Raw genomic sequence first — 288,358 nt, 5'->3', positions numbered from 1 at the left:
GGCAAATGCTCGTCTTGGCACTGAATCTCAGTGGCACAAGTGCAACATTTCAGCAGCAAATGGTGGTAAAAGGGAGGGCAAGGGAGCTACAGCATTCACTTCTCTCTATAGAGAAAGGGTTTATTTTTACGTTTTTTTAAATCCATCTACTTCTACAACTCTCTCTGTTCCTTCAAACGCATACAAGCTACTCTGAGTATAAAATCGTATGTGGTGGGCACTAAAATTACACTGATGGCTTGTACGAGACTCAAGTCAGCAACAGGTGCCACTATGAGCAGCAACTTAGAAGTGTTTAAAAAAGTGTGCAAGTGGAAGAGGTTTGTCATTCAACTCAAAGGCTTCCAGAAGCTCCTGGATATAGTGCTGAGGCTATCTACATTATATCCTGCCAAACTGCAAAATTTGGCTGGCTGCTTTCTAACTTTCCATATTACTATATTCAAATAAATGAGAGACAATATGTTCCAGAGCTCGTGCTTTTGAACAATTGTTCACCACAAAAGCTGCTTCCCCACTAAAGCTGCTTCCAAACATTATATGGCTGCTACTCTGACAGCATACAGAATAATGAATTTCTTGTGCAAAAGCCTTAAAACATGGATCTTTAGAAGAGAAGTACATAAGGATCCAAGTTCCCAACACACCTTGTTGGAAAAACAATTCCTTCTGAAAGCTGCAGTAAGATGCCTTTAATTGATTTGCAGAAAATCTACACCTTCTTACTGCAGGATGAGAAACATTCTTCTCTTTTTACAAACATGCCCTGCTCAGTCTACAAATTGAACATAAACCTTCAAATATCTTTGCATCTAATGATTTAATTTTGTTTCTGCATATGAGCAGTCCCATTAAAGTCTCCATAAAGTAAAACAAATCCATTAAGTGCAACAGTGTACAACGGTGTCAGAACCGGGCCCCGGAAGGTGATACTTCAGATGCCAGGTAACACGTTGGGACAGGTGTTGGTGTGTGTTTTCTTGTGTGGTGGCATCTTCCTATTTATTAGTTTGGGTACCAAGGCATGTTCTCATCTGCACTTTCCTCAGTACACTTTGCAAGGCTTACATTTCCTGAGGGTTTTTTTCCTAGCCATGTTCTCCTGTCACAGCCTACAATTTTTGGTTTGAGCTTAGTAGCAAAATGCACAGTAATTGGACTGTGGCAGCATATGATGAAGATTTTAGGTCTGCTTCACCTTTCTGTCACAAAGACCTCTGTGTGATTCTGCTTCAACAATCTCTGCCTTCCTTGCTGCTACTGGATCTTGTGGGTTGTTAATCACATATCGTTTCCTTGGCTCTAATTATGGAGTGTCTAAAAAGAGTTATTTATTCCAGCCATTGTTGGAAACTTTGGGTATAATATGCCTTACACAATAATAGAAATATTACTCTTGAAAGCTCCATAGACGGACTTGGGGAGGGGAATTTCCTTACAGATTTTATGGCAAGGTCTATGATATTTATTGCAAGGATTTTTGTGTGCAGTTTGACTGAAAAGGGTGGACATTTCCAGAAAGAACACTGGTATAATACATGGAGCACTTATTTATTATTAGTATTGAGAACTTTAAATTAGGCAACTATTTTCCATGCTACCCCTGGCTATGTTCCCACTACTGGCAGAAGTCATGATAGCAAAATGCCACCTTTTTTAGCTATAGAGGAGAGTTAGTTGCTTGCATGCATAGGAGTAGAATTCAACCACTTTAGATGGAAAATTCCTTATTCTTTCTTTCAGTAGTGCCACTTTTCATGGCTTTGCAGTTCTCCAAAGAAATGAAGTTGTAAGGCTCATTTCTAAATTCAAGAATACACATGCATTTTTCAAAACTTAGGTCTTAAGCAGGAATTGTATGACTTGACAGAAAGTCCCTATTCATCTTGATAGTCTAGTATCTATGACCCAGGGCAACTGCTTTTCTGCCTCCTCTGAGGTGTCTCAAGATCAGGCTGAGCGTCTTTATTGTACTTGGGATATTCACATGATGTTACTCTGAGCTGCAGAGTTGTGCAGGCATTAGCCATACTCACCCAGAAGGCGAGCAACTAGAAAGAGAATGATTTTAGATGGTAACTAGGTATACAATTTTATGTATATGATACTAGACAATTGATAAATATCCAGAGATTTTACAAATATCAGCTAATTTTCTGAAGCATGAACAGGTATCTTTCTTCATCCAGTTTTTCTGAATAATTTCCTTTACCTGACACCCTTTACTGGCCATAGCAGAGCTCCTTCCCTTACAGTGACTTGTAAGGATCATTCCTTCCTCAGCTCCTTCCTTCCAGACCCTTACAAAATTTGGTCTTTCTAGAGAAGCTGTTCCCAAAGATTGTCCTTTGAGGAAGCAAAAATTTTGAAGTCAATTATTTAAAAGCGCACAAACATTTGCTGGTAGCTTACTAGTAGCCATTCTCTTATCTCACTGCCTGATTCTCCTGACAGCCCTCTTGTACTCATGCAGTGAACACTCTTTTATGTAGATCAAAATACAGTATTCATAGATTACTCAAGAATAGCTCCACGTGTTTTTCTGACTGATGCAGCCAAAAGCTTTAAGATATACTCAAGACTGTGTCATTCATGGCAGGAGCTTGACTTAGTACTCAGCCAGTGCACTCTAGCCACAAGGTATTATTTCAATCAGTGTTCCTAATCAGTGCAAAGTCTGAAATAGATTAACATTTCTAAGCTTATTTAAGACACCAGTACCAACCTTAAGAATATTTATGAATCCTTAAGATCATCTTCATAACTCCAGATAAAATATTTGTTATTTTCAAGTGCTTTCTAAAATTATCTTCAGCATAGGTATTTGGTTTGCTTTTGGTATGAAAGCCATTTTCTCTTGCCATCAAAGTTAATCATGCAGAGAAAAAATATGTTCCCTAATCATAGTTTGTTATTGCTTTTTATTGTTAATCATACCTTTTTTAGCTTTTTAGTAAGTATCCCAATGTGGAGACAATGAGGCATTGTGGTGGGGAAAAAAATTTTTCCCCCTGGAGTTAAAAAATGGTAACCCCCAAGGGGGTGGTGTCCCTTGTGGTTGACCCAATCAGAGCTCCTGCAAAATATAAACATATCACAACCAGACCAGAAAAGTTGTAGTTGTTGTTGGGGAGAAGTGGCCATGTTGTAGAGCCACGAGGAGAAGGGACAGGAGCCCCTCTGGGGGGCCACAGCCCCCCAGCCCCCGGCTGGGGGTCATAGAAACTCAGAAACAGTGTTAAACTGGACTGAGGTCTGTGACTGAGAAGCTGGAAGTCTTTCTCCACTGTGAGTGGGCAGCAGGAGCAGCAGCAGAGCAGCAGTGAACAGAGAGACTGTGGCAGAAAGCCAAGAAGATAAAGAACAAGCAGGCAGCTAAGCAAAGACACAGAGAGATGTCTGAGAGAGAGAGAGCAAGCAACAGAGCAGGACTAAGCTCTACAGAGAGGAGAGTTTGGGGTAAGAACTGAAACAAACTCCCCAAACCTCCTCTCCTCCTAGAGAGGAGGAGGAGATGGACTCCTATTTGAGAGGAGTCTTGGAGTACAGCAGCACCGGAGAGAGAGGAGCTGAGAAGCTCGGAGATGTCCCGGAGCTGGACTGGAATGCGGAGGGAGTGACCTTGGCCCCCCCACTGCTGCTGCTTAACTGGCTGCAGCTGAGTCAGAGCACAGGAGCTCTGATAGAACGGTTGAGGCAAAGGCTTTCAATTGAAAGCTGCCCAAGACATTCTGACTCAGGGATAAATTCCCTGAGGAAAGGGACCATCACAAAGACCCCTGCACTTTGCAATATGACGTGGTGAAGCGAACCTTTGTCCCGGGTTCCACAGTCCATGGAGGAGAGAGACCCTCTCTTGGAGTCAAAGGGCTGTGAAGGGGTGAGAGGAGAACTCCCTTGTGTGTAATGGGAAGAGATCCAGCTACAACAGTCCAGCTACAGCTGCTGCATGAAAGAAGAGAGGCTGCTGCCCTGAGAGTGGAAAGGATCTTTCCTTTTCCCTTCTGGATTTTTATTGGAGGGAGAAGAGATTGATCCATTGTAAATACTGATTTATCATAGGAGAGAGAGTTAAGATTATATATATGATGTATTGTAATATTTATTTGTACAGTGATTGTAATATAATTCCCTTCCCCCCATATTGAGTCTTGTGTTGTGTCTGGAAAACCCATCTCACACTGGGGTGAGGTGTGGGACGGGGGCTTGGACTCGGGAATTGGATTTTGGGGGTCTCAAACGCTGATCGATTTTGAGTGAATAACTTAGTGAATATTTGTGGAAATGGAGTTGATCAGCAAAAATCAGCCTAATTTGACAGGTTCTATCACTACAAGAGAGGGCTACATTTACTGGGAAAAATTGTTCACAAAATTTCTCACTGCCTAAATTCTGTTTCTCACAGTCTGACTTAAAATGGGTTTACATTTGAAGATGACTGTGCTAGAATAAAATTGCCTCGAGTTCTTCACAGAAAATACAAAAGGCCATGTAATTTTAATGTCAAATTTATCACCTTTCAGCTCTCCTGCCCCATCAATGTGGCACATCAAAAATGCTTATCACTGAGAGGTCTTAGCGGCAAAACATTTTGTAATTGCTAATGAATCCAAAATAAAATATGCATGAAGGCTGACAATTCTTTTTTGCTCTGACCTTTCAGACTTTCATATTTCTCTTAATTTCTTATCAGAAAATCAGTAAACATCTGGAGTGTTTTCCAAATATGACTTGTGCTGAAATGTCTTTTTTTTTTTTTGGATCAAATAAGTCAGATTCATAGATTTAAAACAGTGTTTTCTCTCTTTCTGTGATCAATTTGACCTCAGAATCTTCCCACTGAACACTTTTCAAATTAAGATTTCTCTACAAAAGTTTAGTTTACCTGAAACAAGCACTTTTTAAGAAATGTCATAGGTGCTTGTTAAAACATCTATGTAAAAGGGTAACATCCCACAGTTTGTAGGTGAGACAGACACAGCGTTGTATCTATGTTTAAGATACGAAAATTAAAATTCAGAAGTCTGTGGGTTTTCTTTCTATAGCTTACCTTGGGACACACATTAGTGGTACTTTCAAATTACAATAAATTCTTCTTCCAGGAAATGTTACAGGAAGCTAAGAAAAATCTCTCTTATTTCTTTTGTTAGCCATATATCCCTCCTCTTTGTGTTCATTGTTAATACGTGCAACAGATTACAACCTTCTTTTTTTTTCCTGTCCCACAAAAAACCCTCCTGCTTCAGAAATCTGTTTATACTTGGACAGGAAGAGTAGTTTAAAGCATAGGAGAAAACCAGTTAGATGATCTGACACTTTTTCAGAGTAAAAAGATATTTCCAGAATATACATGTATTTTTAAAAAGTTTCTCTATGCACTATGGAGAAAAATAAAAATATTGCTTCATTTTCCTTCAGAATACACATCATATTGAATGCTGACATTCTTTACAGACACAAACAAAAATTGATTATATGCAAGTAAAGTAAGTGTATGGTTAGAGTCAAATAGTTCACTGATATGGACATTAAAAAATATCAATGTACGTATTAGCTTGACAACTGATCAAGGGATAACACTGGCATACAACACCTTGTTTTCCAAGTATGTTATAGCCATAGTTTCATATCATTGACTCAAACTATGTTAGTACGTGAATACATCACTACCACTCACATGAAAGAACATTATTGATCCACATAATTTCTATCCTTCATTACTCATTCTTAAACTAGGTCATTGAGGTGCTGTGATTACAGAATATTATGGTTCTAGATTGACCAGTGATGGCTCTTATAAATTACTGGTCTGATTTTCCTAAGTGGGTGGTTTACTTTTTTTTTTTTTTTGTGAATTCTCTTTTCAACCTTATTTTATTTCAGATTATTGGTTTTATGTAATTTTGTCATCATGGCAACATTGTAGGTGATTAGAGAGACATAGTGTACCTAAAAGACTAAGAAAAAAGAACCACTTTCCCTTTGATCAGCAACCCATAGAAACCTGCTGGCTTCTTTCAGACATTATAGTTCTTTTAATTAACTTAGTACTGGCTTTGCTATTATACAGAACTAAACCACTGCAAGAATGTTAAGGCGATAATAAACATCTAATTTAAATCCACTAAAGGGAGAAAAAAGTAATTTACAACAAGATCTCTGTCCTTAGTTTACCCTTTTGTGTCAAACATTTGGAGAACATTTGGGAACTGACACAGTTTTTCCTAGGACAGAAAAAAGTCCCTCTGGACGAAGCAGGCTCACTTAGTGAGTGAGATGAGAAATATCCATTCTTTGCTGCCTAAAATATGTCTAAGAAGCTGGAACCAGTATCAGTTCACAAAATTTTCTTCTTTTTCATTTCCTTCTTTTAGTGAATTCAAAGCCCAGTTTTAGAATTATAGCAACCTTCTAATATTTTTTTAATTAATTTCTTACATTTTTCAACACCTAAACCTCAATGCACCGATGATTTTTAATCTGTGGATTTTCAAAAGGAGAAAAATTTGACTCAACTAAATTACTTCTGACTGAAAAATGGTATTACCCGTATCTATGGTGTGAAGGAATAAAAGATCTCATTATTTAAGCAAGTTTCATGATTACCTTTTGGCAAAGAAGGAAGGAATTTAAAGGGGGCTTAGGAAAGAGCACAGGGAATAATCCAGAAATCTAGAAAGCCTGCTTCCCACAGCTAGGGATTTAAGAAGTTCATTTTATTTATTTTTTAAACAGTAGTTTGAGATATGATTTGATCAAGTGTGGCAAGTATCTCCATTGCTGGTGCTGTAGAGATTGTTCATCCACCAGCTGTCAACAAGAGGCTGAAAAAATCAAGTTTCAAATAAAAAAAGAATGGGAATTTCTGTCCATGGTTATATCAAAACACAAATGGAGGGGATAGAATCCAGGTTGCTTAATACCTGTAACTCCTGAATAAATACACTTCTCAAAATTATTCTCTAACTTTGTCAGGTTTTGCAGCCATAATGCAGGCAAGTAGATAATTCAATGAGCCATTCATGTTCTGACAATGCCTCCTACAACAGGACTGACCCAAATTAATTTTTTCATCTCAGATGATAATGTTTAAATTTAAACTGCACACTCAGAATGAATTTGATAATCAAACATGATCTTTAACATACATTAGATGCTTTTTCGTAAGTTAATTTTGATTTTTGGAATTTCTATGCCTTGGCAGGCTAAATTGAGCTTATCTTTAAATACTGATTTCTAATGAGGAAAACCTCCACAGTGCACCTATCCTTAGCTGCAGGTGCATACAGCAGTGTCCATCCCAATCAAGGACCATTTGGTTTCACACCACCTGACTTTGTCTGGCTAGTCTGGACCTAGGAGCTTGGAAACACTGAATGCTCTAGCTAGGGCATAGCCACTGCAATGGAAAACTGCTCTGCAAGTGCACAAGCATGCTTTCATGGTGTCTGCTGTGTAGAAGAAGCTGAGGTCTTCTTGAAAAAGATGTATTTTCCACTGGTGGACAAAGATCCTTTGGAGACTGGCTACAGAGATGTCTCTTTGTCAGGCACCAGGAAGTGGCCCTTTGAGGAAGCAGCACAAGGGATAAGAAGGCAACTAAGGATGTGGCATTTTTTACACAGCTCTTTGAAAGACTGAAGTCCTTCAAGATTTTCTGTAAACCCTTCTCTTAATTATGAGTCATGCTAACACTCTCAGGGACAAAACAATCCTGTATGGTTTGTGACTATTATCAGCTAACCAAAGCAGTTTCCATATCGGATTGAATCAAAGTCCAAAAATCCTCCAAAGAGGACCAAAAAGACTTTAAACAAGATGTGCCATGTAAATTCCAACAATGGATAAATTAGAGGTGATTGTGAGCTGTTTCTGGATATTCTGTGAATAGGAAAAATAGATAAGTTAATCAAGGGCACTATTCCTTGCCAAATAACTTTTTCAGTCTTAGTCATGAAACATTGTACAGAGAAAAATTGTCTATCTTAAACCTTCTGGTCTCTACTACAAGCACTTTTCCAGGAATGGGGCAGGGTGTTGCTTTACCCTCACCCCTCTATCACTAGCCCCGGTAGTCTCATTTCAGAAGTGTTGTGCCTTCCTATGCTTGTTAATAGCTGTCACTGTTGCTGGCCTAAAATACTGCTGTGCTTGGCACTTTCATCTCTTTCATCTCACTTGCCAATAGCCCCAAACTGTTTGCTGAGGTGGAGGAAGAACTGAATTAAATTAAGTTCCATGACAAGACACCTTCCTGGATTCTACTACTAACTTCTTGCTGTTGTTTCAAGAAAGGTTGAAATTCTGATGCTGCTGATGATTATGGGCTCTTGTCTGAACAACATGTTTTGCTGTTCAAAACTTAAAAGGAAAATACCTATTTTTAAAGTGTGATGAAGGTGCTATGATTATCTCACTCCAGCAGCTTCATTCCATTGAAACAGTGATGAAATTATCAAAATATTGGCTCAGAGTTCCTCTTGCTTGTATATGTTCTCTCACAAAATGTAAGAATTCAATGTACAAGAGGAAAAAGAATGTGATTGATTGTGTCTTTGTGTGTCTATAGCCACCTAAAATTATGAGAAAAATAGAGAAAAAAATAGATTGAATCTATGTGCTTTGTAGGAGCTTGATATCACACTGGACGCTTGTTGATGTCTTCAGTTCTGTGACTCTGGACTAATACACCAGTGTTCAAATCTAAGTGCCAACCTGTGCTTCCACACTATTATTGAACAAATTGGCTGTCTTCCTCCTTTTCATTTCAATGGATTGTTTGATCCACACAAGTTAGAAACCCAGATGTTTTTAGCTTATAAATTTGTTAGGAGGAGAAAGTTTTACATGTCCTATTTCTGCATAGGTAGCATGATTTGTACAATTCTCCAGAATGCTTCATTGACTGTAATTCAGTTCATAGTCCATTGGGTATGAAATAAAACCAGAAGGAAGTTGGCATTTACTGTCACCTTTTCACTTCAAGGGCCAGTGGGGTATCCTAAACATCTCTGAAGACCCAGTAATGCATTAAAAGGCCATTCGTCATATATGTGAAATCACTGAAGGCTTTACACAGCAGACTTTAGTACCATAGAGATTGTCTCTGAAGTATGGACATCCTGCTCTTGATAATAAAAAAAGGGCACTGGAATAACTGAGGAATTTACGTGAGAAAAGAAAGAACAGAAAGGAGAAGCAGTAGGTTGCCTCTCTTGCAACACTTAATGTTTGGTCTTGGTGGCCCAGCCATGTGAGTTCATGGGAGAGAATTCCTGTGTTGAGACTGTTTTGACATCCTGAGAATGATAGGAATATTCACTTGCTGTTCATAGAGATTAAAGGGGGAGAGGAAAAAAAGGAGCTTTTACTGAGAAGATGCAGCCAACAACAGAGAGGTAATTTCTATTTCTATACACCTTGTTAGTTAGAGCTTTACATCCAACTTGCTTCTGGCAACTACAAAATACATAATAAAATTAATAACAGTTCATTGCCTCCAGCTGCTCACAAGAAACAGATGCAGTTGTGGAGACATTTAGTCAGCATTTCTTCCTTCCCAGTTATACCTCATCTTGAGCAGGGAATATTTGAATAATGAATTGTGTATTTGACTATGAATTAGGACAGATATAAATAAAATTATTCTCCTCAACTGCTGCATTTTACTAAGAAGCAGTCTTACAGTTAAGCACAGAAGATTTAGGGGAAGCACATTGTGAGGAATGTGCAGGTTTGGCTTCATTCAGTCGGGAGGACATTTCCTCTCAGTTGTATCCAGCATGAGATAAGTGTGCAGAGGGAGGAGAGTTCCTTGCCCTGATATGAAATGGCTGCACTTGGCCTCCATTTTGGACATACTCTTGGATTTTGTCACCCGCCTGAATCTTTCCTTTTTCTTTACAGATGAGAAACAATAACATAGCCATAGCTGTGACCCCTCTGCCAAGGCATCTCTGTAGAAATTCTCATTTGAAATATTGCTGATCCCCTTTTCTGGAACATGATGTAACCCTGGTGTATATCCACTGCAGAAACATTTCAAGGAAAATCGTATGAGTTTCCAAGCCTATTAAAAACGTGATTTACATGTGCTATATCATTTAGGGTAAAATATTTCCCCTTGCTGAAAAACATCTAATTCTGTCTGAAAGTAGGAGCCATCAAAGAATTTTTCCATTGACCATTGACTTTCATATAACGATATCTAAATCAGCTTGGTAAATTAGGCCTTGGATAAACACTTTGCAAGACTTTAGAACTCCTCTATAACACAACTGACAGAAAATTGATAGGTTATTCAGGTAGTCAATTACATCTTAAATGAAAAACAGGGTGGAAGCATTCATAATTTAGAAGAAACTCATAAGTTCCAAAAGAAAGAAAAGAGAAACTATTTTAGGTACATTTCTACTTCAAATTAAACAGTCATATAGTGGCTAGAGCTATGCCTGCAGCTCACATCACAAAAAAAAAAAGAAATAATAATAGCAAAAAATGACAGTAATACATTTGGACAGCCTTATTTAAAGAACCAGGGGACTGGAAACAAATGGTTACAGCTAGAGATATAAATAGTCCAGGTAAAAGATAATGGTAATAATGAAATATGAAACACCGGGATAGGAAAGAATTATAAGTGGCAGCAGCAAAGGCTTTTATTCTGTAGCCCTTCCATCTTCTGACTGGCCAAGGAGGGACCTGAAAAGGTGTGAGGTGCAGCACGTTGGCATCATGGTGCTCCCACAAAGGAATCCCCTGAAGCTGAGCACAAGTTGGCTCATCCCCTTTCCTGTCACTGTTGTTATTCTTCAGAAAAGACTTCAAGGAGTCCTTGGCCACCTTCTTCTATGGAGATTTTGGGAATTTTTAATTAACATTTGATTTGTTTGAAATTGGTCAAAAGGTTCAGACAATGTTTGGAAGGCAGGAGAGATGCAGGCACTCAGGTAGTGATCAAATACATCTAATTAACTTGGGAATGAAGGTAAAAAATTAATTCCCTGATGAAAAATTTCATTAAAAAGCTGCTTTTCTTTTATGTGCTCTGTGATTCTTTGAGCTTCTCACTCTTGTTTAAGTTTCAAGGGGGAAGGAGAAGTGAAGAGTTTCTCTTCTCTGAAGCCTCGTGAATTTAATAGATCCAGTTTCCTATTTGCTGATGAAAGTGTTGTGTGTGGCTGTCTTACATTGTATTTCAGTAATGGCTGCATGTTTATACAAAAAGAAGGCACTACTTACTACTTTGTCTTTTTTTTTTTTTTTTTTTTTTTTTTTAATTTCCTCCTGTGTTTTGCAACCGTTTCCCCAGGAAACTAAAATTATTTGAGGGAGAAATCTGAGTCTCAGTGTTTCAATGACTTTCAATGAGTTCATTAAGGGACTGTAGCACCTCTCTTACAAGGAAAGGCTGAGAGAATTGGTCCTGTTCAGTTTGAAGAAGAGCCAGATGACAGGGAACCTCATCAATATATCAAAAATATATCAAAATATCTAAAGCGGGGCTGTCAAGACGATGGAGCCAGGCTTTTCTTGCTGGTGCCAAGTAATAGGTCAAGAGGCAACAGGCAAAAACTGATGGACAGGAAATTCCTTCTAAATATGAGGAAGAACTTCTTTATCGTGTGGGTGACCAAGCACTGGAATAGGTTACCCAGAGAGTTTGTGGAGTCTCCCTCACTGGAGATATTCAAGGACTGTCTGGACACAATCCTGTGCCATCTGTTCTAAGCTGACCCCCCTTGAGCAAGGAGGCTGGACCAGATGACCCACTGTGGCCCTCTCCAACCTTACCCATTCAGTGATTCTGTGAGTTTTATAAACTCACAGAAAAGTAAGAGTTATGAGGCTCCAAAGCTTCAGAAATTCATCTTAGAGTGACTCATATGTTTCATTCTTTCATTACCCTGCCTCCTAAGTGACTTAAGCTGACTTCTGCTGAGAAAGACACCTTTTGAAAATTTGCTAACATCTGTATTTCCAGGGTTGGTAACACCAGACATTTTTGAGAATCTTATAGTTCAGTGGGTCAGAAACAATGTTTTCCACTTTGGAATAATGATTACAACAACGGGGAGAGAGTTTCATGTCAAGCCAGATAAAATTACTTGTTAATTTGAAAACATGAATTTGCCACTATGGAATAAAATTTAAAAAATATAGCAAAGTTATTGAATTCATGCTTAATATAAGAAACTTCCTGTGCCACTCCAACATTGTCATGGCTTTCCAGGTCAGCCCAAACTGGCCCCTGCAACCTGCCCTGGGCTTGGCAGGTGCTGAGGAGCTTTAAGAGCTGGATCTGCTCCTGGCTGAGGTCGAGCAGACAGGCTAGAATATAATTCCCTTTGAGTTTTGGGGGTGTTTTTTTGTATTTTTTCATGATCAGACATAATCCTGAGTTCATCTTCCTTTCTGAGGGCTGCAGTTCTGATTTCCATTTCTGTTTTAAACGTAAAGTAGCAGAGACCTAGCTCTAGGTATCAGTCTTTTTGGTTCTGTTTACTGGGTCCTTAAAACATAACAGATAGATACAGCAATCCATAGATAGATGGATCCATTTTGTCATAAGATATGAAATGTACAAGATTTATAACACTTTTCTTGTTATAGTCATGACTCCACATATGACAGTAAAGCTAAAGTATGACAAATATGAGTGTGGGTTATTTGAATGGCACAGCATTCCCATATGCTTTGTGTAACAGTATAACAAAGAATTATCACCCTGGAGTTGAAGTTGTTTTAGATATTTCCTTACAATGTAAATAGTCAAATTTGTAAGGGCTACGGACACTTTTATACTATGAGCTTTAACAGGTCAGATCCCTGATCCTCTGCATTATAGTATGATATCTGCTTGAGCATTAATTCTGCTCTTCACTGTGATTTGGACAAGACAGTATGGCCAGGCTGTTATTTAATTGGATTTAAAACATATCATTTAGCCACAGTAAAAGACATTTTCTCTGAAAACTGACTAGAGCAATTTAAACTGTAAAACCTTTGAAAAGCATAGATTTTGGAAATTATATCCCTTATACAACCATATAAGGAATATCTATAAATGCAGCTCATTACTAAATCCCTTCAGGAAATAAAAACAATGACCACTGAGTTTGTTTGGACAGGATTGGGTACTTTGGATGAAATGACTTTTTGGGACAAGATATGCTCTGGCATGTGTTATTAGCTGTTGACTCCCTTGGTTAATTATGACAGCTTTCATGTCATTGCTGAGCTCCTCTGAAGGAGAAGATTTTAGGTACATGCATAAATATTAGGATGTCACAGTATAATTCATTTAAATAATCAGTCAGCTAGCTGATAGCTGACTGATGATATATTTGAATTAGAGAGAAACAGATTCAGGGTAACTCCTGGCTTGTTAGCAAGAGTGCTCACCGGTTAATGTAAGTAACTGAATGTCACATTATCAAAATGGTTGGACATACTTTATGTGTCCGCTGGAGTGGGTCTCTCAGGGCATATATGTATCCCATGTAGACTTTAGTTTCAAGCAGGTCTTGAGACTGATGCTCAGCCCTACCACAACATCTCAAGCCATGCCAAACTTTCATGTCTCTCATCTTTCGAGTACTTTAACACTTAAATAGGTTTTTTTGTAAATGACACTCTTAAATGTAGGAGCCTGTATTTAGATCACCATTGGTGCTAAAAACTTTGTTGCTGACCTTTAGCACCTAAACAAAAAGTACAAGAATATAAAGGCATTGAGTATGAATTCAAGCGTTTCAATAAAATTAATGGAAAGGGTAGGCTTGAATGAGTGGACTCACATGAATTTCAAGTAATAGAATTTCAAGAAGTGTACAATTAATTACCGAGCTATCTGAATGATGAGCAATTATTTCATTCTAAATATCCACTGGCCAATGCATTGGCTTGGAGGTGTGTTGATGTATGATGAAGTATACAAGCAGATCAAACCTCTGCTGCTTGCATAAATAGATGGGGACACAGAGTACAGTTTTCTTTGTAGTAAAGGAGCAGTTTCAAACCCTCCAGCAGCCTATCATTAGGCTGGTGGAAACAAAAGCCTGAGAGATGCCTGGCCCTCACCTACACTGTGCTGTAAAAGGCCCAGCACTGACTGGGTGTGCAGCTCCTTTGCCCCCTCCTCACAGCACCTATCCTCAGCGTGATGCCTGACCCCAAGCATCTCTGAAGCAGCACTGTGGGACAGCACAGCTGTTTCTTAGTGCTCAGATGGGGCTAACAGACCCAAATCAGCAGTTACGTGCTAAAAATGACAATTTCAGCCCTCTTTTGAAGGCAGCCAGGTAAGTTGTTACCATGAAATGTGCTATATCTGTGCTTAGCACGGTGCGCTACAGTGACTATTTTGATTTAGCTTTCACAGCTCTGAAAACACAGGCAGCATCTGGCGGCACAACAGCCATGCAAATTTCGTGAGCAGGGAAACAGCAGATCCCTGCACTTCATACTGACACTGGCTTAGTGTATGCACTCACTGAAAAGAAGGCCTGAGAGAGAGGGGTCAGAAATCTGGATGCAGCACAACAAAGAAGCAACAAGGCTAAGGAGACAGGGAAGTGGCTTTCTCTGAAGGATATGAAATAAAAAGATCCTATTATGTCTGTAACTATGTGTCATAGGATACTCCTCTGTGATGCATCCCCAGTAGTAGTTTAACTGGGAATGCTTCAGGGGATAGCTGTGCCTGCAGCTCCCTGATGTTGGCTGTTTGGGTCCATATGCATGAGGCCCCGTCTTCCATCTAGATGTGGCTCTACAAAGTAGCAAATCTGGCTTTCTCCAGCTGATTAATGATGGTGTGGCAGAGTAATTTACTTAGCCAAACTCATTAAAAAATAGAACAGCCTGTGAGAACATTGTAGTACATAGTATAGGATACCTGTATATATGCACCATGACCAAGAAGTATACAAATGTAATTATCTTGTTATGATAATACTTTTTTCCTTGTTTACTGATTGGTATTTCAATTTGTGGGAAGTTTGCAAGGATCTTTATATAAGTGTTCATAATATCCTTCCTAAAAGCTTAAGATAATGTAAGAGAAGAGAAACAGACTATTGCCAGGGCAGAATTATTCTGTTTTACAGCTGAGCAGGTGAGGGGAGAATTGATTGGGCAGCTTGCTCAAGGCCATCAGTGCTATGGTTGTGAGTTTTTGTAACAGAGGTCTTATGAATTCCTATCCAATGCAGCCATATCCTAGACAGTCAGCAATCAGGTACAAATATACACGACAATTCCAAATATTATCCAGGGCAGCATGTGTGCACAGGAATAGCAACATTATGGAGCCTGTGGAGATACCAGTGAGAAAACCAAATTTAGAAAAAAGAGAACTCTTTGCTTTTTATTTCATCAGGTTTCATTTGTTTTCTTATTTTTCTTAGTTTTTCCTGGAGTACCATATTTCATCTTTTATCTCTGCAACAGAACATTTAGTTTTCAATAGTCTCCAGTATGCAGTTCCATCAATAATTGTTTTTATTGATGAAACATTGACTGAAAAGTGTCCAATATCAACCCATTGATCCTTTTTTTGTGCATGAGAAACTTCAGAATCCTGATCTTTCATGGCAAAAGTAGTTATTATGAAAAGTAAATACTGCTCCTAATTTGGCCATAACATTTTGCAGCACCTGTGCGCAGTTGCAACTTCTGGAAAAATATTGGCATCTATAGATTAAAACATAATGATTCTGATGAAATTTAGAAAGGAGGCTGATACAATTCTTAAAGGCTGAACTGCTGTGTAGAATCAGCAGGTTTTAGCTCTACTTTTCCATTGCTGCATCTGTCATAGAAATATCATTTAGCATTTCTCTTCTCTTACATGCCTCATTTATTTCCCGGAATTTTTAGTGATGCAAGTCTTATTGATACCTGTGAGTGAAGAATGATTTGAAGACTGGTGCAGAAAGTATGATTGTAAATGATCACACTTTCCATTAGGCTGCCTTTAGTTCTGTCCATAAGCATCAGTTATGGAGAAAGATAGTAGGCTTTCCAAAATATACAAAAAGAGCTGCATCAAGGTTACACCCTACTGTGCTGTTCAAGCAGCAAAGAGTATTGACACTAGGGGCTGCTACCTATGGAAATAGATTAAGCTCTTCAGAAGCATCAGAAGTTATGTTCTGCAAAACTGTAGGAATGTGTGCTTTCTTCTATTTTTTGTGTATACACCAAAACAGTTATAATAATAAATAACTTGAGCCCCAGTATGCCTCATAGAGAAGCATAATGAAGCTGGTTGTTTAAAAGCTCATCTGACCTTTAATTACCTCTTCCACAGAGCCAAGCACACCCTGTCCTGTACAGGAGGAAACAGCCCTGTGCATGTTTGGAGAACACGGCTTCCACCCCTCTGGCTGCTGGTCTGGGGACAACTGGTTTACACATCCCCTTGTACATCCTCTGTGACATGGCTGAGGTCCCCAGGGAAACACAGTGACAAGCCCAGGAGGGCTGCACTGTAGGTGGCACCAGGGACAGCACAGCTCCCATGGGAAGTATGGCTAGGGTCTTCTCCCATCTCCTCTGACTTGGCAGTTGAACACTGGACACATCTTTTGCTAAAGAGCTTCAGGGAACAATTTCCAAAGGTCTTTGGACTGAAAAAACCAAACACCTGTAGAGGTCTATCTTCACTTGGCCAGGGGAGACTTATCTCTGCTCAGACAAGTGTGTGCTCTGTGGTCCTCTACAGCAAAAGTAAACACAGTGACAAAGCTTTCAGAAATTATCGCTTCACGGGTTGAGTTAATTCATACAGAATTCTTACTATTCAACTTATTCTGCCATTTTTGGAGGGATGAATTCACAACATCCAGCAGCAATCATCAGACAGCTACATCTAAACCATATAATAGCGAGATGTTCTAACAGGAATTGACAGCTGACACGTATCAAAAGTGTTACTTACCATGGTCTGAAATTGAGGGAATTATGTGACAAAATTAAATACTTGCATGCTTCCAGGCAGCAGCTCTGATTTCAGTAAGGAACAAAGAAATACAATTATTGCACCAAGATTTCCTGTAGATAAGTTTGATCAGGGTTTTATACCTACAATATACCACTTCTGATTATGTCACCAGGTATGCACGTAAACACATTCATCTTGATGGCTGTCACAACTTGCTTAACACAACCAGTAACACAATTCCCTGCAGCAGCAGTATCTTTAGCAGGGAGCGGGGAGTGGGGGTGAAACCAAAACAACTCCCCAGCTTTCTTATTCTTCTAACAGGCAGCCATTTAAAAATACTTATTTGTAAAATTTAGTTTGAGTAAGCACACAGGAGTCACTTCACAGGATTTTTCTTCCATCATAAAGATTTTGAAGGCAATTTTATCACCCTAATTTAGTAGCTCTGATTTTTAACTTTTTTTACCCTGTAAAGACATTAATTTGTCAGATCCTACTAAACACAAGCTGCAGCAATCCTGTGCTCGGTTGTATGACAAGTATATTTTGTAAGTAAAAACGGCATGTTTCTTCAAAAGGGATTCCCGTAGGTGGATTCCACAGTAACTGAGCTGAGAAAGTGGAGGAATTTAATACGTATCAGTCTGTTTTTCTCTCCAAAATGCCAGGTTAGCAAGGATCAGGTGGCAGTGTAATGCCTTATGCATACTCAAATTATCTTTCCAGCAGGGGGATGTAGAATTCCAGTTTTTTATATGTTGCAGGACTGGTGGGATGATTATTTTCCTGTGTCACAAATACTAGAATGAATCTATTTCAAAGGAGAACAAAGTAAGAGCAAAAAAACCAAGCAAGCTGGCCTCAAGAATTCCCAGATATGAGCAAATGTTAAATTGCTTCTTTGTTTGTAATGTGAATAAATGATGACCATGAACGCATATTAATCACTTGTCAGATCACTGCCTGGGAAATGAGTGGGGCAAGTGTTCCTGAATCTGGTCAGAGGAAATTATAGAGGAAAAGCAAGGTAGCATACTGAAGATTTAGAAGCTATTTATCCAGTATCTGGTTTGCTGAAGACAATGCAAACTGGATCTCATATTGCTCTGAAGCATGTTTTCTCCTGATATGAATCAAGTTTTAAAAAAAAGTAACATTTAATAAAACAAATAAAAGTTAACTAGGCACCCTAGAACCTTTAGACCAATAAATATAATTTCCCTTGTTATTGTAGTTCAATGCCAGGGGGAAACCTGAGCCCAGGAGCCCAGCCCAAAGAAAAGAGGTTTCTCTGGATTTTGAAAGACAGATTAAACCTGCCACTGAATCTCATCTGGACATTGACAATCTGCTCCTGTGGAGCCAGCCTGGATCTCCTCTTTTCAAGAGGGCCACTTAGTCCTTAGGAAATTGCAGTTATGTCATAGAGGGGGCATTCTCCTGCCTGCTCCTCTGTTCTCATGAGAGAGGTGAAGGCTGGCTTGTCTTTTAGGGAAGTGGACCTAAATCTGCTGAGCCAGAGCAGCTCAAGGCAGATGAGAGCTGATCCACGGGCTATCCAAGAAACTTTCAGTGGGAGCTTCTCACCTGCTGCCTATGAAGGACCTGAACTTAATCTCAGCAATTGTCTTAAAATCATAGAATATGCTGAATTGGAAGGGACCCAACAGGATCATCGAGCCCAACTGCTGGTCCTGCACAGGACACCCCAAGAATTACACCATGTACCTGAGAGCATTGTCCAAATGCTTCTTGAACTGTCAGGCTTCGTGGTGTGACCACTTCCCTGAGGAGCCTGTTCCAGTGCTCAACCAGCCTCTGTGTGAAAAATTTTTTCCTGACATCTAACCTAAACCTTCCCTGCCTCAGCTTCATGCTTTTTTCTGTTCACCAGCCTTCCTTTGTCCATCCCTGGCTGGTGTAAGCCGACAGCATTACATTGAATCACAGAGGATTCAAGAGTACATACCTGTGAAGTTGGCATCTGCCCAGAGCAGGGACCTTGGGTGCGGCCTTTGGAATCCTTTTTGTTTCTGCCTGAGACACAAACCTGAAAGAGAAATAGACTGGGTTTATTCTTCTTGCACTCCTAGTTCTGAAACCAAATTCCTTCTTCCTCACAGTTTTCTCCATCCAGTCCCTTTCCTTTATCACCCAGAGATTTCTGTGCATGAAGAGATGCAAGTTGGAATTTGTACATTTGATGGAAAGATGCTTATTTTTCTTGTTCTACATTGATTGAAGAAGGAAACATTTCCTATTTAATCATAGAAAATTGCATTCAGAGATATAAAATCATGGCACAAAATGAAGTGACTGGTTAATCCAATTAAGAGATTCTAAATTAAAAAAGCAAGCTGTTGTCAATATACCAATGTCAATTTTCACCAGAGCTTTGAGTTATCCAATAATAATGCTCTTTCAGGGGGTCTAGTCCTGCTTTCATTGAATTCAATGGCAGAACTTCCAATGACACCAGGAGGAGCAGAATCCACTTAATAATCTGCAAGCTGCTGGTTCAGTAAGTCATAGTAATTACGCAGATGGTCATATAAAGAAGTTCAACTGAAAGTCATTTTGTGTTAAAAAAAAAAAGGAAGAGAAATTAATTTGTAATAGAAAATTACTGAAGACTTAGATTGAAGAGACAGAAGGTGATAAATTATTTGACGTTTTAGAATATCGACAAATTGTAAGAGAATTACATAACAGATATCAAGATGGGCACAAAGAACAGGTCTGTATGAATGAAACCTTTGAAACCTTTATTTCAGCATTAAGATAGAGTCGTACAGGTTTAATTACATGCTGAGTTTTGCACTGTTGGAAGCAACTAATTTCAGCATGGCTGTGAAGAGTATAAATTAGTATATTACTGACTTACTCAGATTTGTGTTCCTTGAAATAGGGAGCTGGGTTCAAAAGAAGCAGAATAAAAAGAGCAAAATCTTAGGGCTAGAAGGAACCATTTTAAATTGCTGTAAGGGAATTTCAAGTTAAATTGGAAAACAGTTTGTCTCCAGAAGTCGTGAAATCTGAAAGCAGTCTTTAAGAGTACATTTTAGACAAACATTTTTCAGGAATGTCAAAAGAAGCAGCAGATCTCGACTTGGGAAGGGAAAATAGACTACAGAATCTCTTGAAATCCCTTCCAGACTTCCATCTTTTCTTTCATTTTTATTTTAATTTTTTCAAAGTGGTGATTTCTCCTAATTTATAGGTCTCATAATTTTACTGCTGCTTTACAAAATGTAAAGACTCCTATTTGGCATCTGGTTTGGTTTTATGGGCATTATAAAATAAAGATCTCATTCATCACATTTATTACAGCAGTGCCTAATGACCAATGAGGAATGGTGCCACTGCACTAAGTGTTGTACTCAGCAAGCATTAGAGGACCAGCACCTCTGAGGCTTTTGGCCAAAACCCCTTAGCTAGTTTGTGCAAGTGGTGCATCACCCCCATGCCACTCAGTCTATGCAATGTCACTCTGCTCCATTTGGAGAACTCTGTTGCACTTCCTATTTTCTTCCTCTAAAAAGTAGTTACATTGTAATAAAATCAGTACTTTTGGTCAGTGATGCAGGTTTGCCTCTCTTCCCTGAGCATATCCCACTTGAACTGAGATGCCTATGTTGAAGCATGGTTGGCTTCTTACCTCTTCCTTAGATAAGAGGAAAGGGGGAGGTACCTTCAGGTTATGGTTTAAGGCTTGTGAGCTCTGTGTTGCCTTGCAGAGAGGATTCCCTTCTGCCTGCCCTCATTGAGTTTGTAGGGAAATTCAGATGTCAAAACCCCTAATCCAGGGATTTCAACCTAGTTGAAGGCTTTTAGATGGATTTAGTCTTTAAATTTCCTCAGTAGAATGTTTTCTCCATTTTTTTCAACACATTTGGTGGCTTCTTTACAGATGATGTTTCTATTCTCAATCTTTAATCAGCAATGTTAGGTGTAGACCTTGTTTTTACTACGTCTGTCATGAAGACACTACCAACAGATGCTTCTGCAGCAACTATTTTCAATCATAACCTTTCCACTCACTGCCCTTTACCTTCACTCTTTGTACATTCCTTTTGGATCTGGTAAAATTACCCTGGAGACAGGAGCATGGACACACTACCACCACACAGTTATAACATGCCAAGAAGAGATTTTGCTGCCAGTGGGGCCTTATACCCATGTTATTGTCAGCAATGTGCCATCAATTAGGCATTTTCTTAGACTATGAAAAGTTGTGTTGATCTTTCACTATTGTTTAGATATCCAAAGTTTGGTTTGAAGGACTGGTCTTACTGTGGGAGATGTTTCAATTCTAGCCAAACACCTCTATCAGATTTGATTCTATGCTTGAATGTTTCCTTGTAACATTCCTCCTCTAATGCTTTGAAGGAGGATTCCCAATCTAGGTTCACCTTTTTCTGAAATTACCCATTTTTCTTGTTATACAATATAGTGATGCTCATTGCACAGACTCACAGAAATTAATCTGCCATGAAATATGGGAGAATCTATTTTATCTTATTACTTTGCCTACTTCTTGCTAGTATACACACGGGGCAGTACAGCAACAATCAGTCACCTGCAAGTTGATTCTGAATCAACCTGAAAAATTCTGGATAAGTGCTTGGAAACCATGGTACAGCAACTACAGTAGCTGAAAGAGAGAACTGTGCAACACCATGGCCTCAAAGCAAATAAAATTAATCCAATACTGTAAGAGAACTGGGAGTAAAATGGGAGTAAAATGCAGCAGATCAGCTGGTTTTGGTCAATATCAGTATAACTGTAGTGGGCTTCTGTTTTTACTAATGGAAATCCAGTCAAAGCTTGGCCAATGCAGCCTGTGTTGATATGGTTTCACTGATCTTCTTTCTGCTCATCTTTACTGAGATTGCAGTTAAGATATTGGAGTAATACCTATCCATATTTAAATCCCACTCTGAAGTGCACCATAGAGCCTTCTAATGATAAAGAAAATGGGCCATTGAAATCAAGTGGCCAGAAATTGTGAAACTTCTTTTGCTGAAAGTCTTTAAATGGAAGCTGAATAAAAAGCTATATGGAATGATGCAGTTAAAGATGATCTTGCCTTTGGACAGACAGACAAAGTAATTGACCTCTTGATGTCCTGACCCGGTGTATTTTTATACTTTATAATCTTACATTTTTCATTGGGTAGTAAACCTTGCTAATCTGTTTTTCTGAGGCTCTTATTCTGCCTCAGTGCAATGTTGATGCATAAATCTTCAAAGTGACATCCAAGCCCTGGTAATGCCTGATATTAGGTTTGCTTACAAAATCACATTCTAAAATGATGTCATTCTAATATTGCTCTAAATGTAACAAGTCACCTCCCTTCTTGCTGCTAGGTTTTTCAGATCTTTGGCTGTCCTTTCATCCAGACAAAGCCTTAAAATGTGAAAAGCAATTGTCAAGGATGGCAGCTCCATGCTTTTTGAATTTAATAGGGTAAAAGTATCTCTACTGTATAGGCTTTTGCCGTTTGGTTAGTTCTGTGGACTGCATATAAAGAATTCCTTGCCTTTTAAATTCTACATATCCCTCTCTCCAGCCTACCCACAGAATTTGCCTCGTGGCTTATTTGGTTTTATAACAGGAATGGATATTAGAACTATTATGAATCTACCAGATATAGCTCTACCTAGTTCCAAAGCAGTTGTTCAACTGCATTTCTGATTACTACTATAATTAATTAAAATGTTATTTAGTTACCAGCCTGAAAAATGCTTCTATAGGTCAATCCAGACAAAATAGTTACACACTTTCTTCCCAGACTCTACTTTCTTTGGATATACTGATCCACACACAGACTGTGATGTGGCAGCAAATTCCTGTGGATTTCCTTGAAGAGAGTGGCAAGTCTGACATATTTTATGATGATGTCTTTGAAATAAGTTCTACGCAAATAAAACAATATTTGTCTGCATGGGGCCCTGCTTGATGAGACCCAGGAACCTCCAATGCATTTCTTTCTGTGAGAGTATCTTCTGTTTAGCCAAATAAGTCTGAATTTACACTTGGTTACATCTTCTTATTATACAAGTTATTAATTATATTATATGATATAGATGTAGCCTCTGAAGAGAAAGAATATATTCCTATCTCAGATTTACTCTTTTCTTGGGCTTTTTCAAAAACTGTCAATATACGAATTTAAAATTTAGTTAATATGGTATTTAAAATGTAACACTCTTTTGCGGGTTAACCTGTCATTATGTCTCATTATCCACTACATTATGAGCTTACTCAGAGTAGAAGAGAAAAACATCTTTTCTTCCTGACAAGGCAAAGCAGAAGAAGAAAATGATTACATAAAGAGATAGTGGGTCTCATTCTGCCCTGTTACATTGTATTTGCACCACTCTTTTTCCAGGCATTTCAGCAAAGTTATTCTGAATTTGCATCTGTGTCATCAAGGACAGGATTTGGCCCACACCATGTAAAGGCTGCATCCAGTTGTTATGGCAACGAGAGTTCTAAAAATTGTAGATGAGAATACCAGGTTGTTGTGATAAGTGATGCATTAAAAGTGACTGCTTTTTTGAGGTTTCATAGTTTAATTGATGCTTTCATTTTCTAGAATCCATTTTTATTGATGGTTGCAATTAGCTAAGGTGCTGCTATAGGAGCTTTAACATTGCAGGGGCCAGATATTACACAGGACATGAACAGGTTAGGTTTTTTTAGCAAGATGAGTTATTGGTTAGCTTAAACTTATATGACAAACATGTTCTGTACATTCCAGCTGATGTGTTCAACAGCTGCCACACAGCAGCAGGAATCAACCTAAAGCTAATGTTACCACAGTGATGAGAAAGCAACCACATTTTTAACATCTGAAACATTCTATATTCTGAAACGACTTGTGAGGGGAAAAAAAAAGTTTCTGTGAGTTCCTTTGCTTGTTTCTTTCAACATCCTTGCCTGAAGATGTAGCAAGTATAATGCTTCCTGATTATCTTCTCTTTGGTCTGCTGGCTTGAAGTTTGAAGTCTACAAATCTATCCCAGCCATCCCTCTGAATTTACAAATTATTGGACTGGATTTGCTTGGGTGGCTCCACCAGCCCCCCCTCAGAAATTAGCCTGCCAGTGGTCATGTCCTTGGGAGAAGAGACCTTACTCACATTGTCCTTGAGAGTTATGGGCGGCACTGATTAAGTAACTAGCATAGAAATGAAACATTGGGTGGCTAAAGGCAGCAGTGAAAGAAAGATGAATTCAAGTTTTAATGATACAATATATTATTATGCATATAAGAAGAGATGTACTCTGTTCCAGTTTGCAGACATCGAAGTTCAGATGTTTGCATATGGGTGTCCGTATGTGCCTAAAGTTCCATCACAGCCAATGTTGCCCAAGCCATGGTGTGTGACTTCTTTACGTGAATGTGTCATTTGCTGCTATATGGTATATTTTGGGGTGTCAAAAACGTCTAGGACTTCTGGGAGGTCCAACCATTTTTGAAGCACAAGCTGGATATACCTAATATGGCATCAATATTTAGGCAATTGAATCTTCCTATTATCTAGGCTGAACAATTACATAGCTCGGATACTCAGCTGACACCAATGTTAGCCTTGTTTTGCTTAATCTGTATTAATTCATGTCTAAGTGTAACAAACGCTTAAACACCAACTCACACATAGATACCTATACTGTAGACACCTTACTGTCTAAAAATAGGTGATGAATTTTGTACTTGATTGCTGTTTTCCAGCCATAACTGTAACACCAAATGAAACAAGGGAAGACAAACATTTGGGTTTTTTTGCTTTTAATTAGAGTAATTTCCGATTAGCTCAATTGAAATCAGAATAAAAGGTCTACTATTTAAGAAGGGGAAAGACAGAATTCATGATTTAGAAAGATAGAAATTCAGTGATTTAGAAATATAACTCACTAACAATAGCATCTGGGGGACTGTGGTTCCCAGTCTTCACAGTCTCGTTTTGTTTATGCTGTTTAAGCATAAAGTATCTAAAGTGGTATTTAGACTCTTTCCATTGTCATTTGAGGGAGAGAAACTTCCACAGAGTTCCCATTCCACAATTGACTAGTGAGCCTGACTCATGAGACTGTGTTTATGTCCAAAATAGCTTGTAGTTGACCAGAGTTTGATAAGACTGCCGTGAATGATTGCAAATAACTGGTACAGCATCTATTTGGGTGCCCCAGTAACACCAGTCTGTAGGTAAGTGGGAGTGGATAAGATCAAACCCTGTTTACACTTTGACAAACAGCTTTAAAATATTGACAAGAATTTCTCTTGAGAGCTTTTACTGCAATAAATATAAATACGGAAATTAATTGATAAACTAAGTTTTCAGATAAAACCACTGTTGTGGCCCTGATACACATTGATGATTAGAAAAGGGAGATGAACCTTCTGTGAGCTGGGTTGGGTTCTGTGCTGGTGTCCTGCAGTGAGTGTGATCAGCAAATTTCAGGATACATATCGATGACCAATAGAAAATAGTCACCAAGACTCAAATTCAGTAAGATACTTCAGCATACAGATTATTTTTTACTGAATTTTTTCTGTGCTAGAGATTGGACACTTGCTAATCAGAACCTATGTTGTCAAAAACTGTAATTTGCAGCCTCACCCAAAATGTTGTTCTGTCTTTCAATTGCTCTACTTACCTCGTTCCCTGGAGGTCATAGCAAAATATTGCTGAGACGAAAGGAAAGTTAACTAGTGAATTTTCAGTGCACCTCAAGTACTGTCTTGAAGGAAGATTCTTTTCAGAAGCCAGGATTCGAACAGCCCTCAAAAGGCTATTGTGTCTGCAGCCATGCTCTGGGGTTCAAGGGTGAAGCTGCCACTCTGCCTGTGGCCTTGCCCTTTGCCAGAAATTACTGCGCCACTGGAGGAGCTGCGGAAACCAGTATGTCCTGGCTCCTCAGCTCCTGCATTTCCCTGCTATGGTCATGGGAAAGTAGCTTGCACACTGCCTTCTCCCGTCACACCATGGTCTATGTACTGAGTCCAGCAGAACGGCCAGGAAAAACCATAGCAGTCCAGGGGGGAAAGTGAGTGTGACCAGCACATGGGACTGGAGCAACAGAAACTAGTAGTAAATCAACAAACACCTTTGAGTTAAAGTGTTGGATCTGAGCATTTGGTTGGTTTTGGGTTTTCTTTTCTCTAAGACAATGTGTAAGTGCATGTATACTCAGAGAAATAGCTCGTACCTTAGAAGGCAGCAAAAACGAAAAACACATTCCTCTGAAAGTAATAATGGCTGGAGGCTACTATAGCATTGTCATTTTTAGCTCTTAAACAGTGACAGTTCTCTCTGTGCTGTAGAAAAGTGAAGGTAAAATATAAGTCCTCTTCAGATACTGTTGCTGGGAAGAAAACATTAATCTGCAGCTTTAATGAAAAGAAAAAGCAGTAGTGGTTACAGTCAGAAAACCACTTATGACATCTTTTTTGTTTATTTTGGTCAAACTATAGGATGTAGACTGAAAAAGAAGTTAAATATCACAGGATATTTATATATAATAGCTCTGATCTTGACTACGCTAAAGCTGCTTTCAGATTTGCACAGCAGGTGATGCCTTAAGCTTATTTTTAACTCATGGAACTCCTAAAATAGGATGAAATTAAACAAAACCAAAAGAACATGTATAAAGCAACAGAACCAGCTCCCGCACATTTCTCTTGTCCTCACACTCAGTTGTGCACCTTCTGATAAAATCTGAGGCAGTGTATTTGGCATCTGATGGATTACTGGGGAGCTGTAGGTGTAGCTCGAGAGAGGAGAGAGAGAAAAATGAGCAAGATGGGACAACTAAAACTGCAACTTGTGAGTCCCTCAGCCACAGCAGCAGCAGTTCAGCTGAAATTTTGTTTTTCAAGGATCTTTGCTCTCAAGGCAACAAAGAATCCAGGTAGTCCAGAGCAGTTAGAAAAGTCATAATGTTCCCTTCTCCTTTGGCAAACAGTCAGAAAGGAAAAATTGACCTGAAACAGAGAGCAGACATCAACTTTTCTTCTATTCTGTGGGAGGCATTGATCAGGGCAGGAGCATGCAATACTGCCTTGGCACACACAACAAGCATCTCAGCTAATGAAGATTCCTCTTTTGGGAGCACAGGGACAGCTTCCTTTATCAAATTGCATAGAGAAGAACAAAAAATATACATCATTTCCCTTTATGTTTGCAGAGTTGTTAAAAATTCATGGCCGCATTCTCAAAGAAATTCATTGGGTATGAATTGAATGAACTGAAAAATGTATTTTATGTTGCACAAGTATATTTGGAAGAGAATTGGAAAGTGGACATAACTCAGGAACCAAAACTAACTTTGGTGTGACCATCATACACAGTGCTGCATCCATTTCCTCAGAAGTATATGTGAAGATTAAAAAAGCAGAAAATATGTTTTTAAAGCCCTTTCTGTTCCCTGAAGGATGTTATCAACAAAGATCAGGTTTAGCTGACCAGTTACTTCACAGGTTGAGTTGGAGCCACAGATCAATCTCAGGGTTTGAGGATAAGAGATGGTGGTACACTTACTTATTGTTCTTTGAGGTCTGCAAAGACACACAAATAGGAATTTGAGCTGGATATTTACTGAGACTCTCAAAAGATGTCCAGTTACACCTGCTGATGGATTTTGTGTCTCTGGAATGAAAATGGTTGAGTAAAACAAAGCAGCATGATGATAGAAGCTGATGTAACTTCCTCTTCTTTGCTGAGAACATGTGTTATGATACAAAAATCAGGGAATTAACGGCACACGAAAAAATACTTTCCATATGGCCATTTAGCAAAGTTAGTAATTGAAACAATTAAAATACATAAAAGTGGACCATTAAATTTGTGCTCTTTCAAATTAGATTTAAATTTCAAGAGGATATAATGGGACCAGATATTTTGCTGATAAAAAATAAAAACGATACCAAGTGTTATGAAAGCAGCTGGAAATTTGTCTATCTTACTAAGTTATGTCTTCTCCAGTAAATTTTGGTTAATTAAAATTTCATGAACATTAAATATTAAAAATGTCAAACTACATAAAAGCCTGAAATTGATACTTTCGAGGTTAAATATAGAAGCACAAAATATTTTGAAAATTAATAGGCAGTAAGATTCTACTTTCAGTTATTTAAATTAAAACATTTAATCTAGCAATTTAATAAATTTTGCTGTTTGTTAGTTACCAATGCCATAATAATCAAAAACTTGTTTGGAATTAGATTGCTCCTTTGTTGACTTTTGACTTTATTTTTAATTTTTATTTTATATATAATCTCTTTAGAATTATCCTCTTTTCTTTTTATTTATAATGAAGGGTTAGATATTTTTTATAGATTTCTATTAACTGTCTTTTTATTCCACAGTAATAGCCTCCTCTTATTAATTCTCTTAATCCACTAAAAGGTTGATTTACTAATCTGAAAAGATATCCTATTTCAACCTTCTCCAGTCTTCTAGAAAATAATCTTAAAACCTGACATCACCTAGAGGAGAGTGGAATTTTGAAGCAATCATGAGTGACTCTTCTTAACTCAGAACTCGTGTTTCTGAAAGATTTTAATATAGAGCTGTTTGATTCCAGGTATCAGGATGAGAAACCTGCTGGGTGACATATATCCTCTCTTCTTGAAGGAAAGAACACACCACTTCTGTGAACAGTTGTGTAGACACTAGAAGTTCAAAAGGCAGTACTCTGTACTAAAATGGTCTGTGGTCATAGGAGAAATTAAAAAAATCTCTGAATAAGATGCTGATTATCAGGTAATACTAAGGGTTTCTTCCTTGGGGTTTTCATTTTTTTTTTTTTTTAAGATTTACTTACATGTTTAAACAGGACAAAGTTGTACTATTGGAGTCCAGCATTTGCACCAGGAAGTTCCATCTCCCTGTAGCATAGCAGTGGTCTGAAACCTGCATCACCTTATTTCTTCCTGCACTGCGTATTATCTCTGCTTTTTCTCCCACAGAACTGATTTCATCATTCGCAAATGCCAGATACTGACCATTGGATCCATCATCTCCTGAACAACGAAATCCTGAAACAGGATTTCAATAATCCAGTTTATTTAATCTAATTTATTTTGAGAAATTTTTAGAGAGTATCATCCAAGTTTTACAGTTTTGTGCTATTTCCTTCAGATGAGATGGAAAACATTATCCCTACCAGACCCTGGATTAGAGAAAAATATCCAGGGAGAAAATGTTGTTAGATGGACTGGCAGAAGAGGCTGCAGACGGGTATCATCTTTGCTTCATAGGAAAAATAATAGATGCTTTCTGTCCTACAATGGGACTTCTGGAAGGTGGAAGGAAAGTGATGGAAAGAATGGCAATAAGATTTTGTGTCTAGAAGTGAGGGGAGAAAAGAGGGGAGAAAAGGTGTGAAGGAGCTTTGAGATCCAAGCCCTTAACACCGATTCAGCTGCGTGACACCACAAGAAGCTCCCTTGCAGCCAGCCTAGCTGTCCCAACATGTATTTTGCTCCCCACACTTCAACTGCTGGGAGCCCAGCTCCCTCTGCCCTACCCTCTCTGTCTGCCACTGCTGCCTTGGGAGGAGGGATGGGCTCCCCTTTAAGTGTGCCGTAAAAATTAATTTTATTACATTTACTTATTTTTAAGAGGAAAAAAAGTGGCATTCTGGGAAGGAAAACTGTGCTGGGGGAGTTAGTCCGGTTGTTCTAGAACACCTCAGGTCCCAAAGGGACCCTGGTGTCACTGCTTGGGTTGTGAGAAGACAAAACCTCTAGACAGCTTTATTGAGAGGGTCCTCTGTGGAGAGACAAGTTGTGGTCCTCCTCCTGTTTCCATGGGGATGAGAAATGTGCCTCTGCAGAGATGGTAGCACAAGGGGGACCCTGGGAAGAAAGATCTGAGGCTATTCCTCTTTCCCAGACAGAGCACATGCTCCTCTAAAAGGAAATTAGAGGTTTGTTTTCCACATGTTCCTTAAACAGTGGGCGAAAACAACCCGAGAGATGTGTTTCTCCTGCCAGATATCCATACTGTTAATCAATAAATTCTACAGCTGAGGATGAGAGTATGATTTATGAAACAGTGAGGTATCAGACTTACACTTCTCTGTTGATGTATTGATGCAATATATTATGGAGGCAATATCCTGCAGTGAAACATTGATTCAAAATGTGGTTTCAACCAGCAGCAGCTGGTAACCCTGTCTACCATTATACTTTCTTTTTTTTATTTCCATGAGATTAAAACATTTGGGGTGATGCCATTATGACATTGCTGGCCTTCTCTAAGAAGAAAAGATCCTCATTTCTATAAGAGTCATGCTTGGACCAGCTGCCCCCTTCAGCTGGTGCCCAGAAGGTGTTTGATGTTGTCCGCACTGCACCCAATGGTGTAGACACAGCTGGATGGACCAGGTAACATTTGCAGCCTGGTTAATGGGAGGGTGCCAATGCCTTTGAAAGAGAAGAGACTGCCTAATCCATCCCGACACGTTGCCAGCATGGACTGTTTTTACTTGCTTCTTCCTCTCCCCATCAACGCTGAACAGTGTTTGTTTTCAAGTAGCTGTGCTTTGCCACATTCCCAGCGAGCAAAGTGCATTGCAGCCACCCGAGTATATCGAGCAGTAGGACTACATTAAGAAAGCCTCCTAGGGAAGCCAGTGTACCACAGTGTTGAAATTAGACAACATATTGTACAACATGGCTTCAGATATTCAGATTAACATTTTTCTTCAAGGTCCCGTAGGCACATTCAGATTTGAGCAGTGAAGAGCACAAACAGTTGCAATCCTCAGGAGCCAGTGGGCACACTGCTGTCACCAGCTACTGAAGTGTAAGTCAGTGACTTTGGAGCACCTTGAGGAAAAAAGTCTGCTACCCAAACAAAATGTGATTTCTCATCAGGGAGTAGAGCAGGGGCTTGGAGGAGGAGCAGAATCTGACTGCAGAGCTCCACAAGGAGATTTGCAGAAAGGAAACAAGTGTTCGGGTATTTTTCTTTGAATTTTTTTTGTCTGACTAACATCACATATCAACACAGACACGCTGGCATGCTCTGATGTAGAGTATTTCCTGCTGAAAAATTCTGACAACATCTTTTTGAGAAGAAAATAGCAATGGGTTATGTGCAATAACAGTGCAAATCGTGTTATAAATCCAAAGACCCAACAAATAACTAGACTACTCATACATCTGATTCCTCAGTGTGCCTCTCTGGTACAGTGATTGCTTTGGAGCAGATGGATAACTGAGAAGACACCCGAAGCTAAAGGCAGCACCTGGCATCCTTTCTGGGAACTGCATAACTATATATCTTTGGACTATGTACCTAATGGCTTGTCAGGGAGCCTTATAGGATGCACCTAATGGCATTAATGCACTCCCTTTCTCATAAGGATCATCACACAAAAGAAGAAGCCAAGAAGAACTATCTGTTGAAAACTTTTTTTCTTGAGTAAGATACAAAGACAAAAAACAAATCTGTGATCTAGAAAAGGGCATGTTCAGGCTGCTTAACATGTGTGCCTTGCAAGTGCTCCCAGTTCTGAGGGAGTGATAAGAAAATAACATTTCCATAAGCTGGAAGTATATCAAGGAACTGAATGCTTCTGTGGAGAGTGATAAAAAGAACTTTAGTAGCCTGGATTGCTAAGGAAACAGAAAATAGAGGAGTAGAGATGAATTAGTTGTTATTAAGCACCTGAAGTTTTCTTTAGGCAAAAGCAGTCTAGCATTCAGCTACCAAGCTGGGAACCACTTACAGTACTAAGCACTTGTTGGAAATTTTCAGACTAGCTGAGAAATTCTGGTGCAGATGTCACCGTCTGTATCTATTTCTGGCTGTGTTGCTGAGCAATTAAACTAGAACTCTTTTGTGCTCATCTGAAGGATAGGGTACCAATAAGTGAATATAACCATGCAGCACTTACTTCCTTGAGGATTTTAGCATTTGCAAAACATTTCCTTGCAGGAGTCTCAAAATTTAATTTGATGTTAGTTATCATCTTCTCAAATAAGACAAAGCTTAGCAAAAGAAACTGATTTGTGGCTGAAATTTCATTTTATCACCTTACAGAGTAGTGATAGAATCTGGTTTAATCGTGTATATCCTTTGCAGTATGTCTTGATAAAAGTTTCATGTTGATTAGTTACTTGGGCAGCTGACCAGTGCTGTCTGCTAATTGTAGAAGACAGAACATTTATTTTGTAATAGACTTTGAAAAAAACCCCCTCCAACTTAAATTAGAAGATGCTAAATAAGATTAAGTCTGACTTGTGTTTTGAAAGAAGAAAAAGAAAAGAGGAAGCAATACTAACACCTAAACTTCAGCAGACATGTATCTTCCAATGCAGTTTGCTTTGCTTTCTTCAGATTTCCAAGCCAGAAATCAGGGAAAGAAGTTATTGCTTTTCTGAATGGTTCCATTTGGGGAACAGCCCCTAGTGTTAGAGCACAGACAAGAAACAATATGCTACCAATATATGCTGAAAATAATTTGTAACTAGACAAGAAATCATTGAAAAGTTTCTTTGTATGCAGAAAAAACATTGCAGGTACTGCTTCTCATACTGCATCTGTGTAAAGTAGGTTTTTTGCTTGTACATTTTTGCTGATTTTGAATTACAGCACTCTGGAACCATATATGCTGTTCTTTTTACACAATAAATCCTGCCTAAAGTAGAGCAAGTCTAGATCCTCAGCTATTAGAATTAAGGGATCTTTTTTCACTGGAGAATTTTCCTGGAGTTTTTCCTTCCTTTGAGCAAAAACTTGAAGATCAGACTGCTGCTGCTACCTCATTAAACTCTGATATAGAGAAAACTGCCCACATCCTTCATTAAGTGGTGTGCTGGAGTGTGGTGGTGAAGAGCAGCGTCTTCTGCTGGCAAGGCAAGGAGGATTTTTACCTTTGCTGTGGCTGCTTCCACCAAGATAATCAGCTTAAAGAGGCCATAAACAATCCTGATTATGCCTCAACCATTTACAGCCATAAGAGAGTGTATATACTATTAATCAGTTTGTCACACATCACAGTATGCACTGAAAATATTGTGATAGATGCAGCTACTACTGTATATGGAGCTGTCAGCAAAATGGGATATGCAGGGTTTTTGCCTTCAAAAATAGAGAAGTTCCCCGGTCTATTCATCTAGCATGTTATTTTTCCATTGAGAAGAAGTGTAATTTTTATGGAATTGTTCATTATTCTTCACCTCATGGCTACTTTCACTTTGGTTTTCCTCTATCTTAAAAATAATAGGATAATCTGGGTCAATAAACTCGTGTCAGAGAAAAAGATCACTTGTACAAAAGTGGTCTTCAGAAAGTGAAGATTTCAGTAAGGAAAAATCTGGTAAGGAGTAGAACCATGTTAAAGAAAGCTTGGGATGTTGCAGAAGAGGAGCACTGAGCTGTGAAGTACAAGATATGACTTGGATTTGGAACAGCAGTCCTCAGTCATAGTTGATGACTATCAACTGAGAGTCCCTAACCCAAATAATTTTTTCTTGTCATTCTTTGTGTCTCTAAGTTGACAAAGACACTGAAAAAATAGTATAGCATTCAGAGGTAAGTTACAAGGATGAATCAAAATATGAGCAAACGATGTGCAGTTAGACAGTAAAAAGGACACTATGGCCAGCTTAATAACCTGCTGTAAATACATGTCCTGAAACATAATACACTAAAGGAAAAACCGTACTGAGAAAAAAGGACTTGTCGCAGCTCACAGAATTCTAATAGATGTAATTAGGAAAGTGGGGTATAATACCATAAAATGATTTGCCAAGGAATGTAGATATATTCTCAGTCTTTTGGAGGTAGTTTCTAATTCCAACATGGACTCTCAGGCTGTGCATGGGACTTGTGAGATTCTGTTGGCAGAGCAATGAAGGACATGAAGTTTGGTGTCCTGTAACTGTGCTCTTCCATGGTCCCATTTTAATTAGTTGGTCTTCATCTTTTTCCTGACTTTAGTCTGTCAGTACAACTCTAAGCAGTGAAAATAACTAAATTCTCAGATCTAGAGTAGCAGCACTTCTGAATAGTCGTTCACAGAGACTTTCATTATACCAGTGTTCATTTCACTCTAAGATTTATTAGATTTATTAGGGAAGATGAATTGTAAGGAGAACTAGTCCCACAAGGAAACCAATTTGTCCTAAATGCTCACCAGAATCAGGAATAATTATGAAAAACAACAGAAGATAATATAGTTTAGACTTCTTCTAAGTCATAAGGAGAAGATAGACAGGTGGTGTATGACTACTAGAGGAAATATGGATGATCATGTAAACCATTGCAGAGTATCTAACAGGAATATAGTATAGGAATAAAATAGCTCTGCAGACACCAAGGTGGTAGAAGAAGGAGGGGATAAGGTTCCCCAAGCACCCATGCAGAGATTCCCTTGCAGCCCACAGAGAGCCATGCTGGAGCAGATATACACCCTGCAGCCTGTGGAGGACCCCATATTGCATGTGTGCCCTTTGTCTCAACCCTGTCCTGCTGAAGAGGGGGATTGAAAGAGTGGCTGGGTAGGATCCAGCAATCAGCCCAGGTTAACTCAACACACTACCTAGCACTTTCAAGTTCTACCAATGGATGCCTTTTTCTGTAGGACATTGCAAAATATATAATTTGAACAAGTCTGACCAAAATAATTGCAATTATTATTTCTTTCCATACCTTTATATGTTCCTGTTAGTTCAGTGCATTAAGCTAAATCACAACAAAGAGACCTTTAGGAAAAATCTTAGCAGGATAAATTTGTCCTTGCCATCTATCTCTAAAGTTTAGCAAACTTCCCAATTCCCTCACATTGTGCTACACAGTTGCTGTGTTTAATTACCAACATTAATACATTTCTCAGTATGAAACACTCTTGTGACTTTTACCTTAGACACTAATAAGTTGGGTTTGATAGAAGGAAAAAGAAAAACCCAAATGCTGACATTGTTAAGGTTAATAACGCAGTAGTTTACCAAAGAAGCTTCATACCCTAATTTGAATTGATTGTCTAAATAGTTTCATTACAGGATGCTAACTAAATCAAGCCCATTGTTTCACAGTGATGCCGAGAAATTGCTTTGCTCTACTAATTATTAAGGTAAAATCTCTGTACACTTTGAATTTTTTTTGTGACTCCTATCACTTTGTTAGGTAAATTGTAAGTGTAAAAAATACTTAAAATAAAGGTGGATATAGAGAAAAAGAGTCCATGGATACAAATGAATCTTTACAAGTAAGAGGAAGAGTATTAGCTAATTCTTTCAAAGTAATGCAATGTAGGCTTAAGTATAGCCCTCCTCTTACTACAAAATTCTTGCAACCCTGCATTCAATATAGAATTAATTTTGCAGTGGCATGGGAAAGAGGGTAAATGTAAGGATTTTTTTAAAATTGACATCTTTATACTGAAAAATTAAAATGCATATTTCAGATATGTTAATGATTTTTTTCACTTTCACTTTTTTCATTGAAATACACCCAGACCTCTCCCACACACTGCTGTCAGGGCAGAGTGCTTACCCAGCCCTCAGTGTGCAACCCTGAGCCCAGGTTAAGGCAGAGGGGAAGGGTAGCCCCCAAAAGCAGGGAAGGAGAGGAGAGGCTCATAGAGCAAAGGGCTTCATGGTGAGAATGTTTGTGCCTAACAGCTTTTACAAGCTTTTGGGCTAGCACATGGGGGACACATTATTTGCCTGCAGGGGTCAGACAAAAAGTCAATTTACATGGGGAGAAGTCAGGTGGTGAGACAGTTTTGGGGAAGATGGAGAGGGCAAAACAAGACAGAAATTACATGGGCTGAACAATGGGGCCACAGAAATCTCTGTGTAAATGGTAGCGAGTCCTGTACAAGGAGAAGAGCTGGTGGGAGGGAGATGAGCAGAGAAGGGGTGGAAGTGACATCTCCAGCAAGACAGAATCACCCCCAGTGCACTGCTCAGGTGTTACTCAAGAGGATGCGAGGAAAGGTCCTTCTGTTTTCTTGTTATTGTGCCTTTCTTCAGAAACCAGTTCTCAGGTTGCTTGAACAGATGTTAAATACTGGCTGAAGCCTCAATGTCTCTAAAAGTGTAAAGCCAAATGTCAAGATTCAGTGACTGAAGCTAACAACAGAAGAACACCAGTGCTTAGTTCATCAGCTCTGAAATAGGCAGTATGATAGCCTCCTTAAAACCATCCTTGTACACAATAGGTCTTAATTATGCTCCATTCAGTGAATTTTAGGACATACTTCTCCAGTAGTCCTTGTTCCAGACTGCAACAGCTTCACTATGTTTATGAAAACATCTCCTGCTGGTGTGGCATATGAAAACAAAGGCATTTAATGAAGGGTCTGCAGCAACTTCGGAACAGCAGTGTTTTTGTCTGCTTTAGATCACATTACGCAATCTTCTTTATTTCATTTCCATTTGCATCAGGGATACACAGCCTGAAGAGTGACCTACTTTTCCTGCAATATTTGCCTTGCTTTTAATTATAGCAATTATCATGCCCTGATCACTGGTGTAGTCCCCAGAATGTTGACTTTTTTCTTAATGTTATTGTTGTATAGATTACACAGACTCTCTGCCAGCATGTTGCCCTCTAATTATCCAGCGGAAGATGTTGCCTGTGCCACAGACAAGCAGAACAGTTTTGTGTGGAGGATCTTTGAACATTTCTCAGGATGCTGCTGTGCAGCAATTGTTATGCATAGACTCCATTGAGGACAGGTATGGTTCTATGTTACTTCTAAATACCCTCTTCTTTCTTACATTGTTCTTCCCTCACTTTCAGTTTAGCCTTTTTAACAAAGTATACAACACAGACAGAGCAGCCTGGAAACCATCCAATGGCTGGCACAACCCTCAGCCTATGCATCACAGAACCATTTTTTACTCTTTTTATATAGATGCATCAGGAAGTTTTTTCTTTACAAAATTATTTCATATCTTTTTATTAAGTAGCTTATTAACTTTTTTCTGTCCTTATTAATTCATTTAACCTGAGAGCTAATCTAGGTTAATTATATTATCATTCAACAACAGAACAATTTTTATGCAGTTCAAGTGATTAGGAAGGTGAATCAAACTGAGCATGGTATGTAACACCAGAGAAAAAAGGGATAATGCTCTTCTGCTTCATGATTTGACCCACTGTTTCCTGGTTTCAGCGTAACAAATATTTGGGTTCAGAAAAACAGATAATAGTAAAGATTGTTTTTGCTAAAAACATAGTAAAGAGGAAATATATTCTTGCATCATGAATATCATGAGCGTGACTTGATTAATGGGAAACTGTTTCAAGAACTTCCCTGTGGTAGAAAATGCCATTATTACTGCCTCAGAGTCCTTCTCCTTCCCCAGTCTCAATCCTTGCACCTATTCTGTCCTGATTCCTTATTAAAAGATCTCAATTAAACAGTGAATGCTTTTTGCTGAGAGCTGGATTAGATCAATGTCCTGGTCTGTACAATCAGAAAGTCATTGGCTAGCCCAGACACGGAGGGCACAGTTGGTTTTACAGGTATCTTTTCTTATCGCTCTTCTTTGAAGGAGACTTTACATATGTGTGTGAAAACCCTCGGTCTCCTACTTCAACAATATTACTGGGCAATATTCACAGTTAACTGAGAATGTTTTAATATTTGTGAAAGTAACTGAAAGATGTAAGTAAATATATTATTGAAGCGAGATCAGAATTACTGGTACTTCTATACTGTCTAATAATTTAGTTCCCCATTTCACCCCTGGATGAACTTATCCCATAATTGTTCATGCTGCAGAAATGTTAATTTGCTTATGGCAACTCTCTTTTGGAATGAGCTGATGTGCTCCCATTAATATAAACAAATGAAAACAAAAACCTGGGTTTGTTTCTGAGGGAAGTCCAGCTCAGAAACTACTTCCAGTGGGCAGCATGGAGGATTCAGTCCCAGCCTTGACTCCCTCTGCACAACCTACTTCAATGCTATCATAACAATTTTTGCAGCTCCCAATAAATGCAGCTGCCCTCATACCATGCCCCAGGACAAACATTACACACCCAGGGTTTCATACCAAAATACAGCCCACATTATTTGAGAAATTTGCATCTGCAATAAAAGGCACCCATTTCTGACGGCTGAAATGATGCCTCATGCACCTGGGCTATGTGCTTTACAGTGTGAATCCAGCTGCTCTGCTCTGGAGGGGACTCCAAGGCACTCTGCTCAGAGTCACTCCACATCACTTGGAAAGAAGCTGAAGATCATTTCCAAGAGCAAAAACATTTTGTAGTGTAGGTGCAGCCAACAAGAAGTCCCAGCTGTAGCCCTGCCCCTGTGTCAGATCTAATTCTTATGCGAGATGAGCAGGCCCTGTTCCTATAATGTTATTTGTATTCTGGCAGCCTCTGGGACAGATCTCAGGTGTACCAAAATGTCTTGCCTGGGGAAGGCGGGTGTCCTAAAACTGCCAGTTCAGGTAGGGCTCTACCTCCTGACAACACCCTTCAGGTCCTTCCTTAAGGGATGTCCATAGCTGCTCTCACCCTTGCCCACCAGTGTTCAGGCTTTCACAGGGAGATGAAGGGACACCTGTAGTCAGTAAGAGCTGTCCCACCAAACAATTTGGTTTTATGACTTGACAGACTTCTGCCCCCTCTCCCTTCCTTTCACCTTAGTTTGCTTTTATTGCTATAAATGCATTCACATTTCTTTATGTCTACATGCTACAGAACATGTTTCCACTGGTCTCTGCACTGGAACAGCCAGTCCCTTGGTTTTTAAGTAGCAATGTTCTATAATAAACATCAATCCCATGAACACAGCAGGAGGCTTCCGACAGTTTAATTATATTCCACAGGGCATGAAGTTCTCATTGTGCTCCATTTGTGATTTTTTTTTTTTAAACCTGGAAAGGCAATTTCTTTGGTTGATTTCATCCATTTACAAGGAGGTGTATTCCTTTGGGCTGCTGTGAAAGGTTGACCGCTTATGCAGACATAAACAAGGTGTGGGGATTAACGGGGGATTGAGAGGACACGGCTCTCTGTAAATATAGCAGAGCAAACATCAATTTTAAATAACACTTTTCTTCACAAGGTGCTTAGGTAGCATCAAAACACACACGTACAAAAGGGGGATAAAGCTGTTTCTATCACAGCTTTCTTGCCAGAAGGGAAAACAGAGCCTTTACAGATACAGATCCTGCTGTTAGCTCTGCACATTAACTAACTGTAAAAATGCAATGAAGGTAATCGGCTTGGCAGAGGCTTTTCCCAGTGTTAAATGTTAAAACGTGTCAGAAATCTGAACTATTAAATCTTCACCTACACACATATATTTGGTCTGGTTTAAGTAATGTGAAGGTGTTTGCGTCACCTTTCAGTTTAATGGTGATTTCCTTTTCCTTACTTAACCTGTTTAAGAGATATTTAAGCACCACTGAAGTAAATAACTATCAAAACTTGCATTTTGTTTACCCATTCAAAATTTAGCCCATATTTGAAATACCACAGTGCTCATTTTGGACAAACTTTATGTATTTGATTGATATATACCAATTTGTCCTTTATTTATGGGTATGATTTTGTTTGCTGCTAAAATAATGTCTCGTTAGACAAGCATCGTTATTATAGACAACCAGACATACTCGACAATGTTATTTAAGATAGGGACATTTCAAAGGAACAGGAAAAGTTTGAACTATGACTCTGACCCTTTCTTTCCAGGAACAGTCTTCTGTGGAAGATTTTGTTATTTCTGCCCCTTGATGAGAAACTTCACCACTGCCAGAGTCTTCACCACTGCACCTCATCTACCTTACCCCCATGGGCTCACCTGGGCTTGACAGATCTAAGTTCTCATCATGAGAAGCCAAAACAACTTATCCTAAAGCACTGCATTATTTATTCAAAGGCAGAGGAAGGGAGATCACCAGTGTCACTTTTGTATTTCTTCGCAATTCAGGGAGATCTCCTAGGTTCGAATCCAAGTTCTCTAACCCCAGATAGGAAGAGGTAGAAAACTCCTGGGGTGTCTCTCCTTCAATGATGCCTCTGCTGTTACTTACACACTGGTTTTGTTTACTAGACCAGAAAATTCAATAGATAAGTGACGCTCTGACTCCAGGCATTTGTGTAGAGAAGAACACTTTGTGAACCTTGACTGGCTTAGCTGATCAGCTTCCATTTAATAGCTACGTTGTAAACAATAATTGGTAACATTCTCCCTGACTGTACTTCACCTCAGCTATTTTTTAATTTTTTTTTTCCTTTTCTCAAACTCTAAAAGCCTCCTTCTATTTCACTTTATGCCTTACACTGTTATAAAAATAATAAGTTGCTCTCAGCCAGCACAAGGGTTCTGGAAGACGTGGGAGAAAAAAAAAGAAAGGGACTAGAACATGGAGAGTCCCAAGCACAGCCTGCAAGTTCTGGGCAGCTCTAGGTAATCATGCAGTTAGAAAATACAGAACTTGATTGACATGGCACCCAAAAAACAGAGAACAGTGTAGGTTCTGAAGTGTCTTTCAAAGAATAAACAGGATCTACTGAAAAGCTTTGGAGACCCAGTCCTAAGAGTTGTTTTCCACACATTTGCCTAACTTAATTTTGACAAGTGAGCAGCCCAAGGCAATTCAAAGAAGCTTGTAACATCTTGTTCCTTCCTCACTTCCTTTGACATTTCAATGGATACTCCAAAAGAGAATGCAACTACAGAGAAGAGATGCAGAAGGTTAGTTTCCAAATTATTTAGATAGCATGTTGTCATCCACGTATTTCTCAGCTCTGTCCTGGCTTGTGGCTGTTGATGCCTTAAGACCCTTTTAGTTTTTTTTGATTTTGCTAATTTTTATAAGCTTTATATGTAATTATAGTAGAAGTAGATTTTAGAAGTAGCTATATTGTATTCCTTACTCTTTAGCACCCTTTAGTTTACACATTCCTCAACCCTCTTACCCCATTCCATGCTCCCATATCAATTCTACCCCTGAATTCAGTAGAAATGTTTAGTCTTTTGTCAAGGCAAGGCCTATGCTGTTTAGACAACACTCATATCTTGGCCCGAACAACAGAACACAGTCAAGAACTGGGTGACCGTGTACCCTTTGTGCTCTGAAGATGGTGATGGTGATGAAGAGGTGGTCCCGAAATACACCCCAGACCCAATTCCCAGGGGGTGGGCCAGGGGAGGACCAGGGCAAAAGCTACGGGGTGGAAACACTTGGGATTGGACAGATAGTATTATAAAATGTAACATCTCGGGCACAGCCGGCGCGCGCGTCCTGTAACATCTATGCCTTGGCACAAATTAAACCCTTTCCTTATCTCACCCTCAATTAACTGCTCCTCAGTTTTTTTCTTTAGCATCAGCTGCTGGCATCACTGTGCTACAGCAAAAGCTCTGAGGGCTACTTGACACTCCTGGGCTCTGTTAGCTCTGTGTTGAAAACTATCCTCACGTATGCTTTCCAACCTGAATCAAATATGAACTTTGCAGCAGGTTTCCATTTCAATGGAGCAGTAATTTGTGTTTGGCATCTAATGATCCCACTCCTCTTGCTGCATGGAGGAGCTGGAGAAGAGAGAGTTCTGCTGGGGAATGGCAGTGAATTGAGTCAAGCCTCTCAAGTTCCAGTGTTTTTTAAGAGAGCAAAGCTTATACCAAAGCAGGATTTTGCCAAGCTGCCTCCCCACTGTGTGCAATGTTTTTTTCCCAGTGAGTAGCTGCTGGCATAAGATTGCTAAATGGTACCCAATTTCTATAAGCCCACTTTTCCTGAAGCCTCAGTGTTGGCAGATGGTTTGAAGAACTACAGGTAATATGTAGTCAAAAAGAACCTGTACTGGTATGGGTTACTATAAAAAAAATTATTACAAGTTTGAGATGGCTGTGTTACTCATTAGTGACATTTCTTCGGCTAGTAGCAGGAAAACTTTTACAGCCCTTCACATTGTCATATAATACCTCTCCCCTCAGGTTTTTAAAATAGGCATAAAAATCCAGTAAGGCCAGAATTCTTGTCATTCTTTTCTCTTATTTATTTCTTAAATATTTAGTACACCTTACAATATAAGGCAAGGGATGGTCATCACTGCAATTTGAAGTTACTTCTGAAAATGATGAATGCAATGACCATTTTCTGTGAAGTAAAGACATTCCTTGTGCTTTTGATAGGAATATAGAATCTAACTTAAGTAAATTGACTATTCTTGGACAAAGTTTGAAATAAGTCTTGGAAAGTACCTTTTTATGTGTGGCTTTCTTCTCTGCATGCAAATGAATGGGAAGACTGTCGACACTGGTCAACTTCTACATTCTTCATACTTCCTCATCTTCTCTCATAGTAAATAAAGGGATGGTATGACTTCAGGGGGGAACATTAACAATTTTAAAAGCTTTGCAATGCAGATATAATAAAGGGAGGAGACTTCTCTCTAGTGGAGTGATAAATATGAAGATTAGATTAGAAAGGCAGAGTGATAGCATTTCAGTTCACACCTCCTGCAGCCCACAACATTTTATCCAATTTGCTCTCATCACCAACTCCGTTTATAAATGAAGAAGCCACATACCTCAGTATTTATAGGTCAGAGCTGCAGATCTATTTAGTGATATTATGCATACCGTAAATCAAGTCATATCATAAACTATGAAGGAGTTCAATGGCATAACAGTAAAAGGAGAGAGAATTTATTGCCAGGTAGCAAAAAAAATATTCTAGATTAGTTTTTTCTCTCTCCTAAAATAGATGTGTTGAGAGGGCAGGAGAAGTACGATTAACATCCTTAGATGAAGCAGAACCTTCTGTGGGCAGCCAGGAGTGATGAGATGAACCATTAGTATGATTCATTTTGATAATTTTTTTTCCCCTGCCTATCTGGTAAACCTGCCCTGGAAATAAACAGTGCAATTCCATCCAGTTCTGCTAGAGGACATGGAAGGGAAAACAGGCAAAAGAGCGTGAAGCACTCATGCATCAATGTAGTCGTTTTGGAAAGTTTCTTTTAAGTCCCCTACCAACTGATGCTGAGCTCCTGTTTTAGGCCATTCAGTTTTGCTTCAGCACTTCTCAGGTTCACCCATCATCTTCAGCAAAAGGGATAGTGTAATTTAGTGTTTTCCTGTCTCCGGACTTGGTGTATCCACGTGCTCTGAGCTACATCACTGACAGGAACATGGACTACTTGATTTGAAAGAAAACCTTACAAGCCAAAATAGTCTGACTGACATCTTTCCCTCCAAATAGTCCTTTCTGGAAAGAGACCAGCTGACTTCAGGCATCTCTTGAAAATTCCTTTTCAAAGCTTTTTAGGAGGAAACAACTCCTTGCAACAACACAGTCACTGCTTGAAGGAGTATTTGCTGTTGATATTTCACTTGCAGCAGTCTTTGTCAGGTTAACACAAAAATATGTAAGGCATGCACCTGCCCAGGTGTTTTTGTCTGAGTTAAAATCTGATGCAATGATCTTGTTTATAATTTGTGCTGTCTGGATTTCTAGGCCACATTTATTGCTAGAGGTCCTTCGAATTCCGTATTGCTCTTAACCCTGATTCCATTTTTGGTTTCCTGTGTCAGCATTCCCAGTTGGTAAGAGGTATGAAATTTTAGCAGGAACAGCTATATGACACTTCATCCTCTGACTTTTCTGTCATGAGGTTTCATGTACAGCCATGTAGTAGTGCACCTGTGTCTTGCTGACAACTGTACAAAAATGAGTGCCTTGGGAACCCTGTTGTTTTTGCAGGAGTATTGTATGGTTTTATAACTAAGCCTTATTCTATTTTTTTTTTTTTGGTGTATTCCATTCATAGAATGAGATTTAATTGCCATGGGCAAGATAGTCCTTATATGACCCCAGAGAGTAGTAGTTGTAGTTAGAAATCTACCATGACCAAAAAGTATAAAGCCTGAAACTTTGCCGTTGTATTATTTGTCCAAAAGTAGTTCATTTTGGTGGGTTTGGACTCTACATTTCTAATACTAAGGGCTCCTGGCAATGGTTAGTTTCAGAGAATGATGATGTCTGGGAACACTTAAACATCAAATTTGTTTATTGAATGGCAAAGCCAAGCTAAAGGCTGTCATCCTAATTAGTCACAGTGGAATCATGAGACACTGTGGTTTTCAAAAGGGAACTCAAAGCTGGTGAAGTTTAGCTAAATGTGTACAAGTAGGGTGTGTTCTGTGTTGACTTATATAAACAGTGTATTGAGCATTAAATATGAGGTACCGAGTAGCCTCTAAAGAGGGGAGCCTTCTTTTTCCAAAGTGGAACATGAATTTCATTGCCAATTTTGTGTTATTTATAGAAAGATTCTTTACATTTAAATTCATGTCTGGCTAAAAGTGGAAATTGTTTGGGAAATATAACTTTGCAGTAAGAGCTGCTGTGTGGCTATGCCAGAACTTTGAGTACTCAGCTAGCACATTTGAAAGATCCTTGAGTTTTGCTGCAGAATTCATCAATATCAAGACAAAAAATATCTCAGAAGCTATTGAAATTGTCATTCTTTTTCTTAGTTTATTCTTGCATTCCTTGGGCACAGAGATGTGTTTTGAATACATTGGGTTTTGAGTATATATGTGGCTGAATGTAAACTTGAAAGTGTAAACAAAAGGGAAAATTAAGTGTTCAGGGTGACACAAGGTGAAACTAACAAATATTAAACAAAAGAAGAGGCAAGAAAAATCAAAATTTTCAACAGTGACTTCTCCTAAATCACAGAATTTTTTCCCAAGTAAACCTGGGAGGAGAACGCACTGCTGGTAGCAACCAAAGCTGGTCTGGACCTGCATATATCAATGCCATAGTGTCTCAAATGTACCTGAATAAGCAGTCAAGATACTTGTCTTGTGTGCACACTGTTAATTTAAAAAAGAAAGAATTGTCTGAATATTAGACCTCTGATATCAAACCTGTAAGATATTTCTGGCAGGAACTGGAAGCTATTAAGAATCAGTTAATGGCCATTGATATTGAGACTGAATGATCTCCATAAAAAATCTGTACCCTGCAAAAGAAGTGAAAACTCACTGAGTTAGCATATCTCCCCCATACTGGGGGAGATCTTGATATGCTGGTGAGTAGAGCTGCTATTCACAAGAACCACGACAGGATGGAAGAATCAGTTGAAAGAAGCAATGAAATTCAACAAATTAAAATACAAAATCCCGTACCTTGGACAGGAAAACTCCATGTAACTGTGCAGGAAGTGAGCAAGGTACTAAAGGATCAGCTTTGCCCAAAAAGATCAGGAGAAACTGGCATACAGCAGGCTGAACATGGGTCAGCATCATGATGAAGACTACCATAGACTGGGCTATATTAGCAAGAATATAGCCAGGAAGTGGTTGTTCTCTTTTACTTGGCATTTGCAAGGATGTGGGGAGGTATACTGTGTCCAGTTTTTGGCTTCTTATTTCAGGAAGGACATCAGTAAACAGAAGAGAGTGTGTGGAGAACACTGCGATGTCTGGGGAACACATGATGAGTGGGGACACTGAGGGGCCTTGACTTGGTCAGCCTGTGAAAGAGAAGACAAAACCAAGAGTTTCACTGCTTTCCTTTATTTTGCATAGGGATCATGTAGGAAAAGAGAGATGGATGCTTTCCAAAGGTGCAAGGAAAAGAGGTCGCAAGCTGTAGTAAGAGAAACTTCACTTGGATATAGGGCAAAAAAAATTCTTCTCAGAAATGTGACTCAGTACTGCATAAGGTTGTCTCAGGATGTCATGGAAGAGTTTGGAGACATCTGGCATCTGGTAGGAGAAGGCACTGAGCCATCACATCTAGTTGTGATGCAAGTCAAGGAAAGAAATTATAAATACGTTCAAAATAATGATAGTCTAAGAAAGATGGATAAGGAGATTTTCTTCTCTTGGTCTCATAACTAGAACAAGGGCTGCCAATGAAAACAAAAGGTGGTAAACTCAAAAGTGATGAAAGTAGAGTTTTTTCTTGCTTCATGAAATAATAGATAAAACATTGAAGCCACAGTTCTAAAAGACTGATACAGCTGTCTGGAGAGTTACACGGAAAAAAAAGAATAAGAAGAGCTTTATTAATTACAGAAAAGGGGGATTCAGAAGAGAGCTAGAACTCCACATTTTGATTTTAAAGAAGATATAGACATCTGAAACTCCTATGAAGTCTCTGTCAGGGCAACTTAGGCCTCAGCTGTCTGCTGCAGAATGTTTTCAGCAGTCCCAGACAAGAACTTATGATTCTTGTGGTTTTAGGAAACCCAAAGCAATTCCTTACAAAACAATAGATAAGTGCACGCAAGTTTTAATAAAACAGGATCAAGCTTTTCCTGCAGAAAGATGTGATATTCATTTCTATATGATATATAAAAAACTAAAAAGTATTAACAAAGACTTGAGTAACAATAAAAGAAATTTTCTTTCCTTACAGCCAACAGCCAGGTCAGAAATCTTCTTTATTCATTAAATACTCGATCAATCCAAAAGGACTGAAACCCCTTTGTTTCTCCTAAAGCCATGTTAAGATAATAAAACTTTGCTAGGAAATACGAGCACAGGTGTTGCCAAACTACATCAAAATGTCATGTGCTACAAACATGACCAGCAGTGATGTTTGGGTCTCTATCAGCTGAAGCTTTGCCTTTCATGACATGAATTGAGTACCTTCTCCTCTGAGAAATGCTTGTGCTGACTCCACAGGAACTCTGGGGCTCAAGAGTGCTTCTTCATCCTGAATGGGGTTTCCTGGCCCCAGGACATGTGGATGAGATCTGTGTCCTCAAAGCTCTCCATGCTTCTTGCAGTCGAGTTTTGATCAGGTGGAGCCCAGGTGTGGGGATGAGGAAGGACAAGGGCACACTCCTGCAAGTTGCAGGGCTCCCCAAGACAACCACCAAGGGAGTGCCCCTGGAGAACATTTGCTCAGAAGGTGAGAGAAGACACTGATTTATTTCTTTCTCCAATATAAAAATGGTGCAAATGTTACTCAGTTTAGCACAGAATTTAAACACACCAAATTTACATATGCATGTACAACTGAAGACATCATGAGGGGCATTTACATATATGGCCATTTGGACTATTGAAGCATCACTGCATACATGGACATTTCTTCATTTTTTGTTTGCAAAGAACTGTATGAAAGATGTAGCAAACCAGAAATCCTTAAGAAGTAATTTGACTAAACATTAGAGGCTATTATATGCTTACAGATCAAAGATATATCTTAACAAGAAAACAGAGATTTGTTCTACTGATTTTCCACTACGACAAAAGGCAAATTGAAAAAATGAATCAAGTAGGCATTAGACCTGCAGCACTGATGTTCATAACTGGCATCATTTTAAAAGACCACAAAATCTTTTTTAATTTCATGGTACTTTCAAAAATTCTATCATCATCTCTTTATTAGATGATTATAGACTCATTTAAAAGCCTCAGCAGAACTCAGCACACTTCTACTGCAGATTATGTAAAATATGAAATTTTAAGAAGTAGTAAATATTCAAATTGATATAAAAACTGTATAAAACTATAAGATTTAAAATTCTCTATAATACTGCAATGAACATCTTGCACGGTTTCACAACCTTATTGTTCCATCAGCTCTCTGAACTGTGGTCTGAAAAAAAACTATTTAATTAGAAATGATATAATTCAAGGTCTCAAGACTCACATTGGTATTCAGATACTTTGCCCTAGTGTTTGGACATACTTACTGCCCTGGTTTAATTAGCTAACTGACAGCAATCTCCACGCTTTAGGAAAGGGAGCACTTCACAAGAAACAGTCAAGAAGTTTGCTTGTGCACTTATGAAATATCGCAAATATATCTGAAAATTAATCTATGCACTCTCCAATCTCCCCTACAAATGATGTCTGTTCATGCTACAGCCTTGAAAACACTTCCTTTAAATTTGCCATGTACTTTACTTCTCCTGAATGAGTACATCTTTTCATAACTGGTGACTCATTCATTTCCCATATGTATTGTTTTTAAAATATCAGTTTCGGGAAAACATATAGCATTATTTGAAGCAAAACATTTCTCTGATTTTTGTATTAATGAATGACTCTGTTGTAATAATATGAACTCTACTGAAAGGTAAGGCAATAGATGAGTTAACTATAGCAATTTCTACAGCTTTTTTACTTAATAGTCATACAGAATTCTTTCACTTCTAATTTTTTTGCCCATTGACACTATAATGTATACTTATTTTACTGCTGTTATGTCCTCATTTAACCCTTATAAATAACCTTTTATCATTCAGTTTTGACTCTCCTTGACTTATGAAACTTTCAATAAACTTTAAGATGCAAAAGGTTTCCAGTTTTTACTGAAGATGCTCTGATTTTTTACAGTCCCTCTCCTCGTGGTGAGCATTCCCTGGAGAGAGATGTTTCAGGCAATTGGAAGGCTCAACATTAGGACATGTAAATGTTTAAATTATGGCTTGCAGATCAATGACAAGAAATAGGACATCTATTTCGGGTAACATTGTGGATTTATAGTTATGAGTTAAGGCTAATGCAAGGTGAACTCCTCCCTTTATGATCACTGCCACAAATGCATTAGCTCATCCGTGAATTTAAAAATCGACCTCCAGACAGTTAGTTGGCAATTTGGCACCTTGCTTTGATTGTATACAATTTAACAAAAGAACATCCAGCACTAATTCAATAGTAATATCGCTTCTGCATTTCAGGAATGATTTATTCATTTGGATATGATGTCCAAATTGCATTTTCTAAAGGAAGGGTGTTTATTTTGTTTGCAGTTTGTTGCATTACCTCTCAAGGACATGACAAAGTAAAATTGTTGCTACTGATTATTAGATTGAATGCAAGTATGCCCTTAATGATGGTCCTCTGTACAGAAATCCCAGAGGGTGGACAAGTTAGTGGGAGAGTTTGTTGCACCATGCCTTCTGACACATTACCACACACCTCACCCAGAAACTATTGTCCCAACTATCATCCACATAAAGCAGACAGGAGTCTTGCACACCAGAATTGTAGACCCCGAAGAATTCACCAGATCTTTGTGCTGCCTCATACTTACAACTGTAGCAGGGGCATCTCAGCATTTCTCAGGGTTCACCACACAAGAAGCTCTACCTTGCCTGTGTTGAGCTCCCTGGTAGTGCAGTCTTGTGCTGCTGTAGCGTCAGAGCTGTTTTTTACCTGTAAAGCAGGTTCGGGTTTGCCTAGTTCCTTCAGTAAGCAACTACCTCAGCTACACTGATGCATAGAAATGTATTGTACTGTATTTCTCTACAGTAGATCCCATCCTTATTCCAGCCCTAGAGGAAAAGGCTTTCCATTCCTCACCACTGCCTGCAACGGTGATGTAAGGCATGACTTATTATTATGTACAATCTTTTTTATATTGGGCATAACTAAGAATTTAGACAGTGGATCATTGCACTTCTATTTTCACATAAACAATATTCTTATTGTTACTTTTTTAACACATAGCATAAGTGTTCAAACATCAGAGACTCCCTACATTATTGACATTTCAGATGAATGATTCCTTAGTTATTGATTCTTCTCTCAGCTGACTCTTTCTGTCCAGGGTTTTCACTAGGCTTAGCCACTTGCTGCCTACATCCTGTGAAAATTCACCACATTAGTTATTGTCACTAAGACTGTCTTGGATGTTGGCACCCAAGTGTTAACTAACAATCATGTTCTCTAAAGATGGTTATCTGCCCTACCAGAAGGTCATGCAGATGTGGGTCTAAAATGTAAACCTCTCTGTAGCTGTGAAGCTCACATCAGCTCAGTGAGTGCTCAGCTCTCCCAGCATTGTGTATTGGGTCTGCAAATCCATCTGGACCTGAAAAAAACATTTGTGACTGCAGGTAGACCTGATAACAAAGGGTGTCTTCTTGAACTCACTTTTCTGCCTTTGTTTCCAAGTCAGGTGGATAAGCACCCCTATCAGTTAAAAAAAACCCCAAAACTGATGAGCATTGCTATCTGATTCCAGCAAACCCTCTGCCAGGGCTGGATGATGTAAGGTGGTCAAGCAGGCACATCGTCATTTAACCACAGGCAGTGTTTGTGTTTTCAGAATAATAGCAAACAGTGCTCTAGATGTCTGCTGGGACTATCACTGTGACACATCACTTGAAACCCCAAGCTATAAATATGTCAGCTAGACATATTGATGCTCATTAAGTAAGCCGTGGTCAATCAAAGAAGGAAGTTAACCAACATCAGTGTAATGTAGCTGATGTCTCATGATTTAGCGTCTTGCAGTACTAAGGTGATCCAGCAATCTGCTACTTACAGTGTGAGCGACCTGAGGTTTTCCTACCATTGACTTCCACAGAAAACCAATGGGGTGTCTGTGACCACCAGTCTTTCATTCAGGCTTCACCAAGCATTTGATGGGAGACTAGCTGGCGAGATAGTTTAGCTACCAACTCAGCTGGCTAACTAATCTTAGTTGCAGAGCGGCGATAGACGGTGTTTAGCTGGAATAGTAATCAGATATTACTGCTCACACACCTCTTCGAATGTCAGTCTGTTCAATGGTAGTCTAAGCTAAACACTGCAAGAGTTTTAGCCTGGAATGGGCTGATATTTCTGCTGGCTTCATAGGGCTGATGCATGTGACTAGTGAGAGCACATCTGGAAGGATGCTGCACATTGGACAGCAAGGCAACTCCTGTCCTGGAATTGAACTGTTGCTGTATACATTCTCTTTCTCCAGTGGCTGCATGTGAACTGATAAAAACAAGAATGCCATCCAAAGGGTTATTGTAATTTTTTTATTTGTGATTTTTGTTTGTTTATTGTTTGGTTTTGTTTATTTTGTTTGTAATCTGAGATTAGTGCAGGGCTCTCTCCTTCCCTGTCTTTCTCTCTACTTTTCTCACTAATTTTCATTAATTTCTTTGGGCTGAAAATCTGTAGGGTATTTTCATCTTAAAGTTAAGTAGAAGGTAGTTCTTTCCCCTTTCTGCTCTTTGCCATTTCTCAGGATACCTTCTACTCTTTGCCATTTGTCAGGATATCTTCTTTTACATTGCAGCCTTCCAGTACCTGTAGTCTTCCAGTACACAAAGCCTCTCCTTCCCTATAATGTGCATAATAAATCTGCACTCTTGAAAAACTGGGGATAAATGCAACAGCTGTCACGCAGGGGATCGAAGAAAGGCTGTGGCTCACCTTGAACCTACTTTATTACATTAGCTAGGGATCTTAGAAATTACATCTCCTCCTCCATAAAAATTCTTCTCGGTGTTTGCACAACAGATGTGGAGTTCAGATGCCAAAGTTTTGAAACAGAAATGCATTTGTAAGGCCCTGCCTTGGCCTTACAGTCCCACCAGAAAAAAGTAGAAAATGGACCAACAGTATGAGAGAGTCTTCAAATGTTATGGAATTAATATCTTGCTTGCCTCTTCTACAGTTTTAAAGGTAAGAACATAAGAAATCAAAACCTCACTATAATACTTCCCTCTTTACTTTTGAAACAGATGTGATGTATTTTTATTCCCAGATATTATTCAGATTTATTTTGTCAATGTCACTTCTGTGACATAGTGATAGGACAAGGGGGAATGGTTTTGAACTGAAAGAGAGAAGATTTAGATTAGATATTAGGAAAAAAATCCTTACTGTGCAAGTGGTGTGGCACTGGAAAAGGTCGCCCAGAGAAGTTGTGGGTGCCCCATTCCTGGAAGTGCTCAAGATTAGTTTGGATGGGGCTCTGAGCAACCTGTCTAGTGGATCTTTAAGATCCCTTCCAACCCAAGCCGTTCTATGATTCTGTGATTCTATGATCTCTGTCCTGTTCAGCTTCTAAGGCAGAACTTTCTCTTGGATCCCTTTAGGCATTCTCTTGGGCAAGTATTGAGACTGATGTACAAAATTGCAGTGCACTTCTTCTTTGCCTTTGGCAACTGTGGTAGCTGCTATGATGGCCTTCAGTTCCTCAAAACTCATCTGAAACATATAATAGCAGTGAAGGCAGTGAAGAGAACTCTCTCAGAGAAAGGAAAGTTTTGAGAGTGAGAATCCAGGCTTGGCTTTGGACTTTGGAATTGCAAGCATGTGTTCCTCAGGTTTGTTACTGGTTTTGTGCCCTAATGGCCAAATGAGTGAAAAATTCCCTTCTCTGTTGGAGAAACCTGTTGGAGAGGGCCTTGAGCTGATTTCAGGACTAGTGCTCCAAATTATGCTCTGAATAGCCTCATGGTAAGGGTATACTAGGAATAATTCCACCTCCCAGGCACTTTCTATGTGCCAATGATAACCTAGATTTCCTAGAATACTGCTTCTGTGTTAAAAGGAAACTGTAGCATTGAAAGCATTTATTCTCTGCAAATTTAATTCAATTTTGTCTACTTGGCATGGATGTTAAATTTCCAGCCTCCATAATCAAGCATTTATTAGAATTGTAATCTAGTAATTTTAATCTAGAGAGGGATTTAGTAGTCTATAAAAATTGCTTATCTCCTGAAGCAGGCTTCAGGAAAGACACTGTCTTTCATATTCAGGTAAAACTCCTGCTGAAATAAAAGGGAGTTTTATTTGTGCAAGGACTAAAGTATACACCCAGGCTCTGGCAAAATGGCAGCATTGCTAGAGTGCTAGTTTAAAAAGGTTGAAAAAAGGAGGTTTAAAAAAGAATTGAAGATCAAGTGGGATACAAGAAGGCTGTGCTGGATAATATTCTTATCACAGTGTTTTAGCCTTTTTGTAAGGTAACTCATCAAACAGTAGTTTGTTATTAAATCATTCAACTTTTATTTCACTGGAGACTGCACTAATTTATAAATTGTAATGGCTACATTTTTGGATTTTCCCAGCTGCTAACGTGTACTAAATTTGAAGAGCCTCTGGCACAAATGAAAACAGTATGTTTTTATTTCTAAGAGAATTAGGTAGGTAAAACTAAAGTTTATGTTTTAAGAAAAATGTACTAAAGAGTCTTTTCACCCTCTCATTTATTCAAAGTTAAATCTTCTTTCATATTTTGCCATTGGGTAACTCTGAACATTGCAGCCATGTCTGAAGATCTTGATAGTCTTTTCAAGTATAATATATTTGTTAATCTCACCCCTATTTTTAAGTAGTATTTTTTGCAAAAACTGCATTGGAGTAGCAGTAGAAGTTGAATCTATTTCATGGATCACAAGGCTGTAATACAGAAGGTATTACAGTTATCCTTTTAATGACTCGACTCACTGTGCTGCTTGGACCAAGACCTCTTGTTTTAAAAGTTTTGCTGGACAAAGGGGACAGGAGCATAAGGCAGCCAAACCACTTCTTCGATAAGGTGGAGGAATGCTGTGTCATATGTCATTTTAATAGGTAAATTCACTGACCTCCCATAGATTAATTTTCTTGTTACCATCTGCAGATGTGTCTATAACACAGATGTGGACAAAACTGTTACCAGAAAATATATCTAGATATTATTGCCCTTTAATCCTATCAGACTGCACTGCTATCAAATCAAATTTCTGTTTAATCAACTGAAACTAATTAAATAGCAGCTTTCAAAATCATATTGATTCAGCTTTACAATTCCCCCATTTTTGTAAAAAGATAATGCTAAGCTTAAATTTTTATATAAGTTCACAAAAAAGTGCTTCCAAAAGCTATAATTAAGTCAAAATAAGAAAATCCTGAAAGCTAAGGTGTTTTTTTTGGGTTTTGTTTGTTTGTTTGTTTGTTTGTTTGTGGTTTTGGTTTTGTTTCTGTTTTTTTGTTTGTTTTGGTTTTGGTTTGGTTTTTTTGTGGTTTTTATTTTTTTCTTTCTGTTTTTGTGGTTTTTTTTTTAGTTTCAGAAGGCCAGAGGTGCGAGTACTGATGCAGAAGAGCATTTTCTTCTCTTTCAGGAAACTTCTTACCAGGGGTTTCCTCCACTATTTGAAACAAAGTTTCATGGTAAAGTGTGATTAGCTGGAGTTTGAAGTTGACAGAATGCCTGGGAAATTTTTATGGCTGTTTTCTCTTGAACCAAAATCCATCTTTACCTTGATCAGACAGAGGATGGCTTAATTCTCTCCTCACCCTAATAGAGCTTTGCTTCTTTCTAAGTGAAAACAACTCTGTGAGTCTTGGCTCTATTGACTTTTGTTTCCCTAGAGGTTACTTTTTCAAATGGCAAAATATTAAAGAAAATATCAAAGTGCAAATCTCCAAAACTTGCAGTTATTGAAATATAAATAATACATAAATATACAGTATATATTAAATTATTATAACATTATATATAGCATAAAATAAATAATTTATATTGTGTATTCTGGTATATGATGTATGAGTATATAACTAATCATATATCATACCTCTTACTATTTCTCAAATATTGATAAATATTAAATATCAAATATATAGCATATATTTTAAGTTATATATTACATTAATAATATATGTTATAAGTTATATATTACATTTCTACATGCTGGAAAGAATCTTTCAGCACATTTTAGGACCAGATTCAGCAAGGACAGAATCAACCAAAATTCAGCCTAATGTGCAAAGCAGAGGAACTGATTTTTTTCTCTAATATTTCCTTTAACTGAGAAATGTGAGGAAAACCTGATTTTATTCTTAAAGCAAATCTTTTAGAAAGGATTAGCAATCTTGTAGAAAACAAACATGCCATTTTATGATTCTACGAATATGGGTGATGTAAATTTTTCTCAGGAAAAAGCCTTTTCTCCCCTCTGGAGGGGACTGAACTTATGTGCAGCTGAAAGCAAAGGCACCTTTGCAGACACACACTTCGCCACTGGCTCACAAATGCCCCTTTGGTACCATGGATCAACAGAGGGAGAGAGTAAGGTGCCAAAATTGGGAATTTTTAGAAAATTCAAGACAGAGAACGTGTACAGGATGCTGAGGAGAGGTAAGAAACCCATGCCAGACCCTCTGGACTATAGGAACACATCTTGTGCTGCTTGGGATGCAGAATCTCAAACCTTTTCTGCGGTTAGGTGCTTAATGTCTTTTCTTGTAAAGCGTAAGAGCAATCAGACCTTTGTTTAAAAGCCCTGACTATCTGGAAGAATGTTAATATTTCCTTCAAAGCTCTTTAAAGGTAAGATTTCATTTTCACTGATTCTTTTTCAAATCAACACTTGTTTACTCAAAAGGAAGGGAAATAGATGTTTCAAATAATATCCCATCTTCTACCTCCTAGTGCTGTGTAGACTAAAGAGACTTGTTTTTTTTTTCCCAAGTCTTTCTGATTTATACCACATACTTAAAAACTCTCTGGAGTGAAGCTCAGAACACAAGTCTTCCCCCATATCAGATTGCTTTAACAATTAGCCAGTAGAGGCATCCAACCATTCTCAGTGGAGCATGTCAGTGATTCATATTGTACGGTAATGGAGGAATTACAACAGGCAGGGCAGATACACACACTCCGCCACACACAACTAGGTCGTCCCAGCCACCAGCTGACAGAGCCCTGTCTCTCTCCAGGGTTCACCCCAACACCTGGTTCATGAGCTCTTTTTCTCCTCACAGGCCTGTCCTGGTATGTGATTGTATCCCTGCACATGAACCCACAGCCTGCAAGCCCTCATCTCTGTGGTGCTGGCCCCATGGCTCCAGTCCCATGGAAGGGCAGGCACTTAGCACTCCTGGGAAAATCATCAGAAACAAAGTTTAAAGGGAAAACAGGAGAGGTTGTGTGAAGGAGAAAACAAGGCTCCAGAAGAAGGCAGTAAAAACACTAAAGAAGCCCATGACTTTTTGTATAACTGAGAGAAAAAAAGGTCCTTAGGCGTTGTGAAAGACTGCTATCAGTAGAGTTTTTGATAACCTTTCAGTATTGATTAATCAGTTGCTGTGTTAATTTGAAACAAAGCCCATGGCTTGTTTAGGAGGTGGCAGCATTGCAGCTTAGTAGTGTCCGAAATACCATATCGCTATCAAGCCTAATTTAACACTGATCAGTTCAATAGGGTTCCTAGGGCTAGGAGTAGATGAGAAACATGGCCCATTACATGATGTTCTAGTTCTCTGTACAAAGAGAAAAAACATGCAGTAGGGTGAGAGAAAAGGAACTTGGAAACTGTGGAGTCCTGAAAAGCAAACAGGTGCTTTTGGCTTGCTCCAGTAAGTCACCTGAAGTGATGTCTCTGAAAGAGTAACAGAAAACTGGGAGAGGTTCCTTTCTATATCTGACTTTCTCAGGTGTGCCCCTTGATTGGAAGGTCCTTTTTTGGCTGTTGTTGTCAGTGCTCGCTCACTTTCTCTTTATTCGCTTTCCCTCTCTAAAACATGCAAAATCCAAGTTTTCTCTATCAAGGTAAGTCTCTACGCAATTCCACTATCTTTGATGGTACTAAAATAAGCATCACTTTTATACAGAACTGCTGGATATTTTCTGGTAAATATTGCCTCCTGCTAAGAAGCTACAGTTAAGATACAAAACAGCACCTGGAGTCTTGAAAGAGGGAAGTGATTATGCTCACACACTGCTGTGCAGGCTAGGCCCTGTGTCATGCAAGAAGGGAGACAGAGATGCCAGAAGAAAAAGGTGAAATCCTATTCCCCTCTGGGAGTTAGGTATCTTTGCCAGCCCTGGATGGAAAGTACGGACCCCTGAAGAGAGTAGTTCTATTCTTTTGTTCAAAGTATCATATGAGGTTAAGGGAGTGTGTGTGCCTTCTCACAGTTTAAAAATGGAGAACCTCTTTTTGTATACCAGTTTAATAATTGAACTAGCCATCTATGCAGCAGACTAATAGAGTGCTCAGCAAGAAATTGGGAGCAATCAATCCCCTTTTCTCCCTGCTTGAAAGACTTAAGCTTGCAGCAGCATGGCCGGTCAACAGTGAGGGCATCACGTTCCTGCATGTCCCTTCTTCCTCTAGTCATGAATTTTTTTCTTGCAAGTGGCACCACTATGGTACAACAGATGTGGAATGGCTTTTCCTTCTGCCTCCACCTCTAGTACCATCCAAGAAAAACCCATGTAGCCCTTACCTTCTCTCGCAATCACTAGACTCTATGATATTTTGAAGGTTAAAGTTTGGTTGAATTTTAGTACCTTTTAGGTTAGACAAACAAAGATGATCAGAAGGACAGCTTAGGTCTTCTGATCTTTCTCAGAGGATGCTGATACTTTCTGCACAGGTCCAAGGGTAAAGTAAGTTGACTGAAAAGCATTGAAGAATTATACATGGCCAGACTATTCCCTCCTGGGTTGCAGGTTCGTACCCAGCCTGTCATTGCAGTGATAAAGGTGGAACTTCAAATGGCCACTGAGTGATTTATTTGAAAAGTGTTTATTTATAAATTCCTACCTGGCACATACATCATCAACAGTCATATTTCATGGTAATGGGAAAGATGCTGTGTGTAATTATCTCAAACAGGCACTTGTTTACTCCATTTAGAGAAAAGATGAAGAGTTCTGAAGCATGTCAGGCCCTCCTTCCTAGAAGGGCTACTTCCTTCCATGGCTAAAAATGATGTAGTTCACCTAAGAATCTTCCTGTTTGAGAAAGCTAGCTGAGAAATGCATTTGAACGACTTCTTTTCACTTGCCTAACACTCTAGCATGCAGTGGTGGCAAATCCAGGGAATATAATACGATATTTTTGTACTTTGTTAGAGATGCTTGGTTTGTCAATTTTTTGTAACTTCTTAGCAATGTCCCACACAGGTCTGGAGACTGGACTTGGTGACCTCAGGAGTTTTTCTACCAAGTTAGACCTTGCAGGCTGGGGATGGGCACAGCACCAGGGCTTTGCCTCCCGAATGGACTCTTGTGTCCCTAAATCTCCCAAAACCTTTGGAGCTGTACTGAAAGTTGCGATGGTTCTTCCTATAGTTCAAAGAAATCCCCAACCTTTAAAGCTCTGGGGCACAGCCCCACATCAGCATCAGAGAAGTTGCCCTCAGTTGAATTATCCAGGAGTGACCTCTGCTCCCAGTGATGCTGCCACATCAGCTGTAAGCCCGCAGAATCTTTGCCTACCCAGGCCCCCTGTGTGAAAGGGGGCTCTGGCCCATTCCCACCACCCTGTGTATGTGACTTTTCGAGTCTTTCCTCCTAACAGCAGCTCCTTTTCAGGCCATAACTATATATGTGGAAGAGCTGGGTCCTAGATATTCATGAGGCTTTCTAAACTCTGCAGCCATGACACAGTATCCTGAAGAGAAAAAATGCCCCCCAAAAGTTAACATCAAATTGAATACAGGGATATATGCAGGGGTATAAGACCTCATCCTCTCAATAATTTCTATGGAAGATAACTTTCAATCAAATAACATAGTCAAAGTTCAAACCAAAGAAAATGAGCTCAAATAAAAAATGAAACTAGAATCTAATCTAGCTAAAACTAGAATAAATAGAGTAGCGAATTTAATGACCTGTTCATCTTAGTCTCATGTAATTGAGCCCAAATGATATTTAAGCAAAAAGAAAATGGGACTTACGGTTTGTTAATAATTACTCACATTCCAGCAACAAGCCTACAGGAGTGTTCCTTTAAATGTATGTAGTGTGTCAGCATTAGTACCCTACTCCAAGTAAAGGTAGCTGATGAACTCCAGCCATGAGAGAAGAATCAAATACAAATTAAATATTTAACGGCTTTAGCAAATGCAGTGGAAGTAGATTCGTAAATTACAGGAGAAAAAAAAGAATCCCCAAAGTAAAGAGAACTTAATTCAGCAGCAGCCTGGTTTAAGAGTTTTCAGTCACTTTTATTTTAGAGAGTTGCACAACAATGACATATCCAGTGCAGCAGCTTGTAAGCCTACATTTTTCAATATGTTTTTATGAAGCAAAAGGTATATAGCATTAAACAAAGGTGCGTTGCACTTATACAGTACATTTTGTATGCTTTTGGCCTGCAAATAATTTCATCTACAGGTTTTGATATGCATTAGTAATACACAAAACTATGAAGCATTATATCAAACAGCAGAAGGATATTTTCTCAGTTAATCGACAGTGATGTTCAATGGAACTAACCAAATAATGATGTATGAAATACATAGGACTGATTAGGGAAAGAAAATGTTTTAATTTTTGAAAAAATCCTACACGTGTCAGAGATGATACTTGTTCTGCTGAACCCCTGCTCCTTTCTGTTTTTGGAGGCTGGGAAGATAATGTTGAATCATAGTGCAAGGGGAAGACTTACTTAAATTGCAGTAGAGTGGGGTTCCTCCCTGCTTTTGCAGGGGGGGCTGTTTTTGCCTTTTTTTTTTTTTTTTTTGTGAGCGATGAATAGGCTTCTGTGTTTAGTTAGGACCAAACTAAAGCCGTCTGAAGTTAGCAAGCCTTTTCTAAGGAGGTTTCTGACAGGGATTAATTCTGCAGTCTCATTGTGTCACTGGATGAACTTTCTTTGCTTTCTTTCCCTTTCGGAAGAACAGCCGAAGCCTCAGTATATAGAGGCATGCTCAAAAGTAATTAAGCTACAACCCCATAGCTGGAAGGCACTCTTCCCTAGCAGAGATGTAGCAACTGACCATGTCGGCTTTCAAAGCCTGTTGGAAAATAAAGTACAATTAATTATTTAAATCAACAAGAGTCTTAATGGTACAGTTAGCGGAATATCAGATTTCAGCCATCTGTGAAATGCAACATTTTGCATATTGAATCATATTAAAATGGTGTGGTAAGTGAAATAGATGTTGTGACACCAGATAATGAACAGCAAAGCATTTTACTTCATAGTGCTAAACCCAAGGAAGATTGCTGGTTACCACACTCCATCTGAGGAAAACCCAGCTTCTCACAAGCAACCTTTTTGGAAGTACCTCTTAAATTGCTTGTGCTTATGTAAAGATGCCCCCTACCAGGGCACCAATATTTTCATTGCACTGTGGATCTCAACAATCAATCATTGTATCCGCAGCACAGCTTCTCTCTTTTAATCGGTCCTTCAAGATCTCCTTTCTCTGCTTGTCACATAGATTAAATACAATTAAAAATATAATGCTGCAGAAACCATGTGACTGCAGTTTCTTAAAACTGTTACTGCATTAATCACTGTGTTCCTTTTCTTCAGCTGGTCTTCATGAAATTCAGTATATGCAGGACTGATACAAACACGTGCAGTTATTAAGGAGAACTTGTCTTACCAAACAAAATTTTTATTCCACTTGGCTTTCAGTATGCTGAAATTCTATGCAATGTTCATTTCAAAAATCTTCACATTTCTGTAATTATTTTTATTGAGGCATGAGGATAAGTCATGGTTACTTATAATTTGAAAAATTCTCCATTTATAAGAACTTTGTTTATCTCTGCTTCATTTCATCGCCCTGGATTGTCATTTGTATATGATATGGGCAACATCTAACGAGTGTTTTTCAGCATAGCTCTCAGATGCAATCCTGTCTCTATTATGAAGCACTTCTGTGGCAACTTTATTAGCAGAAAAATATGATAAGAGAGAAGTACTGAAGAACCTTCATATCCAAAACCTGCGGTTTGAAAGTTCCCAGCAAAATGGCTGCTCTGATTTTAGTCTGAGTGACAAGGTGGAAATGAATGAGAAACTACATGTGGCATGTAATTTGGCTAAATGAGACTGTGAAATGCTGAAGGTCACCATTCCTAGGAAAGAAAGGTATAAGGCCAGCAAAGAAAGGCTGGAGAAATTCACACTTTTCTGAAGATATGCAGAGAATTGGCCAGTAGATTGGTTACTTGGAAAGATCATCTAAGCTCTTTGGGAATTAAAGTCCAGTTCCTGGGGACCAAAGACACCATAATATGGCAGATCAGGAAATCTGAATTTTGCATTGGAATCTTGTAGCTTACACTGTGATGACTCACATGTGTTGGATGAATTACGACTCTTATTATTGCTTTTATTTTAGTTGGTATTAATAATTTTTTTTTCTTTAGACTTGTTTTAAGTACAACCAAGTCAGGCACCTTTCTGAAATTTCCTGAGTATTTCCAGCTCGTCTCTTGACTGCTACCCTTTATGGAAACTTTTCATTCCTGTCTCGTTCAAAGGCATGAAAACCAGTTCCAAGTTCTATGCTAGCTAACACTGGACTGGAGACAAAAGTTTATATTTTGTTTACATAATACATCAAAAGTCTGATGTGGGTTTTTGTTCCATAAATTTTTGATCAGTAGAAACAATTGTCAATAGTATTATCATTAGGGCTCTCAGTAGAATCAGTTTACATATCGAATAATTATATTTACGTTTTTCTTCAGGATTAGGTTATGGAATAATATTGCAGTTTCTGCATGGGGACTACTACCTTTTCTTAAATATCGTCTGGCACTTGTTCATGCTGGACCTAGGAATGCAATGCTCTCTGATATATTTGTGTCCAGTATGTTACATTTCTTTAGAAAGCATCTCTAAGTGAATTAACATTTGCTCGTGGAAAACAATATCTCATTTTAAAAAACATTTTAAGATGTTACCATTTTTGTGTAGATACTTCAAATATCTGCAAAAACCTCTGGAAACAAGGAGAAGCAGGGGTTTGTGTCTGGACTTCTTCCAAATGATCACAATATAAATTAACCACCTATTTTTGCTGCATAACCTAAATAATCTCCAAAAGTGTGTGTACTCCCATCAGACATCCATAGTCTACAAATCGCAGCGTTTTGAAACAGTAGTTTAGGTAAACTGCTATAATTTGTAGCTTCTAATTCTTTGTAGGAGCCTTGAAGTTATAGTGGAAGCAACCACAACAAGTTTGTATACTAGAGACAACTAGAAAAGGTGTCAGAGAGAACCTTACTTGGGTTATAATGCCACAGGTGGCACTGCACAAAGGTTTGCTGTAGGGAAATTAAGTTGAAGTGGAAGGAAAAGTAATGTACTTCTCTGAAGCTTCCTGTGTTCCTAAAGAAAAATTAATATTCCCTTTTTCAGGTGCTGGATATAGACACCATATCTGAAATGATACTCCATCTCAAATCTCTGGCAAGGTTGCCATTAACCAAGATGGAGCTCATATTCAGAGTTTAAAATATGTCAATCACTACCAAAATGCATTGCTCTTCTATCTATCTTAGCTCCCTAGTTGAACTGAACCGCAACCTGTCAGGCTAATATTGCCCTGCAAACAGGGAGGTCCTGGACATGCCAAAGACTGACAGAAGTTCTATGCCTTGACACCCAGCATGCTAATGGCCCTGAAAATCTTTCCTTAAATGGAAAGTTCTCTCTGTCTATGAACAGAGTTTGAAAGGAAACAGAAAAGCATTAGAAGTTACAAAGGGAAATACCGAAGATGCTTGGGCCTTGGATTTGGCAGCCCATTTTTATTGAACGTATCTGTGACTGCTATTGCAGTGAGACTAATGAGTGCATTGATGTGCTCTGCTCCTTTGTGGCCTGAAGGAGATTCGTGTTGCAGCATGAAATGAAGGCTTCTGTATTTGGAAACATAAGTGGGTTCCACAGAACTAGATTTCTGCCTTCCAATAATTCATTCCACAGATTCAGCCCATTGGGAGGAGAGTATCACTTTCAGTCTGCTATAATGGGTATTAGTCTGTTCAAAAGTATTCTTGCCAGGATCTTGCCAGCAATGGAGAGCAGAGTAATACCCCGGTAGTTTGAGCAGTCTGATTTATCTCCCTTCTTCTTATACAAGGTGATGTTGACTGCATCACGAAGGTCTGATGGTGGTTCGCCTAATTCCCAATAGCACACCACAAACTCGTGGAATTTAGCATGGAGGGCTTGGCCCTCATGCTTCCAGACTTCAGGTGGAATTCCATCAATCCCAGCTGCCTTGCCGCAAGAGAGGAGCCCCGAAGAGGAGATACAAGGACTCTCTGAAGCAACATCTCAGCCTTGGCCACATTGATCTTCATCGCTGGTCTACCCTGGCCTCCAATCGGGAGGTCTGGAGACACGCAATCCATAGTGCTGCTGCTTCCTTTGAGAACGCACGCAGGATCACCATCGAAGAGAAAAGACAACGCAGAAAGAATCGTATCCTGCTGATACCATTCAAGGAGTCTTTCTGCTGTGCCTTTTGCAACTGATCTTGTCTATCTCGCATTGGCCTCTTTAGCCACCAGCGTGCCTGTAGCAAATGTGGGTAGAGCCCTTCCCAAATCTTCATTTGCGAAGCCTAGCCATGATGATGATAATGATGATGATGATCACTTTCAATGCTTCTGGAAAATGCTTTATTGCTTTCTTCTGGAAATAGCAAAGAAGTGCTTCTTGCTTCTCTCCTCCATCATTTTTATGGCTTTCATTTCCCGTAGCCTTTCCCCAGTGCCACAGAATAAGTATGAATCAAGATATCAGTCTATTGCGCTGATCAAAACAAAGGTGTTTTTGCCCATGTAATTTCCATTCTCCGCTTTCTAAACAGTCAAGGGTAGAGTCTCTCTGTTGAAATTGCAAAACATAGAGCAATAGGTCAAGAAGCATCTTAACTTTTTCTGACAGCATCCAGCATGATGGGTTGTGGTCTGTGGCTTGGATTTAAGCATTATAATATTACAGACAGCATTTGTCATGCAAATCTGTCTGAAATAGGATGAATTTTGAAAAACACCCAACCTCGTTAGGATCTTTTATTTGTCCATAATGGATGAAGAAAGATTTTTATACAAATCATTTACCATAAGCATAAATTAATATCTAACACCCTTGTCAGGGATAGAAAACAAATTTGCATGAAGCACTTTGATGTATTTATTAACTGACCCCTTTCCTACTTCCTTTAATTAGAATTTCATATTTGGTAAAATGTATCATTTGTTTCTCACTGTTATGCACCAAAAGAGGGGGGAGAGAGTAATTTTAGAATAAGCATTACACCTGGTCTATATCTAGCTAAATATTGTACATCTATTTCATAGCTAGCTTGTAGAGTGGATTGAAAAAAGATAAAGTGCTACACCATTTTTCAAAACAACTAATGCCTATTTCCATAGTGAGAAGGAGATGAAATGAGAGAAATGTAGCTCTAATTTATTTACCACTCTCTTTTGCTTAGCACATTGTTTCTCCATAGACCTTCTTTCATCTTTAAACTATAAAGAAAATAAACAGAGAATTAGGGTTCATATATATTACTTTCTTCTCTAGACACTGTTCTAGAAAGGAAGGGAAAAGCCACAGGAAAGGTAACAGCAGTGTTGCTGTCTGTCTCAGTGAGATGGTGAGTAGAATGGGTATTAGTGCTGAGAGGTGTCCTCCCTTTGTGCCACAGTGTTGTGTTATCTTAAAACGACAAGCCAACTGTGCAATCCCCCTCTGTGTGCTGTCTTGCTCTAAAAGAGCTGAGAGTCCCACATGCTTTGTTGCCCTCTTGCATTGCCCCCCTGTGATAAAATCATTCACTATCATGGACCATTTCATTTGATTATTGCTATTTGTAGCCACAGGTTCCTTCCAAACATAATTATTAGCCTAAGATGTGTTATTCTTCAGAAATAACTGCTACTTCAATCTCCCACTGTTTCTTGGTTCCCCTGAACTCTGCTTGGTGGCAACTGAAACCCAGACCTCCTGGAAGGGATAGAGGGAGGCTCAGGACACCTCAGCAGACTCTATCTAAAGCCATTACCGTAACACCTCTTATGCAGCATAAACACTCCTCACTGAAGGATATTTGAAGGCTACCAACAACCCAGTGCAAGCAGGACACCTGTGAAGCCCATCTGCCATCGACTTAAGGGTCAGGAGCAAAGTTGCTCTCAGATGGACCGAGCTTTTGGGATAAAAACAGCAATGCAGGCTGTGGTCATCAGCAGCCCAAACTGTCTTAATTGTCTCTTGTAGATAAGTCAGTTGGGAAAGGATAAGGACAACCTGTCTTGCAGGTAGCCCAGGAGAAGATCATAGAATCACAGAATATGCTGAGTTTGAAGGGACCCACAAGCATCATTGAGTCCAACTCTTAGCCCTGCACAAGACCACCCCCAAGAATCACACCATGTACCTGAGAGTATCATCCAAATACTTCTTGAACTCTATCAGGTTTGGTGCTGTGACCACTTCCCTGGGGAGCCTGTTCCAGTGCCCAAACACCCTCCAGGTGAAGAACCTTTTTCTAATATCCAACCTAAACCTCTCCTGACACAACTTCAGGCCATTCCCTCAGTTGTCATGAATGTAACTGCGAAATTATGAAAAAAGTGAGAGCAGAGGCCATTAGCTCATCAGGTTTAGAGGTTTTTCTTTATTTTCTGCAATCTGTAGACTTTGTCTTTGCTTGAAGCCTGCAATAGAGGAGGGTTGCCTTTTTCTCTTGGCTGGACTGTCATGAAATAACACTAGTCCACTGTCTCCCTTGTCATTTTCCCACCACATTCTAGCAGTTGAACATGGAGGAAAAAAGGCAAGGAAAAGGATTTCTGTGATTCTGTTTTCATCAGCTAATAGACAAGAGTACTGCAAGATTTTAGCTAATTGGAAAAACCAAGTGCTCTTGATTGCACTCATCTCCTGAGAAATCTCTTTTAGTTTTTCAGCACCACACTGTATCACTTCACAGCTGGTTAAACAGATGTTGTAGATTTTTGAGGACCTGTTTGTGAGTCTTGTCTCCAGTGTGGTTCCCTTCTAGCCAAGGCACCTGCTGCATCTTTGTCTGGGTGCTACTTATACCACATCACCTTCCAACATGTTATCTGAGTCTTATAAAAATACTTACTTAGAATGAACCAAGTCTATGTATTGCAACATAGGAAGGTGGCTCAGGTTTCTGCAGGACTTCATCTGCTTTACCTCAGCTTCACATCTCAGACGCTCCACAGTGACATGAGGACATTTCTAGCGGAAATTAAGTATCCTATAAATTGTCTTCAAAGTCTGTCTGTTCTTAGTTAAGAGGAGATACTAGCGAGGTGGATGACCTCTTCTCTCTTGAGAAGAGAGAGTCTCTTCTCTCAAGAAACAAACAATAGGACAAGAGGAAACGGCCTCAAATTGCACCAGGGGAGGCTTAGATTCGACACTAGGAAAAATTTCTTCACTGGTGGGGTTATAAAGCACTAGAATGGGCTGCCTGGGGAATTGGTGGTGTCACCATCCCTGAAAGTATTTAGAAGACATGTAGATATGGCACCTAGGGACATGAGGCACCAATGGTTGGACTCGATGACCTGAGAGGTCCTTCCAACCTTAACAATTCTATGATTTTAAGGGCACTCCAAATCTCACACAGCAAACACAGAGCAGGAGCATAAGGAGAGAGAAGAATTAGTTTCACCTCTGAGTTAATTTCCCTTGGCTTTTGGCATGGCTGGAGTAAAATGGGCATTCACACAGGCTGATTGGGGGGTGAATCAGCTCCCAGGTGCCAAATAGTTTCTGAAGGAGCTAATTTCTTTTAATTGGTAATACTGGGAGCCTGGGCTTCTCACAGAGGAGACAAATTAGATGCCCAAAGATAAATGGGGTGAGGAATCTGAGCCAAAGAGCCTGAGGACAAAAACTTTATCAAAGGTTGATGGAGGAAAAAAATTAAAAAACACATGAGGCTTTTATAACAAGCTGTCCTTACAAATGGGTTCAGGGACTATGGAGTTAGACTGCAGAGATGGTAGTTCCTCTGTTTGAACCAGCTGTCTGTCAGACAAGGCTTTCATGAGCCTTTTATCTCCCTTACCTCCCAGTCTCTAGAAGCTGCAGTATCCAGGCCTCAAGTGATGCACTTACATTTCAAAGTCTGACTGTTTCATAAGGTGCCTGAACAGAAGATGAGGCCTTAGGCCCTGAAATAAGACCCAGTATAATCTAAGAATAAAATATTTTGGGGTCCTGGTTGTAGATTTTCTGTGAATCTCCTTTTACCAAACATCATCAGGAAAACTTTGCCAGTGTTGTTAACAAATGACTGTTTTAAACAGACCGGTCAGCAGAACCCATAGATGATTACAACACAAAAATATACCAATAATATTTCCTGCAATTCAAGAACATTGAAAATATTTTGAGTGTCACCTGTCCCTTTCCTGATAGTGTAATAGACACACATTCACAATTACATACCTTTCACTATTTTTGTACTCCTATTTATTGCGTAAAGACATCTCTTTTCAGAAATCTTTATAGTGAGATTTTAAAATCCAAATTACCACTTTGTTGCATATTCTTAACCAATTGTGACATGATGCCAATTGCTGAATTAATTATTTAGTGCATATTTAGTGTGACACTTGAAGGAATGTGATGGAAGTGGTAACTCTGGACCCTATTTTAAGAACTCTTATTAGCAAGTACTAGAAGTACCTCCAGGTATGTTGCAGTCCTGGAGACTTTAAGGAAGTGGAGAAGCAAAACATTAAATTCCTGAATTTCTTTGTAAGACATTGAGAAAGATAACCAATTTGAGGGATCTGTTTTTTGCTAGCTTGCAATAAGTAAAAACTTTCTAATCTAGTTAGAAAAAAAGTAAATATCCTACTGCCACATCTTTACACCAAATCTAGAAATGTTAGATGAGAGATTCCACTTTTCAATCATGCACTTTCTCCATGTTCTATTATTTCCTTTTCTCGTTTCTTCTATGGTTTATTTTATGCAAGTATTGCAATTAGATATTGCAAAAACTTATTCAATCATCTAGTCCAAAGCCTTTCTAATCCTGCATTCCCTACAATAAAAGGCATTTCCTAGAGGATTCAAGTTTAGCTCACTACAGCACCAAGTGTCCCAGAGAGCAGACCTTCCACCATTTCTCATAGGCATTCCTGTCTGAATCTAATAGAACTTCTGTGATGTGCAGCTTAGTTTTCCTCACTCTATTTTCACCCCACTGCCTCTTCCTATAAACCTCCACACCTTTACAGAATCTCTTTTCAGACTTATCATCTTTATGCTGCCACTGTACAAAACACAAAGTGTTGATTTCTACTTGACTCAAATGACAAGTAAGTCATTTGCAAGTAAGTGCTGAGTATGACTTCAAGTGTTGCTTGGATCTCAACACTTCAATAAAGTCATTGGTCAGCCTTTGGCTATTAATTATTTTTAGGCAGCTACAACACTTTCAGCTTTTCCTCAGTCACATCTCTGGGGACTGACAGAATAAAAGTGGACATCAGAGACAAGTCTTCTACCAGGGGAAACAGAGGATGAGGGCCACTGTCATCGTTTTCTTGAGTTTCTCTATGTATCACAAACTTTTAGCTCTCTATGGAAGAGAGTGACTCAATTTGAAATTATAACTTAATTAAATATAGGAAAAAGTCTCTTGACCTGGTTGCCTATTTCTTGCCAGAACTGATACTTCTCTTCAAACAGATGTCATTCATAACAAGAAGACAAGAATAAAAGCCTACTTTTCATTAATTTTCCCATTTTCAAGTTCTGATGAACTTTAGTTCGTGGGTGTTCCTCTTGCTTCTGAGGATTTTTTGCCTCAGTCTGAAAGGGAGAGTCAGAACAATACTTCTTGTTGTGACGTGAAAGGTGCTTAAGGCAACTTCAGAAATATACACTAAGATTAATGTAATGGATTTATCCATAACTTCAGAAATATACACTAAGATTAATGTAATGGATTTATCCATACCTTAACTCCTCCAAGAAAGAAAGAGGATATGATTTTAGGAAACAATTTTCTTCTTTAAAATCTTGACATGAACACCTAGAAGTTAAAGATGTGTAAAAATATGTGTAAAATCAAAAGGTAAATCTTAGTACAAAGGGATTGTAACCTATGTAAATCTGGACAAGCTCCTCCTGGACTGAGGGGCAGATGGGGTGAAAAAGATAAAGAAAAGGGACACTCAGCAAGAAGACAGCTGTGAAATTTCCAGCACTGAGTATTTTAAAATCAACACTTACATCAGTTCCACTGACTCGAATGCTATAAAAGCATAACTTTAAAAAATAGTTTTGCAGAATGTAACTTGAAAGGTTTCAGCATTCCAGGAAGAAAGATGTTTAGAATCAATCTCAGTAGCTTAGCTTGAAGTCCCTCATCTGCAGACATCTGGAGTGTGAACAGATATTTTTAAAAAGTCAGGAATTTGAAACTTCTGATAAAAATACTCTTCGAAGGTGAGAACAGCAACTGTGAATGAATATGTAGAGATGAAATCCTGTCTGCAGTAACTAGTACTCTTCCTTTAACAGTCACTAGTATACCAAAGAAAACATAAGTTACCTCTGTGACCGGGGGGTGAGGTCCTCCAAAAGTCCAAAGAGTGGCATTGATCAAGAAAGAGGAAAAAACCCAAAACCCAAGTCTTAAAAAGGATCTGGTATTTTGCCAATATTTGATAAATCTCTGTAAAATTTTCCCTTTTGGCCTTTCGCGTTCCTAAAAGAAAATGACAAATTGGCACCCTTCCTGTCAAAAAATCCTCTCTCTTAAATAACTATTGGCATACACTAGTCTAAAAGGTGTCTTGCACACCTCTGGTCTTAACCACTCCATGATGACAACAGGAATGACTTCCCCCATGTGCTCTGATCTCTGTGCTGGCTCTGGGTTTCGAACCCTACTAGAGGGCTTGTAATGCAATCTTTACTTCTTGCCATGTCTACTGGGCCTTCTCTGTTCCTTTGACTTTTCAAGATGATGAATATATTAAATAACTGGTTAACTACCTGGCTGATGTTACACAATCAAAGAAAGGGAACAGGGAGAGCAGAATTTCCCGGGAAGCAGGCTGGGACACTATTATTAGCTCCACATTATTATAGGCAAGCAACAAGCACTTGTTGCTTAATAAGGCAGGAACATATATTAACAACTGCTACCAGAAGAGTGTACTGTTTGCAATAATCAGAAACAAGCTGCTGATGGACAGTGTAATAGAATTACAAAGCAGTAAAGAAAAACTAGCACTCACTCTGACAGGTTGGTGTAGGTAGAGATGAGATAATTATGACCAAATAAATACTACGACAATAAAAATCCATAGTGAGAGCAGCATCAGACACAGGCAGGTTGCAGTGCAGAACTAATGAGCAAATTGTTGCTAAAATCCTACTCTGTTTAGCTGCAAAATGGAGATTAATTTGCTTTATTATAAGACCCAGCTATTAAAAAACTCACAGGCCTACAGATACATTGCAGTGCAGAGATGGTGAAAGGAGATTTCTATGCCAGATTTGTACTTTTCAGTTATGCATGAAGCCTGTGCATATTATTTGGGAGGCTGAGTTAATTAATGATTAAGAATAATTTATATAGCCTTCTAAGTTCTCCCAAATCTTCGTTCGTGAAGCCTAGCCATGATGAAGTTCTTCCGCTTTCACAAAACTGATTAAGATGGGCTTGCTCTCTTCTTTTCTCCCTCTTGTCTTTTTTTCTCTCCTCCCAAACATGTAACAACTAATGGACAAATATCCTTTCCTCTACTCATGATGGTATCTGATTGCATTTTCAGGATCAAACTGCCAACATTTTGAGGTCCACTTGTTCTCAGACCAGATTATCTATGTTTAGTTATTATCAGGTGTTCAAAAGCTTTTCAGGAATATCAAATGTACATCATGTCAAGAAAGTGAGCTACATGGCATCTGTCCAATGAAGGACTGTACTTCAACATCACTTCACCTGCCCAAGCCTTTGCTCTATGACAGACCAGGCTGGCAAACCTTACCAGGCAGGCTACCAGAATCACAGGATAATTTAGGCTGGGAGGGATTCTCTAAAGTCATCAAGTCCATCCTCCATTCAGAGGAGTGCTGGTTTCCACATTAGCACAGCTGTTGCAGGCAGCAGTTATTTACATGATCTCAGCTTCAAGACAGGTACATCTGCACCTGGATGCTCCCACACTGCTTTGTCCTTGTGTCTAGCTTTTCTTCTTGAAATCTTAGGGGCTTTTGGGTCCTCTTTCCTCACCCCTTTATTCTACTGCATACCAGAAGTGTATGCAGTACACTTTTACTCTAGTAACATTAAGTCCACCTTTATGCCACCTTCTTCTTTCAAACCTTTCTAGGTATACTGACCACAGCTATTATAAATGTTATTTCTACTTTATTCCTTTGCCTTTCTTTGGTGCATTTTCTTTAGACTCTGTTTAGATAGGAAATAATTCATGGCAGAGCCTGTCACATCTTAAAACCTCTGTAAAGTGTCATAGAATATCATGGTGTCATCCAGCAAACCAATAATAATGAGGATAATGACTTCTTTCATAGCTGTCAAACTTACTTTGTCAAGAACTCAATTTTTAAAGATACAGAAAGTGAAATGTTTGTCTCGACATTCTGTCAAAAATGTGAAGTTTTAAGTGAATAGAATTTCATTTGTTATCATTATTTTCACTCATTTACGTAATCAATTTGCAAATACATTAGATATGAAAAAGCACATTGTCATGTTGTCAGTTTATAACTAGTTTCATACTGTTAAAATAGTGATTTATATGGTGTCTGCTGTAGCGTTCACATTGTGTCTCGCTAATGCCTGCAGTTAACTCATTACCTTAATAGCATTGCCTGCTGGTTCAGGAGTTATCTTTTTTCTCTTTGAAAGGTTTTTGTTCACATCAGTTTAAAAAAATGACTGAATTTTATGAAAATTAGTGGTCTTTACTTAACAACATGTTTCTATTTATGTATTTGTTTTTTCCGTAATCCACTTGGAGTCCCTAAGCTGAGGCAGTTTTGGGGAGTATTTAATTGTAGGAGTATTTCTTTGGCTTCATGGGTGTAATTTCACTAAACTTCACAAGTTGGTTCCTATGTAATTGAGAAAATTATAAGGTCTATAATATATATACATAGAAAATAAGCTTAAATTCGTGAGTGAGGCTGTTTACTGCTCAAATAATCTGGCAGTCTTCACAGAGTTTAAAAATCTTGAAGAAAAATTAGCAAAAGCTGAAGTGCAAATATTTTGGAGCTTATAAGGATGATTTTGTACAAAAGCAGAACACATCTGCCTAATAATAAAACATTTAACACTGTATAAATTCTGAGAAATAATTTCAAACATATATGAGCAATGGCTTATTCTAGCCAATGAAAGAATATTTTCCTATTTTCACATATCTAATCAGCCATAAAACCTCTTACATAACAGTAATAGGTACATTTCATTCTTTCTTCTTCTGTGATTAGACACAGGATCATTTCATTATACAGCTGAGTGAAACCAGAAGAGGCTCTTCATTATAAAACTGACAGTTGAAACTTTATTTTTTACCTCTTATTTCCAAAAATATGTGTAAGCACAATATAGGAGACCTGGAAAAACTATCTGCAGGATTCATACCAAAGATACATGTGTTCAAATTAGTTACTTGATGACTTTGCAACCTATGAGCACTATTACAGTTGTACATGGTGCTTGTTTGAAGCCTTCAGCAAAGAGCATCACAGGCAAACCCATTTCAGAATGACCAAATGAATGTTCTCATGGTCTTATCTGGCTTAAAAGGTTTATTTTGATTTCTGCTTTGCTCAGTTGTTCTCATCACAATCATTCTGCTTCATTAGTTTTGTTGTGCAACTTGTCACGTTATTGAAATTGGTTCTGTCCTTCCAAGACATTTAGGTGTCCATTTCTAGGCAGGCTCCAATCCACTGCAGTTTGAGAAAAATGAACTGTCTAGATAAGATGGTGAGGAATAGGCTTCCTGGTGCCTAATTTGGTGAGGGGCTGAAAGTGGAGGTCCTGACCATTGGAGTGACAGGGAACGGAGAGAAGAGCCTTCCAAACAGTATACCTCCTTATTTACTATTCCTGATCTACAAAGCCAGTTCTAAATCATCATCAAATGAATCAGTGCCAGAAAGCATTGCCAGGCATTGAAATGAGTCTCGTTGTACTGACAATGTCTGGGCCAAACTCCTGAACACAGCTCAGATCACAGCATGGACAAACAATTATTCCTCAAGGGCAGTTTGCAGGTAGCCACTGTATTTGGGGGAGTGAGGGCATTAATAGTGGGCACTCGGGCTCTCCTGTGTCATTTGACTTCGATGCCTGAGGGTGGTTCTCTGCACATTTATTTACTAGTATGTACGTTGTCCAAATGAGATGTAATCAATGGATTGAATAGCACCAGTTCCTTTTCCTTAGCCTGGCTCTTTGGTCAGTTAACAAAAATTGAGTAAGAGCTCACAACTTCTTTTGACATTATTGATTTCTAGGCTGTTTACCTAATTCTTTTATTTAAATTTTGCTTGGTATACTATCAGTAGAATTGTACAAGTCATTAACTTCTTAGACCATAAACCAATCCAGAAATTCCTGATACCATATTATTTAAAAATAAGACAAGATCAAAGCTGGATTGTGAACTTGTCTCCTAACATGGACAAATTACTCACTGAAGAATCCTCTTTGATTTTAGTGAGGTTGGTAAGGGAACAGTGACACATTAAAATAAAGAATTTTTCACTCAATATTCTTATTAATAGTTTTTGCAGCCCCAGCATATTAATATGACCCAGTGTTAAACTATAGATGAAATTGGCATTTTAATTAATACTATTTGTTTTAAAATGCTTATATGTAGCATTTTATATAACCCTTGAAAAATGAACACTCTGGTCAAGAATTAAATCCAGCAATGTTAGACCTGCAGAGAAACTAAATAAAACCAGTGAAACTAGAACATTTTTTGCCTTTTAGAAAATAAGCATGATACTAGAGCATTACTGGATAAAATTTGAAGCATAGCACACTATATGCATGCAACCAGGTGGGCAATTAAATTCTTTCATCTGTCATATGTCTAGAAAAGCCTCCACCACTTATTTTTTAAGCAGGCAAACAATTTTTTCAGTATTCCACATCTTTTTGAAATTGAATATGTTGAGCCCCATCAGTCAATATTGACTCCTTTATCATTTTTTGTGTTTAAAAAAGCTGCTCTGGAAGCTTTCTCGTGCTGTAGCAGAAGATTTAAAGCAGACTTTAAATCTCTTGTTAGTTCATTTTTAAGACTTGCATATAAATGCATGATGAATTATACTTCTGGATGGCATCATGTATTGCTCTCCAGTCCAAAAAATAATTTATCGGCTATATGTAGCCACCTCCACAATCTTAGCCTAGATATGATCTGCAGTATATTTGCTTGTCTTATAACTCACTTGTAAACAGACAATCAATCTTGGTCCAGCAGAAAAGCTCAAAGTTTCTCTAAAGGCAATGCAAAGATTCTCCATATAATATTATATGCCCATTTTGTCCTAGATGAGGACATTAGTGAACAAAAAGTCGCCCAGTTTCTTTTCTTTGGCTCTTAATACGCTCCAAATATTTGGATGTAATGTCTTCTTCTCAGAAATTTTTGTACTATGCTGTGCCTGTAGCTGGAAGAGATGATTTTTGCAAAAGCCTTTAACTACCATGTAGCACCTACCCCTCTTTCATGCTCTACAAGTTGAGCTTTATGACTGCCTAAAAAAACTTCCATGTAATTGCATAAGCCCCATGCCTGCACTTGTATTTCAACATTCAACTCCACCAAGGTTTTCAATACGAATATGTTTTTTTTCTAGCTTCCGTTTTTTCTGGAAGTATTCTACTGCAACATATCCAGACAGAATGTTTGTGGAAATTTGAACTTGTAAACCTAGAGTGTGTATCTGACAATGGTTCTTATGAATGCATAACGCCAGTGAAGGGAAATAAATGAAACAGTTTCTTCAGGCCATGGAAGCTGCTTCTCTTTTTCTTTCTACTGCTCTGGCAATCACTCTTCTTCATTTTCTTGCCTCCAGCTTCTTTGTGCATTTGGGTTTGATAGTTATTCAGTAACAATGAATAGGTACCTTCAGGAAATGTCCCAGCTTCTTTAGGAATTTGTTTTCATACCAACTGTAACATTAAGTTTTCTAAAAACAAGACATGCTGCAAAACAAAAGCATACGGTGCAAATTCTTGTCACATTTAGTTACTATCCTGCTGGACCAGTCCTGCTATTGACACAAATATATGTTAATATCTTTATAGGATCCTAGAGAAGCAACCAGTGCGCTTGCACTGCAAAATGTATCTCAATGTTGTATTATAGATTTGACTCTTAGCTTCTTTGCAAATCTGTCTTTCTTACTTCAGTTGCATCGGTGTAAGTAAGAGGAGTGGTAGACAGAGTGAGCAACAGCTTTCCAGCATCTGATGAATCTTAGCTTTTTTCCTTCCTCTTCCCCATACACTTCTGTAAGGACTGCGTAGTCTTTGTCAAGAAAGGGAAAAATATTGACTGCATTTCATAAGAAATATGTGAAAATTATGAAAAATGTTGTATATATCGGGGTCATGAGTCACTTCTATACCCAATTGTATGTAGTTCCAATGTGCCATTTCAAAATTATGTTGTTCATGTTGGAAAATGCTCTTGGAAGTTGCAAATCAGGTAAATAGAAGGTCAATTTTATACACAATTGTTAAAGCAGGTTGAGTTTCAAGCTAATATTTCATCCATCAAATGTATGCTAGAGATATACCAGCAATGTTCTGTTATTATGATAGGGGCCTCTTGGCAGCACAGCACAGTACTTAGTTGGGAAAAAAAAGCTGTTTCATTTTATTCAACCAAAAGAACTGCAGCAAAACCTCATTTAAGTATCAGGATCAGCCAGAAACCAAGTGTGCTTGATGTTCTTTCCATTCCTGTGAACAAAGGCTCAAGCAGCAGTGCTGAGATATAATCACTACCAGAAGACCTTCTTCACCTCCATTAGAAATAAAAGCTGCACTTGGAATTTCATCAGCTGGATCAGTTTTCTTTTCTTGAGTTTGGGCGTAAGAGACCTAGAAGAGGGATGACTGGTTTATGTATTTCTGATTTTAAACGTATTTAAATATAATAATCACACTTCACTAAATAGAATCACTTTCCTCCATCATTAATCATTATGGAGGTATATACAATATGCTGTTCTCTTATTTTGAAAGTAACAGAGCTGAATTCCCACATACAATAAGATAGTGTTGCAAAGAGACCTAATGCACATGCTACATGTCAGTTCAAAGTGTCCAGTTGCATTGTTCTCTACAACTAGATAAATGGTGAGTTTAAGTTAAATTTAAAATTCCTTCTCTGTTTCAAAGTAAGAGACTCTTCCCCTGAGTAAAGGAACAATAATTGCTGTTTAGAATTAGCAAAACAGGAAAAGGGGATAATAAATGGGATACTAGTATTTTGGTTTAAAGTGTTGGACCTTATTTTTTTTGTTACTGGACTGTCTATCTAGAAAGAATTTAAACTTATTTGTACACTGATGATGCATGTTTACCTCCCTTTTTCTTGTGATGCCATATGGCTCCCTTATGAACATCATGACTGCTGACAATCTGAGGGACTCAAAAATGGAACAGAAGACTACTGGAAAATTAGAAACTACTTGTAACTAATTACTGAGCTTCTGGTGGAGTTGTGCCACTGTAACATTCACTCCGCCCTCCTCCATCTCCTAAAAATCAAGGTATGTTAGCAGGAAACATAAGGTTTATGGGAGAGAAGTTTATTTTCTTTACCACAGAGTTGCTATATGAAGAGAAGATTATAGAAATGCGTTACCATTGAGAGTGACTTTAGGAGTGCAAAAGGATAAAAATATTATTTCATTGAATTGTATACTTTGTATTTCTATAATTCATTTATAACTTTGCTTTTTGGAAATGTCATGGGGGCCAGTAAATAATATTTTAATTCAGGACAAGGAAAATGGTTAATAAATTCAGTTGGTAATTGTTGTCTTATATGAAGAAGGATGACTGCAGCTATAAAAACCTACAAAAGGCTTACTTACTATATTTTTGTCTGCTGGTGAATAATGCTGCAATAAAATCATCAGGCAGATAAGGAGACACAAAGAAAACAGCTTTGAAAGGTTAATGAGTTCAGTATCACATAGAGTAACAAGCACCTGACAAATATTCACACTTGTTATTGAGACAATATTATGCGACTGCTTTTGTTTCCACTGTGGAAAATGAATGCTTGAATTTATTACATTCTATATAGGTGGTATTTGTATGGTTTGCACCTTTGACTGAGTAGAACTCTGTTCTGATATGCTCCAAGACATGCAGGAGTTCAGTTCAGTGCTTTCTGGTTGCTGGGGATTTTTTTTCCCCTTTTTAGAAAGACTGAGTTTTAAGGCCTATTGCAAGACTTATAATTTTGCCGAGGATTTGTAAAAATGATGATATTTTCCTTTTTTTTTCCTCTGAGAGTTTTGAAAGATAGATTACTTGAACAGATATTACTGCTTTTATTTGAGCCATTTGTTTGGTTTGCTCAGAATAATAAATAGGATCTTTTTGAAACCAGTTTTCATACAAATATAGAATAAATGTATGGCAGTTCTTATCTCCTTCTTGTGGTATTAAAACTCCTGAGACTCTTCTTGGTGGGCTGTCAATCTCTCTTCCCATTACACCTCTTTGGCCCAAATGTCTCTGTCCGTGGTCACAGGTAGCACAGCTCCTCACCTCTGGGGCAGCAACACTCCATTTTTGTTACACTCTTGAGGTTTAGAGGATTTACAAATGTGACTTCAGTTGCATCCCGTTTTCCACCTTTGCCAAAACCTGTAGAGCAGCAGCTAGATGTCTGTTCTTACTGCAAAGATCATCTTACAAAGTTCCCATCATGAAGAACAATATAATATTTACCCAACAGCACTTTTGCAGCTTCAGACCATGCTCAAAGATGAAACTCAGACTTAATCACTACAGGGGGAAGACCATGAAAGCGATATACCCATTCTGCAGGAGGGTCAAAATATGGAAGAGCAAGGAAGGATTCAGATGACACTAGAAGACTAATTACTGGACCCAGCCTCTGAAACAAGTTGTGTAATTTTAATCAGATGGAGCAAGACTGGAAAGGGAAGGACATCATGCAGTCAAGAAAAAGAAAAATACAGACCTATTAAAAAAAAAAACAGACCAGGAAAAAATGTATGGTGGAGCAGAATTATACTAGAACTGAGTCACAAAAGACTGAAAATGAAAAGAGCTTCTTGAAAAAGACGTCTTAGTTGGTCTTTCCAAGAGGATGACCACAGAGAGAATAGGAATGAACTGTACTTTAAAGAATTTCTGTAGCCACACGAAAAACTTTCCAAAATAATTTAGGGATCTTTGATACGCTTTATCTTAGAATTCAAGCACTATAAAGTGTGCAGTTTCATAGTAGGGTAATCTTACACAGTCATCTCATGGATTACTTCTTGCTCTCTCCAAAAAGGTATAATGTAACAATGGCTACAATCTGAAAGCCTGAATAAATGTGAAGTTCTTCCTCACAATTTCAGTGCAGAACATTCATTTTTTTACCTATTACCCCACATGCACTTCTCATTTCCAAGAGCACATTTAGAAGTCATCTTCATCCATAATCTTGCTCCATGATGAGCTGCTTCAGAAGGAGCTAGTGTCCCTACATTGTCCATCCACCACAATGCCTGCCAGACACTGTATGGAAGCAATGTGTTTGTGCTTACAGATAGTGTGATGCTGTTCTGCTTAAAAAATTAATCTAGCTTCCCAGCAGTGCTGTGGGCTTGAATTCTGAAACTCACTTGTTTGAGGGACAGCAAGGTGCCATGCCTATTCAGAACAGTAGGCACAAATGTCTCTCGCTCCTCTGAACACTGATGTCTTCAATTCAGCTTGTAAGCATTGGGGAAGAGTCTGAGGTTATCTAGCTGAAACAAACATAATTCATGACACCAGATTTGAGATATCTAAACTCCAGAGGTCTATTTCAGAATAAGTAACTCCTTCTTATAAGTTGAAAGAAAAAGACATCTGGAGAGAGTGGTTCATTGAGCTGCTTCTGACACTAAAGATAAGATGAACTGCAATCTGGAGGAGGCCTGCTTTTCTGCAGTGACTGTAAAAGGAGCACAGGGCAGAGGGATCAGAGGTAGATCAACCTTCAGATGCTTGAATTAGATAACGACTCATCTCAACATCCTATTTGTATAATCAAGAAGGAAAACCAAGCATCTCCAGAAGGTTATTCACCCTACAACTTAGAAAGGTGGTTTTTTTTCTTTTTCCCTAAGTGCTAAAACTCTGACCCCCAAACCAGGTTTAAAATGGAAGCATACATGTTGGATATCTAAAAAGAAGTGAGATGAATATCCAAAGGAATGTAGACCCAATATTTTTTCCCTCTATACATTTATAGCAGGAATCTAAGACTTTTCTTTGTGCTTTTCTCAGGATTTCTACATTTATAAAACTTGCATGTTCAAGTTAACAGTTTTATACTCTACGAATAATACGCAAGCTTTGCTATATATGAAGTGATTGTTACTGCAAACACCTATGCGGTTATAAACATAATGGCATAAGATCACTTTCCCTCCTTCAAGTCTTCTTATTCACCCACACTTTAAAATGTAATTCTGAAATACAGTATAATCATAAGTTACATCAAAAATATTCTTTGAGTGAGAAAAGAGTGCTCTGATTCTGAAACATGGAAGGCAAGAGTGAGAAGACACCCATGTCTCTAACGAAAGATGACGGGATAAAAATCCAGTGTCTTTTTGTGGATGGGTACCCAAAGAACTTGTGAAACAGGAAAGAAGCAGGCCTTTTTCTTACTTGCACCTTGACTGCTTTCTAACCAAATACAAAGTTGCCAGAAAAGTGTTGACAGACTGGAGGGGTTTCAGAGAAAAGAGGCTAAAGATGGTGCTAAGGAGTTAAGTGCAGTGTGGTAAAACAAGAGGGAACACAACAGTAGCAACCTAAGGAAGAAAGGTGTCTTAAGCTGCATGAGAGATCCACATGGTCTAGCATTAAGCGCCTTATCATGCAAGTTTTTCTCTGGGGCATTCCATTCCTGAAAATTAGCATGAACAGGCAATAAAAGGAAAGCAATACTGATAAGTTAGGACAACTCAAATCCTTCTCTGGGCTACAAGCTACTGCTCTGTTGTCTGCTGTCTAATGTGATTTCCTCCTGTAAATGAGGTAGCTGTTCTTATGACTTTCTCATTTACTCCAGTGGAATGGACTTTGGGCTTTCTGCCCGTTTTGTTTCTCCAGTTTCTCTATTTATGTGACATATGCATCAGCAGCTGGCTAACTTCTCCCTTGCTAGAAAATAAGTAGCACATCTCCATCTTTTAACATCAGTATGGTTAAAATCATACTCTTGCCCATAAGGTACATATACAGTATGAACTATGATGGACAGGATGAAGTTTTGATGTATTTCCTGGAGACAGACTAAGATGCCAGATTTTCCTCCAATGAAGGCCAGAAACCTTGAATAACTTGAGGATAAATTGCCTAACTTAGTAAGCTGAAGTCAGTGCAGTAGTATGATAGTCTAATTTGAAATCCATGCTTTTCTTGATGGACTATTATTATAATAATACCAGTATTATTTTGCATTTTTCAGTCAGTTTTTTTTCTCTGTAGAGCTGAAGAAGCTGGAGTGTTCTCCAGACTGAAAACCTGAGATTAACAATAGGGTGGGGTTGATAAGTACTAAAAGAAGAGAAGAATAAACAACCCATCTGGAAGTGTTTTAAGGATAGTTTCTTGCATGTTGCTACAGAACATAAATATTTCCCAAACAGGACCCATACTGGAAGAAAGCCAGAAACACAGCCTGCAAATATTTACAGAAATGGATATGCATCTTATCAATGTGAAGTCATTGACCTTTTTCTCAGTACAGCAAATGAAGTGTCTATATAAGCATTTAAGACTTAAGTGTCTTGGAAGACATGCCTAGACTTAAATGTGATTATTGGTATAAAGGACTACCAAAGTCATTATAATACACTCATTTATATAAATGTCACATGTCATACGGTTTATAGTAAGCTGTGAAATGAAGTCACATAAAACATGCGACAGGATTTTAAGAGTATTGGTAACGCAGAACTGATAACTTGCAATGGTAAGAACAAGGGATTTCACAGCAACATATGCATATAAATGCTGATGGATGTAAAGGTCCAAGAGAATAGATACCTGGAATAGGATTCATCTTGCTTAACTTTGTCAGTTCCTATTGGTACTGACAGAGATCTAGTAAACAAGCAATGATATATAAAGGATGGTTTACATAGCAGCTATTTCAGGCTGCAATGGATTGCTCTCTCCATTGACTGGTGTTGACTAGTTTGCTATTTACTAGAGTAAAGTCAGGCTAATTACTCACATGTAGGCATTCAGTTTGTAGCTAACCAGATTAGGAGATGAGTTTGGTCCCTAATTTGAGGTATATTGTATCTTACTTCTGAATGAATAGGAAAAAAAAAGAAAGGGAAAGGCATGGGCTGATACAGTCAAATTCTAAAAATAGGATGACAGAATCAAAATATGAAAAAACCCACTTAAAATTAGCTATGCTGGTGGAAAACAAATATTCCTCTCCATTTGACAACTGTCTGGAATGCCAACTCAATTTTACTCATCAATTTCAATGGAGATGTGATTATATGACTAGTTTAGCCATCAATTTCTTATACAATTTTACATTTATATAATGAGCACAATTATATTTTATATAATTATAATTAGATACTTTTATATTTCTTTTTTGTCATTGGCTATACATTATTAAAATTGAAGTAGTACCACAGTTTCATAAATCTCGGGAATTATTCTTAGCTTTGGTTTGCTTTTTTTGTATCCCAGCACATTATGATTTTATGCATTTTTTGTAGCTATTCAAAAAGGAAATAGACTCTTGAATTACTTAATAAAATTAAATCAATCATAATTGCACCATTAGGCTGCAGAGTAGATGAGTATTATGAAGGCAACTTATCTTCTAAAGATAACATTTGCTTGGTGTAGCTTGAGATTTCAGAAACCAAATTCAGACCTCCTCAGCTGGCTGATTGATGACCAGTAATTTTCCTGCAAAATCTATGAATCATAGAGTCTCAGAGTGGTTTGGGTTGGAAGATCATCTTGTTCCATTCCCTCCGCCATGGGCAGGGATGCCTTCCAGTAGACCAGGTTGCTGAAAGTCCCATCCAACCTGGCCTTGAAATTTCCAGGGATGGGGCATCCACAGCTTCTCTGCAGATGCCACAACCTAACCTGGTTAAGGTTAAAAAGATCACATATTTTTGAAAATTAAATTGTTGCACCATATTTCATTTTTGTGCTGTCCTCACTGCTGTCAGAGTGAATTGTGTGTGTAAATATCAAACTCTGAATCATGGGATGAGAACTACACATAAGGTCAGATCTGCCTAGTAAAGACCTCAGTATCCATCACCATTCCAAACTGTGTCCACACAAACAGTGAAATCCAAAAGGAACCAATTTATAGAATGAGATAGGTAGTGTGGAGGATCTGATATCCACACTATATATAGTTTCTTCCATACACTGGCTCTAGCCTTAGCCTGGATTCAGTAAAAATTACCAGCTGAAAAGCATTTGGTGCATTTTGGGAATACATCTCCCATTTAATTCGTCTGAAAGCAATTTGCCTTGAGTGCTGTGAGAGTCACCCGTGAAACACAGCGAGAGGGACAGCCAGGAGATCAGCTTCCAAAGCACACCCCTGACTGAGCTAAGATGCTATTACAGATATATTCACAGAAGAAGAGTGTTCACTCAGAACAAACTTGGCCAGCAAACACTTCAGCCTCTACAGATGCCATGGAGGTTAGGTGGAATTTTATAGGTCGTAGTTTTATCTGACATCTACCTGTTGTCAGAGTCTGGTTTAGGTAGCCTCCATTCATCTGGTGTAGGGTGGGAATGATGGTACATCTCACTGTCCAAGAGAAATCATGGGTATGACAAAAAAGACTTTGAAGTACTAAAGATGCTGTGCTGACGGAAAATAAAGTTAGGCGATCATTTCTAACAGTACAGAAAACGCTTCATTAATAATTTTTGAAAGTCTGTCCAATAAAACATTCCAGTGCTAATAAACTGGAAAAAAAAAAACACCAGAAAACAACAAAGTGTAAATTATCCAGGACAGAGAAAGCCATACACAAGGAAGCAGGGGAAGGTTTGCCACACTGCAGAGCACAGAGAGGAGCTGTGATTTCCATCAGCAGTGCTAGTGGCATGAGGGAGCAGCTTTGGCCCCCTTGGACATGTGAGGTCATGCTACTGCCCTGCTCTGCCTGCTGAGGCAACCATACTCTTGGTAGATCTGGAAGTCCCACAAGTACATATTGATAATTTCTCACTGTGATAGACATGAGGCCATAGTGCAGAAAACTGTTTACTTAGGCACTGCAAGAAGTGTGTTTTCTGAAAAATTTCAGTAGGGTCTAATTGTGGAAAATAAATTTCAAATCCACCTTCTCTCAAATTGCTGATTAACCTTCTCCTGCACAGAAGTATAGCATCAGGCCTTAGCTAACCATTGCAACAGTTTGAACAACTTACAAAGGAACTAGTGACCTAGACTTTATTTTACAGGTTCTGTGAATAATAAGACATTTTAGGGAGTTTCCTTGCGGATGATCTATCAACAGCAAGCCAGATTTAATTTTGACTTATCAAAATTAAACTCACAGCTCATACAAGTCAAAAACTTAATTCTGCTGGAATTATTTCTTTCACTGAGATATTTTGGAAAGCAATGCACCCTTCACTCAGAGATTAAAACAGACTACCTCTCTGTTAATTTAAATTTACCATGCTCATTTGCTAGGCTATCACTTGTTTTCATTTTTCTAGACAAGCAGGTACTGTTCACCCGCCCGTGCACTTGAACTGCAGATTTTGTCTGCATGAAACTCATAATTCAAACCACAACAGCATGCAGGAGCCCATTTGGAAAATGATGCCCATCAGGAAGAGATTCATTTCTCTGCATGAATTTTTGGCAACACACTACTCTTCATAATTTGTACTGCAACTTCTCTCATTTACTGGCACTACAGGTGTACCTTTGTGTGTTCATTTTTAACTGTAGGTGATTAACGAAGAAAAAAGTTCCCTCAATAATAAGTCATCTGTTCAATATTTGTCAGATTTCCTAGTGCTTGAGTTACAGCTTTTTCATTCTGAGTCAGCATGACTATGGTATTAATGAGAAAACCAAGCCTCATCAACCCTAGATCTTGAAAAGATCACCAGACTGACATTTGGATGAGGAATGAATAACATGATCTACAACTGGATGTGACCAAACCAAGTACCATATCTCTACAGCACACAACCTGCATGAAATAAATGCAAAACCACATACATCGCAAGAGTGAGACTTCATACCAAAAACTTGTCTGTCCTCCTGGTCTCCTTAAACAGGGTTATTTAAAGATTTTGTGCAGGCTGATTTAGTCACATTTCTTCAATGTTTATACTTAGAGATTCCATATTTAAAAGAATTAACATGTCCAAGAACAAACTTTTCCTTGTGTTTCATTCCAAGAAAAAGAAAAAAAAAGAATATGGAACTAAATAAATACTCTTTAGTATTGATTCCTGATAACTTATACAAATGGTGCCATGGAGGATCAAAAAGCTGTATCCAAATGGCACACCAGCATGCAGGGAATTATGAAGTTACTCACAAACACTGAAATTGGCATGCTTCACTGTTGAGTGTACTTCTAGAAGCTTCAGAAAAGACAAAGGCTCAGGATTATGAGAAAAAATGCCAGCACTTCTTTCTCTTTAGGTCTTCTAACCAAAATATAAGCAAGTATTTAAACCTATATTGATCCAGTTATTGTCAGTGTTTACAGTAAGGCAGCAAATATCTCTTCATATATTCTTACTGCATAAATTTAGAACTCTTGAGACCTAACAGTCAAAAAAAAAAATATTAGAACTGGACATGTATCAGTAATGTGAATTAGCACCTTAAATAAATGCTGACACAGCTATATTGACAAGTTATAAACACACAGGGTAAAAAAAGGTCATATCTTGTGAATAGATCTTGTTCCTCCCATCCCAGATACTTGCTGCTGAAAATCTATGTTCACTTGATGCCATTCTCTCTTGAAAAGGACAGATGTTCCAGGTAAGTGCAATTACATAAGTAAGAGAAAGAAAACCATAGAAGGAAACTCAATCTTCAGAGAAATGCAGAATAGATACAGAGTGAGGGAAAGATAATTCAGACCTGCATTCAAACTAAGCGTTCTCAAAGCTTTTCTGGATATTTTATTTAAAGCAGAAGGTTCACTGAATCATGTACAATTTGCACGTTCTCTTTACATCTTTTTTTTTTTTTCATGGTAGAAATGAAATGGTAATCTTATCAGCAAATTACTTAGATGGAAATAATGCACTGGAATGCACTTCAAAACAGAGATCTTATAATATCCCGCAAGCACTGTAAGTAGTCACATTTGAGGCTAAATCAAATGGCTATGTGAAGGAAGATTTGAGGGAAGCATGGGAAAATCCATCTGGATACATGTGACTTGATAAAGCCCTGCTAACTGGCTTCGAAGTATAGCGATATGCAAGTGCAGCCACACTGGGTTTGGGACCCAAGCTGACATCTCTGCACAGCACTGTGCTAGGCATACTCCTGTCAGTGGAGAGGCTCAGGAACTTATGAGCAGATGCAGCAACATAGGTTTGATAGCTTTCCACACAGCCATAGCTATGATTCCTGATGGAGCTTTGAACAAGTTTAGACAAACTGGCAGCAATAGAGGTTGGGATTTAGTTGCTGTTGCAACCCACCTCAGAAAGGAGGGGGAGGGGGTAACCCAGGTTCTTATTAGTAAATCCCTTGGGGTGGATTAGAGTGAAACAATGCTGAATAATCAGTGTTTCAAAACATATATATGTGTGGTTTATTATAGAAATATTTCATTTCAAAGGTAAACAGGTCTGTTGCCATTTTGGGTGTTATCATCTATATCTGTCATCTATAGCAGTATGGCATAAAGATAACCTTTAGGGAAAATGCATAAGGGAGAGGAAGGGAAAGACAGGATAAGGTAAGGGAGAGTAGGGGAACGAAAAGATGAGAGTGGAAAAATGTATATAGTCACCACCCATGGGGTCCAGTGATGAAACCTGGTAGTTGCAGCTTCCATGTCTGTCAGTTGAAGTGGTGGTCTTGATCCATTGGGGGTGGGGGAGGGAAGCCCACACACTCAAAGAAGTTATGAGTTATTATATCCATGGATAGTGTCACGAGCCATGCCACGAGCCTCCAACATCTCCGACAGCCCAGAACAGAATTTTTGTGGAGAGCATGGTAAGCACTGCTCTTCCTGCATTTTCAGGGCTTGACACCTTCAGCAGAATTGGTGGGGGGGATGGGTTCAAGCTGCCTTTTCCCAGACTGCAAAAATCCCCCAGCAATCCTCGAATGTGTAAATCATTAACCGTTTCAGTCTCTGACAGTTGCCTGCCTACCTTGTCATGCCTGGCCTCCAACAGGCCACTTTACACACCCTGGTGTGGCTGTGACATCTGTGCAGGACTGGCAAATCGAACACAGGAGATGCTTTACCTTTGGAGTGACAACTGTAGGACAAGGGGTTATCCCATGGCACCTAAGGGGCATTAAAGAACTAAGACTGGGTCTTGGAATCCTTCCCAAAGTACCAGAGTGCTTCAGAGTGGTGACGTGCTTTGAAATATATCTCAGAAATAGCAGGAGAACTGAAGAAATAAAAGCACTATTAGGGTGCAATTTTTATCTTGCAATTTTGTACTTCTGTCATTATCATAATTCTGGGAAATGACAACTTTTGAGGACATATTGTTTTGTCCTTTTAAACTTGTCTTCTTAAGTACAAGACAGGTTTTATTTTAAAATGTTGGGGAACAGAAACACAGCATTAATAAAGCCTGTCTTATGATGATTTGTGTTTTCTTTTACCACCCGTCTCTCATTAATCTCGTACTATTCTCTTCATAGTTACAAATAATCCATGAAAGATTTGAGAAATCTCATTGTGTATTTTAGCCTGGGGCCCAATGAACACAGCATGCTTGAGCAAGGCACTGAACTTGGGTTTTCTGATTCATAATTAATTGCTCTAACTCCTAGGCTATGGTAAAAAAGGGGATATGTACCCCCTGCCACTGAAAGCAGTGTGTCTTGCCCAGTTCATTAGAAAATTTCTGGTAGCATCCTGATCTTAACAAGAAATTAGGGCTCTGGACTCTATATGAACAGAGATTAATAATCCTTATCTAGGGTCTAAAATGTGAAGTTTAGGCAAATATATGTGTTCAAAGGGTCTCCAGATGTTTTGCAATCTCAAGTACTGAGCTCCTCCCATGAGCTCAGGCAGGAATGTTTGCTGACTGAACCGTCTGATAACAGGATCCCAAGCAGTGAAGATCATATGCAGTTGTACCTCCCTTTCATATACTTATGGTCTTTACTGGACTGACTCCAAATCCTCAGCAAAGTTTGGTCTTGTACCTATTAAAATGAATGAAAGCTTTCCCACTGAAATCAATATAATGAGAATCAGAGTCATTCTCATTAAGTACAATTCCCATAGATTTAAGAGCCCATCATTTTATACTGACTGCTTATCAGTCAGTATAAGAAATGGACCTCATTATGGAAAAAAGCTGCATTGAGCCTTGCATTTTCAAAGCATGGTTTAAATATGAACCAATTAACTTCAAAGTTTTCACCTGATGCAGTGACAAATCATGATGACAAACATTCTAGTGCTAGTTATGAATCTCACTAAGCCAGTCTCCACGCCTTGGATTAAAGTCTATAAAAAAGTTTTGAAAGAACAAAAGTTCTATAGCCATGGTTTATAAGGGAACATGAATCATTTATACAAAGAAAAATAATGAAAGGATTTTACTCAGAAAGGTATGTGCCTTTATGTACCTTGATGTTAAAACCCCAGTAAGTTTATATGCTGGTAAGAGAAAAGAAGAGAATGGTATGATCTCTAAGGACATAAAAGAAGCTTTCTTTTACTCTTCCATGGCTATGAGAAATGTTATGACTGATATTTTGTAAGATACAAAAAAGGAGGAGGAATCTACAGTTATCTCCAGATTTTGCTTTTTTTTCCATTTGATTTTTAAAATTATATTTCATGTCTAGAACATGTTTTGCACTGCTTTTAATGTTGAATCTTTGGACTTTTTTTTCACACAGCCCCAAAATGTCACCTTCTTTAATGTGGAAGGAGCATCCTGATCATTCTTTTCTCAAAGTTTTGAAAGATAGATTAGCAAGAACTAACTTCAATGAATTGAGAAAACCAAACTGTGATAATCAAGAACAGACCGACACTTCTGAAAACAAAATGAAATAAAACAATGCTCTAAAAAAATAAAATCAGACAAAATCCTTGGTCCTTGTGGGGCCACCTAAAACTAAAACCATATGACTAAGATTCAAATGGTCCTTGAACTCTGTCAAGATTGATGTTGTGACCATTTCCCTGGGAGCCTGTTCCAGTGACCAACTACCCTCTCAGTGAAGAACCTTTTCTAATGTCCAGTCTGAACTTCCCCTGATGCGGCTTTATACCATTTCCATGTGTCCTGTCACTGGTCACCAGAGAGAGGAGATCAGCACCTTCCCCTCCACTGACCACCTCAAGGAAATTGTAGAATGTGGTGAGGTCACTCCTCAGTCTTCTAAGTTTAGCAAACCAAATTATTTCAGCCAGCCATGATGTGCTGCCCACTATGTCCAGCTAGATGAAGGGTAACCATGTACTGGTCTGTGTTAGCAGTACAGTCAGTCACCAGATTGAGGCAAGGGATCCTTCGCTTCTCTTCAATACCTGTGAGACCACATCTGGAGAACTTTGTGCAGTTTGGGGCTCCACTGTGCAAGAAAGACTCTTGCATACTGAGACAAATGCAGTGGAGGCATCAAGATGGTCAGAGGCTAGAGCACTCCACAAATGAAAAGAGACTGAGGGAGAGAGATCTGTTCATCCTGGAAAAGAGATGTTTCTTGGGAACGTATTTCTGGGTTTATTGACTTACTAGGAAGGTGGAGAGAAGTTGCCTAGAGACGTTGAATTTGCATCTCTGGTGACATTCAAACTACAGCTGGACATAACTGCTGCGGTCCGAGTTTGGAGTTGGGACGACGACAGCACAAAGGGTTTCAGACAAGGTTGGAAGGTCTGGAGCTATCGCAAGTTTATTGTGGGGATACACCGACTTACATAGGGTTTGGGGAAGAAGGTACTGGAAAGGTAGGTGGAGCACGGGATTGACAGGTGAGGGAACAAACCAGGGAACAAACCAGGGAAGGTAGGAGGGAAAATAAGACAGTTAGGGACCGATAACAAATCACTCTACACTGTGGCAAATCTTAGCCAATCAGTGTGAGGAGCAGGAACCTGAGGGAGCTAACAAGTCAGGACATGTCCATGAAATAGAAATAACTGGAGTACATTAATAAAAAGCATGCATTAACAATCCATACATGTTTTTAAGATTTAGTCCTTTTCTCCTGTAATGTTCTTCAACTCCCGTAAATCTCGTGCCACTTCTGGAACCTCTTCCATTTATTTTCCTCATCCTCCACACATAACCCTGAGCAATATGTCTTGACTGGGCCTCCTTTAAGTGGGCTGTGGACCAGACGACCATCAAGGGTTCCCTCCAACTTAAACTATTCTGTGATGCTATGAAAAGAGGGCAGAAAAATGGAAAGGTCTGGAGCATATCCTTCCCCTGAGAATCTTACTGGATAGAGTAAACTCTTGTATCAGGGAATTGGACACAAATCGCAGTTGAGTTGCTGAGTTACAGTCCAACTAACTAATTTCCCTTACTTTTAGTCTGCATCCCCTTCTGCGACAATTCGAATTCTCTGGTGAACAAACAGCTTGCAATGTCAACTGATTGCAGTGCTTCTAGCATTAATTTCTTTATTTTCACTTTGCTTCATCTCATTTTCTCTGTGTACATTCATTTTTGTACTTCCATAAAACCAAACAGGTTTTCCAAAGTATGATTTTCACTTTTTGGTCTTTCTCACCCAACATATTAAAGACCCAAATAAGCTGCAAAGTGGACCTAACAAAGAAAGGCTTACATATACTGAAATAAGGCAAACCAGAAGAAGCACAAGTATTATTACAGTGATAGGTTCTGAATGGCACCCACAAAAGCAGACTGACAAACAGAGTGTATTCTTATTCCTCAGATAAGGAACAATAATCTTACATTGAAGAGCAGAACAATCTAAAAATAATGAAGGCTCTTTTAATTTTATATTTCAATATGGCTTAAAAAAAGATGCAACACAGAAAACCTGGAGCCTTTTTTGTTCCTCAAATTATAGCTTGTAAAGTCATTACCATGAATATCTTAATCTTTCTAAATGATCACTGTCTTCTTAATATGCCTTTGCATAATATACCATCAAAATTGAAATTCAAGAGTAAAATTTTTAGCCGTGAACCATTTTCCTGCTGAATGTCATCACCTGCAGCCTGTATAAGCACCATTTTCCTGTTTCTTTCTCTCTTGGAGTTGTGTAGGTGAACTGTAGTAATTCTTACTTTGCAAACAGTGATGTTTTTGTGCTTGAAAAATCTTATTTTCTCCCCTCAGACTTCCCAAGAAAAGTTGAAAACTGTTTTTAAATTAATATAATTTGACTTTGTTCTCCAAATACCTTCAGACATTTTAGAGTCTGGAGGTGCCACTAGGCTCACTCAGTCTTGGAGACAAGGCTCTTATATCCCATCCCTTTGTCCTCAAATGAAATACTACAGTCTGTACTTAACTAAACTATTTCTTCCAAAAAGAAAGAGCTTGATCTGCAAGTCTTTTGGTAATTTCATCTCACTATTAAAAGTTTGCACAACTCCTTACTTAAATGTGTCTGATACCAGATTTTAGCTTCTAGTGCTTGCTACTCCCTGTTAGGTTAAAGAATCTTTTAATATATAACATTTTTCTTCCTGGGATGGGTCTTAAATATTGCAATCAAGTCACCTTTTGATCTCCTTTATGGCAATTCTCTTGTTCTATGTCATATTACTGTGACATTTTTTTTTCTAAAATCTCACTCTAAAAGGGCTATTCTTCAGTCTCTTGAATATTTTTGTTCCCGCCTTCTCCATTTCCTCATTGTATTTGACACCAGAAGAGGAAATTTTTTTTTGATCTTACTCACTGCCTTCATATACTTGTTCATTTATTTTTATGTGTGTGGTATGAAGATCCCAATCAATACTTCACTCACAACGTTACACAGTGATATTGCCTTTACTCTCCCTGAAGTCTTCTGAGGATACTTACTTTGCACAGTGTATAATGTATTTCGTAAATATATATAAAATGATACTCATTTCCTCAATAGTCTATGACATCCACAGAATGCATTGGCAGTGATGTTATATTTGCTTCCAGATACAGCATGAAAATTTTACTATGTGATATTTAGCAGCAATGCCTGAAGAATCACTGAGTAGCTGGAACTGCCCTCCATTCCTGCCAAATGTCATCAGGTTATGTCCACAGATATCAGGTAGCCACCAATACCTAGTGAAGTAGTGAACTTACCTTTAGCCTTCAGAAGAAGATCTGGAAGAATCCATTATGTTGTGTTATGAAATGTAATCCTTGTCTTTTAGATATTGATATGAGCTACTGGCTATATATGATTGTCAGTATTCATTTCCAAATTGAAGCTTCTAATGAAGTCCATATGATTTCTTTCCATGCATTACAAAGGGGAATTCAATCTCATTTCTGATTTATACAATATGTTTGCTCCAGTACACTCCTACTATAAAACAAAAGCCTAGCAGTTTACAAGCTCCACATCTATATGTAGGCAACAAAAATGACTGGCTCTGTTTTAAAAGGTAATGACTCTTTCAGAAAATGTTTAACCTAGTGATTGGTACAAGACACACATCTTCTAAAGGACAGAGATAAAGAAATTCACAGTAGTAAATTTAGTTCTAGAAGGACAGACTACATCTTTCTCAGCAAAGTCACTGAGATTTCTGTGACTGCTATCCAGAGGCAGTAGTGGGTGGATTAGTCTGAACATCACTTACATTCCTCTGGTGTTCAAGTCGACCTTGCTCACCTCTGGAGCGCCACTGAGACTTTCTTTTTATCTGTTAAATCCCCTGTTCATTCCTTCCACCATGATGCTAATTTATGTGAGGTGCAGTGGGTTGACATTGTGGGTTAGAGTCATCTCACCTCACTGTTTAAAGCCTGTGGTGTCAGTGCTACACATGACCGTCTTCCCAGCCTCAGTTTAGAGTCACTGGAACTTGGTTCCTCTGGCTTATTATAAACATCCATGTTAAGATGGATTAAATCACACATAGAAAATCCTACCTCTGCCTGTGAATGGTAAGTTCAGGACATGAAAGTTTGCAGTGTAAATCTGGACATCTGGTCAGGTGAGCCCCACACAGCATGTCTGATGCTAATTGGTGCTGCCTGCAAGGCTTCTGCCTTCAGTGATAATGGGGATGACAGGAAGAAAAACACAGAAGGGGCTGTTTTGCTTTAAAACACTAACCAAATACAGCAGTGGGTCAAAACAAACCACTAGAAATGCATTCTCAGTGGAAAATGAAAACTATTTTAAGTCGTAGCAAAAGTCGTCTCAGCTACTGAAACCAAAGGCTGTTCAGTTTTCAGATTCAATTTAGAGGCAAAATTTTCAGCTGCAAGTTTTGATTCAGTTAAAAGTGTGGGCTTGTTTTCTGTTCAGAATAATAATTAAAAAAGCTTTCCACTGATTTATTTCAATGTTAACATTTAAAATCCAGGTTCTGTGTCTATGCAAAATTTCTATATATTTCCAAAATGTCTCTAACATGATTAAGATGGCAGTGATACAGCCAAAACAGACTATTCAGTCTAGTTCTAGGAAAAAACATTTGTAAAACAATACGTATCAGTGAAAAAAACCCCACATTGCCAGCATTTATTATTGCATGATCATTGAATCTTCAAACATTTGTATTGCTTAGAAGAAAAAGGAAAGTTATGCCATCAGGCATGATCCTGCTCACATGGGCCCTGTTTTCCATGTCAAATGGCCTGGAGAACACCAGCAGGTAAGACAGAAATGTGACAGCAAATGATGCACATGTGCATGCATGTGGGTACAGGTCTAACACTTTCAGTGTGCAAAGAGCATAGTGCTAAAGAGGGAAATGACTGTCAGATTAAATGACAACAAAGGAGTTGCACAGACACTTTTGAAACGAAGAAGTCGACTTGAGAATTAATATAAAAAAAAGTGTAAAGTACTTGTATCACAGGAGAGAGTGCATGGGCTGGAAACAGAACGCTGGTGAAAACCCTGTGGCTCCACAGCCTCCACCCAGGCAGCCTCCCTGGGGGAGAGGGGATGGGAATGCAGACAGCACCCAGAGGGGGTGACTGTCTTGGTGCAGTGCAGAGGGATCCACACCTCAGGGTGTGCCAGTGGACCTGTGGGGGCTTCTTCACCATCATGGAGGTCTGTGGAGTGTTGGGATCAGCAGGGATGACATGTAGCCTCTTGTGTGCGTGCATACGTGAGAACTTCTTAGGATCAGCTATAGAAGGGCAATATTAGAAACTTGTAGGTGTTTATTAACATTTTCTAACTGTCTAGTATTTTGTTTTATCTGTTACATTACCAGTACTGATTCAGCATAAATGGTTCATGGATTGTGAGTCAATGATCTGTCATTAATAAATCAATAAACTATTTAAATTCTGAACTAATTCAAACCATGGGAAATGATGTTTATAGTTTTCCTAGTGGCATCAAGAAGGTATGCAAATAAACATTTCAGTCTACACTGTCATCCCTACAATGTCTTCGTGAGCTTTTCTAAAATAACACTCCTATCTTCACAGTAAATTAGGACCTTTTCTTAAAAATAAACAGAACCCCCCCAGAAAAACCACAAAAAACCACTCAAAATAAAACAAAACAAAATTATTAGAATTGCAAATGCACCAGCCCTGCATTAGACACTGTCCACAGAGGAAGACAGTGGGCTGCAGCTCCTGGAAGTGCAAGCATGCAAGAGCATATTTATGAATGACTGGAGGAAGGTAACTCTATCTTTTTGCTCTGTGCTTCTCTGTTGGTTTGCCAGGGAGCATTTAGTACAACTAGGCATTGCACAGATTCCCAAGGACTCCAGGAAGTCTTTCACCCCGGACACATTTGGTGTCACCTTGAATGACTCCTACCACCAAGCCTGGTCTGCTATCATAGAGCCATTACAGCTGCACAAACTGTGACCTTGCTATCAAAATGATCAACAAAAGCAACAGAAAATGGCTGACAACAGTTTGTTTCCATATTAGAAGACTCTGATTTGGAGGACTCATGCATATTTGGGATAGGGAGGACCCAGACACAGAGCATTTCCGGCGCTTCTGTACAGTTGCGGCATTCTTCTGGGCTGAATCAACTGCAAGCAGAATGTCTCTTACCTTCAGTAAGGCACCATTAACAGCCACTGCTTTAACATTCTAGTTGTATTTTTTTCATATTCTTCCTTTCTTTCATTTCTTTTGTGATAGTAATTGATTTTGAAAGAAAAACTTTATGACAGCAGGACTCACCTTGTCCTCCAGGTATCTATAATAGATGTAAGTGCACAGCCAGCAGCTAGTCCAGCACCTCACAGATACATTAACTGTTCCAGGAAATAGTTAATCTCGCTAATGGAGTACACACACACACACACACACACATATATATATAGGAGTGTGTGTATGTGTGTGGAAATACAAGAAAATTATTGCAGAGAAGAAGCTCAGTACTATATAATTGTAATTTTCAGAGGGAAAGCCTTGTGTTTTGTCTGGCACTATTCTGACAGATCTAACCTCCAAGACTATGCAAGACCTGTTTGAAGAGACTTTTTTAGAGACAGCCAGTGCAATGCCCGCTCATGATGTCCCTCTTCTTCAAGTGCAGCCCCAAGAGATAACTCCAGTCTTTCACAGCAGAGTAGCTGATGGACAGTCCCTGCACACACAATATCTACCAAACAAACACAGTGATTAGTAACTGATCCCTGCATTTAGTCAATCAAATATAGGTAGTCTCTCACTTCTCTGTGCTGAGCATATTTCTTCCTTCTTGTCCCACAGGCATTTCCATTAAAGTAGTTGCAAGACCAAGACTGTCTGTCTCCTTTTGTAGATATAGCCATACTCTTCCCAGCCTCCCTACTCCTGGAAATGAACTCCCAGGTTCATTTCAACCAGTCTAGATTTCTTTATAGCACAATGTCACCTATGTTGTCTAGGTTTGACTGGTATCATCCAGAGCAAAAATTTATGGGTTTGACTCTAGGTGTTCCCAGTGGAAAGAGGAGGCTTCTAGCTCTGCGCAGCACATAGTCTGTACAAGCACAATACACCAGCTTCTGTTCTGATGCAAACCAGCAAACTCTGTTTGTATCAGTGCAAACTGATTTGACAGAAATACACTGCACAGTTTGTAGCAATATTTGCTTTTGTGACTGCGCAGGTTTTCTGCTACAGGTAAATTTTGCAGATGATGACATCCCGACTTTCAAATCAGAGAGGAGAATGACTTTGGGGAAGGCTGTTGAGCTACATATCTACACCATGGAGAGCAGGAGGGGGACCAAGATATGCAAACTGGAGCAATGATGTAAACTGAAGCCCAGCTTCAGGATGGTTGTGCACCAAGAGGTGCTTAGTATTCAGACGCTCAGCTACAAAGATGCCAGGCTCATGAGGGGAGATTAGGATGTCAAAACCTGACAATCCAAACAATCAAAAGCTCTGGTATTGGAGCCTATGAAGTAAGAGGGAAGTGAAAATGAGGAGAGAAAAGAGAGGAGGAACATTTAATGATTCCTTCAGGAAAATTAATTTCCATTTTTTTTATTGTATTTTTGCCAATTTCTGGTTGACAAGTGCATGCCTAGAAAGCAGGAATTTTTTAAAAAATTAAAAATCTTTAAAAACATTCTCTTGAATTAATATAAATGTAATATGATTAACCTCTTGTGGGCCCTAGCAAAGGTTCTAAATCAATAACCTTTTGTAAGATTGTGAGGTAAAATAGCTGTGTCTGGAGTGGGAGAAAGAATGTAACGTCTGATAAATGAGAGGAGTCACAGTACTGCTTCAGTTATCACAGTGGCTGTCCAACAAATACTTGCAAAAGGTTTCACCTTGAGACACATTTGCAAGTTCTTTAAAATGAGGCCTGAGTGTCTACTAAAAGTTTGTGAAATTGAAATCTCTGCTCATTTTCCTTACTGCCATGAAACCCCCTTTGATCTGACAGGTATTCCAGTGCTGACTAAAATGGAAGCAAGATATTACTGAGATACTTCCCCACAGTGAAACCTTTTTCTTTTTCTTTGCATGTAGGGTTTTTTTGCCAAAATATATATGATTTTACTAATCTAATGTCGGGTTGGTGTTGCTTTTGCCGAACCATTTAATCTGGATTTCGCTGTTTGATTTGAGGATGCTTTTCCAATGTCCTCAGAGTCCTGCAGATCACAGCTGGATGTCTCAGATCCTACTCTCAGACCTTCCAGGAGAGCAGACTCAACATCATGGGGTATTTTTCCACAGCACCTTCCTCTCACCCTCTGATTGCAGCCTTTCCACTCTGTTCAAAGCACTTGAATATATGCAGGACCATTGCCTCATGTCATGGCAGCTCTCCAGCTGGCTGCTCAGGGCAGGGGACACTGGGGACAGAGACCACCTGGGTTTCAGTCTCAATCTCCCTGAAGAGTTACAGATGTTGTGCATAACAGAAGGATTTCAGCAAAGTGAAAAGCATACTCCATCCCATAGACTAAGTTGTCTGAGGATAGGGCTCTTTTCCTGGAGCATGAGTTCAGGAGAAAGGAAGATTTGTGCAGGGGAGACTGAAGAGTTTCAGCTGAGCTGAAGTTGTTCTGGTTCCCCTCCCACTTGGTGAATTATTTAACCTTGTGGGCTAATGAAAAATTCACTGCTTTGATTTAACTGACAGTGAGGCCTGACTCCTGTCCTACACCAGGATAACCATATTCAAAAGTTTATAGCTTTTTGCACTTAATTTCTCTCCACTTCTCATGTTTAAGAAAAGACAAATAACAGAACAAGGATAAAAGACTCATCCAGCAACAATTACATTCCTCTGACAAATTTTGCCATGTAGTAGCTATTGAAGTGATACCCATTGCAAACATTATGTAGGGAAAGAAAAAGCCAAACCAAATATATATCTGGGGGCTGGAAAAAGATTCTTTATATATTCTTTTTATTTATGTATTTATTTTAACAACCATTTGTCCCCCAAAAGGCAAAAGTCCATTTTCTGAGTCAGGGAGTTCTCACACAGAAGGGAGGAATAATTAAGGATGAGGGATTCTATAGCGGAAAATAATAACTTCTCAGTGAGACTTTTATGGATCACATTGCTTGGTCTACATCCACTGTGATTACTACTAGTGTTTCCTAGTCCAGGTTAGGGTCATCTAGCTGGGTGACAGGACAAAATTAGGCATATGTGCGCCCACTTGCCTCATGATGTTGGTTCATACAAGGAGAAAAGCCTAGTGGGGGGGCTGAGTAGATGCAAAGGGGTGCTTCAGGAGATCTCTGGGAGGTGGAACATATATAGAATATACATATGAACTTTCTTGAATGGAGCAGAATATAACATGCTGTCAACAGTTAAATTCTAGCCATGGAAGAAGTAGGTCACAGCATTTTTAAGTATGGAATCCTTCCCCAAAGAATGAGTGGATTAGCTACTTTAAGAACAAGTTTTACCCTTTCATTCAAGTCACACACCAGGAAGGGATCTGTGTGCACTTGACTGGTGCACTGTCATAGCTGTGTTAAGTTACATGTTTCACTGTCACTGGTGTTGCTGAGATAGGGATGGAAAATAAGAGCCTGCAATGTGTCAGATTGAGGGAAAGAACGTGAGAATGGAAGACTGAAGTGGAAATGTTGGTGGGTGGCTTGCTTGTAGGAAGGCCTCAGGCCCATAGGAATCATCATAGCAGCCGTGGAGAAAACAATGGGGGAAAAAATTACAAGTTATATGAAACAAAACATGTTTTGGTACCAAGGTACTAATGAAAGGAAAAAGGAAAAAAAATATATAGAGCAAACAGCCATTTTCTCAGTATGAGCCCGCCAATCTCAGCGTATAGCACACGTTGTGCTGCCTCAGCTGTTTCAGACCAGGTACCACAGGGGATAGAAATATCAATGGCCAGTGGCACACACTTTTTAATTGCTACAAGTTTTGACTTTTTGAGATGGTCCTCATTCACTGGACATATTCATGCAAAAACTTGCTTTGCTAACATCTCCCCCTTCCTAAAAGTGTTTCAAAGTCTAACTAAGGCATCAGAAGTTGTGCCATACACCTTGTGTGGTCACCAAAGTTGAGCCAGTGAGCAGTTGAATTGGGTGAGACTGAACAATCTGCCAGCCTCCTCACTTCTGGCATCCCACTATTCTGCTGCAGAAAGGCTCAGCTTGGGCTGTCCTACCCAGGTGAATTCTGAATTCCTGCTTTCCTGTGGCACAACTTTAAAAAATAAATTAGATACCACAGAGGGATCTCAAAGCAGGTCTTTCCCAAAGGGACATTCTTCTCCAGCCTGGTAGCCTGGCACCATACTGCCATTGCACTACTGAGCTGTGGGCTCAGCATTAACTATGCCTGGTGAAGGAGCTGTTTCTCTTAACATGTTCTTGTTTTCAGTCTCAAGGGCCATGTACCTAAGTCACATGTACATAATTGTATTGCAGCACTTACTGTGGAATATAAATCCCTTTTTCAGGGCCAGATCTTAAGAGTTTAACTGTAATTGACTTACAAAGGTACTTAGGATCCCAACAGACTATTGAAAGCTTTAATCCAACACTTATAAACCTAAGTTGTTTAGATGTTATTGAAGATGTTACTCCCAAATGTGTCTGTTAAAGTCAACATAATCTGCCACGGCAACACAGGCCAAAAGTCAAACCAGAAACACAAGTGTTCAGTAGATTCTTATTCTATACTGTCTCCCGTGTACTATTTTTCGTTTTACTTCCTTGTAAGGCTTGATATGGACACAGGTAACCCCAGGCACCAGGCTGTGGCTAAAGTTTTAAAGAAAATTTATTTTAACAGTTGAGAACACTGCAATATAGCTGACCAAGAAGGAGAAAGCAGAAACTCGTTTTGGTGCTTTTATAACACCTTTCACATGTGCTATAAAACCCCAGGCTGAGTTCTCCCCCCTATGCTTTATGGCCTGCCTGCTTCCCCTGTGGAGGCCTCCAGGCATGTCTGTGAGACTTTTATCACTTGTAGCAAGGGAGTTACCCCTCGGCAGACAGATAAGGGGAACATCCTGCATAATTACAGATTCCTTCCTATGTTAAAGCTTTTCCTGGGCAGCAAAAGTTTCCTTGAACTGGGTGCTAAGCTCTCCCTCCTCCATATTTCTTCTTAATGTCTTCTGCTCTTTCGTTCCCTGAGGAGAAAAATATCAAAGAAAAGATGCTTGCAGTAGCTGTTATACAAGTATAATTTATTTTTTTTTAACACCGCAATGGCATTCATTGGATCTTTTTCTTTTTGTGAATTTCTCACGGTTACACTTGAATGCTCTCAGTGAACTCAGGCAGTTAGGATCTCCTCACTGACTTACAGGCAAGTTGATATTGCCAGGCCCAGAAAAAATTATAGTTTTAATTGCAAAGAAATACCTTTAGTACAGCATCTCTTCACTATGTCAACTCAGGTGCACTTCCACTTTAATTGTCAGAGTTAATTTTAATGGGCGTCAGATGGCGTTTAAATGAAGGGAAAGGAAGAGGAAGAGGAGAAAGAGAAAGAGAAAGAGAAAGAGAAAGAGAAAGAGAAAGAGAAAGAGAAAGAGAAAGAGAAAGAGAAAGAGAAAGAGAAAGAGAAAGGGAAAGGGAAAGAGGAAGAGAAGGGGAAGGGAAGGGAAGGGGAAGGCCAGCAAAAATTCATAGTTAGCAGGCAACCCTCAGAGGGAATGAATGAAATCCAGACTTGGCAGTCTTAACCTTTCATAGTGCATCTTGCTGGCCAACCTTGACTGAACATTTTTGTCTCCTGATGAAGAAAGCCTTCTTCACAACTTCCCTTCAAATGCACAGTCACTGTACCCATCTCTCCAAACTGCAGCTGTGTGTGTGCAACTGTCTATACCTCCACAGCTTTTTTTTCCATGATCAGGATCCAGGACTTGACTGGGAGGAAGGCAAAAACCTTTATAAGAAGCTGAATTTCCTAACCCTCAAAGTTTCAAACCTGACATGCAGTAAAGGCTATATGGCCAGAACTGGCTCTGCTGTCAAGTTAAAGCTTGCAGATTTTGCTCAGTGTTTTGCATTAATGAACAGGGATTAATTCTACTGATGAAAGTATCAGTGGTACTTAGGAATCTTATGGGAGCAGTCATGCATTGTTCTCAGCAAAATTCCTTCATCATCTAGTTAATAACTTTAGTTTCCTACACTGTTGACCCAGAGTAGAGATAGATGATGAAATTAATTTTTCTTTTAATCTTTGATTAAACATGACAATGACATACTTGTACTGATAAACATATTATAAAGGCCATGAGAAAGGATGGCATATTTTTCAGTTACAAAGCTCTTCCTTATGTGTTCACAGTGAAACAAATTTCTCATTGTGTTAAGTGGTTACTGCAGACTCTTATTCTAAATTGAATATTAGCTTCAAGACCAAGTTTAATAAATAAACTACTTTGTCAAAGAAGTAAAGTACAGTTAGTCCTCATAAGTTGGTTTTAGTAGTTTTCTGGACTTAATACAACATAGTGTAAGGAACTTGATGAAGTTATATGACAACAGGACCGTTTTCTTCATTGCCAGGTGCTAAGTTTGAAAGTGATGTGAATTCTGCTCTCTATAAAGCAGAAACAAAAGCAATTTTCTCTGGAGACAAATTTTTGATGAGTTCTTAATCTGCAAAATGTCCTTCAGATGGTAAAACTCATGAGTAGCAGCTCCATCTATTCCCCATAGCTTACTCTGAAAATTTATATTGACTAAAGAGTACAAAGATCCGTGTGACTGATTTTTCCTTTGCTGTGTTAGAAGCTACTGAATACAGAAACATCTACTTTGGAGAGACAGACCACGCTGGCCAGTCAAACACATTCATCCAATAAATTTGTCATAGGGAAGAGCTATAAAGGCTCTTCTTCTCGGGGAATTTTTGACCACTTATTATTTTTCATTTTGAAATACTAAGTTTATTATATTTGTACCCTTTTTCTTTGCAATGTGGAGGAGAACTGAAAGGATGCTACAAAATGTGGCCACTATGTTATAAATTAACAGTTTTCTGGTTAGCTTCTGAAGGCTCAGCCCTGCAAATATATATTGTTGATCATACAACTTGTAATGCAGAAAAAATTGAGACATAAATCATCCCTAAATCATCCCATCCCTGGCAGTATTCAAGGGCAGGTTGGATGGGGCTTTGAGCATCCTGGTCTGGTGGACGGTGTCCCTGCCCATGGTGGGAGGTTGAAACTAGATGATCTTTAAGGTCTCTTTCAACTTAAACCATTCAATGATTCTGTGATTTTATGAATGATCAATAGGATTTTAATAACCCTCTAAAATCCTCTCTGCTTAGCATTAAGGTTTGATTACTCTCTATTCAATGCTGATTCAGCTTCCATAAATCAATATTTTAGTGAGACACCTAAGTGTTCAGAATCAATCCTTCCCAAACACCCAAATTTTTCCAAAACTAAAATTAAACCACTCTCAAAAAATTCTATGATTTCTGAAAAAAGGATGATTAAAAGTCTTTTATTAAGATTATATCAATAAACTTATTGATCTTTCATAAACATAAAGGAATGCCTAAAAAACCTGAAGTTCTATTCCAAAAAATTTGTTATAAGTTGCATCAGTGTTTCCTTTTCTTTTTTTAATTTCAGAAATAAACTCTCTCCTGTTCTCCTCAACATAATACTTGCTTTCTGAAAAGATTCACATTAATGTTTTGTGTTATCTTATTAGGCCTTTCTTACACATAAAATTAAATTGGAATAAAAAAATTATGTCAATTAAAACTAAGGATAAGGATATGCAGAAAAGAAAAAATGAGTTGCTGATAACTTCTGAAAACATGTCTTATTTTTGTTTACAAATCACTGGCCAACACATCCTGAGATAGATGTACAGTATACTTAAAGCTGTCAGGAAAGTCTATGTGAGATAACATTGGTACAGGAATATATATGATTTATGTCAAGTTTAATTTAAATCCTATTCTATTCTCTGCTTCTAGTTCGTGTAACTGTTGTAGATTTTTGGAAACCAAAACAATGATCCATGACTAACAACACAATTTATTGGATGAACTCTGTATTAACTGTAGCAATTTACAACCTAGAAAGATCAGGGGAACAAAACTAGGGCTTGTTGAATATTCAGCAGATGAAAGGCCAGGTGAATGAGGTAGCTGCATCTGTGAAAATGTTAAAACTATGTGTTTTAATATATATGATCAATTCTTACAATAAAACTGGAGTCTAGGAGGAGGCTTGTGAAAAGTGGAAGTATTTCAGGCATAGGGAAAACGTGTACGAATGTGGATACTTTACATGGTCTCACTCACGCGGCTGAGAAACCCATCTGTTTCTGTTTTCTCATTTGTTTCCTTTCAGTCACACAGAGTTCTGTGATGTCACCCAAACAGCATTGCCACCATCAAAGCAAATAAAAGCAATGCCCTTATCTGATAATTGTGGCCTTTCTCATTCCCTGCTGTGTGTGCTTCTTAAATAACCAGTGTCATTGACATCAGCAGCTCCCAGTACATGTTGTCTCATTTGTACACCACAAGGAACAGAGCTGGTAAGAAATGTTCCCAATAACTAGAAGGCTATTCTTTGTCAATTAACAAGATATTTTAATGGGTTTCTTAGCAACATCATTTGCTTTAAGCATAGGCCCCTAAGGGACATGTTCTTTGTTGTCAGACAAACAGCAAATGAGGGCAGCTATTGATCCTTACACTGTTGGATGCTGAATTACAATACACAAGAATAACTATGTCAAAATTACTTTTGGAGTCAAGATGCCTACAGTACAAGGTGTTTCCACTAAGAATTAAATGTCTGTCCCATTACCCCAGTGGGATTTTAATCTAAAAATATGATTTACTGAAGGGATTTCAATCAAAAATTGTCAGATGGGAGGTCAAATCTCCAGTCTTGAAGTTAAAGAAACGTGCTCAAACTCCAATACCAATGGAAACCAAACCCAGGTAAAAGCATTTAGTCAGAATATTTTTAGGGAAAATACAGAACTCAGGCACCAAAAAGTTGTCAAGAGGACATCCAGTTCTAGAAAACATTTCCAATCTGAAGTATGTGTACTTCCAGGGCATAACTTTATATGATGACAAAATTTCTCCTAATGCTTCACATCATTTTGCATTTAGTATATGATTTTTTCATCCTTCTCTTATTCAACAACCTGGGCATGGAGGACTGCTCATTTTCTTCTTTTTTGGTAAGCATTGCTTTGTGTGTTTAGAATACTATTTTTCTGAACTAAAAAATGCCATTCCTGGATTCTTTCCTCATACAGCATATTGTTTACACATCTGCTTACTTTTGCTTTTCTACTGAATATATTTTCTCCATTTACATTTCTTGAAGATGTAATAGAATGAACTGGGTTGGAAGGCACCTTAAAGACCATTTAATTCCAACCACCCGTATGTGGGCAGGGACAACTTTCATTAGACCAGGTTGTTCAGAGACCCATCCAGCTTGGCCTTGAACACTTTCAGGGGTGGGGATGTTGACCAAAGTAAACCTAATACACTTTCTGAGCCCTAACTATAGTGAAAGCTTTGACTCAATATTTAGTACTGTACCATAGAGTCAAAAACTCCTGTTAGTGTAAACAGCCAGGGCTGTACACCAGCAGACTCTGTAACCTCATCCCCTGAATTGGGGTCTGGCTACCTATGCTCAGGCCAGCTTTGTTATGGCTTGATTGAGTAATCTGTGATCACACTGTTGTAAAAGAGCTGGGGCAGAAAGAGCTGGGGGAAGCTTTAACAGGGGCTCCCCTTTCCTTGGAGATGCATTTGAACTCATGCCCTCTCTCCTTGTCCTTGTCTGTACTATTTCTCTAGGTATGGCTACACCTGGACACGTACCTCATTGACCCTGACCTACAGACTTGACTTCCTTGCTGGGACTCAGCCCTGTCCTGGCACTGCAGCCATGCTGAGCAGCCACATGGCTCTGGATTTACCCTGATCACTGTTCCCGAGTTTGCTGAGTCCTGTGGGACAGACTCTGGTTGGTGAGGACAGAATTCCATGGCCACCCTGGGCACCCTGCACTTATTGAGGCAGCTGGTCATTGCTGTGCTGTGGTAGCAATTTAGGATAACCCCAGGCCCCTTTCATACACAGTCAGTACCCTAGAGATATGTATTGCTGGGTTAGGAACTGGCTGGAGGGCTGGGTCCAGAGAATGGTGGTGAACGGTGCTGCATCCAGTTGGCGGCTGGTCACTAGTGGTGTCCCCCAGGGATCAGTGTCGGGCCCAGTTCTGTTTAATATATTTATCGATGATTTAGATGAGGGGATTGAGTCCACCATTAGCAAATTTGCAGATGACACTAAACTGGGGTGGAGTGTTGATCAGCTGGAAGGCAGGAGGGCTCTGCAGAGAGACCTGGACAAGCTGGAGAGTTGGGCTGATTCCAACGGGATGAGGTTCAACAAGGCCAAGTGTTGGATCCTGCACTTTGGTCACAACAACTCCCTGCAGCACTACAGGCTGGGGACAGAGTGGCTGGAGAGCAGTCAGACAGAAAGGGATCTGGGAGTTTGGATTGACAGGAAGCTGAACATGAGCCAGCAGTGTGCCCAGGTGGCCAAGAAGGCCAATGGCATCCTGGCCTGGATCAGGAACAATGAGGCCAACAGGTCCAGGGAAGTGATTCTTCCCCTGTACTCAGTGCTGGTGAGGCCACACCTGGAGTACTGTGTCCACTTCTGGACCCCTCAGTTCAGGAAGGATATTGAGGTGCTGGAGCAGGTCCGGAAAAGAGCAATGAGGCTGGTGAAGGGACTTGAGCACAAGTCCTGTGAGGAGAGGCTGAGAGAGCTGGGGTTGTTCAACCTGGAGAAGAGGAGGCTCAGGGGAGACCTCATCACTCTCTACAACTCCCTCAAAGGAGGTTGGAGCCAGGTGGGGGTTGGTCTCTTCTCTCAGGCAGCTATCAGGAAGACAAGAGGGCATGGTCTTAAGCTCTGCCAGGGGAGGTTTAGGTTAGATATTAGGAAGAAATTCTTTACAGAGAGGGTAATCAGGCATTAGAATGGGCTCCCCAGGGAAGTGGTGGCTTCTCCATCCCTGGAGGTTTTTAAGATGAGACTGGATGTGGCACTTAGTGCCATGGTCTAGTAACCATGATGGTAGTGGATCAAGGGTTGGACTTGATGATCTCGGAGGTCCCTTCCAACCCAGCTGATTCTATGATTTTCCCTACATTGTATGATGCAGTTGGCTGTTTCAGGTGGAATGCTTTTCCCACATTTTCATTGACTAAATTCAAGATATGTCAGCTGATGTTGCTTCACAGTCTCTAGGACCACCGTAAAAGAAGGTAATTACACAGATTTACAGAGAGTTATTTTAAAAGAGAGCTGTTGTTATCTACAACCAAGGCACGCAATAGTCTTCGGTTAAATAAAATTTTCATTTTAGCTAGTTGATGTTATTTGCTAGATGCTTAATCAGAGGGTGTTAGTCATCTCTGACCAGTGATGCTTGCTGGATCTGCCTTGTTTTCTGGGCTCATTCTCAGCTGTCAACAATGTTAAGCCTCATTTCAAATATTTCTTAAAATAGCAGTAGTTCTTTGGGCACTATTTTTGTTATGTTTAAATTGTCCTTTTGCATGAATTCTTAAAGGTAATCGTCAAACAGCAGTGAAAATTAACCATATGTTAACTTCATGTAAGTTCTAAAACAAGTACCATGGATAGACACGCGGTACTCTTTCTTCAAGAACTATTTCTCAAAAAACCGAAGAAAGTACAATACAATTGGTAAAAAAACTGTACAATATATTGCAACTTCATTGAAAATATGTACAAGACTTTTCATTTTAAAGTTCTTTACATGTTTCCATTTTTGTCAAGTAGGCATTTTGCCCAGAGTGGAAAACTGAGGTAAAATACAAGAAAGAAGGAGAACACAGCCAGTATCTGCCTTGCTTTCTTTTAGCATTGCACTTTCTGGGCCACTGCCAGGCCCCTGAGTCTCACCCCCACAGAGGTCACTGTCCCTTCTGGCCTTCCAGGACTTCCCCTGCCCTGCCCATGGCCCAGGATGCCATGTCATTCCACCAAGGCTGTCAGCCCTGCCTCAGAAATACCACACCAGGGCTGGTCTCCAGCTTCCTGCAGCCTTTCTTTGCTTGGTCAGTGGCCCTGCCAAATTGGGCCACTTGCAGGGTCATGATCCATCCCTGACCCCAGGGGGGTGCCCAAAGCCCAGGGCTGACGCTGCACTGGTGGCTTACAGGGCCCTGCCCCTGGTTGGGAGTGAGATGGACTTTGACTGCCAAGTATTTAGGGAATTAAATTGTGTTTCCTCTAAAAAATGGGTATTGTGCGGACATTTCTGCTGCCCTTATTAGCTCTGTCCCAGCCCTTGAGGACAGGGAGAAGCCATTGTTCAGCATTTTGAAGCCCTGTTTCTAAAAAGACTTCCTTGCAGTTTTAGAAACTTATCATCTTGTTGTTTCCTTGCTGTGCAATCTATGTATGTACATGACTCTAAGGGGAAAATGCAGCCCCATGTAGGATGCATCTTCAAGATGAAGAAGGTTTGCAACTTATACCCCACTGCCATATGAACCAGGTGCCAGAGCCTTTCCCTTTCTTCAGGTTGTCCAAGGCTACAAGTAAGTGGTGGATTTAGCGGCCCTTACAGAGGTCTTTGGACCTTCTGCTTCTCAGTGTTGTCTTGGTAGCAAAGGAATGGTTGTGCCCGATTATATCCAGGGAGGCACTAGGACTATCTTACCTAAGCCTGCTTACTGAAGTGTTCCCTTGTTTACTATAGGACTTGAAGCAGGCAATTATCTTGCATAACTGGTTTTGCTTATTGGATAGTCATCAGTTTTCTACTTTGTTCTTCTTTATAAGGTCCTAGAACAAGGTTTCTGCCATGTCTCTTCCTTCCCTTTACCACATCCAGAAAAACAACAATGTAGGTGTAAAAGGCACAGCAAAAAGTTCAAGAGACAGAACAGTTCAGGAACTTGATTCCACTGCCCACCCCATATCCAGCCTTCAAAGAGGTTTATGGATAGACTAGACTGCAAATGCAAAATTAGATCAGTCAGAGTAAATTATATGGCATTTTCCTCATTGGATATTCTACTATACCGCTGTGTGTCTTGATTCCACTGCTCTTTTAAAGGAATTAGGGCCAAAATAGGGACAAGAAAATGACAATTTGAAGAGGATTTTTTTATTTAGAACAAATATGAAGTAATGGTTTGAAGGGGCAGAAAGAACATAAGCTTTACTGTAATACCAGCCTCACCTCCCTATTGACTTGACATACCAGTAAATTCTGAACATATGTAAATTCTTCATACCACTTATGTTAATGAGATAAACAGCCATTGATTACACTCAAGCAAATGATCTCATTCCTTTGACAGTTGCTGCATTTTAGTTATCCTTGGAAAGCTGTGATACTATCTGCTGACTTGTACTCACTAATGGACCAAGCTGCAAATTCAGTGACAGTGTGAGAACCAGAGGATATTTTGTGTAGTAATTGATATTTTTCTCAAGTCTATTAATGCAAATCTGACTGGTTTAACCCTCACTGCAGTCACTTTTCTTCAGATAGTTAAGAACAGATACAACAAAAACCCTAGGTTTGTTCCAATAATAGCACTTATTGGGAGAGCTTTGAAAGTGTGCTCTCATGAAGAAACATGCTATCACTTCATGTGCTTACTTTTAATTTCCTTAAGTATATACTTTTCACAGAATTTTTTTGAGAGTTAATAACTGCTGTCATCCTTCAAGAAGAACAACTCTATGGTAGCACTAAACATCAAGTGTTTCTTATTTTTGCAAACTTAAGTATTCTTACCAAGATTTGAGTATCCAGTAGGGAGAAACAAAAAGGATTTGAGTGCTACTATGGAGTGAAGAAATGCCTGTTTGTTTTATAGTTAAGGTAAACCAATCCACTGAAACAAGGCTATAAAAGAATCTTTTAGAAGTTAAGCATCTTAACACCACACAGAAAAGTTATCGGATTGTTCCTAAACATGTCTGGGAGGGTTCTTGTGGCCTAAAGTAAAAAACTGACTTTTGCAATTTGGCAAAGATTGCACAGTGGAATTGCCACTCTTTCTGTGCATGGATGTCTACATTATTTCAAGTGACTTGGATGATATTAGCAAGCATCAGTACACAAAGTATTTATCTTCTCAGACTATTTGATAATCATTGTTGAAGTCCCTTTCCAATGACCTTCTCTTTTTAAATTCAGTGCCTCTGCTACAGTTGTTTGCTTGAGAACAATTCTGGAACATGCCACTGAGTTATTATTTTCTTTTCAGTTCATGTAGAGATTCTTGATTTACCCAATTCTGTCACTGTGCTATGAAAGGAAACAAAAAAGATTAAAAAATGCAGAATTCTTTCTCTTTTTTTTAATGTTTTTTATTCTCCTGTTACAGGTCAGCAAATCTCATTTCGAACAAAAAAACCTCTGTAAAAAAAAAAGCTTTTGCTGAAAAATTTCTTCTAAATCTTGTCTTTTAAGAACCTTCCTCGAGTCATGAACAATATTTTCTTTTTATGAAGAGATAAAATTATCCATTCCCCACAAGTTTGGTTTACAAAATGGCTCTGTTTCCTAGGGAAAAAAAAGAAAAAACCTTCCATCAGAGTCTGAAGAAAACCGATCTTGTTCTTTGGGTTATGAATCATTTCAGAAAGTTAGAAGCTTTTAAAATTCTGGTTTCTGCCTCTTGTTTTGGATTTGTATTGCTTCCAAAGTGAATCTATATTTCCCATTAATATAATGATTCAAAAGTCCCTCCATTCTGTGCCATAATGTTTTAGGGGCTGTAACGCATATCCTCAAGAAACAGAAGTCAACATAGTTCCAGAAGTGAAATTCAAGATCTATTGATTTATGCCTGCTGAGGATATGCTCATGAATGAGATAAAAAAAGGGAATATACTCTTTGAAAACCAGGAAAATCCTGTAGGGAAAACAGTTGAAGTTGCTACCTGCCAACAAAGTCCTTTTCTAAAGCATTGATGGATAACAAGTATTTAAAAGACAAAGAAAATACCACCTGGGAGTACCAGAACCCTTGTTTTACCCTCAACTCGCCATACGTATTTTCAAATATTTTTTAAATGATTTGTGCCATGTGCCAGATATATTTGTGCCTAATTGGAAACATCTCAAAGGGTTTATTTTCAGGAAGCTAATCTTATAGCTTGAGCCCCCATCATAAAAATAAAAAATAAAAAAAAAGATTTTCCAAGGGTATTTCTAGATTAAAAATCTGCCTTCAGAAAATCTCGGCCATGTATGTAACCATCAAGAAATAGAAATCTGTTGGTTTATCCTCTTGTCAACTTTGCTGTTCCCCTGAGCTTAAGAATTACATGGAATTACATGGAAAAACAATTTGGCAGTCTTCCTCTTTCCCACCAAATCTGAAGGGATTCCCTAACTCCTTTAGACCTTCAGCCTCAGTGGAAAATACATCCCACCAGCTAACTGAGGGTGCCCATGTTCAGCTTTGCCCTGCTACCTTCACAGAAGTTGCTATATTCGATGAATGCATATGAGAAAGCTGAATAGCAGGAAAAGAAAAGCTGAATACAGTACTAGCCTCCTTCTCAGATAAATATATATCTGTTTCATAAGCTGTCCTTGAGACTGAATATGAAGGTGAAGAGAAACGACAGAGCCTCCTGGTCATGGGATAAAAAAGCTAATTCCAATTGGTGTACAGAGAATTGGGATTGAAGCAGTTTAATTTATGGCATGTATTTAACTGATAATCAGTGAGCTATACATTCAGGATAGATATCAGCGCTAGAACAAATATAAGCTGTGCCTGACCATCAATGCAGTCTGTTGTGTACTAGGACAGGTAGAAGAGCAGCACCTGTTTACCAACAGGGAAAACCTCAGGAGTCCCTGAAGTAAGATCTTGCTCCACAGTACTGTGCTTTGACTTCTTTCCACATGCTGTTCTCTGCAGGGTTCCTCCTGATTGTCTCATATGTTTTCCTCAGAAACAAAGGAAACAGCCTCTGAAATCTGCTCAGCATGTGGAAACAAGAGGCAGTGGTGATGCAGTACGGGAGTGGAGTATGGTGCCCTAAAAATGGGTATCCAGGGGCTATTTAAATGTCCAAAGTTACCTGACTGCCACTTCAGAGTGCCATGAATCTCTTCTAGGACAGACAACCTAGGAAGAGGTTGTGTCATATCTGACAGCCCACAAGGATTTCTTTACCAAATGTCACCAAATTCCTTATGGTTACATGACAGTGCCAACTCCAGTTCAACACAGGTAGTGGAGTCTGGAGACCCATTCAGCTTTCTCTGAAGTCAATGCTTACACTTAAAAGCATAGAATCATAGAATTGTTTAGGTTGGAAAACACCTTTAATATCAATGAGTCCAACTGTTAACACTGCCAAGTCCACAACTAAACCATGTCCTTAAGTGCCACATCTACATGCCTTCTAAACACCTCCAGGGTTGATGATTCAGCCACTTCCCTGGGAAGCCTGTTTCAGCGCTTGACAACCCTTTCTGGGAAGAAATGTTTTTGGTGAGCTTGGGAAGAAACCTCCTAGTAATGCTAAAATAAAGAGAATGGGTTTACTTTAAATAGCATAAGACAAAAAGTCAAAATAAAGTCTAAGATACGGTAGGTGCCTTATGGTGCTAGAAACATAGCAATACAATTCCATTTAGGAATCAAATTAGTCTGAGGAAGAGGGGGAAACTGGTAAAGGCTATTCAGTATTACTGGAAGGATTGTAGCTTCAAAAGCCCTTTTGTTCCCTTCCACACTCCAAGGTAAGGGTTCCCATTTGCTGGTATTACCAACATCTTGGATTAAGAGGGAAGTACTCCTACTTGGCACAAACCTACCTTATCCTGATATAACAACCTTATTTCATACTCAGATATTTGATTAAAGTGAGCTGAATCTTCAATGATATAAACTGAGTTGCTGAAAAAGTTAATTTACCCCAACTTTGGCAGCTAAACATCTAAGCTGGGTACCCATAGTACTTTTACAGTTGGTTCAAAGAAAAAAGTGCCTCCAGAAATGACTCATCTTATCTTAAAATAGTTGTCCAAGACAGATCAAGTGAACCATCTCTGGAGGTGGCCATTTTTCTCTAATAACTGTAAAAGAAGTCTGCTGTGACTGGCCCAAACTTAGCCATCCAACTTCGACACCTCTAGGATAGATTAGATGCCACCTGCCCTCACTGGTGTTGTGGCCTCTAAGAATGTCAATAAATGTCAGAGGCAATGATGGAAAAATCAGGTTGCCAAGAAAAAAGGAGTGCCAGGTCCTTCCTCCCAGTTGTCAGAATTGTGAACAACACCACAGCCTTCGTTTTTTTGGAGATATTTCTATTTTGAAAACAGAGTTTCTCTGAAAAGTTGTTCATTTTCCATTTTTTTTTCTTCATCAAATCTTCAGATGTCTTATGCAAAAGTTCCAGATTTACAACATTGTGAAAGGAGAGGTAATCACTGCCCAATCTTGTGTCTTAGTCCCAGGTAGCATACACACATCATCCACAAGAGAGTATTTATTCTTAGCCTCTTGCTTTGCTAGTCCTGAATAAAAGTAGCTCTTAATCTATTTTAGCTCCAGGGATTATAGCTCTAGTGTTTCAGACTTCCAGCCTTTAAACAGTCCAGAGAGCAGATACTCATACCTTGGATCATTCTCGAAAGCAGCATTTCTTAGCTTCCTATTCCCACAAGGCATAGGTTAATTTGCCACTTAGTTTTTCACCAAAAAGACTGCAAAAGCAGTGGAGACTTGACTCTGCTCCATAAACTATAGACTAAGGTAGTACAACAGAGACAACCATGTAGAAAGCCATGTATATATAATTTTTTTCAACTTTTCTCAGTTACAGTCCAGATTGGGTTTGGGTGAATGAGATATTTACATTCCCAGAGTCTGCTTTGTTTACAAAAAAAAAAAGTAAATAAAAAAGGAAGCTGTAATTTTCTCAGTGAGATGTCTAAATCAATTAATCCTATTAGAAGAAAACCATCACAGCATTTTGGCACAAAAATTTTCCACAGGTTATTATTGCTTTGAAATGACATAAACACAGAGACCATCACTGAAGTGACAAAGTCTCATTCAGTAAGAATCCCATGCCAAATTACAGAGACTCAGCAGACAGACTGCTGCCATGAAATATTGATTTAACAGTACATCCATATCATAGTAACTAGACAAGCAGTGGTTTTCAGAGCAAGTATTTGCAGATTCATATCTCAGGTTTCATTCAGCCTTTAGCCCAGCTATGTATCCAGTGGAAAGATATCTCTGAGAGACTAAAGAGGCAGGGTAGACTTGAAGAGGACATCCCCATGTTTCAATATCTCCAAATCTGTCTTCCCTTTGCAGAGAGTTCTCCTGCTCTTGGAACTCTCCACAGAAGTGCAGAAGGGGACAGATCCTCTCTGCAACATCTGGTCCCTTCAGAGACCATGCAGGGGGAGTAAATACTGCAAGGGTGTGCAAAAGGGTGCACAAAAGTTGAATGTATGCATCCTCCAGTGAATGACAGATAATCTACTCCAGAGGACAGAGAGCAGAGAAAACTAGGAAGAAGTGGTTACTGTATAATGACTTTCTGCAGCTTGGAGATAACAAAGTATTGAACAGATCTTTGATTTGTTTGAAACTACACCTGCAAGAGCACCTTAGAACCTCTGTTATGGGGAATCACAAGACTGCTTAGATTTGAAGTAGTTTATAAGCACATTAGGAAGGAATGCTTAGGAGGTTGTCTCAATAAGAGTATATGTCTTTTATAGTCAGTACTGAAATGTGATTTAAGATATCCACTAAAAACTTCGAATCAAAGGTAGCACAGTGAGTGGCAACTTGAAAACTAATTTCTACATTTGCATCTCTTGACTGTTAGGAATTTAGTGTTAAATGGCAATGTTTACAGTTTGCAGAACTGTAATTGTGTTAACGATGAGTTTATGTAAGTTCAGGCTTAGTATGATTGATATTTTATATAAATTTGTTTACATTCAATAAATTACAGGTTTTACTTGCCAACTTTATCAATAAAATAAAACCAAGATACCCTAAACTACAGTCTACAATATGATTAAATTAAAATTTTAGCGCTTTGATTCCCATCAGTGTTTAGGAAATACTTTTAGCCTTTTTCTTTTGTGTTTTTGCTGCTTCTTTATGGAAACACCTTAGAGCTAAACAGCAAGGAAAAACCTAGGCATTGAATTCAGCATCATGCCTCAGAAAAGACTTTGTAGGCTGAGTGCAATTTATTGAAAATGCTGTTCTATCAAAAGAAAGGTAAAATGGAATGAAAATAGATATTTCCACCTCTTTGGAGTGATAGCAGAACAGACAACCTCATCAATTTGGACTCATCTGAGCATAGCAGTTCTTGTTCTCATCAGATATAATCTGTAAATGTGAATTTTGTCTCTCCACCTGCTGTTTACCTGTTTAGATGAGTTAGGAAAGTCTCAAAGCTGAAGAACTACATGTCCTAAGGCCATTTTGGTGGCAGAGACTGTCCTGGTGACCCCATGATCTCTTTATATATATCACTGCCATTTAACTGGACATGCTGCAGTCTCTTTCCAAGAGGATGCAAGGGCACTGTAGTCATATCTGCGTGGTTTCTTTTAGCCACAGCTCAGTGTGGATTTGAGTCAACAGTGCCTGTAGGAATGTGATTTAAGTCCAACCCTATGCACAAGCTTGTGTTGCATGTGGGTTGCTCATATCTCAATAAATTGAGTCATTGCCTAGGTACTAAGGGAGATCAGGACATTTAGATTCAATCTAAGAAAAAAGATTACATACATTTGCAGACCTGCCTTCCACTAACATACCTGGTGAGCATGACACATGTTAAGATTTACAACTCTGTGAGGAGGAAGAGTAGGGTGAAAAGGTAGTACATAGCCCTTCTACCCCTTGCTCGTCAATTGTAACTATTGAGGTGGAGATCTGGTCAAAAGGCCTTCAATTCTTAGCAACCCCTATTTTCCCAGAAGAGGGATTTTTTAACTGATCAGTTTGCTGACAGTAACCACCAATTACAGTGTCATAGAAAGAGGCTTTGTCACAGCTCTTCACTGCTGTTCCCGAGTTGATAGTTTTCCTGTCTGTGAGTTAGTACTTTTCCCAGCTATATGTTTCAGGCTGCTCCTTAGATCATATTCTGGATGTTACACCTGCTTGCTATTCAGAAATTTGTATGCCCAAGCTCTTCTTGTTCTCTTCCCCTTGATGTCTGTTGCACTCACTTCGCTCTCTCTCCATTCCTACTTACTAACATATTCCTCAGGCCAGGATCAGCTGCAGAGTTTGCTCTCCACAGCACAATTTCCATGGGTGAACAATGTGAGTTCCTCAACTGAGGCCAGTACTCTGGAGAGACTCTACCATATGCTGAATTGCTTCTTGATCTACTAATTACCTTTCTTCTACCTCACTCCATTAATACTACTGCAATAGCACTAATATGAACTCCATTTGAGGAAATTATTCTGCTTCAAATTCTCCTTTAATTTCTGTAGTTGGCCTGTTTGCTGTACTTCTGCACAGGGAAGTCCAAATCCACCCTTCGCCAAACATTAGAATAATCAGATGTCTCAGCCTGCTTCTTTGTGAATAAGCTCTAATAGACATCCTGATAACATCCCAGGCACAAACACAGTGACAGGAATATGCACATACTTTATCGAAACCAGACCTTTCTTGTGCTGTTGTCTGTTACACAACATCTGGAACAAATGCCTTTACAGCTTATCAACAAGTGCACAGCTGGCCTCTTCTCTGTGGAAGGAGATGTGTGACACAGGTAGTTAGCACATTATTCACAGACTGAAGCTTGTATCTAGAACCTCCAACCACTGGGTTGTTTGTTAGATTGAAAAAGATGTGGATCCACACCTCTTTCCTCCATGACAATCTTTCTCTGACTTATTATCATCACCCCTACTATCTCATGAGCTCGTCGTTCAGTTGTAGTGTTTTCATTTTCTAGCTTTTTGCATTCTGGCCATGGCTCGATGCTGTTGATTCCTTCTGCTAAAGTTCCTTTACGCAGTATGACTCATCCAGGCTTTCACTATCTTACATCTTTAATAGTACAAAATTGTTTGCTTCTGCTTTAGGAAATTCTTCTCTTTGCATATCCATTCAGACTGCTGCTGCAAAAATGCTGTTCTATGAGTCATTAATTTTGATCATAATACTCTTGTTTTGGAAACTTTTCGCTGTCTTTTTTTCTGTTCTATTCTATCAGACACAGGCCAGTTATGGTATCATTCAAGGATCTTAACATCTTTGACTTTTCATTTCAGTTCTATTCACTATCAAAATGATTTCTTGCAACTCTTTGCAGTCTATGGCACCACCTGCATTTTCCAGAGAGTCCTCTGTAAATCTTTGCAAAGTTAACATGAATATTGTCCTTCAGTTCCTCCTCTTTGCTGTGAAGATAGCAAAGACCTTGGCAACATCTAGCCTGCTAATGTGCTGGAGCCAATACTTCCAGTGCTTTTGCAGTACAGTACTCTCATTTACCTGTTATGCTTGCTGTTTTTCTACATGTAGTGTGAAAACTAGGGAAAGGATTATGTTTTTTGATTTGTGCTTGTGTTTCCCAGTCTCAGTAGATGCAGTCCTCTTCCATGACTGGACTTTCTAACCATTGTGGATTACTGTCAGGTGGCTGTGGGATTCTTTTAAATCAACATATAGATATGCTGAGATAAGCACAAATGAGAATACAACTAGAGTAGTATACTTTCTTGAATGATGTAAGCAATGCTGGGATAAGTACTTGGAAAAACCGAAATTGAATCTTTTGTTACAGTTACTTAGTACAAGCTGCAAAACATCCTTATTTAGACCATCCTCATTTAACTATCAAACACTGTAAGGGTGGAGATGGCAATATACTCCTGTGAGGGGCATCAATATTATGACAATGAGGGCTAGAAAATACATAAACAGATATTTAGTATACATGATTATACAAGCAACATAGATGTCAAATCTTCCAGCAACACTAAGAACATTTGGGAGGGAGGGTAACACACAAGATCCTCAGTGATTGCATCACCATTCATTTTTGTCAGTTCTGCCAGGAACTAATTAAGTTTATTTGATCATATGCCCATCGCTTAAGTTTAATAAAGTAGAATAACCCAGACAGTCAGATCTGTTTAAAAAGCTGGAATTAGAGTTGTAACTAGCATGTTAGCAGTAGGAGATACAGTGTTTTGATCTCTTCTAAATGTCCTAGCTGAAAACAGTGAAGACTTGATGTATCTGAAAATAAATCCCTTCAGCAGATTTCAGCCTGGTGAACTGAACTGGTGCAGCAATAAGATTTAGAAAGACCTCAGGTGTAGGTGAACTTGTGGGTCTTTGTTTTCACAGGGAGAGGTCCCACCATACATCCCTGCCTAGAAGTATAGGTGGGGCAATACTCCCTCTAGATTATATAAAGTAATCAAGAAGCTAAGGCTCTAATTGAGCAAATACTCTGTTCTGCTAAACACACGTTCAAGTTATAGGGCTCTGTCTTGCTCATGTCATGTCTTAATTAGTTACATGACAAGAAATGATATACAGCAGTGATTAAGGAAACTGAGAATTAGAGACTGTCATAGAAAATGATTGATAAAACCTTCTACAGGGGTTAGTGTAATGGGAAAAAGGGTTGGAATAAAATTCTATTTAGAGCAACAGCTCCAAGCCCTCTAATTACTTCATGTCACTTACTCTAATAGTGACATGTTTGCTATAAAACTTGGCTAAATCACTGCAGCAAGAATTAAGCCTACAGAAGTGGATCCAGAGATTACTTTGATAGTAGGATGCCATTTTTTCCCCATATACGTATGGCCTGAGGCAGATTATTCCTGAATCCCAAACGTTTACATCAAGGTATGTCTGGATCATTTTTTTTACCAGTCTGAGTGAGCACTTGGATTTCTTTTCCATGGACAGGTGACAAGAAGTTGGACATAAGGTGTGATGTAGGCCAAGTCACACCTACAGTGAATCCAAGACGCTGCTGAAATGCACACCTTCATGCAAGAATTCATTAATGCAGCCATCCCTCTGAATGGAAAATTGCAGGCAGCGTATATTTGCTGTGGTCTGTGGTCCTGAGCCACAGGAACTGTCTCAGCTTGCTCTTGACTGTGGTCTATGAGAGCAAGAGGCCAAATACCTCTGGGTTAGGTACAGTCCCGAACCCAGCTCAGACCAACATACTTCATTCCCTCTTCCTACCAGGAAGTAGAAATATTGTGTCTCTGAATCTCAGAATGGGGGATGATGTGATAGAAACTCATCGCTTTCAACATGAGCTTCCAACAAGCACTTAATCAGACAGGGCTAAGTAGATCACAAAATCAAGCAATATAAAGGCAGCAGATTTTTTAACTCTAAATAGAAGCATTTTGATAGTCACATAGTGAATGGAAACTGTCCAACCTTCTTTAAGGCAGGAAAAAAGGTTGTTTGACAGCACTACGTTATTTGTTTCCTTTTTAAAATGCTGTTGTGTAAATGCCACTTGCATTATGGTCATTCACAGGAAATGTCACTGCAGCTGAGCAAGATTATGGTTGAGGTTCTGTCATTTCCCATCCAGTTTGCACAATGAATCAGGCACGATGATAAAGGGGAGCATAAGGCAGACAAGTGAGGTAAGTGGGGAGACAGCATGCTGAGAAAGCTTGGCAAGAAAATTTTCTCTCAGCTTTAACCAAACCGATAATTGCTAAGAGAATGCCATTTACATGAAAACCATGATCAGATTACAAATAAAGTTTGGTGATTCACAAGCTGCCTCTGTCCTTCTGAAACAATATATGTAGGTCTGTGCAATATTGTATTTTCAATAAAGTGACATTTAGGAAACAATAAAATGTGGGTTTTGTGTTAAAAAAAAGCCTTTGATTTACATTAGTCCAAGGACACATTAGTTTGTCACCACAGTTGCATCCCTATTTGATGCAACCCCCTTTCATCTCCTTCAACACTGTCCAAAGCCTGTCCAATGAAATTGAAGCTCCCAGAAACTGCTGAACCATCTTCTGTGAGCCTGACATTCTGCTGAGTGAAACAGGGACACGTACATATCAGCAAAATTACTTCAGCCTTTGCAGCTAATAGCTAGCTTGAGCATGGTTCTGGAGTTAATGGTGAGCACAACAAATAAAAGAAGGATTAGAGACTGTTTGCAGCCACCCAAAAGGAGTGAGAACTGAATAAAATAAAATGCTGGCTCAAGTCTTTTCCACCTCCCAATAGCTTAACTGATGTCTCTGTAAGAAAACAGAAAAGAGCATGTGGACAACTTTATCTTTCAAGACTCACCAAGCCAGCAGGTTGGTTGATGGCTTTAGGCTTCCTTCAGTGTCAGGAATTTACTGCCCATGTGAGTTAAGCAGGCCTTCTGAGGTCATGTCAATCACATGCTATTCAGTCAAGCTTACAGAGTTCCCCTGGTTATGTAGGACGTTACTACATTTGTCCCTGCAATATTGTATTTCTATAAATAAACTCTGACTTGTGAGTGGACTTTGGGGACAAATGAAGATCCTGCCATCAGCTTCAGCAAGAACATAAATTCAAATGTATGTGACACTAAATCCCTTCTCTCACCCCTGCCTAATTAAAACCATCACCCTAAATGAGATGATGTCTACATGCAGGTGGCTGGATCATCTTCTAGGACTGTGTCAAGGGGCACAGTGATGCTGGAGCTATTGTATCAAAAGCTTGGATAACAACAGTCCTGTCCCTATTTGAATGTTCCCTAACATGAATAACCTGTGGGGATAGCTTCTGACCCCCAAAAGACTGAAAAAAAAGCTAGAACCTATGTAGAAAAAATCCTACAAGCTGCAGTAAGAAGTTTAGATTGGTGAATGAGATGCTGGCTTTGCCATGAGCATTCTCTGGGCAATCAGTACAGTAGAAGCCAAATGCATTTTATTTATGACCTGAGGAAAATTTATCCCAAGTATGATGGTATTTCGCTGAATGTAGACAGTCACTGATCAGAAGATGAGATCCCACAGTGCTAAAGAAATAGTCCACGAGAATGAAAATTATGTAGACGTTCATGATGTAGAGATAATAAGGACCATTTGGATTTTTTAAGGACAATATATTCTATTTATCGCAATGACCTTTAGCTTGCTCTGTTAGATGGAAAAGAAAAAAAAAAGCTTCATAAGTGCTTTAATTCCAAGAAGTTTGTTTTGTATTTCTGTAGTAACTTTTCCTAATTTAAATTTGGAGTCTAACAGTATCTACAAGCTTAATTTAGTGAACTCTCCAGATGGTGATATTGCCAGGGTGGATTCAGCATATTTGGAACATATGTAATACAGTTTGATCTTCAGGATATGTATATTATTATACAACATCTGAATAAACTAGCAACTCATCAAAAAATATTTTTACTAATAAAATCATGCCATTTTAACATACTTCATTCTCTTAAGCCAACCAACACTAATATGGGGATTATTGACATGCGATGTGGTTGAGTTCTAAATGAAATATTTTAAGAGTGGGTAAAACGTCTGTTTTGAATTTCCCAGAAGTAGAGGGTGATTGAATCTACTTTTGCGTTGTCTTCATATTACTCTTGGTTTATTTTAATTTTTTTTGTCTTAAAAGGTGGTTAGGAAACACATTTTGAAAAATTTCCAGGTGTGGATCACAAAATTAATTCATCCATTAGCAAAACAAGTTATTTCAACAGAATCAGATACTGTATTTACTTGTACTTCATTATGAACAGCAAAATTAATCAACCTGGATTGTAAAGAAATGTACCACTTACCATGATGTACATGAAATGCTGCATCTTCATTGGAACTGCAGGTTTCAAGTAACCTTGAGCTGTTTTCAAACTACAAAAAATTCTTTTTCTTTTCTAAAGGCAAATGTGACAGTTATAAGCACAACCTCACAAAAAGACCTCCAACAAAGACTTGAAATAGCTTTCCTAATTGTAAATATTAGGTGTCTCCAGGCCTCGTAGAATGAGATTTGCATTGTGTTATAGAAGGAATCTGGAGTTCTTCACTCTATACCCTAGAAAGCCTAGTCACAGACCTGTTACTGATCCCAGTCTAAGTGCTTCTTGTCTTGGGCCTTGGAATATTGTGTGTTTTCTGGAAGTAAACCTACATTAAAAATAACACAACAAAACTCAAACAAGAAAAACTCAGATGACTGGTATATTAAATAAATCTCTATTTCAAGTTGGCATTGAATTCCAGAAATATCCCTTACAGGACCAAATCAGTGTAAAGTATGGGACAGCCTAAGCTCTATCAGAATACCAGTTACTGAACTTGTGTTCGTTCCACATACAGGTAGTTCCTTTTACATATTTAGTTCAAGCACATGATCTAAACAACCATAATAGCATATCACAGCATTTATTTCACTCTTAATTCCATGGAAATTAAAAATAAAACAGTCACAACCAGACGGAAGGATCTTCTTTCCTACTCCTCATCAAACCAGAAGGGACGTATAAAATTCCTGCCCCCACACAAGAGAAGTGCCAATGCTATTTGGTGTTTGGATTTCCCTTAACAAAGAGAAACTATCTCATCACTGCAGAAAGAGACAGGAGTTTAACTAATTAGCCACAGAGATATGCATTTGCCCAAGGGTACTCCGTTTACCACTGCAGATCTAAATTTTACTACAATATGCATTGACTGATAAATTTTATTGAGACACCAAGAAAGATTCAGAGCTGTTTTTATCAACACACTTGTCTAGTTTTCCTCCAGGATAACAGACAGAGAGAGGATGCAAGTCTGCAAGCAAATTACTAAGTAAGTTCCTGCCTTCTTGTAGCAGACTGAAATGTTGAGGCATGAGAAATGTGGGCCAAAACTAACTAAAAGCATATTTCATAACCCAGTAACCTTCTTCCTTAGGGAGGATTGCATGGATTGGGTTTTTATATCACGTGTGGGAAGAGTCTTTTTCTGGTCTTGGGCAGGAGCACATCAATGTAAATTATCAGCAAAGCAGCTGCTCAGTGTCAGCTTGGGTGTGTTTCCACAACACCTGCTTCTACAACACCTTTGTGCCTGGCTGTCAAGTTTAAGATACTGCGTCTGTCTGAGGAAATGTTGGAGCATATTGTTGAGAAGTTATGAAAACCAAGTTTCTAGTTCCTGATAAGAGACTGAAAAATGGCGGGGGGAGAAGAAAATGCCTGGAAACAACTATATCAATCATATATCAACAATATACAATTGTTGGACTTAGATGATCTTGACGGTCTCTTCCAACCTTGATGATTCTGTTATTCTGTAATAGCACAAGTAGTTCCCTGAGATGCATAAGCAGAGTTGGTCTGATCAGTGAGAATGTAGAGGACCAGACATCAGAAAACCATCAGGCTTACCTTTTGACCATAAATATTATGTGTTTTCTTGTGGCCAGAAGACTTGAGAAAAGGACTTAGAGTTACTCTAAGTAAATAGTGTGAAAATGCGATGCATTGTGCTGGCCCGGGAAGACAGCACTCAGCAGTGTAACAAAGGCACATTTGATTCACAAATTAGCCTGCTAGTCCTCAGCACTACTGAGGGAGAACAAGCTCCTATTACTACCGAAAACCAAAGTGACTCCTTCTGTGATGTGTAAAGATATAAATACTGTTCTTTATTTATTCCTCTTTCTCCATCCTCCCAAACTGCTCAAACACACTTATCTTTGTTATAGTTTCAAATTTATACTCATCAGAGATTAAGCAAACCAAAAGAAATCTAGATTTGTGGAGCTTCAGATAAGTTGTGTGGTACTTTCCATGGAAGTGTAAGGTTTTGAGGTAAAATTAAATGGATATACAATAACCTCACAGTTCTCCAGCTATAGGTCTTCTATAGGAACTCAGGCAATAAGAATTAATCATGTATGAAGAGATACACAAGATTTTCTTCGGGAGATAGATACAGAAAATACCTCTGCCTACCTCAGCTCCTTCCAGCAGTCATATAACCATCCTGGAAAAATATATGCTGGGTAGACTGAAAACATCTCTAAATCCAAGTGTGTAGTCCTGTACCCAGGCAATCCCCAGGATTGATACAGGTTAGGAGATGAATGGATTGAAAGCAGCCCTGTAGAGAAGGACTTGGGGGTTCTAGTGGATGAAAAGGTGTTCATGACCTGGCAATATGCACTTGCAGCCCAGAAAGTTGATCGTATCCTTGGATTCATCAAAAAGCAGTGTGACTAGCAGGTTGAGGGAGGGGATTCTGCCCCTTTACTCCATTCTTGTGAGACCTCATCTGGAGTACTGCATCCAGCCCTGGGATCCCCAACATAAGAAGGATGTGGACCTGCTGGCACAAGTCCAGAGGGTGCTATGCAGATGATCAGAAGACTGGAACAGCTCTCTGATGAAGATAGGATGGGGTTGTTCAGCCTGGAGAAGAGAAGGCTCTAGGGAGACCCTAAAGCAGCTTTTCCATACTTATGAGGGGCTTATAAAAAAGATGGGGACAGACTTTTTAATAGGGTCTGTAGTGATAGGACAAGGGGTGATAGTTTTAAACTAAGAGGATAGATTCAGACTAGATACAAGGAAGAAATTCTTTTATGATGAGGGTGGCAAAACGCTGGCACAGGTTTCCCAGAGAGGTGAGAGATGCCCCATGACTGGAAAGATCAGATTGGACAGGGCTTTGAGTAACCTGATCTATTTGAAGATATCCCTGCTTATTAAGGGGGGCTAGAAGAGATGAGCTTTAAAGGTCCCTTCCAACCCAAACTATTTTATGATTTTATTATAAATCCTTTAATATTACTTTGACCCTAAAAGCATCTGGAAAAAATCAGTGCTGTAAAAGTCCTTAAAGTCTCTTGCACATACAGGCACCATCTCACTCAGGGTGGTTCCAACATGTCTCAGGTTGTTGGACATTCTTCTGGGAAGATGCCTATCTGCATGCCTTGTTCTTCTGCATTTGAGTACCTGTGGAGTAATATTCCTGGACTCTTCGGACTTCAGACTGAGCCATGATAGTTCTTATTCCTTCTATATTTAGGCTGTGTCTTTGTTGATGTTCATGAACAAACCATTTTTAGTCCCCATGATGTCTCCTCCTCAGGACAGCATATGCTGCTGTACAGGGGCATCCATTCTGCACTTCTGTGGTTTTCTAGACCAAAACTTTGTCACCTCCTTCCATGTCTGCTTAAGTTCCCCTGCCACAAAAACAACACCATAACTGCCAGTCATATTTGCTTTGTTTGGTAAATGTAGTAAGGAGTAAGACAGCACATTTGGCGGATGGCTGCCTGAGCAATTAGCATTACAACCTAAGCCAGCAGATGCCAGGCTTCCAGATCTCCCAGGCCCGTGTTCTTTGCATAAAATACATACTCTGCCCCACTGCTTTACACAGTGCTTTACTTTGTAAGCATTAAGCAGTTTCAAAGCTCAGTTATGTATTTGGCACACATGTGCACTCACCAGTTTGTCTCCCGACCATATACTTCACATGGACATCTTTCCCATATTTGCAGCTTTTCCGGCTTGTAGTGACACTGTGATTCAAATTGGGGATATCTGAGCACCTTCATGATGACAGGCATACCTAAACTACTGCATACTTTATCCTCTTTCTGCATTTTCAGTCATTTTCTCCATCTGTCTGTCCCTTTAAGCCTCCTATCAGAAGGGTCACCTTCATCCTTATCACACTGTTAACATACCAAAACCCAAGAAAACAGAGAAAGGTAATTAACATACAATATAGAAGTATGAGATCATTTGATCTTTTGGTTTTTCCTCTATGTTTGGCAACAATTAATTTGATATTATTCTTCATACAAAATTTTAGCACAACTCCCTTACTTCAAGATCTTAACAAGTATTCTGATGTGAATTCACCACATCAAGGCTGCATTGCTTGAGGGAGGAATTGTTTGTCACTGATCATTTTGATAGGGGCAAAATTTGCTGGACTTGGGGTCAACAAGTGTTTATTTTTAGACCAGTACCATGATCTCTTTGGAAGCAGCAATAGTGGACATCCCTCTAAAGCCCTCCCATCTAATTTATCATTAATACTTTGACCCTTCACTTACATTTATTTTACAGTTACAGAGCCTGAGACACAGACAAAAATGCAAAACCCTCCCTGCTCCCACATTCAGTGCCTAGAATTGCTTAAGGTTAATTAGTTCTGCAACTGACCTGGCCAGGGGTAATTTCTTGGGTTACCTGCCCCTGAACCTGGATCTCTTGCTGTCTCTTGTTTTTTATTTTGTGTCTTCCTGGCTCTGTGGCTTTCCTACAGACGGCTTGTTAAAAGCAACAGCAAAAGTCCCACTTGGGATGTGTTCCTGTTCTAGGTGACCCTGCCTTGGCAGGGGGCTTGGACTAGATGATCTCCAGAAGTCCCTTCCAACCTTGACTATTCTGTGACACTATGATTCCGTGAAAGTACACAGGTTGCTACTGAGCCAATAGGACACCTGTCATCTCCTCAGCTCCTGTGGCTCCCCACTTGTCAGTGCTCCCAGTTTTTTTTCCTCAGCTCCTACAAGCAACACAGCCATGGCAGCTATGAATTCAATAATAAATGTTTTGTGTTTCAAAACCAAGTAAATTCTTTATTCTCCATCCTACCTTATAAGCTGCAGCCAAACCCAACCCAGGAGCTCAGCTGAGATTTGAAGTTAGATCATGGCATATAAGCATTTCTGGAACTAAGGAGACACCTATGAAGATTTCAAATGTTCAGGTTGCTGTTGCTTTGTGATTGCTGACTAAACAAAGTGTGTCCTCGGTGGCCACACAGTCACAGGCAGCATTTTTGGCAGTTGTCCTAATGTCGTCTAATTGGTGGCTGTCACATCAACATGTCAGGTAGTATGCTCCATGAGAAAATCTGATTCAGTGAGTTAGAACAAACATGTCAAGGGACATGTTTTCAGTGGGTTCACAAGAGGCTTTATTACTGTGGCTTTAGGCATGCTGGGGGAGAGAGGAGCAGAGTCTTGCATTACCCAGGAGAATTAGGTGTTTTGCCAAAGCTGGAGAGTAGGATTCTTTTGGTCTCAGGTATTTGAAACATGGATACAGAGAGGAGGGGTCAGTTTAAATTAATATTTTCTGAAGCTTTTTGTTTAACTATTAGCTCATTCTCTAACTCTGTTCTGATGTCCTCAGACTGTGTGCCTTCAACACAAGTTTCCTTTAGAAACCTTCCATTTGGCTATGGCACCAGGAGTCGGTCTCTGTCCAGCTTTCATCTAGCTCTGCAGACATAGCCAGAGCGAGCTGGACTTCAAGACTAATTTCTCTACATTTCCACCAGTAACAGGCTTGGGTGGCTCAAATGTGTGGAGACATTGGAGAAGGAATTATGACCCTGAGATTAGCTCAGCTGGTTAGAGCCTGGTGCCAATAACAACAAGGTTGTGGGTTCAACCACAACGGATTCGATGATCCGTGTGGGTCCCTTCCAACTCAGAATATTCTTGTGTGGTTCTGTGAGTGGAAGAGGTTGTAGAGATATAATTGCTGAGAAACAGCACTTCACATTACACTTATGAGAGCAGCTGGCGTTTTATGCACTATAACACTACTCGTGAGTTGCAACAGGTCATGGACTGATCTTGTCAGGCAGGCACACTGGGAAAGGTCAGAAGACTGTTTCAGTCCAATGTGGGGAACGGAGAGACCACATGACGTTTTGCCTTATACATAAATCAGCCAGGATGAGACTAAAGTTCAATTATTCATCAAGTCTCCACAGATTTTGAAAAAAAATTGGTTTCCAAATTTCCAACTGTTTCTAAACCTCACAGCAAACCACAGTTGAACCTGGAGCATAACCGAGGGAAGAGAGGTTAGGCTCATAGTTCCCTGAAGAAAAAGTACAGGGGGTGAAAACTTGCTTGAAATGACATCTGCAAGGCAAACTGCTGTGCTTGGCATGTTGGTAGCCTTGTGAGAGCCCAGAGAAGCACATCCTCAGGGTCCCTCCTGCACCTCTAGCTGCTTGTGAAGCTTTGCGTCAACACTGATTATGAGAAGAATCTGTCCCATGTGGTCAGCTTCTGCCAGACCTGCTACAGAAACTACTGCGGTTCTCTCCATGTGCTCCAGAAATCACACCGATTTATGGAAGATTTTGTTCAGTCCTGACATGCAGTGAGGAAATCAGGAGTTAATATAGATCTATAAACATGCTCAGAGGGAGCAATTACTTCTGGCATGTGAGTGATAGGATCAATATGTACACGTTCGGTATAGTCTTTGCCTGTCTACTCAGTGCATAGAGGAGATTATTTTTAGCAGTGCAAGTTGCTTGCTGAGGTAGACTTTTGTACCTTGGCTAAAGTTACTTCAGCCTGGGAAAGGCCAGGGAAGAGACATCTGGTGGAAGAGCATGGATGAAGAGCAAGTCTGCTTCTAAAAGAGAGATGATGTTCATGGAGACAAACCAAAATACTTAATAGTGCCCTTCAGGATCAGACCGTGCTTTGCTTCACTTCACTTCTAGCTGACTCTCCCAGTCATTGTTAAGTGCAAGCCTCCAGCTCATAGGGACATCAAGCTCATTAATCGGATTTCAGATGAGACCACATTATATTGTCTGAGTTCTAGGACTATCAGGTGTTTTATGCTGAGGACTGAGTCTGATACTTTAGATTGATCATCCATTTCTGGGCATTCAGTGGAAACTTATCTACACTTATACTGATAAGGTTTCACCAAATGAAGTACATCGCAAGCTGAAAAAAATTAGCCATATTTAATATTAGCAGAAAACATTTTGGACTAAAACAGAAGCACACTGAAAGATGTAGCATGAAAAAGGAAAGTCTTGAAATATACTGTTCCAATGTCCACAAGTTAGGAGCAGGGAGACTGTAATGTGGGGATGCATTAAGCTTCTTCTGAGTCTATAATATTTGAGCATTAATTTCTTCAGAGTCCTTAGAAAATCTTAAATTGAATCTCCCTGAAAAGCCATACAGCAAAGTGACAGAGGCTGAAGACTATACTTGTTGTGACTCAGAGCTGAAATGAGTACCATGATCTCAATGACATGAGAAAAGAAGAAAAAAAAAGAAAGAAAATAATTGAAAAAATAAATGCCATCATGTTGGAGAAAAAGACAAAACTAATTCCCAAAGCATTGCACATAACAGCCGGAGGAGTGACACACACTCAGGAGCCCAGGCTGCTCCTCTATGTCTTCCCAACTAGGTTTTCCAAACAGTTCTGCCTTTACAATATTACTCCTTAGGCCAGAGAGTGATAGCAGGAGGTGGCAGCCCCCAGTATATTTGTTCACATTTAACATGACCTCCGAGCCATTCTTGCTCTGGTATTGTTAGTAATAAGAAGAGCCAAGCGCATCTAGATACTCTCAAGTAAGTGATGGCACTGGACAGCAGAACACAGCCACCTTGGTGAGCTGAGGTAAGCATGAAATTCAGTGTTGCACCATTCACAAGAAATAGCCTTTAGGCAAAATCTCTGGAAATGGATATATATGCCAGTTCAAGGTTTCTTCAGGTTAAGGAGGAGATTGTATTTTTCCTGGAACAATCCAAGGAAGTATGCAAAAAAAAGATCTGACCTTCAACTGTCACAAGGTAAAAAGGTTAAAAACCCAAGGATAGCTTCCATTTCAAAAGGATAGATACTATCTCCTTTGCTGTCTCTCTCTATTCAGCCTCAGGACTCTTGTCTCATTCATGGAGTCTGACTGTAACTAGATTAGTCCTGAACATGTACTCTGTCTGTCCTGAAATTCAAAATCTGTCTCTCCTTATGTCTGAAAGACATGATTTCTGTCATGCTTCCAAGCTTTTCAGCCAAACAAAAGAAGGTAAACTCATTTCTGGACTGTTATTTCTTCCTGGCTTATCAGTTAGCACCAAGAGTCATGATCCTATGGCTCAGCTCTTCTCTAAGCCCCTGCTGGAGTCAGCCTCATTTATCCCCTCTTTGTCTTCTATTTCAAATTCCTGTTCTCCTGTCAGTCCACCTCAAACACGATCAAGGCAGAGCAGTAATTCAACAGATGTACATCAGCAGGGCACCAGAACATATTTTTTTAAGAAAGAAGCAAGAGGACTTCATAAATCTTGTTTCTTTTAGTCCACAGCTCCTTCTGAAATGAAGGAGCATTATTCCCTATAATTATCTTCCTATTTTTTTCTTTCTTTCACCCCTATCACAAATTAAACTGGAAACTCTTTTCTTCCTCAGAAATTAATGAGGAAACAAGCAACAGATTAAGGAATTATAGCTCTATTTTTACGACTTCATGTGCTTCAAAGGAATGAGAGCCCAGTTCTTCATCAATAGGATGAGTAACTGCTGGTGGCACAACAGACTCTGCTAAGGCTTTGCAAACACGACTAGAAACAAGAAATCAAATGTGAGCCCTTCCTCACATCATACTGAGTCCTCTAGAGTTATTGTAGCTCTTTTCCTCTTGGAGCAATTCCTTTCTTCTTCTTTGTCTCAGCTGGATGGTTATATGGTCTATAAAACTCTGTCCAAGGGGCAAGTAAAGTGTGGGGGAAGACACTGCTGTCCTGTTTGCAAGGCCAGTTTTTTCCTCTGATGAAGAGGGAGTGTACTTGATAGCTCACAAAATTCTTCAGTGTGGTCTGTTTTACTAAGTATTAGTGACTTTTGGAGGCCTTCAGCAATGCAGAATATTCCATACTCTCATGAAATTCTCATGACTTGATCACATTGTTTGGAGACTTGTTTTCTGAGGGAAAATTATACATCCTGGTTTTCTTAAGCTTTCTCCATAACGCACAAGGTGTAGAGCCCTCCGGGTGTGTCTATAAACTCAGTTAAAGTTGGTCAGAGATATTAAGACTGATGAGAAAGTTGAGGTTTGAAGCCTAGGAGTTCCCAGAGCTGGTTAGAGGGTCTGGGGCAGAGAAGGCCAACTGCCCAGAGCAGGAGACAGGGTGTCTCAGAGTAAGAAGATGGGAAGAGGGAAGGGGAGCTTACAGAAATGAAGACCAATTCAGCATTGTGGCTGCTGAATGGACTGTGGCTGCTGTAGGGATGGGGAATACGAGGTAGTGATGAGGAAGAGGAGGTAGAGATGAAGAGGTCAGTGCATAGAGCGCCTGCTTTTGAAAACAGAAACATAGTTGATAGTTTTAGGTTATGGGTTGACATATGGAAGGAGATGGAGAATTATATCCCCAAACTCTGTGTGTCAGTCTTCTTCAGTTGTCAATATTCAGCTGTGAAATGCAACAGCAGAGTGCAGGACTGGTGGAGGTTCCTGCAGGTGGGCACGTGGCACCTTTGCTGTTGTAGGGGTCCCTGCCAGATTCAGGCAAAACAATTAAAAGTGCCAACCCTGTGTATTGCCCAAACCTGTATCAAAAAGCATGGTGCCTAAGGATGGAACCTTGGGTTTCTCTTCTATTTGTGGTTCTGTTTGTTTGTTTGTTTTTTAATTTTTAAGCTATGAAGACTTTATGCAAAACTACTGTAAAAATAATTGAAATAATGCTGTTTGAAGACATAATGATTTCAAAGATAAGCAGTGTCAAAATCAGGTGCAAATCAATCTTTGATGACATGTATACTAAATGTTGCCAGTGTCAGATGGAAAAGTAGTGTCAGAACATGTAAAGATGCTCTCATAAGGCACATACAGTAGAGGAGAGGTGTTACTTTTGATTATTCAAGAAAAATTTGAGTTTTCCCAGCTCATGAGTGCTTTTTTTGGCAACGATAGTAGTGTGATTTTAGCTTCACAAGTTCCGTGTGAGCCAGTGCTGAAGTTAATGAGAGGCAGTATATACTGAGCTGCATAATGACATCTATTTTTACTCTGAGACTTTGGAGCACTAATGCCCTTTAAATAGTTTATAGATTTTGCTTTAACTGGGTGTTTATAGTTCAGTTTCTCACATGTGTGAATTCAATCTCTACAAAGTCTATATACAGAGTTTGTGTATGTATGTAGGTAAGCTTATGTAATGAAACATTGTTTCATCGGCTTTCTCTAGGAAACTATAAATGGAGCACTACTTGCTGATTTGTATAGAATATATGTGAATAGCACCTGGGTACCTATGCTAAAACCAGACATATGAAGAGGGAAGGCATAGAAATTTTTCTCAAAAAATATTGCTTTTGCATTCTGCTGTCTGTGTTGCTCTACATTGGGAATGCATGAATGAGGTAACACTGGGAATGCATGAATGCAGTAACATTTCTTTTGTAGCTAGGTAACTCATTTATCTATTTCCACAGCATTTTGACTTCTAGGAACCCTAATTGGTGTTCCATTAGGCACAGTGCTAGCTTCACTTCAAATAAATATAGCAAACTCTTCCAGTATGCATCATTAATGACTGCATAGCACACAAAATCATTCTCCACGAAGAAAAGACAGATGGCTTCTTTATGTTTTTAATATTGCACACAGTCAAATCTTGCAATTGCTTTTATTCAATAAAAGCTTTTGTCTCCTCTGCAGTAAGATGTATTCTAGCCTTTATGGTCTCACAACTTATTAGATAAACAATTACTGGATTTCCATCTATGACTGCAGGCACAGATATTCTCTAGATACTGATGGGACTGGAGTGTGTTTATGAAACTGATAGATCATCTTTAATCAGTGGGTTCCTGAGGTGACCTTCAGAAACATAAATAGCTACCATCAGGTGTCCAAGTCTGAAGTCTAGATTACTAGGAAGAAAATGGAGTAGATAAGGAATGTCTGGAGGGCAAAAAAAAAAAAAAAAAAAAAGAGTCACTAATGTGCTTCAAATCGTTCTCTGAGAGGAAGTCTACCTCTGCAGATTAGGCACAGTGCCTAGAAAAGCAGCATAAGCACCTAAATAGTCCCAAGAAATACTAATTGAACCCTCCCCTTGTCCTTCCTGCTCTCCAAGGAGAGTAGCAAGTATTAGGGGAGAGAGTATCTTGACAAGACTGGTTATAAAACATCTTGAGCCCCAGGGGAACCTGTGTATCCCCTTTACCTGAGTTAGCTAAGGAGCACCCAAGCAAGTGCTCAGCCTCTGTCTTGATCTGAGAGATAATGTACTACTGGCTGATTCTACGTTTTAATGAGAAATCCATTTTTAATAGACTTTTGGAAAGGTATTTACAGGAAGATTCTTGTGCCTGAAGATGAGGCAGAGCCAGGCTGTTTATAAGCCATTTTCCCATTCTGTACCAAGCACTGGGATGTGCTAACTACGTTAGTGATCTGCTCTAAGCTGTTCACCTAAGAGTTCCTCTGTGAGTCAATGTAGGCAGAGAAGTGATTCCTTCCCCCCAAATCAGACACTGAGACACCTTGATGAGACAGTACATGTGACCTGAAACTGAGAATGGGCACATTATGTTTCACAAGTCTTGGGTAACCTATTGCAGTCAACTGTCCATTCTCCAGACTGTTGAAGAGCACAACAAAAAAATGAATAAAACACCTTACTCCTTGACAATACCAGCAATAGCAGGAAAATGAAAGGTAGAGATGACTGGTATCCTAGCTGAGCAATTAGAAATTGAAGTAAGTCATAGTTACACAACCCCACTTCACAGACAAAAGAAAACCCTTGTGAGGGAAATCTTGTACAGTCTCTCCTTTAGGCACAGGTTTAACTGTGAAACAAAAATAGTTATTCCAAAGGGACAAATGACTGTAAGCACAAGTGTTCTGCATTGATACTTGCATCATGAATGGCCCAACTTCAGCCTTAACCAGTGCCTAGAATTTCCTTGGATATCATTGAGAATAAATAAGGGCATCAAATGCTCAGTCTGCAAAGTGTAACAAAGACGTTACAAAATTGGGCAATTTTTAAAATGTTGGAAAAGGTCACAAGGAATTCACACTACTATTTATGTACTGGATTAATTTTTTTTCTGTAATTTTCAAATTAAAACTCAGGCCATCTGTACTTTAGGGATAACCTGGACAACAGCTGTTTCTTTTACATCATGAACGTTTTGTGCTCCTCTGTGATTTGTCATTTGTTTTTTGCTGTTTTCATTTTTTACTACTGTGTTCTTGCCCTACTGGGTCTAATTTTTCTCTGAGTTACAGGGGTGTAAATCTACAGCGAGTGCATGGAGACAGCATTTTCTCAGTGGAAAAGTCTTTGGACATTTCTTCCTGATGCTGTCACACACTCCTCTGCAACCATACAAGAGCTGTGGAAGCTAGTGATTTTCTGAACCAGCAATTTTAGTATCTAGTTGCAAAATGTAGCCATATGGTCATTTGTGTCTTGGTCCTAAGAGTCTCTATATATTTGCATGTTTCCTCTCCAGGGCCACCACAGATGAAGAGCACTTTGGGGACAGAAAACAACAATAGCAACAGTAACACTCACTTCAGCTGGGTGGGCACAGATTTGTACCATTCCCATGGTATTGTTGGGATCTTCCATTTGTTGGGATGTTTATAATTATCAGGTTATGTAAGAAGCACATGTGTGCAAAAGGGAAAGAGACATACACAGAGGGAAAAATCTGTTCAATGCCTTTGTAAAAAATACATTAACTGGAAATCACAAAAAACTGCTATTTTGCCTCAGTGGTATATGATGTTTTCTTTATCTTTAATCTACAAGTATGTATTTAGGAGTCCAAAATTTATCCGAAAGTGGAGTTGTGGACAATTTTAAGCAACATCTATTTCTTTCTGTAAAAAAACCTAATGGTTTTCATTAGCCATTCAGTCACCCTGCTACTGGCTCATTAGCATGACCTGTACCTGTGTTGGAAGCCCATTCCAAAATCTTTCTTGAGGTCAGTATTGCCAGGCAGTGTCTTCTGACACTGTATGGGTAGTCATGGTGACTGCCTGTGACCAAGAGGACTATCTGTATCCAACTTTTCTCTTTATAGCACATCCCATCTTCCTCCTATCCCTATTTTAGATTTGATTTCTCTTTATTTACAAGTTGGAATATCTCTGGATACCAACAGATAAAGGAAGGACATTTGTGACCCTACTGTTTAAATTCAAACAGTTTGGGCTGTCCATAAAATTGAAAATGAATGTGCCTGCAGCTCTTAAAATTCAGAGAGGGAGATTAATGGTAGGTGATTGTCTCTATCATGCTTCTCAAGTAGTGCTGTTTGCATCTATGATCTTTACTTGCCTTTCAATTGCAAACAAAAACTCATTACTGTATTGTTCTTATTCCTCACATCTGCTTCCAAAACTGCCTTTGGGTGATGTTTGATGGCTGTTCACAGATACATAATTGAAGAAAGAACCTCTGAGGAAAAAAGCACTTAACCACTTTTAACTTTATGAATTAGATGTGCAGGAGTCTTTGACCCTGAGGATGATCTCAGATACATCCCAAACAAGATAAACATTCAGGAAGGCTCTTGAAAGTGTTGTTTTTCTATTCTCCAGCCTTCTTGAATTTCTCTGTGAGCTCAGAGTAGTCTGTGTCACATTTCTAGCAAGTTGTAATCTCCATGGGGAAAAAAAGCACTTAAGCAGGCTGTCAGGATCTTACTTCAGTCTCTCAACAATTTTCTGCTTTCTCTGAACACTAGTGTATATATATGAGACTTATAGATATTATCTGACCAAACAAATCAAACCACCAGCAATCTCATGGGAACTCCTGAGGTAGCTTTACTTCTCTGCTCTTTGAAATGTCAGGATTTCTTTTAAATATTATTGAAAGTCTGCTAGAAATGCCATCCAAGGTAAAGTAGCTTGAAAACAATCACATGAATGTAGGTAAACAAGTTTGATAACTTTGTCCTAATTATATAGGTTTTAGTAATAAGAATTTAGAAAGGTGTATATATATACATTTGTGAAATAATAGATACACTCTACAACTACCTGAAAGGAGATTGTAGCCAGGTGGGCATTGGTCTCTTTTCCCAGGCAACAATCAGCAAGACAAGAGGGCATGATCTCAAGTTGTGCCAGGGGAGGTTTAAGTTAGATATTAGAAAGAATTTCTTTACAGAGAGGGTAATCAGACATTGGAATGGGTTGCCCAGGGAAGTAGTGTATTCTCCATCCCTGGAGATTTTTAAGATGAGACTGGATGTCTCTGTTTGAGATGGCACTTAGTGCCATGGTCTAGCAACCGCAGCAGTAGTGGATCAAGGGTTGGACTTGATGATCTCGAAGGTCCCTTCCAACCCAGCTGATTCTATGATTCTATGATTTTTATATTATGTACACAGTAAATAAGTATACAAATATTATAGTAATGTAACATAACAGTTATATATTGTTAGAATACACTATTTCTGTTGGAAGGGACCTACAACAATCATCTAGTCTGCCTGACCACTTCAGGGCTAACCAAAAGTTAAAACACATTATTAAGGCATTGTCCAAATGCCTCTTAAACAGACACTTAACACTTGGGGTGCTGAACACCAGAAAGCCTGTTCCAGGGTTTGACCACCCTCTCAGTAAAGAAATGCTTCCTGATTTCCAGTCTGAACCTGCCCTGATGCAGCTCTAAACCATTCCCAAGTTTCCTGCCACTGTATCCCAAGAAGAAGAGCTCAGCACCTCCCCTTCCATTTCCTCTCCACAGGAAGCTGCAGAGAGCAGTGAGTTCATCCCTCAGCCCCCTTCCCTCTAACTAGGGCAGCCAGAAGTCCTCAGCTGCTACTCTCAGGACATGCTTTCCAGTCCCATCACCAGCTTTGTTGCCCTCCTCTGGACATGTTCAAGGAATCATAGAATCAAAATCAACTCTGTTGGAAAAGACCTCTGAGATCATCAAGTCCAACCCTTGATTCAACACCACCGCGGTTACTAGACCATGGCACTAATTGCCACATGCAGTCTCATCTTAAAAACCTTTAGGGATGGTGAATCCACCATTTCTCTGGGCAGCCCATTCCAATGTCTGATTACTCTCTCTGTAAAAGGACTTTCATATCTTCTCAAATTGTGGGGCTGCACACAACAGTCACTCCAGGTGAGGCTGCACCAATGCTGAATACAGCGGGATAATCACTGCCTTTGACTGTCTGACTCTGCTGTGTTTGATGCCCTCCAGGATGGGGTTTGCCCCCCTGGCTGCCTGGGTTCCCTGCTGACTCCTGTTGAGTTGTTGTCCACCAGCTCCCCCAGATCCCTTTCTTCAGGGCTGCTCTCCAGCCACTCTTGTCCCTGTTTATACCTATGCCCGGTATCACTCAGTACCACGTGCAGTATCTGGCATTTGTTCTTGTTAAATTTCATACCACTGATGATTGCCCAGTGCTCCAATCTGTCTAGATCTCTCTGCAAACTTGCTAATGGTGCATTCAACTCCTGCATCCAGATTGTTTATAAATATTTTGAACAGAACTGGCCCTAGAACTGAACCCTGAAGAACGCCACTGGTGACTGGTTGTCAGACAGCTACCACAACCTTTGGGCTCTGCAGCTGATCCAGTTCTTCACCCAGTGCACTGTGAATGCACTCATCCCACAGCTGGACAGCTTGTCTAGAAGAATGTTGTGAGGGACAGTATCGAAATCTTTACTAAAATCCAGAAAAACTACATTCACTGCCTTCCCTTCCTCCACAAGACAGGTGACCTTATCATAGAAGATATCAAGCTAGTTAAAGAGGACTTTCTATTTGTCAATCCCTGTTGACTGTGCCTGATTTTCTATTGTTATGTAAGTCTAATTTCTAGGAACCCTGAGAAATCTGGGAACTCTAAAGGAAAATCTATGTGTGACCAAGAATATATGAAATCTATCCTAAAATAACAGCAAGCTACTATGACTTAAAATATTGTTAATCTATACCTGAAGTAAACTCTAATTTAGTGGATAGTCCACAGACTGTCAGGGAAAATGATCCATAGAAGAATAAATTGTCTGAAAAAGTGTACATTGATGGATGGTACACAGAATGGATGGCTTATCAAATTAATGAAAACAGAAACCTTGTGTGGAAAAACCTGTTAACCTTCACATGAAGAATCATCAAAGCAGACCATAACTAGTATTTGGACCATAAGTAATATTTTAGGTTGTGTGTATCAGAATCACACAGAGATGAGTTGTGCAGACAGTGCTTTTCGTCCATGCTGGGTGTGCAGAACTGTGCATTCTCATTGCCCCTATTGCAAAGCTAGCTATGTCAGTATTAGTTTAGTCATTTTAAAGGGAAATACATTTCTATTACTAGTGTTTAGTTTCATATCCCTCCCTTGTGACATGTCTGTAATTTGCATATCACAGAGGGATTTCTTCTGCATTACTTTCACAGTTCTTGCAGACCCTATGGAACCATATGCAGCCCTACAGAAATATAAAGGAATAGTCTAAACCTATTTTTCTTCCTTTCTATTTTTCACTTTCTTTTCTTCCATGTTTTCTAGCCACCACTGAAACACAGCACATGGTTCATGAAGAAATCTTAAACAGCCTAACAAATGGCATGAGAACAAGCTCTTGATGCAGTACTCTTGTAGCCGACATCTCTGCACTGGCAAGTGCTTACAATTCCTCTTGGGTGTCTCTAATTATAATGTATCGTTCATGAAAAATGACAAGAGTTCATCGAGTCTGCATTCTTGTGATTAATTGCAATGTTCTCCTAATCACTTGTTGTTATTTATACCTCTGCCTTTATGCAACTGATTATACTGTATATTTGCACCATTCAGAGAGTAAGAGAAGTGACATGAAGGATGAGTTTACATGATGCAATGAAACATTATGTAGATATGTCTGAATTACTGGTGGCCCAAGCTGTGTGCCAGCACAGCACAGAGGTGTACAGCACTAAAGATTCTCATCTCAGAACTACAAGGAAGCCACGCCAAGCTCATAAGCTCTGCCTCTCAGAAGGATTTGCTAGAATCTGTAAAGAGCTGTGGAATCATGGTTTTTCTGCTTTCGGTTAAGCTCATGCTGTCTACAGTTGGTGAAAAATTACAGGCAGCTCAGTGCACGTGTTTCTCAGGAACTCCCTTTCAGTGTTCCTGCCTGTATATGGTGCCTCTACACTTATCAGATATCAGATTTCAGCAACCAGAAGCTAAATCCTTGTTTAAGCCTCTTTAAAATACCCTAGATCCACTGACTAAGCACTGCTGTGTATTAAAAAACCTATTGAGCAAAACCTAAAAAAAAAATCTCTGCAGCTCCCATCCATCAGGAGGAAAAGAAATTTCGAGGATGCAAAACTCCATGATAACTTGCCAATAACAAGACTGTAGCTTGATCCACAGTGAGTTTACATTTGTCAGCAAATTATTTCTGATTCTTCATGATCTCAGCTAAGGTACCAAGCAATTTTAGGTGACGACTATTGGAAATCCCAACCTAAGACAGACATCAGTAATTTGATTTTTGGAGAAATTGCGGAACAGCTATCTCTGAAAATAAGTTACTCCCTCAGGTACACTAAATGTGGATGACTTGGATGAGTGCACTCTTCTATTGGGTAAAAAAAAACCTGGCTGGCTGGCCAGGCCCAGAGAGTGGTGGTGAATGGAGTTACATTCAGCTGGTGGACAGTCACTAGTGATGTTCCCCATGGCTCAATATTGAGCCAGTCCTGTTTAATATCTTTATCAAAGATCTGGATGAGGTGATTGAGTGCACCCTCAGTCAGTTTGCAGGTGACACCATGCTGGACAGGAATGTTGATCTGCTGGAGGGTAAGAAGGCTTTACAGAGGGATCTGGACAGGCTGGATTGATGAACTGAGGCCAATTGTAGGAGGTTTAACATGTCAAAGTAACAGGTCCTGCCTTGGGTCACATCAATTCCAGGCAGAACCACAGACCTGGGAAAGGGTGGATGTAAAGCAACCTGTTGAAAAAGATCCTGGGGTGCTGGTGAACAGCCAGCCAAACATGAGCCAGCAGTGTGCTCAGGTGGCCAAAAGGGCCAATGGCATCTTGACTTGCATCAGCAATAGTATGGTCAGCAGGACCACTAGCTGGAAGTGATTGTCCCCTTGTAGTCAGCACTGGTGAGGCTGCATGTAGAGTACTGTGTCCAGGACTGGTCCCCTTAACACAGGAAAGACATTCAGGCACTGGAGCATGTCCAGAGAAGGGCAATGGAGCTGGTGAAGGTTTTGGAGCCCAAGTCTTTCGAGAAGCAGCTGAGGGAGCTGGAGCTGTTTAGACTGCAGAAAAGGAGTCTCAGAAGTGACCTTATCACTCAGGAAAATGACCTGAAAGAAGCTGGTGGCAAGCTGGGTGTCTACCTCTTCTTGAAAGCAACAAGAAATAAGACAAAACGAAATGGCCTCAAGTTGAGTCAGAATCAAAGAATATTCTGAGTTGGAAGGGAAGTTGCATCAGGGGAGGTTTAGATTGGATATTAGGAAAAGTTTCTTCCCTGAAAGTGTGGTCAAGCCTTGGAACAGGCTGCCCAGGTAAGTGGTCACCATCCCTGTAAGTATTAAAAAAGCTTGTAGATGTGGTGCTTAGAGATAGGGTCTAGTGGTGGATCTGACAGAGTTAAGGTAATGGTTGGGCTTGAGTCTTTTACAGCCTTAATAATGCTATGATTTTATGATTCTATGGATGCACATACAAAAACGGTGGCACTGACGTGCCAGTCCTATTTTCAAGGTATTTTTTCAGAGAAGCTGAAAACTTTCTATGTTGTTATAGATCTTTCTTATGTCTTCTTCTTCTTCTATTAGTTTTCTGCTTGCTACACATCTGCTCTGGAATTCCCCTGTTCCTCAGTTTCAGGCTTTTAGTTGCAACCTAATGCTATTTGCACAGCATTATCTCCTGGAGGCCTAAGTCAATTCTGGCAAGGCTCCCACTGGCATGTTATGTTAATAACTGATTGGTTTTGTTCTCAGCAAGAACAATATTGTTCCAACAATTGGGATTCATCCTGCTTTTTTTTAGTGAGTACAGCTACACTCTAGCACAAATATTAAAGGCTAAGATCTTTAAAAATAGAAAGGGAGGAACCATCAGCATCACTGAATACAAGCCAACAGCTGCAGGAACCCACGGAGTAGCTGCATGGTCCAAACTGCACACTCACACCCAACCCTACCATCACAGACCCTTGCTCCTGAGGACAAGTTTACATTTTCAGACTTCTGACTGAAGTTTTTGAGCATCCAAACATCAAATATTCATATTTTTAGGCAGATAGTTGTTAAAATTTTGGCCCACCCTGGCATGGAAATACTACAGGAAAAATCATGCAGATAAGGACTTGCAATTTACTGCACTAATTCATACACTGTAATGGGAATGAAGGTTGCAGAGACTATGCTTGTCTGTAATGTATTTGTTCCTCAATATGTGCAAAATACGTCACTAATATTACATGTGTTTATATTTGTCACTATAAGGATGCATCTCCATATTATAAGCTAGGCATTTTAACTGCCTGGAATGTTTCAAAAAAAATAGCCCCAGACAATCGAAAAATGCTCCTCACAAGTAACGCAAAGTAGTACATTAAAATTTGTATTTTTAAAATGTGCCTGTGAAATTTTACAGTCATTTGCATTTCAAGTCTGCAATTAAATTAAAAAAAAAGCCCACAACTGCAGCTGTGACAAATACTCTGTTATGTGAAAATAACCCATAAATTATCCTCTTGTCCTCCAGTAATATCTCTGATGAGAATGATCTTTAATGTAGTGCTCAACAATTGCCTCCTTGAGGTTGTTTTCATGTTTGATATGATAGAGCTGGAAAACCTAAAAGAATTGGAGTCTAAACAAGGTATGTACTTAATTATACAAATTGCTTTTGGTATTACACATGACCCTTCTCAGAGCATCTTCTCAGGCTTTTGGGATGAGCTGTAGAGCATCCCCAGAGCCACAGAGAGATTTTTCCTGGCACACAAGGTGATATGACATCCCATCAGCTCCATCATTATTCAGATGAAGGGGAGATGAAGGTTTCCATGGATGGACATCCATCAGCTCCTCTGGAACTAGGAGTACACACCCTCCCAGAAAGTGGAGCCAAGGCCAGAGAATTTCTTCCCCATCTTCTTCTCCTGTCTTGTTGGTAAAGACAAAGACTTTGAGGCTCTTTTTGGCAAAAAGACACAAAAGAATGAGGCTGCAAATAAATCTCACTTCTTCCTCAGATTCTCCAGCCCTCAGTACCAAAACCGGTACCTTCCTTATGGAGCACTGGTGTATCCAAAATCAGGTGTAGCAGTCAGTCCATGACACCTTTGGAGAGTAACAGGTACCAGTATAGAGGGGACTGGCACTGACAATTTCATTGTTCAACAACTGCTTATGAATCAGGTCTCTGTATTAAATGCCCTTTGTCCTTAGCTTTGTCTACAGGTTCTTTTTGTCCTGTCAAACAAGGCATCTCCCTATTTCACTTGAATCAGCAGATCGTGATGGCTGTGGGACAACAACTTGCCTTGCAGCTTGAGGGGGATCTGATTTTTGGCAGGGACATTCTGGAAATCAGGTCTCCACTGCAGCCCTGAAAATGAAATACCAAAAAAAAAAAGAAAAGGAAAGGGCAGGCATTTTTAGTCATTTTAGAAAATGTCAGCTTTTGTTCAGTGGTGGGTTTTAAAATATATCTCTGCATGAACAGGAAAGCTTGTTTGGCTTTCTGAAATGGCCCTGCTCCAATGGCTTCCCAGGTGTGCCTGCAGGGCACGACACGCTCTGGGTAGCCAAAGACACCAGTAATTTGTTAGATGTGCAGTGCACTTACTCTGCACTATGCTTGATTGTGGCCATTGCTAATGATTTTCCCTGGGTAGTCCTTAAGGGCAACGTTTGTGAGCAGTTTTTATGCTTAGCTGAGATGGCAAAAGTAGGTGCTGAGGTCTGACAGCCTTGTCCTGAGCACCTTGCTTCACAGGTGGACAGTGGCTTCAGTTTTAAGCTCCAAGATAATTCAGTGTTTAAAGTCTCTTCCTGCCAGCACCAATGTGTATGTCGTAATAAAAGTGTGTTAAGTGTGAGCCCCAAGACCTCATGGAGGAAACATGGCACCTGGGAAAATATCCATCGCCTGTCAATGTCCAGTTTTCACTGTGCTTCAAAACCTATTCTTGTCAATGGAGCTAGATGAAAGAGGCGGAAGACTTGGTCTCTGTTATTCAATGAGATGAAATGCAAACTTTCCCTTCAGCTCTAATTCAGGGTTTCTCCTTCCCTGTAATATGTGTTGCTTAGCCTGGAGAAAAAGAGGCTCATGGGGGACCTTATTGCTCTCTACAACTACCTGAAAAGACATTGTAGTGAGGTGGAGGTCAGTCTTTTCTCTCAGGTAACAAGCGACAGAATGAGAGGAAATGGCCTCAAGTTGCATCAGGGGAGGAGTAGACTGGATATGAGGAAACATTTATTCACAGAAGAGATGGTCAGGCATCGGAACAGGCTGCCCAGGGAAGTTGTGGAATCACAGTCCCTGGAGGCGTTCAAAAGGTGTGTGGAGGTGGCCCTCGGGGAAATGGCTTACTGGTGAACATGGCAGTGGTGGGTTCACAACTGCACTTGATGATCTTAGAGAGTTTTTCCAACCTTAATAATTCTATATGCTAACATGAATTCCTCTTCTTACATCAGAAGGGGATAGCATGGGCAAAAGTGAATTAGAGACATAACAGGCAAATGAAAACAAATGATGAGCTAAGGACTGGGCAGAGGAAGAGGCTGACGATAGTTATTGGGAGAGTGTGTTGCAAATGACACAAGATAGGACATGATCAAGAGGAATATAGACAGTAGGAACAGTATATAATAATTTTGTCATTTATGATCCAGAAAGAGGGTTATTATTTTTTTATTCTGCAACAGGTGAGAGAAAGACAAAGATGGTGGTCAGGGGGAAAAGGGTACAATGTAACTTAAAAGAGATGAATTTGTTTCACCTTAGCAAAGGAAAGGTTGAGAAGGATGTAGTTTCTCTCTATAAATATATCAAAAGAGTAAATACCAGATGGAGAAGGGCTATTTGAGCTAAAGGGCAATTTTGGCAAAAGAAAAAAAGGAGGGAGAAAGTCATCCATAAATACTTTCAGCCTGGAGAGCTTTCTACCCACCTCAGTGGCAAGTCTGCAGGGTCCTCTCAGCTGGAGCCACTAGGGCAATCTCTGGGATTTAAAAGTAGAGTCTGATCACTGGAAAGGAGTCAGTGACAGGGCTGTCTAGATTTGACAAGGCAGGATGCTCCTAATGTTCAGTTCTTTCCCTCAGAAAAAACCAGTGAAAATGGAAATGAATGGAGGATTTGCTGGCAGCCCTTTCGTTAGCAAGCAGCTATCAATAGGACTTAGTGCTCTGAAAATTTCCATGGTTGGTTGGCAGACCTTCACGCAGCCAGTCCCCTGAAGCTCTTACCTTCATGTTTTACAAACTATTTATAATGGAGATAGATGTATATCCATGAAGATGGTGCTTCAGAGGTTATCAATAGTTTTTCTTATTACAGGTGAAAATACTAAATATGCTTTTCAAGATCATTTGACATGCCAGCCAGCACTGAACTCCAAATGAGCCACCTAAATATTAGACAGATACTCTTCCAAAATTGCTAAGTTATTGGCAACATGACGGTAGCCCCCCTTGCCTTCCTGCCTTTGAGGTTCTCCTCCTTTTCGGTTGTTGTGATTTCTCTGTCCTCATTTAAACCTGCATTAGCTCACCTTCAGACTGCCAGATGGGAGTCACTGGACAGGAAGCAGCATGAAAGTTAAGCAATGTTTTTACTTTTATACATAGGAAAGCAGTTTCTGGCCAAAAATTCTTCACTTCCTAATCAGAATTGTCTCATAACTTCAACATGTTTCAACATGATCAGGTCTAGATAAGCTTTCTTTTTCGACAAAGTATGTAATATGTCTATAGTATGATTAAACATCAATAATACTATTATGATAACAACATCGTTATTAATAAAGAATACTTAAAATACCTACCTGTTGCAGTAGGATGTCAGCCTGCCTCTGAAGATGGTGAGAGCTGTCTGATCTGCCAGAGGTGCTCCACTTCCATCTTTTAGTGGTGGTTTGGAGGTTTTTTTTTTCATTTGGTTTGGCATTTAGCTGCTTGCGGGGCAAACCTGGGGTTTGTGGACACCCACGGACAAACAAAAACTCAACCTGTCTGTTTTTCACCTCACTAGCAACAATGTACTTGATTAAACTAAAATAAAAAAAAAATCTATCCCTTATGTCTATTGCAATTTCAGGTTTCAGTCCACTACTGTATTTTGATCTTTACTACAGATGTCTTATATTCTGGCATTTTGTGTCTTGATCTTTGTATAGTCAATTAAGATTAAATATTCCTTCAGTCTTGTTAATATTAATTTCAAATGGTATGCAAAGCCTGTTGAAACCTCTGAGAGCTTTTCTTTCTCCTATAATGGGCTTTGGATCAGGACTCATAATAGCAGTCATTTGCTTGAATCTATTCTAGTTTAATGAGTGATTAGTAAATGTTTTTTCCACTCTTTACCTAACACTTGATAAACCAGAATCTGTGAGGAGCTATGTACTAAATAATGGTATGATTTTACAGCCCTCAAATAGCTTTAGAAAATAGATTTATAAATCATGCACATAAAGGCAACAGATACTGACAAATTCTCTGCTATAAAAGAGGTGGCTTGCTGTACTTTATGTGAATCTCTCAACAATAAAGTGTTACCTACCATGGGACATTGGGAAAAACTATCAGATTTTTATATATTTTGGTGTCTTGGGTACCTCTCCTTTCTGTTCTCCTTTATTTGAGGTGATTTACATGTCTTTGGTACTCCAGTTCAAATTTCCTCTTTTTTTAAAGACCAAATTCTTGTTTAAACAATGTTTAAACAATTCTTTGTGCAAGAAGAGAGTTATGCAAAGAAATTACTTGTTGTTATTCTCTAAGTCACCTTCCAATCCAAGCAACATGTTTAACACTGAAAGATACCAACTATCAGGATTTGTTCTACTCGACCTTTCATGATATTTAGGCATCTGGCTTCCCAGCTCAAGTAATCAAAATGATAATTAAACCTACATCTTTGTGAATGTCAAAACTGTCATCTGCATTCAGAATGTTACAGGTCTGCAAGAAATCATGATCAAGAAAAATTTAACATCAGTGAGGTCATTAGGAAATTGTTCCAGCATTGGCTTCACCAAAAACTGCCTTGTCAAAGCAAATGAGATACATGGAAGCATGCTATATTAACTGCCCATACAGAATACCTAATCAGTGTTGTTATAAACTATGCATACTCTTCAAATGTTAACTGTCAACAGTATTTTAAACATTTTAAATAATGCCCAAGCAGTAGTTGTAGGTAATGAGTATCCTTTAGATTGTTCCACTTTTAATACCTTGCACAATGTGCAGTTGTATATGCATTTATTACACTGATTAATTACTTTCTTGCCGCAAATGGGCATTGTACTTTTAGAGAAACCAAAAAAAAAACCTTAATGCTCCACGTTAAATAATGAAAAATTAGATGGTAATATAAAAATTAATTAATAATGCAGCTCAGAATAAGGCAGAGTCAGGACTGTTAAGTTCACAGGAAAACGTGTCTTGAAGTTGTTCCCATTTGCAAATGAAGTCATGTCAATGACTGTTTTTCAATCCCAAAGCAATTAGAAGTTATTTTCCAAAAGTCAGAGGTTGTGAATCTTTAGCCAAAGTTGTAAGCCCACACTCAGCTCTCACTCATAGTAAAGAGAAGTGAGTGGGACTGTATTGGTCATGATATGGGATCAATTACATCCCAGGATGCCTTCTGTTATCTGCAACTGAAGCAGTTTATTCCAAAACATTATAAATCTAGGCAAGTGTAGAAATTATTTCCATTCCTCTGGCATTATTTCTCTCTTGTGCTCCCTACCACATGCAAACTTCAAGCACAGCAACTTCAGCTGCAGAGCACTGTGCAACAGCACTGCTTGTGCACACAGTTCCCTTTGCTCAAATCTTTCTCTGGAGACAGTTTTGCAGATAGTCAAAGAAATAAACCTAAAAATGTTGGCTTGAAACTCCAAATGTGTTCTTTAAATAGCCCTCAGAATGATAGCATGTGTTTCTGCTGGTTATGAATAAGGTCTATAATGATGGAGGGACTAACTAGATGCCTCAAATGAATGTGCTATGTGAGATGGAACGAATTCAGCCTGTGCATCCTTTGCAGTGGCAGGGGCATTACACAGCTCTGCAGGGCAAAGCAGCATGTCCAGTGTGCAACTGTCTAGGAGCAGTGGCAAAAAATAGAGTGTAGGGAGAATCCACGCCTTGAAGGCGCTCACAGATATATGCTTGGCACCCAAAGCCTTTTCGTGACAAGAGGTTCCCCCCATCTAAGATGCAGTTAGATGTAGTGCTTTTGTCAGCTCTCTACATCAGAGGCAGATGCCTGGAGCACTTGCCCAAACAGTGCTCTGGGTCACAACCTGGGACTGTTCTCAGCTGAGTTGGGATGTCCATCAAAACCCTACAGCTGCTCAGCCAGGAAGAAAGACCTTTGAAAGCAAGTGGAGGACAAGTGCTTGACTCCAGCCTAGCTCTCAGTCTGCCTGCATGGGGAGATTTACTGAGTGCTGGTTCCTGCTCGTGCCTTTCACATTAAATATCTCCAAAGGAAAAAAGACGCAAAGACTGTTGCTAGAAATTTTTAATACCTTTGCATTTATCTGCATTACTTGTATTTTGGACTGCAAACTCTTTAAGAGCAGCCCTAGCCAGGAAATTTTGTACCAAATTGCTTCTGTCCCTGTAGATTAAATTTATAACCTGAAGCAAAATTTCAGCCTAGGTGAACGGAGAGAGGTTCTTAATTGCCTGACAGCCTGCAAATTCCCCTTTTTCTAGTAGTTTTCAAAGGATGGAAAAACAGATCCCTAGTGGCAGTGCTGGCATTTTAGGAGGAGGTGTGAAGCAGCAGATAGTTATTAGACTAATATAGCGTCTGATTTACGAGAGACTTTCTAACAAGCGGAAGATATAACGACACAGCTGAGCAAGTCAGCACTTGGCAGCACACGTCTGCAGGCTTGGGCTCTCCATAACCTGTAGATGGGTGATTAACCTAGTGCAAGGGTAATGTAAACTCTGATCTGTGATACGGATGAAGGATGGAGGAAATGCCCAGAAGAGTACTGCTGAACAGATTTAAAGGATTTAGAAAAACTCCCCATGCTCTGTCCCAGACTCCCAAGTACATTCATATAAAGAGCATCGGCACCTGGAGACAAGTGCACTAACTCTTGAAGGCTAGAACATAAAGCGAAATATATTTAAATACAATACTAGAATGAATAACCTAAAGATTACCATGATGTATCACAGGTCAGAGTACACATGCTGTTTGCCCATGTGCCTTCTGACAGCCAGGATAACAGCTACTTTATCTCCAGTTTTTTGCAGCAGGAGTTGTAACAGCTGAGAGAACCCAACTGCCGGTGATAAGCTGGGGGATAATTCAGAATTTAGCCTAAGGCTCCCTCTGGAGTTAAAGGAGAGAGATCGGTGCCTCCAAGAAGGGATTCAGAGCCAGGGTTGGAGTGACTTTGAGGAGCTGTCTAGAGAAAACTCAGAGAGGTGCTCTCCCTTCGCCTCACTGGAGGTATGCCAGCGCAAGCACCACTTTCTAGGTTTTCCCTTGTTTCCATGGGAGAACAAAACTTGTTAATATATATTAGGCTGCAGTGCTGGAAAAAAGGCATACCACACAGAAGGTTGCAAAGGTAAAGGATATTGTCCAAAAAAATACTGTGCTTACTTAACCATTACCTAAAATTCGGTTAACTAGGCAATGATTTAAAATCTGGCTGCTTTTATGGGCAGATGTTTCTTCTTTTTGTACTATTACGTATCCTATCCACATGGGTTTATTTTTCAAGTATGACAAGTGGTGCCGCTTGATGTTGGGTAAGCTGCCAAAAGGTTTGATTTTCAGAAGGTGTACATCTGAGTACACAAGTCAGGCTCTCATAATCTATAAGAAACACATAAATTAAACACCCAAAATCTGAAATAATTTTTGAAAAGCTCAGACCCTGTATCAGGAGGAGTTGGAAGGCACCTATGAGAGATTCTTTGTTAAAAACCAGTTCAGAGAAGCCTTGGGATTCCCATTGTTTCTAGTTTAGTTTTCAACTATCTGCCGTACCTCTATTAGCAGGGGGCACTTGCTGTTGTAGCAGCTGTGACCATAAAACCAACATCTGCGGAAATAGTCTTGATATTAACAGGATCAAAACTATTTGAGGAAAAGAACCAACCATTTCTACTAAAAACTGAACTCCCTTGATGTAATGAGTAGTACTTAAGCAATCAATCAATCTTTATCCACACAACATCTCTAAAATACACAAAGAAATGCATCTCTTATCATATATTCCAATCACAAAGCTAAGTTTGCTAATTTTTTGTTAATTTTTTGTACCTACAATGCAGGTTGGACTGGAAAAAATAGATCATAGATGTTACTTACGATCCAGGAAGCACTGCTAAAAGTGAGCAGAAATGTGCTGAAATCAGAAGAGCTTTCAAAGCCCATTACATCTACGGTGCTGAATATTTTATCTACTCCTAAAAGCTGTGACATATATAATTAGCTACTATGAGATTTAAGAAAGCATGAGGCAGCTTGTTCCTGCTTTCCAAATTTTCAAGGTATTTTTTTGTTTTGGAGAAAGGAAGTGTAGAACTGATGATAAGGTGTCTTTAAAAAGCCCTCTTGGAATCTTGTCTGTATCCTAACTCCTAAAAAATAACTAACTAATATTTAGCAATAAGAAGTGTAATGAACACAATTAACAGTCCTGATACAATTAGCATACAGGAGAAAGTATCACGTTTGTTTTTTAAATATTTATTACTGATTACTGAAACAAATAAAAAAACACTGTCTTGTTTTGATATCAAAAACTCTTTTGCCTCCTGGGCAGAAGGAAACCAAGGACTTTTTCATATAAAGCACAGAACAAACTTTCTGCTCTTAACTGGCAATGTCCCAGCTTGAAGACAGATTGGTTAGCTATTAAGAATCTTGCTAAGTCAGGGGATGCAGTTTTTCCCTCTTCCTTGATCTACTGTGTAAAACATGAGGAAATATAATCATTTAATATTTAAAATATCTTCTGCTACATGTGTAGTAATAAGAAAATTCTTTCTTTTTTTTTCCTATAAAATGTGTAAGACTAACCATTACATGATATTTAGCATGTAATTAAATATTAAAATTTAGCTAAGCAGTCATTACATTCCCTCCATCCCCAGAAAAAAGAAGCGCAAAAATTCATTAAATCCTTTTTAATAAATTAATATTCATTCATCAATATTTTCATAAAGCATCTCTTCATCATTCCATTTTACTATTCTTTTTCTTTCACTGCTGAAGAATACCAAAAATACATAGATGTGCCTTAAGCAAAAAGGACTGGGTTTTAGCTTATCTTTACAATGATATGAAATTTCTACTGTTTATTGACCCTTTGGGCTATAACAGATGATAGTTCCACTTTTTTTTTTTTAAAGCCTTTTACAAACAAATGATGTGTAAATGTTATTTATAGTAGTGTTGAGTTACAAAGGAGTTAATTAGCTATGAAATACATAACTCTGGTGTGATTTGATTAAAATTACCATTTTTAGTCTTTAAGCCATTTATGGTTAAAATAATATGTTGCAGCTAGCACACAGGGATAAAAGCCAGAAAATGGGAGGTCAAGGCAAACACTGTTCTTAACACATGGGGGGTTGTGTGTGTGTGCATGTGTGTGTGTGTGTGTGCTTGTGTGTGTGTGTGTGTAAGAAGTCGTGCTGGGACTGAAGGAAGGGTATTGGCAAAAAAAGGCACAAAAATATGTGTGTAAGATGAAGTGCTAACCTTAAGTGAGATTTTCCTGGCTTTTTCAAGTCAAACCAAAGCTTGGATCTGTTCAAGGTTAAAGCTGTTTGTGTCCCATGGAACTCAGCTAGACCAATGAACGCAAAATCTTGTGAAAAAAACGAAACACGCGACTGCCCACTTTTTGCAACAAAAGACAAGGTGGGGAGTGCAGTCCCTGAAAGGGGCTGCAGTAACATCCTGCCCTCCACTTGTGTAAAGGGTAAGAGAGAGAGAGAGAGAGAGAGTCCTCAGAGACTCAGTTCTCTTGCCCATACAGGGTCCTGAAAAATCCACGTTGTCTCTTTGCTCTGGCCAAACAGTAATTTTCCATCTGCTTGGAAATTCTGGTTGAAGCCACTGGAGAACTGATTTCAGTGGGATTTGGAGTATACATTTCTATCACAACCAAAAAAAAAAATCACTTCTTATTGAAGATTTCTGCCTGACCACATGATTTCTTAAGGAGCTGGGGCTTGAATAAAAGAGTTGTCATTAAATCATGAGAGTAGGACCACTCTCTTCTTGAATCCCATTTTCAGGGTAGTTATTTAGGGCACTTACTGGAAGACTTGCTTGGAGATCATTTCAGTAGGGCAATTTTTCTAAAGGAAAGCCTACTATTTATAATTTTTATTAAAATTAGATGGTTTTTTTAAAATATATTTTGCTATTAAGATAAAAACTGGGGAACGTTTTTCAACAATTCTATCTAATATGTACTTTGGGACAGTGTTAATTGTTAGTTACTTTGATTAAAATGTTGACAATAATCCCTTCACAGTTTGAAGAGCTATTAGAGAGCTTACAATACATTATGGTTTACCAATGGGACTTAATACTGAGGAGCTTTTAAACACCAAGTTTTTCTGCTCCAGCTATACAGGTTCCTTTGAGGCTCTTCATACTGTATAGCTGTCTGCAGATATAGTGCTTAAAAACTGCAGTTCCAGTCACTTTGCACCACTGCCAAGGATGCAGCAGGACTGCGGCGCTGATCCTGCCTACACCGGCAGCTGGGGTTAAGATGACCACTTCCAGCTGGGGATCGCACGGCAGCTTCACTGCAAGGCAACTGTGTGGAGCCCAGTCATGCTCCCAGGTGGAACTGAAACACAGGCTTTGCAAACCAGGTTTATCTGTGCCGAATTTCAGTCCAGAGCAAAGTTTCACAGTTCAGCTGCAAATAGGGGTGGGAACAGTAATGGACTGTAATGGCAGCAACACAAGTATCATTGCTCTACTCACAGATAAATTAAGTACTAGTGAGAACACGGGTCATTACAGAGCCAAGGCAGCCTTTTGAGTTTCATCCCTTTTTGGTGTTTTTGCTAGATGTGCATCCACACATATTTTCTCCCACAGAAGTCTCTAACTATTATCCAAAGCTCTCTGTCAAAAGATCCCATCGATGTCCAGAGGAATTTCACACGAAGAGAACTGGCAGGGCTAAGCCTGTATTCTGTTCTTTTAGATCTATTTATGCTACTGTATTTCTTGTTATTTGAGAATGTACATGATAGAAACACTGTTTACAAAAAATATATCTTCTTTTCTTTAGAAAGGTTTAGTTCTGATAAATAACAGATTAAGTTTACAGATCTGAAATTGGCATACCTTGACAACTACAATCTACTAGACTGACAAAAGTTGGAATCCCTGTGAGGGAACAAATTGGGATGAAAACCAGAGGGGTCACATTTACATGAATGATATGTTAGAACATAGTTAATGCTGAAAAAAACACATACTCCTGTGATCTGTGATGGCAGCACACTACCTTGGTAAGTGTAGGTGTATATACTTTCAGTATATAAATAAAATATGAAAGTGCTCCATTACTGAATCAAAGTATTGGAAGTGCTCTATTTGCTCAACTCTAGAGAATAAAAAGTTATTACATCACAGAAACAAAAATATGACATAACATGCGGTCACAATAGCAAGCACAGGGAAGAAAAATATTGACAAAATATACTTATATGCATATTATGCAAATATATTTTACATTAACATACAATGTTATAAGAATGTTAAATATGAATGCATGTTTAAAAAAGGCTACAGCTAGATGATTTCATGTTGAAATAAATAACCTGAGACATCTTCTACCCTTTCACTGGAATAACAATCTTTAAATCTATAGCAGATGTAGAACACATTGACAGTAGTTGAATTCTCAGCTAAATAATACTAAAAATGTGCTGTTCTCTTTCAAAATGACATGGCAGCTGGAACGAGTCCAAGGGAAGGAAAATGTGCTGTACATTTACAGTACTTACAGAAGATTCATTTCACTGTTGATGGACACTTAAGATGCTTGTTTGAAACATTATAAACCTGTATATGTCTCCAAAGACCTACAACACTCCCATGATCAGCTTGCTTACTGCAGAAGAGAAAGCCAGAGATCATTAAAAATGATGCTCATTCAGAACTGGGAAAAAATGCATTATGATATATATGAACCCAAGAAATTTTAACAAAGAAAAATAAATCTGGCTTGATGAAATAGTTGATGGATCTGAAATATAAATAACTTATTTTAAACTTACCAGTGTAACTACTGCTTTATGATTGGTGTGTGTGGCAGCATTTACAAATGATGTTACTAAATACTGACTTTATACATGATTACAGCTGTTTGAAAATTTCTATGACAATCAAAGTTTTGTGGTGATAATATACAACACTTTCTCAAGGCTTGTTGCTTTGACAACACCTGCCTTTTGATTTAAAAAGTTCCTCTGAAGTGCATTCTATGTTGAAGTGTCCATAATCTCAGAATGAATGTGTTCATGTGTGTGTGCATACATATAATTTTGCTTTGCAGCATGTGCTTTAAAGTACACACAATTCTTTGCTACATGTATTCACACATACATGAGTATGGTCTACATAGTAAAAGTTCATATATATATTTTTTTATATATAAATATATATATATAAATATATATATAAACTCTGCAGGCAAGTAGTATTTCACTTGTTATAACTGAAGTCCTTTAAAAAAACTCAGTCATTCAGTTAACATAGTATAGCCAGTAAATTAAGTTGAAAAGAGAAAATGTGAATGGAAACACCATTCTTGACCATCTGTCAATGGCATTTACATCTGTTAGATCGGGGATTTTTATTTTCAGTTGCGAAGACCTTCTTCGTAAATGGCCCCTCCTGCTATGAGAGCCTGTTCTTTCTGAAGAACGCCTTCCAAAGCTTTCACGATGTGAGCTTTGTTTTCTGTACTGGATTCCTGAGTTGTCAAATGATATAGTTGAATTTCGGGCTTCCGTAACGCTGGTGGTGACCTCGTTGCTTGCCACCTCATTGTGAATTTCAAGCGATGTTAGCAGAATGTTTCCATGGGTGTCCACCTAGAGGGCAAAAATGGATAGATAAATTCTTTCAAAAGACTTGACATCAATCAGCAGAATGCATGTGTATGTAAACCTCCAAACCTATACATGTTTTAAAAAATAATGTGTGAATTTTAAGCATGTGATAATCTTAAAAAAAGTGGCACGACCCAGCTTCTTAAAATTAGGCAAGTACTTAAATACTTTTACAAACAGGGTTATCATCATACTACCAAACATACAGTACAAAAATGTAGTTGGCAAGCCCAACCATTTTCTTCTCCCTCTAAACCAGCCACATTTTAAAGGATGGTGTAGTTCAGTGAAACCTCTGTATTGGCGATATGGGGAGAGATTAAGGGATGGATCCTCTCTCTGCTACAGTAGGAAATTAAATTAAACTGGACAAGCTTTTTATTTTTCTATCTGGGGTCAAAAGCCAGGTAGAAATAAGTGCCTGGGAAGTTTGCTAAAATCAAAAAACCAGTTCTGATGCACTGAACTCTTTGCATTTTACAATCACAGAGCTTATTTACAACTTATCTCCTAAGTTTTTCCTTCCAAAGTCATTTGCACAATTTTTCAATCGTGGCAATGCTTAACTGTGGAGCTTTTCTGCCTGGGTGAGTGATCTTAAAAAGCAATGAACTTAGACATAGAAGAAAGCTGCTCAACTGAGGAAATAGGTGGCATTCTTCTCTTCCACCTCCATATCCCAGAGGCAGTAAGTACAGTAAGTACAGGTGAATTTTCAGAATTAAGAAGAAGGTTCTGATCATTTAGTCTTTACCAAACTCTGGGCCAGACTCTCCAGTCCTCCTGAGTAGCCAAAGAGGAGCAGCACAGAGTTGGGTACGGCTCCTTTGATTCATAAATACTTCCAGTTCCTGCGAGTGGCACTGATGAGAAGTTCCAAGCAATGCTGTCTTAGTATTCAGTAGCTTCAGTGGTGGGGCAGCACATTCCCTGTGCCCCACGCCCTGCATGCTGGAGGATGTGCAGACAATGCAGCTGATGCAGGAATCAGCTCCAACTTTTCTGTAAGTTTTGGGGCAAGGAAAATGATGGCTGAAGGTAAAAGAAAGGCTCCGTGCTGGGTACTTTCAGACCATTAACGCACGTGTGGTTCTGTTCAAGAGAATTTAGTTCTTCATGTCAGAAATAGATAGTGAATCATGGAATACAGGATAATTTCCAGTTTTACATATGCAATTTATTCATCCACAAGTCATCCTGCAATTAATACATTTTTCTAACCTGCCACATTACCTAGCTGTGTTAACTGTGTAGCAGTTGAACATTTCATCCTGGAAGCATCAAAGTGGTTGTAAAAACAGACTATTGTCAGGGCCTTTTGAAGTTTGCACACTCATCTGATACCATGTCCTTTGCAAGCTTTGTGTGATGCATTAAAAGTATGCAGTTACGTGTCTATCCATATGCATTTAACTTTTTTCAGTCTTGTTAAAATTCTGTGAAATGGATATTTCTTTCATCAGTTATTGATGCTTTGGCTTATTTCTTCTCAGGGAAGACATTTATGATAGTATATCAGTAATGCTTTGCCAAGCTGCTGGCAAATAGAAAAAAAATATAAAATGCTATGAATGATATACAAGCAAGTAGAAAAAAAAGCCTAAGGTGTCTAAAAAATCCTGCTGCTGTAGGCCATGGCATATTATGCTGATGAGTGCCTATAAAGAAAAATAAGTTACATGAACCAAAATACTTTGGTGGAGAAGCCTCAGTGTTGATTAAGAAGAATTTATTTTCTCCATGGCAGAAACCCTTTGGGTACAAAAGTAAGAGACTGAGGTATGTAGAAAGGAGTTCATGCTGTTGAGCAGGATCTGTAACCAGGGAATAATCAAAAGTGTAAAATATAGCCATGGATATCATCACTACTTATGGTGGTCTCTGAAAAAAAATTATTCAGTTTCCTCTGTTATTTTTTTCCACAAAGAGGACAAATTATGATCAGGATTTTTTTTTACACGATGCGTAAAATATCTCCACAACCTGTATTTTCCTCATGAAGCTTAAAACTAAATCTCTCACCTGGACCCCCATGGTGTCACATGTCATCTCCCTTCCCACCTCCTCCTAGGTTTTGAGAAATGTCCTTCAGCTTTCTAAAAATGCCATAGCAGAGACCGTTTTGCTCAGCTTCACCCTGAGAGCCCTGCTTTTCCCTTGCAGGTCTCTACTGCTTTTCCTTCCACTACCACATATGTCAACTGCTCTTTCCCTTAGGACTTCCTGATCTCTTCTGATTCTGTCTACTGCTACTTACACACAGGCATCAGCCCATCCATGGGTACTTTGTCCTACATCAAGCCTGGATTGTTGTGAGCTGTCAGCTGAAAGCTTGTATTATGGAGGGTACACTTACGTATTCAGGTATTAATTTCATTCCACTTACTTCCTTGCATTGCATAGCCTTCTTCACCTTATCTGCCAACTTTACATGCCACCCTAACATAGCTTCTGTCTTTTGATATGCCATTGATGCTGCCACTTTTCACTGCTTGTCACTGCATCTAGAAATCAACCCAAAAGGTGGTCAAGAAAGTGGCAATGTTTGTGCAAATTCTTTGTCTGAAGATACCATTACGTCCTATGAAGCTCCATGACAGCATATATTTTCTCAAAATTTCAAATGAAACATATTTGGAAACATACTTTTGAAATGCATCTCTTTGTAAATGGAGCAATGGGCTTGCATGTCAAATACAAGGAAGGAGCAGATGGAGAGAAGAAGAGGTCTGCAGAAAGTAAATCAAGCTCTGGTCCACAGATACTTTTGAGATTTATTCCCTCAAATTGATTCCTTCAGAGGTTTTGGATAAACCATCTAAGGCCTCAACAACATTAGAGCACTATATGCTAATACTTTGTGACAATCTTAAGGCGATGTCTTGAAGTATGAATACTTAATGCATGCAGCATGTTAAAAAGTATTTGCACATAAACATGAGTTCTGAATGATTTAAGCAACGATTTAAATTACTTTGAAATTAAACTACTTTGAAAGGTACACAAGCTCTCTCAACGAATAAAGAAGCAAACCAATAACGGCAGGGTATCCTGTGCAAGTCGACTCACGTTTGCCTGAATATACGGGGAAGGCAAAATCCTCTATGAGTGAACATGAGTGTTGCTCAGTGGCTCCAGGGAAAATGTTACCCCAGGTATATACATTAAGAAAAGCAGCTGAACGGATTACAGTCGGTCATGGCTACACATGAAAAACCAGGCCAATGTCTTTGATAAAACTTTAGTTTTACTCCTTAGAGTACAATTTTATCACCTGCCTCAAAAATATCACTGTGTACTGGAAATTCTCCCCAAAATGTTAACACAGGCTTTACTCTCAAACACTCTTATAAACTTGGGAAATGACATTGTGGATTTGGTCAATTTCCCCTCACTCCTTACCATCCTTCTTTAACCAAAATATTTCTCTTTTTTTGACTTCTCTGCCAACCTTGTGCTTCCATTCTTCTTGTAGCCTCCTTTCTGCCCACTGTAGCTCCACCTGAAGCCATTCCTTCCCATTTCCCCACTGTGGTCTCTTGCTGGTTCTCACATCTCCTCCCCAACATAAGCAAGGGCTGGTTGTTTCCATGGAGTGTTTCCCAGAGAGCTCATCAAAACAGATGAAAACAGCTGAGTACCAAATCATCAATTAATTCCCTGCTGAATCAGCATGGATATAAATATGCTAAAGTAGTGCCGTTATTTCAGATTCAATTTTAATCAAATGCCATCCCTCTCACCCCTGAACAACTACAGCTCCTGCACCAGGGTGAAGTGACTGAATCTCACATCATGCCATTTGGAGGCTAACAAGCAGATTCACTTTTGAACGTTCACTATTTCTGAACTATACATACTACAGTACAAACGAAAAATTTGAAGAGTCCAGCACTCTAATGTCATTACATAAAAATGACCATAACCCACCTAACTGAAGCCAGAAAGAGAAGAATTTAGATAACATTCACAACGAACCAGGTCCTTGCCCTTGGAGGAACATCACATCACCAACTGGATTGCATGTTATAGGTCCAAAACTTTAACGCCCTTTAACATCTGGAAAGTCCTGAATTCTTAATTCTACCCAAGATCCAGGCTCATTTAGATGTTAGGTATTCTGTTTTTAAGAAATAAAATACAATAGCTGCTACTGAATACCTTTCACCAGTCAAGATGCTTGGAAAACTTCAGCTTTAATACCAATTTAATACCAATTTGAACACACTTCACTAGGGTCAGGAAACTACAGTAAGGCTTGATTTATTATTAAGTAGTGTCTGCATTGTTTCATGTTCATTTAGTTTTCTGTTTAATATTCCATAAATTTTAAGGAGCATGTTGCAATAAAATCTCTTTTTCCTCGGAAGTCTTTCACTCTACTACACAAAAAGAAGAAGAGGAAACGTTGTGCTCCAACCCCATAGGTATGTTAAGTAGTTCATCAATCTCAAATTTTTAAATATCATGTAAACACTTCCCATCATGTGCAATATAAGTGCAAATAACATCATGAAAAGCTGTTTCTGTAGTTAGTCTTGAAGTATTTTACATCAAGATTGGTATTCAAGTACATACAGAATCACAGAATATTCTGAGTTAGAAGGCACCCACAAGTATCATCAAAGTCACACTCCTGGCACTGCACAAAACAGCCCCAAGTGTGCCTGAGAGCACTGTCCAAACACTTCTTGAACTCAGACAGGCTTGGTGCTGTGACCACTTCCCTGGGGAGCCTGTTCCAGTGCCCAACTACCCCTTGGGTGAAAAACCTTTTCCTAACTTAAACCTCCCTTGCCACAGCTTCAAGTCACTACCTTGGATCCTGGCACTGGTCAAGAGAGAGAACAGATCAGTGCCTGCCCCTCTGTTTCCCCTCAAGAGGAAGTTGTAGACCATGATGAGGTCTCCCCTCAGACTCCTCTTCTCCAGGCTGAAAAGACCAAGTGACCTCAGCTGCTTCCCCTCAAGGTCCTTTGTAGTCTTCTCCGCCTTGGAGGGAGTCAATTTTGTATCCTCCCAATTTTGTATCCTCCCAATTTTGTATCATCTGCAAACATAGTATCCCTTCCAGTCCGGTGTCCAAGAGCACTAGTCTGCAGATGGAGCCCTGCAGAACCCCACTAGTGACTGGTCCCCAGCCTGAAAGCAACCCCATTCACCCCTTTGTTCCCAATCTGTGAGCCAATTGCTCACTCATTGCATGATGTGTTTATCCAGCTGAATGATCGACATTTTGTCCAGAAGGATACTGTGAGAGCTGGTATCAAAAGCCTGACTGAAATCCAAAAGATTATATCAACTTGTTTTCCTTGATCATCATCCCACAAAATAGATCTCCACTTGAGATTATAATAAAATGGAAATTATTTTTGGTATAAATTGTAATCTAGGCTCCAGCTACCTGATTCTCACCTGATTTGCTCTGGTGCAAGTGTCAGGGGTTTTGCAAGGGGTAAACTATGTGATAGCAGTTTTCATCGTCTTTACTTATGCATAAATGGGTTTCCAATATGTAGAAGAGTATGCAATCAGGCTGCAAGTGTTATCTGTGCTTAAAGCTAAATTCATTGACCATATTATGTCCTGGTTATTTTAAAAATAACTTAATACTGCAAGTAAAACAAAAATTATACTGCTCTCCTTGAGTCTAAAAATTGATACTTCTCGCACTACCATTTAAATATATTGATATTAATTAATTACCACCAAATAAATGATAATTATGTTCTATCAGCCTAATAGATGAGCCCAGGACACCCAGCAGAACTGGGTATAGAAATATCTTGAAAAACAAAGTATGAAGAAGAAAACTAACGAGGAACTTCCATATTATTATCATTGTGTACCAACTAATAATGAAGTTTGACAATTAACCTTGACGTATCAGAACAGAGGAAGAAAAGGAAATAAATGCATGGCCCTCCCTTGCCCTGTATTTTACATTGTCTGGACTCTTACAATCTCTGGGCTGTACTGTGAATTGCACACACAATCCTTCTTTTACTGTCTCTGGATTTGAACGATTCATACTTGTACTAAGTGCCTGCAAAACAAAATTAATACATGTATGATTCTCCCAGTGCACACTGAATGTCCCCATCATAAGCTACAGGATTGTTCCCACAACTTCTTCCCACAAGAACTGTGCTCATCACCCTTGACAGATATATTTCAAAATTTGGCACCTACTCATCACACTCATGTTTCAAAAATATCCCACTGCTCAAAACAGTAACGAAAAAAGTATCCAGGAAAGATGAAGATGCACAGGAGAATACTGCCAGCTTTGCTATTCTCATACTTCCCAATTTAAACTGAGTGATAATTCTGCCACAGCAGCCAAGATATTAATTTTCAGAAAAAAATCCCACCTATGAGAAGGGTTGCTACAATTAACAATTCTTTAAAAGTGCTAAGTAGATGTAAGTGCCCTGAGCCTCGATTCTCAGCAATGCCTGGCAGGAATCTGCTGCCTTGGCTGACAGTGGAGGTTTGAGCCAGGAATCTCCAGAGCTAAAAAAAACATGCAGACACTGCTTGATGAGAAGGCCCTTTTTATAAAGGGTTATACATTGTTTTTGTTTAATGGAAGCTCTTCCCACATGTCTAACAGCCACGGGGGGGGGGGGGTTGAAACTTGAATGAGCTTGTGTGATAGTTACCCTCCTGATTGATATTCTGGGGATGAAATTTTGGTCCCACCAAACTGAAAACGTAAATTGCCACAGCTTAAACTAAGAAGCATTATTTTTAGCAGGGGACTGGAACATATCACAACCTCTGTGGATTGGCCCAGAAGGAGCAATGTCCAAAACACATGCTCACCATCTGCTTATACCAGCAGCCTCTATCACAAGAGTGAAAAACAAGTGAGAATAGGATTGCCTTAGAGCTCTCTCACGCTGATTTAGTTGTAAATTAGGCTGTATCTGAGCCTTATTTAAAAGAAACAATTTATGTATCAAAACCGAAAGTTTTGAGAGCTAAAAATGAAGCCTGGATCTGCCAACACAGGTGAGAGAAACAGAACTGATTTGCAACAATGGTGATCAATTTTCAAGGGAAAACATTTTTAGAGGTCACCCTTTCTGACAGTTTCTCCACAATTTTAATTTCAGCATCAATATCATAGTCAGAAGAAATATTTTATGAAAAATCAAAATTCAGTTCTTCCTTTATCCTAGAGCTTACCCTCATATATGAAGTAGACTATCAAGGTTTTCAAATAACAGTTTTCAATCTCAAGCTGGTACATGTACGAACACTGGTTATATGCACAAAAAAAGCAGCATTCTATGTTTGTCTCCAGTAACTATGGTTTACTGGGATAAGCTGGAACAGTTCAGTGAGGAATACTATTTACAGTACATTATCTGAAATAAAATGTGATGCAAAAGCAGTCAAAAGAAGAGACGGCTAAGTGTGAAATTTTCTTTGTAGTCAGCTGCTGATCCACAGATGAGTCATTCACAAAGGCTCACTCATATTTCATCTCATCAGCAGCTCTGAATTCTCTGAAACCTTTTCCAGATATTCAGTTTAGACAGACGTACTTCAGTCATCATGCCACCTTCAGCAGTGCTACAACCAAGAATACAAGGTAGAATTTTCCTCTCCCCACTGCTTTTCTTTGTCAGCTCTGCAACATGAGGACACTGCTGTGCCATTTCCATGCTGCAGGAGCTCTTTCTTACACCTGGAGCTATTTGGCTTGTTGGCTTCAACACACGGACAGAGCTGGACAGCAAACCATAATGGGAGCAGTGAAGCCAACAGGCTGCTCAGCAGGAGCAGCTGGTGGAGCCCTCCTCAACACAGCAAGCCTTAGTGGTATGTATCAGGAATAATTCAGAGAGAACTACCTAAAAGTCTGGCCGTGGTGTGGCACATCCATAGCAGTAGCAGCAGCAACATGGGGGGTGGCTGTGCCAGTTTTGGCTTTTCAAATCTGTAACTTCTGATGCAGGACCATGCAAATGCATGCATTAGAAAGAAGAGTTACTGAGCATGAAGAGTGACTGCTTTGCAAAGGAATTATCAAATAAAACACAAACATACCCATATCTGTGGGTTTTGTGGTCTAGAACATTTTTGTTACTAAAATGCCCCTTCTCTACAGTGAAATAAGACTAGGAAAGCATGAAAAGCCCTTTTGCTACTATAAGAGGAGTGTTTATAACCAATGCAAAGCACTGTGAGGGCTTCTATGGGGAAATGAACTCCATCTCAGCCTGACACAATGCAAGAGACTGCTTCAGCAGCACTCCCAGTCTTGGGAACCATAAGAGCAAAGCTTAAACTCAGGGCCTGAGCACCAGAAAATATGTTGAGCTGCCTCTGCTCGGCTAGTGCTGCCTCCCAATACAAACAAGTGATTTCCACAGCACCATAGCCCCTCCTGACTCAGGCTAAACCTGACACAGCACAGAGTTGTCCTGTCACTACTCCCACAAGTTACAACATCTGATGTGGACAATAAATGGACTAATGTTTGTTTGTTTTTGTTTTCATTTGGTTTGATTTGGTTTATGTTTTACTTTGTTTTTCCAGTGCCCTGAGCTAGCACTCTAAATCAGTGACAGGGAGCTCAAGCACATGGTTCAAATACAAGTAAATTCAATTGCTAAAACAAAACAAAAACACAAATCAGTCCAAAATAGCAGTCAGAAATAAACTAATAATAATGCCTTCTTCCAGTTTTATATTTGAACCCCTTACAATCTTCTTTCCAGCAGAGCATACACTTTGACAGCCATGAAATAGTGGTGACAGCTGCAAAGAGGGCTGCCTGCTTTTAGGCATTCTCTCTTTCTTTAAAAATGTCACTCAGCCCGAAATCACATGAGATTTTCAGTATTTCCCAGGATTAGAACCCTTCCCTTTCTGAATGGAATTACACTCCATGGAAGCCTGAAGCCTCACCAAAATCACAAACTTGATAATTTCACAGAACTTGCACAAAGTAATCTTCATCCATGTCTCTGAGCCACTCTTACTGCGCAGTATGCTCTCCAGTCTGTGAGCCTCTCCCAGAACATCAGCACCCAACTCTAAAGCAAGAAGCAAGCAACTGTTATTTCCAACAGATTCAGTGATTTGCAAGAGCCACCAAAGGAGAGATTGGAAGTTAATCCCTCTTTACGGACCCTGAAGAGGTCTGAACCAAGGTTGTAGAGCTTTCAGATACTGTCTTCCATAGAAGTATGTTCAAAACTCTAGCATAACCATCTGTCCTGCTACATCCATGGATATCTGTACATCATGGTGTGTGGTGGGCATGATCCAGAAGCATGGAAACCATTTTCATTTTCCTGCTTCAGGACTCCAGTGTCTTGAAGCCCTGGCAAACTTTGTCTGAAGTAGATCTGCTAGATGCATTTTCCCTGAGATGCTCATACTGAAATCAGTGGGACCTCTTACCTGTTCTGACCAAATGCCTCTGCTTTGCATTTGCCAGTGTTTCTGAAATGCGAAATTCAAATCTGACATCCTACATCCACTGAATCTGCATGTTCTGTCTATGCTTTGTTTCAAAGATTTCTTTCTGTTTTTTCCTGTTGCATGCTGGCACTGCTTCTCTAAAGGCACTGAATCCAGTAACTGCAACAAAGCTGTGTTCACTTTACCAGCTGAGGCCTCGGGACAGAATGTTTTCTACACAGAATGGGACCATACCTCATTGTTTATCCTGTGTCATTTGAACAGTAAATATTCACAGTCAGTATGAGTACATATGGTTCTACAAAGCATACAGAGTTCCCTTTCGCAGCTGGGACTCCAAGGGACAAAGTAACACACTCTTCTTTCAACTCTGGTGTACTGAATTTGTATCCTTATTTCATAGAATCATAGAATCGCTTAGGTAGATAAAGACCCCTAAGGTCATCGAGTCCGATTGTTAACCCAGCACTGCCATGTTAACCACTAAACCATGTCCCCAAGTGCCACCTCCATACACCCTCTGAACACTTCCAGGGATGGTGATTCCACCACTTCCTGGGGCAGCCCATTCCAATGCTTGACTCCCGTTTCTGTGAATAAATGTTTCCTAGTATACAGTCTAATCCTCCCCGGTGCAACTTGAGGTCATTAGCTCTCATCCTGTCACTTGTCATGTTGGAGAAGAGACTGACCCCCACTGACTCCTACCACACTACAACCATGTCTCTAAGTGCCACATCCGTATGTCTTTAAGTATCTCCAGGGATGGTGATCCAATACTTCCCTGGGCAGCCTGTTTCAATATTTGACAACCGTTTCTGTGAAGAAATTTTTCATTCACGCACGGTTGATATTAAACCAGCAGAAAAATCAGAACAGTTCATGATATTGCTTAGCATGGTCCAGAAACAAAAGAAAAGGTTGTAAGTCAAAAGCAAGGCAAAAAAAAGGGTTGATATATGCTACGAGCAGATCCAGCATATAAAGTGCTATGAACTGGGTATGAAAAGCTATATTTTCATTAGTTAAGATTGTGATTACTTTGACAATACAGATGAATTGATCTCAAGATAGAAGAGCCATCAGACATAGGGTGATATTGGGCCCATTAACAAGTCTTGTACTGAATTATGTAAATCATTTAAATGGATGAGATTCACCAGATGGTTTCCACCAGGAGATCTGAACCTTAGTGCATACACCTGCATTACCTGCTTGCAGCTAAAATCTTTTCCATATCTTTCAAATCTGATATGCTTTTATTTCCCCATCTGTATTTTTTTATTATTATGACTACTTATTTTTCCAGGAAAGGGAGTTCATTCTTTCTGATATCTTAGTTCTAAGCAGTGCTGCCAATGTGATGAGAATTTGGTTTCATAATATAGTGGACAAAAATGTGTTTATTGCTTCGGAATTTTTTCACAGATATGAGTACCGATAATTAGGTGTAGTTCTGCATTAAATTTACTATAGCAGACAGAACCATTAGGGTGAAAAAATATAGCTTGAAATTACTTTTATGATACTGGTTTTGATAAAGAGGTAGTAGTTTAGTCCCTGTGAACTCTTCTAATTTATAGCTGATAGAAAAAACAGTCTTACTCAACAGAAATGAATAAAAAAGCCTCACTGGGAGTATTTTAGTCTAAAAAAAAATGTTCTATTCAAACTGACATGGCTTGTTAACATCATAACTATTAAATACCTTGAATTTTTCTTCCAGAGATAAAAAAAAAAGGTATTCACTGGATGAAGTAATACCCCAGGGCAAGGTAATAGGCTGGAGTGTAATCAGCACTGACCTTGCCAATACCATGCTTCAGAAATCAGTCTGAAGGTTTCTCTAGGACTTATACTTTTCTGTTGGTCTTAAATAGCAGCAGATGACAATGCTGCACACAACGTTCAACTATGCTGGCCAATTAATTATCATGGCAGAACTAATCCTTTATCTGTTCTCTCCCATGGTAAATGCATCTGCTCTAACTCAAGTGAGAAAAAGTGTGCTCAGATTTTGGATTCCCCTATGTAGGTACTTCAAATCACAGTCAGATTACACTTGATTTAGACAAATAAATGCCTTTGGAGACCTGAGCCTTTATTTTCAGGTTAGCTGCACTCCCACTGTCTTCTTACAGTTACTTGTCATACAGATCATACTCACTTCCATGTCTGTATACCTAAATGTATTCTTCTATGTTGGTTCTTGAAACTAAAAATGCCAACTTTTGTCCACAAAAAGAAAATGTGGTTGGGGATGTTTTTAAGGAGTCTGTTTGGTTTATTTCATGCCAACAGTCTTCATAATAAAAGAATAGAGACAATATATATAGATTAAGAAACCTACCCGGCTGCCTTCAAATCTTGAGCGATCATTGTTTGCCTTTGTTGTTTTTTCTGCAAGTTTCTTCTGCCTTTGAGGGCCTTTCCCAAAGAAAATATAGTTGACAAAGGCATATTCAAGTAAGGCCAAGAAGACAAACACAAAACAGCCCATGAGATACATGTCAATGGCTTTAACATATGGAATTTTAGGCAAAGTCTCTCGCAGGTGAGTGTTGATTGTTGTCATTGTCAGCACAGTTGTAATTCCTACACAAAGAAAAAAAGAGCACGTCTTACAACTCCAAGCATACCATGCTTCAATTTTACTTTCCTTCTTGACAAATATGCCTTGTCAGTGTGAAGAAGCTTAAACATTTGTGAAAGATATCCTGCAGGTAACATTACTGCAAATGAAAGCAAAATTAAAGCTTGATGCATTATTATTCTGTTACAATTATTTCCTTCATGTGATCAGGGGGAACAGCTAACATGGGGGTCTGGCACCCTTGCTGTGAGTTAAGGTAGCTTCACGGAAGCCAGTCTAGGTGTACTGGAAATCTCTTCCATGAAGCCAAACAGGAAGAGTGTTCATACAGATGGTGAAAGGCTTCTCCCACACAGATTTAAATTTCTAAGAGTTAAACAGTTGGTTGACCTTGGCTCTGTAAGGCCCCCCCTTTAGCAGATAGAGAGAAATAGGCACCTTTCTAGAGCAGTTTATCCCTTCTATTTTAGACATCTATTTCTGGAAGGAAAATATATAAGTGGAATTTGACGAGCAGTTTGGAGCAGTAGGCTAGTTACACAGAAAGAAGTGAGGTGAGCAGTGAGAGGCAGACAGGTATGTGCATTTGTGGAAAGAAAAAGAAATAACAGCAGCATTTTTATAGTGACCAACTGGACAGTAATAAAATATCCAGAACAATCTTTGAGGTTTTTCAAACCTCCAGTTATTTATCTAAGGATGCACATAGCACCTGAAAATATATTACAGAGCACTGTTTTGAAAATTTGGAAAGAAAAGCGAATTTATTGTCAGTCTGCCTGAATTCACAATAAACTGCAGGATCTGTATCTCTGCTGGAAATTTTATGGGAATCACAAATCACAGGTTGCTGAAAACACTGATTTGTGGAATAAGTCTACATTTCAAGGCAAGCCATTCTATTAGGTTCCCTCCATTACTATTTTCACTGATTCCATAATTATACCATCAGTTTGTAAGTAATCACTAAAATGCAGGCAGAACAAAAATAAAGGATGAAAGAAAATTGCTACCATATAATAAAGCACAGCTTCTTTTACCTGAAGAGACAGAAATAAAGACAATACAACTCAAAATCAAGCTGTCAGTGTAAACAGTGTCACTCCAGGGAACTGTAGTAGTACCCTACGAGATTCTGTAACATATATTTTGTATATTTAGTAGGTCAGCATCATGTGGTTTTCAGTGCTTTTCCTCTAAGCTGTGAAACAAGTGTGCGTTGATGTCAGATGTTTGTTGATCCAGAAGATTAAGCACAATGGACAGAAAGGTGGCTATCACTAACCAAAGGGAAATGTATTCCCTGGGAGATCCTGAAACCCTGCAGGCAAATGTCCTTCTGATGATCAATAATTTATTTTAAAGCACAGCATCCCTTATGATAAAAAAATAAGATAATCCTGTGATTACAGCCCTTCCCATAAGTGAGAAATCTAGAGATTATTTTTCTCCTCACTCAAAGGACTCCATTTAGGAACTTCTAAAGCTAACTAGCAAAAAGTTGAGAGTGCAGAATTGATAGGTTTGAACATTTCTCTTGACATTAGCCCTGTATCAGCATCTACCTGCAGTGTCCATAGCACACAGTCTCTGGAATGAGCTGACCTTTGCTCCATACCTCGGCTCCACTCTAGAGGCAACTATTTGGTTCAGAGTAGCAAGGGACTAGGGACAGGAGCAAAACATGGAAGTGCACAAACCAGAATCAGGTTCTTGCAGAGAATACAGGCTTCCTGTAGGGGTTGAGTAAAAGCTTGTCTCTGTGTCCCAAGAATTGCACAGGGAATGCTTCCTCTAACAAATACCTAGGCCAGCAGGTATACCTTCTCTGTAATGCACTTTTCAGAGCCAGCTACATACATCCAAAGGTGCTGTATTGCCTTTAATACGCTTCATATCAGCTTCAGACTTATAAGGGGGGCTATACAAACAACCTAGGATAAGACCCATGGTACTGAACTTTATTATACAAACATCACAGACATAATCATCAATGCACTAATTGTTTTTCAGAAGAAACCATTAGATGGATTTTCGTCCTCTCAAAAGGACTATCAATCAAAAATAGAACATTTGGTCTCCTGAGCTTGCCTTGTACTCTCTGACTTGTTCTAATAGTTGTCTTACAGTACTTGATGAACTTGTGCTACACAGAAATTGGCCACAGGAGACAGTCCTGTTCCTTAAACAAGGAAAAATCTTAGGAACCTATTATAGAAGGGCACGGAATGTCACCTGGTTTGGTAACTTCTGTCTAACCATCTGTTCTCTGCAGTTCTGGCCAGTATGTAAAATCTAGATGCTGACTGATGTGTTTGAAGTGCTCCCCTCACTTGGTCATAGTGTCTCCAGTGGAACTCTGGTATCCAGTTCATTTATGAATATATCAGAGATGTTTGGACTGTATGTCCCACTTCCTATTAAGCTACTACTTAGCTGCTGAACACACCCGACCTGCTGAGTGTGTCATGCCAGACTGTATCATGCCCATACGTGCCCAGCTAATCCACAGTATCTGCAGTAACTGCAGTTAACCTAAAATATCTTCAGCTACCCAAGTTCAGATGCTAGGATGTAATATGATGAAGCACAGAGATATAGCTGTCTACCCTGCCTGCTTTAGTCCGTGGCACCTTGGGAGGTATGGGGTACAGAAATGGGAAATCATATAGGCATGGGTAGGAGTCCAGGTTTGCTGTGGTACATTACAGGAAAAGAAGGGAACTAGGGAATATCTTCCTGGTTTAAGAAAATAAAAGAGTACTTCAGGAAGTTAGCACAGACTTAGTGACAAGCTCTGGGTAGGAAGAATGTGCTATTAGGAAGCATAGAATCTGGGACAACATGAGAGGCAGCAGTATTCATAAGGATTTATAGATCCATTTAATCTTCCTTAGCTATAGCTATGCTTGAGTATGCTTCTGTAAAAGATTAAGTATTTGCTGTGAGATATTGTCATAGAATCTGTTCTGGTTCTGGCCAGGACAGGGTTAATTTCTGCAGTAGCTAGGAGGGGGCATGGTTAGGACCAGAAGGTTATTCTATACCACTCACTGCTGGGGGGTGGGGGGAAGGGATTCTTTTTCCAGAAGGAAGGGCTCTCTCTGGGTTGAGGTGGGGTGGGATGGGTGCAGTTGGGTTGCGAGTTCCCCAGTGAGCATTTTTGCATGTGAATCAATCTCTCTTTGTACACTTTTGTTATTAATATTGTTGCTGTTATTAATTTTATTTTCTCATTGCTGTTTTTATCTCAACCCATGATCTTTGCCTTCCGTGCCTCCAGTTCTTCTCTCCAGCCATCCACAGCGAAGGAGGAGGCAGAAGTGAGCAGCATTGTGGTTTTCGTGGTAGCACTAAATTGGAGAATACCATTCCTAAACCATGACAGAATCACCAAATGGTTTGGCTTAGAAGGGACCTTAAAGACCACCTAATTCAAACCCTGCTGTCACAGGCAGGGACACCTTTCATTAGATCAGGTTGCTCAAACACACTTCCAACATGGCCTTGAACACTTCCACTACTTCTCTGGGCAACCTGTTCCAGTGCCTCACCACCCTCACAGTCAAGAATATCCTCCTAATTTAAATCTACTCTCTTTCAGCTTGAAGACATTCCCCCTTGTCCTATCACTACATGACCTGGTACAAAGACTCTCCCCAGCCCTCTTGTAGGCCCCCGTCACATACTGAAAGGTGCCATAAGGCCTCTCTGGAGCCTTCTGTTCTCCAAGCTAAACAAACCCAGCTCTCTTGACCTGCCTGGAGAGGTGCTCCAGTCCTTGATCATCTCTGTGTCCCTCTGGACTCACTTCAACAAGTCCACAACCATCGTATGCTGAGGATCCCAGAGTTTGATGCAGTACTCCAGGTAGGGTCTCATAAGAGTGGAGCAGAAGGACAGAATCACCTTCCTCAAACCTGCTGGTCACACTGCTTTTGATGCACCCAGGATACAAGTGGCTTTGGGGATTGCAAGTGCACATTGTAGGGTCATGTCAAGCTTCTCATCAACCAACACCACCAAGCCCTTCTCCTCAGGGCTGCTCTCAATCCATTCTCCCCCCAGCCTGTACTTGTGCTTGGGATTTCCTGACCCACATGCAGGACCATTGACTTTGCCTTGTTGAACTTCATGAGGGTCCACCCCTCAAGCTTGTCAAGGTCCCTCTGGAAAGCATGTCAACAGCACAATTTTCTAGTCACCTTCCCTTATTTAAAGGATCCTTTGATCTGAAAAGGTCTTGGACAGGGATCACCAACCTGTACCAAATCCATGTTTTTCTGTCATGAGATAAATGGCATTTTAGGCTTCATAAACACGCACTTAACCCACCATTTATTCTGAGGGTTAGCTGGAGTGTTATAGATGATGTGCCCCTGTGTGCTGAACTAGCAATGGTTCTTGAAGTCTGTTCCTGCCAGCGTCAGTTAAAAAACCCAGGACCTCAGGAGGAGGCTTGGAGCCATATTTGTCTTCCCACGCTGAGTTGGACTACAAGCCCACGCTCAAGTATGACTGTGGGGCTGGTCTCCTAGATGAAGGTACTGACAACAACATTAACTTTAATGAGAACAAGTCTAGGACCTGTCAAGAGATTTAGTGGTAGCTTCATTCTTGCATGCAGGGGAAAACTTATCACTTTTGAAGCAATACTGGATGACATGATTTTGACGTAAATTATTCTGGAATATCAAAACACTGACATCACACTGTAGTTTTTAACAACCTCTGAAGGCTACATTCAGTATGGCATTTTAATGTCCCACTCATTCTTAGCACATACCAAGGGCAACTCTTGCTGCTGATGCATCATAATTGATCCAGAATGACACCCATGATAAAATGGTAATCAGTATGGAGGGCATGTAGGTTTGAAGAATAAAGTATCCAATATTTCTCTTCAACCTGAAGCTCAGTGAGAGTCTTGGATAGGCACCTGAGAAAAGAGAGGGGAAAACAGCAATTTTTTATACTGAAGAAAAGACACTTGTGGATAGTTGCCTTCAGTTTCTGCAGAAACTAAAGCTTGCACGTTTTATGAGTTAATATGACATCTGCAGAACACTACAGAAAACACCTTCACTGTATTACTCATTGGCATTAAAAGAAGCTTTTCAGTGAATACAGTGATGTCCAAGTAATTTGTATTTGGGAAGAGACAGAATAAGTTACTTTGGATTACTGAACAGATGGGTGAGCACTGGTTAGTTTTTAAAAATGAATGTTTAGGTCTCCAAGTAAAATGCTTATCCAAGTACAGTTTTCTGTATAGCATTTATACTGAGAGGATTAGTAATGTGCATACTTTTTTATTTACAGTGAAGAGTTCGTGAGATGAGACTTCTTAAATACATTTGAACTATGAGAAACATGCTACATGTGGTGTTAAAAATAAATTGTAATGAATCCCAGTGAGGAAAAGACTTCAGACCAGATCCTCTAACATCCATGAGAGCCAGACAGAATTTTTCTTACAAAAATATTTCAAGCAAAAAAAAGTTGAATTTATATGTGTGTGTGTGTGTACATACAGGATTCATGGATTGTTACAAATGGAGCAAATAAATAATGAAAAAATAAGAGCCTCAATGTCAATGCTTCAAACAAAACATCTTATTACTTAACTTCAAGTTGGTGTACATCAAAATTGATGTTAATCTTACTGAATATATTTTATATATTTAGAAATCTCAAATGGTTAAAAAAAATTGTGATTTCTTTCACCCAATGCTAAGATGATTAAATCTGAGTACAGCTGTATAAGAAACAGGTAGTCATTCACACAACATTAGCTTCATGATTTCAGTGTTTGCACTACCAGTCTTAGCTATGATACTTCTAACAGCTCATCTAAAAGATCTAGTTAGTCAACATTCTAAAAAACATTTCAGCACATGTTGAGAACCCAACTAGATATTAGATCAGTTCCCACCCATTCTAATGCAAATTATGAGCAAGATATGAAAGATTACACCTACAGACAAATTAAAAATCACAAACTTCTCTTTAAATTATGTTTATATGCTTGCATATGAGCTTAAGAAATTGTAATTTGCCCATATACACAAGAATGATGGATTTCCTAAGAGAGAAAGAAGGAAAAGAAAATTGTAGATTTCTCTTCATCACATTCCTGATAGTTTGGTATACTTCGAGCCATGCTACAGAAAAAATGCTATACCGTTTCTAGGCAGCAGAAGCATCTAGGGACTATCAAACTTGTGCAAATACCCTTAACTGTTTTATCAAACAATCTCAGCACAACTATCACTGGGAAAAGAAATATCTGGTAGATGTATCTGATTGCTATGATTACTTCAATCAGTAATAATTTTTTCCAGGATGAAATTTCTTCTAGTGTCACCAAGAGAAGTATATTTGGTGGAGTCAGAAGAAGGTATTTCATCACAAAAATCAGACTAAGGTTTTCTGCTAAAGCAGTCAACACAATTTCCAGCAAAGAATAATTTATACTGCAGCTTGCTTAATATCTTCATTTTCCAATGAAAAATGTTTCATTTCAAAAAACAAGTTCTCTCATTCAAACCAGTCCTTCTATTTTTTGTTACCAGAGTTTAACTTTTTCATTGAGCTTCTTATGAAAAGGTTACCATGGCCTTGTGTCTGCAGACTATGTAAATAAAACAGGAGCATACCCTGCCATCATGAAATACATTAAAAATGCAGTAGACCTGATCACCTTCTTTCAATAAGAGTAGAGCACCAGAAAGAAATCTTCATAAAACTCTGTTGACAAAAATTATTTCATATAATACACCACTCACACAAAATCTCCCATAAAATACTGATTCTATGATTAAATAGTATGAACTGAATCACTGAATCATAGCATCTTTTTGGGTTGCTCGAGAGCCAAGGACCCTCGATGCACTGGGTAAATTCAGAGAAAGAAGAAATTTGCCATTGATAAAGCACAGAAAATGGTGTAGGTGAAAGAGGTGTGTGTCAACAGTGGAGAGAAGTAACGTGTCACGCATGTCAGTAATGTTCAGTAACAAAATCCCAAACTGAGAAACAGTATAATGGAGTGAACTTTGGACATTTACCTTGAATGCTTCACCTGTGACCATTATCCATTACCTCATGACCATCTCTGCTTAATTAGGTAAACTAGTGAGACCTGGCCTTAAAGGTGGATTCCACAGCTGGTCTCAAGGCCAGAGATGTCAACATAAAGATGTTTCAAGCACCAGGTTCTTTGTCCTGAAGCTAGAACCCTACGAACCATACCCAGGGCCAGGGCTGTCAGTGCTTTCTGTTCTCCTGCTCTAGAGTTGGACCTGACTGTAACAGAGAGATTCAGTTGTGAGTCTGACTGTGCACTGGTCCTTTTGAGGTGCCCTATGACATCTCAGACACCAGCAAGCAGTTGATGCATACGATATACTCCCTACATCTTTTTGATCAGCAGGTGGAGACTAAGAAGACTGCACTATGCCCTCTCAAATAGCAGTTGATTAAGCAACACACTGGAACTGCATACACATGAGCCTGGTATCTAAGCTCCAGTTCATTCAGTCAATCTACCAAAGGAAACCTAGAAAATTATCCATCTCCTCCTAAAATGGACTCCTATGGGTGTACTGAATTTGTCTCCACACTCCACCGCCTATATGGAAAAGATTCTGATCAACTAGGACACCTAGTTCAAATGTAGACAATGAAACTATATTCACGATAAGCCACAGCAAGATGAATCCAAGCCCTGCAAGTCTTAGGGTAGATTTTGATGATTTGAGGCTTCTGGGCAACCTAACTAAAAGTCTTGCTGGCATTACAGTTGCTTACTGGAGGTGACACATTGCTCAGTTTCACAGGGGTAAATGGAATGTCATCCTTTTTTGTGGTAATTTTACAAGCTTGAATTTTATTGGCAGGTCTGTATCTCAGAAAATTTTGAAATAATTTAGTCTTATAGAATCATATCATAGAATCATAGTTAGGGTTGAATGGGACCTTAAAGATCATGTAGCTCCAACAATTCCCTACATGGATCGGGAAGCTTTGTATAGTTCAGTTTGTATAGTATACTTTTATACTATAATGATCTTATAAAGTATAGTATAGTCTTTGTATAGTTCAGGTTGAAACTGAAGCACGAACTGGTAGCCTTGTTTTTTTTCATACTATGCACTGAGGGTTCTCCTTTAGGTAGCTCTCCCTGAGACTACAAAATTTGTATTACTTTCATCTGTATTGCTCTTATGTCTTCATAAATTATCTACTGGCCCTGCCTCCAGCCTGCCATCTCTGCTGCAGTATTTCACCTCCAGCAAAAAGGCCACAGCAATCTGTGGCAAAAAAAAGAATTAAAAGAAGGTCCATTCTTTATTTCCCCTACTTAATTCCACCTCTTTTCTGGATGGCTAAAGTTCAGGGAAAAGGATAGGTCCTAACCTTCATGGACTGTAAGTCCAGATCTTTATCTAAGAAGGACTCGTCTTGTAAAATTTATTTAATATAAGTTGATTTCTGAGTGAGCTCAACAATTACACTGTTACTTGCCTAATTATGCTTGGATAATGATTTAGCAATTAAGGCTCAGTACATTTAGAGATTAATTACCAGGAAATTCTGGTTGCTAACTTTCCATCAAAATTTGGGTTTCTTTATCTTGTTATCTTGTTTAGCCTTTTTATTCTTCCTCCCATCTTATATCACATGTTGATGTCTATAGGTTAATTTAAATACTATAGGAATAACAGAATTTGAATGGAAGTATTTAAATCTAACAGTACTGAGAATGCAGGCATGAAAATAAATACTTAAACAACAACTGAGCCCCAAATATTCCTCTTTCATATATTTGGGCACTTGGTAAAAAGAGATTACTTGTTACTGTTCCAATTTCATTAAAATCTAGCAAGCTGAAATATGTGGCTTCAAGGTTAAATTAGTCTCTTGCTGTTTTATCTAAGTATGAAACAAGATAACAGAGTTGGTCAGTTACAGAATTCTTATTTTAATATGTTCTTCTGGGAAGGTTCTTTGGCTAATTGGAAATGCACTTTACAGACTGATCTTTCAGAATACAGCAAATATTTAATTTTCAAATCTTTTAAGATTACCCTCCTCTTACCAACAAGTTGCTAATACGGCTTTGACTGCTACGTGACTTGAAGATTTTAGGTGGTGTTTTACATATCCCCATTCCTGCTTAATATCTTAGCATTTCTGGATAACAATCATTTAGGAAGCAGATTCAGCTCACAGGTTTAGCACTACATTTCAGGTGTTTAAATGCAAATATTTGCACATGGATGGAGCATAAGCTCTCAGTGCAAAACCATGGAGACTTAGACTTACAGCCAGCTGATTCTAAGGATGTGATTTGCCAGCTGATTCTAAGGATGTGATTTAATTGCCTATACAGAGATGCTTAATGTCATTGGAGATGTGATAGGCTAGAGAAGAGCAGAACATAATACTAGTCAAGTAATCAATACTGAATTACTTGATTGTGGACACAGGACACAAGGCTGTAAGACTCCAGAACAGCAGCCTAACTGCTAACCAGGATGCTCTACAGCTTCCCCAGAAGCAACAGTGTAATGGTTTGGTCTAGGGCTTCTCTGGCAACCAGCTCAAAACCAAGGAAGTACCTATGTCCCAGTATTCCATCCTATTTTTTACGTAAGCAAACATATAAATAAGAAGAGGAGAGGAGGTTCTTTCTTCTTCTCTTCCAGCGTACTTGGAGAGAGCAGCTCTCCCTGCGGGTCCTCCAGCCGTGGGGGTGTGGGCCTGTGGTTTGTCGAGAGGCCACAGCCTTCTACCTGAGTTCAAGAGGTAGACTGCAGTGACTGTGGACTGAGACATTTCTGCTTTTCTCAAGGAAAGCACTGAGATTTCGTTTGCTAGCTCTTATTGACTGTGTATATCTGGTTTTTTTTTCCTTTTTCTTCTTTTTGGGGGTGTTTGGGGTTCTCTTTTATACGTATATAATATTGTAACTGTATATAAATGTAATATACGTAAAAAAAAATATATATATACTGCTTTGTTTTGTCATGTCGGGGTTTTTTTGTAGCTTTTCTTTTCCAATTCCTTTCCCTGTGTTCCTAAGAAAAGGGAGGGGGGAAGGGCTTTCCTTGTGGTGTTGGGCACTCAGCAAGGAGCCAAGCTCAAACTGCCACACACCAGATACTTACGTTTAGGCAACTGAATACCATCTTAAGAGTATTCACTTTACAGAATAGTTGTTTGTGAGTTTGATAGCTCTTCAGACTCCATTAGCAGCACTGATTTGGTATTATTCTATTGTGGGCTTAATTCGGTTACTGACACATGGGGATCCAGTGCCTTTTTAGATATCTTATGGTATCCTGTACGGCCTTCAGCTGGTGTTAGAAGGATAATCAAACCAGATACTTCTTCTTCATAGCAATTTAAAAACTACTTGCTCTCCATCATGAATAAAGGGAACAGGCTACTGTGCATGGCTTTGCAGATACCTCCTAGACACTTAAAAATTTTATTTAGTTCTCAACCAAGTGTTCTCCTTTTTAAACTGCATGACCATACCTGTTTGTCCACTAATCTCAGATATGCCATTTTCTAGACTTTTACTCACACTTGCTTATTTTCCCTAGACCCTCTTCGATTGCTCCACAACTGTCTTGAAGAGTGTTACCCTTGACCACAAATACTAAGCTCGAGCATTACCAATGTAAATCAGACTCCTTTTTATGACGAGATTCATATTTTTGTTGTTTGTTTCCCCCCCCCCCCAAAAAGGTGCTATTGGCTCATGTTCAGTCTGAGATCAACAGGAACCCTAGATTTCTATGCACAGATCCCTGGTCTAATCTGGCATTCCCTCTACTGAATTTGGACAGGAATAATTAGTTGTACAGATGCTGTATTCTGCATTTGTCCATATAGATTTTTATACTTTTTTTCAGATGCATTTTGCTAATTTGGCAAGCTAATTTTTAACTTTCATGCTATACTTTAAACAGGCATACAGTTCCTCCATTAATCTTGCATCTCTGCACAACTTTCTGTCATTATCTATGGGGGTTTTCCCATGCTATTCATTGCTTCTCGGTAGTAATTATATGAACAGATTTTTCCTTTTCGTAAGTTACACAAGATTATACAGCACTGTTCCTCATGAAGATAGGAGAAATAACTAATCCAAAAGCTGTTTATGGCACGACTCTGAAGTCTTCTTTTAGTTTTATTCAATCAAAGCACACTAGGACTGAAAACTCTGAAATGTTCACTGAGATACTGCGCTCAAAGAACTAATATCTTCTCTTGAGACTTCAGTAACCTCAAAGCCAAAAGCATGCCTGATTTATTTTCTGCAAAAATGTAGAAACTGACCCTAATTACTAGGACCATAATAAAGTCTTGAGAAGAAACTTGAAAGGAATCTGCTGACTTTATCTATTGGATTCGCTACCATGCTTCAGATTTAGATTTAAACATGGTTTTGAGAAACAAATGTGATGTTTCCTCTGCATGCAAATACTTGTCACAGAATTTCATAACTGATAAACTACCATTTTCATAGTGTCCTGTACCAAAGTAGTAGTAAATTCAGTATTGTGTCTTCATAAGCGACAAAAATTATATGTTCCAGAAAATGGTACAAGAAACATGGAGTAATCCATTCTCTGTGAGTATGCCATCCTACTCCCTAATGCCAAGTTATCTCAAACCCTGAAGCATGAGACTTTTTTACTCCTTTCACTAGTTTTTTTGGAAAGAACCATTAAGATTCTGAAAATTGGTCAGTCACAGAAAAGTGTACTCCTAGTTTTTACTCTCTTTGGTATTTGTCACATATCTCTTTGGATTTCTCATTTTCTGCCTTTACTGAAATATTTCATACTGAACTAAAAGGTGGCCTTGGACTGTCATAAAAGCTTCACAAATAAATTCTCTGTATTCTCCTTGTTGTCTAAAAGAGCCTTCCTACAAAAGTATATCCAGTCCTGTGGAGGGGCAGGTAAGCCCTGGCTGCCAAAGGTGACATAGCTGCAGAATGTAAGGATGTAGGATTAGAGTATCTGATTCTCTATAGAAAAAAACCCCTTCCATTCACAATGATAAACAAGAACAGCAGCAGTTGGCAAATCTCCTCATACTAATTTCAATCCCAGCAATATTTACATTTTGTTCTGAAATACAACTCATGTTTCTGTGTACTTTGAAACAGATGCTGTGTCCAAAGAGTGGGTGAAGTGATGCTTACAAACATGATTGAGCTGTGCTTCATTTGTTCGAGTGTGCTGGGACAGATGGAACAGCACACTCCTGTGGTCTGAAGAGCACTGAAAATCTGAAGGTCCCAAATAATGAGTCAAATAATGGCCCCACATGTGCTGATGGCTTTCTGTGTTGCTTTGGTCTTGTCAAACATAACAACATTTTCCTATACTGGTGTCTAATATCAAATATGTAAATCAACACTGCACCTTGTCATCTGAAGACATGCAATGCTGTGACTTACTAATAACTTTTATTACACCTTCAAGCAAACAAGAAGGAAACAGGAATTTCATTTTAGCATCTTAACTGTGACGACAAACACACTGGCTATGTATACACTACTATATACACATCAGTACAAATCAAGATATAAAAGATATTACATTCACTATACAACAATAAAACAAACATGCACTGATAAGTTGCAGGGACGTGTTTATAAAATTGGTAGCTTTTTGACTTATATGTTTATCTGCATAAACATATTTATGCATATCAGTAACCCTGTAAGGTACATTTAAACTCATGATTCAGAGGTGAATGACTTCCCATTTATTTAGATCACAGATATTTAGATGTCTAATTAAGTATCAAATAAACACACAAAAAAGAAAAATAAACAAGAAATCACAGAATCATAGAATCATAGAATGGTTTGGGTTAGAAGGGACCTTAAAGATTATCTAAGTGGTTTGGGTTAAAGACTATCTAGTGGTTTGGGTTGGAAGGGACTTTAAAGATTAACAAAGATGTCCCTGCCATGGGACTAGCTTTCTCAAAGCTCCATCTAATCTGGCCTTGAACACTTCCAGAGATGGGGCATTCACAACTTTTCTGGGCAACCCAGTGTCTCATCACTGCCCCAGTAAAGAATTTCTTCCTATACCTAATCTAAATCCACCCTCTTTCAGTTTGAAGCCATTTCCCCTTGTGCTATCACTAAACATTTTTGTAAAAAGTCCCTCCCTAGTTCTCTTCCTGGCCTCCATTAGGTACTGGAAGGCTGCTAGAACATTCTCTCTTCCAGGTTGGACAATCCCAAGTCTCTCATCCTGCCTTCATCCGAGAGGTGTTCTAGCCCTCTGATCATCTGTGTGGCCCTCCTCTGGACTTGCTCCAACAGGTCCATGTCCTTCTTGTTTTGGAGGCCCCAGAGCTGAATGCAGCATTGAATGCAGGTCAGGAATGACATTTCATGGGCTGCTACCTCCAGGATTTGTCAAGTAATTTCTTTAGACAAACATGCAATACAGACTACATATCATGATTGGTAATAATGATTAATTATTATTAATACAACAGTAATTTTCAGACACAAAGGAATTAAACACTAAATGAGCAAATGGCAATACTTGCCTGTGGCAAAGACAACATTCTTTGACACCAGTCTGTATTCCACAATAGAGAACTGAGGAAGTTCAATCCTCTCCACGCCAGTGACTGCGTTATCTCCACCTCTCCAGTAGAACTCTATGTCATCAGTTGTGTAGCCATCTGCAGGCAAAGCAGGAGAGTAAGTCAGAAATAACAGCAGACTCAAATGTAGCTTCAAACATGCAGCCTGTCATTTGAGACAATGAAAAGAACTGGAACAGCTGGAGAGCTGTATCGTATTTTGCCTGTGGGAAGGCCTCCCAAATAGCTGTGCCATTACAGTCTGCCCAGGAATTTTAAGCAAAATACTCTGTTTTCATTTTATTTATTTTTTTTATCACTCACATAATATTCAGGAATGGCCACAATGAGAAGAAAACACTATCCATTATTTAAGACTAATTTATTATTTAATTCTGAAACCAATTGTATATTTACGCTGCTAATCACCAGAAGAAGACAGATTATTCAGTGAATACAGAGAAACATAACCGAGGCAGACCTTTTCCACTCACACTAAACAGTGTGAGTTGCACCATTTCCATTAGCTTCTGTAGTGGAGGACTACAGCTGAATATAGAATATATATACTAGTATTTCCTGTATACGGCCCACAATTTCCAGCCAACAGCAGAAATGGAGCAGGAACTCCTGAAGCGCAAATACACATCTGTTGGGACACAATCTGTTTGGGACACAATTGCAAATCATAAATGGGGTCAATCTGAAGGCTCAGGGGGTGTCCTGCAGCAAGATGATCCATGCAAAGTAAAGCATACTGGAAGAAAATAGTATCGCAGTGTTTGCTCTCTTGAAAATGAATCTAGTTAAAATACAAATATTCATCTTTTCTATCAAAGATAAGCATTCAGTCACTACCTCTGCCAAGTCAGGCAGGAATACTAAATGACTTCATTCTGTCCTAAACTCATTTTTCTAGGATGCATTCATCTATCTAGAAATGTGTGAATCCTTATATTTTTAATAAGTCAAATAAACAGACAAACAAAAAATCCAAATGGTGATAATTACATGATTCACAGTGTTTATAGACACACGTGCAAATATTACACAGTTCTATAAAAGGAAAACTGCCATGCACTTGAACTAGATTTTACATGCATTTTTTTATGTACGTACAGCTTTCTATTTCCAGAGTACAGTTTTGTTCATCCAATGGGTATCTTCTCAAGTCCATCATACAAGCAGCAGTGGTTGTGATTCTGAAATACAAACATCAAATACTTTTACTATATAGTCAGTAATCCAGGTTTTGGTGATGGTGTAATCTTTCACTCTCTGAAGAATGTTTTACAATAACTGAGTATCTCGTCCATATTTTTCATTGAGCAGCAGCTTAATACAACAGCAGTTACAGTGACTTTCAATGGAACAACTCACTGTGACTTACCCTTACACAACCAGTCCCTTTGGAGTTCAGTGGACCTATTCATATATGCAAATATTACACGAACATTTACTGAGATTAAAAGATATGATTCTATAACAGAAAACGTGAAGTGAAAAAGGTCTGCTACAAATGTCAAAATGATTAGAGCTGTGTGAATAACTGATTTCTTGGTTTTGTGGCAGCTCTAGAAAAAAAAATTCTGAAACGTTGGAAAACAGCTTTAAATCCAGGAAAATGCTTTGTTTCAAAGTTGAGGAGACTTGTCTAGGTTTCAAATTTAAAGAGGATTTTGTTATGAAGCTCTGTATTGAATTTTAAGTTTTCTCCAAAAATAACAACACATTTTTGCTTCTCTGCCTCTTTAGCAATTTATCATCCTAAGGATGACTTTACAAAACATTTCACTATTGATGAACCAGCATTTTTCACCCTCTTATTATCAGGAGTGTCAACAATACACATGAGCAACCAGAACAACTATATTAACAGCTTCACACAGCACTGGCACTTCATTTTTAAATTATGGATTTACGTGTTTGTACTATCTTTTAGACAGATGTAACCATATGCTCATAATTAGTCTGCAGTGTATTTCAGTATTTTTCTGAATCGCAGCCCTCATCAAGAGTATGTACATTATTATGCATCATTGTCTTTATAATGGTTTTATATAAATTTTACATTACATTATCTTCTGAGCCTGACTAGGTCCATTCCTTACTGATCCTTTTTTGATATAAACAAGACACGGACCTTGCACACAGTTTGTTCCTAAACAAATAATATTCTGGTGATAATTTATGCTAATAATTCAAGAGGGGAAAATGCCCTGAATGTACCTCTAAAAGCTGGAACCTTCAATTATAAGATTTTGTTTGTGTGTTTTCTCTGTTTTGAAGTTCTTCCTTCTATCCCTTAATCTTTTCAAATTAGAGAATCTAATCTTCTAATCTGGTAAACTACTTTAAAATTCTGTGGCAATGTTTCAAGAGAAGAAAAGTAGTTAGGTGCCTTTCTTCATCTCTTTCACACTAAAAAAAACCCACAAACCCATGTTGTTATTATGAATGTTTTATCCAATCTCAAAGAAGGAAGAACTCTTATCCTTAGCATATAGATCATTCCAGATGAATAACCACATAATATCTAAATAAAGTGATTAAGACCACTATAACTATCTCAAAGGACAACAGAGGTCACCCTTCTCTGACCACGAAGGTGCTTTTTACAAGAAAATATTATCATTTCTTTGCAGAGGGAGAGACATTTGTACTTATGTACCTTAATACTTATAGTACCTTAATACTTTCAGGTACTAAGTATTGTATCACAAGAGGATACTTAGGTCAACCTTCCTACAGCTGCTATGTGGGAGTGGCTCTGGTTCCTCTTAACACAAATCCCTGTGGGTTGGAGCAGTTTACAAACAGCAGTTCCTTTGCTGCTCTGCAGTTTAGGGGGACATCTTCTCTGCAACCAACATTTGCAAATGTCCTTCTGGAACCTCACACAAGGGGCTGGATACAGGGTTGTTAACTATGGAGATGATTAATCATCTGGGTTGTTCAGCCTGGAGAAGAGAAGGCTCTGGAGAGACCTTATAACAGCTTTCCAGTACCAAAAGAGAGGCTACAAGAGAGCTGGAGAGGGACTTTGTACAAGGGCATGTAGTATATAGGAAAGGGGGAATGGCTTCAAACTGAGAGTAGGTTTAGATTGGATATTCTTTCCTATTCTTTCCTAAGGCAGTGGAAGAGGTTGCCAAGAGAAGTTGGAGATGTCCCATCCCTGGAAGTGTTGAAGGCCAGGTTGGATGGAGCTTTGAAAAACGTGGTCTAGTCAAAGGTGTCCTTGCTCATGACAGGAAGGTTAGAATGAGATGATCTCATTTCTGTGAAAAAGCTTTCTATGACTCTATGAATGTCTCCTCAATATGATGACAACTAGTAGCTCCAGCTAAGCATACAAAACTAGGACTAAGCATAGGGTGTTAGAGGAGAAAACTTATTCTTAAATCTGTGTTTATTGATAAACAAGGTCTTAGCAGTGATCAGTTTTACAAAGCCATACTGATTGCGCAATGACAGGATCTTGCTCCTGAGCCACCTGATGACTGTGCTCAAAGTAAAACAAGCAGGCATGTTTGGAAATTGCTGATATGAGGGTTCTCTCCCGTGCTTTAGCACATATGCCTACACTGACCTAGGTCTCATTTGCCATCCTGCAGCATAATCCATATGAGCTAACTTGATACAAGAGGGAATGTGGTACCAGGATCTTAACTATTATGTTGTATAACTAGCTTTAAATGCCAGCCATACAGAACACATGCACTTACAAATTATTAATTTGACAAAATTATAAAAAATTATAGAGCTGGCAAACTTATAGTCAACTTATTAATTGCATTTTGACTTTTTAAGGAATGTATTTTTAGTTTTGTCTGTTCACATACTGTAGTGGTTTTGTGTTACAAGTTCCAGTACCAGAAACTGCATATTCTTGCTCAAGTAATGTTTTACACTATAGAAAAATGTGTAGTTTTAATTTAATAAATATCCACTAGAAAAGAAGATACAGCTAGAAATAGATAGAAACAGATTTATCTCATTTACTCAAAGTAGAGTTGAATACTCAGAGGTCCCTCCTGAATGAACATTCAAGCAACCAAATTTAACTTGCACAAATGCACACCAAAAGCAAATGTTAATTGCTCAGGCTTGTGCATGCTCCCAAAAAGAGCAGGTTTATTTTTTATGGGATGGGAATGAAGCAGTACACAGACACAGACACATATACATTCTGAAAGCAATGACACAAAGGAAATATTTTTAATTGTTTATAATTTCCTACTCTGGTTTCTTTCCTATAGATATAGAATTTTATCCTTCTCTGATACTTTATTTCCAGGTTGATTGCCTTTGTCTATGTTGAGACACTGTATAGGAACCCCACCTGTGATGTGCTGAGAGACGCTGCATGCACAAGTGACACAAGGATATTTTATGTCCACAAGAAGTTTATAGTGTAAATCAGTCTAAGCAATATAGGTACTTCTTATGTGAGTAGGTCACAATACCAGTGGCTAACTTAATCTTCTTTTCATATTGATACAGAAATACATTCATTCAAAAAAGAAGTGCAGTTGCCTTGTCTGACTGATTACACCTAACCTTTTCGCCATGAAAACATTTATGTTTTATACACAAGTGATAATTATGTGAGTCCTTTCAAATAAAACACATACATAGCTCCACACCATTTATTTGTAACATTTAGCATTGTACTGCCTGAGAACAAGAGGTTTATATACGGCAAGCACACAAGCAGTCAGACTCTGTTTTTGATCCCCAGACTATAATGTAATTTTTTTGGTCTATTATGAAAAAAGAGCTGTTTATCATAATTTGTCTTGCATATTGTTCTGAAGAAGGTAGAACAAATGCAGTGTGCTGCCCAAAGAAAAAAATTCCTCAGAAATGTGCTGAACTTCAAACCATTGCCCCACTATCATAGACTTCTGCTGCAGTAGCAAACTGCTTTCTCTAAAGTAGAGAGGAATTTTGGATGACTGAAGTCTTTCAAAACTATGATAAATTCCACAAAGTTCAGAAGAGAAAACAGACCCAGTGTGGCCTTGGGATCACTTTCAATTATATGTGTCGAGGAACTGATTTGCTCTGTGGATGTTCTGTAATTGGTTGCAACCCTCCAAAATGTCCCCTATTATTCTAAGTGATCCTGCGCTTTATGGCACAAAAAACTCCAAGTTCTGGCCTCAACTCACAGTGCCTCTGGATTGCAGCTTGAGCCCAATGCCATTGTGATGCTTTGAAGCCACAACAGAGGAAGACAGGGTAGCAGTAGAGCAACACAAAGCACAAGTCTTTAAATCAGCAGAGCTAAGGCTCAGATATTCCCTTCCTTTTGATCACAGTGTCCTGTATTTTGCCAAGATTAATTTGAGACAGTCATTCTTCACTTTGTAACTCAGTTGCTTCACACTTTGGATATCTGACCCTGGATATTACATGCTTTCAGAGAAAATGAATGGGAAGAAGTTTGTCACACATGCACAATTGGTGAAAACCCTGCTAAGCAAATACTATTATGTGAAATGCAGTCTGCCTGTGGACACTTACACTTTGCAGAAGAAGAAGCTAACTTATTCAAATTCAGTGTATTATTCAAATACACTATTCTATGACAGATAATCCTCACCTGAATGACTCCAAATGTTTTTAGAGTGCAACAGAAAGACTTCTACATATTATTAGGATCAGAAAAGTTCTAATCTCCATTACTTTTCCATTATGTTGTGGGGATGTTTCTTGGCATAAAGAAAACAAATATATCTTAGATCATTTTTTTTTACATTTAACCACTTGTGGAAAGAATCCTAAACCTGTAGTGTTCCATACCAGGTCAATACCATGCAAGACAAAAGCCTCCTTTTGCTAAAACCAGTTAATTACAGAGACAACATTCTAAACTTCTTTAAAGTTTCATAATGGGTTGAGTTTATTTCTGTTTTGTCTATAAAGATTCTAGATCCAATTCTACCCCATACGTGATATGTAATAGAAGTTGAAGAGGTGAGGGGTCAAAACTCCAGTCAGGTAAAAAGTTCAACTGTTGATAAAAACCAGAAGCAGGTAAAATGATGATATTAGACATATAATTCACCTGCACCACTTTTCAGAGCTCATTCATTTTTATACAAGGGACTCTTTATCCTGCACTACTTATATGCACCAATCTCTGCTTAAATATACAAGAAACTTCCAATGATGGAAATGGAGCTTTCAGACCTGTTTTGGTGGTTTAAACCGCTGGAGCAAATGGAGCAACATATTGAAAGAAAGCAGGTTTTTGATACTACTGAGTCTTTCACTAAGATCTTTGCTGGTGTAGTTAAGTTTATTATGGAAAGGATATTTTGGCATTCCTAACCATAAAAGCTATGACAGAAAACAAAGAAAACACAGATGTCAAAGTCACACTGTACCTTTGGTTTGAAATATAACACATTGCAGTGCTGATTCCTGCTTGAAAAAATCACTAAAGGTACCCATAGTCATGTTCTTAGCTGTGGCTACTCCACTCAACCAGGGTTACTTGTGGCTTTTTTTTTTAATTGACTACAGACACACCAAGAGACAACATAAGCACCCACATTCAATCTTACTGCCTGTATTTTAGACAAAATTTTCAGGTTTACAATTAATATGTGCCTTTCTGCTTCCTATAGCCAGTGGGCTTTCCATATATGGTGACTCTACAGAAACAGATAAAACCTGACTGAAGGCGCTTCTGGCAAAATTAAGAAACATCCAGTGTGTCATTTGTTTTCTACGGGCATCTTTCAGAGTTACAGGGAAGGTTACATAATACACTAGCCAATGTTTGTAATAACCTTGTACCAGGAAGAAAACATCAACAAAACATAACAGCAGTGATGAAATCTTCATTGTGGAAGCACAGACCTGAGGCCGTAAAGCACTGTTCCATCCGGGTGAAGGCGAATCATTCTATTCTTCACAGTAACACCATGCACAAATGATTTCTTGTCATTTAAGAAGTAAGTGTCAGGCACCCAAAGCTGATCTGCCACCCGGTTGTCAAGCGTGAGGTTGAGAGGTATCCCAGCATAAGCCAGCCTCTTATCTCTCCAGTACTGCTGAAAATACATCGTCAAAGTGTAATCCTGGTGAGGAAAAAAAAAAAGAGAAGCACAGCAGTCAACCATACTATGTGTAACTGGGAGAATAATTTTTTTTTCCTGTTAATAGTTTATTTTGCTGTTGATTTGATTTAAATTTAATATTTTTAAGCGCTTAATAAAAATTAAATATTCGTATCACTTAATCATCATGACTAGGCTTCGCGAACGAAGATTTGGGAAAGGCTCTACCCACATTTGCTACAAGCACGCCGGTGGCTAAAAAGGCCAATGAGAGATAGACAAGTCCAGTTGCAAAAGGCACAGCAGAAGGACTCCTTAGGTGGTATCAGCAAGACACAGTTCTTTCTGCGTTGTCTTTTCTCCTCAAGGGTGATCCTGCTTGCTTTCTCAAAAGAAGCAGCAGCGCTATAGATGGTGTGTCTCCAGACCTCCCGATTGGAGGCCAGAGTAGACCAGTGATGATGATCATCATCGCTGATCATTATCTCTTAATAAATAGTTCATATAATTCAAGTATCACTCTAGACTAAGGGACCATTTCAAATTCAGCTAGTATCAGTATCTTTTGTCCTGCTCCTCCTTTTTTCTCATGTAGTTCCTGTGACAACTACCCAAAATTAACATGTTTGTGGAATGATAAATGACATAATAGGTAAATACTGCCATCTTCCCCATTTTTAAAAATTATAGATGAATGGAAAAACATTAGAAGTATTTTGAAGCAATATGTAAATAGCTGTCTGAAAAATAACCTGTGAATATGTTGATTATACATGTGACTTTGTGTGAGACTGCATCTTGCAGTTACATAAATATTTTCTCATCAACAGGCTACATTGGTACCTAGAAGAATAGTAAATTGCAGTAAGATCCCACTAATGTGAGTGCTTGGTTTTCATAATTTTGTCAGTTTTAAGGTTTATGGTGTCTGCTATGAACTGTGATCACTAATGTAAAAGCCTAAACATGGATACAGAAGCCTAAAACATCCATTTTAAATTTATTTATTCATTTCAGAATTTGCTAACCTGACTTCTCCATGTCATAATAACACTACATTGAAACACTTTGAAAGCTTAGATGATAGGCCTCATTCATTAGCTTCATGATATTATAAAACATTGAAAAAATAAATGTCTGGGAACATTTTAAAGTTATGTGCCAACAAACTTGAAAAAATAATCACATGAAAAAAATGACACCAAAAGTACACGCCATTAAAACTCTGATTTTCAAATTACAGAAGTGCTCTAAACAATAAAACCCTTCATGAAATTCTTCACAAAACCCTGAGAAATTTATGTGATCTCCAAACACATTTAAATATTTAGCAGCAGGTGTGCAAGCCACAGGATACCTGCATTTGCATCTGGTTCTACAAACTGGTGATGCAAAACCCCTCAGGCTTGCTGCTTGTTTGGGAAAAGGATGCTCAAGCTTTCTAAGCACAGCTTTTGAGAACAGTCCATTCTTGTAATGGGTTTCATGTGGAGACAATCCAATTTCAGGCAGTGCTCCTGCCCTGCTTCCCTCAAGCCCTACAGCCTTTCCTTGAAATCATATGAAACTTTCACGCTCAGAGTCTTTGCATTTTTGATTCAGTGACTCATTCTCTTTAATGAGGGAGCTGCTATAGTTTAAAGAAATCAAATTTAATTGCTTAGAAAAATAAATCATTATAGATATCAAGGAAAAGCTGTTCCCATTTTAAGAAACTAATAGGAGATCTTTGAAAACAAAAGAGCCCCGTGATGGGAGAGAAGAGCCCACGTGGAACTGCCTGGAAGGAATCTCATCCGTCAAACTTCAAATCTGACATGACTGCTCAGGAGAACCGTGCTCCATTTTTGTGCTCCACTTTCTTCAGTGGGACTAATGGTCCCTGCTCATCAGTGAATGAGGTGCATGCTACACTGGGTGCACCTGCCTCACTCCCATTAGCAAGTCAGGGAGACCACATCTCTCCTCATGTTCAATGCAACCAGTTTTCTAATGCTAATGCATTAGAACAAATATCCTCTACCCGCTCTGTTTTACCTTAATTAAAGCTTGTTTCTATTAACATTCAAAATTTGCTATGTTCCTGGCTTCTATAATGGTTTGCACATCAGTGTCAAGAAATTTGGTATTATAAAAGCTGTGGACACATGAGCAGTACACCAAGAGCTCAGCACAGGTAAATGCACAGTATACGCACAAAATAATGCTAAAAAATGAAATAAAGAAAAGTGATGGCACAGCATAGCATTGAAAGAAGTGAACTGGCCAGCACCAAAATATAAAAGGAATTAATCTGAAAAGAAGAGAGCTTCAGGCTAGCTTCCTTTTTCCTTTGGCTTGAGACAAAATATATGTTAACATCTAATGAGTGGAGTAATTAATTAGCTAAGTAAAACACATGTAGTAATACAAGCACTAATAGTCTGTTACTTTGTTTTTAAATAATAACATTTACTATATCAGAGAACAACAGAGAAGGAAGTTTACAAATTACACACAGAACCAGCAACATCTGTCAAACATCCAGAACTTCCAGTGTCTTGAATGAAAATCAAACTTCCAAAACACATCCTCTAAGATAAGAATTTCACTAGTGCTTCCCCTATTAACCCTCGCTTCTTATAGCATCTTAATTTTAAATTAAAATTTAAAAAAACCTTCTATATGTCTATGTATATGACTATATTTGCATGTACTGAAAGCAGTGATACCTCAAAAATTATTTTTTCAAAAAAGAGTAACCCCACTGTGCACTTCAAACAGAAACAGAGTACCCAAGAAAGCACTTGTGTTACCCCACAGCTTGAAGCATCACTGTACGTTTGGGTTCTGTCAGCCTCACCTGCTCTGAAGATGATGACAGAAAGAATTAATATGAACCATGCTTGGTTACCATCACACTTTTTTCAATCACCTCAAAGCAAAAAGCAGCAAAGTCATATTAGAACTGCACTGAAACTGCTTGGCTGTGCAAGGAGCAGTAAATGAGCAGGAAAGGCCAGTTCCTTAGGGTGGCTCTACCCAAATCACCACCTGCAGAAAGTAAGCTTATTAAAACCCATAAGGATGTTCTAATTCTTTGATTAACTAATTTTCAAGACTTTGTACCCATAAAGGAAGTTTTTCCCTATACTCAAGAAAAATGCAAAAATGGTTTGAGTGTGAAACAGAAAAAACTGCACTGGGTATTTGTCAGGTAAACTGAGAAGATGAACTTTTACCTCCCAGTAAGTAGTCTATGAAGTTTATTAAGTAGTCTACAAAGTTTATTAAGGCTCACCTCCCTCCAGGGGAGCTTACAATGATATAGAGGTCAAGAGTTAGGCTAAAGCTAGAAAAGATTAATCCCACTACAGCTACTGCATTAGGGTGTTGTCAAAGACAACACAGAGCTGCCAGCTTTAGGAAATTCTAACTACTGCATGGAGCAGTGGACAATTTTCTCAGCATCAAAGACCTCTATAAAACACATTTTATTCCCCCAAACAATACCAGGCAACAGTCAATGTTTCCCCTCTCAAGCTGTTCACAGTAATAAGATGCTTCAGGTCAAGCATGGTAAAAAATCACTCAAAGCCCTGACGGGCAACATACAAAGTGCTTCTGAAATACAAGAGAAATGCCCTCAAAATGGGAAAAGCTGAACTACACAGGCAACACGATCTTTCTTTTGTGTATTCAAAGACCTTGGAACATCCTACAAGGATAAAGGACAGTGACGAGCATCCTCGAATTTTTATCATGGCAACAATGCCACTAATAGAAGGAAAGGAACACAAAAAGGTGTGATGGTGTTTTTTTCAACCTAGTTTTCCCTGGGGAAGGGGAGTGGAAAACTGAATTAAAAAAACTCAAATAGCAGATAATACTTTGGAAGACATTTAGATATGACGATAAACAGGCTGATATCACAACTGATATATCATGTGTATTGTTTGTGATTTTAAAACATCTTAAGCAAGAATTATAGAGACTCACAAATACTGTATATGCTAATCATGTACAAAGAAATTTTTAAGCATTGCCTACATGGTATTTGTCTCTCCAGACACTCTCATGGAGTGAACACACCACGTAGGAAGCACAACTAAGCCGCTCCTACAAAGCCACTTCAGACAGCTGATGTACAGTACCTAATGCATTGACTATAAGACTAATGAATGAGAAATACTAATATGTTGTAATACTAAAAGCAAACAATTTGTTTTCTATTACAGGGTTTGTTATCTTTAGCTTTTCTCTCCTGCACTCAATAATAGGGAAAGAAAAATTTTAAAATATAGTTTGCTCATCCAAATAAAATTAACATAATTACAGCAGCAACAATGCTCTAAAATTGATTATCAGCTTAGAGTCTTACTTTATTATGTATTGAGGATGTTACATGTTTTCCATTAGCTGAAGAAATGTGTTTTTTCAAAATTACTGCTAGGTAAACACTGCAATTAACACTTACGATGGATTACTGTTAACATGGCAGTTTAGCAAAAGAAGTTATTCATGCAAAATTAATAAATATGTTGAAAATTACTAGAAATTTCACTGTCTCGGAAGACAGCCTTGTGTCGACTTGAAATACAGATTTCCATTTTAAATTTGCATTTGGATGTAAATTCACATCCTTGTTTTCTTGACCAACAGATAAACGAGACTATTACCATCAGCTTTTGGATTATTTAATTTTGATTAATTAATAAAGTAAATACTCATTCAGTGGATAAAACTATACATTGAAAATTCATGCCTTAGACTCTAAAACCTCAAAGTCACTTCCCTCACCATCCATATAATTTCAAAAATTAGATATGGCTGCTGTAGTATAAGGAGCTATTTCTGCAGCATTGATGATTTATATTCTTCCCAATAAGCCCAAAGTGAATTGCAAAGCCAAACTCATGAAACCTATTTTGACAAAATGTCTGTAAAATCTGTCCCCCTACCATACATGGAAGAGACCTGAGAAAGAGATTCATGCACACATTAATTCAGATAGCTAAATATGAATTTAATAAAGGTGTATTCAGAAAGGCTTCTTAGGAAGTCAGAATTTACCAGCACTGCTATTCAGTTGTGTGAGATGTTCACACAAACATTTTTCTTTGCATTCAAAATTCTCTAATAGCTTCAGCAACTTTCATATTAAAGAAAAATTTTATTAAAGAAAAAAATTTATAATCACAGAATCATTAATGTTGGAAAAGACCTCTAAGATTATCGAGTCCAACCATTAAACTAAACACCACCACGTTCACCATCAAACCTTATCCCCAGGTGTCACATCTACGTGCCTTTCGAACACTTCAGGGATGGTGATTCTACCCCTTCCCTGGACAGCTTGTTGAGTGCTTTAAGCTTATATTTTTACATTATATTTTACTTGTTGACATTTTGATTTGCCCAATGTCTAACTACACACATACATTAAATTGTCAGCAAATAATTAAACCATACATTCAATTGTCAGCAAATGGAGAAAATCACCAAAGTCTACTGCTCTGCAAAGTCTTTTACAAGAAAACTGTCTGATCAGAACCTCTCTGGCTTTATATGTGGTTCCTGAACAGCCTGAGTGAAGGAGACCTGAGCACGCACACAGAAACACACACATCCACTCCAGTCCACCAAAGCATCTTCCTCTAACACTTCTTGGTCTACCTGCTGCTATAGTAAAGATTCATCTCACCTGTAAGATCCTGACTTGGGCTTCTCTCTACCACCACGCAAAATCCCTACAATACTGACAGGTTGAAAACATAGCACATGTTTTCCCAAGCATGCAGCTACAACACTCTTATGAAAATGCTAAGGCAGCTCAGTCACACTGATTTCAGTGTAACCCTCCATACATATATGTTGTCTTGGTACCCTTTGTATCAAATTATCACTATTTTTTCCTCCTTTACTGAAACACAAATGGATGGTGTTATAAATAGATCTAAGGAAATAAGACTCACTTGATTCTACAGAACAGTTTTCCAAATAAATGTAGGATTGTGTGGGTTTTACTTGCCCTCTCATACCCTTTGGCATAAGAGTTTCCATCTCTACTTAAACCACAGTGCCTTCTCCAAAAAGCCTGTTCCCCATCGAGCATCTCTGGGTGCTCTGAGGAGGGTTGCCATACCAACCAGTGCTTGGCATTCTGCAGGCAAAGGGAGCACAGTTGACATAGCAACCAGCCAAAGCAGTTTCTTCCCAGCTTTTCGGGGACAAGTGGTGGTCACTGGCACAGAAGTGAAGCTTCTCAGCAGAAATGAAGGGAGCAACCAGGCACTCTCAGCAGGTACTTCCCCCCCATGGCACTTTTCAAAATCTGGGTATTGGCTTTTCCCTCTCTGTTCCTCTGCCCACCACAAACTGATGGGGATGCCTTCCTGCTCTTGGGGCATTCTTTCATGTGAACATCAGAGGACAACAGCTAACAAGGAAGCAATTGCTTGGGTCAAGCTTTGGAAGGCAAATACAGAGAAAGAACAAGTTCCTGCAAATATTCCAGTTCAGGGACATAAGACGATAAGAAGACAGTCAGGGCTATTTAATCCCTGACAAATGGGGATGGGAGGAGAATATTTAAACATACCTTCTCTAATTCAGAGTATCACAGGTATTACAACATCATAGGCTTCTCAGTAGTCAGGAATTTCTATTCCCAGGAACTGATCAAAGGAAAAATAACATACACCTTTATGCTTCACAGGTGTAATACTCTCTGATCTGGTAGAAGAAAGCTAGCAAGAAGAAGTATGGTCTTTCACTACAACCCTGAAGATCTGCCTATAGATTGTGTGGTAAGTTACAATCAAAATCCACTTGCTGATGGAACATAAAATTCAATATTTGATAGGTCCCTCCTAAAAAAGAGGAATACAAATGTCAAATGTATAGATGCTATACTTGAAAACTCTGAAAGAGATCAAGTCAGAAAAAAACACCATCGAATATCCTTAAGAAAAAGACTCACACAAAAGAAAAATAATGCTAGGCTCAGTGATGAATTCGCTTCATGAAGCACAAATTTATTTATTTTAGAGCTGACAGGGTCTTAAGAAAACAGCTACATTTGATTGTACTAATTGAAATCCTGCTAACTACATACAGGGAAGAAAAAATCAACCTCTATCAGCCATCAGCTGGTTCCCACGATGGAGGCAGCTGACCTTAGAGAGATGGGAACTGACAACTAATGGATGTTGCCTCCTACACAGTAGCAGGATATGCCACCAGCGAGTTGGAGCAATGAGCTAGTGTCCTAGAATCTTAAAGCTGTAGGATTTTTTTTTTTCAGCTTGGAGATATGAAAAGAGATTAAAAATTTGGGATCTACCAGGTGCCCACGAAGGACTTCTCACACTTCTACTTTGCTCTTTCCATAAATATATAATCTTACATCTTTTCTTTGCGTATCTTGAATGATCAATAAAAATCTGGAAGAAAAAAACTCTCAGGAAGCCCTATAAATTGATATTATTTGTCATATTTGTTCATGTCTTCCTATTTCTTACACTATTGAATGCATAAGTCTTTTAGCATCTGCAAGGTGTTCCAGGACAGCCTCTAAAGCTGGGCATACACATATTTGTTTTAAATACTGCAACCATAAATATACAGCTCTATGTCCCTCTTACTTACTATGATTAAATATGGAAACCACTCAAAACAATTTTCAATAAATCTGTATTTCAAACTGAAAAGTCTACAGTCTTTTTGTCACCACAGAATTGTAAAAAGACCTTTCTACAGGCACTCTGGAACTTGTAGATATTTTTTTAATCACTCCACAGTCCACAAATAAAACAAAACTATATTTTGGAACAGAATGTTGAGGGAAACATGCACTTGAATGAAAATGAAAATAGGTATCTGTACACATCCACACTTTCAGGTTAAAAAAAGGAATATTTACTCCACTGTGGGAAGAACTTCTTAAATTTTCTCATCTCCAAACCTATTGATTTGCTGACTCTGGGAGCCAGCCAATCTCACTGGCACTGGAACAGCAAGACTGACACCCAAAGTTCTACTTGTTGTCTGTGATTATCTGAAACACCAGATATTCTTATAGGAAAACTCATTCAAGACAAATACAATGAACAAAATGCCCTTTGAGAAAGATACCAAGAACGCACTGGCCATCAAATGCTGTAGATATGCATAACTTGAAACATAATCCGTGTATTTTTCAGTATCATGGCAGACACCATTTGGGTGTGCCAGGCCTAGAGGGCATCCCCACACCTCATGGGCCCTGATGGATCCCGGGGCTCCCCCTACCCTGCTCAGAGACCTAGAACTTCACATCAGCCCCTGCCCCAGTGATGCCACAGCAGGGCTCGTCTCCAGCTTCCCACAGCCCTGCCCTACCTGGCCTTGGGCCCCACCAAGCTGAGCCCACCCGTGGTCCCATGACTCATCCCCATCCCCAGGGAGGTGCCCAATATCCAGGGCTGGGGCTGCCCTGGTGGCCCCCAGCTGCCCTGCTCTGGGTTGGGGGTGGGATGGGTCCTGGCTGTCTGGCTGCCCTCCATGGGGATCCCCCACCCCAGACACCCTGACAGTGTGTTCACAGCAACTGCGGCTCTTTACATGTAAGAGGGTAGTTCATTTGTACCAGGATTTTATCTGTTCATTTTAGAGTAAGGAAATAAACAAGAAGAGATTTCTCTGCAGTGGCTAGGAGTTGCAAAGGTGATGTATGAACTGCCCTCTGCTGCCTCTTCCCTTCCCTCCAGACACGGCACTTAGGCTGCCAGCTTCCCTTACGTCTTCCTTTCACTCCATCAGCAATGCTAAATCCAACTGTACATCTTGCAGTAACAAAACTGGGATGCACACTAAGTCAAAAGGAAAACAATGCATTTACTAAAAATCATTACTGTGGGTAAGATAAACTCACCTTGTGACACAGTAATACTCATAAAACTCAGTAAAGTGCAAAATAAATAAATGGGCAAAAAACCCAAATGCTGCATCCAAGAGGAAATATTACATGCATACGTGATATTCAACCCCCACACAAACTTCTTGCTGTAGAGAGACTGGCGGAAGAAGTAGAAGAAGGTATGTCCTTCTGATAGTGCCCTTTAAAAAAATCAGGCTGTGAGTGATTTTAAAGGGAAATGTCTTGCTGAAGGAACACTTTTGCATGTGCTCTGAAAACCCTGCAAAAATCTGCTAATAGCTTTTGGAAGGGAATCAAAATGTGTAATTGCATAAAGAAAAAAGGGGGAGGGTTTCAAACTGCAGTGCTGCCTAACTCCTGAAATGGTAAACTGAACAGTGTCAACAAGAGTGCAAAACTGATGCTGTAGTGGATAATGTGTTGGTTACCTTCCCCTTCCTGTGAATCTTATGAAGTTCAGCAAGGCCAAGCACATGACCTTACACCTGGGTCAGGGCAATCCCAAGCATAAAACTAGGCTGGAGGGAGAATGGATTTGAGCAGCCCTGAGGAGAAGGACTTGGGGATGCTGGTGGATGAGAAGCTGGGCATGACCCGGCAATATCCACTCACAGCAAAATTACTCATATACATCTGGGCTAGGTGGATACACCAATTTCAAAGACACTCCGTAAATTCAGAAGTAAAAACAGAGACAAGTTATTTAAAGAACTGGAGTTATCTTAACCACAGGTACAGCCTGTAATCACTGCTCAATTATTTACCTAATTCATCTACTATTGTGAAATATCTCGGAAGTAGAAAGTGCATTTAAGAGGCAAGAAGTTCCTTTTTCCCCACAAGGCCCTTGGGTGGACAAAATGTGTGAGTAAATCAGCATGAGCAAGATACATTATATGCCATTGATTTCAGATAGACATTAGTACTCTGCAAAGCACCTCAGCTAGGCTAAATCAGATGGCCTCCTCAAAGACAAAATTATATCCTTGTTTGTCTATCTACCTCTGCTCTTGTTCTGGCAGTGCTTTTTCATGCTGGTTTCAGACAATGGAGTAGGAATGAATGGTTTAGACTCATCAGGAACTGGACAAACTTTGTGCAAGGAAAAAATGAGGCTCAGGTAAAGCTGCTGTAAGTAAAACAGGGAAGTCACCAAAGAAGGAGACTGAATTAAAGGCTATAGGAAAGCTCACAGGTGCAGAAGAATATCTGGATTGGGGATGAATCACAGAGGGGTGAAATTAAAAGAAAGCTTTATAACCTTGAGAAAAAATGTAAGACAGAAGCACATAAAACTCATTTAGGACACAAGTTAAACTCATTCTGTGCTCAAAAATAACATTTAAAGACAGCATAGAAAAATAAACAACCAGATCAAATGCATACGTGCTACTATTGAAATGCTGCAAGTTCTTAAATTAGATAAAGGAACTAAGATATCTAATTTTAAGTGAGAATATTGACCTAACAGGAGCATCAGAGTCTTGATGGAAAGAAAGCAGTCAGTGGAAACCTGTAACACAAAACAAACTACATAGGCAAGAAAAAAAAGGGTGTAATGTATGCTAAAGAAAGCTTTGCATCAGATAGATAACTGTTCTGAATGTTGAACATTATGGACTAAGACACCAGGCCTACATAAGTATTAGAAAACGCTGTCACTGCCTAATCAGGATGACAATGGTGTGAGCGAGAGAGATTTAAGAGATAGAAAGAAAACAAATTAGTAATCAGAATCTTCGATCACCCCCACACAGACTGGGTAAATGTCAGGTTGGGGTGTGATGCAGAGACTAAGTGACACCACAAATGACTGATTCATGAAGAAGCTTTCACTGAAAGTTGAAACAAGCCAAGACACCCTTGACTTGGTTCTGAGCAACGTGCAAGTCACGGGTCAAAATGCTGCAACAGAACAACTGCTCAAAAACCCTGATGGAATCGAGAAATTCTCTTCTAAAAATGAGAAAATTCTGAAATAACATAAAAATAGTATTTCATTTCAAAAAATAAATTGTATAAAAATGAGGCTGCCTGCTTCCAAGTTGGAGAAAAGATTGTTCGTAATATGAACTTCTGAATATCAAAAATAACTGTTGAGTAACAAACAAATAAACCCCAGAATGTTTAAAATTTTCAGTAAATAATTTTATTGAAACTAAAAATATGTACTTCAAAAATAAGAATTCACATTCAAAGGAGAATAAAATAGCTAATAAGATAAACATAGAAAAGAAAGACAAAACCACATAAGTAATAATTTCCTAAAGGCATAAACACTTATTATACATCATCAAATGATCTTACAGAAAGCTTTGTAGAACAAGAATGTAGTTCTTGCCATGGATTAATACCAGATATAAGACAAGCAACAAACAGAGCAGTCAGTCTTCACAATAGCAGGAGGTCACTTGCAGACCTGAACAGGGATTTGTGTGGTCATCATAAACAGAGGATAACCACAGAGGTACCTATATTTGCTACATTTCTTTGAACAGTAAAAATGAAAAGGGTGAGTGTGAGGAGGTGCAGAAGGACAGCAGCATTCTGAATGCCTGAGTAATAAAACAGAAAAAAAATTCAACGCTGATGCAAAGTAACGCCTATGGGGAAGAAAAAGCCCTAACTATGGACTAATTGGTAGGTTGTGAGCTAACCATGGCCACTCAGGAAAAAAATGTTGTGATATTAACCAGATTTTTTATGAATAAATCAGTTCAGTATTCTGCAAAGTCAAAATAAGCAAACTGAACATTAAGACTATCCGGAAAAGAAATACAAAGGCCTGTTTGGATGGGGCCCTGAGTAATCTGGTCTAATGAGTGGCACCCCTGCTCATGGCAAGGGGGTTGGAACTAGATGATCTTTAAGGTCCCTTTCAACCCAAACTGTTCTATGATTCCTGCAAGTGTTCAAGAAAAAAAAAATCATTGCACTGCATCATTTTTGTACTTACATATTGAACACTGTGTACAGTTCTAGTCCCTGTCCCCAACAGGGCAGAGCATAACAAGGTACCAGGAACTGCAGCAATGTGAAATGCACAGAACACCTCCCACATAAAAACAGACTAAACATGCAAAGACTTTTCTGCCTAGAAAAGAAGCAACTAAGAAATATATTGTAGATATCTGTAATAATGTTGAGGAGGAGGCCAACAGCTATTCACACCTCCTCACTTGTAAGAAACAGAGGCCAGCAAAAGAAATTACCAGATGCTGGGCTCTAAACAAATGAAATGGTACTCTATTTTCATGCATATGTATATAGATGAGCATGTTTAAACCAGGTGGTTCTCACTCACTGCTTGAAACCGAAAACATGCAGATGCCCTGGGAAGTCCCTGAGCCGTTTCATAGTTTGATGCTGGGAGAATATCAGAGAAACACTGCAACATAGTCTCATTCTACTTTTATACTATGCTAGAGCCTTCACCATTGCCCACAGCAGAGAACTAAACATCAAGTAAGATGGATTTCTGGTCTAATTTCATAACACTGTTTTCATGTTTTTATCTTCTTGGAACATGCTATGAAGTCAATTAGGACTCTGCAGTGTTGTTCATGAACTGATGTGACTGTCCTGTGTTGTTAATAAGCATCGCTGTCAGGGCTGGCAACTTATCTTTCCCAGGGGAAAGGAAGTAGAAGTTGTGACCTGAAACACACAATTCATTTTTGATTCAATTGCATATGAAGACAATTTCGAACACGTTATTTTTGCAAATAGCACAAGTATGGCAATGTAGAATATTTCAGCAACAGTCAAAATTCAGAAAGTACATTGAGTTACTTCAATGATTTTGAGTGATAGTTATGTTCAATTTAATTTGTCTAGCATCTGCTCCTGGCAAATGTAAGCAGATGTGTCTAATTATTACCTTTTGATACTTGTATATGCACAGCATGAATAAGATTATGAAGAAAGGAGATTTTTGTGATATAGAGGTAAAATGCCTTTGAAGGAAATGACATGGCAGTGAATCAGATACTAAAATATCTATTTTATAGTTGGGAAGTTAGCAAATAAACACAAGCAATATATTCCAAGTGAAAACATTGTTTGAAGATGATAGATATATTTAGCCTATGGAAAATTTAAATTAGTTTGAAGCTTGAAATCAGAACTGTGTTCTTTCCAATTTATGCTCATAGAATCATAGCACATCCTAAGTTGAAAGCAACCCACTAGGATTATCAAACTCCAGCTCCCAATGAATTGATTGATAGGACTAATATCCTTGACCTTACTTTCCAACTGTGACACCATTCACATTTTATTTGAGGGTTTTTTTGCATGTTGAAAGATTTGAAATTGGTTAAAACCCCAGTTAAGATGGTACATTTGCCCTTTTTAACACAAGACAACAATTACATAGTTTTCTGGTCTATGTCAGGAGACAGAAGTTTAACCATAAATCCCCTGCAGAACGATTCTACACTTGGTTATGTCTGTCTCCTCAGATTGGGACCTCTTAACTCATAGCCCCTTGTGCAGCTTTTCCACCACCCTCATGTACATCTTTAGCCCTGAATTTGAGTCACTTGTTGAGAGTACAGCTCTTGGACTTGCTGCTGTGTCCAGGGAAAAATTGATGCCACCTAGCTGGCTGCTGCCTTTGAAGCCTGCAGGCATGCACTGCTGTTTGCTGCTGTGCAAGGGAGTAGCTGCCAGCTTGATGTCTGTGTTTCTGACAGATCGCTGTCTGCCCAGTCTCTGGTGAGGCTGCTCCTCTCCATACAGCACGCTAGAGAGTGTCTGGAATCTTTGGGGTTACAAAATGTATGGCAGAAAGAGGATGCGATGGGTTTCTAGGGTGATATGATCAGGAAAAGCTGAACTCTGACAACTGTTGCAAAAGCAACATAATCTCAAATCAAGGAGTCATGCTATTTACGCCAAATGCAAAAATGGTCATGTTATCCCTCTCATACACAGAGCACAGATCATGCCAGTAAAGATAGAAATATATATGACTTGAAAATATCTATTCAAACCACAGATAAATTCTTTTAGCAATTTAAATTTTAAGAATGTTCGTTTCACTATTAAATCATTTGGGTTCATCCACAATATGCAGACAAAATTACTCTGCTTATAACCAAGCATCAAACTTTCTAGATGGTACAAAACTTGTAAATAGTTCAGATTCTGCTAGATGAGAAAGATATATCTAAAACCATATTTCATGCCAATATAGATAAGTGGAGAATTATTCATCCATCTTAGTGTACTATAGTCAAATTTGATTCTGTTCCTATTTATGCAGATACTTTTTCTATTCTACAACTGAGTCCTTTTTGTGACTACTACAGTAAGTTTGTACCTTCTTCCAATTAGAATCGCAATTATCAGCTACTAGCAGAAACAGAATTACCTAATCGTTAATTATATAAAGCAACAAAAAGTGGACATATAAACCAAACAGCAGACCCTATCTCAAGCTCAGAAATTAATGTATGTGTGATATAACCTAGTTTTACATTGTCTCTTCCATGTTTGTCCAGGTTCATCTCACAAAGAATTCATTCCTATATAGCCAGCTTTTCTCCATGGTCCCAAATCCAGCCTTCAGAGTAGAAGCTGCTGGATGCTGGGCACATTAAAACACCTGATGCTATACTAGGAAAAGAGATCTTAGAAATCTAGCCCTAATGATGGAAATGGATGCATTTGAAAAACACGGTTGATTTATTACCTTTTATAACTAACTGTAACAAATGCATTTACACTAATAAAAGAATTTACTTTCTTTGAATTCAGACTGTTCCACAGCAGGGTGATTTATTCTACGCTTAGAAAAAGGCCTTTGCTCGAATTATTGAAGTATTATTATTACAATAGCATGACATGGTAGACATATTGCAAATGGATTCATAAACTAGGTCCCTGATAATATAATGACTGAATAAAAATATAAAGCATTTATATTTCCTATCGGGTACACAGATTATGCGAGCATTTGTATGTGCAGGCATGCAGACTTTAAATCCTAGTTCTGTGCTACTGTATATGAGAGACACACAGTGTCTTCTTGTCACACTAACTCACCTTTTCAGTAACACAGCTCCCCTACCTAGGCTTTAAAAAGATACTGGGTTATGTTAACATTACTATTACAAAAAATGTAATTTGTGGATCATTCACAAGCCTCTGAAAGACACGAAGGGTTGCTGCTTGGAGCTATTGTTTCAAAACCTTTACCTGAGGCTATGAATTCTAGAAGGCCAATTTAATTAGAAATTATTTAAAAAATATCACTAGGTAATATTTCTTCTTATTGAGAAGAAGTATTTATTTTGCATACTTCATGTTTTCAAAATCAATTGACATTTCTTTGCAGGAATGTCTTCAAAAGTCTACAAAATGTAATGTCATTTGGATTTTCCAGCAAAGACAAAGGCAAAGTATACTGAAAACTGCGGAACACTAGTCCCTGCCTTTCACAAGGCTAGAATTTGACTGACATATGTCCTGGACATACTCCAGCTACTCCTATTAAGTTAAGGGAATGAAACTATTTGAAATTGGGGAACACGGAAGAGGAAAGTCGTGTACCCAGGGACTGAAAACAACAGTAGCCGATCAGTTGGTAGGAATCATAGATGATGAAGCTGGGTATTTTGGGTAGTTACAAGAGCACTAGGAGTAACAGTGAAATGCATATGTGAAAAATGCTATCGTTATCCTAGCATGCAGCCAGTGATGGAAGTAGAAGTGCTGCTGCACAAGTTATCAGTTAAAATTTCCCTAAAATACCCTGAAAATTCTGGACACCCTTCCTCAAAAACTTCAACTGGAAAAGGTGCAGCGAAGGGCTAATGAAAGCCCAAGGGAAGAGAGAACCTGTCTTCTGAGTGAAACACTGGCTTGTTTAGCTCAGTGACATGAAAAACAGAGTGTACTGTTATTCTATCCCTGCACTACACACACTGTTTTCTTTCAAGCTGAGTAACAGGAGATGGAGCGATGATGTGCATCTACAGCTTAGCAAAACACGCTGTCAGGATGCATCTGCTTTGTTTACTTTGATCCAAGGAAGGAAACACTCCATGTTCAGCTGTAATCTAAGACAGTGTACAATTGATTGCCTCAAGAACCACCCAACCACAGTTCATCATTCAGCATTTCACAGAAAGTCCTAAAAGAACTCCAACTTATATAAAAAATAAGCAACATGTCTTTTTTTTTTTCAAAGGTGCAGTTAGGATGTAGACTCCTAAATTACTTAAGATCTTAAACTCCTTACCAAAGCTCCCTACAAATAAATTGTTCAAACTGTAATGGAAATTAATTAGAATAAATTAACAGATTTTTTGTAATTTATTGGGAAAAAAGTATTAATTATATTTAGAAGCATCAGTTGCCTAATTAATGTTGATCTGATTTGTTGGTTGCTGTCATCGATTGTCACTAATGAGAGATTCAAGTTGCTTATTTTAGGTGATCTATAGTGTTAAAACCAGAAAATCCGAGTAAACCTGAAACTGTGGGACTTGTCCAAGCATACTTAAGGCTAAAGTCACAAAACTACTTACATACAGCAATCCTATTCAGGTGTGTACTGCACATTGCACACACACAGCAGTGTACATTTGGAAAGCAAAACACACACCTCAAGAGCAGTGAAACCATGTGCACAAGGTCTACTGATACTGGAGAGATGACAGTGATAAGCTTCACCTCTGCAGCCTGTGGAGATGCCTAATGCCATCAGGCTGATTGGCTGCATCACCAAAAAGTGACATGAAGGCCCAGGATTATGAGCAAGGGAGACAAGAGTCTGCTTTGAGGGTGCAGTTTGAGCAGCATGAGTCGTCAAGAAATAGGAGCTGTGCTCTTGTGATTTGGACTTCGGAGTTTCCCAGGAGTGGACTGATGCCCCAGTATCAGGATCCAAGTGTGACTGATGCACAGGGAAGAGATCATGAGAGGCTGATGAAAAAAGAAAACAAAGCAGGGGTAATGCTCTTCTTTGGTACCCCGACACTTGGCAAAAGCAGGGTGTAAGTTACAGCCCAGGTATAAGCAGTTTCTTCTTTCAGACTGTTTCTATAACATCATGTTAGCATGTTTTATTTTAAATATGCTTATTCTTGCATTCAAGGGTTAAGTTCACTTTTGACTGAAAGGAAGTATTAAAGGGAGAAAGCATTGATGAAAACCTGGAACAACAGTGATAATGTGCAGCTTACATGTAAATACAGTTACACTTAAGACAGGATGACAACATATTCACGGCTTTAATGCAGACCTACGGCATGTCCATGCCCAGATAAGCATTCTCTAGAACACAGTCATAGCAGAAAAGGTGCACATTTTAAAATATTTCTGTTGTGTGATTCAGATTCTGGACTGAGCTCAAACAATTTACAGATAATGGGCCAGATTCAGCTAATGTGATGCTATCAGAACTCTACAGGTTCTGATGGAGTTGTACTCCTGTGAAGGAGTTGTTCATTTCTCCAAGTAAAGAATAAAATAATGATTCATGTAGAATGCTATGATGCAAGACTAACTACAATGCAGAATTAAACATATATGCTTCCCTCCTTTCAGAGCAAACACCGCCTTTTTCTGTTGGTTTCTGCCTGCTAGATATTTCTTTCTCCTTCTGTAAACTGAGTTTCTGTTAAGGCAAATTCTTCATTTATTGATTCTTTCTTTTTAGTATTCAACCTACAGTCATCTGTTATATGGTCTATGTCACTGGAGCTTTATCCTTTTTGACATATTTTTGTTTCTGAGTTTATCTGATTTGGTCCATGCTTTTTTAAATGCATTCCTCCTTCCATGGAAATCATATTTCTTCCTCTAAATGTATTCCCCTATACTTGTTTCTGCCACTATGTGCTTTTTAGATTACCTTTGTTACAGTATTATCAGACCAGAGCAATAGATTCCTCCTTATTTCTCTGCTGTGGATTTAGACTGAATTCACACAGATGTAACAGTGCAGAAACTGAAATAGAACATTTTAAGGTGTTGGAATCAATCTTTTTCCACAAGCCAGTACTTGTATTTATGTGAATGGGTTTCAATATTTCTCCTCCTTCTACAAGTGCTGTGAATAACAAGCAGTCATGCAATCCTGCAGGGCTGGTCTTAGGAACTTTGCTGGTTGCTATTTGCTGGCTTTTGCCATTTTTCTTTCCATCAACTGTGTTTATTCACTGTTGGATGCAACCAGTTTAGATCTTACTAATCTAAACCTCTCTAAATCACCCAGGTAGTAAATATAACTCACTGCCTCGGAAAAAATACAGATCATTGAAGCCACCTAAAAATTAACCATTTTTTCAATATGCTTAGGTTTTTACATACGATCTGAGCCACATACTCAGGGGTTTACCAGGCCCACAAATTCAAGAAACAGAAGGAAGAGGAAAGCTAAAAGACTTCTGAAGTTCAACCAAAATCATTCTGCATTTTGTTCTAAGACCTACATGCATGTAAAAAAAGGTAACCGGCTACCGATCCCACTCTTTCTGGAAGCTTCCATGGGCTGATATTGTTGTGTGTTTTAATGTTGCACTACAAAGAAAGGGTATTCACTGGTTCAGTCAGGTCTAACTACCTGGATATTTATGCATACAGCACTAGGGAAATGGCACTTAGTAATTTGGAGACTTTTCTTTGAATTATATAGATTTCAAATCAGTCCTTTAAAAGGATCTCAGGACAACTGTTGAGAGTAATTAAAATATGCATTAACAAGGAATGAATCACAGTAGACTGGAACCAAACTAATCTGATGCAGTCATTGCATTTCCTTATTTATTTCCCTCATAAACAATAAATATCACAACTTTCCCACGATGCTAAAACTTCCTTCAAATTAGTCAAACTATTGGATTAGTCAAACTAACTGGATTAGCCAAACTATTTCTAAGCAATTTTTAAAACTCCCTTCTCAAAATAATTAATTCTATTCTGAATATAGCATCCCTACTGAACATTTTTCTTTTACTCTTCATATGTTGCATCTTTACTGAACATTTTATACTTTTATTCTACCTATGTAGGGAAAAAGTTGACACCCTTTACTCAAAACATACTCTTTAAACATAATACTTATAAAAAGTATCCTAGAGTCCACACACTGTCCCCTCACTGATCACTCTAACTGTGAAGTTGGTATGAGAAAATTTTAATCAGAAAATCTTCAGCAATCTTGGTCCAGCATTATTTTTCTTATTCTGCAAGTTTTTAAACTAAAAGTAACTGCCAACAGAATTTGCTGTTTTCCGTTTCAGAAGTAAACAATCAAAAAACCACACAACTTCAGCCCTAACATTTATTTAAACATGCAGTACAGTTGTTACCAGGGCCTCCAACTATGATGAAATCCCATTTATTTTGTACAGCTGTCACTCCAAAGAAGAAACAGCTTTGCAGAAAACTCTACAACTGATTTGTAGCCATTTGCACATGCAGAATTTAGTTACAGTCCAGAAATAATCCACGCACCAGAGATGGAAAAGGTTTGGAAAGACAAATGTTCCATTGCAATGAAGTCAGACAGGTTGGCTTGAGGGGTTGTGCTCTCTCTCTCATTTGGAATAAAAGACACAAATATTTTGATTATCTAGTGCCATCACGACATAGTCACTAGCTGACAGATTTTAAACGAGTATAAATGAAAGGAATACAGAATGATACTACATGCAATAGATACTGACACTAGAAATATTTATGTAATATGTTTTCACTGAAGCCAGAGGGAAAAAACCCAAACCCTAATGCACTTTCCTTTAGAAGCTCTGCAAGTATTTCAGTCAAATGGAGATACAGTATTCTTGCAGTTATGCTTTTTACTAGAGAACCCAAACTTCCACTGAAAGAATAGAAAAAGCTGAAACACTAGGACAGCACCTTCCACATGATTCAGATGAGGAAGAAAAGTTATGTGTCACACCAGTGTATGAAGCCAATTTGAAAATGCAGACATTGGAGATTTAGTATCTTTATAAAGAGATATATGAAAGGCAGAAAGGACCAAAAACCTATAGAATCACAGAATCACAGAATAGTTTGTGTTCGAAGAGATCTTAAAGATCGCCTGGTTCCAACCCCCCTGCCATGGGCAAGGACACCTTCAACTAGACCAGGTTATTCAAAGCCCCTTCCAGCCTGGCCTTGAACACTTTCAGGGATGGAGCATCCCCAGTTACTCTGGGGAGACCTGTTCCAGTGCCTCACCACCCTCATAGTAAAGAATTTCTTCATAATATCTAATCTAAATCTACACTCTTTCAGTTTGAAGCCATTCCCCCTTGTCCTATCACTACACGCCCTTGTACAAAGTCCCTCTCCCACCTCTACCCTTTAGGTACTGTAAGGCTGCTAGAAGGTCTCCCTGAAACCTTCTCTTCTGCAGGCTGAACAGTCCCAACTCTCTCAGTCTCTCCATAGGAAAGGTGCTCCATCCCTCTGATCATTTTTGTGACCCTCCTCTGGACTCACTCCAACAGCTCCATGTCTTTCTTGTACTGGTAACCTCAGAGCTGGATGCAGTACTCCAGGTGGGTTCTCATGGGGACAGAGTAGAGGGGGAAAATCACTTCCCTCTACCTGCTGGTCACGCTGCTTTTGATGGAGCCCAGGATATGATGCACTGGTCTCAGTACTGACCCCTGAGGAATGTCACTCATCACTGCTCTCCGTTCGGACATGAAGCAGTTGAGTGAGACCATCCCGCCAATTCCTTACCGACTGAGTGGTCCACCCATCAAATGCATGTCTTACCAGTTTAGAGACAAGGAGGTCAAGTGAAACAAAGTCAAATGCTTTCCACAAGTCCAGGCTTGCACTATCACTTGTACTATCAATAAGGAGATGTCTGCTTGTGCAGTCCTGGTAGAAAGCCAAGACCCATTGACAAGGTGTTGGGTAGAGTGCTTATGACCTACTTATTTCTGAACACAAGGGAGGTACATCTTTTATATGCACAGTGTGACCAGGAAAACAGGGCTTTTCAAATACTCTTGCTTTTGTGTGTTTCCTTTGTAAATAAGCACCATGGCTGGACCAAATAACACCAAACTCATTCACTTCCCTTTGTCACCAAAAAGGTAACAAGATCCTCTATGCTCTCACACTGCGTGAATCTCAGCACAGTAATATCCACATGTGCTGCTGCGGTTTCAATGATTAACTAATATTCACATACCAAATTTCCTAATTTAGCATTTACAAAATTGATTCGGTCTAGAATACACATTACGAAGAATCAGATTAATGGAAAAGATTAAAAGAAACATGCTCAGGGGCTTTGTATATATTAATGTATTTTAATATACCTGAAATAATTTTTTAGTAAAAACTTTACTTTTCACTTCCAGTTTTGAGACTTAAACCACTGATGAGGTAGATGTAATTGACACCCTATGGATGCAGAACAAAGAAAGACAGTTTTTACTTAATACATACAATATATATATTAAAAAAAAAAGGTAAACAAATGAGTTCCCAATTGATTGTGTATTGAACTCAGGGACTGAGTCAGACCATTCCTAGATCTGTGATACCATTTCAGTGCTTCCAATTCAGCAAAACATCAGTTCACAACTAACTAGAGTATGTGGTTAAAATCCAAGGTTTGTTCATTTCCTGCTCATAGAAAATTGTATTATCTTAATAAATGAAATTAATTTAAAAAAAGAAATAGCAAGCTGCTATTTCTGCTTAAGAAATAGCAAGCATCTTCAGCTTAATGCATTTGCTGGGGGTAGCAGGTGAAAACACCTCTTTTTTCAGAATAAGTGACTGCCATTTCAGGCTGCAAAAAATAAAAAGCAGTAAAATGTCGGCTGACACAATGAGTATCTGTATAAAAGCAATGATACAACTTGGCTCAAGCTAGGGAGATGTATTTGATAGCTGAGGGCAGTAGAGCTGTCAGCCTGCTATGCAGACATTATTGTATTTCTTATTAAAAAAAAGGGTAACACCATTTATATTGTGCACTACAGATACAATATATTTGCATTTGTTATTGCTCACCTTTTTACTTTGTCACCAGCATAAATCTGCAGTATTAGCAACCACAGAATAAAGGTATGCAACAGGATGTAATGACTTTGTCAACTGGTATCTGCTTGTCTGCTTGTTCAATTAAATCAGGTCAATACAAGTATTACGGCAAACTTGATCAAAAAGTAATCTTAATTACTTAGATAAACAAAAAAATTGCATTAATCAAACTAGAGTGTCTGCCAAATTTCCAGTGTCTTTCCAAATTTTCAATTATGTCAGTTTTAGTGAAGAAGCAACCCAAAACTCCATGGGCAGCCACTCTGATGCTTCTGAGGATATTTGATGTACGCAAGTGCGCACCACTTGCATCCCCATAAACATGAGATAAACATATTCCTTTTTTGCATCTGTCCTCTTTGGTAGCTTTGGACTATTATGTGATCTCCTGCTACCAATATAATCTGGCTGGCACTAATTCAAAGAGCTTGTTCCTGCCAAATAGTTTTTCCTAGGACAAAAACGCTTCGTACTTTTCCTTCTGTACTCCCACACATATTTGCATCCATCTCTGATAGCCTGTGGACTGACAGGTCTTAGTAAACACTCAGAAAGTCTGCAGAAAAGAAACTGTTTTAGCTGCAGAAAAACCATTTCAGAACATTTTTATTGTCTTAGAATAACATTTCAATATTCATACTGTTCTCAGCTGTTGGTTTGCGGATGTTGGTCTCATTGTCTCTTGGCATAAAGCCCAAGAGCTCATCAAAAAGAGGACAAGAATTAAAAGAGGAGTATCTAAATGCCAAATAACTTTGGAACCAAAATGCATTTTCCTGGTATACAATGCTGATGTGACAACAGCTAAGAATAGTGAGACTAGTAGTAAGTTATGTAAACCACTTACTACTGGTACCAGTACAAGCTCTTCCTTTGTTTTTCACAAAACAAATGACAACATATATAAACAGGATAGAAAATCAGTGGCAATGACCAGTAGGATATTTAAGTCCCTTTTTTACTCTTAATGAAGAGACAGCACACAGCAAATTATAAATGAAATATGACAATTCTACCCAACAGACACTGCTTACTTATACTCTGTAAGAATTTAACATATATTCAACCAGATCTATAATCCTTGCATTGGTGCTCTGATGCTTGTGTGTACACATTGCTTGAAAGAACTAAATAGTTTTTTTCCCTGAAATCTATAAAGTAGTCGTGGAAGCATATTTGTTCTGAAATACAAATATTACAAGTATAAAAAAGCCCGTCCAAGTATAGGAATGTAAATATTGATTATGAGATAAATTAACTTAGATAAGTTTGTGTTTTTTTCCTTGCATGAACAAAATAAACGGTATTTATTTTACAAGGATCTCTTAAGATTTTTTCAGTGGCTCTTTACAAAATAATTCTAGTCCACAATATAGTGTCTTTCAGTGTGTTACTTATAATATACTCATTTAGTGCTCAAGGTTTTGCTGTTTCAGAGCTCTTAGAACACCCCTCTCTGATCTTGCGATACAGTAACCTATCTCATATCTTTTACGAAAAGAACATTTTCACTCTACTGGGTACTTTGACATAAGCAGACTAAGTGTTTGCCAACTTCAGGCAACCAGATGAAAACACCATTTTCTGAACCTTCTAATAGCTCGCTGACTACTTAATAATAAATCAAAATTCCCCACTCCAAGCCATTGCTTCTTTTCCTTTACATGCCTTTTTCCTCTCCCTTCTTCTTCCCCGCCCCTTCCCTAACATCACCTCTCCTTACTCCACCTCTTGCCTTCTAATTTTTTTCTTATAAAAATACAACAAAGTTAATAATTTGAGACATCATGCAGTAAAGTCAATGAAAAGAAACTCAAGTTAATGTTGGATGACAACATGAACGGTACCCCTTGAGAAGCTTACCCAGGATAGTCTGTATTTTAGTGCTAGTCTATCACATTCTTAATTCTCCAGCTCCGGACCCCTCCTTAGCAGAGATGCACACGACCATTTCTCAGCAGAATGATGTGATTGCATGTTTCAGTTACAGTTTCCATATTCAGAACACTTGTGATCACTGATCACTGAAAAACTCCTTCACAGCCAGTAATACTATATACTACTGGGCATTAAAGAGGTAAAAGCTTCCAAGCAAAGAAATATTACACTCTACAATAAACTTCTGAAACAAAGCCAAACTTGCATTTTGTTGTGGGAACAGTGATTCTCGATACAGGCTATATGACGACCACATTTTCTTTTTCATGAATGACAGGAACAAGAAAAAGAAAACAGCTATTAGTTCTTCAGAGACCATTAAGTCCTTAGGCCCAGGTTCATCCTGCTGTATTTTAAGCACTTACACGAGTGAGATACGTAATTGCCGCAGGCCAGTGGAGAAGGATATTTAGATCTTAGGCAAGATGAAGCCTCTGGAGGGTCATTTCCCTTTCATTGAATGAATATGCAACCTAGGACAAAGGTACTCAAAATTTAGCTGCCTCATATGAACCCCAATTTAGATTTCACAGGCAAGTTACTCAACTTGGACTAACTCGGCTTAAAACAAAGCCATCTCTGAACTAAATACCAAAGAATCTGAATCAAATGTCTATTGCAAATGCAGTTTTCGATTTGCTATTCAAATTTTCACCACATAATTACAAGCAAATCTTGTCCATTTCAGCCCCTCCTTATATTTCTAGAGCTGAAGAGCTGATATTTGTTTATAATAGCCTTAGAAAAAGCTTTATATTTCACTTTCCTGCTGCCTCTAAATTTTATTTAACAGGAAGCATTGTCTACTTACCAGTGAAGAAAGTAAACAAATAACTAATGTCTTCAAGTACAGCATTATGTCTCTATAAATATTTCACAACACATTTTGTTGTAGAAATAAAGCAAGAAATAACACACCCACTTCCACTAGAATTGGTTTTGGCAGTTACACTTGCCAGACAGACTCAAAGACTACTGGACAAATATCGGTGTGTGGCTTTCATCTTACATATAAACTCTAAATTCCAATCCCAAAGCTGTAAATAAATCATTTGTACTTACAAGCATTAGTTTAATTTTTTTAGACTATCTAAAGCTCTAATTTAATATTTATGAGAAAGCTTTTTTTCTGTTTGTTTGCACATTTGTTTTTATTTACTGCAGGGAAAAAGTAGGTAAGTGAACAAACAAGGATCACAGAATCTTTTAGGCTGGAAAAGACCTCCAAGATCATTAAGTTCAATCACTGATGATCACCTAGACCACAACACTAAGTGCCCCGTCCTGTCATTTCTTGAACACCTCTAGAGATGGTGACTCTATCACCTCCCTGGGCAGCCCGTTCCAATACTTAACAACCCTTTTTGTAAAGAAATTTTTCCTGATGTCCAACCTGAACCTCCCTTGGTGCATCCTGAGGTTTATGTCCTCTTATCCTGTCACAAGTTGCCTGGGAAAAGAGACTGACCCCCATCTGGCTACAACCTCCTTTCAGGTAGTTGTAGAGAGTGATAAGGTCACCCCTGAGCCTCCTTTTCTCCAGGCTAAACAACCCCACCTCCCTCAGCCAGTCCTCACATGATTTATTCTCTAGACTCTTCACCAGCACTGCTGCCCATCTCTGGACATGCTCCAGCACCTCAATTTCATTCCTGAATTGAGGGGCCCAGAACTGGACACAGCACTTGAGGTGTGGCCTCAACAGTGCTGGGTACAGAGGGACAATCACTGCCCTGCTGGCCACGCTATTCCTGATACAAGCCAGGGTGCCACTGGCCTTTCTGGCCACCTGAGCACACTGCTGGCTCATGTTCAGCCAGCTGTCCACCAGCAACCTCAGGTCCTTTTCCACTGGGTTGCTTTTCAGCCATAAAATAATTAACATTATATAAAAAAAAATTGACTCAAAATCAGACTCTAAGCCCAACTTAGCTTTATTGTTATTTCCACAGAGAAATAAATCTTGATCTGAAGGACTTAGTAATCACAAAGCCAAGCATGTATTTCCGTATTAGAGGCATAATGTGGGGAAAAAAACCTGTCTGCCAAGCAATTTATTACAATAGGTGTAAATATATAGAGGTGAATTGATCTCTGACACTAAAATTCATCTTCCTGGAGCCTACTGCATTTCTGCACTCTGGTGGCTCTGTGAGATCTTGGTGTTATCCAGTCCTGTGCTTCACAACATCCTGTAGCAATGCCTTCAGCTCACCTGGAAGCTGATTCACATGTCCCTTTAGTACCTGTGAGCAGGGTTGAGTTACCAAGATATACAAACCTATTCCTCTTGGATAGCTAAAATTTCTGCACAAGATTGCAGATGGGACATGTGACTACCAGATGACCCACTCCCTTCCTAGGACTGTACCTGGATGCCAGACAGAATAAATGCAACACCCAAAGGCACACTGGCTACCTGTGATTGAGCCAAGGACTCCAATCACTCCTACCAAAAAATTAAGAAAGATTAAAAAAAAAAGAAGAAGAAAGAAAATAGGTGACCAAAAGTTACAAAGACATTAGACTGAAATAGCTGACCAAGTCAGAAGTAGCAGACAAAAGAAAAGACAAATTCTGATGTTAAACAAATTTCATGCCTCCTGCATAAATTCTCCCACTTTCTGTTCTATTTTGTTAATTTAGTCACAGAAGTCCCATGCTGTTTCATTTTTTTCTTTATAAATGAGTCAAAAGAGAAATGAGATATAAGATGACAACAAATACTTAACTGATTCAACTCCTTTTCAGTCCTCTCTGTGATGTTCATTGCCAACTTTTCCACCCAGACATTCTCAGAGTAGATTACCAGAGTGGGAATTTCAACTCTCAAATCTGTAATAACCTCTAGACAAACAATGTTTGAAAATAATGCATTGACAGGGTAAATACTCACTTTCCTGAATGGCTCATTGCCAAAGTCTTCAAAGAGGGCAGGATTTTCACCTTGAGTAAGTAGACATATCAGTTCCCAATATCTCTATTTGTACAGGAAATGACCAGCTAGAAACAGTATCTTCAAGAATTAATCTTGCTGGTGTAGAATTTGTCCTTTAGAATTATGTGCCTGGCACTTGTGCTTCTGGTTCAAGCACTCTAGCTTTTTTCAAGTACAAAGAGGAATAAAAATATAACTTCATTATACTAATATTAGAGTTGCTACCTATTTTATGACCTAAAACAATAAAAGGTGTTAAGTTTGAATATTCAAGTAAACGTATGTATATTTCGAGAATACAGGAATCTTTATATTCTGTTCATCTCCTGTGTACAGAAGTAATCTTTGAAAACTTACAGAGTCAACAAGAACAGCAGGAAAAGATTCAATTATTCGTTCTACATCAAATTAATTAAGCAAATGAATAGCAGAAATGTATCTGTCAGACATCACTCATTTTACAGTCATTAAAACTCAAGGTAAGAAATACTGGATGGAGAGCAGAAGAACTGTAAGAGACAAGCTTTTAAACAGAAGGACAAAATCATATTCCATGCAAACTGTTGTCCAACTAAGGAAATTTTACATATTATTAATTTTTTTACAATAATTATTGAAGAACTGTTGACCAAACTTTTGGGATTTCAAAAAGGCAATATAATTTAGTTCTGGCACAAAGTACGACCCATAATGTATCATCTGCATTCATTCTCTTGAAGAAATCTAGTGAGAAGAAATAAAAATAAGCCTGTCCTTCTAAAGGAGTTTCCTTTAGAAACTGGGAGAAGACATTCCTGGTATTTCTGAGTATGTTTTCTGGGGAAACTTGTGCAAGATAAATGCACCGGAAGGATACCTCTCTGTTACAGAAGATAAGCACGAAAGAGACCCCAAGCAAGCTGTAGTACAGACCTTCCAAAAGACTTTGGCTTGCAACAGGTTCAGCACCAAGTTGATCTCTTCTGGTGGCTGCCAAGAGACTGAGAGATGGGGAGAGGGAAGGTGGGATGGAAGGCAGGAGCTTCACTATGATTCAGGCTGCTGTAGCCAAAGAAATAAGAAATTCCAGTAGGAATGCTTAAAAGATTCCAAGTAATTCCAGTCCTATGGATGTAGGCTGAAAATAACACTGCCTGATTTGGTGCAGCAACAGTATAGCTGCTGCTGTACAACGCTACCTATGCTTGACACAGGTAAGGGGAGCTTTTACTAGTTCTCTGGAGAGACCAGAGCAAGTTGCTTTGTCTGAAAAGGAACTATGCATGGCATGTATATGTCCGAGTGCAGGGCAGTCCTGAAAGAGCCCCCAAGGGTAAGTCAAACATACACCTGACCATCCCTGTGCTTCTGTCCCCTTGCACAGGGTTCCCAGGCTGTCTGCAGGGCACAGAATGGGCTGGCAGACACACATCCGGAACACTGCTGAAAAAAAATGCAGGTGGTATAGATTCCATCAGAGCATCTACAGATAGGGACAGCAATCCAAGAAATTGAATCTGAATTCTACCCATGTTTTCAAACACACAAATAAAACCAAGACCAGCATAAATACCAGCAGATGATATTAGGAGTGAGCACGCAATTTTACCTCCCTAGGAAAAGAGGTCAAGATCAGAAGGCTTGCTGTACTGATGCCAGATAGACTTTTTCAAGCATCTGTAGATCAAATTGAAGTCTTCAGGCAAATCAGAGACAAATACATGTCAGTGTTCATGACCCAATCATAAACAGTATCAGGGAAAACCAAATCAACAAAATAAGCAAATGCGAACAAACCTGGAGGCAGAACTTTCTATGTTTTAGGCATTAACTGAGAAGTGTAATATTGTAATTTCTTTGTGGTCAGCTACTCCAACTCGGACATAAGGCAAAATCAGTACAGCTAGGCAGGACTTAAAATAATTTTGATAGAACTGTGCAAACTATATGATCAGAAACAATATTCTTTTAAGTAAAAACTTTGATTTGTTTACACAGACATGATTTATAGACATAATCAGAAAACTGTAAAATTCTAAGTGAACATTTTTCTGCTTGGATTAGCCATGATAAATGGGTGATAGTTTCGCCCTTTCTTCCTTTTCTTCTGATAAATACCAACATTTTGGAAATGCCAAGATGGTACTTCAGAGCCACGCTTTGCCGTTTTTCATGGTCTGTGCATAAGATAGTTGTTTCAGTCTCAGGAAACATCCCCACATATCACCTCCAAGTGAAGAGAACAGTGAGTCTCAGTAACAAGGGATCTGCTGTATGCATCTGCTTCTTCGTCCTTCTCCTGTGCTCCGTGAGCCAGATGCCTGGGAAGGCTAGAACTGGACTTCCACACACAATCTCTTCTTCACTCATATTTGTGTGAGAGAGCAAGAGCCACACAGGTCTTGCTCTGCCTCTTTCTCTATTCCATTACCAAAATATATGGGAGAAAGCCCACGGCAGCATCTACACCAACAAGTTACATCTTTTCAATTTCCAACCAGGATTAATCAAATCAGCTATAAACTATCCATTAGTAAGGACGCTAATAAGACAACAGTTAATACCACCACCAGTTTCCAACATTTTAAATATAATCACAATAAAAGAAGCAGAAAGATAGACTTTTAACTACTATCAGTACAAGACAGGAGGAAAATAATTCTGAATTCTGTAATTCTGAAAAGCTAAGTCTTCTTCATCTCCCAGTTGCTGCAGTAAAATATAGTACTTATAGAATCTCAAATAGATTCTCCAAGGAAAAAGATGTACCACTTTCATGCCATGAAGATGTTACTTCATTGGTTGTTTTCCAATGACACAGTAATAGTAAGTCCTAAGCATGAGTCTTGCATAATCCTGTAGCTCACTCTCTCTTGTTTGTGGCTTTAATTAACGACAGATTAGGTATTGCCCAGATAATTTCAGATATAGAAGAAACAAATTTACAACAATTGACATAATAATTAAATTTCCCAGTGCAAAGGTAGGCTGTTTATTGCATTTGTTTAAAAACATATGCCAAACACCTTCCCTCTAATAGCCATCAACTAACAACAGAAAAGCTGCGAAGGATGACAGTTATGCTGAGTACTCTCTGGTGGAAACTTTAATTTGTGTGGAAGTCCGTGTGAATCCTTGGTGCATGTTACATAAAATGAGTGTTGAAAGAATACACAGGGCACAGGGAAGGAATGAACTGAGGCTTCGTGATCAGAGTTAGATGTTTATTTCTGGTACTTTGATGATGCTACGGAGTTGTTATAGCAACAGGCCAGAATCCTCTTGCACAGAAAAAAAAGAAAAAAAAAAGCAAACTGAAAGAGTTTATGTGACATGCAGGCCACTTTCCATCTGTTTTGATCGAACAGCCATGGGAAATGGACACTGTCCCATTCCAAAACCTCTGTACTGGCTTGAATTTCTCCATTTGTTTAACTTTGGACTTAACCATCCATTAGACTCTACAACCAAATGTGTACATGCTTCTTTAACCTAAATAAAACCTGAGCTGGTCTGGTCAAGTAGAGGAAGACACATGAGGATATTACAGAAAACAGAGAGAGAGAGAGAGAGTAATTTTTTTCCTGACTGTTTCACAACAGCTCTGAAATTCCTTAGATTTTCCTCTCCTGCTATTCAAGCCTTTGCCTTGCTTTCCTGCTTTTGTGACCATCAACAGCAGCAAGCTGTAACGTAAGTGGTTAGTGAGGATATAAGGATTAGTGAGCTAAGGGAGTTGATCTAACTTATATTGAACTTGGAAGCATGGAAACTTTTGAGCTGCAAACAATGTCAGACTCTTTATCATTGTTTACTGCTATGCCTGTCTGCCTCCTCGCTTACCTTTGCTGGATTTTGAAACAGTCACCAACACCTGACCAGTCCTAACAATTTTCTCTTTCTCAAGAATAATAATTAGTGTCTGGAAGTTTCAAGCAAAAATTTTTCATTTTATTAATATAAAACACTAATAAGGGATAATTCCTCACGATAGGTCTATTTTTAATATTAAAACTATCTAGATTTGTTATCCTTAATTTTTTTTCCCTAATAAGGTAAGAAAATCATGGGGAAAAGTTATTTAGCAATGCATCACAGGAAGCATCAAAATTCTGAATTTTAGTATCGTCACCATCTTGAATACAATTGAGAGAATGGAAAGGGTATTTCAGAAATGCAGTAATTCTAACCATTCAGGTCAACTTTGGTGCAGGGCAAGTCACACATCACCTTGATGTTGTATAGAAGACAGATTATAAAGAACCAAAGTAACCTAGACAAATGCTCCCATCTCGGTGTGTGACATGTAGCATATTGTAGTTTTTGGTTTATATTGTCAAATGTAGATACAGGAAGGGTAACATCAATTTATGACGACTGCATTATTCAGATACAGCAAATCTAAGTTTCTAAAGCCTTCAGGGCTCTACAGTATGTCAAACACAGTTACATTCTCATGTTTAGTGGCCCTTAAATGTGTATCCTAATTATGTAAATACCTACATTTTACATAAAACTCCTCAAGGACTACTAGCAGGAAAGGGGACACACCTTTTGGGTACACCAACATACACCAGAAAAGTGGGGTCCCCAATGTTTCGGCTCTTTTTAACCCAGAACTAGCGCAGGACTGGAGGAAGATGTGAAGTGCTTCAACAGGCATGAGGAGAGAATGACTTTTCACTGATGCTTTTCACCCACTTATCAAATTCACATAGGACATAAAACGTAACTTCTTGCACTAGCCAGGAAGCTGTGTCTGAAAACATATCCAGTTCAGCCCCAAACTAAATTAGCTGCTGTACATTCAGCTACATGGGAATGTGTGCTGAGGATGACTAGCCAGCTGAGGATTATTCATGGCTGTGAAACCTGCTCTCAGCATTCACAGCCGATAAGCATACAGAGCATGGCCTTTTGGCTGTCTATATTTGTACCACTCTGCTTAGAGGGCTTTGCATTCACTTAGCATTGGTCAGGTCATTACATCAGGCATCAGTGCTTCCCCGTAAAGCAGAATGATTGCCTGAAGCAGTTTTAATCAGTTTTTAACTGGAAATGTTCCATACAGGTCAATGGCTATCAGTTGTTGGAGTGTGCATAATGTAATTAGAATAGGCTACAATTGCTATTTTTTATTTAAGTAAGGGCCTTTTTGCTAAAGCCTACAGCTTTATCTGAATACATACTGAACTCTCTCTTTCCTGTAGAAGTGGCACTGTCCACAGAGGCTTCATTTTCAAAACCACGAAATTTGGACTGTTTAAAGAAATCCGTTATGCATAAATACTACTGAAGGGTGAGGAGGAGGAAGGAGCTTGTTTGGCTTTCTACAAGTCAATATTCTGTTGCCCTTGCTCTGCAGAATTTAGAAGTTGTCTTTCTCTTATTAATCAATATAGAACATGTACTGATTAATACATATTGGAGGGAATGAAAAATGTACTGCTGTTACCACATACCTTGTAAAGCCCTCCATAGATTGTTCTCTTGCATGTCACACATTATTTACCCGATAGCAATTTTGTCTTGTAAGTCTTTTGGACTCAGCTGTCATATTTCAGCAGAATCTTGGAACAGTAGTTTCTCTGCTCCTACATGTATATAGGCCTAAAAATGTTAGTGAACTAAAAGGTCACTACCTTTTCTTCAAGCTCCCTCCAAGCTTCAGGAGTTCCTTCAGTTCATCCTCAGCTAAACCACTGGCCAGTTTCTGCAGCACTCTCCTGTGTTTCTAGGTATTCTGGTAAGTAAACAGACCTGGCTTTGAGAGGCAGGTCATCCAATCATTCTGAGGCAAAAGACAACTTTTCCAGGCTACTGATAGTGGCTAATGCCCTCTCATTGCATTTTACATATTTAAAGCCTAACTTTCATCACAAGGTAAAATTAGCACTGAAGCAGATAATTTTTAAAGCATCAATTTGTAATGTTAAACAGAGCAAGTGACTTTCCTTTGAATTTGCATGTTAACATTCATCCCTGCAGTCTATGTGTTCCTTGTTTTAAATGGCAATAGGCAGAAAAAAACCCACAAAATAGGGAGGCAAAACAATAGCAAGCAGTAATGGTAAACTGAAATTGTATTTAGTGCTACAAAAAGTTTCCTTTTACTATTATTAAATAACACTGTTTAACACAGCACATGAATGTTTAGCTTGTATTTGGTAGCTACTGCAGAGAACAGACATGAATACAGTCTTCTTTCTGTACAGTTTATGCTCAAAAAGACATATTGAGATGCAAAAGGATGTTTGGGAAGAAATATAAATACAACCAATTCTCTGATATACTGTCATCTTTGCATATTAAAATAATAGTCAATTGTTCATATCCCATAATCCTCTCAATGTACTGGAAAGTACTAAAATTTAGAGGTCTGTCACTGGCATTCCAGAAGAAATGGGTTACAGGGAGCCTGAAACTTTACCTGCATCAAAAAAGGTGTGGAGATTTTTGTTTCACTAGCAGAGGGTGAGGAAGATAAGGACAGCTCTCTTTGCAGAGGTGTAGAGAGCAATCTCATAAAACACAAAAATGAACCAGCCAGGAAATACATAGCAGTTTCCAGAAAATGTAAAGCACAAAACAAATGTGATGGAAGAAGATGGAGAAGTGCAGGGATTTCCAGTGTGAGAGTTTTGAATCCAAAACCACTGGATAAAAAAATGCTTGAGTGTCTGTACTTAAAAGAAGAAGTCAAAATGAGAATGCATGAGTAAAAACAGAAAAGGAAAGGCGGTGTCACTAGAGGACATGGAAGTAAGCTTGGATCACACAAAGACATGTTTTAGAAAATTACTGTAGATATGCATTAGCAATTACAAGCAGAAGGAGAAGAAATAAAATGAGTTGTAACCTTAAATAAACAGGGAATATGAATGGAAAGACAAGCCTGGGGCTACATATTTACCTACGTATTGTTGAATCTTGATCAAGGAAACCAAAACCTTTGGATCCAAATGACACCAAAGATCAAATAAAAATATACTGACAATAGCTCTCATTCATACCTAGGCTAGAGAACTCATGAGAAAGTTTAACTATCACATCTCAAAGGGAATTTTTTTGTACCAGTTAGGGAAAGAAAGAAATTTAAGCATGGTAGCTTGTCTTAATATAGCCAGTGGTGAAGAAACCTTTCTAATCACATTCACCACAATTGAAACTTGGAGACAGGGGTGTTTGTTTTTGTTTGTGTTTTGGTTTTTCTAACCACTATGTCTGTGACATGAATACTAATCATTCAATGTAGGGCTCTGTTGGAAAGAAATGCCAGCCCGCTTCAGATGACCGGCTGCTGCAATCACAGACCACCGTTAATCATTTGCTCATCCTGCTTCTTTGCAGCCTCAGTCTAGTCCCTCTCCATGATCTTTGTACGCTCCTTTCACTGCTCCCCTCCTGTCGTTCTTGGCAGAGAGGTGGATATTTTGAAGGACAAGCATGAAAGAAAGCAAGAGGAGACTACTGTGAAGTCCTTCCTTCTCCCCACGCTAAGCTCAGCAGACTTCTCTACTTGCAACTTGGGGTATGCTCCCCTGTTTCTGGAAGTTAGAGGAGAGGGAGAGAGCCACTTGGATTTGTAATTTGTGCCCATTCTCCTTACCTGTTTGGAGACAAGGGTATCAACCAGTGCAATAAACTTTAGAAATGTTTGCTGTTCATTGACTTCAATATCTGTGAGGACTAAAAAGGGGATCTGAAGAGCATTTCTGCCCAAATATGTATATAGATACTTTGTTTGGGCTTAAATTTAATTGTAAACTTTTAAAAATCTAAACAAATAAACTTCACTTCCTCTTCACAGTAGGGAGGCTTCATGGGAGTAATGATTGTGCTCCAAGATATCCTTGGTTATCAACAAGACCAAAATACTAAGCTTCATAGCCAAGGTCTATTATGTAAATTAACTTAAATAGTTCAAAATGGCTTAATTTGTATTGAAAACATCCCATCAGTATGTACATTCTTTAAACAAAAAGAAATCTGTATACTAGGGCAGGGTGTATTTATCTGCATAATTAGTGTAATTGCAATAGCAATTACCAATAACACTTACCATTCCTACTGATATAATGTGCTAACTGGCTGAAGAGCTCCCTTTTAGACCCCTTTAACTGTGTTTAGTTCTAGAAAGGGCATGAAAGGTCCCAGAATCACAGGATCACAGAATGGATAAGGTTGGAAGGGAACACCACTGGGGTCATCTGGTCCAACCTCCCTCCTCAAGCAGAATTGTCCTAGAGCACAGGGTTGCATCCAGATGGTTCTTGAGTATCTCCAGTGAGGTTAAATCCATCACAGGTTACAAGAGCTAGACAGTCAGTCCTGTATCAAGTGTGGTTTTCAGCTTCCATGAAATGCTTCATTCCCCTTGATGAAGTCTTAAAGAGCACATCACAAACATAGTTAAGGAACAAATGTTGAGAGTTGTTTAAGAATTTATTTTCTTTAAGCTTTGCTAAATAAATTCATGTTGTTCAGAACATTTTGATACATTCTTAACTTTATACCTGGGCAGAGATCACATGGAACCAGAGGGCATAACATGCATGGTCCAGGTTGAACATACACCAAATTGAGCTGCTGAATAAGATGTAAATTACACCCTTGTGAGGAAGCTTAGTTGGGAGGCCAAAGTCATAGACAACAAATTACAACTTTGTCTTCAGATATTTCTTCCTCCAAACACAAACAGAATTATATTTCCCCAGGGGGCTGGGGAGAATTTTGCATTGGTGACAAGATAGGTGCAATTTTCTATCCAGTCTAGGGAGAGTGATAATACAGCAACCCCCTTCAATTACCCTGGCTAGCACTGCAGGAGACCTGGGCTTCTGAAATGAGTTTCTGAGCAGATTTCAGCCTGGGTCTCCACCTCCTGTGCAATTATGCAGCTTTTCAGGATGCTAATGTCACTGTCTTAAACTAAAACTTGAAAATCCACAGATGAAATGCTGAATGTGAATTTTATTCTGGATTTCAAGGGTTGTTTGCTAGCATTGGAGTAATGTAGGAGGGTAAAAACTCTCTCAGAAGAGCAAGATAACCTCAGTTAATAAGACCTTTAGAAAACACATACTATTCAGCTGAGTGTATAAGAGCTAATGATATAATTCTCAAGCAGAAATGATTGAATTGTACTTTGAGACAAGAGTGTCACTATTGAATATTGTTTCCAAGCTACCTGTCTGTTTGTTATGGTGTACTTACTCAACTGATAGGGTAATCAACAAACAACTGTTGCCTTGTCTCTGAACTGGGTTCCTTCGGCTGCTGATGAGTAGCCCATAGGTCAGCCCAAATCTTTGCTACCTAAGATGAAAATATTAATACTTCTATTATCTTTGAGAACCAGGCTACAGAGCTCCCCTGAGGAGTTTTTCAAATTATTTTCTGCACGTTGTACTACTGGATTTATATTCTAGTAAAAAACCAAAGCAATTTTTTTCCTAGCATGCTCCAGCTTGCAAGAAGAGATCAAGCACATTATGTGAACAAGAATTCAGAGAAAAAGTCTAGCTGTTTGAAATGATAATTAATTTACCACAACAAACAGAAAGAAAAAACATTTGGCAGGTGGTGATTGACTTAGCAGTGCTGCTAGCAAATTTTACTTCACTTTCAGTAAGTGTATGTTCACTGCTTAGTAACCCTGAGTTCACTTTGCCAAGATCAGTTGAGAAACATCCTGTCAACTAAGATAGATGCAGTTGGCTGCAGGTAGCTGGCCCAGAGTACTCAGTTTTGAAGTTGTGAATGGACAAGGCTTGTCTTCCATTCAGGGGCACTGGACAGGGCACCACTGTTCACAGAATCACAGAATCAATTAGGCTGGAAAAAAACTCTGAGATCAAGTCCAACCTATGACCAAACACCACTTTGTCAACTAGACCATGGCACTAAGTGAAACATCCAATTTTTCCTTAAACACCCCCAAGGACAGTGACTCCACCACCTCCCTGGGCAGTCCATTCCAATACCTAATCAGCCTTTCTGTGAAGAATTTCTTCCTAACGTCCAACCTAAACCTCCCCTGGCGTGGCCTAAGACTATGTCCTCTTGTCTTGTCACTGGCTGCCTGGGAGAAGAGGCTGATCCCCACCTGGCTACAACCTCCTTTTAGGTGGTCACCCCCAAGCCTCCTTTTCTCCAGGCTAAACAGCCCCAGTTCCATGAGCCACTACCCATAGGACATGCACTCCAGACCCTTCACCAGCCTTGCTGCCCTTCTTTGAACACGCTCTAGCACCTCAACAGCCTTCCTAAATTGAGCCATTCTGCCTCCAGCCTGTAGCATTGCATGGGGTTGTTGTGGTCAAAGTGTAGGATCTGCCACTTAGTCTTCTTGAACCTCATGCCACTGGTCTCGGCCCATCTATCCAGCTTGTTGAGATCCCTCTGCAGAACCTTCCTACTCTCCAGCAGATCAACACTCCAACCCAACTTGATGTCATCTGCACATTTTCTGATGGTGGACTCATTCCCCTCATCCAGATCATTGAAAAAGATATTAAAGAGGACTGGGTCAACACTCATCCCTGGGGGACACCACTAGTGACCGGCCGCCAACTGGATCATTGGCAGCACCGTTCACCACCACTCTCTGGGCCCGGCCCTCCAGCTGGTTCTTTACCCAGTGGAGAGTGCACTGGTTTAAGCCATGGGCTGCCAGCTTTTCCAGCTGTGGGAGACAGTGTCAAAGGCTTTGCTGAAGTCAGGTAGACTACATCCACAGCCTTCCCCTCATCCACCAGGTGGGTTACCTGGTCATAAAAGGAGATCAAGTTGGTCAGGCAGGACCTGCCCTTCCTAAAACCATTCTGGTTGTTCATAGTTGTCTTTGCCTCTACACTACAGGCTGTCCTCTATTATTTACATAGGGCAGTAGTCCTCTAATTATACCTGAGCATTTATGTTCAGTGAGGCCCACGTTGTTCCTTCCTGTACATCAATACGTGTAATTTGCAAAAAAAAATCCTTAAATGAAAAATAGAAATAGGAAATGAGGGCTGAAGAGAAGGATTACAGATTAAAAATTAAAAGCACAGAAATATGGCTTGACCATCTAAAACAATGCCTTAGTTGAGTTGCTCCCTTGTATTTTATAAATCACTATTGTGCTGATGAACAGTAAGCAATATGTTAAGGTCCTAGAGATGTTATATCTACATCAGAAAGGAATGGCTCTATTTTTAGCCACAAACATGGTTCTTCTGGTTAAAGAAAAGCAAAATAAAGCCATGGCAATTAAACCTAATAGCTGCGCACAGCAGTCCTGTCAGGCTGCCTCTATAGGTGAATGGAAAATGCAGCAGGACTAAAAGCTCTGTAGCTGAAGGAAATTGCACAATTAAGATGCTTTTCTGATTTGGTATTTGTAATCTGTTTTTTTAGGTGAGAGAAGCCATGCATTTGAGATTTTCTTCTAATTACAGGGAAAACATTTAAGTGATATTTGTTCCTTTGATCCTATACCATATTCCTTCCAAGAAATCAAAATAAAGCGATTTCCAATTTCTTAGATCATGTTCTGTTATAGAAAAGAGAAATGAAAAAATGAGAGGAAGATTTAATCATTCACCATTTGGCTCCCTGCTTTCCTTCCAGGATGCTCAACTTCGCCTCTAGTCTTTAGATCCTTGAAAAAAACCCACAACAACAACCAAGTAAACAAACAAAAAAAAATACCCCAAAACCCAGATGCAAAATCCACAATCTCAAAATACAAACCCAAAGGAAATTCCTAACACAGTAAAATATTTTTTTATTTTTCAGATATTGCAGATATTTCTCATCAGCCACTGGCCCAAATCTGAGAGTGCTTGGGTAAAGCCACTTGTAAGATATGATACTCAGGATAAACAGGTGTTAATTATGTTTTGAGGAGTCTCTTAGCACTTTTTGACATGCTGCATCTCCAAAAATTGTCTCTTTTGGAAATTTCAAATAAAGCTCATCTGAAGTGAGATGTAGCTGAAAAGAGTCATTAGAAAGGCAGGAAGGCATTCTGGAACATTATTTGTTGGTAATTAGGAAAATAAGAAGAATCTTAGGAGCTTTGAAAGATTTTTAAAGGATGCAAAATGACTAAATAAGTTTTGTAGTCCTAATCATTATGCTTAACTACAGGTTTTAGAGGAAAAAAAGAAGTAACAAGATTGTTAAAATGGTGGAACTGAGCTGTCTTCTACACTGTTGAGTAGCATTCATTTTTCATGGCATCAGGCAAAGAAGTTTCACAGCCAACAGTGCCTTAAAATGAGATTTTCAGGATGACACTAGTGCCTGAATCAGAGAAGCTCCCTTCAGGTTTGCAGTGGAAAAACATAATCCCACTGAACTGGAAAAGATTTACCATGTCGAGGGTTGTGCGCTACACTGCACGGGGTATTGCACATCTGGCCCTTTGCATCTTATGTCTAACTAAATGGACTCAAGAGCTCTTCCACGTGATGCTACAAAGACCAGAAAATAATCACAGCATTTGTCTACCAGGCCCCTGAACAGGACAACGCTGGGAACCAGCGTTCAAGGCACGTCTTGGAGTCTTTTCTCTGAGGATGAGGTATTGCAGTGCTTCCGCTCACAGGCTGTGATAAGGGTCAGCTGTATGTGGAAAAAAAGGCTGATAACTGGCACATCTAACTGAGCTTGCAGCACCTGTGACAGTTTTTCCTTTTTGGGAAACTATGATCAGTAGCAGACGGCTTCCCAATGTATGTTTATAGGGATGATGGAACCAGATATTTACAGAGTGGAAAAAAAGGATTTCAAACCACAGCTAACACAAATATACAATCTTTAAATTTGCACATTAGAATTCCCTTTTAAAGGGTCAGAACCCATTTATGGTCTCTGAACAAACCTAGGCTCTTTGAGAGTCTCATGCAGTCATTTCTTTATACAACTGCCCACTTCTTACACTCCAGCCCAAACGAGCTTCACAGGAAGAAGCACCATTTCATGTGACACCGTCTTAGTCAAATGGTTCCCTTCTGAATGGCTGTCACAAAGATTTCATTTTTGCCTTCTTAAGAGGGCATATGCTCCTACCAAGTCAAACCCTGAGTCTGAAGTATCTCTTCATCTATAATAAGGGCACATCAAAGCACTCACAGATACAAATGCTGTGTCCATAAACACCAAGGACCACAGCCTTATTTGTTACAGCTTTGTATCTCTGAAGGTCTGAAAGGAGGGAAAGCAGAAATCAATACACGCAGATGGCAGGAATACTGAGCAACTGCCAAGGTGGACAGACACAGCTCTCCAAAGGCTGGAGGAGAGGCAGGAGAAATGGAAAATCTTGAAGTAGTATAGAGAATCTGCAGACCCAGGAAAACTCCTCTTCAAATATTTTGTCCCTGTGTCTTGCAGAGAAAATAGACAGAAAATATATTTCAAGATGAAAAAGTCTGTATTAAGCTAAAATCATAGCTCAGAACATACTTTAATAGCTAAAGGTAATAAAAAAGTATTTCACCTGCAGTTAAATAAAATAATCACAGAATCATAGAATCAGCTGGGTTGGAAAAGACCTCTGAGATCATCAAGTTCAACCCTTGTTTCACTACCATCCTGATTACCAGACCATAGCACTAAGTGCCACATCCAATCTCATCTTAAAAATCTTCAGGGATGGAGAAGCCACCACTTCCCTGGGCAGCCCATTCCAATGCCTGATTACCCTCTCTGTAAAGAATTTCTTCCTAATATCTAACCTAAACCTCCCCTGGCAGAGCTTAAGACCATGCCCTCTTGTCTTCCTGATAGCTGCCTAAGAGACCAACCCCCACCTTGCTCCAGACTCCTTTCAGGGAGTTGTAGAGAGTGATGAGATCTCCCCTGAGCCTCTTCTCCAGGCTAAACAACTCCAGCTCCCTCAGCCTCTCCTCATAGGACTTCTGCTCAAGTCCCTTCACCAGCCTTGTTGCTCTTCTCCGGACCTGCTCCAGCCCCTCAATATCCTTCCTGAACTGAGGGGCCCAGAACTGGACACAGCACTCCAGGTGTGGCCTCACCAGAGCTGAGTACAGGGGAAGAATCACTTCCCTGGACCTGTTTAATCATTAAAAGAGGAGGAAACTGAATGTTAAATACAACTAAAACTCAAACCTCAAAATTCAAAAGCACTGAAATGTCTGTTATCCAAACACCTGTGGGTCTCTTCAAAAGCTATGCAACAAGAAAATACAATAACAACAAAAAAAACCAGTTCAGTAACTGAGGTATCCTTTTTCACCAGAAAAAAAATGGCTTCACTTTCATCAGCAATAGAGCAAAACAGAATTATTTAAATTCAAGTTTTAAATTTTTATATGAATACCATCCTCTGGGATCCACAGAGCTCAAGACAGAAGTTGTAACTTAGTGCTGTAACTTACATCAGCCTGAGTAGGGCAAAAGACAGAAGTCCACCTTCAGCAACGTTTTACTGTGAACCCTTCCATTATGCTACAGAAGTTCAGTATGTCACAAAAAGACACAGCAGTTATATGAAAAAAGACTTGTACATATCTATAAAGCAGCAGAGGGAGAAAGAACCTGATCTTAAACTGCTAATTTACAAAAACACAATTGTGCTTTTCAGCCTGAAGCCAGTGTTCCATAAGTACAGTAATAGAGAAAAATGGTTTCCATGCAACATAGCCTGATAATCTATCTGAATAAGAAGCTATTTTTAGATTTCAAGAAAAATTACTTCTTCAGATGAAAGCATCACTTCCACTATACTCAAAAATTATTTCTCGTCAAACACTCGTAAGTATAACGTGTACCATCTATGTTTTGCATAGATTTGATATTTTACCTGATACATTTCTGAAATGTTCAGTTATATTAAAATACATAAGATTTAGTAGAATATTTTATTCCAGTAAATTATTTTATTACAATGATAAATACATTTTTTCTTGAAGCCAACTGCATTGTTACGTGCTGTAAACAGAAGTCAGTGATGTTACTGTGATTTTTAAAGACAGTGATGTAATTTTCTTGTAAACCAGTTTCTCACAACAGTACTGTACAACAGCATAATAAAGATTTGGGGGTTTTTTTCCCCAGCTTATTCTTTGCCCATTTAAAAGTTCTCTCACTCTGCTGGATGCATGGCACTTATATGCAATGCTTATCATGACAGAATTCAGAAGATGCAATTAATTATGTCACTGATTTGTATTAAGGCTGTACTACAGAATTAATTTAAAACAGGACCCCATACCAGAAGTCTCTGATCTAGTACCTAAAACAAAGGACTCACCATACCAAGGAAAGTTGAAGAAAAAAAAAGCAGAGAGAAGAGCATGACATTGACAGAAGTCATGTTAGTGTCACAGAGTGCCATGTTTTATATATATATCTAAGGTAGGATGACAAAAGAAGTGGGAAGGCAAAAACATCAAAGGAGAGGGAGCACAATAGGAGAGGGAACAGTAGAAAAACCAACATATTAAAAGTTCAGCAGAGAGTTAGTGGATGGACATATGATCACGGGTAGCTAAAGTCCTGTGATTCCAGTTTTAAGTCTGCGACTCAACAGTGATTCCTCAGCCCAACCCACTAGGGAAGTAAAACCATCCAGGGCACCAAGTAGGTGAAGCTGACTTCATGAACAGAAATGCAGGATCCTGAGTACAGTTACTTTATGCTGAGGTATCATCTGGCTTCTCATTTAGTGAGAGCAGCTCTGTATCCTCAGCAAGAGCAGCTGTTGGTTGTCTGAGCTGAGGGCACAATCACCACAGGTTTGTTCATGTACAGTTGTGTTTACCTTTACCAGGAGTTATTGATGGACACCATGATTGTTCAGATTCATATTTCTCCACGATGATCAGTATGTGTATGTTAGGAAAATCATGTACTTAGTTCATATATATTCAAAGATAATAATGCAATTAGCACTAACATCTTCATCTCCTGGGAAAAGGAAAAGTTATTTAATGTAACTACTTTGTTTACAGCCCAAACTCAAAACTAATGCTGGCTAGCAAGCTGACAAATGCCCAAAGCATGTTTATCTGACAAAGGAAAACTCCCCCAAACAAGGACAACACGGCAATGAACAAACAAATTATATTTATTGCCCTCACGACACTGTAATTAGGATGGGATTTAAACATGGAAATACCCTTTAGGGAAAATATAAGGGAAAACTTAAATCAAAGCAGTCACTATTTCCAGAAGGAAAGCTAAAAACCAGAACTCTAAAAATGGTGGATTGCAGTTTTGTTAAACCTTCAGAAGGTTTTGCAAAGTCAGCAGATTGTTCTTTCATGATAACTAAAACCTGTCAAAAAAATGATAATTGAAGTTGTCCTCCCATACACCTATAAAAACTCATTTCAAATGTCTGTATGTCGGACATATTTCTGTATCATTGCACACTGCTCCTTGGTTGTGCCAATGCCACAGATACAGAGCTTCTATGTGAATCACATTAATTGAAAATATAACTGACACAGGTGGACCAAGCACTGCACTGCCACGACCATTAGCTTGGCACAGCTGCAGCAAAGGCAAGAGAAGCACCTGGGGCTGCAGGAAGGAGAAAACAGCAAAACTATCTTTGCCAGTGGAGAAAATACGGCATCCTCAGTTCCTGTAGCAGTGAGTACCCTTCTCCCTGAAAAAAGATGTCAATGCACCGCCCTTAATCTTTAGATCTTTTGTGAATTCTGGTATTCTTCACTAATACTAAATTCAGAAGGGCAGTATATATTAAGCAATCAGGCCTTGGCTTCCCTTGAATGGATTACTAAGATAAATTATTATTTTCAATGGTTTTGATATCAAAGACACAATGGAATTTTTTTTTAAATCTTTACATTGTTTCATGTATGTTTCACAACAAAAATTCCTAGATCATCAGAAAACATCACTGATGCACCAAAGCATCAAAACACTTGTATAACAGCAACAGAATAAAATATCTAAGATATTTTAAGACCTTGAAGAGAAAGTAAGAATCAAAATGAATAAAAACACATGTGTTCACGAGTAAGTGGAGGAGAATAAACCCTAAGGCTTTGGGGTTGGTTCTGGTGAATTTTTTTTTAAATTTTATAAAATAGTGATTAGAAGAATAAATAAGACACAGATGAAATATGTAGAACAGATATATTATCACATCTGAAATGTATTGCCTCCAGAGCCTTATTTTTAGGCATCAGTCTGGGATGAAGGATGAGCTTGACAGAGGATATGTAGCTCTGGAACACAGAAGAGTTTGACTGTCACCTGAGACAGCAAGAGCCCTAACACTTCTGAATGTGTAGTAGGGAAACTAGTAGATGGATAATGTGCTGGTCACCAGGGAACCCAGAAAAATATGATGCAACTTTGTGGATCTTTTCCTGCAAGTCTTTTGCAAAATTCAGAGCAAGAAACTCCATCAAGAAGTGTGTGTGTGATATACACAAACAAAACTTCAGATAGTAGCTGTAAATTCTTTTTTGACTGCTAATATTATGCACCAGGTCTTTATTTAAGGGGTTTCTGTTTGGTTTAATACCTTTTTTTTGTTTTAAATTCAAACAGTACATTATAGCTGTATTTCAGTTGGGGTTAGCCTGAACACTGCTACAGCAATTGCTTGCACAGTTCTTGATCAAACGTGTTTGGACTGAGACAACTTGGTCATTTAATTTAATTAAATTCTCTCCTCCTCTCTTTTTCATCACAAATAATTTAAGCTATGTGTAGAATCTTAGATTAATGCAGCAGTGAGAAATCAAATCTTTCTACTGACAATTTCTTCAAGCAAATCTTACAGTTAATAAAGTGAGTCAGGGACTGAATGAGAACAATCTTACATTTAATAGTTTTTAAAACATTGCACGTTTAAGGAATACTAAAAATTCTTAATGTTAGTATGTCAATGGTGTTAGTTCATACTATATACCCTTCAGCTGGCACAGACCCAAGCATATTGCTGACAAAGCACAATAGCTGAAATCATTATGTCACTTACACACTTAGGATGTTGGACTAAGCAAGCTGATTGCTGTTATTAGCATTTGCCTTTTAATGCAAAATAATAACTCAGAATATAATTCATTGCTAGAGAAAAAAAATTAAAAAAAAAAAAAGAACCAATTTTACCCATGGCACAACTCCAACAAGGAAGACTTTGGAGCAGTTCATCAATGAAATCTCTTGCATTACATATGTTCACTTAAGGTACCATGACTTTATTTTTAGAAGTGCTAAAGCAGCACAAAATACGCAATGAATCTGTACACAGCAGAAATTGCAATTATCTGAGGTACTTCTTGAAGCTCTAAGTCAATCTTTAGCTGTCATAGAGAGATCATCACGCAGGATTTTTTGACACTTTTTTCTTTGCAAACTATACCCTTGTGGGTCCCTTCCAACTCAGGGTATTCTATGCCTCTATAAAGGCAGACTGTGAGGTTTTCTGCTTGTTTCCCTCCCTGGTTTTGAAAACTTATATGTTCTAAAACATTACTAGTCTGTTGTGATGTAAAAGCTTTGCCAGTTGCTACACTACTATGTTTTGGATTCCAAATTTTAGTCTTGCAGTAGTCACCATGTAACTACCTAGCTGGAGTATGTATTTCTGTTGAATACTGAGAAAAGTTAGAGCATGCATACACACTCCTACATCACAGTAATCATGACAGCAATCATTTTTGCCCACAACAAATCTTCTAGGGCCAGTGTTGCCTCATTGCCTCCCATTTTTAAGGTTAGGAGTAAATTATAAGCAGCATTCTGGCACAATTTAATTAGAAACCTACTGGCTTCCTTGCAACCCACAATTCAACAAGATACTCAGGTAGCGTAGCCAAGGCTGAAAGGATGTTCTTACAATCCTTGTTCACACATGTAGCCAATCCAAACCTACCCTTTAAAACAAAATAAAAGAAGAAAATGATTAGTCAAACTTACACACATACTTATTTTAAGTGGTATAACAAGAGGAAATGGCTGCAAATTGCTCCAGGGGAGGTTTAGATTAGATATTAGGAAACAATTCTTCACTGAAAGGGTTGTCAAGCACTAGAACATGAGGTCCAGGTAAGTGGTTGAGTCACTATCCCTGCAGGTATTTAAAAGACATGTACATGTGGCACTTGGGGACATGGCTTGGTGGTCAACCCATGGTGCTGGGTTAACTGTTGGACTCATCGATCTTAAAGGCCTTTTCCAACCTAAATGATTTTATGATTTGATGACTCTATGAATGTTACAGCAAGTAGAGGAAAAATCCATGAATAATGCTGAATGTTTCCTAAAGTACATCGTATATACTATTCTATGTATTTAGCAACCTAAAGGATGTTTAAAAGGAAAAGGATAATTAGGCACTGTGCATTTTCAGCATTAAACAGCATCATATGCACTGAAAACATGACAGCTCTGAAATGGGGAAAGAGCCCAAAACCAAAGCTGAAAAATCTCATCACCCATGATCTGACAAGCCCAGAAAATTTAGCAGCATCGTATGAAACTCTGGTGCTTTCAGCACAGATTTAGAAGAACTTATGTCTACCAGAATGAACTAAAAAATAATTTAACGTATTACTGTGTCAGAAGTTTCCTACTTTTCATGCTATTGATTAACTGCTGGCAAAAATTAGTTTACATGTCTTGCATTTTTAAGAGAGATCTATGTCTGCTGCCCTCTGGACAGTCTGGGTCTCTTAAATTACATCTACTGACTAAGAATTTTAATAACTGTTTCAGTGATTGGTACTTTCTGGATAATTAAGAGCTGAATACAAAGAAAGCAGCACCTCAGTGATAATTATCAAGCTGTGGTTTTAGATAAACATCCAAAAAGAGAAAGACATCTTCTTCAGCAGGAATGAAAGTATCTGGGCAGAAATCATTTTTTTTTCAATAAAACAGAACTTTCCTAATGGAATTTGGAAAAACTCTTAATAGAGAAGGACAGTCAGGGCACTCTTAATATTCTGAGCATGAAAAGCAAGCAAAGGTATGTGTGTGAGTGGGAGCAGGTAGTGGGGGGAATCTTTCAGTGCAAATTTTATCACTTAAGGATTGTATTATTTTGTACAAACTTGCTAATATTATATAAGAAAACTACAGGGAAAGCTGGACTCTGGTATCTTCATTCCGCTACTTGAATGAGCCACTTGAACCCCAAATGTAAAAGAACTAATCAGTAAGGGTAGGACTATCAAGAGTCAGACCCTACTCTCTCTCTTTACAATGTGAATGTGATGGTTTTATTAAAACATGGATTTGACTTGAAAACAATTCAAACAAAATATAAGAAAGTCCCAGAAAGTTTGTTTTTTGAAAAACACGTCCCCAAGCTCTTTGCAATTATTAATGTGTCAGCTAGTAATATTGACGGAGAGATAGACAACAGGTTAGCAAAGGCAAATAGTGCCTTCAGAAAGCTTCATAAAAGAGTTTGGCGAAATAAACACTTGAAGAAAAGTACCAAGATCAGTGTTTACAGAGCCATAGTGCTGTCTACTCTCTTATATGGCTCCGAATCATGGGTCATCTACCGCCACCACCTGCGACTCAGAACGCTTCCATCAACGCTGCCTCCGCACAATCCTAAACATCCACCGGTCAGATTATGTGACCAATACATCTGTTCTAGAACAAGCAGCAGTCACAAGTATTGAGGCCATGTTGCTGAGAACACAGCTGCTCTGGGCAGGGCACGTGTCAAGGATGAAGGACCACCACCTCCCTAAGATCTTGCTTTATGGTGAACTTGCCACCGGCTGCCGCAAGAGAGGAGCCCTAAAGAGAATATACAAGGACTCCCTGAAACAACATCTCAGCCTTGGCCATATTGATCATCATAACTGGTCTACTCTGTCCTCCAATTGGGAGGTCTGGAGACACACCATCTATAACGCTGCTGATGTTTTTGAGAAAGCACGCAGGATCACCCTTGAGGAGAAAAGACAACGCAGAAAGAATCATGCCTTGCAGAATACACCATCTAAGGAGTCTTTCTGCTGTGCCACCAACACGCTTGCAAATGTGGGTAGAGCCCTTCCCAAATCTTCGTTCGCGAAGCCTAGCCATGAATGAAACTAGTAATTCTCTCCAGGGGTTTTTTTTCAGGTTTTTGGTTTGTTTGGGGTTTTTTTGGGAAAATGTCCTGGTAAAATAACAGAGAGAGGAACCCAGAGAGAAGCCCTGCATTGTAACTCACTGACTATTGGTCTGATTTCTTGATCCCTAACAAGTGCAGTGTTTGGTTGTAAATAGAGTTGCAGTAGATGGTTGATATCAGAACAGAAATTAGACCATTTTAACCATGGTAAGCAGAGTCAGGGAAAGGGAAATAAGAAAAGACAGAAAAGTTGCAATAGATACTCCAGCCAGCACAGAGCGATGGTGATGGCAAGGGTACATCTAATCGCAGTCCTTACTACTTCAAACATGCACTAGCGGACATAGAGAACTGAGATTTCTGGAGCATAATGAAGCTTGAGAGAAGCAAAATCTGTGATACAACAGTTCTTCTGCCTGACGTATATATCAGAAGGCCCTCTAGAACTTGAGCCACCATAAATATCAAAATTACAAGGTGATAATGCTGAGGTAACAGATACACCAAAAAGATGGGCTAGAGCAATCCCTCAACATCACAAGTACTAATCAGCAAAATACCCAACACAAATTCCAGCACCCTCAAAGAAAGGCAGTCTTGTCAAAACCTGTGTTTCTAATTTGAAAATCCATTTTCATTTGTGCAACTGCTGAGCTGGCACTAACCTCAGCACTCCAGCTGGAATGGATGGGATGCCTGAATCACAGAAGAGTATGATTTACAGATTTTACCTATTTGCTGGGTAGCCACAGAATTTCCCCAGCTAAAATACGTTCTTGATCGGGAAACGTGGGCAAGGCGAAAGATGCAGTAGCACACAGTGGTTCATGCACTACAAAATGTTCTGCACAAACTGTTTCTGATACACAAACCTGTACAGATGTCTGTGCATCTCATCAGTTTGACTCACTTACTGCCACATGGGCACTCTCAACAGCAAGCAGTCAGTATACAAACATCACTGCTTACAGTTCACCCAGTGTTCATCTGTGGATTGACCAAGAACACTAGTGGAAGTATACGTTAATAAAGATTTGTTTCCCAAGCTGTACAGGTCAGCCTGATAAGCCAAAAAAGCTTAGAATTGTTTCTGGAAAGGAAAACAATGATTTGTATGAGATGAATGCTTAAAAAACCCTGGGGTTTCCCTATACGGCACAACATAATGTGTGAGGATAAACAATATGTAGATAAGAAAGCCTAGCCTAGGCTATTTTAAGATTACTTCAAGGCTCTAGGTGCAGTTACAGGACTGTCTGTCCAGGTTGATTTAACCTGCTGACGTTTTGCTATGGAGATATTTTCAGTATTTCGGAGTTATGAGTTGCATGGGTGAAAGGAACATTTTTTACAAGACACATCAATTAAGCAAGATTAGCAAATTTTCAAATAATTTCAGCCTGCACACTGGTCTGTGCAGCCCTAGCCCTGAGCATTAAAATTATTATTGAACTCCTTACTGACCACATCGTTCTAACTTTATTCATGTTGCACACAAGGCAGGGTAGAGTCCTTTAATCAAGAAACAGGTGAAATGCCGGCTACATTTAAGTAAAGCCACTACAGATTTCTAAGCACAGGAACAGAGAATGTGAAAGTACCATAAAAATTACTAAATGCTATCCCTTGCAATGGCAGGATTAGATGGAGTCATAATTCCACCCACTATGAGAACCAGGAGTAAGTTACTAAAGAGTAGCATTAGAAGGGCAGAGGCAGACTCTTAAATTGAGGTTCACAAGCTGAAGACTGGTGGACATTGTTTTTCCTACTGTATTACTAGTCATTATGTAAAAAGTGAGACTTCCAGTTTGCAAGCTTAATATTCTTATGCCCAGGGTATTTTTATGGGCAAAACTTAAATTGTTTCAGTGCTTTCAGAAGGCAAACACAGCAGGAGTATAAATGTAAGCAATGCCTGCTCAGGTAAACAGTACAGTGCAGTAAACAGTGCCTTCTCCAAAATCTCAGAAACCTCACTTCTAATTCTTTTTGCCATGGGATGGAATAACCAGCCTTTGAGAGTTATTTTAGATACCAGCTAAAATGCATCTTGTATGAGCATTCCAATGGACAAAAAGCCACTATCATTTTCTGAATAAAGGGTCTCGCACAACACACAAAACTCTTTAGACATATTTTGGGTAGGCATCTCCTACCCTCAGCTTCAAGACCAAAATGATCCCAGATTCATCTTCTGATTGTGTGCCAGTGCTCTGTCTTTAATATCCAGGTGGATAATCAGTGAAAGTTGATAAAATCTGGAAAATTGAGATCTGCTTGATTAGGTCATTTTAGTATCTATATACAAAGTACTGCATTCTTATATATTGAAATTATGAGCATTGTTGGAGTAGGTCTGCTTCCAAAACTAATCCGATGGACTGCAAGAGAGAAGTTGTTTAGACATGACAGGTTTTCCTGTATGGTAGGTAACACACAGGAGGATTGAGTAAATCACACCACACAAATGAAAACAAGAGTTGAAACATCCCACTCATGCTCTCATGCTCATGGCACAACAGCAGAATGGCACCATGGCACAGAAGTACTAGCCAAGTCCTGAAAAGACATCATCTGTAGGAGGACAATGACACCATTGCTCCAATAAGCTCAGCCACCGCGTATTTTGATATGCCCTTGAAAGCACCAGTCCCACTGAGAGTAAACTTCATGGAGGGATATAGCCTGCTCCAACCTGTTTTGGTTTGGTTGCCTTGAAGAAGTTCACCACAGTGGATGACTGCAAAGGTAGCACAAGCTATTTGCCTCCCAATTTTGTTTCTGGATGTGGGGCATTTCCAGAAAAGGGATATTAACACTGTCGTATCATGGTGTTGTTCAGAAAAGTGAAGTCTGACAACTTCGAGTAGAATAATACCCTGGTATTTTACCAATCGGGAGGGAACTGAAGGAAACAAAAGCAGAAAAACTGCACTCCAGAAATGTCAGAGAAATATTCCACTGAAAGAATGTGAATGATACAAGAAGGCAGAGGCGGCAAATGAAGACAAAGATGAAGCGAAGGGGCAAGGGGCCCTAGGATCACTTTTTAAACCCAAGTTTTGTTCATCGCAGCAGAAATAGAGGTGATTTGTCTTGAAACTTATCTTCTGAATCTATACTACTACTGCACTGTTCATTTTGGGGATCCTCTAAGCCAAAAGCTGTTATGAGTGCAAAACAAGAAACAACATCCCATGGAGCTAGATAGCTGTATTTCAGCTGTGGAGGAAAATACTGGACCTTTTTATAATTGCATAAAATTTAAAAGGGTTTTTAGATTTTTAGTACTGTAAAATAGTGGTTTGCACATAGTATTGACAGCTGAGAACTTCCAAGTTCTAACAAAATATTTACTCCATTTCAGCAAATGTATCACTTCAGCCAACATCTTCCTAAACTGAACAGAGCTAAGAACTTAAATATATTTTTGAGCTCATTTGATGGCTCTCAGCTGCAGTTTGCAGCAAAGTAAATAAGACCTGTTAAATAAAAGTTAAAGCAAAACTAAACATTTCAGGAAGAAAATATTGTGGGATGTGATACATCAGGAGAACCGAGTATGCTCCATGGTCCACTGCCACACTGCTTGGAAAAAAGCAGCTCAAGCTGGACATTTCTGAAGGCAAACATTCAATACTTAATTACCTTTTATAAGGATACAAATGGTTGTACCATACCCCAACATTACTAAAAGGAGTACAAACATTATCAAATCATCTGTACAACTCTAAGCACTCAATCTTCATTTTACATAATCTATTACAAAGGCAAAGTAGGCAAAGAAGATAATTTCACCTTAACTAACCGGAATTCCGACCTGGCATAAGCAGGGTAAGTCAAAGCATTCTTTCCATGCAGCCATTCAATAAAAGCCTACTATACATCTCAGTAGCATAATGGAGGGCAGTAGAAGGAGTTCTGTACTTAAGATCAAGTTTAAATATTTGCTACATTTAATCCAGTTACAATTTTTTTTAAATAATAACTTGTGACAGGTATTATCATTACAGAAACCATAAAGATAAAAATAGTATTTTTATCTGTATTAACTGTTCTTGAACTCTGTATGCAGAGATATTCTTTTTGTTCCTTCACCTAAAATATTCACTATCACCAGAGTAAACAATTTACTTTGTATTTTCAGTATATTTCTGTCCTAAATGTTGACTTACGTGTTTGTTTACCAGCACCTTCTCCTCAAAGTATTGGTGTTACAGAACATCAGTGTTTCATAGTTATAAGCACAAATAATTAAGGTTGATGTTTGCTAAGTGGCCTTGTTCACCTTGGCATGTGAAAATCTGAAGTGGGATTTGTGACTTATCCCTTGAAAGCATGCAGTAGCACTGATCAGAAAAAGTAAAGAAAGTTCATTTGACTTTAAAACCAGAGCATCAGTAATTGAGGCCCATGTTCAAATACCCTTCCTTAAACTGCAGAAGCAGCCTCAGTTCTGTACTCTCATCAATGAGAGAACACTTCAGCAGTTGATCAGCTTAATATGTAGAATCTCACAAAGTTTAAGATAGATTTTTCCACATTCTCCAAATCAAACAATTTGTCCTAAATACAATCAATTAACTTAATTAAATACGCTAGGATCTAGCAGGCTGAAAAGTGGTTTGGCAGCAGTTTCAAGCAGAACTGAAGCCTCTGCAAACACCAAGCACAATGTTTAGCAAATTTCCAGAAGCTTTTTTCATTCCATCCCTTATTTTTCAAAGAAATGGGGATGGACATCAAACAAATGGTTTGAAATAGTCCTGGTAAAATTATACGCAAGCTCAAAGTTGCAGACAACCCAGGTCACATTTGCTCTCTCTCATCTTAAGATTTTCATTATACAACAAAATTTTTCCTTAATTAAAACATGCCTTGCAATCCTGATTCAGTTTAATTACGCTTTAGCTGTTATCCAGCTAACTTGAAATAAGTGATTTTGGAGATAAACAAATGCAGTAGGACTACAATCCACTTTCACTGTATACTGTATCATTTCAAATCTGTTCAATAAATACACAGTTAATTAAACAACTAGCAGTTCACTGAGTGGACAAACACTGAAGGCTAAACACTGACTCTTAACTATGCATCACATAGGCATTTATCAGTTCTTAATCTGGCTTCGTTGTCTGAAAAAAAGGGAGCCTATTGCACATACCCAAATAAAATTCTCAATTATAACAAAACCAAAGTATGCCATGTTGTAGCCAGGTTTCAGGTAATAATAACACTAATTATGCTGTCTATAGTCTTGATGAACACCATGTAAACATTACTACTACTCCCTCTAAAAAATACTAAAACAGTGGGAGAATTATTTTTTTTTTCTCAATAATATATGGGTCAAGTGATTTCAATGCAACCTGTCTTCTTGATGTTTCCTGTGAAGTGTCTCAAAATTTAAATAAAATGGCTGAGGTTTAGAACTGTCTGACCCGAGAGGTTTCACTGGGAGAAGGAATAATGAATCATGGTGTCTTTCAGATAATTTGCACTCCTTCCTTCTCCAACATTTTCAGATATGGTTATTGTAGATATACAGCTAGAAATACACCTGAGAGCTCTGGGCAAAAAAGCTGGTAAGTAAAACAGCTATGAAATTAAGAACTATCCACTTCCATAATCAAATCTTTCCACTCCCTATCAGAAGTGAAAAAAGAACTTTGCATTACATACAAAAACCTAACGGAAGACTGAAGAAACTTAGCTTTTATTTTAGAGTCTGCAATGCAATGTGTTTCTTTCAATCACTTACAATTTACTCACAGTATTCCAAGTTCACGACATGAAAGATTTCACAGGCCCCTGCATAAAGACTTTTTAAAGGACCAATCTCATGGGAGAAGAGCAAAAAATAATGTCTCCTTCACTAAAAATTCAAGGAAAAATATATCCTATCAAATTCCTGTGTTTTTTTTTCTTTGTTTTTTGATGTATGACGAACCATTCCAAGTTCACTCTCGCAATTCTGCTTTTAAGTCCTGACTACCTCCCTCTGATTTCTTAACCCATTTATATGCTTATGGGCATATAGTCTTCTGGACTAGAGAAGTTCTGTTCAGAGGTACATACCTTTACAAAGGAGCTCAGCATAAAAATGGAAGGTATAGGAAACAAACACCGGTTTCAGTGTCATATAAATTAAAGAAAAATCCTATGTTTTTTAGAGGTTTCTAGCCCTAGTTGGGTAAAAAAAAAACTTCAAGAAGTGATTTCTCATTGCTCAAAACCCAGAAAACAACAAAATGCCTTACAAATTGGTTTTATATCTGACAAGCACTAATACAATTCAGCTTTGTAATAAATTTCAAGGTGCAACAGACATTGTTAGACATCTGGCCACAAAACAGAGCACTGCCACCTTCCCGCTCAGCACTGAGCCTTCCCTCTGCCAGATTATCCCTGCCCATCCCTCCGCTCCAGTACCAGCTCTCTGGAGAATACAGATTTCACATTGCCCCAGTTCCACACTGATTTTTGGAGGTTAAGATCATGTTACCAATGTGACTCAAACCTCGATTCAAAAATGTATTGAAGACAGAAAAGTGTTCTATTCGTTTCTCAAAGGCAAATATCAAAGGTCTAACACTTCTACATTCTCAATCATTTAGCAGTGCTAAGGATCACAATGGTACCAAAGAAATATGTTTTACTCAAATAGGCATGAACACCCAAAACTATATTATTAAAATACATTACTAAAATTTAAAAAGCTTAGAAAGCTAAAAGATCTGAATGCTACTCAGTTTCCCTATACATTGGTACCGACAAGCATCTGCAAAAACATTGCGCAAATCATCTCCCCCAGAGCTTCTGCTGACCTGGGCTCTTCAGTCTTGACATTCAGACACAACCCTGAACTGACCACCCTAAAGCTTCAGATCCCTCCTGTAGGTTTTTTTTTAAGGTGTCTGCCACCATTCATTAGATTTCACTCCCACTTTTATTAAATGGGAGAAATTTATTGATGCCTCAATCTTCGAGCCAAAGCCACCCAGAAGTGCGGACCACACTCTGCTTCACCTGCAACCCACACACGAAACAGCTGAAATTAAACAAAAGCGCACAGGAAAAGAGGATGACGCAGACTTAACAGGGCTGAGAGAACAAAAAACAAATTATGAAAAATCCTGATGAATGGAGATTTTTTTCTTTGTTTATGCACATATCTCAGAGATGGCAAAAGATACTGACTGATCCTGCTAATCCTGTCAATTATTTGAAATTGCTTCTTCCTAAGCATGTTAGCATGCAGTTTAGAAATTTAGATTTCCACTAGTTAACTGTAAATCTCCTCCACACCCAATAAATCCGACTGACCACCTCTCCCTCACAATTGTTCTAAACCATCACCTATAGATTATTCATGGGTATGTGTATATTATGTTTCCTATAACGACCCTGGATTGCTCTTAATCTTTTCAATATCTGTGCACTATAAACAGAGATTATCTCAGGATTAGAGTGTATCAGGTGGTTAGAGAAACTATTCTTGTGTTTGATCTGACACCATTAAACCTTAAGCCAATTTGCCATTCCTTAATTGGGATGTAAACAATTTCTAACTAATTACTAGCAATTATTTTTACTTTCTTTACTGGTCTTCCTACAGAATATTCATTCTGTTTTTAAAATTTAAAATGTAAAAAAGGTTACATGGCATAAAACAAAGTGGCAGTTAATACTGTACATAAGCATGATGATGTACTTGAACTAGCCAAGTATGAGAGCAATGTAAGGGAAAAGTAAGGCTTCACTCATAATGTATTTTATTCCTAAAGTATCAGGTCACTTATCAAATTGTATTTTTAAATGGACCACAAATCTTGAAACTGTATCTCCTAAAACTTCCTCCCCAAAAATAATTTAAAAAGTATTTCTTCGTATTACAACACGAAGTCACGAAAGCATCTTCATTCACTTTTATTTAGCAAAACATTTCACATCAGGAGTGCCTGTAACTCTGCTGACCAGAGCATGCCTCACAGCAATGCTGAACCTAGGCCTTAAAACATCATTGCCAGTTTGAACAACCCTGGCACGGCTTTCCCCCTTGTTCTCTATCCTTTCTGCATTACTATGCCATAATGCTACTATAAACCATGTACAAAGAATTGCAGAGAAAGCCTGACTGGAATGGCCAGGATGCTGTCACTTCCAAGGTGGTTTTGAACAGATGAACCGAAAGAGAGTTCCTGCAGCCAGATTACAAACCGTGAGCCTTGGGGCTGCACTCCTTCAGAGGCTGAGCATATTTCAGCAAAGAGAACACTAGCAACACTGACCTAGAGCATACATAATGTTTATTTTTTCCTTCCCTTTTCAGTTGGCAACCTCTCTTTGCAGTGGGTACAGAGGTTTGTGCTCTCAGCAAAAGGGAAAAAGAATTAAAAGATCACATTGTTGTTGTTACTGCAACATTCCAACGCGTGGGGTGAGCAACACTGGTCTTCCGATGGTGAGTCCTCAGGAAAGGCTCCCAGAAGAGAGCAGCCCCTCATCGCCTCACCTCACCTGTGATGCTCACACCACTGGAGCAACCAACTCCTTCTGAGATTACTCAAATGCATTAACTGTGAGAGTTAAGTTATCTCAACTTGATTAAATCTAGTGGCTCTGAGGTGACAGTGAGTATTTCAAGTTCTATCTGATTTCTGGTGGAGCAGTAGATTTAGGACTGAAGGAAGAATAATTTATTTTTTATCCCTGACTCTTCATTTCTCTGCTTTTTCATGATATATAAAATAATAAAAATAGTAAGACATCTTTATCTTTTAAAATAGCTTCTATTCCCAGAAGGTGAAGCTGCATTTGCTCATATTTCCGCTTAAGAACAAGATAAAAACATTCAAACCAAAATGAATAATCCTTGTAAGAATCATCCATGCTTCTAAGAGATGACAAGGAAGGGATTAGAAATTTATAATCAAGGTGGGTTCTTTACAATAAAGAAATTGTTTTTAATTAACATAGCAGAAAACCTACCCAGAACCTCCAGAGACTCTTTGGGTTGCTCTGGGAGATCGGAAATCACTTACAGCTTATTCAGTGGGTTTTTCCTCCAGTGGCTGCTCTGCTGCATTACAAAATACACTACATGTCACTGCAGTACAAGAACTTGAAACAAACTTCATTGGCACTAGCCAATCATTTAAAATAACTGCCAGAAGAGAGAAGGTTAGAATTGCTATTGCTTTTATCACACTCTGCAGTAAAAACAATGAAAAAGCGTATCTTAGAGTCTTAATCATAACATGTTAGGAAGTACAGGTCTATAGCTGGTTTTGAAAACCTTAAATATAATAATGAAATTGCATGAAGAAAAAGAAGCAAATTATTTTTAGTACTACTTCTCAAGATTTTGCTAACATTCATCCAATTTATTATTAAGAAATACTCAGCAACTCCAGTAAAACAAAATACATTTCAAAATAAACACTTCTTTTACCTATAATCTTATCCAAGTAAGTAGTAGAAAAAAAAATGCTCAAGGTGGGAATGAAAACAGGAGTTATTTTTGCTAGCACTACAGAACTGAAAGAAGGATACTCTTTAAAGCAGTATTTTTTTAATGTACAGGAACAAAAAACAGTTTCGAGTGAAACAATACACCATTTAGTGTTGGTTCATCTTACTTATTCCTCTTTGAGAACACAGAATTATCCATGATTTTACCTTTCCAAAACATTAACTGGATTTGTAGAAGACTGAGTGCAACACAGGACTGGACCTTGGAGGCAAATGCCTACCTTACGAGAAGCAGTTCAGACACTACAAAAATGCATATGTTCAAGTAGAAACATGATCTGTACAAAAAGCAAAATGTCATTTTGAAAAATTAAATGACAACAGGCCGGGACACATTTATGTAAAAGGTTCAAAGTCTGCCTTTATTTCTAAAATTACGAGATATCTTAAAGGAAAATAAAATTAAAATTCAGATTACTAATGTTCTATTAAGAATCATCAAGTTATAAATAATTACAAGCTTTTCTGTGCACTATTTAATTAATAGTTTTAGATTTATTTTTACCCTTACACACACAGAGTACTGAAAGTCTAATGCATTGATTAAGATATATCCAAAATTACAAGAAATATTTTTTTTATGTAATGTATTTTTAGTAGCCACTACAGAGATAATTTTGAAGTTGGGATTTTTGTCTGCCTACTGTATTGTATTCCTCTATGAAATTATTTTAAAATCAGCATGTTTTTCAAATATCAATGCTGTGTTTTGCCATCGTCATTCCAGTCAATTTAAACAGATTATTTTACCCATACACATAACTAATAAACGTTAAGTGCCACTCTCACACTAAATTATTTCACATGCAAAGAAAGAAAATGCAAGACTTGCGAAAAAAAAACCAAACCAAAAACCAAAAAAACAAAACCTGAGCAAACCCAGGGCATTTTACAGAGGAGTGATTAATTACATTCATAACTTTGTTCTAGTGCATCAAATCTAAACTGAATTAGCAAAATGTACCATAGTAGAATAACATTTTCATACAGGAGATGATATAAAGCATCTTTCAAAAAGAAATTCCCAATTGATAAAAAACTTCACAGTTTTCTGCACTAATTTCAGAAGCGAGATATTGAAGATACAGGCACACATGTTGGGTCATGGGAGATGATTTCAGCAAAGAAACAAGTTTGTCACCTGTATTGGGTGCATGACAGAGTTCACAGGCCAGCATTTGAGATGCCTGTCATGTGTCAGCACCAAAAAGAGGAAAAAAACTTTCACAGCAATTGAGGAGGTTCTGGCAAGAAGGCAACTCACTGCTTGCTACAAGCAGTCTCACTGGAGGACAGCACTGAAAATACTACTGCTTCAAGAAAGGCTTTCCAGTTTCAACTGGATATTTACTTTCCTCCTTACTATAATTCACTAATACATGTAGCTATACGTGCTACTGAGGATATAAAATATACACTTTCTGTGATGGTTAAAGTGTAAAAAAAATATTAAATAGTTCAATCATTTATGCCCAATAAATGAGCAAATTATGCATCAAGCAGAGATTCAATCTCTATTTTAGAGTAGTTTCTAAAGCTGACTTGCTGCTCCAGTAGCAATCACTCTAATTCAATGACCCAGTCTTTACAATGCCACATCACTGCACACACCTGGACTTACTTTCCCAGGCTTGGACTGTTAAGTATGACAGCAAGATCTTGAGGAGTAAGAAATTATCCCAGTATGGCCCCAATAATAAGTCTATCCTGAGAGTCTAGGGCTTTCTGTGTTTTTTGTGATACCTCTGGTCTTACCTAGGAGTCAAAAAGTCTAATCAAAGCATGCATCACTTAATGACTTTTACAATCCTGGTGCAGAACAACACACTTAGGCTCCACTTTACTTCAACCTGCTTACAGTGTATTTAAGGATACACTGCTACATCTGTACACACACTGCTAGCCCGTATAACCAGTCCTAATGCTACACTCTTCATCCTAGGCTTCACCAGCCAAACAGCTTCACACCCCTTTGCATCTGACCCTGTCCACAGTGGCAGCGTATTTTTCATATACTCATTCAGTTAACTTCATAGAGCAAATAATACTCTCAGAACAACAGACCTTTGTTGAGTGGATGTAACTTTAAAATGGCTCATAAAAATCTGCCTGATAGGCTATATTCATATGCTATCTTTCGGGATTGGTCAGTCAGAACTGATTGCAACTATAAATTCTCAAAGAAATATTTAATAGGTACACAATGTTTACTTCTCTGAAAGTATTTGATGTAACTGGATTCCACTGTGAAGGACTAAACTATCCCACAGAAGCCTCTTCGGGGAAAAAAATAAGCTAACAAAAAAGTAATCAAATAAACAAAGAAATGACCAATCATACCTATGTAATACATTGATTTCAAGCAATGACTTGCAAGACCATGGCACAGAATATAGCAAAGGAGTGGTCATCACATGCTGAAACACTGGTGCTACCTCTGTTGTCTAAAATAACAGTGAAAAAAGAACTTGAAAGCTCATACACTCCAGCATTCCTAAAGTTAGCTTTGCCATTGCTCCTACATGGTAATAAGTAAATAAAAGCCATTTTAAGTTTTCATTTTTCCACTTGTATTAAAGAGATTCAGCAGGCAGAGAGATGCCAGTTTTGTTACACACTCACCTTTACTTTGCTAGGAGTGCTTAGCACCATAATGAGTAGATTCCAATAGCACTGTAGTTGTTTTCATGTTGTTAAAAAGTAGCATCAAAATTACCCTTTGTCTGCCAAATATATTGATTTTGAGAAAATGTAATTTAGAAAAAAAATCATTGAAGAAAATCAATGTTTTGTTGCAACATCTCTGTAAATGTTTCAGTACAGTTTCATATTAAATTAGTAGTACATTAGAAAAAAATCAGCATTATAGTAAAAAACATTTTGACTGCTCCCAAAAAATATTTTAAAAATATGTTTTATTGAAAATATTTAAATATTACATTGCTGACTCTAGGCCAAAGCAAACATGTAAATAAAAAAAATTGCCATTAAGTGGACAGGCTGGTTCCCACACAACTTAATTAGTGGTTTGCATCTGGAAGTGGCCTCAAGAGAAGACTTCACATCACAGTAAGTCTACTACTTGGTGTCTTCCTCCCCTACACTCCAGACTTCTTTTAGAAGGCTTCTTCATGTTTTTTCATACCCTACAAAACTAAGAGCTCTAATTCCTCAAAAGGTACCTTGAGTCTGTCTGTTTATCTGACCATAGCAGGAATCCACACCAGAGTCCGATAACTCATAGCTGTGGTTAAGGAGGAGTGGAGAATGTATGGGCACTTGTGACTTCCCTTGCACCATCTGGTCATTTGGCCAAAAAAGTCTTTGAAGACCTTGAAATAACCCACTGGAGAAAAAATTGAGCCATCTGCAGCAGGGATTAGCTTCCCCTTTGTCTGCCCACTTTCCGTTCTCCTGCACTTCAGCACACCTGAGGCTACAGTGACTGACTTACCTGGAAAACTCGGTACCAGTTCCAGGGTCGATAACAGTAAAGAAGACGCTGAGGTGAAGAACATGAGGACGTACATACTGAAAAATTAAGACTGTGTCAGTGAAAGGTCTGTGTGTGTAGTGGGAACCGAAAATGTCTAATCTGAGACACCAGGAAAAGTCATCACCAACTCCTGAATAGGGGTACGTGTCTTCAGGTGGCATACCGCAAGCATGACCTGACCACAGGGAAATGATCCTGTTTTCCACTTCTTTATGATGTAAATACAAATTATGTTGTCCATTTCAAGACATGCAATACTTAATCCTGAGCTCTACTGGATTTTCTGTCCCAGATTTCACAATGACTTAGCTCTGAAGCCTTATCTTTTTGGAAAGGGAGGAGTCACGAGTTATGGAAAGAATACCACATCTGCTCTCAATTCCTATTCTGCATTAAATAATACAGATTTTAACTTCTTTCAAAACGTATTACAGTTTCTTTTTTTAAAGTTCACTGAAGTAATCAAAAACTCTCATCTCAGGGATTACACACCTGATGCCACAGAACTCGGTATTGTAAGCAAAAGGAGCTTGAGGAAAAGTAGTCTCCATTAATCCATGACTGAATATCCAAAGACATTTCAATTTTTTCTTCTTGAATACCCAAAAGCATAATTCAAACATTGCTTTGGAAAGATTTTTAAGGCAAAATTGCTGCTGCTTTGAAAATTCTACACTGGAAAAGTCCAGAAATTTAAGGGAGAGTTTACAGCTTTTCCCCTTTACAGCCACAGACACACACATGCTGCTTTATACTGTTTGCACCTGGAAGTTTTTTGGCATTCAGAAGAAACAGCTGGTGAAAGCAAGCAACTTCCAAAACCTGCATGAGTGCACAGAGGCAAATTTCATGGCAATGTCAGTGATTAACACTGGGCAGCTTTGGGGATTTAACAAGCGGAACTAACAAAAATGATGACGTGCATTACAACAATATGTTGTAGAAAAGTATGATCTACAAGGAAAAATGTGGCCAAAAATTATATATGGATACATATATATAGATATATATAGATAGATATATATCCTTTATGTACGTGCATATAGGCTAAATAAGCACAATAATTTATTTTAATATCCCTTAGCTTAAGCATTAAGACTCCAATTGCAACCACAGATACTCCTGAAGTGAAAATTAAGGAGACTGGGAGATTTTTTCAGGGAAGTATCACTTTTTTGTGCCATTCATTACATATCTAACACTAGCCCCAATCAGAGATATGATATTGGGCTAAAAGACATTTCTTATGAGCTGATACAGCAATTCTTACACCTGTTTACCACTGCCTCTAAAAACAGCCAAAAAATGAGAATAAAGATGAAGGCATCACTTCACAACTAGTTGCTAATTAAGTGATGAATAAATAACACATCAGATGGAGATGTGCTTCAGCGTCCCAAAATGAAATGACAATTCATTCTAAAAATGGGAGTCAGTACAGCTTTGAGTTATCTACATTAGCACTGTAGTTCAAATTGGAAATGTGCTTTTGAAGTGCATCCGCCAACTGCTCTCCCTTTCTACACCTTGGTTCATGCTGCAAAGCTGTTTCGGAGCATATCACAGATTCAGAGAATCACAGAATGTTTTGGGTTGGAAGGGTCCTTAAAGACCATCTAGTTCCAACCCCCCCGTCGTGGGCAGGGACACCTTCCACTGGACCAGGTTGATCAAAGCCTCATCCAACCTGAACTTCAACACTTTCAGGGATGGGGGATCCACAACTTTACTGGACAACCTGAATGGACCCAAGCCAGAGGCGTTCTCCATAAGCACACCTAGAGTGCCAACTATGAATTATGCCCACTGAGCCAAACCAGCACTACTTCAACAAAGCATACTCACAGCATAAACATTCAATTTACATCAATTTACATCAGCCACCCAAATGCATCTCCTGGGCCGCACAGTAACAGCCTTTGTCATCAAAAACTGGACCAGAGATCAGGAAGATAGGCTGTCACTGGTCAGCTGAAGGATGTAGGACATGCTTCCTCTCTTGTTTGTGTCCCCCCAGCACAAGACTATTTAATCTACTTTGGGTGGAACTTTGAGACTTACCAATGAAAAGTGATTTCCACTGTTATTTCAAATGTACGGTTAACATGACATTCTGGTAATCCATTCCCTTAGACATACTGTACCTTGGATTTGTAAACTATCCCTCGCCCACATCTCACTTGTCAGACTCTTAATTAGAACTGAGACACATCTGGGCAGAACCAGTCTCTCCAGACCCAATGAGGTTATACTGCAGAGCACACAGTCTGATCAGCTCAGTGGAGAGAAGGCATTTTTTAATGGAAATCTTACAGATTACTGATAAAAATGGCAATGTCAGTTGGCTTCATTTTCCACTCTGATTCCAAAATAGACAGTTTCCCACTTCTGTTAACATAAAGCCTGCACAGTAATTCTACATAGCATTTAAAAAAAAAAAATTACCTGGTTTGATCAGCATACATCAAACAAATTTTTATCCAAGTTAACTTTATTGACATTTTCTCCCTCAACTCTTGTAAATGCTGAACATGAAATATTTCTTTGGAGCACTATAGAGGAAAAATGGAAGTTAAGTTTGCATAACACAAAGGCTCTAGTGGTGCCAAGGATGAAAGGCATAAGGTGATGGCATCCACGCAGCTGGCCACTGCACCCAACAGGGACAACCTGCCAGTGCAGCATCAGCTATAGCTCTGAGGCTTGTTGAGTCTGGAGCCATGCATCTCCTCCAGAAAAAAATTCTTTGGGAAAAGCTGAACTGAAAACATCACTGGAGCCTTTTGTTGCAGAAAACTGTAGGGAATTTTCACCAGCTCTGAATTCCTGCTGAGAATTCATCTTCATTTTAAAGTTCAACAGGTATGGCTTAGTGAGGATGCTAAATAAGGTTAAATGCTGTACAGCCAGTACCTCTGGTACCAAAAACACAGCTGAATTTATTAAGCCTACAGATCAGTAGATAAATTTCTCAAAGAGACTCTATGGCTATGCCTCTACTAGTGAATTAAACGTGACTAGAATATTAAACACATACTCTGGCACTGAGGCCACCTGGCGAGATCATCTCGAGTCCATACTATTAGATTATCTCACCCTTCAAAATAGAGTGTCCACATGCTAGCTTGGTATCAGAAGTGACTCTGGACCTTGTAGACTTCTGAGTCGTGCCTGGAAAGCCTCTGAGAGAGTACCATCTGACAGGGGCAAAACCCACCCATGAAGCGCTCCAAGAAATTACTGGTAGGGTTGGTTGGACTTCAGTACTCAGGAAAGTTTTCCAAAACTGTTGTGAAGTAACCTATTGGCAGTAGTGTCTGTACATGTGTCGTGTCCCCCCCCCCGCCTTTTTGCAGAAGTTAAGAGAAGTAGCTGAGAGTTGTCGTGGGACAGCAGAAGAAACACAGACACACACAAACATAAATGCACGTCAGAGAAATTCAGTTCCTGAGAACATTTCTTCATGGTCCCAGCCGTAACTGTTGAACTGTAAAGTCTTTAATAGTTTCTCTGGGGTGCACACTAATTCTAGATCACATTGAGTCTCTGGAGATTACTGAATAGTTTTTTTAAAAAAATTTTTCTCCCCTTTTATCAGTGTCTAACGCTCTCATTTATTTATTCCCATGAAGAGAAACCAAGAAAAACATGGTGTTGGATCTGTTGGTTGATACTACACACTGAGTCAAACAAAATTTTTTATTCAGTTTCCATATTCTTCACTGAGAATGTTGCTTGAAAATAATTTAAAAAAATTTTTATCTCCATCAGACATAGCTTACAGCCAGAACAGCTGAAGGGAAAAATGGGAAAAGTAGTCTTAAACCACCTTCTTCTTCCTCTGATCCCAAACAATATGGACAGAGCCAGCTCCCAGCATGAACTGCAGCAGAGTAAGGACTACAGAAACAATACACGGCCAAGTCATCTAAGTGTCGAACAGACCTCATTGCAGAAAAATTCTGTACTCTGCTTAGCCTGACAAGCTCCTCTCCATATCTCGCCCAAACAGAAAATGGGTATTAGCTCCAAGGAGGTATTTTCAACGGTGTGCCTGAAGGGAATCCTCAGCTTCTTATTTAGTTTCTTACATTTAGACAACAACCAACAGCTAGACTCCAGAAAAGGATCTGGCTATTCCCCAGACTCCCTGACTAAAAAAAGCCCCTTTTCATACATAAAACTTACAGTACAATGCTAGACAACATATCAGCAGGAATCATGACTGGCACTACAGTCACTAAAGAGAACCCTCCATTAACAAGAACAAAGATAAGCCGGAGAGTAACTAATGCAAAAGGGCAGGTTTTAGAAGCACATCAGCATTTGAGAACTCCAGGCAATATTTTTGCAAACCTGAGGAGGAAGCGATACCGTTCATATCTGTATGAAGATGTGGAACTGAATATCAGTCACAGTTCTGTTACGTGTTTTGCGGCTTTTAGAAAAAAAGAGAGGATAGAATGAGACCTAAAATTTGTACACATCAAGGGATGATCAACAGGGGAAATGTCTGAAAAAATGTTTTTCAAAGGAAGGAAGACTTGAAGTATTTTTGGAATTCAGTTTTGTAATTACACATAATTCTGCTGCTGCTTTTAATAAACTCTCTGATACAGCGCTGTGGTCCTAGTTTATCAGAGAATATACATACGCTGGAAGACATGGCCATCTCTTACCTTCCAAAGCACCTAAAAGTTCAGGCAATGATACTTAAGTGGTCAAAAATTAATTTTGGTGTGAAGATCTGCATGTTTGTAGCTTTAGTGCCATCCTATGATGACACAATGGGATAAACTCATGGTAAGGACATCAACATTAGCGCTGGATTGCTTTGCTTTGCTTCTGCCAGCCTGTACAGACAGACAAGAGAAGATGGGCTGAAACCTCTTCTCCTGGACCATTGACATTGCACCACTGCACACATGTAACAGTCAAATCTGACACTTTTTTTTTTATTATTTGAAAGGAAAGGAAAATGTGTTCCTCAGAAGTCTGATATGACATCATATGCTAAAACAGTTTCCTCTGGAGTTTTTTTAGTCAATCAAATAAGTGTCTTGGAGGATTATTGAATCACAATGAAGACTACAGCTCCTTCTGAGTAACTGCCTGCTTACCAATGGGTTTTGGGAAAAAAAATCATCACACCCTGTCCCTGCTGAGCAATGACAACCAAATAAAATCGAACTGTGATCATACAGTAATCTAAAAATTGAACAATTCCCTCCCACCTTCCTTCCCTGTATTCTCTAACTGCATTAGAAAGAGTCGCAGTTAATGGTGTAGCTCACTACAGCAAAGGCACAGGTAGGAGTAAACTGGAGGATTTTTTTTGTGAAGGCCTGGTAGCTCAAGTCTTTTACACATTTAACCCTGCTTAAATTTATTTATACAGCACAAATGTCTGCTATTCAAGGCAAAATAAATAAACAAATAGGACACTGCATAACAGTATCATTACAAATAAGCACTTTCTGTTTTCAAAGAAATTAACATGCCTAAAAAAATTACTGCCAGCTATGTCACACCGGTAGAAAAGGTAACATAGCAAAGGACTTGAAGCTGAGCATTGAGAGATGCAGCAGGGTATCCAGCCGTAGTCACCACAGTAGAAGCTAGGACAAAATCTAGTTGCAGTGATAGATGACCACAATTCAATGACAGATTGAAAAGTAACCCTGACACTTTCATCCTTTGATTGCCTTCATCAACATTACATCTAGTCAATTCTTCATACCCATTATTTCCATGTAACTGAAGATTTATCACTCATTTTTGAAAGGTAGTATTTAATTTTGCGTCCTCTGGAAGCAATTAACTAACTTCATCTTCTGAATCTTCAGCATTGTTACTGCATTATTGCCATGTTTTAATCAGATTTCTCCAAAGTGATATGCCATTACATATAGATTCATCATAACATTTTACTTCAGGTCTGCTTTGGTTTTATTATCATGAAGGATGTCATAATAGCACCAATGTATTAAGAGACATAGGATTTAATAGTGCCACACACAGTAGGGTGCAGATGACATTCAATATCATTCTGTAAATGTTATAATCAAACAGCATATAGTGCTGCAAAGAATTTTAGAACTCATTACCACACTTTGCAGTATCAAGCTCAGCTGAAGTCAAATTCAGAAGGACCAGCCAATTGTGTGCCAGAAAACAGCAAGCTACATTTGTATTTAGCCTAATTCAGCAGTGTTTTCAGGAAGAGGAAGGGATCTGGTTTTCCAACAACAGCTTTTTTTTTTTTTAGACTGCACATCTTAGGAAAAGAACTATAAAAATAATGATGTGAAAAATGCAGCCTCCTGCTTTACAGCACAAAAGGTGTGAATAATCAGATTCAAGACAGATGAGAAAGAAAAATGGCAAAAGATCCATACAGAAGTCTCATGAGATTTGGTCTCTTGCTCAAGCTATTAACAAAAATCAGTCAGGGAACTTTGGAGGCAAGTAATAACAAATGACTATGACTTCTGTCTTATAACAGCTGTTCAGTGAGCACCAGCAGTCAAATTAATGGGTATACTTATATCTGAGTGGAATAACTCTTTTTTCAGCTAAACCACTTTACACATATAGCAACTTTTGTGCCATCAGGTTACTAAATGACACTATACATGTGTATATTAGAGGTATATTAGAGGAATATAAGGCAAGATTACAAATGAGATCCTTACAGCTGTGACTAATGAAAGAAAAGGATAAGACCATGAGTGTAAGGGCCAGATTACTTCTTGAGGAAGCCTAAGCAAAAGGGATCTTCTTCAGAGATTGAAAGTTTTTCTTTTTAATGTAAAGATCATAAAATTGTAGAATTCCAGCTCGGAAGGTATCCATCTTCCAAATCACTTCTGACGATATTAAACAGATATTTATAAAACAGATAATGAACATTTCACTAGTGGATAACAAGATTACTGTATTGTAACTTTTGGCTTCTCTTTCTAAATTGCAGCACCAGAATCCAATTCAAAAGGCACCCAACACCACATAAATGGATATGCCCGGAAAGACGTGCAGTATCAGCCTTGATTCAGTCAGGTTAATAATATATGAGCATGTGACTAAAGTGGGTCTACTGGAAAGATAAGATGATCAACTATCTTAAATGCATTTGCTAATTCACTGCCCATCTTTTTATTCCTTTTTTTTTCCTGTCCATTTAAGGGGGATGGTTTATAAAAAGAATTGTAGGCAGATAATCAGAATTTTTAAAATAGCTAAGCTATTCCTAAGCTAGCTCGACCATTTTTCTGAGGGAAAAAAATGGAAGAAATGCCAAAGGAGACACCATTTTTGATTAAAAGGAAATGAAATATTTCCTCCCTAAAATTGATTTCTCTTAATCACCTCTTGTTCATCACAAAAACACACAACTACTGCTAACTACTTCTCTACACATTCCATAAGCCCTTACTGCCCAAGGACAACCTGTTTTCTCTGTCACACAAGGTAACGGTGAAGTCCAGCCCACCTCATCTACGCAATTAATCTGAACCTACATTCTAGGTGCTTAATACAGGCTGCATGTGGGACTCTGGTACTTCCTTTATTTGGTTGTCATGAAGAGAGTAAGTACTCTGGAAATCCTCCACATATAGACCATTATCTATCTTAACTGAGGTGAACAACACTTCTGAATTTAAGTGCATGTTAACTGCCCCATGTAGCTGTCCTGGGTGCCACCTCAAGCTCCTTCTCTTCACCAGTAGCTGTCATTCACCTCCCACAGCTTTCTGCTCAGTGATGCAGCATTTGAACTGTGTAAAGTTGCTGTCAATGGGCATGAAGCCAAGCAAGACCAAGAGATAGAGTTCATTCCCAAGAAACAAGTGTGCAACAGCAGTTTCCCAACAGGAAGAGAATATCTGTCCACCTATTTTCTCAAAGAGATAAAAAAAAAGAGCTCTGACAGCAGAGTAGAGTCAAGAGGCCATGCAGATAGCACTCACTTCACTTACTGCCAGAAGGGTAACAGACAGGCATTTGGCCTAAACCATGCTCACTGTACACAGAATGGAAAGCAAGAAGCTCTCTACTGTGAGTTATCTTCTAATATAGGTACTGCCAGTCAGATCAGATGCATCCCCCTCTGGAAAGTCACAGCTCTCCCACTAGAAATGATGGCTACATAACCCTACATGGATGCACTGAATTGCACTTTTTGGGTAGATCTAACACAGCAAATACAGTGAGCCAAAGAGTTTTCTTGTCTGAAAGACAAGTGATGTTGCACGGTACACCTTGTTTCTATCTAGATTAACTTATTTCACAGCACAAGTAGCTGCATCCAAGATGCCTACTGGCAATGGACCTAGGATATGCTAACCTCCAGAGAATATCAAACCTGTGAAAATACTGGGCCAAATACATGCTAATGATTAACATACAACGAGTGCATGCCTGAGCACAGGTGCAATGCTCAAGCACAGAAGTCTTGACATTCTACAGATTATCAGGAGCACCACAACTCTTAAATTTAGCAGAGCCATAGCTTATGGCTCAAAACCAAAACGGAGGGTCATACAGATTGTTTTGCAAGTCCTGCAAACATCTTCCTATGTAAAGTTCCAGTTGGTTTGGGAGATATTTTTGTTATCCAAATAGAAACCTATTTTACATGATTGGAAAATAATTAGAAAGGCCAAGTATTATCTGAACAGCATAGGAGGTCAGAAGCTAAAGCAAATCGTTGCTGATGCAGGGAAACGCAGACATGTCATTGTGTTATGTTACGAAAAAAAGGCCTAAGTTCATCTTTTGTGCCTTTAACAAATAGGGCTTACTGCATTACTCAGTAATTTTGAGCATTTAAGTGCATTTTTGTATTGTCTATTATTTTAAACTTCAAATTTTCAGTGCATTTCAAAAGGCACAGTAGTATGAGAAACCACCAAGAAAAATGGTCATCTGCTTACAAAATAGCATTTGATTAAGTAGGAAAAATGATTTCCCTTAGTTTACACTTTAGCCTTCCAAGATTCAATTGGAACTGGAAGATTCAATTTCTTACTCTTCCTGACTTATTTCCCCACTGAAAAATGTGAGAGGGGCTCAGCTTCCTTGCATAGCCAAATGCAGCTCCTAGAAGGGGAAGCCCTCAGCTTTTTGATTCTGCTTCAGCCCAGTCCCAAGCAGTGAAGGGCTCTGCCCAACTGAGCTCATGTGGCACATGAACTGGTGTAGTGGGTTTCTGTGGCTGGGTTTTGGTAGCAGGGTGGCTACAGAGGTGGCTTCTCTTAGAAGCTGCCAGAAGCTTCCCCTGTCTCATGGAGCCAATGCCAGCCGGCTCCAGGACAGGCTTCCTGCTGTTGGCCAAAGCAGAGCCAATCAAGAGTGGTAGTAACGCCTCCGTGATAACATATTTAAGAACAGAAGGTTGTTGTGAGATGAAAATTCCAGTCACGGAAGAGCAGAGTGAGAACATGGGAACAACAATGCAGACACCAAGGTCAGTGCAGAAGGAGGGGCAGGAGGTGCTCCAGGCGCCGGATCTGAGGCCCCTGCAGCCCCTGGTGCAGACCATGGTGGAGCAGCTGTGCCCCTGCAGCCCATGGAGGACCATCGGGGTGCAGAGACCCACCTGCAGCCCATGAAGGAACCCATGCTGGAGTAGGTGGATGCATGAAGGAGGCTGTGACCCAGGGGGAGGCCCAGGATGGAGCAAGGTCCTGCCGGGGACATGCAGCCCATGAAGAAAGGAGCCCACACTGGAGCAGGCTTTTCCTGGCTAGGACTTGTGGCCCCTGTGGAGGACCCATGCCGGTACAGCTCATTCGTGAAGGACTGCACCCCATGGAGAAGTGACCCACGGGACAGCAGTTGGGGAAGAACTGTTGCCTGTGGGATGGACTCATGATGGAGAGGTCCATCAAGGACTGTCTCCCGTGGGATGAACCCCTCAGGACAGGGGAAGAACTCCTCTCCCTGAGCAGCAGCAGAAACAACTGACCATAACCCCCATTTCCCGTCCCCCTGCACTGATGGACAGGAAAGAGGGAGAACATGGAAGAAAGGAGGGGTGGGGGGAAGGTGTTCTAAAAATTATTTTATTTCTCATTCTTTTGCTCTGACCCTGTTAGTAATAAATTCAATTAATATCCCTACTTTGAGTCTGTTTTGCCCATGATGGGGATCAGTAAGTGACCTTTCCCAGCTCTTATCTCAACTCATGAATCCTTCACTGTTTTTTTTTTCTCTCCTCTGTCCAGTTGCAGAGGGGAGTGAGAGAGCGGTTCTAGAGAGTACCTGGTGTCCAGCCAGGGTCAACCCACTACAACTGGATTACAGCTCAACATCTGATACTGTAAATAAGCAATGAGCTCACGTGCTAATGAATAAGCAACCACCTGAAAAGGAGACCTTAAAATATCCCTCATATGAACAGGACATAGTTATGGTAAAGAAGCTCTTCCATTCAAGTAACTTTAGGGATAAAGGGCTAGAAGAATAAGACAGTGGGGCTATCTTATATCTCAATTAAAAGAGCAAGGAATGAGCTATTTTTAACCACATGGATTTGAGCTTGCTTTTAAAGGTTATCTTCTCTGTCCTACATGTATTTTGATTCAGGACTCACACAGTCTACCTATAAAACACTCTGCAGTTCAAACTGTATAAAGAATTTACATGCAATGCAATAACCTACTGGGTTCAGTTCTTCTAAAGCTCAACTGTGTACCAGCAGTTCAGGGCTGTCTTCCACTTACCTTCGAAAAGGCAGGTGAAGAAGGAACAACAGTAGAATTCATCCCAACATTAACTGAAAATTGAGCATCTAGTAACCATGGTGGTAGTGGATCAAGGGTTGGACTTGATGATCTCAGAGGTCCTTTCCAACCCAGCTGATTCTATGATTCTGTGATTCTATCTATCCTAAGGCAGTCAATTCCTCCCATTGTCTTCTCCATCCCACTACACTATTAGTACCTCCAGACAGGCACTTCTGGAGGGCCAGTCTTAATATACCTGATTTAGAACAAAAAGTACTGTCTTACGGAAGTGCTTCTCTCTGTTAAAGGGCACTCTGGTGATCAGCTCTGGCTGGAGGTTGGTCATACACCAGATAACCTATTTTAAGTTTGAGAAAGAAGTTGTATTCAATGACCTAACTCCCACTGGTACAACCATCCTGTACAGAGCTCTGTATTGACATAACTTTGCAGCTTCCAGAAACTCTACTAGCTGCACCAGAGCTACCTCTGGCATCTCTGCAGAGTGCTGTATTGTGCCATGGAGACATAGCCATGCACTAATGAAAATTCAACATTCATATTAGTATAAAGAAAAAAGTCATTAACTGCTATTGAACTGCCAATTATCCAGTGTAACTGCAGACCTCCCAGCACAGCTGTTTTACCTTCCCTCTCTGCTATGTGCAATATTACATTCATATTGCAGGTTACATTATCACAGAGACCTGTAACCAGCTCCTAACTGCTGAGAGAACAAATTATTTTCCCAAAATTACTGGTTCAAATCTGTAATAGTGAATAATGAATTAGACATGCCCAGACTTGGGGATTTTTTCCTTGCAGTATCTGTAGTTATGAGGAACTGTGACATTCAATTACAAATATTAAATGAACTGTCGCTTTGAAATTATTCTTCTTCCAGCTATTTTTTATGATTCTGTGTCACAGGGGAGAAAAATAAAGTTTGTCCTGGATAAGCTAAAACCCTAATGGTAGCTAAATACTGCTCAACCTCTTTCACTGGAAGTTTTTATTATCCTTCAGTATTGATGGACTGCGCTTGATACTACCCAAGTTTAAATTCTATATAATCATATCCTTATTAAAAGGGGAACTATGGAGAAAAGTGTATTGTTTCTAAATCATCCCAATGCCCTAATGACACCTAAAAAAGAGTACTCTCTCTGAGAGCCTTGAGACTTAGGAAGTCTCAAGTGACAAACTACTGGAGACTGCAAAACTATACTTAGAGAAGTATTAACATCTGTTCATTGTTTTCTTCCCTAAGCATCCACTACCAGGCAGTAGCAGAGTCAGGATACTTGGCTCTGTGGACCTCAAGTCTACATGTATCATGGATGTTTCTGTGTTTGCATGTTCTCTTCTGCCAAGCATGATATTGCCTACCTTTATCAAATTGCTAATCTTTCTGTATGACTACAGACATTAAATTATCTGAATAAGAATATAGTGCCCGAATAAAAAGCTTCATATAAATATCACTCTTTTTCTCTTTTCTTCTGTCTTCAAGGGAATGGAAAAAAATTGCTAGGCATATAGTAAGTATAAATCCATAAAGTTTCTGTGAATTTTCCACTCCTGTTAACTTAAACTAGTGTACTTCTTCATTATCTAGGCATGATGAAAGTCTTTCAGCAGAAGCAAAAATCTTCTCACGGTTACATGCACAGAAATCCTGACCTTTTAGTTTACAACTCTTTTAAGACCAGGATATTTGAAAGGACATACATGTGACATTTGTTCCAATCAATGTAAAGGTACCGAGAACACAATCACACACAATGCTGATAATTAATGATGCCTCATATAGCAAGGCATATACTTCTGACACTGGCATCTATACAAATGACGGATGGGAAACTTATCTTCTATGGCATCAGCATGACACCAGCTGGGGCATCTGAAACCACATCAAGAAGTGCTTGTGAGCACTGACAGAAATAATAATTAAATCAGAGCAGAGATTCACAAAAATACGGTGCTGGAGAAGATCTCAGAGCATTAGCTAGCCCAGCCTCTCCAAACGCAAGAGCAACACCATTGGGAAGAGTTATTTATCGAATCTCTTCTTAAAAACCTGCAACAACGGAGATGCTACCAAAAACGTAGCTAGATGAAAACCATTCCAAAATCAATTAATTAATTTCTTCAGGTCTTACTTCAACTGGTTCTAAACAGCAGCTGATCATCCTTCTCTCACCACCAGCGTCCTACATATTGGGAAATTTATGCCCTCACTATCTTGTTTTTCAGTGCTAAACAAATCCATTTACTTCAGCATCACTGGATATGCCCTGTTTTGTAATTATTTTAATTAGAAACGTTTTCTTGCCTTCTTTACACCTTCTGTTTGTTTCCATCTCCCTGAAAGCCAGTGCAGAAACACTGGACACAGCATTCTTGCTTAGGCTTATCTAATGATAGAGAAAACCCTGTGTCTTGGGAATGACACTTCTACTTATGTGTCCCAGAGTCAGATGCATATTTTTCAATTATATTGCATTTGTGACTTTTTCACTTGCTTCAGAATCTGTTTGAGTAAAACCTCTACATCCTTTTCTTAGTGTCCTGCTGCTTAACCAAATCTTTATCATTTTAAATACTGGGTTCTTCCTTCCTTATAAAATGCAGCACTTTGTGCTTGCTTCTTCTTTATTCAGGGCCATTCCTCTAATTTTTAAACATAACTTTGAATCTCTTTTTGTCCCCTGAAATGTTTGCAATTATTTCAGATTGATATTATCATAGATTGTATCTATTTCATCATCCAAGTCCAGATGATTCAACCTTGGCAGCTGGAGCTGGCTTTTAAATAGTCTATTTCCACCTCCCAGCAACATTAACTACCTCCCTGTCTACCTCCCTGTCTCTGCATAAGCAGGTATTCCTTCCCCTTCAGAGTAGTTGCTTTCCACTGCAGATAAGCAGAAGCCTGTCATCAATTCCCTTGGCCTAATAGGAGTCGTTCTCCTATCACACCATCTGCTACAAGTATTTCTCTCTCTCTGTCATTAGGAACTATGAAACATGACAGGGATGGAAAGAGAGTGAGGCAGGCTGGGGGAGTTCATGGGTACTGTCCTGAGGAAGAAAAACAAAACGGGGACAAGGCAGAGGATGGATGCTCCTGTGACCAGCTGGCAAACAGAGAGCAGGTAAACTGCTAAGATAGACTGTCCTCCAGGATTAGTGCCCGTTGCTGCTGTCTCCTAGAGAATGGGTGCTGGCTCATCCCCAGCACAGCAACAGCACTCTTTGCAGGGTTATGCTGGTCTCAGGAGATGCTTCCCTGCTTGGGCACTATTTCTTTCTTCTTCCTTTTTTTTTTCCTGTATTATCTATCAAAAACATACGTGTGTGTGTGTGTGTGTGTGTATACATATACACACACACACACACACAAAATTATGTATGTGGTCTATCTGCCACAGTATGATCTTCTATTGTCCCTAAATACATATAAAAGTAAAATCAGAATATAAAGTTATATATTCTATTTTATACTCATGTGGTTTGTGAACTAGTTATAAGCACTGCAGATATGAATTTTCTTCTAGCTAGAAAACCTGTTTGCAACATGATTATGGAACCATTTTATTAGTACAACTCCTTTAATTTCTGCATCTGAATCTTCAAAGCAAAGTATGTCACAACTCGGTTATGATTTCCTGCATGAGGTAACTTCTAGATTCTGTTTGCAAAGTATTTAGAAAGTATCTGTTTATGGCAGGAAATAGAAGATACATTTACAACAGGAAACACAGGTTACATTTCACTGTGCCTAGCTGCAGTCACTCAAAACTAAACGAGTTGCCTTGGCTCTCTCCATAGCTGTTCAGGAAACAGGCGCACCCCCCAAAAAGATTAATCTTTCCATCTTAAAAGTAACAACCACATAGACATCTAAGATACAAATTACAAAATAATGACTATCTCCTTCTTCTGATTCCAGAGGGACCCTGAAGGATAAGCCTATGCATCTAGGGAACAATTCACTTACCTAAGCAAGGATGTCTGGTGCCATTTTGGATGCCTGGATTATGCAGGACCCCTGCATATGGCTGGCAGACATAGAACATGAACAATGTGAGTCCTTAACCTTCCAGAGAGACAGCTGGAATCCGAACAAGATACTTTGAGGCACTTAAAATATCTAAGAAGCACTACTAAAGTGTCTTCTACATTTTAAGCTCAGTAGCTCTCCGGACTCCATCACCTGTATTGACAAGAATAAGACTCAGTTGTTTAAATGTCAGGAACTGGTGTCTTGTCTAGCACGCAGACACACTGACATGGCAGAGGACTTGCAAGAGATCTGCATCAACCTGGACCGGAAACCAGAGGGCAAGTATGATACCGTGAAACCAAAACGACAGTAGACACCTTTGCACAAGCATCTCCATTTTGTTCTGGATCTCCATTAACTGCAGCTGTAGAGTTTAGCAATCCAGCTCGCACTCAGACATCTAATTGTATACAACTCAATTTACATCAACCAAATCCATTAAAATTTTTACACATCTAAAGTAAGATGTGATACCTTTCATCAATACATGATGGTTCTGCACCCTCACTACTTCAGGTGAAGTATGAATTAATTCAGCTAAAAATAATTATTTGTGTATCACTATCCAAGGAAAATAAAAACTACCTAGTCTCAGTGAGTAGTAACTTCAGTTGACCTTAGAGCAGCAACTAAAACACTGTTTGTCAGAAAGGTGTCAAAATTGCTTTGAAAATCAGCAGGCACCCAATGAAGTCCATACGCATACTTGCAGTTTTAAAAGGCACATACATAAAAATAAAAAATTTACGGTGTTAGCATAGAACAGATTATGTCTTTTTCAGTGTGTTAGCATAGAATAGATTACATCTTTTTCAGAAACAGCAACTCATAAATTTTATGGTCTGACTTTATGTCAAACTAATTTTCTGAGTACAGTATTCTCAAAACAGCACCATGACTATATAGCAGATGATGTCTCCTGGGTTCTGCTGGTTTCATTTTATCAAAATTAGAGCCTCTGAGAAATCTAGATGAACAGCTCTGAAGTCCTCTCCATACACAAAAAGAATGCAGAGTGCACTTCAGAGGGCAGTAGCACAGGTGTCCTTTCTTATAGGAGATCATACATGCAAAATACTACCTCTAAGGAGAAAGTTCATTTTTGCACTGATTCATTTGTTTTCTCCATCAACTTTATAAACTTTAATAAACATTCTAAAATTATAGTAAAATGAAAGCACACTACCTTAGTCTTCCAGCTATAATAATAACATTAAAGAGGGGTTATTTGGAGATTCAATGCATTGATTATTTAACTTCCTAAGATATGGAAGTATTTGGGTGCTTGAAAATTGTATACTTGGAACTAATGCATTTGATTCACAGATCAAATGTTGAACAACAATCAGACCACAAAAAAATTGCAAATCGTGGACACTGTCTGATTGAAAACAGGATGACAGAATAGTAAAAAGCATGATAACTATTTCTAACTATAAAACATCTAAAACATAGCAAGAACAGAACACAATCAGCCCAAATCATGAAAAATTATAAACTATACAGCTAAATTATTGAAATCTGACAACGATAATCTTCCATACTCTTTATTTGTATGATGACTTACAGTATTTTCTCAGTATTACATCTGTTGTTATTGATTAATATTTTCTTTGGAGATGTATATTACTGTACAATTTACAACTATTTTAAATGCAGTTATTGAAGGTGGGCACAAAAATAGGTGCTTAAGTATCCAATTACAGATATAATTTTTGAAATAGGCAAATAATCATGGGAAAGCATGTACAGGTAAAGCAGGGAAGTAAAGCACATACTGAGATATACATATACACATATGTGCAGGTCATTAACAGATGTAGCCCTTCCCTGAGCAATGCACTTTTTACATGCAAATTTATATATATGGTAGCAAGAGGGAATTAACAACTCGAAGTATAAATATCAAAGCATATGATTTTTACATCAGACATGTTCAGTATTTTCAGTATGATGTAAATAACATAGCAGAGTAATGATTTCAATAACGCTACTTGATACTTTCAAGGTGTTATGAGAACCAGTAGAAACTGCTTATTTACAACTTTTTAGTAAAACAACTTGATGCTCTGCAGCCCTGATACTTGCTATTCAATAAGTCTATTCTAAAAAATAGTACAGGTATCCTGGATGTAGAGGGCAAAGAATTTTCAGTAATTTTCAACAGAAAGGCTAAAACTACATAAATTTTTAAAATTCTGGAAAGCTAAATGAATAACTAGTTACTGAAGCTTCATAGAGGAATATATTATATATAAATCTACAGTTTGATTAAGAATAGAAAAGAGTATGATACAAGCTGTAATTCCTCTTACAAAGAATTGTCATCATATCACTGAAAGCTACAATACTGGCTGCTTCGAAGGCAGCATAATAAAACTTCCTGTAATAACATTTTATTTATGCACATAAAATTGAAGAATGTTCAATCTTTGGTTATTTTATTTTTAATACGGAGATGAATTTTAACAAGCCAATTTATAAAAGGTTACACCAAGGTCTAGATTTAAATCAAAGGAATTCATGTCCACACTACAGTTCACACAAAGAAATTCTCGTAAGACGTTTCAGTAGTTGATGAGGCTAAAGGTCAATGCTCACAAAATCTGCTTGGAATTAAATGAAAGAACACGTCAAATATTAGAAGTTTAGTTGGCAACAAGCATGAAGTTCAACAGTTATGCTTCTGGTCTTCAAACTGTGACTTTTTTCCCCCTCCAAATTACCACTTAGAATATATACTTGAGTAATCTTGAAAAGCTCCTTCTGTTCATTCTTATTCACTATTCATTGATATTTACTCAAGAATCTTTGCAGACTGGTAGAAAGCAACTTAAAATAAGTGAAAGTAATCAACTCAGGCACTACTTGAATATAGCTCCGCTTGGTCAAAGGTGAGTTCTTTCACAGGGAAACGAGACAAGCTCAGATGAAATTCGGGTTGCAATAGAGTGTTCACCAACCAGAAACCCTTCCTCCTCATTTTTCCTAAAGAAAACTAGCACAATTTTTATAACAATAGTACTTTAGCAACTCCCTTCAGAAACACATTATTTGTTTCTGTTGCAAGATCTGTATTGATATTTTCCAGACTTAGCATTGCCCCATGAGAGGACACAGGAAAAACCACTTCTCTTCAGCTGTTCTGGGAACTAATGGGCAACAGTGGACACCGACTTGTGCAGCAGCTAGAAACTTAAGCAATTGGTACACTAGCTCCTGTCTGGGGGAAAGAGATGGTACCCATCCTCTTGAGGAGCTCCTGTATCATTCAAGATCTAATTACCCAGCCTAGCATAACAAGCAGTGCAATTTTCTTGTATCCCTGCTACAGTGGGTTGGACAAGTTGTTATTCAAAACTAACAAACTTTCCCACAGCTAGAGGAAAAAAGAAAAAAAAGAGCAAAAAACCAGCATACATCGCCTCATTTTCTTTCCAATCTCAGTATGCCTTTCTATGATATTTATTGCCTAAGTGGCGCTTTACATACACAAAGTGCTATATATTAATTTAATGAGTCATGCAATGCTTCCCTAAGTCTGGAGCATAGCCAAAGGTGGGAAAGGTGGCAGTGGGGATAGTGAAGTCAGACTTTTTAATTACTCTTCAATGAGAAGCTTTCATTCAGCTTCCATTTTTTTATTTGAGAAGCAATTTTACAGGTATAGAAAAGCCTGTCGAATATACGAGATGTCTCTGAAGTTGCCTGAATCTGCAGAAAGCCTAAAACAAACTCTTAGAAGTAAGAACTATCTCACTTTTCCCTCCTGAATGAGTAGAAATGCTGGCGTTGGTGACACTTTTAACTGCAAACAGGCAACTGTACCCTCTGTTAAAAATAATTTTTTAAAAGATGAGAAGTAGAGCAAAAGTTCCTCAGAATTTCAGGTAAAGAGGGTGAAAGAAAGGCTAGGATTAATGAAAATACACAGATCATGTATAAAGCCAAGCTATGCCAGCTTGTAACACTACAACAGTGCATTGAAGGAGGTGTAGTGCAGTGTGCCATATTTACTACAAGAGAGCACAGCTCCCAAACGTGTAATTATTATGTTTAACACCGCAAATGTAACTATAGCATTGCAGAGTAGGCTGGTCTTTCTACATCAGGTTTGCAAAAGGAAGAATACAAGAAAAAAACTGAGACAGCGACTAATAATTTGCTCAGGAATATGGAAAACGCAACTCAGATATAGGATTAGGACAATTGTAGCTCCTAACCCCGAATCACCAAACTATACAGACGGGACGACCAAACCGCAGAAACGCCCTAAAGACCTCCCTGTTCATCGGTGAACCCGACAGACCCGCACAGCACCACTTTCCGAGGCAAGACTGCAATTCTTCCGAAGTCCATACACAACCGCGCCGGCTCTGGGTGCTCAGCGATCCTTAAAGCACTTGCACATGTCAGAGTTTACCCACCGACAAGCTGGGCTGTTTTCTTCCCCTGACCCGCGGGGAGATGCCTCCAGCCGCAGCCCTCCGGCCCCGGAAACCCCGTCGGCCGCCGGCTCGCCCCACTCCGCTCCGCATCCCGCGGGCTGCCAGGCCGCGGCAGGTGCCGGCAGAGCCAGCAAGCTCCGGCTGCCCAGGGGGCTGAGGAGGAGGAGGAGGAAGGTTGGGGGAAACCGGCGGCCCGGCACACTCGCGGAGGCAGCCGCCAGCAGAGAGAGGGGAAAAGGGGGGAAAGGGGAAAGCGCGTCTCCAGGGAAATAAAGTTTTCAAGGGAAGAGGGCAGCATTCGGCGCCCCGCGCAGCCCCGCCGCCGCCCGCCGAGGCACCAGCGACTTCATGCGAAGGGAGGGACGGGGAACGGGTAGCCGTGACCCGCCGGGCGACAGCCCTGGCCCCGGCCGGGCTCCACCGCTACTCACCATGTTGACTTCGGAGACCATGTCGATGCTGGCGATGTCGATGTTCATCCCCACGCAGACGGGTGGACCTGCGAGCAGACCAAACCTTTACCCGGCGGCGAGAGGTGCCGCGGCAGCGGGGGCGCGGGACCGGGCCCCGCCGTGTGGGAGCGGCGGCAGCGCCGGGGACAGCGGTGGGGGGGGGGGGGTTGTCTCCGGGCGGCAAACCCGGGCAGGGCGACTCACCTCCGAAATCCGGCCGGAGGCGGATGTCGTAGCCTTTCAACAATTTATCCACAGTTTCTTTCACGAAGGACATGTTGCCGGGATCGTTCACACTGTGGGGAGAGAGAGACGGGGGTGTCGGGCGGGAGAGGCAGAGGACGGGATGCGGAGGGCCAGGGGCGACGGCGAGAGCGGGGCGGGGGGCGGAAGGCGGGGGGAGCGCATCAGCTTGTTCCCCTGGAGAAACGCATCCCGCACCGCCGCCGGGGCACGCTGACTCCTACCTCTGGGCGCAGCAGACCACGGCCACAAGGACGGGAGCGGAGAAGATCCCGAAGATCCTGCCTCCCCCAAAGCCCCACATCCCTCCGCTCCGCGGTCCCTCCGCGCAGCAGCAGCAGCAGCAGCAGCCGCCGCCGCCGCGATCCGGCTGCCCCGGCTGCCGCTGAGTAGGAGGCGGAGGCGACAGCCCCTATTCTTCCACCACCTCGCCCGCCCCCCCCCCCCAAAAAAAAAAAAACAAAACCCACTCCCTGCCCCAGCACCGCCGCCCGGCCCGCGGGAGCCGCCCGCGCACCCGGCTGCGCCCGCCCCGCGGCCGGACGCCGCCGAGCCCCGGAGGAAGCTGCCCTCCGCCGGAGCCCGGCCGCCCGCCTCCCCTCCGCCCGCCGCCGCCCGCCCTGCCGCCTTCCCGCCAGCCGGGAGGGGAGCGGAGGGGAGGGGACGGGAGGGAGGGCGCCGCCGTCCCTCCCGGCGGAGAGCCCGAGGTGAGCCGCCGGGGGAGCGGGGCGCGGGAAGGGGCGGTGGCTCCCCGGGAACCGCCTCGGGGCACGCCCGCCTCGCCGCCACGAGCCGGCCCCGCGGCCCCTCCCGGAGGGATCCCCGTGCAGCCCCCGCAGCCGGGCTCATCTGCTTGGGAGGGCGAGGGGATCCCCGGGGTGGGAGTGGAACTGCGGGGCCAGGGCAGCCCACGGCATCCTCCCTGGAGCCGTGTGAGACGGGGCTTCCCGGCGCCGTGCCGCTGCCCTCCCCTGCCCCTTGGCCTGCTGCTGTATGGCTGGGGGACTGAGCCCAGCTGGCCCTTGGCGCATCCTGGGAGCGGTGCCCAGAGGAGGACGCAGAGGAGAGGGAGGTAGCTGGCCTGGGAGCCGTGCTCTGCCTTGCCTTGCCCTGCCCTGCAAGGGTCTCAAGCCGTCCCCTTACAGCCAGGGGTGTGGTGTGCGTGTACAGGTGCCGGGCCTGGGGCTCCCTAGAGCCGTGCCTATGAGGATGCCAACGATACAGACCGAGATGGACATGTTTTGCCAGGCAAAACCTCCACTGGCTTAAACACGTGTATAACTGCGCTTGTCACACGGGACAGTAATGAAGGGAAACGACACTGGTACCAAAGGGATGTACGGTGAGAGCTGTCACCTGTGGTACTCTTAACTTTGTGTAAAACATTGATTGGGATGAAGACAGCACAGTTGTTATTATTTTTAACCTCCTTCCAGGTTAATTAGTCCTTTCAGCAGGACCGATTGGCATGGAAACAGAAGAATGCTAACTTAGCTATGTTGCCTTTGGTTCCAGCAGCAGCTCCTCAGTTCCAGAGCTCTTCACCATGCTCTGTGAACATATAAACACACCCTTGGCCAGCTCTTGATTCTGGTTACACTGCAATTAGTGGCCACTGGTCCATGACAAAGCACAGCATTTCACTAGGGAGAAGAGCTATGTCTTCCTTTTGCATTCTGTTTTTCCTTCTACATATCCTCTTCCTTTAGAAAAGCTGCTACAAAAGGATGGATGCTTGAGGAATGCTGTGGTGTTACGTACAGGTGAGAAAGCATGGATGGCTTTTCATGTCTTCTCAACAAATTCTTGAAAAGAAAGACAAGTGCAATCCATGGTGTATATCCTGACCTTGTTGCTGTTGTAGTTAATAATAAAGCTCCAAATAAAAGAAGGAGCAGGTTCAGGTTTAAAAACAATATTAAACTATATAGGCAATGTGGGACAATGGAGAGAAACTGAGCATTGCCAAATCATGTGGTTTCATGTTAATATTTGGATTTTTTATTAGTGCCATAATTACTATGATTATAAAGTAATTGAAAATCTTAGCATTCATTTTAAAACTTTATTAGGCTTACAATGAAAGCTTGAGAATTGTGGCATGAAGCATATATGACTCAAGGGCTCAAAAATGAAAAGTCAATAAACAAATATAATAATAAATAGAATAAATATTATAATAAATATGAATAATAATAGTAATAACAATAAGAAGAACAATAATAATAATTATTATTAATTTTCAGGCCTTGGGGCCTGATGTTTTTTTAATGAGCATTATTGAAGACCAGTTCTTTCAAAGACTTCAGAGAAAGTGAATCTAGGAAAGGATACTAATTCAGTTTTCTCCTAAATTCTGAAAGAAAGTATTAACACCAAATAAAATATTTCTTATGATAAATTTAACGTGGTTTAAAAGTGCATTTAAGCACTAATAGCTTTTTTAAAATAGATTGTCAGTTCCGTAACAGAAATAAAAAAGGTAGAGAACACTATTTCTGATTAATGTGCTATTCTGATCCTTTGGAAACACATCTGAAGTAGGAATGAATCAAGAGTGTTTTAGAGTCTGTCATATTTTGTCACACTTAACTCTTTGTCCTCTTGATCTTACAGGGCAACCATTTCCTTTTACTTTTGAACAATTTAAAAATAATCCAGGTTGGACCTGATGGGACAAGGAAGTATTTAGTGGCTTATGGAGCATTTGTTCCTTGGGACTCTGGATTCAATTAGGCTTAGTAGTAACCAAAGGACGTTAAAAATTATAAACAATAAATTTCACAAAAGGTCAAGATCATCTCGTTGTGGCATTTGCAGTGAAAGCAGCACTGTGGGTTTTGTCTGCAGGAAAAACTCAGAACAAAGCTGCTGTGGCAATGGTCTGGAGGTAAGACCCAGCAAAGGCCTGTACAGTGCAGAGTATTCAAGGAAATAATGGAAGCCGAGACTTTTGGGGAACTATTTAATGTGGCCAATAAGGAAAAAGTGGGCACAGAAATAGACTCCTTGTCTTGCCCCAGAATTCACCAACCTGACTTTGCTTCTGGAATTAGGCTCTCAAACATCTCCTTTCAAAAAGCAAGCAGGTTATTTCAAGGCATGACAGGAAGGAGTCTGGGCACTTTTATTCACTAAAGCAAAACAGAGCATCCAGGCACAATCTGTAGATTCTTCATCCAAGAAAATCCCAAGGATGTATCTCCTGAGATCAGTCCAGACTGCAGGACCTCAGGGTAAACCTTTGTTATTTGGAATGTTGCACTTTTCAGCAAACAGTTAAGTAGGGGAGAGGGAAGAAGTTAACATAACTCTGTGGCGTAGTGATTTGACTGTTACCTGGGAAGTACTGTCATTTCATAAATAATCCAGTGATTCATGAATTAATTACTGGATAAAATAAATCAATGTTCAGTGGTGTAAGGAACAGAACCCAGTTCTCTCCTCTTAGGTGCCTTCATCATTGCTCACTCTCACTCTTACTCTTTTTTCTTTCCGTCCTAGTAAAATTATCCCTGTAAAATATGAGACTTTGAACGTTGTAGTTCAGGGACTAAAATTCATCACCTTTTCTACTACTTTGGTGAATGTTCCAGCCTCTGGGCCATTGGACAGTTAAGATCTATGCTCCTGACGAAATTTTGTTCAATAAGGTAAGCACAGCATATGTTTTTTCTTTCTTAGCATTGCCAATATTGTAAAGGCCACTTCAAAAATGGATAAATCTAAACTGCAAAGGCAAGCATTATGTGTGAAGGAGCAAAAGGAGTGTCCTTGAGCTAATGCAAATACATGTGGAAGAATACAACTGCCAAGCCTACAAGTGAAAGAAGTCCTTGGGGTAAGCTGGATTACCATGTATTCATCAACTATGTCTGGGTTAGCAAGCACAGAGGCTGATGTGTAGAGCAAAACTGCTGTTGCTGAGGACCTAATATCCATGCCGTATACATTTGTTGTTTGGGGTTTTTTTATCCCATTAAGAAATGTACTAACGTGGTCCACTAGACTGGATGCTCATTAGCAGTTGGAGCATGTTCAGTGTGCTGCTGAGGGACATTTTTCAAGTTAGTTTCATATGAAAGGAATCATGTTTATGTACTCTGAGTCTGCTCTGAGATGTGAACCAAAGTGCAGTAAGTGGGAATAATCAAATAATTTACTTTGCAAGCACAGTCCTGGTCTGCACTAAAATGCTATGTAGGTGCATCCATCATCTCATTTCAGAAGGGACTGGAACAGAGCACACTCAGCCCTTGTCAAAGAACAGAACTTGTTGAAGGCATTGGGATTGGAATGAGAAGCCACTCAAAATTTTGGAACAAATTCCATTTTTCTTCATAATTCTCATTCTCCATTCTTCTAATGGAGATACAGAAGAGGAGGCAATGACAGGAAGGCTAGAGAAGAGGAGAGGTCTGCTCACAACTGATGCATTTGCAGTATTACCACTATCATTCACCAGACTGTAGGAGAAAGACTGGCTTCAGAATCAGGGAAGAAGTATTTGATCACACCATGCAATGCATCACTGAGCTCTTGTGCTGGAAAGTGGTACTGAGGGTTTACCTGACAAAATGAACTCAAATCCACTTACAAGCTGAGGTCAGAATCACTTATCAAACGTTTTCTTTTTCATTTTCCTCTCTGATTTGTCTGTCATTTAACTGATTTTGACAAAGATCCAGTCTTATCCTGAAGCAAACTGCAATCGCAAAAGGTTCAGAGATACAAAAGAGAGAGAGACTGAAACTAAAAAAAAAGTGGGAAGAATTGCTGCTATAGCTGAAGTGTTGTCTTCTGAGGAGCACAGGACATTAATCTTACTAGGCTGAGACCCATGCTGCTGCTTACTTACTCTGGCTTGCAGCAATTTTAATAGCCTGCTGGTTTAACCTGCTGAGAAGGTGTAATTAATAAAACTGTTTGGGAAAAAATCCTCAAGAAAATTTTCAACTGTTTTTTTTTCCCCAAGTCTGATTTCTTTTTCACTTTATGAAATCAAAAGTTGAGGATCATTTTTGTCATAACCTTAGCATTCCCTTCATAAAACTCAACTTTCCTACTTTCTGTCCTACAGTATCTCAGCAGAAGCAGAGTTTTAGAGTGACAGGAGGATGCTGGGGAGCATTAAGGCGTAGGGAATGCTCTGCACTTTGCCTGTTCATACACTGTGTTTTGCCTGTTCGGACAACAAGCAGTGGTTGTTGGACATACTATGTGAGGAAGACAAGATCATGTTTATTTACTATATGTATTTTTCAGAAACCATATGTAATATTTGCTGATGTTGAGTAATACTCAACAGTTTATGCTGAGCTTATAACTGACAATGAGTTTATACTCATTGTCCTCATTTCTGTCAGGCAGATTGCAAGCAGCGTTGCCTGAATCCATTTGGTTTGATTGCATAATTTGCTGGCTTACATTTAATTATACAGAAATATTAATAGTGTTATGTCAACAGTTCTGATGTAGTGGAGATCTGAATGTTTCAGTGGGCCACATAAAGAATAAGTTATTAATCCATATAAGTAATGGGGAAAACTTTGCCTTTAATAAGAGGCCTGACCCAAATTGTTTTGAACTGCTGTTTAATTTTTAGATGGGTATTTTTCTTCATATTCAAGAAAATAGAACAAAAATTTGCATTATCTGAATGAATTTAAAAGAGTATTCCTGCAACATTCCATTCCTTATGTGGCAAAACCTCTGGATTATGCATATAATGAGTCAGACACATCAAAATAAAAATCCATTGACACTTTGGCAGAAGACATAATCAAGGCTCTTTATAACTCACATTTTTTCATCCTAAAGATTAATGATCATGCACTGAAATAACAAATACATTAGAGAAGCCCCTGGTGCATTAGAAGTACTATTCTTTAAGTCTCTATCCTGATGGAAACAGAGTCTGTTTAGAAAAACAGAGAAGTAACTGAGTTAAAATTTATTTTTTTGACTGTAACTGCAGTGGAGGAAGAGCTATTTTACATAGGACTTCCTTGTTAAGAGTTTCTACTTGAGTGGTTTTATCTAAATCCCTTTGGCAAGAGCACACTATTCTTAACAAAACAATATGCAGCAGTCACCTTTTTCTTTAAGGCTAGTTAAAAACAGAAGGATATAACCCATATATTTGTGTTTTCATATTTATCAATATCTTTATGAGTCTTATTTGTGATAATTATTGTTTATGCAATTTTTTACTAAAGCAGACAGAATTCCAAGTCAAGATCCAAGCCTCATTTTGCAGGAGATTATACAGAGTGAAGAAGACAAGCAGGGGTTGTTTGAATTGCTTATATTTAATATTATGTATATTTAAAGGAAGATCAAGTCAGGATCCTAAACGATGCATCTGTGTTAGGACTAGCTAAAACACCGAGATGTTGGTTCCTGGCATTTTCACCCAAATATCTCTTTGAATTTTAATAATAGAAAAGTAGAAAGACAAAGAATAAACTCCAGGGGGGCTGCTGGGGAGGGGGAGGAGTGCAAACACTTCCAGTTAGGACAAGCAATGAGAAGGAAGTGAAGTGAAATTATCTGATTTTTTTAAGATTAGGCAGAATTCTGGAAGTGAAAATCCAGTGTAAAAAAGAAAAAGCTATGGGTAGAATAAAATGAAAATCTGATGCATGTCTTGCTCTTATCCTTTGAGTAGGTTTTTTGCTTATGCTAAGGAGTGCCCTTAACAGGAAACGGTCCATGAAGGATGAGGGGAAAGGAAAGGCTTCAGAGTGCAGAGGTGTGTTTATATAGAGGCTGCACCCACAGCCATCCACTGCCAAGACATAGCACTCTGCTGGTCTTTCTAAATGCACCCTCTTTTACCCAAGCTGTGCCAGCTAGCCCTTCGTTCTCACTCCCCAAACACTGGCATCAGAAGCAACCACAGTTAAACTCATAATACACAGATCAGGATTGTGAGCTATATTCCATCTGTGAAATAACATGTAAATTAAGCTGTTTTTTAACTACGTTTTCACATGCACTGTACACAGACGGGAAATCACTATATATAAAGGAGAATCATTATTAGCTAGATACGGAATTGTGTATGATGGTTTAAAATATTCTTCATTTTGCCTTAATTTAGAGATTACTTTGTGACTCGGGGGAAAAAAAGATAATAATAATTTTTAAAATTTTAGAGTATTAACACTATTATAAATAATAATCACATTTTTAAAGTACTTTTAGTAACTCACCTTGTGTCATAAATCGCATATAGTTTTTTGTTTTCTTCAACTGCATTCCTAAAAAGAGAGAAAAAGAGAGTATCATTTGCATACCCTGTGTTCATCGCAAAAACAAAGCATAGTTTAGGGCCCTAAAGGTTTTCAGATCGTCATTGTAGAATCTAGGGATGGGAAAAAATAATCTATAAAGTGACTTGTTCAACCTCTGACATGACAAGATTGTAATAATCCTTTGGAAATTGTATAAGTGGGTTTTTAATTATAGGTCCATGACTCTGTTGCCAAGAAATGAAAAAAGAAAAAAATAGTAACTGCTTTTGTGAAAAGCACAATGAAATTATATGATTTTGATAGAGCTATATGAATAATTTTCAACAAAGGTTTTTAATTCATCCAGATGAACATTATCCCATTCAGTTATTTCATTAATTTTTTAATAAACCAACTTAAAATAAATACATTGAAGTATGTATTCGATGTAAAGTGAAATAATTTATCTCTGGTATTTTGAATATTTTTATGTGTATTGAGGTTCATATAAAATAGGCATATTGAAAATTTGAAGCTAAAGTCTGTATTTTTGAGCTTTTTTAATTGAAATCCATGTGACATTGTAGAATACATTTTGCATTTTTTAACTAGAAAAAAGATTCTTTTACTGAACTTTTTTTGTTGGACTATTTCAGAACATTCCAGGCAAATCTTCAAACTAGGCTCGAAAACCATTCCAAAGATTCTACAGATTCCTCTCCTGAAACAATTTGGCACCATACTAAAAACAGCATCCTGCAATCCTCTGAAGAATCCTTAGGGTTCTCCTTCAAGAAGAACAAGGACTGGTACGATGAAAACAATCAAGAGATCCAGGAATTGTTGAGGAAGAAGAGAACACCCACCAAGCACACCTTGCACTGCCATCCTGTCACGCAAGAAAAACAGCCTTTCGTCTTGCATGCAGCAAGCTCCAACAGAAACTCCGTGACATCCAGAACAAGTGGTGGATCAGTCTAGCTGAAAAAACTCAATTATGCGCAGATACGGGTGATCACAAAGGATTCTATGAGGCCTTGAAAACAGCATACGGGCCTACATACCAGGTACAAAGCCCTCTACTCAGCGCTGATGGTCAAACACTTCTGACAGACAAAACCTCCATTCTGAATCGATGGTCTGAACACTTTCAGACTCTTTTCAGTACCAACCGTGTGGTCTGAGACTCAGCAATTCAGACCATCACACAACAACCGGTGAAGTATGAATTCGATAGTGCCCCCACTTTAGGAGAAACCCTCAAGGCCATACAGCAGGTGAAAATCGGCAAGGCAGCTGGGGTTGATGGAATTCCACCTGAAGTCTGAAAGCATGGGGGCCTTGCACTCCATGCCAAATTTCACGAGTTTGTGGTGCGCTGTTGGGAACTAGGTGAACTCCCATCAGACCTTCGTGATGCAGTCATCATCACTTTATATAAGAAGAAAGGAATTAAATCAGATTGCTCAAATTACTGTGGTATTACTCTGCTCTCCATTGCTGGCAAAATCCTGGCAAGAATACTCTTGAACAGACTAATACCTGCTATAGCAGAAGGAATTCTACCTGAAAGTCAGTGTGGTTTCAGAGCCAACAGGAGTACCACAGGCATGGTGTTTGTTCTCAGACAACTGCAAGAGAAGTGTAGGGAACAGAACAAAGGTCTCTATGTAACCTTTGTCGACCTCACCAAGGCTTTTGATACTGTGAGCAGAAAAGGTCTGTGGCAGATTTTGGAACGCTTAGGTTGTCACCCCAAGTTCCTTAAAATGATCATCTCACTCCATGAGGATCAGCACGGCCAGGTCAGATATGGCAATGCACTTCCTGAGCCCTTTCTAATAACTAATGGTGTGAAACAAGGCTGCATTCTTGCTCCTGCCCTATTCACAGTCTTTTTCAGCATGATGCTCCAAAGGGCCATGGCAGATCTCGATGATCAGGACAGTATCTACATTCGATATCATACTGATGGAAGCCTATTCAACCCAAGGCGACTGAAGGCCCACACCAAGACCTTAAACCCTCTTGTCCGGGAGCTGCTTTATGCTGATGACACCGCCCTTGTTGCCCACACAGAAGCAGCTCTGCAGCGTTTAACATCCTGCTTTGCAGACGCTGCTGAGCTCTTTGGGCTGGAAGTCAGCTTAAAGAAGACAGAAGTTCTCTATCAACCAGCACCTCAGGAAGTCTTCCATCATCCCCATATCACCATTGGCCAATCAGAGCTCAAATGAGTCCAGGAGTTTAATTACCTAGGTAGCCTCATCTCCTTGGATGGTAAGATTGACGGGGAGATAGACAACAGGTTAGCAAAGGCATATAGTGCCTTCAGAAAACTCCATAAAAGAGTTTGGCAAAATAAACACTTGAAGAAAAGTACCAAGATCAGTGTTTACAAAGCCATAGTGCTGTCTGCTCTCTTATATGGTTCCGAATCATGGGTCATCTACCGCCACCACCTGCGTCTCCTAGAACGCTTCCATCAACGCTGTCTCCGCACAATCCTAAACATCCACTGGTCGGATTATGTGACCAATACATCTGTTCTAGAACAAGCAGCAATCACAAGTATTGAGGCCATGTTGCTGAGAACACAGCTGTGTTGGGCAGGGCACGTCTCCAGGATGAAGGACCACTGCCTCCCTACGATCTTGCTTTATGGTGAACTTGCCACCGGCTGCCGCAAGAGAGGAGCCCCGAAGAAAAGATACAAGGACTCCCTGAAACAACATCTCAGCCTTGGCCATATTGATCAACATAACTGGTCTACTCTGGCCTCAAATCAGGAGGCCTGGAGACACACCATCTATAACACTGCCGCTTCCTTTGAGAACGCACGCAGGATCACTCTCAAGGAGAAAAGACAACGCAGAAAGAATCGTGCCTTGCAGAATTTACCACCTAAGGAGTCTTTCTGCTGTGCCTTTTTGCAGTCGGATATGTCTATTTCGTATTGGCCTCATAAGTCACCAGCGTGCTTGTAACAAATGTGGACAGAGCCTTCCTAAATCTTTGTTCGCGAAGCCTAGCCATGATTTCAGAACATGTGGAAACAAAGTACTCTTCTGAAATAATGCTACTGATTTGAGGAAGAGCAAGAGATGTCTGAAATGTGTTGGCTTTGCTGGAATCAGCAATAAAATGTAAGTTTTAGCTAAGTAGTTTCTGAGAAGGCGTGATGAATCTAAGGGGCACTCCGTAATAAGTATTGATTTGTATCTTACAATCTGATTTATGTCTCTGTACATTACTTTACCTGTCTGCTTAGAGAAGTTAAAGAGAAGCAACTAAAAGCATGGGGCAAATGATCCTGAGTTTGGATGCATTAAGCTCCACTTACATGAGAAAGTGGAGATAAAGTGGAAAGATCCTGGGTTTGGTCTCTGTTCCTGGAGTGATTACACATTTTACATTAAATATGCACTGGCTAAAGGATATTAACAGCTGAGTGTTGTAAATGCTCAACTCCCTTGTGCACTGGGTAGGGAGACATGGGGCCTCTCTCGTGTCTTGGATCTCCTTGAAATAGCCAGCCATCTAAAACAAAACTGGCAGGGCTGGGCTCCACTTAGATGCCACCATCTAGTACATTTCAGATGCCAAGTTACCTGAGACACTGCACAGAGTTGTCAGCTACAACACAGGACCTACGCAATACCTACTTAGCTGGAGTTCAAGTGGGATACCTCGGAGCATCCCAATGGCTCAGGATGCTTGTGTGTGGGAACTGGGCTGAACATCTCATGTCAGATTCTACCCAAGAGAAAGATCCCCAGCTTTCTATACATAGGCTCCATTAATTGAGTTGACTAGATCTCTTTTGACATAATGGGAACACCCAGATCTTGTGTAGACACCTATGTCTAATCTTCAGATTAATCCTACTCCAAATTTCACAATATCATATGTTCTTTCGATTGTTCTAGGCATCAGGATTCACAAACCACATTGCTCTGTATTTAAAGATCATAGTATTGCATGCCTGCAGCCACACCCTCAGCATGCTATGTTAGGGTTTGATTGATATTCTCAAGTACAGTTTTGTTTAGTGTCCACACTTAGTTGTCTGGTCCTCAGTGACTCAGTATAGGCTTGGGGTAACTTCTTGAGCTCAGCAAAGGAGAGAAGAGGGAAGGAAGAGCAGAGAAGGAGCATCTGAAGCCTCAACATTGACCCAAATATATCCCCTGATTATACTTAGTATCTCATATTGGTAGAGTGACGTGGTCAATACTAAGACGAGAAGATGGCTGGGCTCTTTCTGAAGTGCATGTGGCAACTTGCTGTGAGGTAATGGAGCAACCATTCTGCATTTGCAGAGGCTGGATACAGAGAATCAGGGCACATGCTCAGCCTTCATCTTCCTTTAGGACTATATGTCCAAACACAGACAGTGACACCTGGGAGACAGACACAGCTCACCCTGTAACCATGACAACTGACATGGGACTTACAGCAAATTAGCTATGAGTGGAAGAAGGCATCACTTCTAAACGAACATGTAGAGTATAGATGGAATAAGCATCTGGTTTAAATCTCCTTCCCTAAATATAAGCATACCCATAAGAAAAAAAGAAATTTGAATATAGTAAGAGTTTCCTTTAATTAATAGGTCTATGAAAATTTTCAGAAGTGTGCAAAACATCATGTGTGGCCACCTTCTCTTTATAATTTTTGACATCCATCAGCAAAAATGCCAATGGCAGAATAGAATTAACTTAGCTTCCTTATCAGTAGAGAGATGATAACAGCAAAGGGAGATCAGGAAAACCACAGGCAAGAATCGAATTTATTCTTTTAAATATTGAAGTTTCACAATCAGCTTTTATTTAGACTGATAATGCACTCCATTTTTTCTTCTCTTACAAAAAATGTAGACACATCTTAATGCTGAAATTCTCTTATTCAGTAGAGTGGTAAAATCATTGGGTCTCTGCATTGAAAAATGCCTTCTCATGAATGAGAAGTAAATGGAGTTCATCTTTTACAGGAGTCTCCTACTGCGGCTGTCTGCCTGGCACCAATAGAAGACACGCTTTTGAAAGTATTACAAAAGTAATTCCCCTGTTACAAAAGCACCACATTAAAAGTACTTACATTAAAAGCACTTTGTTGTATATGAATATCATTATATAATTGATTATTCCCATTAAAATGCTTTGCATCCTTATCACAACTTTAATAAAGAACAAAACTCCTTTGAATATTATACATGCACTTGCCTAGAGCCACTATTAAGCAGAGAGGCTCTGTGTGCAGCCAGGCAGTCATTGATGGTAAATCAAATGGAGGGCATATGGTTCCAGTATTGCTGCTGGTGGAGTTTTCGTTGCTAGAAAGAGCTAATGTTTTGCATTTAGGACTATTAAAGTAACAAAAGTAGTAGCTTATCTTTTCCCCTTTTTTTTTCTCCCCAGCTCTCTTGAAGACTCACTCAATATATTATAGAAAAGCATACTATGAAAAGCCCATACTGAAATGTTAGGACTTCCCTGAACTACAAATTAGAATTCTGTGTGCTTTTTTTAAGTCCAGACAATTTCTGGATGATATCACAACTCAGAATGTCTCTGGTTGGGATTCCTCCTTGCTGACATAAGTATCAGAGATTAAATATGTAAGTCTGACTCAATTACATGGGCTACTTCAATAACTAACGAGAAGGGCAAAAGCAAGTCCAAAGACTGAAAGAAATTCCAGAGGCTGAAGCAGAAAAAACCAGTGTAAATTAATCACCCTCCAGAAGTACCTAGTAGCTATGAACATAGACCATAGCTAGCAAGATATCCAACTTTTGGGTAGGTAGTACTGCATAAGATATATCCCATCCATGGGATTTAATGGGAAGGAAGGCTAGATCTGTTTTAGTTCATTGAGGATATTGCTCTCCAAAAGCTTGTCAGACCAAGATGTCTTCAGGTTAGAGTTCCATGAAGATTATCTCTGCTAATGTAAAATGGGCACCTGTACCCAAGGCTGCATCAAAAGCAGAGTGGCCAGGAGGTTCAGGGAGGTGATTCTGTGCCTCTACTCCACGCTGGTGAGACCCCACCCAGAGAACTGCATCCAGTTCTGGGGTCCCCAGCACAGGAAAGACATCAACGTGTTGGAGCGAGTCCAGAGGAGGGCCACCAAGATGATTAGAGGGATGGAGCACCTCTACTATGAGGAAAGGCTGAGAGAATTGGATTTGTTTAGCCCAGAAAAGAGAAGGTTTCAAGGTGACCTAATTGTGGCCTTCCAGTAACAGAAGGAAGCCTACAAGAGGTGGAGAGGGGCTTTTTATGAGAACAGCTAGTGATAGGAGTAAGAGGAATGAATTCAAACTAAAAGAGAGTAGATTTAGATTAAATACTAGGAGAAAATTCTTTACTGTAAGGGTGGTGAGGTACTGGAACAGGTTTCCCAAAGAAGCTGTGGCTGTTGAAGGTCAGGCTGGATGGAGCTCTGAGCAACCTGATCTAGTGAAAGGTGTCCCTGCCCATGGTAGCAGAGTTGGAATTAGGTGATCTTTAAGGTCCCTTCCAACCCAAGCCATTCTATGATTCGACACTAATGAATCACAGAATGCTTAACAAGTACTTTTGATATTATGTATCTAACAAAATGATTCAGCATGAAAATATAGATACAAAGGCTAATATTTATAGCTTGGAAGAAAATGCTAACAATAAGAAAGTGAGATATTTTAGCTTCAGATTCGAAAGCATCTCAACATGAAAGGCCACTACTGAGAAAAAAATACTTTCTTTTCTATCTGGAAAAAATTCTGTACACCTGACACAAGCTATTTACAAACAGGAAATAAAACAAACTTAATTTCACAGGCTTGGGGAATGCACACCTCATTAGGTTTGAGCCTCGTTCATTTGAAATTAAGAAAATACTGTTGTTGATTGACCTTGCATATACAATAGGGCCAAATAAAACCCATTCTCCATGACTTTGATGCAGGAACTATTGGTTGCAACAGCTAGATACAAAACCTCAGTGTAAATCTTCCTCCCTAGAAAAGCTATTTCTGGACTTCTACCTTAAGATTGTTCAAGCCACCTTGCAAATCCTCCCTCCAGGAACTTCAGAAGCAGTGAGGCACCTGCACACCTGCACCAATGAGTCAATAAAATTCTCTTTTCCTAGGACGTTCAACCTATGCTAACCAGGTTAGGTATTCAAGGGCATCACTGCCACATAGCGTGATAGGTACTAACTAATTATTTTTAGTGTCTAGAAGCCTATCAAGAAAAGTAAGAAAGTACAGACTGAAATGTCAAATGTAAAAATGGGAAACTGTGTTTAAAACTCCCAGGATATTGTAGACACAGTTATTGAATTACCATTGTAGATCTACTGAAACCTCAGCAAACAACAGACGATAGAGATTTCTGCTATAAATATAAGATTCACATAGCTAGCTCTTATTTTTTAAAATATAAATTAAGTGGATGCAAGCCAAGTTTTCATAAATAATGCCAAAAATGTTTATGTATGAGAAGCTTAAACTGTGTAGCTCTAGCTGAAATAAATGTTTCAGTGAACATGATTTCAAACATGATTTATTCAAATGTTATGTTAAGTAGGCATTCAATATGCTTTTATGTAATTCTGATGCCCAAGTTACATGTAATTATGATGACATTATAGCATCCTTGATCTTTCATAACCTCTCTAGAAATTCATTTTTCCCAGCATCAAGCTCCACAAATAATATGGAAGTGACAACGTCACATAGTATAAACAGTTACCAGAACAATACTCTTCAGGTCCAATTCTATGAGGGCTAGCCAGTCTTGACTCCTTTTGACATCAGCCAGAGCTGGGAAGTTTAGCACTGCTCAGAAACATGCCAATTAATTAGCAAGTCTACAAACCTGTTTGTTGGCATTTCAGAGCATGGTAAGAAGGATGAAGCGAGAATACATCAAGTTGTAGACTCTTGTTTACAAATCACTGATATTCTTGAAGGTGTCTAGTTCTAGTTTGAATTCAGTAGTTTCTATACCACTATTTCAGTTCACAGAATTTATTTTATCTTTTCTTTTTAATGTATTCTATTTCCAAATACAAAAATAATAGGCATAGGAAAAGCCATCAAAATACACACAAGAGCAGTGCATAAATTTGACATTATCTTTACAGTAAAGATCTCAGAGTCAATGCAGATAGTTCAGTGAAGGTTCCAGTTCAGTGTTCAGCAGAGGTCAAAAAGGTAAACAAGTGCTAAGAACAATGAGGGAATTAATAGAACAAAACAGGTTCACTATATTATTGTAAAAATCTATGTTCTACCCACATCCTGTAAGCTTCATTCTGTTCTCTTCCATCTCTAAGAACTTGAGAGCTCAAAAAAAGGTTTAGGAAAGACCTACAGGGATGATTAGAAGTATGAAATGGCATTGGTAGCAAGAAAGAGATTTAGGCTGAGACATTTAAGTCTGGAAAGAAGTTGGAGGAGGAGAGAGATGATGGATGTATATGAAGTCATAGACTGCCTAAATTATTATTTGCTACTGCTCATACTATAAAAACAAAGGAGCACTCAGATGATCAGGTGGTCAGTTTAAAGCAAACAATATGAAGTCTTTTTTTCACACAATGCATAATTAAATTGTGAGGCTCATTGCCAGAGGAAGCTGTGGAGGTCAAAGTTATAAATGGGCTCAAAAATCCATTAGACAAATGCATGAGAAGGAGCTCCCTCAATGGCTGTTAAGATCAATGTTTTGAATGCACCCTCTCACTGAGGAAGACCATAAACCTCAGCCTACTTGAAAATGAAAGTTTATACTTGGGAAAGAATTGTGTTTTATCTGTCCTGTTTCTGATGCCTCTCCAAAAGTAATGCTGCTGCCCATTGTCAGAAACAGGACAGCAAACTAGATGCAACTTTGGCTTGATTCAGTATGGGGATGTTTATGTTCAGTGCAATCAGAAATATATGTTTCTTCTTTACAGTGGGCCAGCAGTAAAATAATTTTCACATTTTAAGCTGTCTGTTGTTACATAATCTCCACAAATAAACCACTGATTTTACTTCTCTTACTTCAGAAATTCATTCAGTTGCATATTTTTGATTTCTGTACTTTAATCCCCTGAGGACTTGTACACATCCCAAGGTGATAAAAAGTTTGCCAGTGTCCCTTCTAACCCTCCTGAGCTATTAGATGGCTGTTGTAAAACACATGCATTTTCTCAGAAAGAAAAAATTTCAGAGACAGTTAGTGCTCATAAAATTCTGTAGGAATAAACCTCTTTACATTTCACAGACCAGAATATATGTTTGATAAGCATATCAATATTATAAAAAGCACGAGATTTACCTCTTGATACAAGGATTGGGCACTTTTAATGTATATTGAGGTGCATGTCAACTTTGATGGCAGAAGAAATTATGATTTAAAACAAAGCCTACTCTCTCAAGCTCTTTGATTTCTTTATTTTTTTTTAATTTTATGAATGAAAGTTAATAGTTGTGATAAAATAAAAATTTATTCATTAAGAATAGCCGATGTCACTCCTGAAAGGCTCATGACTGAAAAGGGAAGCTCCCCATTGAGCTTTCCCATGCAAAGTACACGGAGGCAGAAGAGAGCCTTGAGTCCTCACTCTGGCATCCTAGTAGGTGTAGTGTGTGTTATTCAATGACCCATATTACAAAACCAAGAGGTCACCTTGGCCCAACATCATGACAGTTTTGACTGGACGTAGGTGTTGCTAACATGCTCTGAGCTGAACTCAGTGCTGTTGTGCAATAGCCATGCCAATGAGCACATTTATTTGACAGGGCCCATTAGATACTCCTCAGGTATTTTTACTGCAAAAGTTTAAGGTGCCCTCAGTCTCCAAAGAAGTAACTGTTTCTATGGATAATTCCTTGGATTTTGTAGACATCCACAGAAAACAGAACATACTTTCTTTTGATTTTTTGATTGCTTTTTTTTTCAAGTAGTATTATGGGGGTGGGGGTGTGAAACCAGAAAGAAGGTTTTTCCATGAAAGACTCAGGTATTTCAATTATTTGAAAAATATCACGAGGAAGAATAATTTCTTGATCCATTCTAAATCACAGAAGTGTATATAGTTATACGCAAATACGAATCCTCTGACACACACTTTTACAGACAAAACTAGTCTCTAAACTATGCATGGAAGAACAATTAGTTTTAAGATAATAAAAACACATGATCAGATGAAATAATCGCCTGGGTATGTACATGGTAATACTTTCTCATAGGTTACTACTGCTTTGCAAGTACAGATCAAAATAATTATTCTAAGCAGTCTTTAGCTCTTTTGGATGTTTAGATAGGAGATCTTTATAAATTCAAAGGCTGTCAGCCCGCAGTATGTCAGGAAATTTGAATTTAAGAGCCCAGCCCTAACATTTACATTCCTCTGTTATGTTTCAGAGTTGGTTGTAGATGTTAAGAATATTGCCTCTGGGACCTTTAAGTGCATTATATCATAGCCTCGAGCTCCACTTTCTTTTATCTATTCTTCTTTAATCATCAGAAGTCTTGATTTAAAAGAGAAACAAGCTGATAAAGGAGCCTATGCATCTCTGCATTTTCCCTACTTCACATCAGGTGTGATGTGAGGGTGAGAAAATTGTAAAGTGTAGTTAAAATCATGGCAGTCTATGAAAGATTGGAAATGTTCTATGAACTGGAAAACATAGAAATGTTCTTTGCTTTAAAAATGAATCCGAAGAACTAACACTGTTTTTATTGTACAGGTTTTTGAGATGTGAATATGTACACTTAAACTGTCCTGAATACCCTGGGATATCTGTTCCAGAAGTGCTTTATTCTAAGAGGGCTTGGTTGAACCTTAGCAGCTAAAACTTTTATTTTTTTTAAAATGCAAAATAAACATCCAGTGACATTGGAATTCTCTCAGATGTCCTCTTGACTTTGCTAAATAAAAAAAAAGCTTTCTAAGGATGAAATGGTTTATATATTTTTATTCAAGTGATGTTTCAAAATTCCCTCCATCTTTATTTTAAAACACTGCGAAGTAATTAAGTCTGAAAAAAGACTGATGAAATCCAAAGCACGTATTTCAACACCTCAGTTTGTCAAGAATTTTATAAACAGTTTTGGATAAGTCTGAAATACTTTTCTATTGCGTGTAAGCAACAATAAAAAAAATTATATTCATAACCTTTTATTTATTCATATTCATTCAGTGTTTATTCATCCACTAGAATCTCCAAATTGCCTGGCTTTGTTCATCATCATCTTTATAAATTGTACCACGCATGCAAATTGGCTGAAAGGCCTTAATATAATTTTTAACTGTATTTGGTATTTTTCTCTCAAAGTTCTCAATGCTGTATGTACATATATATTAAACATTGCAAAACTGGGACATCTAAAACCTCAGAGAAGAGAGCAGTTATTAATCTCCATTTAAAAATCCCACTTGAGGAATATGGGGCAAACACTACAGAATTAAGTCATTTATCAATGTCAGACCATGAGACCTGGTTATAAGGTTTCCCTGGCAGATAGGGAAGAGAATGTTAGTCTCCTAATACCTAATACTTTGTTGTAACTTCAAGGAAACATAAATTATATTTTCCCCTATTAAAAGCAGTTCTACATTCAATGGTGCTTTAGACAAAATAAATCAATTAGACATCCATTTTATAGTATTTCAGACATCCTAATACCCTTTATTCTGGCATGCATAACTCTTATTTATATACTTATTAAATATGATTAAATATCAATTAACTTTTAACTCTAAACTGCAGATTGCTGAAACTTCAGTGTTATGGAGGAGTTGACTTCATGCTAACTCCTGGGTGCCAGGGAATGGAATTTTGGCTCTTCAGCAAATGAGATTCTAATTCCTCTACCACCAGAAAGTTTCTCATTGCTCCCAAACTACCTACATGAACAGATTTTTTTTTTTCCCTTTTATCTTCCTAAGTCCCTTGAAATTTCAGCATGTGGACCTCAGGCAGAGTGGGGACTCTGATGGAGACTCAAAGCAGACTGAGACTCTAGTGGGAGGGACTGAGAGGCTAGACCCTATCACAGCCTCCCCAGGCCTTCACTGTTGCTCAGCACAAGGGAACTCCTCTCTCTTTCTGTGGTTCTGTAAGTACTTGCCCTCTTCTTGCTCACTTTCTTTAAGTTTTTATGGGGAATGTCTGAATAAGATGCTTTGGTCTGATCCAGTGCTCCCATTCTTATGTGGTCACAACTGTACAGAGATTTGCCATTTCATTGGGTACACTTAGCAGCAGTTTTAAATTTTAACAGAATCTCTCAGTAGAAATATCTATAATGAAAATAAGCTATAGTTCTCTGAACTTCAGACCAAATTTACTCTTTGCTTTAGAAATCAGCATCATATTATGCTTTACAAATTTTCTTGCTTTTCATTCAATGCATGCAATCTAATAACTTGCAGAAAGTTTAAAACCTCATTCTTTAAAACAGTAGCAAACTGAACAAAACACATACTTTGTCAGCCTCTATTCCCTCCTTAATACAGTCTCTTTAGTATTAAGTAAAGTTGCTACAAGTCCACTGTAATTGATGCTAGACTGAAAGAGGAACTGGTGGAGGTGATAGCTTCTATGTTTCAGTGTGGTGTGTTCCAACATTTTTCCAGTTTCCATCCTGGAAAGATGAATCTAGCTCTTATAACAGAGATTTACCTTTTTTAAGTCATGTTTATTTTTGATCTGTTTTTATACAATTCCCTTCAAAAAAGAATTAAAGAGCAATAATACTTAGAAAAAGAAAAAATTGTTCTAAATTACTATTTTTTTGCTAATTTAAGGGGATTATATGAAATGCTGGGTCAGACTGTGCCTCACACAAACATGCAGACTCTGGAGGTTATGGCAAAGGGCATAGCCTGCTGGGAGCTCTGGAGCTCCATCGGACACAGCAGACATGTGCCAGATGTTGCACCTTCTCAGAGGTGCACCATGTCCTTTTCTAGGTGTTTGACCAGGGTGGAAGATGGCTAGGTTTTATTTTCCCATCTTGAAGGATGAGTGATAGTCCAGGAATGGAAATGCAGTGCATAGTGAAATGCAGTCCTCAGTAAAATGCACAACTGCTTTGGAAGAGTGTGGGAGCATACATACAGGTATATGTGTGCCCCTACGTGCACTCACACAGCCCTCACATGTTGTAGTCACCCCCCCGTGTGGCAAGGGATGGCTAGCATTAGGTCAAACTTTCCTTTAGGAAATATCTCTTGTCGACGCTTATGGATGAATAAAAGTGCTTGAGATTCCCATCATCTTTAAACTGCGATAAAGCCAGAGTATTTATGACTTTACCTACAAGACAGTGGCACCATTTTTAAATTTTATGTGACTTCATCTGTTGATAGTCAAAGAACACTGAAGATAAAACTGAGAATTGTCCTTAATACTGCCTTCCTAAACCCAGAAAGCTGTGAACTTGCATAGATCCATAGGGTTCATTGTTGTATCCCAAGGCATGCTAGGCCCCAGGTCTTCTCTTCTTGTTCTCTAAAAAGTATTCAGTGCCAGAGCACAACTTCTCTGCTGCATCCAGCCTCTGAGCTGTCACTTAGCCCCAAATTTCTGCCTAACACTTCAATATTAAGAAGCGTGCTGTGGTGGTATGAAGATACAGAAAATTCAGGTGAAGAGGAAAGGAATTGCTTGAGCACTCTGGCTATTCCTGCATAGGAAGCTGGGATGAGTGAGCATAGGGAGCTGGTGATATCGGAAGTTCAAGAAAATTTGGTGCAAATCTCTGTTTCATGTGTGCAGCTCAGAGAGAAAGAAGAGGCTAAAAAAAAAATTTGTTTAAGTCCAGACTTCAGGAGAGCCAAGATAGAGGAGACTGCATGATGGCTTAGCATGGGTTCAGGAGCCATTTTGCTAGTAAATCCAATGGATTGACCAATTTACTTTGGATTTTCCTTGGAAAGACCCTCACCATATTGTAGTACTGGATAGCAGCATCTAGCAACCACCAAAAATAAGTTGGTTAGCCTGAACTGTGGGGAACCCCAATGATCTTTGTAGACTCCTATGTTACCATCTAATATAGGATATGGGTCATTTTGCTTAGAATTAGATAACAGGAAAGCTTTATATGGAATATTCTAGGGGTTTTATTTCATATATTCATTAGCAGAAGTCAGAAGGTTTTACCCAGAAAAGCATTTATGTAACATCTAGGACAGAGAAATTAAATTTTGGGCCCTATCAAACCACACAACTTTCCTTGTAATATTTCCTTCCTACAGACTTATAGAATCATAGAATGGTTTTGGTTGGAAGGCGCCCTTAGAGGTCATCTAATCCAACCTCTCTGCATTAAGGAGGGACATTTTCCACTAGATCACGTTGCTCAGAGCCCCATCTGACCTGACCTTGAATGTTTTCAGAGATATGGCATCTGCCCCCTCTCTGGACAACATATGCCAGTGTTTCACCACCCTCACTCAAAAAAATTTGTTCCTCATATCTAGACTGAATTCACCCTCTTTTAGTTTAAAACCATCACTCCTTGTCCTACCACAACAGCCCCTGTTAAAAGGTTTGCTCCCATCTATTTTATTAACCCCCTTAAGTACTGAAAGGCCACAATGAAATCTTCCTGGAACCTTCTCTTCTCCAGGCCAAATAATTCTAACTCTCTCAGCCTGTCTTCATAGGAGAGGGGCTCCAGCCCCCTGATCATCTCTGTGGCCCTCCTCTGGATCTGCTCCAACAGGTCAATGTCCTTCCTGTGCTGGGACCCCAGAGCTGGATGTAGCACTCCAGATGGGGTTTTATGAGAGCAGAGGGGCAGAATCACCTCCCTCGTCCTGCTGCCAACACTGCTTTTGATGCAGCTCAGGACACAGTTGGCTTTCTGGGCTGCAAGTGCACATTGATGGGTCAGGTCTAGCCTCTCAACCACCAGCACCTCCAAGTCCTTCTCGTCAGGGCTGCTCTCAACCTGTCCATCCCCCAGCCTGTACTGATACCAGGGGTTGCCCTGACCCAGATGCAGCACCTTGCACTTGATCTTGTTAAACCTCATTAGGCCCCCATGGGCCTACTTCCTGACCTTGTCCAATTTACTCTGGATGGCACCCCTCCTGTCATTCAGGAGTGTCACTGAGAAAGATTTAATCCATCTGTTCTTGTTAGGTGCTTATCTGTTTCCATGTATATATGTTCACAATTCTACACCTGAATTTGCTTTTTGCCCTCTCTTCCTATTCTGCTCTGCTAGCCAGCTA

At 39.1% G+C, this 288,358-nt stretch overlaps 1 protein-coding gene and 2 long non-coding RNA genes across 8 annotated transcripts; 2 read left to right on the top strand and 1 right to left on the bottom strand.

Moving 5' to 3' along the window:
* Nucleotides 1-148,302: 148,302 nt before the first annotated feature.
* Nucleotides 148,303-266,193, bottom strand: GABRB3 (gamma-aminobutyric acid type A receptor subunit beta3). Of its 4 annotated transcripts, none has more exons than XM_064646233.1 (9): nt 266,105-266,193; nt 265,842-265,933; nt 265,617-265,684; nt 184,841-185,061; nt 179,084-179,166; nt 177,926-178,063; nt 169,110-169,262; nt 164,081-164,325; nt 148,303-152,268 (listed from the first exon to the last, which is right to left on the bottom strand). In XM_064646233.1, the coding sequence occupies exons 1-9, from the start codon at nt 266,182-266,184 to the stop codon at nt 151,918-151,920; spliced, it is 1,431 nt and encodes a 476-aa protein (XP_064502303.1). In that variant the 5' UTR covers nt 266,185-266,193; the 3' UTR covers nt 148,303-151,917. The 4 variants fall into 4 exon arrangements, with proteins under 4 accessions (XP_064502303.1, XP_064502305.1, XP_064502306.1 ...); XM_064646234.1 differs by lacking the exon at nt 148,303-152,268 and adding an exon at nt 152,687-153,378; XM_064646235.1 differs by lacking the exons at nt 265,617-265,684; nt 265,842-265,933; nt 266,105-266,193 and adding an exon at nt 260,672-260,785.
* Nucleotides 189,841-192,811, top strand: LOC135410000 (uncharacterized). Its single transcript, XR_010428469.1, has 3 exons — nt 189,841-191,323; nt 191,738-191,828; nt 192,326-192,811. It is a non-coding gene; the product is annotated as an uncharacterized LOC135410000 (long non-coding RNA).
* A 206-nt stretch (nt 266,194-266,399) lies between the features above and the next one.
* LOC135409999 (uncharacterized) lies at nt 266,400-274,249 on the top strand. Of its 3 annotated transcripts, none has more exons than XR_010428467.1 (3): nt 266,400-269,721; nt 270,108-270,485; nt 273,775-274,249. It is a non-coding gene; the product is annotated as an uncharacterized LOC135409999 (long non-coding RNA). The 3 variants fall into 3 exon arrangements; XR_010428466.1 differs by lacking the exon at nt 270,108-270,485 and having other exon boundaries at nt 266,400-266,587; nt 267,590-269,721; nt 273,775-274,247; XR_010428468.1 differs by lacking the exon at nt 270,108-270,485 and having other exon boundaries at nt 266,400-267,643; nt 268,497-269,721; nt 273,775-274,246.
* Nucleotides 274,250-288,358: the final 14,109 nt, after the last annotated feature.

The sequence above is a fragment of the Pseudopipra pipra genome, chromosome 2 (genome assembly GCF_036250125.1).
Source record: "Pseudopipra pipra isolate bDixPip1 chromosome 2, bDixPip1.hap1, whole genome shotgun sequence".
NCBI classification, from domain to species: domain Eukaryota; kingdom Metazoa; phylum Chordata; class Aves; order Passeriformes; family Pipridae; genus Pseudopipra; species Pseudopipra pipra.
This window is presented reverse-complemented; position numbering and strand designations above follow the sequence as displayed.

Excerpts from the sequence above, each read along its gene's own strand:
- GABRB3 (XM_064646233.1), bottom strand. The coding sequence starts at position 266,184 with ATGTGGGGCTTTGGGGGAGGCAGGATCTTCGGGATCTTCTCCGCTCCC. Across the intron at positions 179,167-184,840 it reads ACAGTGCTTTACGGCCTCAG|AATCACAACCACTGCTGCTT; the intron begins GTCTGTGCTTCC and ends TTTGTATTTCAG. Across the intron at positions 178,064-179,083 it reads TACTCTGGAAATAGAAAGCT|ATGGCTACACAACTGATGAC; the intron begins GTACGTACATAA and ends CTTTGCCTGCAG.